This window comes from Mus caroli, unplaced genomic scaffold (assembly GCF_978045245.1).
Source record: "Mus caroli unplaced genomic scaffold, Mus_caroli_1 scaffold_6, whole genome shotgun sequence".
Classification (NCBI taxonomy): Eukaryota; Metazoa; Chordata; class Mammalia; order Rodentia; family Muridae; genus Mus; species Mus caroli.
In genome coordinates this window covers 37,149,351-37,433,871 of record NW_028227261.1, presented here as the reverse complement: position 1 = coordinate 37,433,871, position 284,521 = coordinate 37,149,351, and the positions used below count along the sequence as shown (strand labels likewise).

Sequence of the window (284,521 nt, the reverse complement as noted above, 5' to 3'; positions counted from 1 at the left end):
GTGTGTGGTCTACACCCTAGTCTCACCTGGAGTGGTGACAGTTTGGAGTACTGGGCTCTCAGAGAGCAGCAGCTGCCCCCTTAAGGTGGCTTGGAGGTCAAAGCCTGGGCCTACCCTAGGCTTTGCCTCTGTTGGTCCTTGTCATTCAACATGCAAGGCTTAGCACACACGTTCAACAAGCCTTAGCACCTTTTTCAGGCAAAATCTTACGTGGAACCTTTCCAGATATTTTGGCCCAGCTGTTTTGCTGGGGATTGCGTCTCATCTCATTGGCTCTCACCATCCTCTTCACTAAGAGAATGAAAGAGGACACACTTCACTTAGAATGAAGGCGATCCCCAACAAACACTGGGAAAGCAAGAAAGGATAAACAGCAAAGAAATTGCCTGGGTAAGAAAGAGTGAGATCTTACCTTATAAAACTCACAATAATCTTTATAATGTGCTATGATGTGTAAAAACAAAGCCTTCAGCAAACTAGCATAAATTAAAAGAAGAGTAAATGGAATTAAAACAGAGAGGCAAAGAAGATAGGAACTGAACACCAGGGCAGGGACAGGACAAAGATGGGGAAGAGAACCAGCCCAGAGGATGGATCTAGGGTGCAAGACAGCAGGACTATTTCCTGCTATTCACATAGGCATGTGCACAATTGGGAGTAACTGAAAAAGGCCTGCTGATGTCAGAGGATGGGTGGTACCCGGAGCTGGACACTCCCCATGGTAGGGATGAGAGTGGGCCTGAGGTCTAGACTCACCCAGTTTGTGTGGGATGTTGAGGTGTTTGGTCATCGTTCCTATTGCAATGTCTAACAGGAAGCTGATCAGAAGCATCCAGGAAGCACAGTAGGATTTCCTAGAGGGCAGGCCAGCAGGGCAGCTTCCTGTAGTGCCCGTTGGACAAGTCCCCCACTCAGTTCCCGCTCTCCACAACCCCTACCACACACACACATACCCACACACACATACACACACACATACCCACACACACATACACACACACATACACACACACATGTGTGCACACACACACATACCCGCACACACACACACACACACACGTGTGCGCACACACACACACACACACACATGTGCACACACACACACATGCACGCACATTGCACACGCTCACAGCCCTTCTGGATACTGTACTTTAAATGTTTCACACACACCCTCATACATGGCTCCTTCCCCCCCCTAAACTCCCAGCACATGGTGGCTTCATGACCCCCTCCCCACAGTAATCACCAAAATCCCCCAACCCTTAAGCCCCACGTGTATTTGACGGCATGGGCTCCTTCCTATTTCTTCCTGCAGCCTCTACCACCTCCCCACTGACTTTTCAGCTAAATCACTATGTGTCTCTCTAGGTTTTTTTCTTCTCCATTTATGAAATGAAGGATTTATGTTAAGCGGCTTCCTCTCCTTTCTTGCATCTGTAATAGTTTAGGTGAGAACGCCCCCTACCCTCTCCCACCCACTGGTGGAACTGTTTGGGAGGGATTAGGAGGCATGGCTCTGTTGGAGGAGATGTGACGCAGGGACAGACTGAGAAGCTTCAGAAGACTCCCGCCACTCCCAGTGCCCCTCTCTCTGCCTCCGGCTTTCTAAGCAAGATGTGAGCTCTTGGGCTGGTGAGATGGCTCAGTGGGTAAGAGCACCCGACTGCTCTTCCGAAGGTCAGGAGTTCAAATCCCAGCAACCACATGGTGGCTCACAACCATCCGTAACGAGATCTGACTCCCTCTTCTGGAGTGTCTGAAGACAGCTACAGTGTACTTACATATAATAAATAAATCTTTAAAAAAAAAAAAAAAGATGTGAGCTCTTAGCTGTTTCTCCCCCATCCTTTGCTCTGCCATCAAGCACTCTAGTCCTATGTAAGCCCAACTAAATGCTTTGTTTTATAAGGCGTTTTGTCACAGCAACAGGAAATGTAACTAAGACACCTGTTCCCCGGGAGCCACCCACCATATTTTTTGAGACAGGGTCTCTCACTGGGACCTGGGGCTCACTGGTTTGGTAAGGCTGGAAGGCCAGTGGGCCCCATAGATTCTCCTGTCTCCACCTCTCCAGCACTGGAGTCTGAGTGCACGCCACCATGCCTGGTTTTCTTACCTGCTGCTAAGAACTGAACTCAAGCCCTCATGCTTGGGCCACAAGCACTTAGTTCATCAACTGAGCTATCTCCCCAACCCCTGGTCTTGAACCCTGGATCCTCCTGCCTCCACCTCCTTAGTGCTGAGGTTACAAGCTTCTGTCACCACACCTGGCTAAATTCTAACTTTCCTAATTAGCCATCTGGTGCTTATTTTTTCCAGTACTGGAGACTGAAGCTCAGGCCTCATACACTGTAGGCGAGTGCGCTCCCATGAGTGATCTCAGCTCAGGGTTTGTACAGCCTTTCCACGTCTGAGCTTCAGTTCAATTCCATTTGCCCCGACATCACCTTCTGTATGACTTCTACTCTTTTCTATGTCCAGAATGCAGTTTGTCTTAGTGAAGTCTCCAGGATGGCCTGAGACTAGAGTACAGTCTGCTGTTCTTGGACGGAGCGTCTGCAGGTGTCAATTACATCAGACACTGGGTGTGCTGCCCAGCTTGATGTGTTCACTGATTTTCTAGGATGACTGATAGGGGATGGCTTCTCAACTTTGATTTAGACCCCTCGGTGTCTCCCAAAGTTCTCTTGAGTTTGATGTGTGGTAAGGATCTGTCAGTATCATCTCCTACTCTAGAATCAGATGCTGGCTCTACTCTAAGTGACTTCCCAGTCTTCTCTAGCCCCCACATTCTCCACTGCATCTTGTCCATCATGTGGTCCCAAGTCCCTCTGTTAATAGCCATGCAATCCAAAGCAAGCCTGCCCACAGAGGTCCACTGCCAAGTCTGCACTGGATTACAATGCTTAGATGACCCAGCAGAACCAAGGGAGCCTGACCTCAGCCACCCCCAAATGGCTTCAGCATTTGTTTAGCCCACAGCTGCGTATCAAAAGGGGCCTGAGGCTAAGTGAAGATACAGAACCTACAATTGTAACACAAAACTACCCTTGAAGGGGATTTGATTAAACTGAGTTTTCCCTACCACAGACGTGCATTCTCCCACTGTATTAGACTCTAAAACTCCACATTTATGGATGAAAAACAGATACAGAAAGAATCAAGTCCATATCAGGAGTACATCACAAAGGGGTTTCTTTAAAGAGCTGATTTATCAAAGCTCTCAAAATAGAATCCAACTTATAGGAACATAAATTGTTCCTGCTTTCTTGGTGGCACAAGTGTGACAGAAGTTCCAGAACAGTGCTCATATCAGACAGATGAATCATATATTCTGATTTGAGAACCAGAAAATATGAACACAGTCAAGTGGGGCGGCTCACACCTACAGTCCCAGCACTCAGGAGGCTGAAGCAGAAGGATCAGAAGTCCAAGGACAGTCTAAGGTACATAGTGAGTTTAATACCATCCTGGGCTACTTTGGAGAAGGGAGAGGGTGGGAGGGGGAAGGGAGGAAGAGAAGAGAGGGAGAGAAAGAGAGAATGGCCATGAGTACTACTATGCATCTTTTCCCCCTCCTATAAGCCTTGTTTGTTTGTTTGTTTGTTTTTCGTAACAGGGTTTTTCTGATTAGTCCTGGCTGTCCTGGAACTCACTCTGTAGACCAGGCTGGCCTTGAACTCAGAAATCCGCCTGCCTCTACCTCCTAAGTGCTGGGATTAAAGGCATGCGCCACCACTGCCTGGCCTACAAGCCATTCTTAACTTCTCTAGCTGAAGGAACAAGAACAATTATAATATAAACTCCTCATGCCATGTGGAGATCGAGGCTCAGATGTAAACTAGCTCAAGTCACATACCAGATTGTAGTAACGGAAGGCTGGGATCCTGGTTCCTGAATTTGAAGTCGTGTGTGAGTGCGTGCATGCATGCATGTGTGCGTACCTACCTGCTGAAGCTGCAGAAGATGGAGAAGAGCCCCAGGATCATGTTGGCCAGGGCCAAGGCATTAATAATGTCTTTCCAGGAAAATTCAGTCATCTGAGAACCCATCTGCTCTTGTTTCATGATGTGATGACCTGTGGCCCAGGAGAAAGGTGCACAGGGCTCTCAAGGTCAAAGGGTCTCCAGAGAGGCTCCCAGAGACCCCCAAATGAGAACTGCACCCTTGTGACACTCTGTCTCACCAACTGGACCAAGAGGACAAATTAGCAAGAAGACACTAGAGTTAAAGACAAGGTTTAGAAAACCATTCATCTTAGCTGTGGCCAGATGAACTTGTGTGGACATCCATCCCCCTTGCCCTGGCCCCACAGGAGCCTTTCTGATACCTCAAAGGTCTCTCTATCTGAGATGGAACCTTGTCATAGACTAATGGCTGACTTGAGAGAAGCTATACCCACTCCATCAGAGACCTCAGGGATTCCACAACACTGGCTCCATCTCCAATAGAGAAGGAAATCAACTTCTCAGAATGGATGTGGACGCCACTCAGTGGCTCCCCAGCACTTTCCTGTGTGTCCTCACCTCTGGTCTGGGCCAGCAGAGAGCGTGCACCCTTTCTTCCCCCATTTAATGAGTGAGGAAGCTCAAGTTCAGCAACTTGGAGAAATCTGTTCAAAGTCGTACACTAAGTGAGTAGAACCAAATCCCAGCAGCTTGGTCCCCAACTTGCTGCCGTTCCTGCTGGGAGCCAAGGCTCCAGCAGGAGGAGATCTGGGGGCTAGGACTGAGGAGTTCACCGGGACAGCTTTACCAGACAGCCTCTGCATGTTGGGGGAGGCCATGTCCAGGCCTTTGACCACCCGTCATGACATCTCTCACAGCAGCAGGGAACCAACTGGCCTATCCATCTTCACAACCAGTCTTGGGTGTTTTTATACTATGTCCAAACAAATGTTCCCCTTACACATAAACTGCTTGTATCCTCTCTGAGCCAGGCAATCTCCACTACTATGGGTAAACACATCATGTCAGTCACACACGGTGACCCCACCCCTGAGTGATATGAGTTAATTCTCGTTCTCATGTCCACTCTCTCTTTAATCCTTCACTCGTTTTGAGGCTCAGGCCTCCAGATAGCCCCTCTGGACAGTTCCAGATCTTATGGCCTGAGCAAGAACTGAGACAATGCCAGACGTGCACACCTTTAATCCCAGCTCCTGGGAGGCAGAGGCAGGCAGATCTGAGATCAAGACCAGCCTGGTCTATAGAGTGAGTTCCAGGACAGATAGACAGAGCTACACATTAAACCCTGTCTCAAAAACAAACAAAACAAAAATTTTAAAGCACTGAGACAAACTTTGTTTTGTTTCAAGAAACTCTGCCACAAAGCTGTCCAAAGCTGTGAGGGGCTGGACTTGGGTCAGGGACTGGAGGCATCACTGAAGGGCTGGCTATTTCCATAGGCAGCCTTAGTCACCAAAAGGTGGCCACAACCCTCAGGACTAACACCTAAGACAGGAAATAATGTAGGCCTCAGAAAGCTTTGAGGGAAGGGGAGATGGGCTGACCGTACCATCCCACTCCATGAAGCTACACAGCCATCTCTCCTGCCTCAAGACCAACCCCAACAGGACAGGATACATCAGTTCCTGAACCAGGTACCACCCACTTACCATCTCCTAGAAGAACAGCATCCTTGGGTCTCTGCCTTTCAGGGCAGATCAGCAAATGCCTAGTCTCCCAACAACCAGACATTGCCCCATCTCACCGCCTCACGGATATTTTAGTCTTAATTAATGATTAATCATCTACTGTCTATCCTGTTCACAACCCACTTGGACACCTGGGATTCCTACTGGCCCTGTGAGCTCAGTCTGGCAAGGGTTATCACCCCTGCTTATACATCCCAAGGAAGGCAAACCCGACGGCAAGGGGAGAGCCTCAGAAGAGGTCACTCTGAAGTTCCAGGCGGAGACTCAGCTCTGCCTTGAGTGTTCATCGCTCTGCACTTTGCCATCTACCAACAGACAGGGCAGGAAGGTGCCCGTACTCTCTGACTAGTCAGAGTCAAGAGAACCTTTATTGCCGTCAACTAAGGTATAGCCAGTCTCTCTGTCTACAGCAGCAGTTCTCAGCCTGTGGGTTCTGACCCCTTTGGGGTTGAATGACTCTTTCACAGGGGTCACATATCAGATATCCTAAACACCAGATATTTACATTACAATTCATAACAGCAACAAAATTATAGTTATGAAGTAGCAAGGAAAATAATTTTATGGTTGGGGTCACCACAAGATGAGGAACCGTATGTATTAAAGGGCAGCAGCACTAGGAAGGCTGAGAATCCCTGGTCTACAGAAATGAGGTACAAGCCTGTGTTCATAAGCATTCACAGTGGGAGAGCAAGGCTTCCAAGTGGAAAGGACTTGTCTCAGCAAACACTGGAGCCACCATTTGTGCTGAGTCTCCTCTTTCTCAGTTAAATACTATTTGGGGGAAAAAAAATAGCATACATGGGTCCCAGGAGTAAAAGGAAGGGGCTAGGGATAAGAAGGGCTGCTCAAGTCCACAGAAATGGAGAGCAGTCTCCTCACTCCTGCAGGTCTGACGGATGGTCCCGTGGACACACAGATGACTGTGAATTGATCTCTCAACGAATAGTCAGGCAGAGGATGCAAGCCAGCATGGGAGAAGAGACGTGCATCGCCACGTGAGCACAGGCAGGGGTCGCCCTGCCTGGGGGAGGCTCAGAGGAGGGAAACAGCTGAAGCTGGTTGGTGCCCTGCCCTGAGGGAATAGATTTGGTCATATGCCACCTTCTTGAATTCCTCAGTCTAAAGTCCTGGCCCACACCAGCCCTGCCAAGCTTTCCAGCTCCCACTCTCCAGCCCCACTGAAACCCCTCTCTTGGGTACTTCCTTGGGTCTTTGATTGGTCCTCTCTGAGGAGCCTTGTGATGCCTGCAGACCTTGTAAGTGCTCTCATCTTGGAAGACATCTCGTGCTCACTGTGTAGCACCTGGTGTTCTTTACTGACTTTGCCTACCTTGTCTTCCTTTTTTCCTAGAGGGGATGCAACTTGAGTGCAGACTGGGGTCTCCTGTGCCAAGCATGAGGCCTGACAATAAAAGTGCTCTATGTTAGTTCATATAATACACCACTTAGGCCCTCTTGCTGCACTGGCTCTAAAGCCACTGTAGATGAAGCCCCTTCAGCACACCAGGCAACTGCTCAGCCCTTATCATTTATTCATCTCATCTTCCAGTCCCTCCCTGTGCCATGCTTTGCGTATTTGGGTAAGTAGAACAAGACCCGTGTGCCAACTTCGGATGATACAGTCTTGATGGAATGTCAGGCTCTTGAGAAGGCATGTGTTATGTGCGACTAGGCATGTTCCAGCTGCCCTGGGTATACCAGGAAGCAAAGACCGAGTCTGGGGCAACCAAGGAGAAGGGAGAATTTCACCCATGTGGTGACATTTACCAGGGTGGAAGGATGGGTGTGATTGCCAAAGAGAATTAGAAATACAGCAAGTCTTGGTTCCCAAGACACGGGAGACTGGAGGTGAAGTTGGGGAAGTCTGAGCTGGGGCCCTCCCAGAGGTGACTGTGGGCCCACCCCATGTGGGAATAAAATGGATTGGGGAGGAACGGAAGCTGTGGGTGAGAACCTGCCCCAGCGGGACCCGGGAGCTCTCATGACTGTGGATTTCTAGACCGTGAACTGAGGGATGATGAGCGTTCCTCAGGCAGCATGAGAGGCTGCTGAGAATGAAGCTGTACTTTCCAGCAGTGGTGTCTCTTGTCCTTCCTCATCGCACACATTGTCACCCCTTCCCCGGAGGCCAGAGGCCAGCTCCTGCACAGACCTGGCCTCTTGAGAACAGGGCACATTAGTCTCTCACAAGCCTCCCGCAGGTTGTCCGCGTAACCCGGTTAAACGCAATTTTGTCAGATGACGAGGCACTGGCTGGCCTGATGTCCCTGTCTCTCTTTCTCACCCCACCTGCTCTATGTCAGTGGGGAATGCTTACCTGGGGATCAAACATTCCTAGGTGATGCTGAGGCTTTCCCACTGCCTTTTGAGGCAGAGGGTTCAGCCCAGGTGAGGGTGCATCGATGCGGGTCCAGCCTCTTAACCTGGCTCTTAGCTCACAATCCAGAGGACAGGGGAGGGGCTGCAGTCTTTGGACAGAGGCACCAGGCCTTCAATTTACAGCTCTTGCGGTGGGCGGCAAGAGGCGGAGCAAGGAGGATTCCTAGGGGAGGGGCCTGCTTTCTCCACCCACTTGGACCTGGATAGAGCCACCCTGGGCTCACCCTGGGCTTCTGCTAGGTGCAGACTCCCGCTGCTGAGTGCCAGGGTTAGAGATCAGCGAGGAGTGAGGTGAAAACTGTAAAAAGCAGGCTGGGCTCAAAATCGTGAGGAGCCCTTGAGTGTCAGCTCCAAGCAGGTAGGGCCTTTTATAGGCCCGGGGTTTTATACCTAAAAGGTGGTATAAATATATTGTAACATTTCTCAGGGGGATGAAGATCTGAGGAAGTAAGGCCCCAAAATGAAGACAATGTTTTTTAAGTCATGTTCTTTCAGAAAGTCACTGTAAAGGACAGAAGTAAGATGGAGGCTATATCAGGGAATGGAGAGGCAGCCAGTGTGAGAGGAATTGCAAGAGGGAGGGAGGCCCTGAGCAAGGATGAAAGCCTTCCAGAAGGTTCCAGATGGAGCAGTTGAATGGATAGTATGCTATAGAAGACCCACCTCCCCCGACCCCCCAGCCCCCTGACAGGGTTTCTCTCTTGTAGCCCTGGCTGTCTTGAAACTTGCTCTGTAGACCAGACTGGCCTCAAACTCTAGAGATCTACCTGTCTCTGTCCCCCAAGTGTTGGGATTAAAGGCGTGGACCACCACATGGGTCAGTAAACCTTTTTTGTTTCATTTTTGTTTTAAGACACTGCTCCACTGTAGACCAGGCTGACAAACTATGTAGCTAAGGCTAGCCTTGAACTCATGTGATCCTCCTGCCTCAGTCTCCCAAGTACTGAAGGGTGTGAAGCACCCATAACCTTGGAAAACAGTACTGGATAATATTCTAGGTAGGGTCCACCCTCAGCTGTCCCACATCCACACCACACTGAGGCTAAACTGAAGCAGCAAGAGTATCCAGGGCCCAGAGAATATGCAACAGAAAGGGTGGAGCTACGAGGCCATGTGACACCACAATCAGCAAGGGAGAGGGCATCTAGCATGAGGCCAGAGGCCATCCGACGACACCCTGGGCTGAGGCTGTGCACAGGGTCTCCCTGGGCCTTAGATTGACCTTGCCACATATCCAGCCTTGTTCTACTCAAGGAAATGGTGGATTTAATAGTTCATCGACTGTCAACGCCACCATTCGTCATCAGCGGACCTGGGATGAGTATATGGCTTTATTATAAGTACTTGTTCGGTGTGTTCAAAGGCCCCTGACTTAACCACCAGCACCTAGCATTAAAATAAGAACTTGCAGAGCTCTGAGAAGAATCTAACACTGAAGTCTGTAGAGATAGTCTCTTGTGCACTGTACGGAAGCCTCACCTGTCAATAAAAAAGCCTATGGACAGTAAGCTGAGGCAGGGTTAGAAGGTGGAGCATCCAGTGAGGATTCTGGAAGATAGTCGGGCACAGGAGATTTGCCCCAAACACAAAAGAAGATGGCCATATGCAACTGCAGACCAGGTAACCAGCCACATGAGATGACAAAGACTAGAATAAACATGTCATTAAGTTGTGAGCTAGTCGGGGAACAAGCAAAACTTTTGGCCAAGGTATTTATTCATGAAATATTAAGTCTCAGAGTCATTATTTCTGTGAACAAAGTGAGTGGACAGGTGGAAAAACATCAAGTTACAGATGGATTTAACAACAGAAGTCAGACATGGGTGTCTGAAAACTAAAGAACAGGCTGGGGCCAAGAGTGTGCTACAAATGCAGCCAACACCAAACCACTGCCCTCTGCTGTCTCCATGGAGGCTCACACTGAGCCTTGGGATGTGTTAAAGGATGTTGCTAATGGTCTCCATGGTGACATTCAAGTGTCGGGAAGGAATCGAGGAGGCCTACAGGAATCTACTGCCTTAGGTTGAGACATAGGTGAACTGAACCAAGAAAAAAGGGTGGAAGTGATGAGGGGTTAGACCTGGCTGTGTGCTGTGTTCTGAGGGCAGGGCCGACTGGGGTTAGACCTGGTTGTGTGATGTTCTGAGGGCAGGGCCGACTGGCATGGGGGAAAATGGAATGAAGGATGCTTAGTGTTTCTGAGCTAAGTAACAGTGTGAGACAGATGACGACGAGGATGTGAAATGTTTCAGGGGTAAATTCAGAGTTATTTTAGACATATTAAGTTTGTAACGAATGAGTCAAGTAGTATCTGTATGTCAAATACTGACGCCGGTCAAACGTGCATGAACTTGAGTACAGGTCAGAGCTAGAAATATGTATGAGTTAGCAGCTCAGGGAGGCTAAAACCCTGGGAATGGGCTGGAGCATGCAGGAGAGATTGCCAAGACACTGACCCTGGAAGAGCTTTGGATTCAGAAAGGGTGAAGTGGGAGAGATGAGGCTAGAACATCCTAATCAAGATGTGGACAAACGCATTCAAGTAGTGAGTGACCCATTCAATCAAATCTGCTCATGACGGTACAAGTCCCATTTCTCCAGGCACTTAGTGGCTCCTTCCTCCCAACTCCAGAAACAAACTTTACCTTCTGCAGACACATTTCACATGGGCTTTAATGCCAGACACATGGGCTCAGTTGCATAGGAATAGTGTACTTCTCTGGCCTTGGCTAACCTCCGCTCTGTGCCAATCACGGAACACTAAGTGAGCCACTCCCACAGTAGCTCATTCTCACCCTGCTTTATTTATTTGATTTTGGAGGCTGGGTGTGTACACATTCTCAGAAAGGCTGTGCACCTTGTGGTTTTGAAACAGGGTCTCTCTTTGGAGCCTGAGACTCACCAACTACACTAGGCTGGCCAGTGAACTCTGCCCTACCAACACTGAGGTTACAAGCGTGGACGACCAGGTTTAAATGTGGGTGCTGAGGGTCAAACTCAGGTCTTGTTTATGCAGCAAGTATTTTACTGCCTATCTCCCCAGCAACCGCCATCATGCCACAGACATACCCCCCTTTTTTTTGAGACACAGTCTCTCTTGCTGGCCTGGAACTGGCATCCAGACTTCTGCCTCAGCTTTCTAGGTGCAGTACAGGTGTGCACTGGAGACCGGCACCCCACACTAGCCATGCTCACTTTGTATGTCACTCTGTAGAGCTCTAGAACGATCCGCTAAGACTTGACCAAGGTAGTATGACCGAGGTAACACATGGATGGAGGTAGAGATGACATGTTATGGCTTGCCCCAAAGCAAACACAGCTTTCTTTAAACCCAACCTTACCACTGCTATCTGAATAGCCATGAGCCACTTTCTGAACTGAAAATGCTCCCACTCAGACCTCCTGGGTGATGGGCCACATGGAGATTAAAATCAGACTAAGGGGACATTAGATTGAATAAAAAGTTCCCTAGAGGGCTGGTGAGATGGCTCAGTGGGTAAGAGCACCCGACTGCTCTTCCGAAGGTCCAGAGTTCAAATCCCAGCAACCACATGGTGGCTCACAACCATCCGTAACGAGATCTGGCGCCCTCTTCTGGAGTGTCTGAAGACAGCTACAGTATACTTACATATAATAAATAAATAAATCTTTTAAAAAAAAAGAAAAAAAGAAAAAGAAAAAAAAAAGTTCCCTAGACACACTATCTCTTTACCTATAGACCTAATAACTTGGAAAGGTAAATACAAAGTTAGGCCTCCTCCTAGATCCTAGGGGTGGAAAGGGAGCTCCGTCAGTGGTTACATCCAGTGAGCCTGGGCAGAGCCAGCAAGGTTGATTCTTGAAGTAAAGATAGGTCACTAATTATTTAAAAGATATCAGAATGTCTATAAAAGGGCCCCAGACCTTAGCACAACTGACTCCATGGTGGACGTGCCATTCAGGCTGTAAAACTCAGCACGTGGACAGCAGCACCCGCCAACACTAAAATAAAGACCTAATCCATCAAAAGCCACAGTTCTGGGGAAAAATCTCTAAATGTACTAACCTTGCTTTCTTGCTTCTGCTTCTGGCTAAATGTTCTTGCTAACTGAAGTATGTCAAAGCAGGACATTGCTTTTGTGCTTAGAAGCTCCCCCTGAGGAAGGCTCAGTGCTACACTGGGATCCTGAAGACCCAGTGGCGTCATCAACCAGGTAATAAATACCTGATAAGGAGCCTTTCTGTTGGTCTAGCCCGTGTCTGAGCAGCCTTCTCTGGTGCACAGCCACAACAGTGTCTTTCTCTTCCACATTCTGTTGAGTGGGTAAACACACTCGAGCCAGACATTCAAGAACCAGTTTAGAGTCTTCCTCTGGCTTATCTCCTCACATTCTACTAGCTAACAGGGTGGCCGTCCATCAGCCTTCAGAATGCTACATGGGCATCATCAAGTCAGACGGTGCTCCCTCCAAGCCACACCATTACACAGCTCTAAGGTAAAAAGCCCAAACAAAGCAAATGGGCTAGAAAGATGACTTAGCGGCTAAGAGTGCTTAGTGCTCTTGCAGGGAAGAATCCCACTTCTCTGGCCTCTATGGGCACCCACACATAACCTCCCAAAAAAACAAAACAACAGGTCACTGACTTTTAGGACTGAAATTGCAAAGATAACACAGATAACACTGCACAGCTGACACAATCTGTCATCTCGCACTCCAGTACTGCTAGCTCAGTCCAGATCCTCACTGCCTCCTGTTGGATGAGACATGGCTTCTTGAAGGCCAGTAGTACAGACCTTGGTCCGGCTGCCATCACCCCGGCCAGGGCTCACTTCAGCCGCTGTACCTCCTCACGTATCGGGTGGCTATCAACGCCCTTCTTGTTATTTTTGTCAGCTGCGTCTTTTCCTCCTCCATCCACCTCTTCAGCTGTTAGAATTTTCTACCCAGAAGAGTCTTATCACAACTCCTTGTAAAGACCGAGATTCCTTTGTTTGATGAGGTTAAAAGGCATATCCAATACATTTCAACCAAAAAGAACCCTCCCTGGCCCCCAAAGACAGGCTTCCTATAGACAGAATAGAACCTTCCAAGTCTTCCCATATTCTCAGTGCCTACACATACCTCCATGAAGTCCTTATACCATGCTATGGCTAGCTTCTTCCCCTAGCAGACTTTGCTTCTTTGAAATAAGGCCCTGCAGCCAGGCTACGGTGACTTACACCGTCAATCCCAGCACTCAGGAGACAGAGGCAGGTGGATCTCTGTGAACTCATGGCCAGCCTGGTCTACAGAGTGAGTTCCAAGGCAGCCAGGGGTACAAAGAGAAACCCTGCCTCGAAAAAAAACCAGACCAAACCAGAAACTCTATCCCAAACAAACAAACAAGGCCCTGTCCTACCCTGAGATTATCCTCTAGAACCTGGAAATGAGGAGGCACTTAGTGCTCAGCCAGGACAGAGGGATGAACAGCTGATGTGTTATATATACTAAGTCCTAATTCCCCCAATCCGAATCCTGTATCCAGAACCACCAGGCATTATCAATCACACTATCCAGGAAGGAGCACTGGCACTGCCTGGTGGCCAGTGCAGGAAGTACATCTTCCTGAATAGGAAGTTTCTGTCCAGGTGCAGCTGCTCACTGTTGGAAATGTCAAAAGTGGGGGTAATCTGCATTTCCAGTGGCTCAGCCTGACGACTGCGAGTCACAGGGAGTGAGAAAGACAGAGGACTGGAAAGTAGCAGGAGGTTATTTTGCCAATGCTGAATGTCAAGTCCAAGTCTGTGGTATCAACACTATCCAAACAATCATCTTTTGATTCTTCTTGTGACAGGGTTTCCTGTGTAGCCCTGGCTGTCCTGGACCTCACTCTGTAGACCAGGCTGGCCTCCAACTCAGCAATCCTCCTGCCTCTGCCTCCCGAGTGCTGGGATTAAAGGCGTGTGCCACCACGCCCGGCTTGATACTTCTTTTACCCAAAATTGGTTACTTTCTCTGCTTCATCATGAGCACTGCAGCAGACTGTAAGGCCTGGGATCTCTGCCTTGTGCTCTCTCTGCTCAAACACCTCCTCAAGTTCTTATAACTCCTCAAGTTCAATTCCTTCCCTTCCATGTGCTGGCTTAGAGATCAGCTTCTAACCCGAATCCAGCAAAGGTGATGTCATTTCTGTGGTGGGGCTACATAGGTTAGAACTCCCATTCTAGTGAGCTCCAGTCCTTTCTCTCATAGTGAATGTTCCTATGCTGCTGGGTTCCTGTGGTAAGGACCTGAGGGGACCTCTACCATAGCATCAGCAGGTAGCTTAGCAATCTCCAAGGAACCAATATTCTGGAAAAATCAAGTGAACTTGGTAGCAGACAGTAAGGTCCTAGCCAAAAACCTGACTGCACCCCTGCAGTATCACTGAAACCTAGAGGCTGACTCAGTCAAACTGTGGCCACAAAACCATGAATAGATGAGGGTGGCTTTAAGCCACTAACCCTGTGACAATTTGTTTACCTCCTAACAAAGTATCCAGCATTACCACACAGGTCAGAACCTCCTGAAGATGGGGCAATGTTCTGGGATCAGAATCAACTAACATCCCAGCAAAGCCCATCTTCCAGCCCTGCAGCTGCCAGGGAGGACGTTTCTGCGCGTCCCTTGTTAGATCTCAGTTCTTGTGCTAGGCATGGATGTTTCTAGCTCGTAAGGTGCACTGTTCATGAGTGAAGCCATGAACACCAGGACAGTCTGTACCCAAACCTGGGCTTGTGGGCTCAAACACCTCCTCAAGTTCTTTTTTTTTTTTTTAAAGATTTATTTATTACATGTAAGTACACTGTAGCTGTCTTCAGACACTCCAGAAGAGGGCGCCAGATCTCGTCACGGATGGTTGTGAGCCACCATGTGGTTGCTGGGATTAGAACTCTGGACCTTCGGAAGAGCAGTCGGGTGCTCTTACCCACTGAGCCATCTCACCAGCCCCCTCAAGTTCTTATAACTCCTCAAGTTCAATAAACTACATGGCGCTGAGACTGTGACTTTGAACTAACTTAGCTAAATAGGAAATGAGGTCAAGTTCAAAAAGCCCAGTCAGTCACAGTGGTTTGAGCTAAGAAAGTTCTATTCAATACCTCTGCTTGTCTGCGGCACTGGAAATGGACAGAGGGTCATGAATACTGTGTGAACACGCCATCATTGAGCTACACCCATCTATTCGGTTCATGATTTATTCAGTAAACCATAGGAATGAGCTAACCTGCTAGGTGTGATGGCTCATGCCTGTAAATCACCACTAGGGAGGCTGAGGCAGGATTATCACATTAAAGCCAGCCACTGCTAGTCAGTTTCAGGCTAACCTGAGCTATAGAGACCCCATAAATAAATAATCCCAGACAACTCAGAACCTGAGGACAGACCAATCGTTCTTCTTGTGTTGTGTCCTCACTGCCCTACTCTTCCACACTCTCTCTCTCTCTGAGGTGGTTTGTTTTTAAATGGATGTCTATGTATAGCTGGGGTGGGGTGTGCCGTGTGTGTATATGGCTAATGGAGTCAGAAGAGTGTGTGAGGTCTCCTGGAGCTGGAGGTACAGGTGGTTATGAGCAGCCTGATATGGGAGTTAGGAATGGAACTCGGGTCCCCCAACAGAGCAGCAAGCACCTGGGACTACTGACCCTCTCTCCAGCTCATCCACACTGATGGGTCTGTCCTGTGGTGGTGCTGAGTTCAGGCTGTCCCTAAGAAGGCTTTAGCTCAAAAAACCAAAAAAAACAAACAAACAAAAAAAAAAAAAACAAAAAAACAGGTGGCTTTAGGATGGACACATAAAACAGCAGGGGTGACTTTGTAAACCTCTTCCAAGTCTAATCTTCTGCAGGGTTTAGGATGACTTCCCAAACCTGGCCTGCCAGGCTGCTGCTTCAGTCTCCAGTCAGTGTCACCAGGATGGAAGAGCAGAAGGGCAAAGCAGGCCGCAGTCAGGACTGAAACTCTAGAGTTGATGCTCTCACCTAGCCAGGCCAAGGTCTCGTTTGCTGTTTTTTCAATCCCTCTTAGGCAACACTGCGGTTCCTAGGTCAGCCTGAAATCAGCGTGGCAGTACCCATGAAGACACAAAGAAAGACAAATGGCTCCTCTTGGAGAACGACTTGCTAGGAAGAAGGCCCCTCCTCCTCCAGTGTTTTGACTCAAAGGTGAAGGAAAGCACTGGCCGATCCTTGGAAACCAACTGACTGGGCATCAGTGGACCCCAGAAGATCCCACAGTTCTGTGGTTCCTTACCATCGAACTGAGAGCAAAATCAGCAGCTACATCATCAAGATCATCGTCCAAGTAGTTCATAATTCACCCAAAAACCCATAGCCCCCCCTCACCCCCACTCCCAGGGAAAGAATGTGGACAGGAGGTGGGTAGCGCTCAGGCCTTGGTCGTGAGGGCTGCTAGTCAGAGCCATACTCAGTGAGGCAGTCCCTGGAAGGTGGGTTCAGTGCATGGGGGCAAGGCCATGGGCTGGCTCAGCAGCTTGTCCATCATGCCGATTTTAGCATCTTGCTTCTCCACGTCTTCATATGGAGTCCACGACATGTCATGTTGCAGCTTGTAGGCACCAAGGAAGTCATGGGGACAGCCTGTTCCCCATTCCTAGAGGGCAAAGGAGCAAGTCCTCGTCAGGGTGAGAAGTGAAAAGGTTCCCTTCCTACTCGGGCCACAGACTTCTTGTGCTTCTCACCTCAGACCACTCAAACCATTGTTGGAAGTTACAATGCATGTCAGAAATAATGTCATTCAAGCTCACACCACTTTTTATCACCCCTGGGCTCACATCACCTCGTTTTTCTAGGACATGCTTACATACAAACTTGCCCAGAATTCCTCAAAAGCTGGAGTTGGTTTGGAGTTAGGAATGGATGTTCTTACCTCTGGAGAAATAATGGAGAAGTACTGCTGGCCGCTGGCCCGCTGGTAAAGATAGTAAATGTTGCCAGGTTTTTTCACCATATTACAAGCCGCATGGTGCAAGTCAGCATCTCGGCGAGCGTCCTCCAGCACCTGCCAGTCACACGGGTGTGACAACTGATGAGTCAGAGGTTATCGGGCCTCACCCACATCTCTCTAACCAAAGCATGCCAAAAACTTTAAGGCTCCTTCCCCAGCAGCAACAACTCACTATTGGGATCCAAATAGCTCTGAGGATGTGACAATTACAAAGGCTGCTACACTGGGAAAAGCCATTAAAGGGACAAGGTTTCTAAATGAGCGTGGCTGGCTTGGGATTTCCTATTTCAAGGACACTGCTTTTATAAAAGAGACCCTGCCTCCCTGTGATGGTTTGTATATCCTTGGACCAGGGAGTGGCACCATCTAAAGGTGTGGCCTTGTTGGAATAGGTGTGACCTGGTTGGAATGGGTGTGTCACTGTGGGTGTGGGTATAAGATCCTCACCCTAGTTGCCTGGAAGTCAGTCTTCCACTAGCAGCCTTTGGATGAAGACATAGAACTCTCAGCTCCTCCTGCACCATGCCTGCCTGGATACTGCCATGCTCCCACCTTGATGATAATGGACTGAACCTCTGAACCTGTAAGCCAGCCCCAATTAAATGTTTTTTTATAAGACTTGCCTTGGTCATAGTGTCTGTTCACAGCAGTAAAACCCTAACTAATACACTCCCTTAAAAAAAAAAAAAAAAAACTTTATTCTGCCCTTTCTCCTAGCCAAGAAACAAAGCTCACTTCTCTTAACCTCTGTTTTGGGTCAGATGTTGCCCTTGAACCTCTAAACCTGTGGGCTAAATAAACATTATGGGGGGCTGGAGAGATGGCTCAGCAGGTAAGAGCACTTCCAGAGGCCCTGAGTCCAATCCCTAGCAACCACATGGTGGCTCACAACCATCTGTAATGGGATCCGATGCCCTCTTCTGACATGAAGATGTACTTGCAGATACACCAGTCATACATTAAATAAATCTTTTTTTAAAAAAACACACATCATAGGGTTAACCTGCCCCAGGTATTTCAGCATAGCAATGCAAAATAATTAACAAAAGCCTTTGGGCATATACCTTGCGTTTTATCCAAAATCTCTCCGTGCTCAGAACATATTAAAAGTAAACGTGGTGCCAAGCTTATAAGCAAGGTCAGCCAATCCTCCCAAGCACTGGGAAAGGAGAGCTGGCCGAACCAGCACTGGCCCTCCTCATACTTCATTCTTACCTTCCTGGCTTGTTCCTGCAAATGCTGGATTTGCTCAGCAATGACTGTCAGTTTGTTAGTAGCATTTGCTCGGATGAATTCATCAGCCTACAGAGGTAAGAGAACCAAACTGTGAGATGAAACAGCAAGAGGCCCCAGGGTCTCACGGGGATGCAATTCAAGGAGTAACGCCAACAGCTCTGCCTCTACGTAAAGCGGCCTTTCCATTCCACTGCCACGTAAATCCCCACCCACCCTCAAGCCCAGTGCAGGAGAAGCCCACACTTTAATGACCCCACACCCAGAATTAAAGGCTCCTTCATCTCTACTGCGCTTCACTCTCAACTCTAATCACATTGGGCTTTGGCGCTTCCACACCCTCATCTGCCATCAACTGTGTCCCCTCCTGCATCTGGCGTGTCCTTCCCTCAGTTCTCTGAGTGACCAAATCCTCTCACTTCCCATGCCTCTCATTTCATTTGGTTTTCCTCAGTGTGGAGCTCTGGCTGGCAGTTATGGAACCCAGGCTAGCCTCAAGCTTACAGTCTTCCTCCTCCTCTTCCCAGGTATGAAGATATTAGTGTGCACCACCACATCCAACCCATTTTCTATGTTTGAACATCGTTAAAATAATGAATTTTGCAAATGAAAATCAAGCCAGATGTGGTAGCGCATACCTTTAATCCCAGCACTCAAGAGGTAGAGGGAGGTGGATCTCTGTCAGTTAGAAGCCAGCCTTGTCTACAGCCAGGGCTACCTATATAGTGAAACAGTCTCAAACAAGAAAAAACAAAGTCAAAGCTGGGTGTGGTGGCGCATGCCTTTAATCCCAGCACTCAAGAGGCAGAGGCAGGCAGATTTCTGAGTTCGAGGCCAGGCTGGTCTAAAAAGTGAGTTCCAGGACAGCCAGGGGCTAAACAGAGAAACCCTGTCAAAAAAAGTCAAAAGATACTTGTGGGGCTGGGGAGATGGCTCAGTGGGTAAGAGCACTGACTACTCTTCTAAAAGTCCTGAGTTCAAATCCCAGCAACCACATGGTAGCTCACAACCACTCGTAATGAGATCTGACGCCCTCTTCTGGTGTGTCTGAAGACAGCTACAGTGTATCTATAATAGTAAGTAAATCTTTGAAAAAATAAAAGATACTTGTGATGGGCTATTAGACTATCAGCACCTGACAGTGTAGAAGTCTGATCATCACCTCAGTTGGATTGCCTACATCATACCTAAAGCTTCAACACACACATAATGAATTTTAAAAGGGGAGGGCAGCAACAGGTCATGGGTGGTCCTGTAGGCCATAATTTAAAAAAAAAAAAAAAAAGCATTTTGTTTTTAGGACAAGAAAATCCATATGGCTAATAAAGAGAGAAGGCAGTCTCCATATTTAAGGCAGGTTCATGATGGGAGTAACCTTATAATCTCCTCCCTTCCCCTTTCTTTTTCTAATAGCCATTTTTACTATATGTATACGAGTGTTTACATACATGTATTTATGTGTGCTGTGGGCTTTCTGCGTGCCTGAGGGGGCCAGAAGTTATCAGATCCCAGACTCAGAGTTACAGAGGATGGACACCATACTGTAGGGCTGGGTACTGAACCCAGGTCCTCACCAAGATGACCAAATATGGTGGTTTGAATAAGCTTGGCCCAGGGCATTATTAAGAGGGGTGGCCTTGTGGAGTCGGTGTGGCCTTGTTGGAGGAAGTGTGTCATTGTGGACCTGGGTTTTAAGACCCTTGTCCCAGCTGCCTGGAAGCCAGACTTCTCCCGTTTGCCTTTGGAACAAGATGGAGAACTCTCAGCTCCTCCTGCACCATGCCTGCCTGAACGCTGCTATGCTCCTGCCTTGATGATAATGAACCAAACCTCTGAACCTGTAAGCCAGCCCCAATTAAATGTTGTCCTTCTAAGAGTTGCCTTGGTCATAGTGCCTGTTCACAGTGGTAAAACCCTAACTAAGGCACCAGGCCATCTCTAATCCCTTTTCCCTTTAAGGAAAGGGAAACCATGCAAACCAGAGCCTAACTAAAAAGAAATGAAGGAAAGAGTACAGTTCTGAGAAGTTGTATTTATTGTATATGTATTCGTATGTGTACCCCACGTGTGCCTGGATCTGAGAAAGTCAGAAGAGAGGGGTCACTGAGTCACCTGGAGCTGCAGTTAGAAATGACTGTGAGCCACCAGGTAGGGTCTAGAAACCAAACCTGCATCCTCTGCAAGAGCAAGTTCTCTTAACCCCTGAGCCATCCGCCAGTCCCAAAGGGTACTCATAATTAGCAGGCACTGATCCTGGGCCCAAGCACTCCGAGAGCGTCTACATTAATAATGGCTTCTAACTCTCCAGAAACGATAACCTTCGTTAGGTGTTAAGACTCAAGCAGGCATGGTGACCTAAGGTTTTATAATAAATGGCAATTGAAGGGTCTGGACATAGTTAAACTTAATTCCAAAATCCACGTCTCAGTATGAAGCCTCCGAAAGCTTTCTGACTGCACATTAAGGGAGTCAGGAGACGGTCCTCTCTGCAAGTGTATTTCAGTATGTAGACGGTGAATGTGTTGATTTCATTAGTTTTCAAAGTTTTTAATTGTGTGTATATAGGTGTTTGCCTGCATGTGTGTATGTGCATCGTGTCCAAGCAATGCCCAAAGGGGCATCTGATCCCCTGGGGCTGGAGTTACAAATGGCTGTGAGTCTCAGTGTGAGTTCTGGTACCTAAACCTGGGTCACCAACAAGAGCAGTGAGTGCTCTTAACCACTGAACCATTTGCCCAGCTCTCAATTTGCTTTTAAAGTATTTTCTTCTTCGGCTTCTCAAAGATGGACTATTCTGGAGAACTGGAGGCAACAGAATAATATAACCTTTATATGTCACCAGTATAAAAGACTAAATAAAGTTGGGCTGGAGAGATGGCTCAGCAGTTCAGAGCACTGACTGCTCTTCCAGAGGTCCTGAGTTCAATTCCCAGCAACCACATGGTGGCTCACAACCATCTATAACAGGATCCAATGACTTCTCCTGGTGTCTCTGGAGAGAACGGCAGTGTGCTCACATATTTAAAATAAATAAATCTTAAAAAAACAAAAGAACAACAACAAAAAAAAAAACAACTGTGTTCTTCTCTCTCTGGCTGAGTCCACTACAGTCACTCCGAAACTCAGTGTTGATTGCCCAAGATTTTGTCCCTAGCTACCTCCCTCCAATAGCAGTCTGATTAAACAAACACGTGATAGTCTTCTAAGCCTATTTTTGCACCCACCTCTCTTTAAAAAAAAAAGTAAAGTTTTAATTAAAAGGGTTTTCCTAAACATTTGAATTTTTCTTAAATACTACAACAGACACATTTTTTATGTGAGGGATTTTTGGCATGTCAATCATTAATTTTCTTGATCAAAACAAACTCTTGAACACGATAACTGCCAAATAAGCTAGTTTATACAAGAGAAAGGGAACACTAGAAGCTTTTAAAGCAGCCAGGCTCTGACACTGTAAAAGATTCTACAGGGGAAGTCTTGCTAAGAGAAGGAAACTGGAGTCTCACTTGGCCCTATGAGCCTCTCCACCTCAAAGATCCCATTTTACAGATCCAGAGCTCCAGAGAGAAACAGTCAAAACTAATCTGTCAAAACTTCTACGGACTTTTCCATTATTTTGCATATCTCCTTTATTTTACCTATTATGGAAACCGATGTCTAAGCTCTGGACATAGGAATACTGACTGTATCCACTGAAATTCACCATGTGTGACAGCGACCCTTGTAATACCCAGCCTTTGGGAGGCTGAATTCAAAGCCAACCTGGGCTATACAGCAAATGAAACTACCTCCAATTTTATTGTGTGTGGTCTTTTTTTTTTCAATAGGAATTTTACCCTGTGCCTTTTTGCATGTTGTTTTTGGTAGTGCTAAGAATCAAATTCAGAAGCCGGGCGTGGTGGCGCATGCCTTTAATCCCAGCACTCGGGAGGCAGAGGCAGGTGGATTTCTGAGTTCGAGGCCAGCCTGGTCTACAAAGTGAGTTCCAGGACAGCCAGGGCTACACAGAGAAACCCTGTCTCGAAAAACCAAAAAAAAAAAAAAAAAGAATCAAATTCAGGGCTAGGCAACACTAAACTACAACCCCAGCAGGGTTTTTTTGTTTGTTTGTTTAAAGGAAAGAAAGAGCATATATTTAAGTTCCACAAGCTCTTGGGTAACAGATAAAGACCTTACGGGAAGCAGAATAAAATGTGACTATTTAAGAATTTGGTATAGAAGCCATACATTTAATCCCAGCGTAGGGTTTGGGGGGAGTGGGGGGAGGAAGGTGGATCTGTCAGTTCGAGGCCAGCCTAGTCTATAATATAGGGAGTTCCATGACAGCCAGAGCTATGTAGAAAGGCCCTGTCTCAAAACAAACAACAGAGGAATTGGGACAGAGTGATCCTCTTCGTGTAAAATGGAATGGTAATTTCAGTACTGCCGAGTTCACAGGCTGTCCCGAGCCCAAAGAGGCAGGGTAAAGTACGGAGATGGCTATTCCTCACCTTCTGCACCTGCTCGGCGAGCGCCACGAGGTCTAAGGGGTCCCCGACCCGGTGGGTGTGGTAGGGGCTCACCAGAGCCAGGCCGCCGGGGGTCGGGGTGAGCTCCACCAGGGCTCCTGCGACACACACCCGGAACACAGGCGTAAGTTGAAACCCTCAGCCTTCCGTGAGCCAGCAGGAAAGGGCCACCCGGCTGCGACCTCTTACCCCGGCAACTCAGTCCCACCTACCTCCAGGACCCGCCGCCTCCTTCGCCCCCAGATTTCCCGTACCACTTTCGTACCGGCCGGGAACCCCGGGGTCCGCCATAACAGCACCTCAGTCCCACCACCCGCAGGGAGCTCAGTCTAAAGCGCAGGCGCACAACAGCTTGTGGGCGGGGTTTTCTCGTTCTCCGTCCATTGAGCTGTGCGCATGAGATTAGAGGCGGGGCCTCACGAAGAGTAAGTGTTTGGATTGGTTGAAAGCAAGAGGCGGTACAAGTTTCCTTGCCACGAGCTTCTGGGCTTGGGGCGTGGCTCGTCTCTGGGCGTGGCTTCTGTGGGGGGCGGGACTCTGGAATGTGCCCCAGGCAAGCAGTCCCGTTAAGTGGAGGAGCAAGGCCATGGCGGTGAGCGAAAGGAGGCTGCTGGCCGCGATGCTAGCGGTCGCCGCAGCCGCCGCCTTGCGGGCTGCGGCGGAGTCTGAGCCGGGATGGGACGTGGCAGCCCCTGACCTGCTTTACGCAGAGGGGACCGCGGCCTACGCGCGCGGGGACTGGCCCGGGGTGGTCCTGAACATGGAGCGGGCGCTGCGCTCGCGGGCGGCCCTGCGTGCCCTCCGCCTGCGCTGCCGCACACGCTGTGCCACCGAACTGCCGTGGGCACCGGACCTGGATCTCGATCCCGACCCCAGCCTGAGCCAGGACCCGGGCGCCGCCGCCCTGCACGACCTGCGCTTCTTCGGAGCCGTGCTGCGCCGTGCCGCCTGCCTACGTCGCTGCCTCGGGCCGCCTTCTGCCCACATGCTGAGTGAAGAACTGGATCTGGAGTTCAACAAGCGGAGCCCGTACAACTACCTGCAGGTCGCTTATTTCAAGGTGCGACTGGTCCGGAGCCCGGCGGCCGGGAGCGACCTGGGGAACTTGGGGAGCAGAGCAGGGATGAGACGGCAGGGAGGCAAGGGACCTCTTGGCTGGGGAGCTCTTGGCGGACTTTGGGAGCTTCACCGGGTTCTTATGGGCAGATGCTAACCCTAAAGGTCCAGTCAGTAGTGACAGCTCAAGCCAAGAAAAACCTGACCTTTTTCTTTTGGGAAGGCCTCCTAGAGGGAACCGAGGCGGCTGCTTGGGTCTCCCAGCAGTACTTTATTGCAAGTGCCCAAGTGCTTCTGCAACTCTTCCTTCCGGTTCGTTCTCCAATCATGCTTTCCCTGCTCCCTAATCCAACAGCAGCGCTCTTTCAGAACGTGGGATTGCCACGTCGCCAGCAGGGGCTGCCTGGCTCCGCCCTGTGGAGGACCCTCTGGCTAGTATTTTTGGGTTTTTTGTCTTTAAGAAAATGACTGTCTTTTGGGATGCCACAGCGATTTAAGGCCAAGTCAATAAGCGGGCTTGGAACGCCAGCCTTGTCTGCCCGTGATGACTGGCAACATATATTTCCAGGACTCAGTTAAAGCACTTTACGTTTGTTTATTGCCTCATTTGCCCTGATACAGTATCCTTATTAAATGTTATTAGTCCCATGTTAGGGGGATGGGCTGCTCATGCAGACTACATAGCTACAACAGTTTTACAGACCTTTCAGTTCTACCTAAAGAGAGACTTAGAGGCTCGTGGGGACCTCAGATTTCTGCTTTGTCCCCTCGGTTCCTTCTGGTTACTGGTAAGCGTGCTGGGCTGACTGGGTTCTTACTGATTAGGTCATGCCACTTAATAGCACTACTTAAAATTCGTTGCCATTTATTGAGCACATACTACATTCCAGTTCTTGGACAGGTGGTTAAAATGATTGCTCCTTTGTTTTTCCTTGTGTCACTGCTAGGAGTCACCGTACTAAGGGCTAACAAAAAAGGTTATGTAGCTAAGTTAGGACTGGGGGAGACAAAGGAGGGAACCTCCAGCTTTGCCTCAGTTAAATTAGGCCTGAGGGAGAGGAGCCACTGAAGAATGGTTATTCCCCAGAGAGGGCAAAGTGGAGCTAGAGTGTGACATATCTGGGGCCATGGGGTAGTCCCGTCCATGACTCCTGTGTGGGGCGACTGGGAGTGACTAAGGAGTTTAGTGAGGCTTCTGCACACCTCAGGCAGCCATCACCAGACCTCGTTTTCAGAATGTTAATTCTAGAAGGAGAAATTGGTGGTGGTGAAAACGGGAGAATTAGGAGCCCAGTCCACCAGAGGAAGCTAGGTGCCAGTGCTCAGAGGGAAGAAAGGAAGGGCTGGGGGTGCGTAGCAGAGGAAGCAGGAGTAGTCCTGAGGTGCTCAGGAGTGCAAGCTGGGCATTTTGGCACAGTGCTCTACAGCAGCCCTGGGATGCTGCTATTCTGTATTCTCACCACCACGGTGCCGTTAGCTGCCCTTTCTGCAGCATTCCTGGGTAGTTGCAGCTTTAGTCACTATGTTTAGTCAGCTCAGTCACTACCTTTCAATCGGTCTTTGTTGGATTGCTTGTTTGTTTTATTTTGTTTTGAGACAAAGTCTCACCTATAATCCCAGCATTGGATCTGAGACAGGAGGATTGAGAGTTTGAGACTGACTTACATAGCAATACCCCATATCAGTGTACACACAAACACACCCGAACACACACATACACACAAAGAAACCAACCAAGCAAGCAAACAGAAAAGAGTGTGTATGTGAATGTATTCTTTTACTTCATCTATAGATAAACAAGCTGGAGAAAGCCGTGGCCGCGGCACACACCTTCTTTGTGGGCAATCCTGAGCACATGGAGATGCGGCAGAATCTCGACTATTACCAAACCATGTCTGGGGTGAAGGAGGCGGACTTCAGGGATCTCGAGGCCAAGCCCCATATGGTGAAAAGACATCCCCTACTGTGTGTGTGAGAGAGAGAGAGAGAGAGAGCTGCTGTGTAATTCTGTACTGTGTAGTCCAGGCTGGCCCCAAGTCTTCCATATTTCTTTTTTCTTTTTTAAAGATTTTATTTATGTTATGTATGTGAGTACACTGTCGCTGTCTTCAGACTCACCAGAAGAGGGCATTGGATCCCATTACAGATGGTTGTGAGCCACCATGTGGTTGCTGGGAATTGAACTCAGGACTTCTGGAAGAGCAGTCAGTGCTCTTAACCTCTCAGCCATCTCTCCAGCCCCCATACTTCATTTTTTAGCCTAATTTAATATCATATTCTATGTGTATTTTCAGGACCTTTTTGACCTAACATTTGAACAGCATTTTTAATAAAGAACTTGTGTTCTTGATCATTTTAATAGTTTATGAATCAGAACATTGGAGAGCCTAGGAATATACTCATTGGTAGGACATGTGCTTAGCATGCACACGGCTCTGGGTTCGTATTCAGCAACAGCAACAACAAAAATAGTGTATGTGTCCATACATAACATTCATGTATACATACAAATATGAGGACACTATCAGAACAGCAGCACTCATACACATTACACACGCTAAGCACGCTACTAGTACCAGAGGACTTTTAAAATAAACTTGCGTTGGCTGTGCATGGTGGCATAAACCTGTAATCCTAGTTTCAGGGAGTCAGAGCAAAGCACAGCAGGAGTTCAAGGTCATCCCCAGATAGTTAGGAGTTTGATACCTTCCTGAACCGTTGGAGATGTGAGACATTGCTTCAAGGGAGATAGGGGTGGGTTGTGATTTATTTTTAGTTTATGTATATTTGTGGTGTGGGGGGGGCGCAGGTGGGGAATTTATGTGAGTGCCCAGGGAGGCCAGAAGAGGAAATCAGAACCCCTGGAGCTGTAGTCACAGGCCTTTGTGAGCCACTTGGTGTGAAAGCTGGAAACTAAACTCAAGTCTTCTGGAAGTACAAGTTGCTAATTATTTGAGCCATCTTTCTGTAGCCCAGGTCATCTAAAGATAAAGCCTACAGAAAGATAAGCCCTACAGAAACCTATAAACATTATAGCGAGTGAGCTCTTCTTCCTACATTAAGAGTTAAGCCTTGTGAATTCCAAGGGTACTTGGTAGCCCGTTTACTATCGGCCTTTATTATGTAGGAGCATCCAGGACCCCCTGTCCATCTGTAACTTAGGAGTTATCACTTAGGAATCATCACTCCATGATAGTGGCTTAGGGCAAGGTGAGGGGCTCCTCTGGAGCCTGTTTTGAGTACGCCTTCCCTCCAGTAGCATGAGTTTCGGCTGGGGGTGCGACTCTACTCAGAGGAGAAGCCACAGGAAGCTGTGCCCCACCTGGAGGCGGCACTGCAAGAGTACTTTGTGGCCGATGAGGAGTGCCGTGCCCTCTGTGAAGGGCCCTATGACTACGACGGCTACAACTACCTAGACTACAGCGCTGACCTCTTCCAGGCCATCACAGGTGGGTGCCATTCAGGGTGTGGCCTGACCAAGCCTCAGAGGACTTTGAGGTCAAAGTCCTGACAATGCACACAAATACCATGCAACTTCATCCCCCAATTTTTCTTAAACATTTGTTTATTTTATGTATATGAATACACTGAAGCCATCTTCAGACACACCAGAAGAGGGCATTGGATCCCATTATAGATGGTTGTGAGCCACCATGTGGTTGCTGGGAATTGAACTCAGGACTTCAGGAAGAACAGTCAGTGCTCTTAACCACCGAGCCATCTCTCCAGCTCTTCAAATTTTTTTTAAGTCTAGAACTCTAACTAAAAATTACCTTTTCAGGGCTGGGGAGATGGTTCAGTGGGTAAGGTGCTTGCTGCACAAGCAAAAGGACCTGGGTTCAAATCCTAACACCCAGGGCCCTGGCCTTAAGCACCCACATAAAAGCTGAGCATGGTGGCACTCACCTGTAATCCCCTTGCTAGAGCTTGTCTCATCATATGGGTGAGCTTGAGGGTACAGAGCCTATCTCAGAAACATAATGAAGAATGATGGAAAAAGATGCTGACATCACCTGGCTCCTATACTCCTATACACACGTGTTCACACATGCCACACACTTGCACACACATGCACAAATGCATGCACATATCCTCCACACAGAGATCACTTTCCACTTCAACTTTCCTATGTTAGCCAGAATTTGAATCCCAAATATGACTGTATTAGCCAGGCAGTGGTGGCACACACCTTTAATCCCAGCACTCAGGAGGCAGAGGCAGTCGGATCTATGAGTTTGAGGCCAGCCTGGTCTACAGAGTGAGTTCCAGGACAGCCAGGCTACACAGAGAAACCCTGTCTCAGAAAACAAAACCAACCAAACAAAAGACCTCACTGTTCCTCATCTCTGATTCCTTTCAGATCATTACGTCCAGGTCCTCAGCTGTAAGCAGAACTGTGTCACCGAGCTGGCATCCCACCCAAGTAGGGAAAAGCCTTTTGAAGACTTCCTCCCTTCACACTATAATTACCTACAGTTTGCCTACTACAACAGTAAGACCTGCTTTCTCTCTTCTCTCCGATGCCTCAACTAAAGCGTAGCCAGCCAGGCAGGGTTGTGACCACTCCACTTCTTCAGCATGTCTAGCAGCTATGTCTGTGGGAGACAACATGCCCAGTGATTCCTAGGTGTTTTGTCACAAGCCTGTGGCCCAGGTAGCCAATTTCTACTGCCCAGAAGGGAGGAACAGGGGAGTCTAGGGCCTCTTTCTTTTGTCCCTTTTTGTTCATTTATAATCTAAATTTGCATTTGAATTAAAATGAATCGCACAGCAAGGCTGTACTACTGTTGACACTAGCTCACAGGGCAGGCCCAGTCTTCCTCCAGGGGTAAAGGGACTAAAAATATCCAGAAAAACAAACCCTCAGCAAATCAGCAGTTGTTTACTGGGTACCTACTGGGTACCAGCCAGGATAGCACATCCAAGAGTACATGGTGTGTGTACGTGTCGAGTTAATGAGCTCCTTCTGTCTAGGAGGCTCTCAGCTATTATAATCTTCCTCTTCTAGAAAGTCCTGTTGTGTCCAAAGCAAATACTACTTTGTCCTGTCATTGTGGCCTCGAGGCTTCTCTGAAACCAGATGCTAGTGGCTGCTGGTGTCTGGGATTATACCCTTCCCTCACAGCCCTTTGCTTTTCTTCCTTTGCAGTTGGGAACTATACACAAGCTATTGAATGTGCCAAGACCTACCTCCTCTTCTTTCCCAATGATGAGGTGATGCGCCAGAACCTGGCTTATTACACAGCCATGCTTGGAGAAGAAGAGGCCAGCTCCATCAGCCCCAGGGAGGTGAGAGACTGGCTTCTGGCTTAACCCAATCAGAAGGAAGATGAGTGCTCCTGGGGTGGGGTGGGGCGGGTCTTGGACTCAGCTTGTCACTCAAGGTGGGAAGGAGTACCAGGAGTTTGTAGAATATGGCAGAGCCAAATCCTCTAGAGTTCAATGTATATTCTTTGGATTGGCACACAGATTTCTCTGCCCTGATTGGCACCCAAGCTAGATGCTGGATGCCATTTGCCCAAAGGCAGTGCTCTTTCCTTCATAATGGGTCTGTTTTGCCCACACCTGCTTTCTGTTTCTGTTTTAGTCCCAGAGTGCATTTCTCCTTGTCATTGTCTGCTTTCTTCAATTACTCAGCATTATCTACATCTCTAGAATGAGGAGAAAACCTACGTACAGACTTCAACTCTGAGGGTCAAGCCACAGTTCCTCCCACATAGCTCTGGAATTGAGTCTCTAAAGAAAATAATCCCACTGTCAGCCCCTCCCAGCTGAGACTGGCGTTCTTGTAGTTATCCTTCTTGGCCACTAGATGGCGGCCATCTAGCTTTAAGAAGGCCCTTCCAGTCTTTGTCTTGCTGGGTTGATACTTTTTCCCTTCCCTAGGATCCTATTTAGGAGCCTCTCAGAAGGGAAGGAATGTACTCGGGTGAGCACATTTACCTAGAAATCTCCCCCAGGAAGAACTCTCCTCCAGGCGAGAGTAGCTAATACTGGTTTGCGCCCCAGGCCAGGCCACTCACCCCTCTGGATAGCATGTGTGGCTTGGTTTCTGGCATTTGGAGCAGGAAGCCAATCAGTTAAACTCCTTCCTCATGGGTGACTGAGGTAGCCGATGGGGTGGACTCCTTTAACGTGTTCCTCCTTGAACTGCTTCCACTTTAGCACTGTCTCTTTCTCTCTTCCTTCTGCTGCTTGGATCCTAGTAGGGGACCCAGGGAAAAGATGTGACCTTGGAAGGGACTCAGTTTCCCAGCTCTGGGTAAGCCCCACCCCTGAGCACACATGCAATGCCAGAGTGCTTAAGCTTAGCTATTCTTTAGCTGCCCGCCTTCAGGGACGGATCGAGTCCAGCCATTCTGAAGGGTGGCAGGTGGCCAAGTAGAAAGAACATGGGCTCAAGGGCCCCAAAACCCAGGTAGGATCGCTCTCAATCCTACTGCTCCTAAGGGTCTTTAAGATGAAGTTCACAGTCTCCGCCCATGAGCTTCCACTCAGGGAACAGAGGCAGAAGAATCACAAGTTCAAGGTTATGTAGTGAGACCTGGTCTCAAAATTAGAATGGCAGCTGGCTCAGTGGGTAAAGGCATTTGCTGCCGAGCCTGGTGACCTGAGTTTGATCTCTGGCCCCTCACAGTACAAGGAAGAAACTGACAAATTGTCCTCTGACCTCCTCACTTATGTCACAGTGCCCCCTCACACACACACACACACACACACACACACACACACACGCACACACGCATACACACACACACACACACACAAAGAACAAATAGAATAAAAAAATCTAATTTTAAAAAAGGTATTTGCCACATAAGCTTGTGACCTGAGTTCAACCTACAGAACCCACAAAAGGATGGATGTAAACAACAGACTCCACAAAGTCGTCCCCTGCCCTCCACACATGCGTAGTGGAGGTCACACGCTCCACAACACACCAAGTAAATAAATAAAATATAACAAGAAGAAGAGAGGGCTCAAGACACAATTCACAGCCTGGTCTACAGAGTGAGTTCCAGGATAGCCAGGGCTGCACAGAGAAACCCTGTCTCAAAAAAAAAAAAAAAAAGACACAATTCAGTTGGTAGATTAGTAGAGAGCCTTGCCTGGTATGCCTAAAGCCCTGGGTTCAATGTCAAGGACTTCAAAAGCAAAAATGAACTCTTCCCATTTTCAGGATCATCAGTTCTTCCATTTCAGAGATCCACTGGGGTCTACTTTCCTTCAGTGAGGCTGACTTATGCTGCCCTCAGGAGTCTTCTTAAGCATAGAGGGGAGACCTTTGGCCAAACTGGGCAACACAGCACCTGTGACTGGGAGAAGGCACCTCAGTCCCGTAGGGCAATGCAGAATGCCAGGGAGGGCCACCCTAGGGCTGAAGGGTAAGGGCTAAGTTCTAGGAGACTCTTTGTTTCCTCAGAATGCCCAGGAATACCGACGTCGAAGCCTGTTGGAGAAGGAACTGCTTTTCTTCGCTTATGACATTTTCGGAATTCCCTTTGTGGATCCGGTGAGCCAGAGCAGGAGCTGCAGGGAGGGCGAGAGGGGGACACTGGGAGCTGAGGGCGTACACGCTGCAGAACTCTGGGGGAGACGCTGTCCAAGGCCGAGCCAAGCATGGGTGCGTGGGCCCTGAGGACGGGAGACAAAGTGGACAGTGAAAGGCGGTCCTGAGCCATTAAAAGTAATGGTCCCAAGAGCCCACCCCATCTCAGGCAGTGAGGCAGGTCACACACAGATACCTGAAAGATCAACTCTCTTGCTTGTTTCCTGACCTACCTTAGGACTCATGGACTCCAGAAGAGGTGATTCCCAAGAGACTTCAGGAGAAACAGAAGTGAGAAATCCCATGGTTGGGTCGGGCTAGCGAAGCACTTCAGGCTTCCTGCACCCAGGCAGATGGGAGCCTAGCCAGGGGTGGGGGGGTCCAGTGTGGGACACTGGGATAGGAGCCAGGGCTGACCCCAGCAGTCTTCAGTGCTGTCATGCTCACAGGTCGGAACGCGAAACTGCAGTCCGCATCTCCCAGGAGATTGGCAACCTTATGAAGGAGATCGAGACCCTCGTGGAGGAAAAGACCAAGGAGTCCTTGGATGTGAGCCGACTGACACGGGAAGGTGAGGCAGCAGCGGGTGGCATGCCTGCCCACGTTCACCAGGTGGCAGCACCCACAAGGCATTGCTCAGCCCATTCTCTACCAGCTTCTGCTTGGGTAGCAGATGCTGGGACTTCCTCCACATGCAACACACTAAGGAGCTGTCATTCAGACAGCCCTGAGAATGGGCCATTGGCTAAGAAGTACTATCCCCATGTCACAGTTAGACTAGCATAGTCACAGTAAGTATGGATAGCGTAAGTCCCCTGCCTCCCCCTCCAAATGCTCTTCTGACAGCTCACGCTGTTATCAGGAGCCGGAACCTTCCTGTCTTCTCTGCTCCGTTTGCTGCACTCCTGGCCCACAGTGATGGCTGCTCTCTTCTCTCCTCCTCTCCTGCCTTTCCCTTTCCCATTGCCTTTGGTTCTCATAGGCTCAAACCCCTCCTGTCTGTCCTCATTCTTTCCCATCCAGATAGCAGCCTGTCTTCCAAACACGGGGACCATACATGCATTCTCAATAGTTAACCGTCCTCTATGCACTTGCTCTGTGTGTCCATGCATGCATTCTCAATAGTTAACCGTCCTCTATGCACCTGCTTTGTGTGTGTAGCCCCCATGTCTCTGCATCAGGTGGGATGGGCTGTTTCTGGTCCCCTGAGCCTGCCGTTGGCCCACAGGTCATTGTCCATGCTTGTCCCACTCCTGATGTACTTTGTATCATCTCTGTCCTTAACCACAGCCCCGAGAGACCTTACAGAGCCTCCTATAGCCTCCCTCCTCCTCTGAGTTTCTGAGGGTGCTTCAATGTGTCTCACCCTGGCTATTGTCTGACTGTGGGGAAAGGCTCTCTGGGGCTCTCTGACTATGGGGAATGGTGTTAGGCCCTCTCTGCTGCATCACTCAAAGGTCTCAGCATGTAAATGGGGTTGAGCCGGGTCTCTAATGTGGCCCAGCAGACACCTTACAACTACAGGCAGAACGAACGTTGCCCTTTGCCCTTCTAGACTGAACTGAACAGGGACAGTGTGTAGCAAGTTTGTCCAGCACTGCTCTGTTTTCAGAAGTCGATTTCTATTTTTCTTGCTTCTCTTCACATCTGAGAGGTAGGTTAGGCAGATTACAAGATTACAAGATTGTTCTTGTACATAGTATGACAATGACAATGCCATGGGCGGCATTTTTGAGCATTCACTCACTATGAGCCAAACACTATACTGAGGGTTTAGCCTTATTTGTTGTTCTCATTAATCTGTTGTCAAATTTATAAGGTTAACAGTAATTGATTAAAAATCAAGGCTGGTCCAGGCAGTGGTGGCGCACGCCTTTAATCCCAGCACTCTGGAGGCAGAGTCAGGCGGATTTCTGAGTTCGAGGCCAGCCTGGTCTACAAAGTGAGTTCCAGGACAGCCAGGGCTACACAAAGAAACTCTGTCTCGAAAAACAAACAAACAAACAAATAAGCAAACAAATCAAGGCTGGGTGTGGTGGTTCTTGCTCTTAATCCCCGCAGAGGCTAGCAGACCTCTTGAGTTTGAGGCCAGCCTGGTCTACCAGTGAGATTTTATCTCAGAGAAAAGAGGGGGCAAAAGGAAGGTCTGAAGAGATGGCTCAACAGTAAGAGCGTTGTCTGCTCTCCCAGAAGCCGTGGGTTTGAATCCCAGCACCCACTTGGTGGCTTCCAACTGTAACTTTAGTCTGAGGCTATCTAGTCTCTTCTTCTGACCTGCTTGGGCACCAGGCACCTACATGGTACACAATATACATGCAGGCAAAACACCCACACAAATAAAATTTTTAAATTTTATTATTTATTTATTTATTTATTTTGGTTTTTCGAGGTAGAGTTTCTCTGTGTAGCCCTGGCTGTCCAGGAACTAACTCTGTAGACCAGGCTGGCCTTGAACTCAAGAGATCCGCCTGCCTCTGCCTCCTGAGTGATAGGATTAAAGGTGTGCACCACCACTGCCCATCTAAAATAAAATAGTTTTTAAAAAATTAGTATAACTCAGAGTGGTTAGGTCACACAGTAAGTGGAGGACTTGGGGGATCAAGCCCAGTCCTTTGATTCTGGGGTTCATGTTTGAGAATGTGTGTAGCTCTTTACTCCAGGATCCAGCAGCTGTCCGATGGCAGAGTGAGGCCTTGGATGTGGACTTGCATCCCTTTGGAAGCCTCTGAGTAGGAATGCCTCTGGAATGCCTGATCTGCCCTAGGACCTGGCCCATCTTGCCCTTGATTTTCAGGTGGTCCCCTGCTGTATGAAGGCATCAGTCTCACCATGAATTCCAAAGTCTTGAATGGCTCCCAGCGGGTGGTGATGGATGGTGTGATCTCTGAGGATGAGTGCCAGGAGCTGCAGAGACTGACCAATGTGAGGAACCCTGTCACTGTACCTTTTCCCCACTCTGCATACCAAGCGCCTCCTTGGTACAGCGGTCCCTGCTGCCCTTGGTTGAGCCCATTCACACACCCATGGGCACACACCCATGCGCGCACACACACGCACACACACACACACACACACACACGCACACACACGCGCGCGCACACACACACACACACACACACACACACGCACGCACGCACGCACGCAACTGCGGCTTTGTCTTTTCTTTTGGGTCCATTAGGCGGCAGCAACTTCGGGAGATGGCTACCGAGGTCAGACCTCCCCACACACCCCAAATGAAAAGTTCTATGGTGTCACTGTCCTCAAAGCTCTCAAGGTAAAACCCAAAATCCGTCTTGGTTCTCTGCAGCACGGAGCAGGGAGAATCTGCCAGCCAGGGAGGAAGAGGACTCTCCAGCTCTGGGGAGGAGCTGGGAGTGGGGGATAGAGAGGGAGAAGTGTCTCACTGCTGACAGACATTCCAGCTGCCAACGAGTGAGGATAAGCTACGCAGGGAGGTTTCCTGGTAAATCTTGGCTGTTAAAGCAGGCGCAATAAAAATGAGGCAACCGAGATGGGAGGGATCCCCAGGTGTGGGGGCTGGCTGTGAGTCGGGGCTGATCCCAGAGGGCTGTGTTCCTAAGCAGGGTACAGGAAAACTGTAAAGGAGAAAGGAGAGGAGACTGTGTGGTGTGGGGGACGGGGACCGCTCCTTCATCAGTGGGATGGGAGGTGCTTTCAGTGTGCGGCCTTGTACCTCAGTGTCCTGGGCAGCCATAGAGGAGTCAGGGCAGCTAACCACCAGTCTTCTTTGCAGCTTGGGCAGGAAGGAAAAGTTCCTCTGCAGAGTGCCCGCATGTACTACAACGTGACAGAGAAGGTGCGGCGTGTCATGGAGTCCTACTTCCGCCTGGACACGCCCCTCTACTTCTCTTATTCCCACCTCGTGTGCCGCACTGCAATAGAAGGTGGGCCTTATCACCCCGCAGTTTCTCGGGAGCAGGCTGTGCCCTGGCGCTATACTGGACAATGAGGACATGGGCTGGGACATCAGTGCAAGTGTGTTGGCTGCATCCCAGCATGTTGAATGTGGCATGGGGGGCGGGGGGGGGGGGAATGCAGGCAACCACCCAGGGGTCAGGAGGCCTCCCGCGGAGCAGTGAGAGCGTTACAGGATAAATGTGTTTGTGGAGCTGAGAGCAGCAAGAAACCTTGCAAGCTGGAGAGACCAGTTCTAAAGGAACAGAAGCCCCCGGGGGAGCTGAGAACACTGCCAGTGTACAGAGAGCCACTTTCTGGAGCTTGTACTGTGTCCTTTAACTCGGTCCCTGGCTCTTGCTCTGTGCTGCAAGCCCTCTCAGTAACTGTTAGATACCAGCTATGTGTGGGAGGGAGTGCATTTGAAGTCAGACAAACAGAGGTACAAGGCCTTGTTCCTTCTCCCTGATATCCCCTTGGCGCTCACAGCCCTGAGCAGGGGTGAGCAGAGGCACGGTCAGGCTGCCAGCCGCTCATTTTTGTGGCCCAAAGCCAACTCTGTCCTGCCGTAGTGTTCAAAAGACTCTGGCTCTGACACTTCCTTGGAAGGTGGCAGGCGCTGGAAAGCTTCTCTCTCCCTCAGGGTGTTTAAAAGTGCTAAGAAAATCTGGACACACCAAAGGAATGTGTCAGGCACTTGACTGTGTGCCACAGAGCCTCCAAGTGAAGTGTGCTGGCATGAGGAGGAGGCATGAGCAGACAGTGAAGGACTTGGCAGGCCCTTCCTTTTAAAAGATGAACTTGGCAGCTGCGTGCTGAGAGATTGGGAACAGGTGGATCAGGCTAGAGGCATGGAAGCAATGGTCAGCAATGACCAAGGTGGGTGAGGATGAAGGCTCGAGATCTAGAAGGGCCAAGGAAGCAGAGGTGCTGCAGGAGAGGTGGAGAGGAAGATGGGTGGGAGCTGGTGACTGGCTGGACCCGACGAAGTGAGGCGGCATCTGCCATTCCCACACAGCGTGCCAAGGTTTACACTGGAGGAAGGTGTGATCTGCTGGCATTTACAGTAATCCTGTCCCTTCTCTTTCTGTGTCCCCTCCCTGTGTGGTTCCCCACCTATCCCCACTCACAGAGCCCCACTTCACTGGCTGTGGTTCGATGCTTCTGTTACCCGCCCCACCCCTCCTGCAGGCCTGCTGGAGAATGGAATCAATGGATGCCCCCTACCCCCAGCCTCACTGCTGACCTCTGTGATCCTTCCTATTTCAGAAAGTCTCTAGCTCCACAGGGTGATGGCGCTCAGCCCAGGATCTGCCTTGTTGACACCTGTGAGCTGCATCCTGTTCACCCCCAAAACTTGCCTTAATCTCTAATTTGTGGCTTAACCAAAGAGTCCTCCCAGCCAGAACATGACAGTTCCATAGTTTCACATACATTTAGGGACACACTGTGTTTCCTGTATATTCTACTCTAACGTGAATTATCTTGGCCACAGAGTCACAGGCTGAGAGGAAGGACAGTAGCCACCCCGTCCACGTGGATAACTGCATCCTGAATGCCGAAGCCCTCGTGTGTATCAAGGAGCCCCCAGCCTACACGTTCCGGGACTACAGGTGAATGCAGCAGTGTGGTGCCTGGGCACTGCGCAGCTCTGGGTTTGCCTTGGAAGCTTCTCAGTGCCCTGCACTCTGCCTCCTTGCCCTCACACATGTGCACACACAGGCAGAGAGGCAAGCAGTCCTCAGAAGCCCGTTCCTCACCCTAGACCCCACATAAGAAGATAGACGGTAGGGAGACCCTTAGGAAGGGAGTGGGTAGGAGGCATGGCTGGGTTTGACACAAAGGTATACTAGCTAGGGTGTGGTGGAGTCTCCAAAGAGGGGTGGGAGACCCTGCAAGCTGTTCATGGCTTCAGAGACGCTTCAGGTCTCCAGCTGCTAGTTGAAAGTACACCGAGGAAGTAAGCCATGTCTGGATGCCTGCCTTTCTAGCGCCATCCTTTACCTCAATGGGGACTTCGATGGAGGAAACTTTTACTTCACAGAACTAGATGCCAAGACTGTGACGGTGAGTGCTCCCCTGTCCTCATCCCTGGGGACAGAAACCTTGCTCTCTGGAGCTGATGGCCCCAGAGGACAGTAGACAGAATGACTTACTGGGCTTCCTCCCCACCCCAGCCCACCCCTACCAACCCCCAGCCTGTCTCCTGTCCCTGGGCCAGGGGCTTTGGGATATGATAGCTCTCCTCTGACTGCCCTTTGGGTCTTTGTCCTAATGATCCATTGCTCTTCTAAGGCTTTCCCCCATTTCCCCTCCCCGCCCACAGGCAGAGGTGCAGCCCCAGTGTGGAAGGGCTGTGGGATTCTCTTCTGGCACCGAGAACCCACATGGAGTGAAGGCTGTCACCAGGGGGCAGCGCTGTGCCATTGCCCTGTGGTTCACGCTGGATCCTCGGCACAGTGAGAGAGTAAGGGCTGTTGGGAGGGCCACTTGTGTTTCCGTGAGACTCCCCACCCAGGCACTCCCTGCAGTCATTGCCCGCCCACCCTCCCTGGGCCTTTCTTTTCACGTGGAAGTGGGAGAGGGTGGGGCTTGATGTGGAGTTCTTGGTTCACGCCTGCTGGGAAGGAGGCAGTCCCAGAGCCCCTGTGGTAACACTACCATTGTTCTCTTGGAAGCAGCAGCTAAGGGGGTGAGGGGGCCTTGCCAGAGGCCCTCTGAGAAGAATTTGCCTTTGCAGGACAGGGTGCAGGCAGATGACCTGGTGAAGATGCTGTTCAGCCCAGAAGAGGTGGACCTCCCCCAGGAACAGCCCCTGCCTGGCCAGCAGGGCTCGCCAGAACCTGGAGAAGAGTCTCTGTCAGACAGAGGGTCGCTGCACAAGGATGAGCTATGACAACAGCTAGGTCACAGTTAGGTGTCCTTGGACTCATGAGGGTGACTCAGTCCTTTAGCCTGGACTTCCCGGCCCCTCAAGGCTGCAGAGTAAGAGGCGCTTCTGTTGGCCCCCCAGCCAGAGGATCCTGCCCACAGCCTTCTGCATGGTGCTACTGTTCTTGGAGTGGGCATAGCAGGACACACTCTTCTCTGGGCTTGGCTGAAGGCTCAGGATGCAGGCCCAGAACCACCCTGGGGCCTATGTAGGCAGCTGCCGTCAGCAGCGTGATATATTTAAGTGTCTGTAGAGACAACCAAAGAATAAATGATGTGTGGTTTTTTTCACTTAGTGGTTTGTTCCAAGAGAGAAAATGTTTCCATTCTTCCCCGGACGCTGAGCTTGGAAGCAGCTCCTCTAGGTAGTGTGACGTGGCGCATGCCACATGGGAATTCCTCTGTAGCCTCAGGCCAAATAACTCAGGTACCTTGGCATCTTGGTCCTCACTGCCTACCTTCTGTGGGAACTGGGTGTCCCAGATACAGCACCCAGGATGGCAGCACGTCATCAGCTTTAAAGCTTTCAACATCTAGATTGTCACTAATCCTCTTCTGGCAGAGAGCAACAGTCAGCACTGCTCTGGCAGGGCAGCCGCAGGCTTCCTGCTCGGCTGGCTGGCCGCAGAGCCCGCACCTGACTGGAGATTCAGCTCCTCCAGCCACATAGCTGGCACGAAGTCCACCCCCTTCAGCACTCCTGAGATGCTGTTGTACGGAGTTATAGGAACCTGCGGCTAAGTAGTCATTGGTCAGTCAAACTATTTATTTAGTGAGCACCAGCTTGTTGCTGGGAATATGAGAGGGAGCAAAGCAAACCTGGGCCTCTCAGAGCTTGTATTATATAGGGGATACATAATAAATGTGTAAATATGTATGTCTGTGGTTTGTGTATCTCTAAGCCTTTGATGTACAAAAATCAAGTCAGGGCCCCGAGGCAGAAGAAACAGCAAGGGACAGGGAGAGGGACTTCAGCACTCAAGAGCCCTTGTAGGATGCCCTTGGCATCCTGGTCCCCATATCAGATGACTTATAACCTACCTGTAACTCCAGCTCCAGGGGATCCGATGCCCTCCTTTGGGACCAGCACATGGCATACACATATACAAATAAAAACATCTTTTTTATTTAAAAAAGGGGGGGGGAGAACAGCTTCTGCCTGGGTGGAGTGCACCAGGAAGACAAGATCTGAAGGGCCCAGCAGGGTTTTGATCTTGGAGCATCAACATGTGACTAACATTAAAAGCCTCCTTGGACAGGGCAGTGGTAACCCATGCCTTTAATCCCAACACTCTGGGAGGCAGAGACAGGCCAGCCTGGTCTACAAAGTGAGTTCCAGGACAGCCAGAGTTACACAGAGAAACCCTGTCTTGAAAAACACAAGACAAAATAAAACTCTCCTTGGGCAATACATGGAGAATAATCTGTTGGGCCAGGAACAGAGACAGACAACCAAAGAGGTGCTGTTGAATGATCAGAGGCAAAGGAAGAGGGCCTAGGGCCTGGGCCAGGGTCAAAGCAGTGCCAACAGGAGGTTGTCATAAGGTATGAGCAGAAGTGGTTGGAAGTTAAGCCTCTAGACGGGGACCCCCAGGCAGAAGACAACAGATGGCAAGCTGCTGGAGGGAAGTGACCCATGGCCAGAGGAACCCAGGCTGGTGTCCTAAGGGTGAGTTTGGGGAGCATATAGCTGGTGTTTGAAACCAGAGAGGCACGCAGAGAAGTCAGAAGATAGCCCATCTAGAAGTGGTTTGGAGAACAGCAAGAAAGGTGTGTCCAGGCCCTCCGAGGGCATTTCAAGAGGGAAGTGAGCAGTGTGTTGGGAGCCAGTGAACTTCTGAGTGAAGGTGCACTGTTGCCATGAGCACAGCCATGTCAAAGATCTCAGTCTCCCATGGGAGTGACAAATGGCTGACCTCTAGCTAAAAGTGGTACCTGCAAGAAGCAACAACTGCAGGTTCCTCATCCTGGATATTGACTGTACAGTGTCACCCCCCAGAATCTTCCTCTGAGGTGACTGCAGCAGGAGACTGCTCCCCTGCAGAAATCCTCTAGCGAGATGAATTACCCTCTTCCTCCTTGGTGCTGTATATGATACAGCAGCTGAGTTTCCAAGCCGGCCATCGGAGAGCACGCAGCTTACCCGATCCCAGGTTTTATATACATGTCTGTCATTTCTTCATTCCCCATGGCCCCAGCCGGGTCAATCCCAAAACCTTGCAGATCAAGGCAGTAGTGACAAATGATGTCCGGAGGCTGAACAAGCTGAGAGTCAAAAGCCTGGAGTGATGGTGGCCTGGGCACCGAGCTGAGTGGGGCTTGCAGCTGGCCTGGGCACCGAGCTGAGTGGGGCTTGCAGCTGGCCTGGGCACCGAGCTGAGTGGGGCTTGCAGCTGGCCTGGTCACCGAGCTGAGTGGGGCTTGCAGCTGGCCTGGGCACCGAGCTGAGTGGGGCTTGCAGCTGGCCTGGGCACCGAGCTGAGTGGGGCTTGCAGCTGGCCTGGGCACCGAGCTGAGTGGGGCTTGCAGCTGGCCTGGGCACCGAGCTGAGTGGGGCTTGCAGCTGGCCTGGGCACCGAGCTGAGTGGGGCTTGCAGCTGGCCTGGGCACCGAGCTGAGTGGGGCTTGCAGCTGGCCTGGGCACCGAGCTGAGTAATACTCTTGAACTTGAAAGGATGTGACCGAGTTGTTTTCTCATCAAGACAGAGAGGTAATTCATGTGCTGAGGCTAAGATGCCCAAAAATACTTGCAAAAGAATTCTTGCACAGCACCCGACACAGTAGAAACAGTTCCACATTTCTGCATTGGCCTTACCTGGTGTTTCAGAAGTTTCTATATTAGTGAAGATGGCTTTTGTGATTTCTTTTTGTCTGGTTGGTTGGTTGGTTGGTTGTTCTTTTGAGACATGGTTTCTCTACATGCTCCCACTGTCCTGGAACTCTCTCTGTAGACCAGGCCGGCCTCAGACTCAGAGATCTGCTTGCCTCTGCCTTCCAAGTGCTGGGATGAAAGGTGCACCATTTGTGCCCGACCGACTGGCTTTTACAAATTCAATACATACTAACTACAGAGGGACAGCAGACCACCCCTATTGAGCTTCCAAAGGGTAAGGTGTTTTCAGTGACAACAGGACCAAGGTAAATGTATGCAATTAGGCTAGGAGGCTCATTCAGAAGCAGTAGGTGGTGGCAAGGTCCCAGCTGAGCTACAACTGCATGTGCTTGGTCCATGCTTAGGGAAACATGTGGTTGTGCAGGTCAGCAGTATGAGGAAACTTGCTTAGGATGGAGACAGCCTGTAGGAGTGTCACAGGGCATACGGCACAACTCAGCAAACCCAGGGCAGATATGAGCATTGCACTCTGGTGCCCAGGGAAGGTGAAGATCTGGGGTGGGAGTGGGGGTCAACCAGAGATCAGTGTACAGTGCTGTTGTCCCCAAGGAGTGAAGACACCTTTGGACTGCCCCATGCACTGTGAAGTGTCCTTGCCCTGGTTAGACTGTGGAGCCATCTGAGACTCCTAATGCAACCTCACATTCCTTATGGGCCTTGGGAAGAAAGAAAGCAATTTGCCAACTGCAGTGGATAGGAATGTGGAGAGAGGATCATGGGATTCCAGTTTGGCTGTTCCACTATGCCTGGACAGGCAGGACAGTTTGGGGGTGGCCCATGGTTGGGCATCCTGCTTTCTTACTGTGTGGCCCAAGGTAAGTCATTTCTGTCCTGAGCCTGTGGTTGTGCAGAAACTTAACCCAGTTAGGGGTGGTAAAGTTGGCACCATTTCTCAGCCTCCAACTTCCCATGGCAGCTGCAGGAAAAGTGATAGATTGCCATGGACTGAGTCAGACCCTCTTAATCAGTCATGAGCAAGGATGGTGGGCCAGTCCCTGCTATTTCATTACGAGAGAGGTAAAACCAATGACTCTTCATACCAACCTATCAATGATCAACACATTCCTACCGCGGCCACCCTCAGCCCAGCACAACGGTGAAAGAGGTGGCAGCCAGTTCCCACCCTGAAGCAGTCTGCCATGCCAGGATGAAGTGGCACCAGGGAAGGTTCCACCCTAGAGCCAGTACCTTGGGAACAGCTTGGATCAGCCACAGTTGTGACCATTTATGATCCGAAGAACCTCGTGAACCAGATAGGAAAGTGGAATCACCACCATTCTTCTCAGTGGAGGAATCAGACTAAGACAAGCTGTGACCTGCTAATGTCACACACTTCTCAGTAGCCAAGGAAAAGCCAGCACCCTCCGGAAGGAAGTGAAGGCACTTGATTTTATTTACTTTTAAACCGTGACTTGTGTCTACCCCAGGCAGTTCCCGTCAGCTCTGATGGGAGGCTGGGCTAGGAACCCTGAGCCATCAGCTCTCTATGCATGCCTGAGAGTTACTGGGCTGCAGAACCACAGAGAATGGAGGGTTCCCTAGGGTGGAGAAGCTGTGCTGCTTGGGCTAAGAAACGTGTAGCCTCAGGAGTAGGTCTTGAATTCCAGATGGCTTTGGAACACTGGTACAGTATGGCTGTTGGTGAAGCCGAGAATGTTCAGGTAGAACAGACCCAAATCTCAAATGACAAAGGAAAAAAAAAAAAAAACTGCAGGAGTTTCAGGGGACGATATAAGAATCGTGGAACCTTACGCTGGCTGGTGGTGGATTAGCCTGGTACTCTGGAGGCAGAGGCAGGTGGATCTTTCTGAGTTCCAGGCCAGCCTGGTCTACAGAGCTAGTACCAGGACAGCCAGGGTTACACATGAGAAGAAAGAGTAATTATTGGAGGCTCTGGGTTTTTAGTCTGGGGATGACCTGAAGGAAGGAAGGTGTAGACAGACAGGCTTCCTGCTGCCCCTCAGGCTTCACATCTGGGACACATTAGCTCTGGGGACAGTGAGCACCATCCCCTCTACCTCAGCTCTCACATGTCTGGAGACAGGGGTCACAGCTAGTGTTCAGTGCGGCCCTGATGCTCCAGAACTCAGGGATCCGACCAGTGTGTCCAAGGTCAGAACGAGGCCTGGTTCTTCCTCACAGAGAACTCTTTGCCAGAGGCCAAGGCTCAGCTTGGGGAGAGATGGTCTTGTCTGGCCTTTCCAATAGCCTCTGTAGAGTTGCTACCAGTGCAGACCCTTTGACTCCCCTAAGCTTCATGCCAGCTCAGCAAAACAGTATCTCTTTTTGGGGGGTGGTGGTGGTGGATGGGGCAGGATTTCTCAGTGCAGTCCTGGAACTCACTCTGTAGACCAGGCTGGCCTCGAACTCAGAGATCCGCCTGAGTTTGCCTCCCGAGTGCTGGGATTAAAAGCATGTGCCACCACTGCCCGGCTTGAAATAGTATCTCTTTAATGATGAAGATGCTGAACCTCCTCAGCTGTCTCATTAGTAGGGAGCAGCTTATGAGGCACTCCCATCCCTATCCCCACTCCCTCCAAAAGGCAGAAAGGCAAAGACATGGGGAGAGGCCAGAGGAACCAGCACCTACACAGCCCAGTCACCTGCCTAGTGGGAAGGTCTGCCTTGAGGTTACCTGAGTCTTACTGCCCCCAGGAGTCTTTTGCTTGTGTCTCCTGCCTCACTCTGGGCTCTGGCAATCTCCCTGTTTCCTTTGGTTCTGTTGTCTTATCGTTTATGGCAGGAGAATTTGAAGTCTGAACCATCTTTTCTGTCACCCTTCTGGCCCCCACTGCTATTTTGGGTATTGGCCAGCTACTCTAAGAAGCAGGTCCAGTGTGCACAAGAAGTCAGAGGGACCCAGTGTGTGGCACTGTCTACCAAACGGCACTCGCCCCTTACCCAGCTTCCCCCAGGTCCCTGGAGCTGAGCTGGAGCTGCAGGCCATACCAGGGGCCCACGCCCTGAGCAGGCACATAGGCTTGCCATTGTCTGAGAGTGCCAGGCACCCACGTGAGGAATGCAAGGCAGCAGGCTGGGGGTTTGTCCCTGCTGTGGGGGTTGAAGGTGTGGGGGAGGAAGCTGGCCATGTTGCAGCTCAGGAAAGGCAGTGGGATGGATGCAGGGGATGTAAGAGAGGTGGCTGGGAGGCTGGAGCGGGAGCAGGGGTGTGACATTCCTCCTGCACCCATGCCAAGCCTGTGGGGCTGAAATGAACGTGAGAGGATTGCTAATGAGACCCAGGGGAGTTAAACATTCCCTGCTCCCGAGGGCTGAGTGAGAAGGGGCGGGCAGGGGTCTAGGAGCGGGGAGCCTGAACCCCAGGAATGCGCAGAGGCCCCTGCCCCTGCCAGGCTGTTCTGGAGCTAGGGGCCAGGGCCTGCTGTCTCAGGTCCCAGCAGGAGCTGCTGAACCAGCCAGCAAAGGGATTAACTGGCTGAGCAGTGCTTCTTCCTCCAAGTTCAGGACAGATGCTGGCGCAGGTCTCCCCAGCTCCCCACCACGTCCGGAGGCTGGCAGGCAGCTACCACTGGCCCAGTTACTGTGGGTCCCTCTTCTGACTCCTCAGATCGCAGACAGACCCCACAGCACATCTTCCCTGCTTTGGCCTCTCCTATTTTGATAGACATGGCTTCCAGGTACCCAGGACTCTTCTCCCTAGCAGCTCATATTTAACCAAGTCTCTGCGCATCTGGCCTTAGAACCCTGACCCAAAACTAACTCCAGGGGATCTAGGTCAGTGGTAGAGTGCTTGCCTAGCATGTACAACAAAGCCTAGTTTCCATACCCAGCACACACACACACACACACACACACACACACACACACACACACACACACAGAGAGAGAGAGAGAGAGAGAACTCTATAGTTTTTTCCTGCTGTAACTAAAATTTCTTTCTTTTTCTGTCCTCAAGTCAGTGGGCAAGAAACCGCTGCTTCAGATCAGGCACTGAAGCACAGCAAAGCCATCCACTGAGCTTGGTGGTGCTTGGGGAAGGGATTAGGAGAATCCCAGAGCACTGGAATCACTTCTAAAGGGGTTTCCCTGGTTAAAAGGGGGAAGAGTCACTCCTCCTACCCCTCCCTTCCTTACTATTGCGACAGGGAGGGTAGGGGTACCCCAGCTTGGACCCTAGGTTCTACCCTCCACTCCCAAGAAACTGGGCAAAAAGAGCTCTGCTGGGGACTGTCTGTGGGCGGGTTTTGGCCTTTTCCAGCCCCAAGGCCGCCCCCTGCATTCTGGAATCCAGCAGCCACTGCCTCTGCTGGCCAGCCAGCCATCCCCTCTCCTCCTCTCCTCCTGTGCCACTTAGCTCCCCTTTTCCAGCTGTTCCTCTTACCATGACCACAACGCTCCTCCAGACCCCGGCCCATCTCTGAGTCCTGGAACTCTCAGACTCCTACCTGGGCCATGGCCAACTCGGGCCTCCAGCTCCTGGGCTACTTCCTAGCCTTGGGCGGCTGGGTGGGCATCATCGCCAGCACTGCCCTGCCACAGTGGAAGCAGTCCTCCTATGCAGGCGATGCCATCATCACAGCCGTGGGCCTCTACGAAGGGCTGTGGATGTCTTGCGCCTCTCAGAGCACCGGGCAGGTGCAATGCAAACTCTACGATTCACTCCTGGCCCTGGACGGTAGGCCTCCGGTGGGAGCCAGGGAGGGGGCACTGACTGGGCTGGGGAGGTTGTCGGCAAGCTTTCTCACAGCCTGTCCTTAGTACTGAGTGGCACACTCCAGCCCCTGTGGGAGTCCCTAACTTCTGTCCTGTGTACACCGGAGAGTCCAGGCCAGTCAGGTCTCTAGGCTCTGAGGAGGCAGGAACACAAGAGGCTGGCAGCCTGGGCTCCCGGTCCTAACACCCACCCATCCAACCCTTGAGCTCTAATGTTCTCCTGTGTAACCAGGCCACTAATACACAGGGCATGGGAGGGTGGACTGAGATGAGGGTCTGGTTTCATAAGCCTGTTATCATTCTCCACTCCTCTTCTCTCCATATTCCATATTGACAGATATGTTTACACACACAGACACACACACACACACAGAATCAGACACCATTACAGCTCTGACCTTGGGGACCATCGCAATTGCACTCCGACAGGGCTCAAAGTAGAACTGCCCACCCAGCCAGTCCCACTCACACTGGTCCAGACAAACCACTGGCCTGCCTCCCTCAGGGATCCAAGTCTCCTGAGCTGCCTGGGGCCTAGAACTGACCAAAACACTCCCAAAGAAAAAAGCATAGGGCTCCATGATTGTCAGGGATGATTGACAGGGTTGCTGCTGGGAACCAAGCTGGGTTTAGCTGGTCCTCGGGCACTTTCAGCTCTACCTCTGGTGATCCTGAGTGATACTCTGCCCCGTCTCCTGCTGCTTGATTGAGGGTGTACCAGACCCAGGAGAAAGGAGCCAGTAAGGGCCGGTGGGAAGCAGGGTCAGCGGTGACAATGACCTCACTCTGCCCCCTCTCCTCAAATACTCATTGTCTCTTCTCACAAGCAGGCAAGTGCTCAAGCCTCTTCAGGCTTCTACCCAAGCCCTTCCACACCAGCTTCCTCTCATTTCAGGTCTAACACCTCCATTTTGCACCCCGCTACAACTCCACCACCCCACCACCCCTCTCGGAGTTTCCCACTCGTGCTCAGACCTTTCTTAACCTGCCTCAGGTCATATCCAATCAGCACGAGCCCTGATGGTCGTGGCTGTGCTCCTGGGCTTTGTGGCCATGGTGCTCAGTGTCGTGGGCATGAAGTGCACTCGGGTTGGAGACAGCAACCCCACTGCCAAGAGCCGTGTGGCCATCTCCGGAGGTGCTCTCTTCCTCTTGGCGGGTGAGTGCCCAGCTTCCTCTCCCTTCTTGCCTATGCAGCTAGCCCACCTTTCACCTTTCGTGGCTGGCCGGCCCAGGCAGAGCTGAGCTTCCCCACTTGGTTCCTTAGGTCTCTGTACTTTAACTGCTGTCTCCTGGTACGCTACCCTGGTAACACAGGAATTCTTCAACCCCAGCACTCCTGTCAATGCCAGGTGAGTGCTGGAGCTGGGCCTCCTTCCTATCTGTCCTACCCTGGCCCAGGGCTGTCACTTGGAAGAGGAAATAGGTCACAGACCCCAGCTAGTTTCTAAGAAAGGAGAGCCACGTGCAGTCTGAAGTCTAACTCCACGTTCTTGCCGGGGTGACCTGGATCCCTTGTGACTTAACCTTTTCCTGTCAGAACCAGGTCTCCTGTGGTTGTGAGGACCTAAGAGGTGATGAGGAGAGGGACTTCTCCCAGGGCTCAGCACACCTGGGCTTGTTTTACTTCTGTTAGTGTCAGCAGGCCAAGATGGCTTCCTGGAGGAGGAAGTAGAATGGGTGGGGGGGGGGGGGTTGCTGGGAACATGAGACTGGAGAAAATAGCTAAGGTAAGGCCCAGCAGCTATGAGAATTTGTTCCTCATCCTGGGTAAGGCTGTAGCTGCCCTCTGCTGTGTGCAGGGAGGAGGCCAGTGTAGACATCTGGCTGCTGCCTTGCTTTCAGCAGGGGGCTCTGACTGAGGGAGGCAGGCCAGGAAGCAGGCCATTTGTAAGGCTGAAGCCACTGGTGGGTGAGGGACTAGGTAAGAGATTTCAGAAGGGCCTGAGTCTACCTGGGTTTTCCCTTCCTTTCAGCCCAGACAGGAGCGAAGAATGCTAGTTTCCAGGCCAGATGTCCTGCTCATTCTGGGGTTGGTAGGGGTGGTGGTGGGAAACGATGCTTGGGCTGTCTCCACAGCAAGGGCTGCCTGGGCTGGATCCTGAGAGCACAGTTAAGCCTGTCTGCACTCCAGTGCAGATTAAAGGCTCCTCCTGCTGTGCGTGTGCATGTGTGTGCATGTGTGTGTGTGTGTGTGCACGTGTGCATGTGCACGTGTGCATGTGTGCGTGTGCATGTGTGCCTGTGCGTGAGTGTGTGTGCATGCTGAGAGGTGAGGGGAGCATGTAGGGGGCTGAAGGGGGACTGCAAGGCAAGCCCCTCAGTCAGGAGGTTCCAAATGAACTGGCCCTGAAGGTAGAGAAAAAGCTGGAAAGGTGTCCTAGGAGATGAAGACCTGTACCAAGCCACAGAAGTGGAGAAACCCCAGGAGAGTCAGGCTGGCTGGCAGGGATATGTGTGGAGAGAGCAGGCCATGTAGAGGGGCAACCATCTCCAGAGGGCAGTAAGGAACAGCCCTGACTAGATGCAGTTCTGTAGACCAAACCACCACCAAGAGAAAAAAGACAGCAGGTTGTTCTACTGTGTCCACCTGGATCTCTGTATCCACCAGATGAGAAAATGAGCCGAACTGCCCATCTGAGGTGTGAGCTATGTGGTGTGGACTTGTTGATGGGGAGGGACACAGGGTGAGCTTGTGTGCTACCCTCTGTGTACCAGGTGCTGGGGTGGGGTAAAAGGACCCCCAAAAGGGTTGGGGCCAGGCAGGGCTGGGATTTGCAGCCCGATACAGTCCTTTCTACTTCTTACAGGTATGAATTTGGCCCAGCTCTGTTCGTCGGCTGGGCCTCGGCCGGCCTGGCCATGCTGGGCGGTTCCTTTCTCTGCTGCACATGCCCAGAGCCGGAGAGGGCGAACAGCATCCCACAGCCCTATCGCTCTGGACCCTCAACTGCTGCCAGAGAGTACGTCTGAGTCTGCCTACCCTGCCCAGCCCCCTTTCCCCAGCAACCCTCTTGCCCAGAACTCGAGCCAGACTAAACAGTACCCTGGGCAGGGTAGATGGGGTATGGATCCCTTGAACTCAGTCTGGAGCTCCAAACACCTGGTCCTCAACATAGCCTCTGAGTCAGAGACTCAGACACTCAAAGAGAGATCAGAGGCAAGACCCAGCCCATACGTGATCCAGTAAGGACCAGGCCTGTTCTGTCTACACCAGAATGAGTACCAGGATTTATACACTAGCTTAGCCACCAGCTCTTTCATTTGCCGAAGGACCCATCTGCCTGATACAGGCTGGGCCCTGAGGGCCTCCCAGCCACAGAAGGATCTCAGCGCACAGCACAGCACGCGAGGCCAGACAGCCTTCCATATTCCCTCCAATTCTCACAGCAAGCACATAGAAGTACTCTGGGCTAAGGACTGTCTCCACATCAGACCTAAGGACACTGACCTTTAGAGAGACCTGGAGGCATGGCTCTCCAATCTGTGAGAGTAGGCCTCAGCCTCTGACAGTCAGTTACCCAACACTGTTTGGATGCCCATACAGGTCACGAGGTCAGAGGTCAGACTGTCACTCCCACCCCTAGATAAGGGATCTGGGCAGGGCCGCTATCAGAATCCTGCTCCTGGCCCTGAATTCAGCAGTCTGACTCCCTCAACCTTCACTCATCCCACTAACCAGCGATTTCTCTCTTTTGACTTGCAGACCTGTTGTTAAGTTGCCCGCCTCGGTCAAGGGCCCCCTGGGTGTGTAAAGGCCAGGGTTCCAGCCAGGCCCTTCCCCCTACCACCTCTAGACTGTGTGTTTGATATTTTTGGAAAGAAAAGAGAACATTCGGCCCCAAGTGTGACATCATCCTATCTGTTCCCATGCGCCTAGGGTGGGGCCTGGACTAGGGAGGCCAGAGCCAGCTCTTGGAGCTGTAGAGGTGGGTTCCAGGGTCCAGGCAGTGCAGGAAGCACTTAGGGTTCCTGCTTTGTATCTCTGCCTGCCCCCCACCCCCACCCCTTGGGAGTCTGGTACCAGAACTTCCATGAGGGAAGATCACAGCTACCCCTGGTGGCCACCTAATGCCTGGTCTAGTAAGAGAGCAAGATCCCAGGGTGAGGAGCCCCTGGCCTGGAGACCATTCCATAGGTAAAATGTTCTAAGCCCTCCCTGGGAGCCCTCTGAGGGAAAAGACAGTCTCTGTGAGGCCCAGCTGGGGGCTGGGTCACAGCCGAGTGAGGGGACCCTGTAGTAGCTCCCTTGGTGAGGAAGGGAATGGAGAGGGACGTGGATGGCATCAGGACGGCCCTGAGCCAACTCCAAAGCCCCTCAGCTCAGCTCCTACCCTACTCCTGCAATGACTGTCAACGCTCCCTCACCCTGAAGTGTAACCAGATGACAGGGCTTCAGGTCTTGAAGTCCAGGTAACAACCTATTAGAAAAGGTTAAGTCCTTTGAGGGACTGAGGGAAACTAGCCCAGGTGAGCAGAGGGCCAGCAGTGTCCTGCATCCTCAGGACCTCTATTCTGAGAGTGCTGGCCCCTGCTTTAACTCACAGGCTTCTGCCACCCAACCCTCTCCCTGGACTCCAGGGCTGCCCCTCTCCTGGGAGGAGGTGTCCACCACTCTCTTCTCTTGCTTCTCACATGCCTTCCTAGCTGGTCAGTGACCTAGTGACCATTTTCACTTCTAGTCTCTAACCATATCTCCCACCAAATTACTGAATCTCCAGGAGCCAGCTCAGCTTCTTGCTTCTGTGCCGTCTTGAGGTTCAAAGACCAAAACATCACAGATGCCAGTGGGGGTGAGGGTGGGGGGTGGGGGTGGGGGAAGCTGGTGCCCGAGAGCTGCTATGCTCAGGAAATCACATATCTGCTGAACTGCTAACCAATTAATCTTCTGATTGATGGCAGCCGTCGGCCCCCATGGACACCTCTGGTCCTAAACAAGTGAGAACCACAGAAGAGCCCCCTCCTGATGCCTGAAGCCATCAGGTGGTCCTTGACTTTGGGTGCACACTGGAGTCATTTGGAAGTGGATGCCCAGCCTCCACTCAGACACAATGACTTAGTTGGTCTAGTGGACCCAGGCTTCAGGGTTCACACAGTTCCTTCGAAGTGTGTGGTTCAGATTAGGGGTGACTCCTTGAAGTCTACACTCCTGACCATTCTGAGGGATCTGCAGAGGGTGGAAGGAACCTACCAGAAGAGGGTGGGGGAGAGGCAAGACTAGAAAGGAAGTCCCATCGACCTCCTGCCTTTCCGGAGTCCTGGCCACTGGAGGAGACGCCTATATCCTTCCCATCAATGTCCCTTTGTGCTTAATGACTTTGAATCCTGTCACCCGTAGCCTGACTAACCCAGAGTTTGAAACCTGTGAACCAAATGTGACACAGATAGCCTCTCCCTGGGTCTGTTCCTTAGCAGCCCTTGGTCTTTGGTTGTGAGGCTGGCTGGAAGCCTCATGATCCCTCTTCACAGTCTGAAGGCTGGGAATCTCAAGGTTTGGTGGGGGGAGGGGGATGCAGGCAGACTGTGCTGGCTACATCTTGTGGTTGTCAGGAGCAGGCGTGAAAGTTCAGAGCCCCTTGCAAGAACAGGACCTGGCAGTGGGGTGGCATTGTCTGTTCCTCTATGAAAAGAAGCTCATTCCACTCTCACTGGAGACTGGAAGGACAGACAGTCACACACCTTTGATGATTTTCACAACCAGTTTACACCCTGGTTAAAGAACGGGAGGTACTGGGGGTGAGTGGGAAGGAAGAGTGTGGGAGAAACTGAAGGAGTTTAAAGCTAAGAGTTTGGGGAGTGGCATCTCCTAGGCATCTCCTGAAGCAACCCCATTCAAATGTCCAGTCTGCTGTTTACTGTTCTAATCTCAAGGCTGAAGGCTCCAGGAAAGACCGGGGAAGATGAGGCTCAAGACTCAAAAGGGTCCTAAAGCTACCGCCACCATTGGCAAGTTAGGGGATGGTCCTAAAGCCACCGCCACTGCCGCCGCCGCTGTCGCTCTTTTAGTCCCAGAAGTGAAATTGGCAAGTTCCACATTTTGATCCCAGAAGGACCATAGCTATGTGTTCAGTTCCTGAAGTCCCAGGCCCTGGCGGAAGAGACCAGGAAGTCGTAGCCTGGGAAGAAGCTTGAAAATGGAGTGTGACGTAATCAAGTATGACGTATGGCTGAGACAATTTCAAGAAGTTATTACTATTACTTTTGTGTTACTTCGTGTGATAATGACACTCAGTGTAGGCTTTTTTTTTTTTTTTTTTTTTTTTTATCCTTATCTGGCAGAGGTACACACCTAAAAGGATGGCTGGATTTGCTTTAACCTCTTAGAACAGGTTCCAGGGCAAGGAGAGCTATGATGTTGGGAAGACAGCAGCTGACCGGGTCCACCCTACCCGTTTGTATGTTTGTTAATGAAAGAAAAGTAAGAAATAAAAAGTTTGAAAAGACCCCCAGGGTTTGCTGGCTGTCTTTACACTGACGAAGGCATAAAGACTTTCATGTCTCACAGCACCTCAGACTCCATCATTGTGCCACCTGTTGTCCACTCACCGTTGTGATCCCACCCAGGTCTAGCAAGTGTGACATTTTAACAAGACCTCCATGTAGTGACAGCATGTTAAAGTCTGTGAAACATTGATGCGTGCTGCAGCTGGCTGCATTGTGAGGATTTCCTTTGTTTGTTAGGTATAATGAAGGTGGTTTCCTGTTTGATTTTTTGTTTGTTTGTTTGTTGTTTTTTGAGACAAGGTCTCACTATGTGGCTATGGCTAACCTGGAACTTATGCTGTAGACGGAGTTGGCCTCAAACTTACAGATTTGCAGCCTCTGTCTCCTGAGCGCCCAGCAAATGAAAACATTTTTTGTTTTTAATTTTTATTTATGTGCATGTGTCTTCATGGCTGTATGGCATGTGAGTGCAGGTACCAACAGAGGCTGGAAGAAGGTTGGCCAGTAGAACTGGAGTGTATAGATGTCTGTGAAGCAAGTGAAGTGGATGCTGGGAACTGACCTTGGGTCCCCTGGAAGAAGCAGCCAGTGCTCTTAACCACTGACCCATATTTTTAGCTCAGCAAAATTTTGAGACAGGGTCCAAAAACTTGTGGTTATCCTATCTCTGCCTCCTGAGTGGTGGGATTTTAGGCATGCGCTACTATGCCTGTTTCATGCACTGCTGGAGACTAGGGACCAGATTTAGGGCTTTGGGCATTCTGGACAAGCACTAGGCCTACTGAACTGCATTCCCAGCTTCTCCACAAGAAATGTCAATACTGTTTTTCTTATTTCTGTGAAGAATGGCTTTGGGATTTTGATGGGGATTGTAATGAGTCTGTTGGCTGCTTTGGACAGGATAGCCATTTTCATCCTTTCATACATGCCCCATGCTATCAGTCCACACCTGCAGAGAAAGCTCCCTTATTCTATTGCCTTCAGTGTCTCTCCTGCGTTTTAAAGTTTTTATTGTACTCATCTTCCAGTTCTTTGGTTAGGTGTCTTCTTCCGCTGTCTTCTCTAAGCTATGGCGAGTGGAGCTGTTTCCCAGATTTCTTTCTTGGCATGCTTTTATGTATTTATTTGTATACAGGAAAGCTACTGCTTATTGTTAGTTGACTTTTGTATCCTGCTACTTAGTTGAACTGTTTATCCGCTCTAGGAGTTTTCTGGGTGGAGTCATCAGTGTCTCTTTGTTTCAAAGCAAATGCTACTTCTGGGAAAGTAACCTTCCTACCCCAGGATGAGATGTTAGCTGAGACTGTTGCCTTCTGCAAACCCTCAGTGAGCTAATTTTATCTTCAGTGGTCCTTAGCCAGAAACTTGCCTGGTGATTTTTCTCTAGATATTCTATTCTTCTGATTACAGATATCCAGCTGGTTCATTTCTCTACAAGCACTGTCGGCTTCTGAGTTATTCTTGAGGGTTAAAGACTCAGTGTGGAGTCAGGAGGGCATGCACAGTGCAGCTTACACACTTGCCACAGTCTTCTAGTTCTCTCTCCTTACTGGGTGTGTGTTACATATCTTCTGATACTGGTATCTGGAAATCCCATGCCTCCTTTTCTAATGGTTTGTTTGTTTGTTTGTTTGTTTTTCCCTTACTGGGCCTAGTTCATGTCTTTTCTCACAGGTAATGCCATGTCCTATATATGTGTCTTTAAACTGGTGCTATATTTGAAAGAAAACAAAATTTCACCGGGCGGTGGTGGCACACGCCTTTAATCCCAGTACTGAGGAAGCAGAGGCAGGCGGATTTCTGAGTTCAAGGCCAGCCTGGTCTACAAAGTGAGTTCCAGGACAGCCAGGGCTATACAGAGAAACCGTCTCGAAAAACAAAACAGAACAAAACAAAACAAAAAACAAAAATTCGTTGAGACAACATAAATCTAGCACAACGGAATTTTCATTCAGTAACTTGCTTTCAACAGGTGCCTGAAGGCAGGAGCAACTCAGGAACATCCTTATTAAAAATTAAAGCTCCTTAGATCCCCAGGCCCGCGGATGACACTCCGATGAGTGTCAGTTTAAATGACTAGTTTGGAATGTTCACACAAGGTCCCTAACACAAAGCGCAGGCTGAATTACGAGGTTTGTCACATTTGGTGAGCCTGGATCTGACTGTCTCCCTCCTCCAGGTCAATATTAGAGATGGACAGTGTGTCCAGGGCGAGAGCATCCCTGAGCATCGGTGTCCCCATGATCTTTTGGAAACTGTTCAGAAAGAACACACATGTGTAATCAATCTCTCTCTCTCTCTCTCTCTCTCTCTCTCTCTCACACACACACACACACACACACACACACACACACACACACACACCTTACAAGATATCTTAGTGGAAGGTTAGAACTGACTCTTGCAAGTTGTCCTCTGAACTCCACACGTCCCTGGGTATCTGTATCTCCCAACACTCAGTCACTTACTCAGCCAATCACTGTAGTAAAAATGGTGTTTATAGTGGAGTTCTGTGAATCGGGGGCCAGCTTGGTCTGCAGAGTGAGTTTCAGAACAGACATGGCTACGCAGAGAAACCTTGTCTCAGAAAACAAACAAACAAAATTGTATTTATAAAATATGTTGTCTGGGGCTGGTGAGATGGCTCAGTGGGCTTCCGAAGGTCAGGAGTTCAAGTCCCAGCAACCACATGGTGGCTCACAACCATCCGTAACGAGATCTGACTCCCTCTTCTGGAGTGTCTGAGGACAGCTACAGTGTACTTACATATAATAAATAAATAAATAAATAAATAAATAAATAAATAAATAAATAAAAATATGTTGTCTGATTTTCTTACTTCTGTCTCAGCACTGCCGGGGCTTGAAGTCAGGCATTGGTCTTTCATCCGGACATGGGAATCCTGGCCCTTAGGAAGCTAAGATTTGGGTCCTACATTGCAAGTCCCAGGACACCTGGGCTACATTCAGAGTGAGTCCCTGCCACAAACAAACAAATGAACAAAGTCTGCTGTGGGATACATGCCTATAATTCCAGCATGTGGGAGGTAAAGGCAGAAAAATCAGAAGTTCAAGACCAACCTGAGCCTCTTCTGCTACACAGTGGATTTAAGGCCACCCAGGCTCCATGAAACCTTGTCTCAAAATAACAACTACCACAAAAGGAGGACAATGAGAAAAATGGCTGGTGAGATGGCTCAGCAGTTAGAGCACTTGTTGCTCCTGCTTCTGCTAAGGATACAGGCTGAGTCTCACCATCCACATGGTGGCTTACAGCCATCTGGAACTACAGTTGCAAGGGATCTGACACCTTCTTTTGACCTCTGACAGGAACCATGCACACATATGATGCACATATGTAGGCAAAGCCCAGGTGCACAGAAAATAAAAATAATAAGCCACACACAAAATAACAATTATTAAAATGTTTTTTAAAAAATAGTACCAGACAACTTCAGAATACATTTTAAAAGTATTATTCAATTAGAACAATTTTATTTTCCTCTTTTTTTTTTTTTTTTTTTTTTGGTTTTTCGAGACAGGGTTTCTCTGTGTAGCCCTGGCTGTCCTGGCACTCACTTTGTAGACCAGGCTGGCCTCGAACTCAGAAATTCGCCTGCCTCTGCCTCCCGAGTGCTGGGATTAAAGGCGTGCACCACCACGCCCGGCTTTTATTTTCCTCTTTTATATAACAATTTTGCATTACAATCCAAACTTACAGAAGAACTATTAGATATTAAAATACCACATAACCACCTTAAAATATCACCTCTTTACATTTTAAAGAATCATTTATTTATTTTATATAAGTACCCTAGAGCTGTCTTCACAGACACACCAGAAGAAGGCATCAGATCCCATTACAACCATGTGGTTGCTGGGAATTGAACTCAGGACCTCTAGAAGAACAGTCAGTGCTCTTAACCGCTGAGCCATCTCTCCAGCCCCGCCTCTTTACTTCTGCTTTTCTTGAGACAAGGTCTCCCTCTATAGCTTTGGCTTCTTGGAACTCACTACGTGGACCAGGCTGGCCTTGAACTCACAGATCCACTTGTCTTTATCTTGACGGAATCTTGGAAGTAGGTTGCAATTCCCTGATTCCTAAGGATGTCCAAGTATTTATTAGCTGCTGTATTTCTTTTGAGAACGGTTTATTTAGTAGATGGCTAATACTGTCAACCCCACAGAACCTGGGATCACTTAAGACTCAAGTCTCTATTCATGCTTGTAAGGGATCGTCTACATTAGGTAAATCAAGGTAGGGAGACGCACCTCAGCTGTGAGCGGCAACGTTTTCCTGGCTGTGGTCCTGGACTGAGTTAAAAGGAGAAAACGAGAACAGCACAAGCATCTTGTTTTGGCCTCTTGAAGTGCACAAGCATCTTGTTTTGGCCTCTTGAACGTGCACACAGCGGCAGCGGCAGCCAGTGGGCAGCCTGCCTTCGTGTTCGCTTCAGTTACTGCCTCCAGCTTCCTGCCCTGACTTCCCTCCGTGGAGTGTAAACTGTAAGTAAGGTAAACCCTTCAATCCTAAATTGGTTTTGGTCAGTGTTTTATCTCGGTATCGGAAAGCAAACTACAGCCTGTCAGCCTGGATAAGCCCTGTAAGTCGGGAGCTTTGCTGCAGCAATGAGGAAAATAACCTATACACTTTGTTGGCCTTTAACTTTTGCAGATCTTTATGCAGGTTACAGATGTTATTTCTGTCCTGGGATTAGCTGGCAACAGTGTTTCCCCATCCCGGAGCCTTTCTCTGCACCCTAGTGGTTCTTTTGTTTGTTTATATCCTCCTAGTTTAACATTTTTTCTATTATTTATTTATTTTTGGTTTCCTAGACAGGGTGTTTGTGTAGCCCTAGCTAACACAGAGCTCATTTTGTAGATCAGGCTGGCCTCAAACTCAGCGCGATCCCCCTGTCTCTGCCTCCTGCGTGCTGGGTGGTGTGCCACCACCCCCCGGCTCCATTTTCTAGATTTTTTAAATGATTTAGAAGTATTCCTTCAGGCCTGGTGAGATGGCTCAGTGGGTAAGAGCACCCGACTGCTCTTCCGAAGGTCCGAAGTTCAAATCCCAGCAACCACATGGTGGCTCACAACCATCCGTAATGAGATGTGACTCCCTCTTCTGGAGTGTCTGAAGACAGCTACAATGTACTTACATATAATAAAAAATAAATAAATCTTAAGAAAAAAATTAAAAAAAAAAGAAGTATTCCTTCATAAATACATGGACTTCATTGGAATCTCTAGAAACACGTTTCAGTTATAATTTTATTAATTTGGGTCTTTTCTTTCTTTTGTTAATCTTATGTTTTTAATGAACTAAGTCTTTTTTTTTTTTTTTTTTTTTTTTTTTTTTGGTTTTTCGAGACAGGGTTTCTTTGTATAGCCCTGGCTGTCCTGGAACTCACTCTGTAGACCAGGCTGGCCTCAAACTCAGAAATCCACCTGCCTCTGCCTCCCGAGTGCTGGGATTAAAGGCGTGGGCCACCACACCCAGCTGAACTGAGTCTTTATCTATCCTATTCATTGTTCTTTTAGCTTGTTTCCATAATTCCTGCCTTATTACCTTCTGCCACCTTCTGCTTCTGAGATTGTTCAGGTTTTTAGAACCATGGGCTTATGGCTGGGCAGAAAGCAGGGCCGAGGAGAAGACTGGGTAAAGTTTACCATGCAAGCATAGGGCTGGAGTTCAGACAGCCAGCACCTGCAAGAGAAGAAGCCAGGTGCAAAGGTGCACATATGGGGTAATGAAGGCGCTGCCATGCCATCATTAGGTTACTTGAGATCTGACTTTTAAAATATTTATGTTAGCCGGGCGTGGTGGCGCACGCCTTTAATCCCAGCACTCGGGAGGCAGAGGCAGGCGAATTTCTGAGTTCGAGGCCAGCCTGGTCTACAAAGTGAGTGCCAGGACAGCCAGGGCTACACAGAAAAATCCTGTCTCGAAAAACCAAAAAAAAAAAAAAAAAAAAGAAGAAAAGAAAAATAAATAAAATATTTATGTTGTGGTATACATACACATTTTTGTTATGTGCATGTGCAAATGTGTATGTGTTAGGATCAGAGACTAACACTGAATATCTGTGCTGCTTCACCCTAGTTTTTGAGACAGGGTCTCTTTCAAACTGGAGCTCACTAACCTGACTAGATTGGCCACTAAACACACGATCGACCTTCCTCCCTGCTCCCCAGATGTGAATCACCACACCTGGCTTTTCTCTCTTTCGGGTGCTGGCAGTCTGAACTTAGGCCTCACACTCACAACTGTACGACCCTCTTCTAGCTGCCTGGCCATGTACCCATGGCTCCAGCAGACTGTACCATCACCCCATGGTGGTAATGTTCAGTGTCTATGTATCTGTCAGTGTCAGCTATGCTTCCTGCTGTTGACTTCTATTTCACTGTACTAAGATCCAGCAAATGAAAGAAACGGACTTGAGTTTTTATTTAGTAAACCTTAATTTACTAAACAAATGTATTTGGTAAATCTTAATTTGTGGCCTAGAGTGTGTTTTAGAGAATACTGGCTGAGAAACCAATGTGCACTGACTGTCTTTGGATGGACTACGATGTAATTTAGCCGTTTCTTTTTTTTTTTTTTTTTTTTAAAGATTTATTTATTTATTATATGTAAGTACACTGTAGCTGTCTTCAGACACTCCAGAAGAGGGCGCCAGATCTCATTACGGATGGTTGTGAGCCACCATGTGGTTGCTGGGATTTGAACTCTGGGCCTTCGGAAGAGCAGTCGGGTGCTCTTACCCACTGAGCCATCTCACCAGCCCAATTTAGCCGTTTCTTTGCTAAGATGTCGCATCTAAAGATCAGAATGATAGAATTACTGTTAGGATTTATCTGGCCCTTCATGGCAATTAGTGTCTGATAAAAGCAGGAGCCAACATTTGGTGCATACTTACAACCATGACAACTCCAATGAACTACTCCCCTTATTATCATGGAGTGACCTATCTTGTAGCTGTAGTCTGGTCTGTTTTATCAGCCCAGTAAATCAACTTTTAATGTGTTTGTTATTGAAGTCTATAATCTGACTTCCCACTGTAGGCTTATTTATTTTCCAAGACAGGGTTTCACCACGTAGTTCTGGATGGCCTGGAACTATGTAGACCAAGCTAGCTTCCAACCCACTGGCATGTGTCACACTGGCTCCTCCTCTCGTTTCTGAGTTAGATAATTTAGGTCTTTCTCTTGGTTCGTGGATCTAACACGTATGAATGTTACGTTATTTTGATCCACTGGTGGTGTTGGGAAGACTTGTCCCTGTCGTGTGTTGGCTGTTCTTCTGAGTCAGTAGTTAGGTTCATTGATGAGACTGGGAAGCAGCTCGGTGGTAAAGCAAGAGCTCTGGGGTCTATCTTTAGTACTGAGTACTGTGCCCACCCCACATTTGTGTTAATTTCCACAAACCTGTGATTTTTACAACTTTACAGTGTAATGGTCAGAAAAGACACACTAAGAGCTATCTCAGGAGACTGAAGAGATCTCCCAACCACCTACAATTCCAGCTGCCAGGGTATCTGATACCTCTGGCCTCCAAGGCACCTGCACACACCCACACATAACTTAAAGCATGACAACTGGAGGATGGGAAGCACTGGCTGCTCTCCCAGAGGACCTGGGTTTGATTCCTAGCACCTACACAGCAACATTCAGAGCTCCAGACACCCTCTTCTGGCCTGTGCACAGATACACAGTGGTATAAGTAGAACAGCCACCCACATAAAATGAACATGTGCAACCACTTCTGGCTCTAATATGGGCTCTGAGCATCAAGCTTGCATGTCTTTTACCCACTGAGCCATCTCCCCAGTTCCACCATAAACTTGATTTAAAGTCTCTTTTTGCTTGATTTTTTGTTGTTGTTGTTGTTGTTGTTTGTTTTTTGAGACAGGGTTTCTCTGAGCAGCCCTGGCTGTCCTGGAACTCACTCTGTAGACCAGGCTGGCCTGGAACTCAGAAATCTGCCTGCCTCTGCCTCCCAAGTGCTGGAACTAAAGGTGTGCACCACCACCACCCAGCCTCTTTTTTTGCTTGATTAATAAAGCAAGTCCAGCTGGGGACGAGGCTCAGGGACCAAAAGTGCCCATTGCAGAAGCCAGAGGGCCTGGGTCTTCATCACCACAGAAAAACCCAAGGGGGCAGTGTGCCTGTGATTGTGACACTGGGGAGGTGGGGCCAGGAGGGTCCTTAGAGATTGCTGGCCAGCCATCACTGCTGAAGCAGCAGCTCCGTGTTCAGTGAACTACCTTGTCTCAGAGAGAAAACAAACACACCACAAACACAAGGTCTGAGACAGCAGGTATCAACTTCGTGCCACCCACCCCATCCCACGCTGACTCTCGTTCAGTGAAGTGTCTGTGTGGAATGTTTTCACCCTTCGCCTCACTTTTGTCTCAAAATCTCAGTCTGCTGTAGATAGCGTGTAACCGGATCACTGATTTTATTGATTATTAAATTGTGTCACGTGACTAGAAAGTTCAGTTTCTGGCAGTTCCCTTGGGGGTTACATGCAACGTCATAAAGTCCCAGCACTCCAGACGCATGGCGTCTTCATTTCTGTAACAGGAGCCGATTCTCAGTGCTATGTCGTTCTGAATGTTCAGATTCTGTCTGCACCTACTGATTGTCCCAGGAGCCTCTCTCATCTTCCTTTTCAGACAAAGTCTCATAAATCCCGAGCTGGCGATGACCTACTGTAGCCGGGGACAGTCTCAGTCCTCTGCTTCTACCTCCCCAGTGCCAGAACTGCAGGCATGCAGCACCACACCTGACCTATGCCCAGCCCCTCGTTTCCTCACTCTGTCTCCCTTGGTGTCTGGGTACTCCAAGCAATAAGCCCTCAAGGACTAGATGTGAGAATTTTACTAAGGAAATGTTTGTCAAAGAAAATGGAGGAGAGTGACAATGCCGGGGCCTAGCAAACACAGAAGTGGATGCTCACAGTCAGCTATTGGATGGATCACAGGGCCCCCAATGGAGGAGCTAGAGAAAGTACCCAAGGAGCTAAAGGGAACTGCAACCCCATAGGTGGATCATTATTATGAACTAACCAGTACCCCAGAGCTCTTGACTCTAGCTGCATTTGTATCAAAAGATGGCCTAGTCGGCCATCACTGGAAAGAGAGGCCCATTGGACTTGCCAACTTTATATGCCCCAGTACAGGGGAATGCCAGGGCCAAGGGGTGGGTGTGGGTGGGTGGGGGGCTGGGGGGGGGAGTGTATTGGGGACTTTTTGGATAGCATTGGAAATGTAATTGAGGAAAATACCTAATTAAAAAAAATGAAAAAAAAAAAAGAAACAGACATTAATGATAAGAGGAAATTTGTGAGAATAGGAGATGGGAAGTTATAAGGAAATTTATAGTTTCTATACAATAATATCATTGCCACGGTTTCAAGATGATGTGAAATCTCTCTCTTTTTCTCTATCTATCTATCTATCTATCTATCTATCTATCTATGTATATAACATATTCTCAAAGGTCTTGTTACCTAAATGTGGGCATTGCCCACTGCCTTGGTGCTCTCCAGGATAAACTACTTTTAAAAAGTAGCAGGTAGATGACTTCTCTTGCCAGCACTCACTAAGGAGCTGTGGGTAGTTGGGTAGTTGCTCGGGAGGGATGGCTGCCCTTTTCTGAGGATGTGACCACTGTGGATTCCTGTGCCTCACACTCATGCTCATATGAGCAGCACTAACTGGACTTAATGGGTTACAAAAATAAAGATATGAAGCTTGGAAGGAGAGATGTAGAAAATATGGAGGGAACTGGAGGAGGGGAAACAATGAGGAGTGAGTATCATTGTATACATGTATGAAATTCTCAAAAATAAAGAAAAAATAAAAACCTACTTCTTTGCCAGTTTAATATGTAAGGTCTTAAGTAGAAGCAATACTCTACAGATGGAAAATAACTCACTGTTGTTTGGGAATAATTTTTTTTCTGAAATAAAACTTAAAAAAAAAAAAAGAAAAAAAGAAAATGGAGGAGCAAGGACAGAGCCCAATAGTTTGTTGAGTAAAAATGTAAGTGAATTATCTGTGACATTAATACTGTCAACCTGAGGCTGGAGAGATGGCTTAGAGGTTAAGAGCACTGACTGCTCTTCCCAGGGTCCTGAGTTCAATTCTCAGCAACCACATAGTGGCTCACAACCATCTGTAATGGAATCAGTGTGTGTGTTTGAGCGAGTATGTGCACATGGCAGATCCCCTGTGTCTTAGTTAGGGTTTTACTGCTGTGAACAGACATCATGACCAAGGCAAGTCTTAATAAAACAACATTTAATTGGGGCTGGCTTACAGGTTCAGAAGTTCAGTCCATTATCATCAAGGTGGGAGCATGGCAGCATCCAGGTAGAGCTGAGAGTTCTATGTCTTCATCCAAAGGCTTCTAGTGGAAGACTGACTTCCAGGCAACTATCTTATACCCACACCCACAGTGACACACCCATTCCAACCAGGTCACACCTATTCCAACAAGGCCACACCTCCACAGGGTGCCACTCCCTGGTCCAAGGATATACAAACCATCACACCCTGCAACAGGAGTCACAGACACTTGTGAGCAGCCATGTAGGTGCTGGGAATTAAACCTGGGTCCTCAGGAAGATAAACCAGTGTTCCTAATCACTGAGTCATCTCCCCCCACCCCACCCACCTGAAGGAGTTTCTAGCCTGGACTCATTGAGTGAAAACCCACTGTAGGCTGAGGAGACACCCAATGGTCAAGAGCATCAGTTCTGTAAGCATCAGTTTAAATCCCAATATGTGTTAAAAGCCAGCATCACTACATACCTAAGAATCCATCACTGGGAGGTAGAAATGGGCAGATCCTGGGAGCTTCTTGGCTAGAGAGCCTGTTCTGAGTCTTCTAGTCTGGTGAGGCTCTGCCCCAAGGTAGTCAAGGCACACCACAATAAGACACTCAATATTCTACTCTGGTCTACACACGTGGGCCCCACAAATTTACATGCATATACATGTATGCTACACACACACACACCCTAATTGGGGGAAAGCCATTCTACGGGCTGGGGTCCCAGTCTGTACTAATTACTCTCTTTATGCTGTTGATAAAACCCCACAGCCATGGGAATTTACAAATGAGACCATATCCTAATTCTCCCCAAACAGTACCATTAACTGGGTCTAAAGTGTGTAAGTATCTGAGATCACAGGAAACATTGTTCATTCACACTGCCATGCTAAAGAAAATCCAATCGGAAAAAAAGCAAGCAGCGTGTGTGTCTGCCTTAGGCTCCTCACACAGGATGTGACAGGAACAGCTGCCTCAAGTTCCTGCTAACACATTATAGGCCTGTGCCCTCACGCTACCAGCAAAAACGGGGCAGCTTAGCTGCTCCCCTTTCCAGGCATTTTTCCACAGCAGAGAGAATACAACAAGTCCTAGAATACCACCAGGAGGTCTAAGGAAAGCCTGGCAAGGCCACCATGAGTTCTTGGGGCGCTTACTGTCGGGAACAAGTCTAAGAAGTTTACCTTAAAACTATCACCAAGCAGCTATCAGCACGGGCTCACTTAGGTAGCCTGGGTCCCAGACAATGTGGCAAAGAACTGGACTTCTTCCTCACTTATGTTCCCTGTAGTCAGAAGCCCACATTCTCTTGTAAACTATCTCTATAGTTCATAAGGGAGAGCGGAATCTCTTTACATAGCCCTAGCTGATATAGAATTCCATCTGTAGATCAGGAATCCGCCTGCCTCTGCCTCCCAGTGCTGGGATTGATTGGAGTGGGCATCCCCCGGCTCTGTATTCGTCATTTTCTTAGGTATCATTAACTCTAGCAAGTCTTTCACGACTTTAAGTAACTAAAAAAAAGAAAAGGCTGGGTAGTGGTCATGCACACCTTTAATCCTGGCACTCAGGACAGAGCCAGGCAGATCTTTGTCAGTTCTAGGACAGGCAAGGCATTTTACAGAGAAATCCTGTCTCAAAACAAACAAACAAAACCCCTAGAAATATGCTGGGCAGTGGTGGCGCACGCCTTTGATCCCAGCACTTGGGAGGCAGAGGCAGGCGGATTTCTGAGTTTGAGGCCAGCCTGGTCTACAGAGTGAGTTCCAGGACAGCCAGGGCTGTACAGAAACCCTGTTTCCAAAAAAAAACCCCAAAAACCCCAAAACAAAAATACCCTAGAAATAGGTGTTTCAGAGCTAGACAGTGGCACAGACATAATGGTAGTCTGTAAGACAGAGGATTAATTGAAGGCTGAGGCCAGTTCCTGGGTCACTCAGTCTCAAAAAGCCAAGTGCTACGGATGTAGCTTGGTGATGGTGCACTTGTTAGCACTTCCATGGCCCTCAGTTTGGTACCTAGCACCACACATACAACACATATGTGGGGATAGTGACATAGAGCTTTAATTCCAGCACTCAGAAGGTAGTAGCAGGCAGGTTTGAAACTAGCCTGGTCTGTATGAGTTTCATAAAAAAAACCAAAAAGTTGAGCTACAGAGATGACTCGGTGGTTAAGAGCACTGACTGCTCTTCCAGAGGTTCCGAGTTCAATTCCTAGCAACCATCTAATGGTTCACAACCACCTGTAACAGGATCCAATGCCCTCTTCTGGTATGTCTGAAGACAGCTGCACTGTACTCATATATATAAAATAAATTTAAGCAAAACCAAAAAGTTGTCAGGCAGTGATAACACATGCCTTTAATCCCAGCCTGGTCTACAGAGCCAAGTTCCAGGACAGCCAGGGCCCCCCCTCTGAGGGAGGGAGCAGAGGCTTTTATGTGGCCATTATTTATCTTATTGCCATTATTTTCCATTCCAATGTCTTACTAAGTTTTCTAGGTCATAGGACTAACTCTAGCTACAAAAGAGTTGAATAAAGCAAATTTCACATGTCTAGTGGGTCACTAACCAAGAGGTTTGCCACGGGCATCTCAGTTCAGCAGTTACCTCGTTTCAGAATTAATATTAATTAAGGCACTGACAGAACAAGCTCAGGTTCTTCATCTTACTGTCACAAAATGGGCGACGAGCCAGAAGGATCCGAGTTCGAGGCCAGCATATAACATAAATCTCACTCCAGTGTAACTAGTCCACTTTCACTTTCAGGAGGCTCTTACTTGGTTAATGTGCCAACTATACCATGCAGTAGGTAACCTGTGTCAGGGTGACCCCTCAGCCCATTCATGTTGAAGCCCCAGCCGCCACCGCGAGAGCCTGTGGTGATGCTGGGGAGGCACATGAACTTTCAGTAATCAAATCCTGAACTCGACTGGTAGAGTGCTTCACTTAGCTGCATGCAAGCACAAGACTGAGATTCAATTTAATGCTGAGCACTGTCTCCAGGCCAGTCCTCAGACAACCCACTTAAGAAAGTTTAGTGTTTCAGGGTTTTGTTCATGACCATTTATTTTGCCCCTATTCCTCTTACTTCTGGGCCTGCGGTGAGGCAGTCTTGACATATTAGAGGAATATGGCAGAGCAAAGTCATTTTGCCTCATGGTCCAAGACAGAAAAGAGGCATACACCCCTCTCTGAAGGAGTGTTCCTTGGTAAAGAGACCTACCATCAGCTAGGCATCCCTCCCTCCCAATAGTGCTACTGCCAACAGAGCTGTCAATGAGACTCTTGGGTATATTCCAGATCCAAGCCATGGCAGGAAGCCATTCAATTTGGATGAGGTCATAAGGGTGGAGCCCTCAAAGTGGGAGTGGTTCCTCTGTCCTGTGGACACAGCAGGAAGGTAACCATTCTTATGACTGTAAGCCCTATCACAAGACTTATATTCATCTTGGACTTGCTAACCTTCAAAAGTGCTGCTTAAGGCACCTACCCAGTTTATGGCCTGATGTAACCGCAGTCTAAACTGCAATAACATTGCTCTTCTTCCTGTCTAGCTAAGCTATGGCTGTCACTTCACTTCCAAACCTATTCAAGGTTATTATTCAAAGTAAGTAAAAGGTTCAATTATTTTGTCCTGAACTCAAGCAAACAAACCATAAAACCCCCTGCCCCTAAGGAGCTTCCGGTTTCTCAGGGACAGACAGCAAAATCACGTAGTAGATGGTGATAGGCTGTGTTAGGAACAAGCTGAATTAGAGCAGGAATCCAGAAGAGCATGAGAACTTGTTGTACAGAGAGAGGATGCTGCATCTAAACACATTAGAAATGTCTTCCTAAACCACAGGCTTTTAAGAACCGGGGGAGAAAGACATTTGGTTATCTGCAGGAACAGTTACAGCCAAGAGGAAACGCCTTGTGGTGGGGATGGTGCCTCACATGTTCCAGGAAAAGGAAACTGGAACAAACAGTAGACTCAGGAATAGAATAGAGCACAGTGAGTCTGTAGAACACTGACTGAGATCTTATGTTTCTACACTAGCTAGCTTTGGTTCTTTTTGAGGCAGGGTCTAGGTAGTCCTGGCTGGTCTAGAGCTATGTAGATCAGTCTGGCCTCATAAAGAGACCCTACTGTCTGTGTCCTGGGCATACCACCAGAACTTGGTAGGTCTCTTGCACTAATGTGGAAAACTTGCAGCAGACAGCTTACACAGACGGCTCCTCCTTCATCTCAGTGGAGGCCTGGGCACAGTCTGGGGTGGCTAATGTGTGCTGTTTCAGTCCACGGAACTTACACTAAGTGGATATGGAGAATGTGATAAAAGACTAGGACTTCTGAAAGATAGTGATTTTAATGAAAGTGGTCCTCATGGAGCACTTGTTTAATACCTGGGTCACCAGTTGGCCCTCTGGGGATTAGGAGATCACTGGGAATGGTTTGTGTTTTTTGGGGGGAGGGGTTCGAGACAGGGTTTTTCTTAAGTGACTTTTTTTTTTTTAGATTTATTTATTATATGTAAGTACATTGTAGCTGTCTTCAGACACTCCAGAAGAGGGCGCTAGATCTCGTTACGGATGGTTGTTAGCCACCATGTGGTTGCTGGGATTTGAACTCTGGACCTTCGGAAGAGCAGTCGGGTGCTCTTACCCACTGAGCCATCTCACCAGCCCGAGACAGGGTTTTTCTGTGTAGCTCTGTCTGTCCTGGAACTCACTGTTTCAGGCTAGCCTTGAACTGAGAAATTGGCCTGCCTCTGCCTCCCAAGTGCTGGGATTAAAGGCGTGTGCCACCATGCCCGGCGGGAATGGGTTTTGATAAAGACTTGCAGCCATTTTAAGTTTGTGACCTGCCTTGTGGATTGTTGTAAGCTTTCACAAGATGTAGTAGCAAATGCTTTTAGTCCTAGTTTAAAGGCAGAGGCAGGTGAACCTCAGTCAATTCAAGTCAGGCCTATATAGGTGAGGCTATAGAAGTCTATTCTAACCCATTGATAGTATACAAACCCAATTAAATGTTTTTTTCCTCTTAAAAGTCAATAGCAGCCTCCCTCCCATTTTTCCAACACAGGCTTTCTGTGTAGTCCTTGCTGTTCTTGAACTCACTTGAGGATGGCCTCAAAACTCTTAAGAGGTCTGCCCAATTCTACCCCCCCCCCAAATGCTGGGATTAAAGATCGGTGGCAGCCGGGTGTGGTGGCGCACGCCTTTAATCCCAGCACTCGGGAGGCAGAGGCAGGTGGATTTCTGAGTTCGAGGCCAGCCTGGTCTACAAAGTGAGTTCCAAGACAGCCAGGGCTACACAGAGAAACCCTTGTCTCAAAAAACCAAAAAAAAAAAAAAAAAAAAGATCGGTGGCACCATGTCCAGCCCACAGCAACGTTCTCAATCTTTGGCTTTGATGGTTTAACTTCAGAGTCTGAGTTCCCTTTTGGATTACATATTTCTCTGGTTACCATTTATGACCTTGACTATCAACTTCAGCAGCCACATGTCTGTGACACAAATTTTCAACAACATACCAGCCTGGATGTATGTTTCTATCACACATCCAGGCTTGGTATGTGGGCTGGTGAGATGGCTCAGCGGGTAAGAGCACTGACTGCTTTTCAAGAGATCCTGAGTTCAATTCCCAGTAACCACATGGTGGCTCACAACCACCTGTAATTGAGATCCAACGCCCTCTTCTGGTGTGTCTGAAGACTGCTACAGTGTACTTATGTGTAATAATAAATCTGGGAGGGGGGGGGATGGTGGAGAAAGACCCTGGGTCATTCTCCTTTCTAGTTAGGATAGGATTACATTTACTCTTTTCATGTTTTATTGTTATCATAGGAAGTCCCATCCCAAACTGTGGCAGTAACCAGATAAAGAAGGTGCCTTCTTGCTGCTGCTCTGCTGCTCGACTCTTCCCAACACCACAAGACATACTTGCAAGCTTCTACTCTGAACTGAAGACAGAGCTCTCCAGGAAACTTCCAGGTTCTTGGCAGGAGGTACGCTGAGGCACCTAGCTTTAAGGACTAAGAAACTACCAGATTCGATGTTTCTCAGGTGACTCAGCTGTTGTTACTATTTTAATGTAAAATGACCTGAAAGGGGGTCTATGCACGTATAGTCATTTCATGGTTGTACCTAGAAAATTCATTAAACACAATCAACATACTGTCTGTTATCAATAAACTCACACCTGTGAATCTTACCCAGGAATTCTTTCACTATGCTCTTGACAGAGTATTTACAGCAGTCACCATGGCTGGTATGAGCTAACACTAGTCTCTGTGTGTTTATGTTAATAGTCCCATCAATTCCTATTAGTTTCTACTACAAAGAATTGGCCTAACGGCGGACTAGCAGCCATTAGTGTCCACTCAGCAGCAGTTCTCTAGTGCGATGCCAGAGTGCTTACTTACTTACTTACAGAGAGCTTCTCTAGAGGGGACATACCCCAGACCAGCCCGGCCCCACAAAGCTTCTCTACCCCACTCACATGGCTACAGCTGATGCCTTACAGCCCTCCTGACAGACTGCTTACTACTGCTGTTACCTGTTATCCCAAAGTGGGAGAGTACTGAATTATGACAAAACTAGACATTATTATTTAAGACCTTTATTAACAGGTGCTTGCAGTTTGTTGACTTTTTTGAAAAAATCAAGTTGTAAACTTTATTACAAATTAAAAATGAAGTTCTTAAAAATCTCAACTTGACCAGATATGAAACAATTTAAAAACCGTTAAAGGTGTATTGAGAAAAACCAGGCCTTTTTTTTTTTTTCTTAAAAAACACGTTTGTCATTACCAAAAAGAGACATCTTTAGGTAAAAATAATAAAAACCCCATGCTGCATAGATAATGCAGATAGTTCTAATGTTATCTGGTCAGCGGGCAAAAAGCAAGCACTTAAGGTCTTCAGCTCCAATCTTCGTTCATTTCTTATTGCTGGAATTTCATATTCATTTCTTCTTGTTGGATGACCAAACTGCAAAGAAAAGACTCTTAATTACCATCCCGAAGTCTTTAGCTGGTGGACCACACTCTAGAATTGGCACTCTAGCAGTCACATTTTACCCACTTTGTTTGGCTTTGGCTTAATGGCAACCCCAGAACCAGAGCAGGTAAACAAAGTCTTACTCGCTAGTAAAGTCAAATTAAGCTAAAGTAGGCTGACAGACCTCAGATTTCCTGGTTGGCTTCAAATTCAGAAATCTGCCTGCCTTCTGTGTGGGTGCTGGGATTAAAGGTGGGCACTACCAAACCTGGCAAGGTTACTTTTCAAACCTTAAAATTCTCAACACTGTCTTCAAAGCATAGGAAGTAAGACCTTGCTTAGCTTTCTGCCAAAATTTATCATTGATTCAGAATGTAGGCAGCTCATAATCAAAAAAGTACATTTGTCTAACTTGTGCTAGAGTGCACAACACTATAATAAAATGGCCTATCTTAATCTATTATTGCCAGTTTCTTTGCACTGTAGCTCAGTGCAGTGGAAGCCAAGGGTGCCTACTTACCCGGATGATGGTAGAGATGGTAAGCCGGCATTTACTCAGCCCCGCCCTGCTCAGCCTCGGGAGCGGACGAATTCTCAGCTGGTGGATCGGCTGCTTTTGTCTCTTTGCCATCTTGTGGTTTAGGGTTCTCTGGGCGTCTGCGTCGGTAATTGAAGTTGCGGCGATACCGACGTTGAGGTGGCTGCTGACCTTGGGTATCATCTCCTTGGTTTTCTTTGTCCTCTTCATTGCCATCCTCTCTAGGCTGTCTTTGGCGAGGAGGGCCCCTGAAATGAATGCTACATAATCTCAGAAAACAGTAACAGCTTTTTTCCTTCCCTCAGCCTTACCACAAGTAATATTTGGTACCTGGGTGCACCAACCATTTATTCAAGTGGTCTTTCAGACAAGCTTACTTAGCAAAAAATCTAAGTTACTCTCAAAAGCCAAGTTTATAAGTAGATTCTCATTCATTCATTCATTCATTCATTCATTCATTCATATTAACCAAGATCAATAAAGCTGAATCAGCTGCTCAAATGCTTGGAAACAGAACCATGCTGGTTCCCTCTGACTGGACTTTTCTTGACAGTAACTATTCTTCTACTGTGTACTTTTAAACCTCTCATTTCCATTTAACACACACTGAAATCCTTGACCTAATTTTTTACCGATATCAGTACCCTTTCCATCAAAATGAGCTATATTTCCCACGGGTCTTAATATTTCCTATTTGTTCATGAACAAAAAATTAGTATTTTCTCACCATGTACTTATACATGAGTGGCACCATGTTTCATTTACCACTGTTAAACACTTAAACTGACAAGCAATCAATTGAGAAGTGACCAATTTGTGGCATGGTTAGAAAACCCTTTACTTTGTGCAAACTTTAAAGCTTGCACAATGTTTTACCTACCATAAAACTAATTCAAGGGCTGGAGAAATGGCTCCATAGTTAAGAGCACTTGTTTTCAGAGTTTGATTCCTAGCACCCACATGGTGGCTCGCAATCAACCCTAACTCCAGTTTCTGGGGAACCCACAACCTCTTCTGACTTCCATGGGCACCAGTTACATGCAGGCAAACGTTCATACATATATAGAACAAACAAAAATCATAAAACAAAAAGGATCAATATCTATCTTTATAAAAGGCAGACATACAACTAAAAACACCAAAAACTATTTGCCCGAGATATCAGCATACACAACTACCTGCTCATTCTTAACATCAGTACCAAGGGATTTGATGCCTGACTAAGGCACACATACACGCAAACAAAACATACAAATAAAATAAATCTAAGAAATATATAACCAACTATAGTGAACCATCAAAAGGTGCCTGATAATCTTAAAAACAAGGGACATTAGACAGAGGCAGGCGATCTGGATCTGAGTTTGAGGCCAATCTGGCCCACAGAGAGTTTTAGAACAGTCAGGGCTACATAAAAACTTGATCTCAAAACAAATGAATAACACACGGGGCAGCATGAGGGCACACACCTTTTAATGCCAGCCCCGAAGAGGCAAAGGCAAGCAATTTCTATGAGTTCTGGGCCAGCCAGAATTACCAGGCGAGACACTGCCTCAAAAATAAAATCAAACCAACATAGAGTACTGGTCACACTGGGTGCCATGGTAAAGGCCTTTGATTCTAGCTACTCAAGAGACCAGGCAGGAAGGCTGGTAGTTTGAAGCTGGCAGCTCAGGCAACTTAAATATTCTCATTCCCCCTTCTTTCTCAAAAAACAAAACCCCACACAAACAAAAAAAAACCACACACACATAATTGGGGGTGGGAGGGTCAGAGTCAGGAGGGTACTCACCAGACAAGTGGACATAGGATTCAATCCCAAATCCTGGGTGGGGTGGAAACACTAGCCACTTACTAGTCTCCATGTGTAGAGGCACACATAGCTATAACCTCTGAAGCCCAGTGCACACGAAGCTTTCCTTCCATTAGCCCAGTGGTTCCTTACCTAAAATACCAGCTACACAGTACTCTCTACACTTGAGGAGGGTTCAGATCGACTCACATATGCTGTGACAGGTAGCAGACACCTCCCAGTGAGATCAACTTTACCTTCTTCTCTCCTAAGCATGCTTTAGATACTGTTGTTTGAACTACTACTACCTTTTCAAGAATAGAAAATTTGCAATTCTACACTCTTATTTAAAAAATAAAGAACAAAGCAGCGCTAAAATGCAAATAATACACCTCAGAGATTGCTCACTTCAATAAAGACAATGAGCCAGAGCACTTCCCTACTAGCAAGGCCCTGGGCTTGGTCCTCAGCTCCGGAAAAAAAGAGAGAGAATGTGAAGAATTAACTCACGAAAGACTGAGAGGCACGATGCTGGAGAGAGGGGTAACATCTGGCTGAAGAACCTAACACAAACAGGTTATGATGGACCATACCTTCGGAATCGTGGTCTGTAACCCCGATACATATTCTGTCTCACTGGTCTACCTTGCTCTCCTGCACCCTGGTTGTCAGCACCCTGGAAAACATCAGAAATTAAAGTCTATTGGATCAACAACAAAATCCCAAATGGGCAAATTGAAACTTTTATTTTGAGATAGGGTCTTTCTACATAACCCCTCCCCTAGCTGTCCTGGCACTTCACATATGCAGACCAGGCTAGCCCCAAGTCAGGAGTTCCACCTACCTCTGCCTATAGAGTGTTGGGGGTTAAGGGCACATACCACCGCTGCCCAGCTAAACTCCAACTTTTCTTTTTTAAGAATTAATTTTTTTATTAGGTATTTTCCTCATTTACATTTCCAATGCTATCCAAAAAGTCCCCAATATACTCCCCCCCCCACTCCCACTTTTTGGCTCTGGCGTTCCCCTGTACTGGAGCATATAAAGTTTGCAAGTCCAATGGGCCTCTCTTTCCAGTGATGGCCGACTAGGCCATCTTTTGATATATATGCAGCTAGAGTCAAGAGCTCTGGGGTACTGGTTAGTTCATAATGTTGTTCCACCTATAGGGTTGCAGATCCCTTTAGCTCCTTGGGTACTTTCTCTAGCTCCTCCATTGGGGGCCCTGTGTTCCATCCAATAGCTGACTGTGAGCATCCACTTCTGTATTTGCTAGGCCCCGTAAACTCCAACTCTTGAGCACAAGACATCTAATAATTATGGTTGCACCATAATTATTAGACGCCTGGAGGTCCAAAAGCACACTCTGTGGCTAACAGGGCAATTTTAGAGAGAATTCCAGGAGACAGTCAAGACACTGTCTTTCTCAAAAGCTCTAACAAGGAGCCTGGAGCCCTTACCTAGCATCCTCAGAGCCTAGGTTCAATTCCCAGGAGAAGCACACAAAACCCTTGTTACACTCAGTGTCAATCCTCTTCACTTTTTGGCACTTACCTCCATCACTTCTCCTTGCACAGGGGGGTTGGAATACTGTGGTCGACGCGCATAGGGTCTCCGCATGTAGTAAGGTGGGAACCTTCGCCTGCGATAGGGCCGGCGTTGTTGGGCCTGGCCTTCAGGAGCGCTTTCCGATCCCTCGTTCTTTTCCCCACTCTCACTATTCTGGTAATTTTGCTGGTAATTGCGCGGAGGACCCCTACGACGTGGATAGCGTCTATAATGGTTACGGTCTGCTGCGTATTTACTGCCTTGAACTGGAACTCCACCAGGGCCTGTAACATTTGCTGCCTCCGCACCCTACAAAAGTCATTATTTATTGACAATAACAAAGGAAATACAAATATTCAATAAATTTCACAAAATACAGGGAGGGGAAAAACCAAACCCAAGAGAAAACAAAGTGGAGGCTGTGTACATGGGCAAAGGGTGCATGGGAATGCTACATCATCAGCTCCTCACTGTTCTGCAGAGACTGCTCTCTGACTGCAGCCAGCACATTAGGCTCGATGCACCTGTGTTCATGTGGTCACCAGAACACACCATCCATCCAATTAGAGCCACCATCCTAACGGATGACATCTCCACATGGTTTCCATACCGAAGTCAAACCTTTACACATAAAGCATCCTCACCTTTTCTCCTTCAACAACATCAAACTCCACAGTCTCTCCATCGCCTACACTGCGAAGGTACTTCCTGGGGTTATTCTTCTTTATGGCAGTCTAGTAACATCAGTCCAAAAATAGATTAACAGGGGAGAAGAATGTGCTTTTTCATTTTAAATGTACCAGCGTCAACATCATTTTTACCTTGGATATATACTTAATATTTGCTTTACATAAGACCAAACTGTCAATAGTTTAGGAGAGCAGGGACCAGTGATACCCCCAACCTCAACCAAAAGACTCCAATCTTACAAGGCCCCAGCATTTTACCACGATTTACAAAACTAAAAGTAATTTAATACTCAAGACAAACACAACAATGTGTAAAATAAGGTGCTATTAGGAAAAGCATCACATATGAAGCCTGGAACAAAATGAGGCCTCCATCTATCCCCCAAAGACTGCACTTAATAGCAGAAGCTAGCCCAACACACGGCCAGTTTAGATGACAGGGGAGTTTAGTTTGACATGCTTCAACTCTGACCATTAACAACTCTTGTCCCTTGACTATATATCAAACTCAATTACAAATGTCAACCAAAATCCCTTCCAGCCTGTCTATAATGAGTACTTCCATGGAAATGCGTTTCACATGTATCTATACCACTCTTTGTAGTTCTCTCTGTTGGTTATTACCTCCCCAGAAAACAGTTAAGTCTTACATTATAGGGCTTTAAAAAATTATGAAGTGCCCAAGGTCACACAGCTATTAAGTGGCAGGGGAACTTTTCTAAATCCAGGTCTTGGGACTCCAAATCCCATGTTCATTCCACATCACAGCAGTATCCATTACAGGATCACTCATGCATTTCCATTCCAGAGGAGGCAGGACAACCAACAAAGCTGAGGCCAATTAAGCTCCGGTGCCCAGAACTGCAGTCTACTTGATACACCACCACGACCTGAGCATCCAAGTCCCAAAAACAACTCCATGTTGAAACCACTTGCAAAATAAGTAGGAAAGCATATTGGTGACACTGTGGTATAATGCGCCTAGGTGAGTTGAGTCAAATAACTGATCTCATCTGTCATCTGAACTGCCGTAGTTTCACACCTTTTCTATGTAGCCAACTCTCAATTATTTGCAGTCATAGGGGATAGCAGAAGCATGCATTAAAATCCCCAAACATTTAGTATTCATCGTTAGCCCCTTCTAATCTTTCATGGTTGCCAGTGGCAGTAAGACTAATAATAAGCCTTGTTGCCTGTCTGTTCAAGTCTGCTTATTATTTTCAGCTTATAAGCGGAAAGGTAAAAGTTACCTTATCAACAAGGACATTCATCTTTTAAAGATGAGCAGTTAATTTACATTTAGAATGTAAATGATTGCATACTTATATTCCAGAGGGTTTTAAATATACTAGAATCTATACAGGGACTCCCCTCTGGATCTCATTTCTAGAGCTACAAAATGCTAACTATCCTATTAACTTCTAAGGAGGATGCTGCCACCCAAGCTCTTAGCTATCTGAATGCTGGTGAGTACAGATTCTGAATCTAGGCCTTTTAATCTCTATCATTAAAAAAAAAAAAAAGTGGTTAAAATTTACAATAACTTCTAATGTAAGTGGACACTCCCAGTCCCAGTGATGTCTTTTCTAACCCACTTCATGTGAAGACAAGCTTGCTGGGCACAGTGGGGCACTCATGTAGCAGCAGTGTCATCTTACTTTAACATAAGTCTCAATTTCTCAATATGTCCAGTCACTCTTCTACTCAAAATGCAGTTTCTGTTTGGCTAAGTTTTAAGTTTTCCCCTTCAAAAGCACTGGCAGTTAATTAAAGTTATTTACTGACCAATCACAACCTGGCTGCAATGTTTTTCACTTAATATTAAATCACTAGTGAGGATTTAAATTTCTAGTCAATTTTAAAGGTGAAACCAGAAAGCATTTAAAGTGCTTTTAGGACAAATGACACCTGCCTTCATGGTGCTGGCCTCCTGCTGTTTTAGAACACGGAACTGTTTTATATATAGCTCTACCCCACAAAGATTCCCCCTCAGTAAGGCAGACTGACTCTACAGCACCTGCAAGTGTTCAAACACTAGTCAGGGTTAAACTCACGGTGGGTATTTGTCTAAACAGGTATGAAAGCTGAGCTCCATCAGTTGAACAGATTCAACATTTTATTTAAAATTAAGTGGGCTCTCTCCAACACAGTGCTCCACTCTACACTTTAACCATGGTACTACTCTCTTAGATTCAGAACAAGACCTCACCCTTGGACTTAAGCTTTAGCAAAGCTGAGAACAGGCACCCATTTCTTCTCATAAGCTTTGAGTCAGAAGTGTAGAGAATCTATATAAGCACTCACCTGGTGTACAAATACGTCTTCCTTGGTGTCATTCCTATAAGACAGAAGAGAATAGCAAGTGAAGAAAGGGAGTGCCAAGTGTCACTTCACAAGACTGATTAAAAACAAGAAGGCCAGTGGACACCCTCAATCTCCTCCCAGTTCCTAGCTGTCTATGATTAAGTGGAAAGTAATTTTTGACTTGAGTGTGGAACGGGTGACATTAGGAACACTGTAAACAAGATTTCACATCTTCAGTAAGTAAGCCAGGAAAAGAAGGAAGGAAGGAAGGAAGGAAGGAAGGAAGGAAGGAAGGAAGGAAGGAAGGAAGGGAGGGAGGAAGAAAAAAGGGACACAGTGAAAAAACAAGCTATATGAATTCTGCTTCAAGTAAACTGTTACAGTGATAAGTCCACTCACTACCTGTAGATAAGGAAACACGTCTAAGGCAATGTAAAAAATGAGCCATAATTCAAGTATGGAAGTCCATAAGCAATGCCTCTCCCAGTCCTTGCCCTATTAAACATTAACAATAACTTAGTACACCTTAATCTACAGCCAGCATTACTAACAGAATAGTCATTTCCACTTCCTCCTTACCATTTCTAACCTCCAGAAAATGCAACCGAGAACAATGTAAGCTATGTACCGCTCACTTGTGGGCCTAACACCATTTCTAACAGTACACACACTCCCTTTAACTTCCCAGACACTTCACTATCCTTAGGCAAGTAAAAATTGTCAAGTATCAGCAAAACTTTGTATTTTTTGATAGTTTCAAGTCCACATTGATCTTGAGCTTTTGAGCTCTGCCTCAGCTTCCACATTATTGGCTGGGATTACTTACAGGGGTTTACCAGGAAAACAGACCAAGTCTTACATTGTGGTCTGATAAAATTTATCGAATAGTGGTTGACTGTAAGGACCATCTGAATAAGCTTTGACTTGAATAATCAGGTCAAAGTTCAAAGTTCAGACAGGAACTGACCAAGTCTTAGACCGAAGGGCCACCCAATGAAGACATTTAGGCTGTCTTTCTAGGGACAAAAATGGAAGAAACTAATTGGAAACTGGAAGCGAGGACTCATTAGGAACCAGAAGCACTGACTTCCTTTCCTTTAGTGATCCACTCCACCCTCGTCACTATTGGTAAGCCAGAGAAATGTCTCAGTATTAGTTCTAATATTTTAATTTAATGACCAAAGACACTAGTAGCATACTGCTAATAAGCAAAGCATGCAAAGAATTCATACAAAATGACTTCAATTTTGACCACAAAGTAATAGATACATTATCACAAAATAATTTGCTGGAACCAAATGAACAATTGCAAATCTTTATTTAAAAACAAAACAAAACAAAACCCCACACAAAGCAACAGTTGATCATGACGTCTACACATCTGCAATTCCACAAGGCACCTCAAGGATAGGATCAAGAACAGCACTAATTTCATTTGCTCCAGCAAATGACTACTTCAAACTCAAAGTCTCTAAATCACAGCAAATACTGACAGAGGTAAAGGGTAGACAAGTCTAAAAAGAATTAACAGGGGTAGAAGTGGTACCAGACTTGCTGGATGATACCTAAAGACTCAGTATCCTGGCTGGGCGCAGTGGCAGGGAGAGAGGCAGAGCCAGGTGGATAGATACCTGGGAGTTCCAGAACAGACAGGGCTTATACACAAACAAACATCATCTCAAACACCCCCTCCCAGGAATCACTAGCCTACTAGGTTTTTATATTAAGGAAACTAGGTATGTGAATAACAATTTTTTTTTACCTAATTAAAACAGCTAGTTATTGCTTGTGTATGTTTGAACAGATAATCTCAATATGCAGACCTAGGTCAAACCTAGAGATCTCTCTCAAGTGCTGGGATTCAAGGCTTGTACCATCTCATCCATATTTGCTGACTTGATAATGTTATTTAAAATGATGGGGCCAGTAAGATGGTTCAGCAAGTGAAGTTGTTTTCTTGACAAGCCTGACCATGTGAATTGGATTCCTGGAACCCACACAGGGATAACTCCTGCAAGTTGTCTTCTGACTTCCAAATGTTCCAATCGCCCAATAAGTATGTAATAAAATAAGGAATGAGCCAGAGATAGGCGGATCTCTGAATTTGCAGTCAGCCAAGACCAGAGTGAGTTCCAGGACAGTCAGTAAGGGATATATATATATATATACATACATACATACATATACATATATACACACATACACAGAGGAACCCTGTCTCAAAACAAACAAACACCCACTGAGTATGCTTTAAATCCACTGTTCCATGGAGGGTATTTTTTATTCACAATAAACTACTGCTGCTGGGTCATGTATCTAGCTTTAAAAATAGGATAATGCAGCCGGGCGTGGTGGTGCACGCCTTTAGTCCCAGCACTCGGGAGGCAGAGGTAGGCGGATTTCTGAGTTCGAGGCCAGCCTGGTCTACAAAGTGAGCTCCAGGACAGCCAGAGCTATAAAGAGAAACCCTGTCTCGAAAAACCAAAAAAAAAAAAGGATAATGCTGGCAGTAAGGCAGTATTAGTTCCTAAGAAATACTTTATTTTGTAGATAAGACAGAGAACAATGAAAACACATACCACAAACAAACTATTAGGAGTGACTAGACCAGCCTACTTACAAAGCATATACATGTAGATATCAGGAAGAAAACTTGACAGTTCCTAAGGTAAGATTTCACCCAAGCAAAAATAGCATTGGTTGGAACACATTAAATCAACTTACTAAAAGGACAGAGGGAACACTATTGGAATTGCAGAGATGGCTCAGTAGTTAAAAGCACTTGCTCTGGCCGGAGCCTGGCTTGGATCTCAGCACCTACACTCAACTGACACTCCAACTCCAGGAGATTCAATACCCTTTTACAGGCTCTGTGGGCACCAGGCAAACATGTGATGCACACAGAGATCAAGTTGTAAACATTATACTAGGTGTTCTCTACACACCATTTAATCTCACAATTTGGTCATAAGGTACATCATTAATCCCTACCTACCATCTTCACCACGCACTGAGCTGAAATATAACCTGTGGCAATTTGTTCTCAGCACTGAATGCAGCTTCCCCCTTTTATTACTGCCTGTGCCACATACTAGGCAAATATGCTGAGTGTTCTATTAAACCTCTAAACCTTTTCTTGGATACCTATCATTCAAACTCTAGCTCCCTACAATTACCAACGAGGTTCTTAAAGTTAAAAGCAAACCATCCATGGTGGTGCCAGGAATTGACAAACACCAAGTAACCTAGGAAGTGCTTTTTTACACACATTACTGCCCTAAATAATAGAAGATTATTCTCAACAAATTGCTCCACATCTTATTAGAACTACAATTCCAAGCCTTGAAGCTTACCCTAAAATCACAAATCCCACTTAATTCCTTACTTGTTTTCTAGGCAGACTTATTTCTCAGACAGGACCGTAGATGACTAAGGGGTCAGACAAGCCTGAAGGACATCTAACTCCAGCTAGTCTCAGTGTAAGGAACACAGGAGGCTGCCGATGTACTCGCTGCTCTTTCTATAACATTTTAAGAGCAAATGATTCTACCTGGCAAAAAGAGGGAAAGAACCACAACTCAAGGATTTAGTTCCAAGTTAGTGACTGAGTAAGTTGACTTCAGTCATCTTAAAATGGAAGGTCAGTTAATGCAGGTAGCTTGTCTTGTGTGCAAGCCAAGAGCCCCAGCATTCCGTCAACTTCTGCAAGTCCCTTCCTTACACAGTCAAGGAGTCCTCAGGTCTTCTTGTGAAACACCAATTTTAGTAGATACATGTTAAGAACTTCTGAGATAGAAATAAAATGACTTTAAAAGCCCAAGAAATTTTGGTCAAAACCTTTCCAATCTACAAAAATGTTCATTTTTACCAAGGTCACTGTAACAAAGTAAGCTTTGCCAGTATTATAATATACTCCGCTAATTTTTTTTGGAATATAAAAATGTATTGCTACAATAACTATTTATGCTTCTGATCTTGCTTTCCCACAGGGGCAAGAGATGCACGGACTGGACTCTAGGAATGCCACCACTGCATCATCCTTTGGGCCAAACCAACAATCACTGGGCAAAAGCTGTCATTTTCTTGCTCCTCTTGATGAGCTGGACGCAGAATTGCGTTGGCACTTAAAGCACCTTCTAAGGGGTTGGTCTTCATGGCCGTGGCCAAGTGGGCTTTCTTGTATTGTTTAATGTGCCACCTTTGGTCCTGTTGGTGACTAAAGAGTATGAAAATCAAGACACTTGCCCATCCCACCAAAGTGGAACTTCAGCTAAGCAGTAAAACACACAGAGAAACCCTGTCTCAAAAACCAAAACCCAAACAACCAATGGGCTGGAGATGACTCAGTGGTTAAGAGCACTGACTGCTCTTCCAGATGTTCTGAGTTCAATTCCCAGCAACCACATGGTGGCTCACAACCATCTGTAATGGGATCTAAAGCCCTCTTCTGAAGAAGACAGCCACAGTGTAAAAGTAATTAAGTCTTCAAAAAAAAAAAAAATCCAACCAAGGTGACACCACTAGGTCTGGTGGTACACATCTGTAATCTCACCAACTCCCTGAAAAGACACATTTCCTTATTACTTCAAAACTCAAAGTCGGAAGAGGTCCAATATTTTCTCCTTTAATTCCTCAACTGCATTTCACTCTTAGCATGGGACAATAAACAAGTTTTTACTTTGCAAAGCTGACTGACTTGCACACTAAACCAGAATTCATGGCAACTCCTGGCCCTTTGGAATATAATAAAAGGTAGGCAACCTGTCACACCTGAGGACTAGTGTCAGGAAACAAAGACTCCAGTGTAGGTCACGTACAAAGTCTTTAAATAGCTAAGAATAGTCAGTCACCCTAAGAAATTACCTAACCAAGTGGACAAGCTCCAAACTGAAAATGGCTAGGATCTATTTTCAGAGTACAACACAACAGTTGTTGAACAAATACTCGAGAAGAATAAGTTCAAATCCTGCTCCTACTACTTCCTGTTTTAGGACAAATCACTCAAACTTGTGTTTCCATGGAACAGTACTTAGGTCTCCAAGGTTTTAAAATCTTAATCACTTAACAAACCCTGAATACTGTTCATACCATTGTTAATTTGCAGTAACTACTTAACATACAGTGAAACCCCAAAAGGGAGGGCCCCCAAAGGAAGACTAACACTGATAGCATTAAGTTTTAAAGACATAAATCTTTTATTTTAGACCATGGGTTTAAAGGTCTATGTTATGCACATAGGCCAGGGAAGATGGCTTCACCTGGAGAAAATGCTTCCAGGGCAAGCCTGACAACAGAGTCCAAGCCCCCAGAAAGCATGTAAAATTCAGACACAGTCTGTCTTCTGACCTGCACACAAGTGCTTATAGCACAGATATACCCTCACACACAAACATGCATGCAACCGTTTAAGTAACAGACTGGTTCAAAGAGAAAGATGAGAAAGGAAGATTTCTATGTAAAGGCTGAGATGACAAGCCGAACCTCTGTGGTGTTCTGAATGCCTAATCCCATCACTGAGCCACAATCCCAACCCCGACTTTTCCCACCATAAAAAATACATACATACCATTGAATTTTTTTTTTTTTTTTTTGGTTTTTGGAGACAGGGTTTCTCTGTATAGCCCTGGCTGTCCTGGAAATCACTCTGTAGACCAGGCTGGCCTTGAACTAAGAAATCCGCCTGCCTCTGCCTCCCGAGTGCTGGGATTAAAGGCGTGCACCACCACGCCCAGCTGAAAAATGTTCTTGATTCATGCTTTTCGCCTATCAAGTGTTCCAGGATTAAGAACCATTCTCTACATCTAATAAGCTGAAAGGTATTTGCAGAAGGGATGCACGTAGGTTAAGTTACATGCTTTTTTTTTCTCAACACAGTATACAAAAGTGATAAATGATTTTTTTCAATTCCTAGATTATAATGCCTCTATGGTTCTTCTTGTTGTTTTTTGAAACAGGGTCTCTCTGCAGAGCCTCGGCTGTCCCTGAGTGCAGGGATTAAAGGCATGTGCCACCACCTCAGGCATTTAACATTTTGTCGGCAGTGAGGGCAGTGTCTTACTATGTAACCCAGGCGGTCCTTCAACTCACTTAAGTAGCACAACTCCCGGGATTACATGCATCACCATGCTTTCTTAATGCAGTGCTCTGGCTCAAACCCAGGGCTTTAGAACACTAGACACTCTATACCAAAGTCAAAGGAGTTAAATCCACAGTCCCTTTATTTGAAAAATTTACAATAAAACCAGCATTTGAAAATAAAAGCCTGCCGCGCAGTGGTGGCCCACGCCTTTAATCCCAGCACTTGGGAGGCAGGCGGATTTCTGAATTCGAGGCCAGCCTGGTCTACAAAAAGTGAGTTCCGGGACAGCCAGGGCTACAGAGAGAAATCCCATCTCACCCCCACCCCCCCACTCTCGCCCAAAGAAAACAAAGAAAAGAAAAGCCTTAGGACAAAGATTTATGACCAAGTTGTAAGAATTCACCAGTCAACAAACCTCTCTCTAAAGGCAGAAATGAAATCTTCCATGTAGTTTTATAAAATAGCTAAAGAACCCAGAATATATAATCCAGAATTCAGTGCATTGCAATAACTGAATCTCCCATTTTACACAGGTTGACCACCTCTGGAGTCAAGTTATTTCCACTGTTTCATACCCTATACTTTTCTTAACTAGGACAAACCTTTAGTTCACAGGAACCAGAATTTACAGTGTATCTCATTTAAAAACCACAGCATTAACATAATGGCCTGCCTAAAAACAAGCACAGTTTAAGCAGTTAAATAGTAATTGAGGTTAAGGCAGTCTAACAAAGAGTCATCAAAAGCCAATTTACATTAACTTGCCCAGAAGGATGATCAACTAAGTTGATATTAAGGACATGGTCAGTGATTGTAACCTACATAATGTACAATATAAAACAACTGAGGTATACTCATCTTAGACACTGACTCAAAAAAGTGTGACAAGCCCAGACATATATTAAAATGTATTAAACACATACAAAACCCACAATTTACCTAACTGGAAGGGCTGCTAAGGAGGGCTAGCTAGCTAATGGGCTGAGGGTAAGAGCAGACTATCTCAGCATCACCTGGGACCATCAGGGTGAACAGTTTAACCAAGCCAGGAATAACGACCACTTTAAAAGCCACCAGGAAATCAACCCCACAAGCACCAAAGCCTTACATTTTTTTCTTTGCTCACTAGTAGCCCACTTGGGGGGTGGGGGGAGACGACGGACACGACACAGGGTCAGAAAGGCAAACTGCCTGTGACAGGAGAAATCCTAGAGTCTGGAAAAACAAAATGTTTCCCTCTAATTGCAACTGTAGAGAACAGCCCATTAAGTGATTGTAATCGCTTTTGCTTGAGTGTTTCTACGACTGTGTGTGGTTCATCAGCGAATGCTTTTCATCGCTCCGTTATTTTAAAAGCCTATAGCTGCCCATTCACAAGCACAGTGCCACTCTGCAGCGCTCTCTTCACCATCTACTTATTTAACGCCTTCTAAGCGAGCATGTAAGAGAAAATGCTGAAATGGCGCCAAGTATCACAGCTGTACGGCCAGGATTGCTGCTGGCACTCGCGGGGCTCTACACCCATGCAACTGCACTAGCCTTGGCAGCCATCTTGAAAAAGATGCCGGGCTCACAAGGGAGCCCAGAGTGCAGGCAGCGCCTGCACTTCCCACCGCCGTCTACAAACCCTTCTCTGGATCTATGAAGGTATAGTTTACAACTCTAAGCCAAATACAACGAAGGCTAAGTTCCCAAGGACTTATGGCCACTCCAGCAAGCTATAACAAAAATTGATTTGATCAGCGTGATTCCCTGACAAGGAAGTAAGAGAAATAAAAAATGAGGAAGAACCATTTCCTTTCAGATACGTTACTCGTCGTTTGGACAAATAAGAAGAGCCCTCTTTGGCTACAGAAGGTCTATAGGAAATGTGCTCGAGGTACTAAGTGGACTGAATATTCGAGTAGTCTAAACAAAGGCAACATAACCTTACAGTACAGATAACATCTTAGGCAACTGACATGTCAAATCCCGTTCCCCGAGAGGTTAACAAGGTGAAAGATCACCTGTATGTTAATTAGCGGGTCACATTCTTACATAGCAATTTCAAAGCAGAAAAGGGTGTCAAGGTTAAAAGCGTGCTTAGCCTGGAGTTGCCTCAGTTTGATGCAAGGTAACTGTTAAGGCATGGCTCATGCGACGCGCCTGCCTTGACCTGCTTTGTGCCAAAGCTTTTTGAGGCTAGCTCAAGATCGGTACTTAACAGCAACACAAAGCGAGTCTACAGACCCGCTAATCCCGTCACCCAAGGAAGAAACACAGGGTCCCAATCCCCCACCCTGTCATGCCCGCCGTGGCTCTGGCCCATGCAGGAGGCGGACGCGAGCTTTCCACCCCAGCATCTCACCTGTTGATGAAACCGTATCCGTTCCTTACATTGAACCATTTGACTGTTCCCAAAACCTTCGTTGCTGGAAAACAAAGCACAACAACGTCCAATCACCGGCTGGCCCTGGAAGTCGGTCCAGGATCCAGCCGCAGGCCCGGGCCGCCGCCCTCGCCGCACACGTGGGTGCGCTGGGTAGCGCGGGTCCGAGGTGGGTGTGCGCCCGGGAGGCGAGCACGTGAGGGCCGGGGAAGCAGCCCGCGCTCCTCCGGCTGCGTAGGCGGCGGGGCGGGGACCCCGAGCACGAGGTCCCTGGGCGGGTGGGCGCGGGGGAGGGGCGGCGGCGGCCGGAGCAGCGGCGAGATCCCGGTGTGCGCGCGCCGCGGGCCTCGGGGGGGAGGGGCGGCCGCGTAGTCGGTGGCTCGGGCCGCGTCGCCTAACGGTCCGGCCCGCGGCCCTATCCCCGGTCCCTTCTGGCGCTCACCGATGACCTTCTTGTCCCCGCCGGCGGGCGCCGCCGATGTGAGGCCGCCCGGGCCGCCACTACCCGCGCCGCTGCCCGTGGAGCCGGGCTTGGTGTCGGCGGCGCTGAGGGCGGCGGCGGGGGCGGCGGGCGGCTGCTGGGTCTCGGCCTCGCTGCTCATGGTTGCGGTGATGGTGACTGGGGCCGGCGGCGACGGCTGCGGCTCCTCCCGGGTGTGATGGTGACTAGGCCGGCGGCGGCGGTGGGGCTCTCAGGGCTCTCTGGGGTCCGCTCTCCGCTCCCGCTACCGATCGAACTAGCGAGAATGGCGGGACGGGCGGGATAAGCCCCGCGATAGACCCGCCCTCGTTCTCCCTCATTGGCTGGCATCGTTGTCCATCTCACCACCTGACCAGGTCTCTAGCGCCTATTGGCTCACGCTCCGCGGCTCCTGCGCCCTCATTGGTATCTTTAGCGACTAATTCGCCCGACCCACAGCTTCTCCGGCCTCCGCCGCCATAGAGACCGGAACTAGAATGAGAGCCTCGGCCGTGAGCACCATAGAGTACCGGGAGGACGCGCAGAGGGAACGTCCCTAGACGGGGCTGCGCTCGTCGCGCACGTGGGCCGCGATTGCCGGGCCTACTCCGGCCTTCTAGAAGGGGCTCCTTCCCACGGCTGGGTGAACGCCGGGGCCTCCTTAATGGGTCAGGCTTTTGGTGATCCAGTCACCTTGGAGGGACCACGCAGGCGCTGGAGCTGCCACGACTCAGCGTGTTCAGGGCGGGGGTGATCATTTCCCCCGGGCGTCCGAGGAAATGTATTTCATACTGGCCACAAATCAGATTTAATTTCGCCTCACATTTATTGGATGTTAGGGTTTTTTTGTCTTTATAAACTAAGCACTGTAGACAAGGATTGCTATCCTTATTTTTATACACTGTAAAACACACGCTGCCTTCTCTCTGAAGCCCTCCTCCTACCTTCATTCATTATTACGCATGTACTATTGACTGGGGATTGAAGTAGTTTGCCAGTTTCTGCTTTCTGATGGTGGAATTTTAAACGCCCAACACTTCTTGGTTGGGTGAGCACAGCGTTTGGGGAGTGGGAGCAGGAAGAGTTGGGTGTTGACATTTCAGGCAAAGGTAGGTTTGTGCAAAGGCCTAGAAAAGATAGGGTCTCACGGAGGCTGCAAATAAAGCAATCCAATCGAAGTAGGAATCAGAGGTGGGCAGAGGTGTTTTTAACCTGAGATTCATCCCCTGATCACCGGTGAGCAGTGTAGCTTTCGCGGTGTAAGTAAGGAGTAGCATCGTTAAAGAAAGAAAAGGCTGCTGCTTGGAGAAGGGGCTGCAGAGAGAGAAGGGATGGTAGTCGGGGAAACAAGGAGACCTGAGATGGCTCCATGTGTAAAGGCACTTGGCCAAACCTGAGTTCTTTCCTTCAGCTCCACGCAATGGAAAGAGAAAGATAGCCTCTTCCTGTAAGTTGTAGCTTGACCTCCCCACGAGCACTGTGACATACTCCTAGCTCCCAGTAAATAAAAGCATGAACTAGAAATACAAAAAGAAAGCTAAATCTGCCGGGCCGTGGTGGCGCTCGCCTTTAATTCCAGCATTTGGGAGGCAGAGGCAGGCAGATTTCTCAGTTCGAGGCCAGGCTAGTCTGCAAAGTGAGTTCAGGGACAGCCAGGAGAAACCCTGTCTCACCACCCCTTCCCCCTTCCCCCTCCCCCCCAAAAAAAGACCAGGGCTGGAGAAATGGCTCCAGTTCTGATGTTAAAACTGGAGTTTAGATACCCAGAATAAATGCTGAGTGGGCATGGCAGCCCTCTCTTGGGATTTTAGCCTGGATCCCCAGAACAAGCTCGCCTGCAATACTACTATCATCCAGCCTTGGGTTTGATTGAGAGACTGCCTCCATGAATAAGGTGGAATAGCAAAGGGAAATGGTTCTGGACATCAGCCGTGGGCGTACACACACACACACACACACACACACACACACACATGCATGAATGTGTGTGTGCACACCATATACAAGAAATGTGGAAAGAAAAAAAATTTTTTTTTCTGAGACAGGGTTTCTCTGTGCAGCCCTGGCAGTCCTGGAACTCACTCTGTAGACCAGGCTGGCCTTAAACTTAGAAATCCGCCTGCCTCTGCCTCCCAAGTGCTGGGATGAAAGGCGTGCCCCACCACTGCCCAGCTGAAAGGAATAAATGCTAACTGCTGTGGCGAGATAGTACCGATTCTGTCCTGTCTTTGCTGCTTAGGAGTGTTCTTATAGCCGGGCGTGGTTGCGCACGCCTTTAATCCCAGCACTCGGGAGGCAGAGGCAGGCGGATTTCTGAGTTCGAGGCCAGCCTGGTCTACAAAGTGAGTTCCAGGACAGCCAGGGCTACACAGAGAAACCCTGTCTCGAAAAACCAAAAAAAAAAAAAAGGAGTGTTCTTATGTCCTCATCCTGGTACTCATCTGTCTGCCCTCATGCTTTGGTATAATTTGAGTGTGAGGCATTAGGATGCATTGATGCAAGCACCTTTAATCCCAGCATACAGAAGGCAGAGGCAGGTGGATCACTTAGTTCCAGGACAACCTGGTCTACAGAGTGCCAGGACAACCAGGGCTACACAGAGAAATCATCTCAGAAAAAAAGAAACAACAAAAAATCACCCCAGGATCGACAGGCCCTCCCCCAACACCACCTGGGGAGTTTGCACCATCCGAATCTCCTCACAATTCTGGTTTTTGCTTTTAAGGAATGCAAGGGAACAAATCCCAGGAATGTCCTTTGCAAAAAAGCTTCCCCTTTGTCTCCCTCTCCTCAGGCTCAGCTTTGGAAACACACCCCCTGGCATCCTCCCTAACCGGGATCAATACCTGAGCATTTTCATCACAGTCCAAGGCGTTGGTTTTTTGAGACAAGAGTCTCACTGTGTAGCTCTGGGTGGCCTGGAACTATGCAGACCAGCTGTCTTCAAACTCAGAGACACACTTGCCTCTGCTTCCCAAGTGCCTGGTGCCTTCAAAATTTTAGTATTTTTGTGTATATGGTGTGCATGTGTATATGGTGTGCCTGTGTTTCTGTGTGTGGGTCCCAGATGTCAGTCCTCACTTTCCTGACGCTGAGACAGCTTCTCTCATGCTGCATATTTCAGGTTAGCTGGCTGGCACGCTTCCCTGAATTCTGTTTCAGCTTCCCATCTTGCTGCTCATGCGCTGGGATTATAAACACATCTGGCTCTTAGATGGGCTCTAGGGAGCTTAACTGACATCATCACACTTGTCCAGGAAGCTGTTATTGGAGGATCGAGCCATCACCCCTGCCCCTGAAAAGCCCCACCCTGTTCCAAGTTCTCCACTCTACCTGAACATCTGGTTCATGTAACACATATCTACTAGATATTAGATCCCACTAAAACTAAAGGCAGCAGACCACACTTCCTGCCTTGACCACCTGCCTGTCTCCTGTCACAGGCACGGGCCACATTTTACTCTTCTTACTGCTTCAGCAGAGACTGGCAGGGCAGCTGTACCAGGTGTCAGTGAGCTCAGCTGCACAGCCCATCACAAGAATACCAGATTGGCACAGCTGTCCCATCTTTCCCATCTCATGACAATTCTACTCTGTCCAGTCACTCACAGCCCTCTGCTTAGCATGAGGATTTCTTATGCTCTCTGAAGTCTGTTTACATAGCTACCGGAAGTTACTTAGGGCCTTTTTGTATTTCTTTTGTTTTGTTTTGTGTGTGTGTGGTTTTTGTTTTGTTTTTGTTTTTGTTTTTTTTTTTTTTTTTGAGACAGGGTTTCTTTGTGTAGCCCTGGCTGTCCTGGAACTCATTCTGTAGACCAGGCTGGCTTCGAACTCAGAAATCCGCCTGCCTCTGCCTCCCGAGTGCTGGGATTAAAGGCGTACGCCACCACGCCCGGCTCACCTGTTTGTATTTCACCACCCTGGTACAAACAAAGGACCCTTTAAGACAGATTCTGGGGCTGGAGAGATGGCTCAGCAGTTAAGACCACTGAGTGCTCTTCCGGAGGTCCTGAGTTCCTTTGTTCAATTCCCAGCAATCACAGGGTGGCTCACAACCACCTGTAATGGGATCTGATGCCCTCTTCTGATGTGTCTGAAGATAGCTAGCTACATATTCATATAAATAAAATAAATACATATTTTTTTTAAAAGACAGGTTCTGTTCTAGAATTTGACCTGGTTCATCTGCCTATATAGTTGAGTAATCTCTGACCATGAGATGGAAGAAAAAAAAAAAAAACTGGAGAGGCATGGTGGCACATGGCTGTAATCCTGGCAAGAAGGAAGAGGCAGGAAGCTCCAGCCTGGTCTATGTAGTGAGTTCCAAGCTACTCATGGCTACATAGCAGACCCAGACCCCATCCTTCCAAAATATAGACATGAATACAATAAATACCTCATCAAAGTTTCATCATACAGCTTTCTTTTTGTATGTGTGCTTTTTAGACAGTGTCTTGCTACATAGCCCTGGGTTTCTAGGAATTGAGGTTGCTCGTGGCAAGTCACAGAGATCTGCCTCAAAGGCATGCACCACCACGCCAGGTTTAGAGTAGCTCTCTCATCCTGACATTACTTCATAAGGGGAATCTTTCCATGTGGGATTATTCCTTCCAAATAATTTCCAAGGCATGTTATTTATATCTGTCCTCTGTGTGTGCATGTATTTTGAGACAAGGTCACATACAGCCAAGGTGGGTCTTGTGTTCCTGATTCTCCTGCCTTCACCTCCCAAGGGCTGAGATTACAGGTGTCACCACACCCATCCATTCTGTTCTCCCCTGGATCTCAGGATACAGCTCAGACTGTCCATGAACTTGCTGCACTGCCCCTTGCTTCAGGCTCCAAAGTGCCGAGATAATGCAGCTACTGCGATGCCTTCTTACCGAGTCTTTCAGCAGCCCCGAGGAAACTAGAGGACACTCTTGTTTTACTGAGGAGAAAACTGGGATCTTAGAGAATACAAACTTCCCTTGAGACCTTCATGGCTCAAGGTTGGAGAGATTGTCCAGTGGTTAAGAGCACTGGCTGCTCTTTGGGAGGTCCTGGGTTCAATTCCCAGCAACCACATGGCAGGGAATCGGATATTCTCACAAATGCAGGCAAAACACCAATGCATATAAAAACCTTCATGAGGACAGATTCTCCTACCCCATGATTCCTACTTGATCAAGACATATTCCACCAGATGGTCTCCTTCCCTTGAGCAGTGGCGGGCCACAGCTAGTGAATCTTAACCTGCTGGGATATCCTGGGTAGTCCTGTGTCCTTGAGTGTGAACTCAAGACGACCCTGAGAGCTGGAGGCACTTGGCCTTCATGCTGGCTCCCATGAGAGAGAGCCAGTCCTAGTTGAAGCAGAAGCAAGGTGACAGTGCAGTCATTATGCCGCGTAGCACACAGCAACTCTCCTGCGGGAGGTCTGGCTAGGTCTGTCCACTCAGACACGCACAGCTTTCTCTGTCTCCTTTGGAATGCAGGCCATGACCTGAGTCTGCTGTTGCCTTTCCTGGTACTTTGGGTTTCCTTACTTTTTCTCTAAAGCTCTCCACTTCTACCTTCCCATTCTCCTTGTGAAATGATCCGGTAGAGGTTTACTGCTTTCTCGCTGTTCTTTGAGACAAGGACTCACTATGCAGCCTCAGTTTCATAGGCCTGCCTCTTCCTCCTAGTGTTGGGATTAAAGGTCTGTGTCACCAGCCAGCTCTGGATGCTTTTCATTTAAACTTAAAGTGTCTTATTTGGCCGGGCGTGGTGGCGCACGCCTTTAATCCCAGCACTCGGGAGGCAGAGGCAGGCGGATTTCTGAGTTCGAGGCCAGCCTGGTCTACAAAGTGAGTTCCAGGACAGCCAGGGCTACACAGAGAAACCCTGTCTCGAAAAACCAAAAAAAAAAAAAAAAAAAAAAGTGTCTTATTTGAATAAACTTTGGCTTTTCTTGACCTTAAAAATAAGCAACACAGGGCTGGAGAGATGGCTCAGCACTGACTGCTCTTCCAGAGGTCCTGAGTTCAATTCTCAGCAACCACCTGGTGGCACACAACCATCTGTAATGGGATCTGATGTGTGTCTGAAGACAGCTATAGTGTATTTTTAATTTTTTATTTTTAATTATTTATTTTTAATATTTAATAATTATTTATTTTTAATAAAATAAATCTTATTAAAAATAAACAATACAAATAGTAACTACAGAACCCATGCATTAAAAAAAATTCCTTTATTTACAGTCCAAAATTTGAACAGGATTACTGGTTCTCATCTGTGGTACTTCCAGGTCCTGGATGGCATACTGTGGAGACAGGGAAGCAAACACAGAGGCCAGTCCAGCTTGTCAGACTTGAGGGAGAATGTCACACCAAAACAGCAGAGGACCTAAGTGGTAGAGACAGGACTGTGAGGAGAGAGGGATGAAGAAACAAGAAAGGGATATTATACAGGACAAGCACTCCGAACTCTTAAATCTTTTCCTTAAAGACAAGACTTTGGGGGATGGAGAGATCGATCAGTGGTTAAGAGCACTGACTGCTCTTTAATTCCCAGCAACCACATGGTGGCTCATAACCATCTGTAATAGGATCTGATGCCCTCTTCTGGTGTGTCTGAAGACAGCTACAATGTACTCATATACATTAAATAAATAATTCTTTAACAAAAAGAAAGACTAGACATTTGGATCCCCAGGACCATGTGAAGATGAATATTCACCTCTCCCTACTGTGTAGTAATATTAACTTTTAAATGACACTTACTTATATGTGAGGGCATGCATGTCATGGGTTGTATGAGTCAGCTGTCTTAACCATGTGGGTCCCAGGGAGCCAACTCAGGGGTCAGGTTTGGCAGTAAGCTGCACTACCTGCTGCATAAGCTTGCTCACTGGCTCTCATGTACTATCTCCATGCACGGGGACCAACAAGAGTTCCAGGAGGCTTAATGACTAAGTACACAGAGTTAACAGTGTTGGGGCTTTCTGTGAACTTCAAGGACTGTGTCCTCATCAGGTTGATGGCTTGCTGCACATGGCCTTCTAGAACAGCTGTACTCAAAGAGAAAGGCATGTCTACTCATGTACTACCACTGTCTTTCTCTTGCCAGCCCTCTTATGTGGCATACACCTGGCTAGGAAACAGTGACTTCTGGTATCACAATGTAGATTCAGAAAGTTTATCCTGGACCCTCAAATTGTGTGTAAGAATGTATAAGTGCACTGTAAACAGCACTGTAATCAGCAGGGACAAAGGTCTGTGATACCAGGCACCGTGTTCTCAATATGGTCCTTGCTTCAGGTGTTTTCAGTCAAGACAAAACCAGAAAACCAGACATGATTTGTGATCGATACACTGTGTTAAGTGCTGTAAGGGGACCTGGTGGAAAACACTGACCAGGCTGAACTCAGATGAGCTAGAAGGACATAGGCAGGGCTTCTAAACTGAAATTAACCATAGGTATGCTTCGGGAGGGAATGGAAAGACTGGGATATATACATATAGACATACAATGCGTGTTTCTATCAGAAGATATAAGCTCAATGTAGGAAATTTAAGCAGTAATAGGACAATGTTAACTAAAAAAAAAGTCTTTGCTGTCTCATTCAGCAGAAGTATCTACTATTAGCAGTGCTATTTGGCTCCACACAAAGTTCTGAGCCCTTCAACAGACTGCCATGTTTGACAGCATACTGAATCTCAACAGTCACTTCGTTTAGAAATCTCACCAATACCAATACACACAGGTGCCCTCTTTTCTTTTAAGGTTCAACAGTACTTCTTGCAAGAGCCATGAATGTAAAGACAATGTAGGAGCCTGCCTCTGGACTGAAGCCAGACCTTCCATCTCTCATGTGGCAGTTTCCTCCTCTTTGCAGGGAATCGTGTCACATGCCCAACAGGCAGGTAAACACATGTGGTCGCACCTCGCAGGTATCTAGGGTGCTTGTCTCTTTTTTTGTAGTTTTTATTATTCTTGCTATATTTATAGTGTCGGGTGATATCATACAGGTTCAGCTGCATGATAAAGTAAGCCTGTGAACACTGTGAGTCTTGCTGGAGCACCAGGGTGGCATTTCCTCCTAGGCTGGGTTTCTCCATAAAAGGACACACCCTGTAATCCTCCTTGCTGAGCTTTGCCACTCACTATTACTGGTAAGAGATCAGCTCTCTAACAAATTCTTCTGAGGATTCCAAGTACATTGTAGTATGAGAAAGAACTGGGCAGTGGTGGCACATGCCTTTAATGCCAGCACTTGGGAGGCAGAGGCAGAGGCAGGCGGATTTCTGAGTTCGAGGCCAGCTTGGTCTACAAAGTGAGTTCCAGGACAGCCACGGCTACACAGAGAAACCCTGTCTTGAGTGGGGGGAAAAAAAAAGGTTGAGAAAGAATACTCCACATGGTAATTCATGCCTGTAATTTGGATGTTCAAAAGGCTGAGACTGTCAGAGCCCCACCCCCAATTCAACTAGACAACAATTGCCTAATGTTGTCTCTATGGCTTTCAACAGTTATTGCACCCAAAACAAACCTGAGGTATAATAAAAAACACTTCTGGGATGCTGGAAAAATGGCTCGGTGGTTAAGAACACTCACTGGCTGTTTCTTCAGAGAACCTGGGTTCAATTTCCAGTTCCCATGGCTCTGATGTCATCTTACAACCTCCTTGGGTAACAAGCATGCATGTGGTACACAGATACATACTCAGGCAAAACACACACATAAAATATTAAAACAACAAATACCTGTGGGAGACTACAGAAGCTTGTAAGTTTTCACCTGAAAAATAACAGGCAGCCGGGCGTGGTGGCGCACGCCTTTAATCCCAGCACTCGGGAGGCAGAGGCAGGTGGATTTCTGAGTTCGAGGCCAGCCTGGTCTACAAAGTGAGTTCCAGGACAGCCGGGGCTACACAGAGAAACCCTGTCTCGAAAAACCAAAAAAAAAAAATTAAATAAATAAAAAAATAAAAAATAACAGGCTGCTTGCTTATTTCCTTAATATGTCCCAAGTCTCACTGAAAAAATCCAAAGTGGCCAGTCATCTGCTAAGCTTCTTTATAGAAGACTGTTCTCTTGACTCCCTATTGCCTTACAACCCATGATAGTGCTTTAAGAAAAGTATGTGTAGCCGGGCGTGGTGGCGCACGCCTTTAATCCCAGCACTCGGGAGGCAGAGGCAGGCGGATTTCTGAGTTCGAGGCCAGCCTGGTCTACAGAGTGAGTTCCAGGACAGTCAAGGCTACACAGAGAAACCCTGTCTCGAAAAACCAAAAAAAAAAAAAAAAAAGAAAAGTATGTGTATGAATGATTCGCTTGCATGTACGTATATGCACCATATATGCGCCTAGTTCAGGGAGGCCAGGAGGCAGCAGATCTCCTAGACCTGGAGTGATGGCTGGTTGTAAGCTTCATACAGTTGCTGAGTACTGAACCCAGATCCTCTACAAGAGCAACAAATGTTCTTAACTACTAACCTATCTCTCCAGGTCCTACACCCAGCTTTTCTGTGGGTGCTAGCGATCTGAACTCAGGCTTGAGCAAGCACTTCTCCTTCAAAACAAAACGAGGTCACGCTATGTGGCTATGCTTTACCCAGGTTAAACTTGAATTCCTGGGTCAAGTGTTAAGAAACTTCTGGTTTCTTTGGAAAGTCAGTTATGTCAAATGATGTTTTGCTGGGGCACACAGGTGAAAGGGTATTTTACTACAGTAGAGACATGGAAGAATGTTTTGCTGAAGCAGACACAAAAAGAAACGCACCAAAAAACTGCTAGTGGTGTTCTGGAGACTTCTTGCTGCCTCCTCAGACTTAGGTTGATTGGCAGAATGATGTCAGCTGGTACTGATTCACGTGGTGTTTTGCTGAGGCAAGACTCCTGGTAGGACACGTGATGTTTGGAGAAAGTATAAACAAGACTCAATGGACAGTGGTGGTGGGCTTGCGTAGCTACTTTTGCAACCTTTGTCTCCACTCTCTTCACTTTGTTGAGAGAGGCAGGGCAGAGCGCTTGGCTTGGCATCGCAGCCGGTCCTGGTTGTTCCTACTACTGCATCATGCATGCCATTGCTGCTGCTTAGTGTCTGCTACCCTGACACTACTGAACTGCACTGCTGGCATCCTGATGCAATATCCAAATGAATTCAAGACCACCCAGGACCTCCCCTTTCCCCTTGTACTAGAAGACCAAGTGCAGAGCCAGATAAGGAAGCTGGCTATCTAAACAAATGTAAAAACATAGATTTTTGTGGGCAAAATGATTAAGCCTGCAACTGCCAAAATATTAGCTGTTCTCAGAGAAATAGCCATAACAAAAATAACAGTTCTTAGAATCCTCCTACCCCTGCCCCACACTGAATTCAGAAAAAGACCACAAACTGCCCTGACCTTGTTGATAGCTATGACATTAATAGCTGACCCATAAGTTCAAAATGTACTATTGCTTTGCTGACCTAATCATAATAACCCACCATGGGGGCAAGCAAAGTGAGTCAATAGGCCAGAGGTAGTCACTACTGGCCTATGTGCTAAGAGGGGTTCCCCAACATGTTGGATCAATAAAAATCCTTATGCAGTTTGCAGTGATGGCAGTCTTTGTGGTCTTTGTGAGTGAGGGTCTTTTGACGAACTCCAACACTGACAAGATTGAAATTGCCTCAAGGAACTACTTCTAAACCACATACAGCAGAGCTGAACTGAACTGATATCCTGACAATACAGATTGGATTTGCTCCAAAGTCCACATCCCCCATAGCCTAATAACCTTTCTTGTCCACTACCTCTAGAGGTTAAGCCGGGCAGTGGTGGCGCACGCCTTTAATCCCAGCACTTGGGAGGCAGAGACAGGTGGATTTCTGAGGTCCAGGCTAGCCTGGTCTACAAAGTGAGTTACAGGACAGCCAGGGCTATACAGAAAAACCCTGTCTCAAAACAAACAAACAGACAAACAAACAAACCCAAAACCCAAAACCACCACCACCAACAAAGGACCCTTATTAAAAGTAGGTTTTGAAAAATCAAAGCTGAGGCTGGAGAGATGGCTCCGTGGTTAAGAGCACTGACAGCTCTTCCGAACTTCCTGAGTTCAAATCCCAGCAACCACATGGTGGCTTACAACCATCCTTAATGACATCTGACGCCCTCTCCTGGTGTGTCTGAAGACAGCTACAGTGTCCTTACATATAAAAAAAAATTAATAAATCTTAAGAAAAACAAAAGAAAAATCAAAGCCTATACAAGTGATCCCCAGCCTTTGCAGTGGCTGGAACTATCCAGAATAACTGATGTCACTGCTGGGTCCCTAAGTATTAGCCCCAGCCTAAGCAAGTTAGGGCTGAAGGACTGAACTGGAGGCCAAGTCTAGAGCTCACTGTATAATATGGCAGCCACTACAACTACATGGGACTCTTGAGATTTAATTAAATAAATAAAGTTGAAGATTTAGGAAGGGCTGCATATATAGCTCAGTTGGTAAAACACTTGCCTGTTATACAAGAAACCCTGAGTTCAGTCCCCAGTACCACATGTGATGACATATACCTGCAATCCCAGTACTCAACGGGTAGGGGCAGGAGAATCAGAATTCATCTTTAGCCGCATAGCAAACCTGAGGCCAGACTGGATTACATGAAACCTTATCTCAAAAATAAAATGTAGCTGAGCGCTGGGCATGGTGGCGCACACCTTTAATCCCAGTACTCGGGAGGCAGAGGCAGGTGGATCTCTGAGTTCAAGGCCAGCCTGGTCTACAAAGTGACAGGACAGCCAGGGCTTCAGAGAAACCCTGACTCGAAAAACCAAAAAAAAAAAAAAAAAAAAGTAGCTGAGCACAGTGATGCATGTTTGTAATTCTTACTCTTAGGAGGCAGAGACAGGATTGTTAAGAGTTTGAGCACAGCCAGGCGTGGTGGCGCACGCCTTTAATCCTAGCACTCGGGAGGCAGAGGCAGGCGGATTTCTGAGTTCGAGGCCAGCCTGGTCTACAAAGTGAGTTCCAGGACAGCCAGGGCTATACAGAGAAACCCTGTCTCGAAAAACCAAAAAAAAAAAAAAAAAGAGTTTGAGCACAGACTGGGTTACACAATGAGTTCTCGGTCTGCCAGGGCTAAAAAAAAATAACATTTCAAACTCCTCCCTTCTCTATAAGGGAAAAAAATACTCTCCCCCTCAGCCTCGCCACAGCAGCGAAGTTTCACATGCTTAAACATCCCTGGCTAACAACTAGCTCTAGTTTTTAAGGTACAGTCCCAGCATTTCCATCACTGCAGACAGGGTTGTCCACTGGACTGTCCCAGTCTAGTGGGCCTCTGGAATGTGAATGGCCACTGAGGAATTTGTTCCCCTTGGGCTACAAAAGGGACTTTGACAGAGACTTTTGCTAACAGTGGGAGGCAGGCTAATAATTCATAGAGCCCCAACAAGGTTTTCCAGTGTGTAGAGAACTGTACCAAAGGAGACTCTCATGGAAAGAAGGGGTTTGGCTTGTGGTGCTGGGCATTCAATTTAGGATCTTGTGTCAGACAAACACTCTATCACCAAGTTACAACCCCTGACGTCCCTGGGCAAATACACCCCCCACCTGGTCCCTAACCCTCAGCTTCTGAGACAGGGTTTTTCTATCTAGCCTTGGTTGTCCTGAAACTCAAGTATGTAGCCCAGGCTGGCCTTAAGCTTAAAGAGATCTGCCTGCCTCTGCCTACTGAGTGCTGGGATTAAAGGTGTGAGCCACTACTGTCGGCCCCGATCAATATTTTTTATTAGATATTTTCTTCATTTACATTTCAAATGCTATCTCCAAAGTCCCCTATACTCTTCCCCCACCCTGCTCCCCAACCCACCCACTCCCACTTCCTGGCCCTGGCATTGTCCTATACTGGGGCATATGATCTTCTCAAGACAGAGGGTCTCTCCTCTTAATGATGGCCGACTAGGCCATTCTCTGCTACATATCCTGAACAAGTTTTTAAGACAGAATTTATTACAAAGCAAAGTGGCAACGAACCCTCATGGGATTGAGAGTGACAATGGCCAGCCGGGCATGATGACGCTCGCTTTTAATCCCAGGAGGCAGAGGCAGGTGGATTTCTGAGTTCGAGGCCAGCCTAGTCTACAAAGTGAGTTCCAGGACAGCCAGGGCTATACAGAGAAACCCTGTCTCAAACAAACAAACAAACAAACAAAAAGGAGTGACAATGGCCAAAGGGACCAATACAAAACATAATCCCCACAGGTGTGACCAGAGACCTGAAGTTTTGGGTAGATTATATGATATTTCTTAAATGTCTTTTTGAGTCTGTTTGTAATCTTCTATCATCTAGTGATGATCAGGGGTCAGCTTATGAACTCTTCATTAGTGACATGGAAGAAATGAGTGAGAACAGGAAAGAATCGCCAAGAGCTCTTGAAGGAGCAGGTTGAGCCCAGGGGAGTCCCCATTGTGGCTCATGGTATCTGTTCAGCCTGAGAAGGAAGCATTTGTCTAGACAAGAAAGATCCATATGTAGCTCCCAGCATGCAATTGTGCTTTCCTGTCTCAGCACTGCTCACCATGAACCCCTTCCTAAAATGCCTGGTATTCTCTCCCCAGCACTTCAGGCAGTAAGTTTTACCGAATGCCTATAAACTCCAGATGCTCTGAGCACATGCCTGTCACAAATGATGATGACACAGTCACTGAGGTTGTTTGGTATTTGACTAGATCTCTATGTGAAAAAGAGACTGGCAGCCATGTTGGTGCATGCCTTCCATCTCAGCAGGCACGAGGCAGACAGGGCATCTCCATGAGTTGGAGACAGGCTAGACAAGGTAATATAGTGAGAACCAGGCCATGGTGTAGGCTTTTAATAAGTGACTTTTAGTAAGGTTTCTTAAATGCTTTAACCTTTCTTCTATTCAGTTCACCACTCACCAGAGATAATGGGAAAGGTTATTAGGTTATGGGGGAGGTGGACTTGTTTAGAAATAGTTCTTTGGAGCAAATCCAGTCTGTGTTGTCAGGACATCATCAGTTCACAAGAATCAGCAACAGCAGGCAGGTCTATCCAGAGGAAACTGAGAGGCTCTGCTGTATGTGGTTTGGAAGAAGTTCCTTGGGGAGATTTCAATCTCCAATTGCCAGGATACCAGCAGTCCAGTTTAGTAGTCAGGATAGCAAACATGAATTAGCAGCAATGGCACCACTACCCAGCAGAAACAGCCAGACCTCCGCTGAATCAGCAGGATTGACCAGGACCAGCTGGGATGCCAAGCAAAGTTCTCTGTCGTGCCTCTCTCAACAAAGTAAAGATCAGTGAAGACAAAGACGTGTTGCAAAGGTAGCTATGCAAGCCCACCATCACCGTCCATTGAGTCTTGTTTATGCTTCCTCCAAACATCACGTGTCCTCAGCAAAACACCACGTGAATCAGTACCAGCTGACATCATTCTGCCAATTGGCTCAAGTCTGAGGAAGCAGCAAGAAGTCTCCAGAACACCACTAGCAGTTTTTTGGTGCGTTTCTTTTTGTGTCTGCTTCAGCGAAACATTCTTCCATGTGTGTGCTTTAGAAAACATCCTTTCACCTGTGTGCCCCAGCAAAACGTCATTGACATAACCGACTTCCCAAAGAAACCAGAAGCTCCACTTTACCCCGTAGGTCCTTTGCAGTCCTGAGCAGCACCCCAGCTTGCCTTGAACTTGTGGCAATCTTACCTTAGCCTCCAAATGCTGAGATTTTAAGTACAACCCTCCACACCCAGCCCCAATAAAAAAATTACCTTTGTTTGCTTTGCACACGTGCACATGGCTGTGTGAAGGCAGAACATACGTGAGAGAACAAATTGCAGGAGTCACTTTTCCCCGTGGGGTCTTGGAGATCAAACTCAGGCCTACAAGCTTGGTCACCAGAACCTTTATCTGCCCCTGAGCAGGCTTCATCTGTTCTCTTACATAGGGTCTCACTAAGTTGCCAGGCTAGCCTTGAATTCATTCTAAAGTCCAGATGGTCCTTAATCTCATCAGACTCTTGTCCATCTTTCCCTGGCTGGGATTACAGACTTTCAGATGTGTAGTACCATACTCAGCTAAATTTTTTTTAAAAAAATAAATAAATAAATTTTTTTTTTCTTGTGTAGTTCTGGCTGTCCGGGAACTCACTCTGTAGACCAGGCTGGCCTCGAACTCAGAGATCTGCCACCTTTTGCCTCCCGAGTGCTGGGATTGGAGGCATGCTCCACAATGTCTAGCTAGATGTGGTAATATTTTATCTTAGCAATAAGGAGGCTAAGGCAAAGAACTAGGTATGGGTGGAGAGATGGCTCAGTGGTTAGTGGCACTTCCATTCTTCCAGAGGAACCAGTACTCACACTCAGCATCTGACTACTCCTAGGATAAGCACTAAGGAGGTACGTGAACTCACACACACACACACACACACACACACACACACCCCAACCCAGACACATATAAAATAAAAAAGAGGGAAAAAAGCAAGAGGAATACTATAGCATGATGTCATTTAAGAACAATCTTAGTCGGGCAGTGGTGGTGCACGCCTTTAATCACAGCACTTGGGAGGCAGAGGCAGGAGGATTTCTGAGTTTGAGGCCAGCCTGGTCTACAGAGTGAGTTCCAGGACAGCCAGGGCTGCACAGAGAAACCCTGTCTCGAAAACCAAAAAAAGAAAAAGAAAGAACCACCTTTCCCAAAACAGATCGACAAAGGTGAACACACTCACTGACAAATAAGTGACTTCTGGGAAGAAGAGCAGCATCTACATCACTACTTTGGTGTTAAAAGTTTTCACATGGGGTCGGAGAGGTGGCTCAGTGGTTAAGAACACTGACTGCTCTTCCAGAGGTCATGAGTTCAATTCCCAGCAACCACATGGTGGCTCACAACCATCTGTAATGGGATCCGATGCCCTCTTCTGATGTGTTTGAAGACAGCTACAGTGTACTCATATAAATAAAATAAATCTAAAAAAAAAAAAAAAACCAAAAGAAAAAAATTACACAGCTTCACACACATATACAGGAAAAACTAATAAATATGTCTTTAAGAATGAGAGTTTTCAAAACAAAACAAAATAAAAGTTTTCACAGGGAAATTGTATTGTGCTACCTGTGTAATTAAAAATAAACAAGGCAGGGGCTGGAGAGATGCCTCAGTGATTAAGAGCATTTGCTATTCTTACAGAGGACCCAGGTTCAAGTCCCACACAATAGCACACAAACACTTATAACTGCAGGAGATCTGACATCCTTTTCTGGCTTCTGTGCACACTAGGCATACAAGTGTTACACAGTCATACACATTAAAACAGACAAATGAAAGAAATCAAACAAGAAAATACAAGGAACTTGGTGAAGGGTTTGCTCAGGCTGTTCTCTAAACCTTCTCAGGTGAACCCCCTGCCTCAGCCTTTCAAGTATCTGGGAATAGAGGAGTACACCAACATGTCTGGCCAGGGTCAGTGTGTGTATGTGTACACGTGTGTGTCCATCTATAAAAGTGGGACTGAGGGTGCAGCTCAGTGGTAGTGTACTTTGCTCGAATGCATAAAGTGGATTCAGTCCCCAGCACTACAAATAAGATTTGTATGATTTAAAAGTTAGTCTGGTGTATATATACCATGTATTACAAATATTTTATTTAGGATATTCTCACTGTTTAGCAGCTCATCGTGAAGTGCTTAGGGGTGAAGTATCAAGAGGTCTGTAGTTGTGGAAAGAGAAAGAAAAGCACTGAGGGCAGGAAGTTAAAAAGACAGTGGAGGAGAGGATGTGGCATGGGAACAGAGGGAGGAGACAGCACATCCACAAATGTCAATCACCGGTCACCCTAGCTGCATACTTGTAGGTGACTAATCAACATTTTCCCAACATTTTTTTTTTTTTTTTTTTTTTTTTTTTGTTTTTTTTGTTTTTTTTCGAGACAGGGTTTCTCTGTATAGTCCTGGCTGTCCTGGAACTCACTTTGTAGACCAGGCTGGCCTCGAACTCAGAAATCCGCCTGCCTCTGCCTCCCGAGTGCTGGGATTAAAGGCGTGCGCCACCACGCCCGGCTTCCCAACATTTTTGTAGGTTTGAAAAAAATTTAAGCCGGGCGTGGTGGCGCACGCCTTTAATCCCAGCACTCGGGAGGCAGAGGCAGGCGGATTTCTGAGTTCGAGGCCAGCCTGGTCTACAAAGTGAGTTCCAGGACAGCCAGGGCTATACAGAGAAACCCTGTCTCGAAAAAACCAAAAAAAAAAGAAAAAAATTTAAAGGCAAACACAATGCCAGGACTCCTTCCAGAGGTGGACTGACCCATGCTCCCAAAGCACACAAGTCACTTGCATTACTAGCTTTCACCTCTAGGAACGTGTTGTCTCTCCTGGGAGTGCCTCTCAATTCTTTTCCAGAAAGCCCCAGTGCAAAGCAGCCAGTGGCAAGTGCTAGGAGGAATGGCTATGAAAGTAAAAAAGTGGCATATGAGGCTCACACCTCCAAGGCTGGACAACAGTGTCAGTTCTGAGGATGGCATAGCACATATCTCCTGGCTCCCCAGGTTGGTCCCAATGCAAGGGGTTCCTTTTCAGGGGGACACTGTATGAACCAGTAAAAAGGGGAGTATTCCCAATCTCCACCCTTTTTTGCTTGTCACAATGACCCCAAGGTTGACACCCTCTCCTGACAGTTGAGGAAACTTGCTCTGCAGGAGTGCTTGTGCCCAGCACACATGCAGAGGAAATGGACTCAGTCCACATCTTTGGGTAGAAAGTCTCCCTCAAGCCATGACTCTTTTTCCGAGCCAGGAAGAAGAGGACACGTACCTGGTTCCGTCTTGTCTAGATTACATTTCCCCACACTGTGAGATCACCACTGGCAGTTTGGGCTTATTGTTGGGGCCTGTGGGAACATTCTAGAAAACAAAGCACAAGATCATGAAATGCACTCAGGCACTTACCCAGTGCCTCATGGCACCTTTCATCTCCTATGGAAAGGTCCAAGGTTAGGCTGATGTAAGGAGTGTGTCCTGACAGACAGTAAAATATAACAGATCAAGGAGAAAAGGAACAATGAGAGGCCACAGCCCACAATGGAATCATGCAAGTTAGAAGAACACTGAAGGGATCCAGCTTACGGAGGGGAGACACAGAAGAAGGGACATTGGAACTGGGCCAGGGACCAGAGGTAAGATCCCAAGGAGGAATTCTTTAGGTAAAGAGAAGTGTTGGAGCCAAGGCTTAGGAGGCACGCACTTGTAGGACCTCCTTAGAAAAGAGTCAGGAGCTTGATGACACCGGACCAGAGGAGACAGTGGCAGAAGGGGTCACGGAGGGGCCACGGAGGGGCAGGCAGGGTACCAGGTCACAAAGGATTCGAATGCAATGCCAAGAAGTGGAATTTTATTCAGTGGGCATCAGGATCAGAGCCAAAGTCCCAGTAAGTGCTGGGCAGGTTAGTGAATGGGTCCAAGCTTGAACTCTCTTTCCCAAAGGAGCCTGGAACTATGAACAGGGACAGACGGTCTAGAAAACCGGCTCCTCGGTAATAGGCATGAGACCCCTGACCACAAAGACTCAGGACACCCATCAGGACCTACCTCGATCTTCCTCATCACTAGAAGTCCGTCAATGATTTTTCCTGCAGAAGAACATTAAGTAAGGCTCCCTTCTTGGTGTGATCACTGTGTTTTCCAGCTCCCAGGGACCATGTTCCCTTAGCATCTCATCAGATCCCCTTACAACGCAAGGAAGCTAAGGTGAGGTGAGGTGAGCTTACTCACCCAAAGTCATGGGAAATCTACACAGAGAACAGGCTTGAATATAAGTGACCCCCAAGCCCCACTCCTCCATGCTACCTCTAGGGCATTTATTATTTATTTCACGAGTACTTATTGAGATACTCGGGCTGGAGAGATGGCTCAGTGGTTAAGAGCACTGACTGCTCTTCCGAAGGTCCTGAGTTCAATTCCTAGCAACCACATAGTGGCTCACAACCATCTGTAATGAGATCTGATGCCCTCTTCTGGTGCATCTGAAGACAGCTACAGTGTACTTAGATATAATAATAAATCTTAAAAAAAAGAGAGATACTCTTGTCTTTCCGGAGTTCTAGCCAATCCCCATGTCCATCTGTCCTGCCATCCCCACCATGTCCATCTGTCCTACCATCCCCACCACGTCCACATGCCCTAGCCTAGAGTAGCTACAGCAGCTGAGCACATCCAGTGGGTGTTGAGACTGGATTCTGTGGCAGGCCCAAGTGATTGAGACAATGGAACGGGAGTAAGACTTACCAAACACTACATGCTTTCCATCCAGCCAATCACACTTAGAACACGTGATAAAGAACTGGCAGCCATTTGTACTGGGACCACTGTTTGCCTGATAGACACAAAATACACCTACATTAAGTTTCTCTGGCCACTGTAGGTGATTTCCCACAAAGTCTGAAGCTCTAACTACAACCTAACTGAGCACCTATTATGAGCCCAGGCCTAGACAAGGACATAGGATGAGTAGGATGCAGAGTCCCCACCCCCGAGACTCTAAATTCTTTCATCAATGCACAGTCATCTTAGTGTAAAGTTTTATAGGAGCCAGTCTCTCCTTCCATCACATGGGTCCTGGGACTGAACTCAGGCCATCAGATGGGTGATAAGCTCCTTTACCCACCAAGCCCCAGTGTGAGGTTTGTAATAGGAATGACTGCTCATCTAAAACAAGCAAACACATGATTTACTTAAGTTTTCAGGTTGGCATACAAAGTAAAAGCTTTAATTATAGCAAATATATAATATGTATAATACATACATAAACATATATTTTATATAACGATACACATATTATATATAACATTTTGTTCTTATTCTCTTCCCCTAGACCCTCTCATCTTTCTAGCTGGTGCCTTCACTTCTCCTCAAATGGTTCCCTCCCTTTTTCTTTTCTCTCTTTCTCAAACTCTTTCCCTCTCTCTCTCTCTCTGGCTTTTCGAGACAAGGCTTCTTCGTATAGCTCTAGCTATCCTGGAACTAGCTCTGTAGTTTCTATCTGGCAAACCGTGCTGGCCTTGACCTCAGAGATCCACCTGCCTCTGCTTCCCAAGTATTGGAGTTAAAGGTGTGTGCTACCACTACCTAGCTCTTTTAAATTTTTGTTTGTTTGTTTGTTTGTTTTCGAGACAGGGTTTCTCTGGAACTCACTCTGTAGACCAGGCTGGCCTCGAACTCAGAAATCTGCCTGCCTCTGCCTCCCAAGTGCTGGGATTAAAGACGTGTGCCACCACTGTCCGGCTTCTTTTAAATTTTTAAAACGTGTGTGTTGAGTGTGTAAGTGCTCGCTCGCACACTTGTGTCCATGGACCTGGTGTATGAGGTCAGAGAATGGCGTGTGGAGTTAGTTCTCCACTTCTGACTTGACATGGACCTGCAGCAGTGCCTTTATCCCTTGTCATTCCTTGCTGAGCTAGCTTGTCACACCTCTTTCCCTCCTTACAGGACTTATGTAGTTAGCTGCAAATCAGTTACAACTGGATCATACTTACAAATTAGTTACCAGCTAAGAGACACATTATCTACGAAACCAGCTGTTTGAAGTGGTTTTGCAATGTATTAAAACTTATTTACTTGTATATGTGTGTGCCTGTGGTAACCTTATGTGCACCACATTCATGCAGGATCCTCGGTAGCAGCTCTTAGCAGCCTGACGTGCTGCTGGGACGCAAACTTGGGTCCTCTGCAAGAACAGAAATTATCTTACTGCCGAGCAATCTTTCCAGCCCCTCACTGTCCCAAATCTTTCACTGCTGAATTTTACTTTTTCGTTTTATTGAGGGGAGAGGGGGTTGAGACAAAGTCTCATGTAACTGAAACAGTCCTGGAACTCATTATGTGCACAGTCCTGATCCTCCTGCCTCAGGTGCTGGCTTATGCATCATGCTGATTTTATGCAGTTCTGGAAACAACCCAGGGCTTCCTGCAAGCCGCTTGGGCACTCATGCAACTGAGCCCCACCCCAGGCCTGCTGAGAGTCTGAAACTTTGTAGCCACATCTCTTCCTCTTTCTTTCCTAGAAACTCTGTTCAGAGGCAGGCTCATTTTGTTTTGTCCCCCACCCCTCCCAACAAATAGGGTCTCATTTCTGTAGCCCAGGCTGGCACCAAACCATCAAACTTGTAGAGACCAGCCTCCTGAGTTTTAGAAAATAAGCTACCACAACAGCGTTGTCTCCCTGTTTTGTGGCACTTAAGGCCTTATACACACTGGGCAACACTTTAGCACTGACCGTACGCCCGGTCCTGAGACAGAACTGTCCTCAACTCAAGATCCTTTTGCCTCAGTCTTGCAAGTACAGAGATCAGGCATATGCACCATGGCCAGTTTCAAAATAAACTTTACCTAATGTACTCAATAACATAGTATAAAACTGCCTGTTGCTAAATCCACTTTCATGTCTCAAACCGACATTGAGCTCCAGCAGTGCTGCCTTACAACAGTGTCCATGTAACTACACCAAGATTTTGGGGGGGGGGGGGGCGGAAAGGGAGACAAGAAATAGAAAAATGAAAGTGCTATCACTCAAAGACACACAAAGCTGGGCATAGGCACCCATGACTATAACCCCAAAATTGTGAGACAGAGGGAAGAGAACCACAAGTTCAAGGCCATCCTGGTTTCATAGACCACTACTGTGGAGACGTCAATGGCAGCCTGGGGGGTGGGGTACTGATGGGACAGATTTTACACAGCACCACTACTAACGACTCTGAAATGAGTAATGACTCAGTTCTGTGTTTACGCATGAAGCAGTGGATGTCACCTGGGGCTGGAAATCACTCTCATCTTTCTGGTCTTTAACCATGCTGGGAACTGAGCTTGGGTCCTCACACATACTAACAATCTAACCATCCAGGAGACAGAAGCGGGAGGATGGAAGCAGAGGGAAGCCAGTTTGATCTATGGAGCTTCCAGGTCAATCAGGGCTACACAGTGAGATCATGTGATGTTTGCACATATATTCCTGAGCCTCTCACGTATGAAAGGAAGAACTCCCTCCTGCCCATCACAAGCCAGCTAGAGTAGTCTACTGCTCGGGAATGGGCACAATTTGCAGGACACACATTCCATCTACCTCTACTCTGCTGCAAACAAACACGGTAACAGTCATACAAAACTTCTGTGTGGCTCAGGGACCCTCCCTCTGTGTCCTCCCGTGGACACATCGTTATTCTTCCTTTCTGGTGGTGCAGCTCATGTTCAGGGAATAGCCCTACAGTAGATGACACAGACTGAACCCAGAACCCCACCAGTGGCTATGGGATACAACCTGCCTGGGCCTCAGTTTGCTCATTGTCTCATTAAAATGAATTAAGACAGGGAAGGTGCTGTAAGCACCCAATCGCTCTTAGCTGTCGTTCTCGTAACTGTTCTGTCACTCCTTTGCATCTTTCTGTGGCAAGTGAGAGGGCCTTGAGATCAAGAGATCTGCCCCTGCCTTTGAAGAACTCACAAGGTGAAGGAAGCCAAGACAACCATGCCACAGATGATGCTGGTGCAGGCCTGTAAACCCAACTCCTTTGGTGGCTGAGGCTGAGGACTGTTGAGCTCAGGATCTCCCTGGGATACAGAATGACTTCAAGGCCACCTTAAGCAGCGGAGTGGGATCCTGACTCAAATGAAAAAAGCAGAAAGAGGGCTGAGAGGCTGGCCAGAGGGTCAGAGAGTAAAAGAGTTGACAACCTGAGCTTAACCCCTAGAATCCAGGTAAAAGAGAGAGGAGAGAACTGACTTCCAAAACTTGTCCTCTGACTTCCAAAACTTGTCCTCTGACCTCCACATACCCACACACTGGAAATAAACACCCTCAACATAACGCATACGCATAAATTCACAATAATAACAAATAAGCTGAGTGTGGTGGCCCTTGGGAAATAGAGGCAAGTAGATCTATTTGAGTTTGAAGCCAGCGTTGTCTATATACCAAGTTTCATGCCAGTCAGAGTTACACGGTCAGATCCTGTCTCAAAACAAAAAGAATAAAGAGTTGCAAAGGGCTGGGCAGGACACAGCCTATTATGCATGAGACCTTGGGCTCAATCTCCAGCACTACACAAACAGAACAGAGTCAAGCAAACCCCACCTGTCCCATCCCTGACTATATCACTGTGTTTCTGTGTGGGCTGGGATTTTTGCAGTCTATCCAATAGACCCGAAACACTCTCCTCTCAGGGAGTCAGCTACAGAATTCCTTAAAGACTCATATCTTTCTCCTCTTGGAAGGCTTTCTCTAGGCCATTAGGGTCCTTTCATGTGCCCTGAGGTGCCCTCACTTACTACACTGCTGGTGTGAACTATTTTATACGGGGCTGGTGACCTGCATGTTCGTTTGTAGTTAGACACTACATGTCACAATGGTGGGGAGCATGTTTATGGCCTTATGCTTTGCCCTGAGGCCTGGCATGGAGCAGCTGTGATGGAATCTTTCAGTTCATAAATGCCTGAGAAGATGAGTGCAGAGTAGGTGAGCAGGAGAGAGAATATCCACGTAAATACTGGGACCCAGGAGATAAGGATTGGGACATTGATAGCAGGATGGGTAAAGCAGGGGTGGGAAGTGGAGGCAAGAGGGGTGAGTAAGGGAAAAAGAGGGAAGAGAATGAGCAAGGTGAAGTGGGCAAGCAATGAGCAGAGCTGAGCTGGATGAAGGTACGAGGGAGTCTGAGCAGGGCCAGGAGTGGGGGAGAGATATCAAGATGTGGAGATAGAAAGGATGAGCTTGGAGAGGGAGAAAGCATGTGTGTGGTCACGATGGTGGTGAGTGAATCACGGCAACCAGGGCCACACGCAGGTGAGCACCTGCCTTGGAAGCCTGCACAACACCGAGGCTAAAGCCAGGCTTGGTGCAAACAAAGGCCCAAGTCAGAGCTCAGTGTTTTCCACAGCTGTTAGCACCTGCCCAACAGAATCAAACCACACTAGGGAAGGAGGAGGGCTAGGTGCAGGTGAGGCCTGATTCCAAGAGACAGACCTAAGCCTCAACAAAGCACCAGAAACCAGCCATTGATCTAACCCCAAATCTTTTTTTTTTTTTTTTTTTTTTTTGGTTTTTCGAGACAGGGTTTCTCTGTGTAGCCCTGGCTGTCCTGGAACTCACTTTGTAGACCAGGCTGGCCTCGAACTCAGAAATCCGCCTGCCTCTGCCTCCCGAGTGCTGGGATTAAAGGCGTGCGCCACCACGCCCGGCCTAACCCCAAATCTTAACCGAACCTCACTTACCATGGAAAGCAGACCTGGAGCAGAGTGTCTAAGTTTAAAATTTTCATCCGCAAATGGACCCCGGTAAATACTGGCGACTCCAGTGCCATCGCCCTGAGTAGAAAAGAGACATATCAGAGGCCTGGAGTGCTGCACACCCTGGAAACCAGATGATAAGGCCAGGGAGAATGGTGCAGTGCTAAGGGGAGCTAGCCAGCCAGCTGCCCTAGCTGAACCAAGCAGCTTCTCATCTAGTGAAACCTTGTCTCCAGGTAGTAAGGTAGTGACTGACAGAGAACACCAGATGTCTGCCTCTGGCCCCCACATCCATGGGCTTATACACCTGCATGCTCTTGAGCACGTGTGTGCACTCCCACACCACACACACACACACACACACTGGATGTGTGGAGAAACACTGTTGCACTTTAAGCCCAGCTCTTTTTTTCCTTTTAAAAATTCATTTATTATTATTTAAAAATTTATTTTAGGTTTTTGGGGATTATAATCACATCACTGCCCCTTCGCTTTCTGCCCACAACCCTCCTGTGTTTGTTTTTCAGATTCATGGAGCTGGAGTTACAGATGGCTATGTAGATGCTGGGAATCAAACCTGGGTCTTCTGAAGAGTCAACAGTGTAACTGCTGAGCCATCTCTCCAGTCCCCCAGATTTCCCAGTAGTATTACATAGTTAAAATGCAGCCTAAGTAGAAGCAGGATTCAGCCTGAAGCCTGCCACTGCAACCCTGTGTAGGAGGAAGATCTCTAAAGACTCACAAAAATCTAACTAAATTTACAACTGATGGGAGTAAGAACATCTCTCAGACAAAAGGACTTAGTAACATACCCACATAAACAATGCTAACAGCAAGGAGACAGCATGCACAAAGGTGGGTAGGTAAGGAAAGAGCTGGTTGAAGAAAGAAATATTCTAGCTTATTGACCACAGTCCAGGGCTAGGATGGAGACACCAACAGTCATGGTTGTTTTGTGAAGAATGGATCGGCTGGGCTACCTCAGCAAGCAGAGCAAACACCCTTTAAACTTCTTGTCTCTCCTGATCTGATCCCTTGCTTGCTAACCAGCTTGTGATTAATACCTTAGCTTTCAAAAGGAAAAGAGAAAGAAAGACCGGCCCCTACCCCCCCAAAGCAATCCAACAAAAAACTAGACTTTTTAGACAGTGACAGAAGATGTGCAGATGTGGAAGGAAAAATGGGAGACAGAAGCAGTCAGCTCCCTTCCTTTTGAGGGAAAAACTGCAGTCAATTTCAAAGTTTTCTGTGGACAATGAATGTGGACCGTCTCAGATCACCTACAGGTATGCCAGCAAAGTCCAGTTTCTAATTACAAACAGCTAGGGTTTGGAAAGTGCAAGTTTATGGTTCAGTAGAGTATTGTTATGTGTTCTAAGGACACAGTCAGTGGTAGTCAGCAACTCTACAGTTCATCCCATGCCCTCTCCACTTAACTTAGCTATTGTTCTTAAGTCTCAAGACGAGGGCCCTGCCAGAAAAAAATAACAAAGAAAAGAAGTAGTACTTACATTAACAAAATCTCCACCCTGAATCATGAAATCCTTTATGACCCTGAAACAGAGTTAAAAAAAAAAAACATCCTGAGGAAAGATCCAGTGGATCAATCACTGAGGCTTAGAAAAGGGTGAGCAAGCACAGTTTTAACTCAGAGGCATCTCTGAGTTGACCTTAGGTGCCTGAGTTTGCACCTGAACATCAGAAAGGGGCTGAAACCTGGCAGGCTAGAATCACCAACAGTCACCAAAGGAAAAAATCATGTCCAGGGCTTACTGCAATTTGGGGGAAAAGAACAACAGCAAATCTAGGTGAATGGACTACTGCACACACAGAGACTCGATGGTGTTAGCTAGTACACCAGGTATGGCCCTTCGCTTTGCTTAGCCTTCCTTGAAGAACTCGGAAAACACATACTACTTCACAAGAATGCTAGGGAGGGCTACAGACCGTAGCTTTAAAGCCCTTGATGTGGGAGACATGGACATTTTCAGGATTAGAATGGAGCAACTTCTGTCAAACTCTAACAAAAAATAAGTAAATATATCATGAAAGCCAGGTTCCTACAGATGACTGCCTAGCAACGGTAACTAGCAAAGCCTCTGCTGAAGTCCTGACCTGGCGCCAGGGAGATGGGTCAGCGGGTGAAGTGCTTGCTGTGGCAGCCTAAGGATCTGAGCTTAGACCTCCGGGAGCACGTGGCCACGCACCTGTACTGAGCAGGTACTGAAAGGGTACAGCATGCTTTCCTTGGCATCGTTTCTGCAATACAGTATTCCATCAAGTCAGGGATGACTTAAGGCGCTGTGCACAGGCTTCATGGTGTTCAGTACCAAATCCAGGGCCTTATGAATGCTGGGCCAATTCTCTACCACCGAGCTACAGCCGCAGCCCCGAACATGCCATTTAAAACAACAGCCGTAAGCCTCAGAGTTTGAACTCAGGTGTGCAGGGCTACCTGTACAGATACCAAGCAATGACTACATTTCCAGTTTCCCAAAAACCTTCCTTACCTGTGGAAGGTGCTTCCTTTGTATCCTATCGGAACGCCATCTTTTCTGTAAACAAAGAAGGAAGAGGCTTGGAATGAGGAAAAACAATGGTGGGTCTTTCCCATTTAGGATACACCAGAGGCTAAAAGGGCTCTCACTAAGATCTGGAGGGGGAGAAGAGAGAGAAAGAACCCATTCAAGGCGTCACTCTCTCTCTCTGCATATCATCTTCCATTACTCAAGCCCTGTTCATGGTTCTCCAATACCCTCACCAAACATCCAGGGCACCCCTTCAGGAGTAGGAGGAGGAGTCAAACACATGTGAGACTGACCTGAACTCTCCGGTGCAGAATTGCCTAAAAGGAAAGAGAGAGCAAACGATTCAGCCATCACAGCTTGAAGCACCTCTAATCTCTGGAGAGGCGAGTTCAAACACTGGGGCCAGTATGTCTGCCAACTAACTGATCGGGCGGATGTCAGGGCAGGTATACTAGTGATATAAGTTGATATGGGATCCGTCAAAGTCGGTAGCTGTTTGGCCAGTGCAATACCCAAAGCACAGAGCTGCAAGGCGATGAATAGATGGACAGAGGCAGACACGGCAAAGACCGACCGGAGGCCGGCTTCGGGCTAAGCTCTGGTTCACTTGGAGCATACTCTTACCTAAAGTTCTCTGCCGTCTTAGGCACCACGTCTGCAAAGAGCTCGATCTTCATGCGACCAACTTCCTGCAGAAGAAACGGGAGACGCAATACTCAGCTCACGACCGCTGTCCACGCAGCTCGGAAGCTGCCACCTCCCTCCGCCGCCTGGCCCAGCCGGTCTCGGGAGGGCTAGAAGGGGCCGCCTCCCTTACCCGAGGCCATCCAACCCGCACGGGCCCGCTAGGCCGCCCGCACCTCACCTGGCCGCCAATGCTGACATCGAAGAAGACCACTGGATTGACTGGACTTGAATTTGCCACCGCCATGGCTTTGACCCGGAAGTAGAAGCCCAGCTTCCGGTGGCAGGTCCGGCGAACTTCATCCGAAGTGCAGACGCAGAGGAAACGGACCGAGGTTGCGCCCCGCCCCGGAAGTGTGGCGCGCGCTGAGGTTGTTGGGAATGGTACTGTTTGGCGGAGCTGAGGGAAGGAAGCGCAGGCATCTTTGTCAAAGTCTGTGGGCTCCCCACTCGCATGACTGTTATTAGTGCAATAGGAATGAATCTTCTGCAGACAGCATGTCCTGAGCAGTCACACTTGGTGTCCCCTGTCACAGCTCATGAGAGGAGGACCCCTGAGTCACCTTCCATATTTTAAAATGGTTTGTTATTGTAGCCTGGCTCAGTCGGGTGCTGGAAATGTAATTTTATTTATTTTTTTTATGACTGTAAATTTTTTTTTTTTTTTTTTGGTTTTTCGAGACAGGGTTTCTCTGTGTAGCCTTGGCTGTCTTGGAACTCACTCTGTAGACCAGGCTGGCCTCGAACTCAGAAATCCGCCTGCCTCTGCCTCCCGAGTGCTGGGATTAAAGGCGTGCGCCACCACGCCCGACTAAATTTTTTATTTTTTAATTCCCATTTACATCCCCAGTGCTGCCGCCTCTCCTGGCTTCCCCACCCACTCCTTCTCTTCTCTGAGAGGGTAGAGACCCCCTCTGGTTTTCCCTCCACCCTAGCACATCAAGTCTCTGCAGGGCTGGCCTCATCCTCTCCCACTGAGTCCAGACAAGCAGAAGAAACGAATTCCACAGCAGGGCAACAGCTTTTGGGATAGCCCCTACTCCAGTTGTTCGGGACCCACATGAAAGACCAAGTTGTGTGTGTGTGCGTGTGCGCGCGCGCCTGCGTGTGTTGGAGAAGGTGGGGTTGGGGGCTAGGTCCAGCCTGTCTATGCTCTTTGGTTGGTGGTTCAGTCTCTGAGAGCCCCAAGAGTCAAAGTTAGTTGACTCTTGGTTTTCCTGTGGAGTTCCAATCCCCTCCAAGGCCCTCACGGCTCCATCCTCCATCGGATGTTTGGCTGTGGTCTCTGCATCCCTGAGTCAGCTCCTGGGTGGAGTCTCTCAGGACAGCCATGCTAGGTTCCTGTCTGCAAGCACAATAGTCTCAGGGATTGTTGTTTGCCCATGGGATGGGTCTCTAGGCTAGTAAATCGTGTGGGGCTTTGCCTATTTAAGACAAGCCTACCTGTGTATTTATAATGCTGTTTGCCACTGATAGTAGCAAAGACCAGGAAGTAAAGGCTGGCCACTACCTGGGCTCATCTCTTATACCACTTTTACCAAGTACCCTTCTGCCTCTGTTTTGGAGGGCATTCAGTTGCCCCCCCCCTTTTTTTTCTTTCTCTCCTGCTTGCTCCGGCCCAAAGATATTTATTATATGTAAGTACACTATACCTGTCTTCAGACACCCCAGAAGAGGGCATCAGATCTCATTACTGATGGTTGTGAACCACCATGTGGTTGCTGGGATTTGATCTCAGGACCTTCAGAAGAGCAGTCAGTGCTCTTAACCACTGAGCCATCTCTCCAGCCCTGGTTGTTACACCCTTTAAAGTTTTTTGTTTGTTTTTTTTTTGTTGTTGTTTTGTTTTTGCTTTTGGTTTTTTGAGACAGGGTTTCTCTGTATTGCCCTGGCTGTCCTGGAACTCACTCTGTAGACCAGGCTGTCCTCAAACTCAGAAATCTGCCTACCTCTGCCTCTCAAGTGCTGGGATTAAAGGCATGCACCACCACTGCCCAGTTTAAGGTCTTTTTTGAAACATTTTTCTCACTTTTTTTTTTTTTTTTTAATTTTAAGACAGTCTTGCTGTGTATCATGGGTTGGCTTTGAACTCTTCCAACTTCCTATCTCAGCCTCCCAAATGCTGAAATTACATACATGGATTGCCATATTCTTTTGGAACTGGGGCTGGAGAGATGGCTCAGGAGGACTAGAGTGTTCCAACACCCACGTGTCAAACTGGGTACCCTCCACATGCCTGCATGCCCAGCTTCAAGGAGGGTGGAGATGTTCACTGGGGCTTACTGGCTTCCAACCTCTTGGAGAAAATTGGAAGCCCAGGTTGAGGGAGAGACTCTGCTTCAACATAATAGGTGGTAGATGACAGAGGAAGTCATTCAGTGTCCTTTTCTGGCCTTAGTGCATGTACAGATGCACATATCCACACACATGCATTTACAGAAATAAATATTAATACTAGAACTACATTGAGAAAGGTATTCAATGCCAAACCTCACTTCTACATGAACATTTGCCCTCAAAAATATATTTAAATGAATGTTTTATTGCCAGTCAGTAGTGGGACATGTCTATAATACCAGAACTCTGGGGGCAGAGGCAGGCAGATCTCTGAGTTGATCCACAAGAGCAAGTTCCAGGACAGCCAGGGCTATACAGAGAAATCCGACCTTGAAAAATAAAAGTATAATACGATACAAATACTTCAAGGAGCTATTGGTACTTGATAGCTGTTGGAAGAAGGGGAATCAGATTGCTTTAGTGTAGCACCCGCTTCATTGGAAGCCCACACAGCCAAGCATATTTGGACATCACAAATTGGTTTTGGTGAGCTTTATTTTGTTTTTTTTTTTTTTTTTTTTTTTTTTTTTTTTTTGGTTTTTCGAGACAGGGTTTCTCTGTATAGCCCGGGCTGTCCTGGAACTCACTTTGTAGACCAGGCTGGCCTCGAACTCAGAAATCCGCCTGCCTCTGCCTCCCGAGTGCTGGGATTAAAGGCGTGCGCCACCATGCCCGGCTTTTGGTGAGCTTTAGAAAGGAGAGAGACAGAACACCAAACTGGGTAGGTAGGGCAGTGGGGGTGGATCTGGAGGAAGTTCTCAAAGATGTAAAGGAAAATTCAAATCAAAATACATACATTAGCAGGGTGTGGTAGAAGATGCTTGTAATCACAGTATTTGGGAGGTGGAGGTAGGAAAGTCAGGAGTTCAAGGTCATCTAGCACATCAAGTTTGAGATAACATGAGATGTTATCTCAAAAGTTCCCAAATGAGGGGCTGGTGAGATTGCTTGGCAGTAAAGAGTGCAGACTGTTCCCCCCAGAGGACCCAGGTTCAATTCCCTGCATCCATCTGTCTCAACCATCTGCCACACATAACAGCACTGTACATAAAGAAGCTTTTGTTGAGTCCTCCAATGAACACATACTTGAATGAGGACACTAAGTGCAAAGTGCAGTGATTGCACTGACAACGCGGGAGAAGGTTGCAAGTGTCCTTTCCTTATTGCACCCACTACCCATTGCGTGGCACTAAGTAAACCTTTCTATTTATTCACCACTGGCCAATTCCTTCCACACCACGACCAATGCTTTTTTTATTCTGTGCTTACTGAACATAAATCTTTGGTGGAGTATTAAAAAAAAAAAAAAAAAAAACTCTTCGGGCCTGGAGAGATGGCTCAGCAGTTAAGAGCACTGGCTGTTCTTTCAAAGGACCCAGGTTTGATGCTCAGCACCCACATGGCGGCTCACAACTGCCTGTAACTCCAGTTCCAGAGGATCTGATACCCTCACACAGACACATGCGGGTAAAACACCAATGTACATAAAATAAAAATCTTCTTAGGGCTGGGGAGATGGCTCAGCAGAGGACTGGGGTTCCATTTCTAGCACCCACAAGACACAGCTGTCTGCTACTGTAGTCTCAGGAGAGCCAATGCCCTCTTTCTGTCATATGCACAGAGTATATGGACACACACACACAGACAAACCACTAATAGACATAAAAGAAAAGAAAAAAAATGAAAACCTCATTATCAATAGGTATATCAAACAATTCCATCTTTGAAAAATTTTAATGGCTGTTTAATAAGCGATTTTGAGGAATCCTTGTTGATGTCCAGGGTGTTCTGTGAGACTGCTCCAGCTCGGTTTGCACCTTTATATCCAGGCTCTGAGTTAGTAGGCATGATTAGTCTTGTAGATACCAGTGAGGTCATAGTTCTGGCTTTTGGTCCCCTTGTGTGTTGTGTGTCTCTTTTAGAGAAGTCACATTTATATATCCACTTTCTGAATCCTGTGAACGTGAAAGAGGCTCGGGGGACTTGGGGATTGCTGTTGCACCTTCCGATGTGTGCAGCTCAGTCTCCTGGAGATTTTCAGCTGACAATACGAAGCCTGTCCCTGAGAAACTGAGAAAGGCCACGTGTGAGGGCATCAACTTACATACAACTTCCTGGTAGAAGCTTAGGGCTACGAGTCTATGGCATTGGTAGGACTTTAGCACTTTACAGCTGTCAAATCAAAGAAAAAGACAAAATAAAAGCTATTGGAGGCCTGTGCTCGTGGATTATCCCCTACCTGAGATTGGTATTCTGTAGGACTGGAAAGCTGGTGAGGAAAGCACAGACTGGGTGCAGATTCAAAAGCCAAATGTAGGCAGAAAAAAATCCCCCCAAAACAAAGCCAGTCACTCTGAACCAGTAAGGAGCCATCTTAGGTGTGCAGCTAATGACAGTCTTGATGTATATAACTCACCTGGAGTTTTGTAAAGGTAGTATCTTTCTGAGTATTTCAAATGCAGCGTTGTCAGTAATTACTGTTTCCTAAAAGAAAATTATATATCTTTAAAAAGATATAATTATTTTGGCTTTGTGTGTGTGTGTGTGTGTGTGTGTGTGTGTATATGTCTGCTGTATGTCATATATATGTGTGTTAGATCCCCTGGAACTAGAGTTACAGGGGTGACTGTTGAGAGGCCAAACATACTCCATCTTGGGACAGGCTTCTGTCTTAAAGAAAATATGCCTGAGAACTTGACCTGCAGCAGAACCTAAGCTGCACCCACATACCAGGAAGGACCCCACAGCTTATCCTTGTCCAGAGCTACTTCTAGCAATCATAGCTGAGTCGGATTGTTTCAGATGTACTTTCAGACAGTTTATGATTACATATGGTCTTGCTTCAGAGCACCCACTGTTGGCTTACAGTAGACATTCAGTTAGATACTTGCCAGGATAGACTCCTTCATACACACTTACTTCCATTTCCTATAAAAGCCTGTTGAGGCTGCTTCACCTTCCCTTCCCATCCTGATGTGTCAGGGCTGGGTTGGAGGAGAACCCAAGCCTGAGTATGTAATAAAGAGACCCTAAATGCTACTACATCAGAAACAGCTCCTTGGCGGTCTTTGGGGGTTCACAAATGCTTCCTGGGACAATACTGTGAGTCACCTGATGTGGGTGTTGGGAAGTAAGCCCAGGTGCCCTGCAAAGACAACAATTACTCTCATCCCCTGAGCATCCATGGTGGTGCTTCAGCCAGCCCTATTCAGTCTTTATAATGATAAGCCACTGGCAATAAGATCCTACAATTTATGCTATATAGATAAAGATACATAAAACTGATTTACTGCTGCCAACAGCACAACATACTACAAGCAATGTAAAGTATAAAACGGTACAGAATGAATAGTTGCTCACCCTCCTTCCCCCTGCCCCTTCTGTAGATTCTTGGACTTCCCATTCACAGCTGCCCACTTTTGGGTTACAGATTGTTAAGTCATTACAATATATTCTTATAATATATAGAGACATTCCATAAGTTCTATGACTCTAGAGAGCCCTGGATAATACATACATACACACACACACACACACACACACACACACACACACATATATATATATATATATATATATATATATATATATATACTGCCGGGGATCAATCTAAGAGCCATGTATGTGCATACCAGGCAAAGCACTAGACACCAACTGAACTACATTCCCAGCCCAACACTTTTTTTTTGATGGGGTGGGAGGGGTGAGGAGTGGTGAGATTGAACCAGGGCTTTGAGTATTCCAGACAAGCATCCTACCACTAATCTATTTCCTGGACTTTCTTGATTTCATCCTTTTCCCATAACACTTATTTGTTTGTTTGTTTATCTGTTTCTGTATGTAGAGGTCAGAAGATATCTTGTGGGATCTGGTTCTCTCCTTCTACCATGCGTGTCCCAGGATGGAACTCAGTTATCAGGCTTGGTAACAAGCATCTTTACCCACAGAGCCATCTTGCTGGCTTACTGCTTGATTTCTTTTTCATATAAGTTTATGTTAGTGTACTGAAAGATTTGACTTCTATGTGGCATTCCTTTCTTGCTCTAATAGAGCTTTTCCAGAGGGATTATGGGGTGGTTATGGTTTTCTGTATGCAAGATCATATCATCAGCTCACAGTGACAATTTCACCTCTTCCATTTCTATTTGGAAGCCTCTGTGTCTTTGCCAAATTATCCCGGTCAAGGACTTCCAGCACTTCCCTGAACAGAAGTTGGTTAGAGCAGAAATGTCATCTTGTTCCTGACCCTAGAATGAAGCCTTTCAGCTTTTAGCCCTGAGTTCCATGACAGCTGTGTGTTTGTCAAACATGGCCTTTGTCATATTGGGGTGCATTCCTCCTATGTCTTGTGTGTGTGTGTGTGTGTGTGTGTGTGTGTGTGAGCTTTATGACTTTACAAATAAAATGGTTCCTCCCAGAAAAACAGATTAAAGCTGGCCATGGTGGCTCATGACTATAATCTTAGCACTCAAGAGGCTGAGGCAGGAGGATCAGTGTGTGCTTGAGGTTAATCTAGCCTATACAGTGTGTTCCAGTTTTACCCAGGGGTATAGAATAAGGGACTTTGTCACAACCCTTCCCCAAACCAGTAGAACCAATAATAATAATAATAATGACAAAATAAAAACAGAGATGAACACAGACCAAATTTTACATGGGTTTACTGGCTTCCCTGAACTGGACTACAACTTAAACTTTGATGTAGACCAAATAATTCATGCAAGAAATTTCCAGCAGGGGGCTGGAGAGATGGCTGAGCAGTTAAGAGCACTGATTTCTCTTCTAGAGGTCCTGAGTTCAATTCCTAGCAACCACATGGTGGCTCACAACCATCTGTGATCTGATACCCTCTTCTGGATTGTCTAAAAACAGCTACAGTGTACTCATATACATAAAATAAATAATTCTAAGAAAAAAAAGGAAATTCCCAGCAATTCTGAGGGGAATGATAAGTTTACATATTGTTTTTTTGGTTGTGTTTCTTTGTTATATTTTTATTTTAATTTTATGTGCATTGGTATTTTGTAAGTGGAGTGACAGACAGGTGTGAGCTGCCATGTGGGTGCTGGAATTGAACCCAAGTCCTCTGGAAGAACTGCTGAGCCATCTCTCCAGTTCCTCATATACTGTTTTTGTACAAGAGATAAAACATTACATTTTAGAGGGATGCTCCTTAAAATTTAAGATGTTCTAGGGGCTGGAGAGATGGCTCAGCTGTTAAGAGCATTGACTGCTCTCCCAAAGGTCCTGAGTTCAAATCCCAGCAACCAAATGGTGACTCACAACCATCTGTAATGAGATCTGATGCTCTCTTCTGGTGTGTCTGAAGACAGCTACAGTGTACTCATACACAATAAATAAATAAATAAATCTTTAAAAAAATTTAAATGCCGGGCGTGGTGGTGTACGCCTTTAATCCCAGCACTCGGGAGGCAGAGGCAGGCGGATTTCTGAGTTCGAGGCCAGCCTGGTCTACAAAGTGAGTGCCAGGACAGCCAGGGCTACACAGAGAAACCCTGTCTCGAAAAACAAACAAACAAAAAAAATAAAATAAAAAAAATTTAAGATGTTCTAAATGGAAGAGAAACATGCCATCCTGCAGAAAAGTGCTTTAAATTTAGGATTTAAACAACCCATAAGCTTCAGGAAGTCCCTGAAACTGACCAGATTAGCTAGTCTTCTTCTTCTTCTTCTTTAAAGATTTATTTATTTATTATATGTAAGTACACTGTAGCTGTCCTCAGACACACCAGAAGAGGGTGTCAGATCTCATTTCGGGTGGTTGTGAGCCACCATGTGGTTGCTGGGATTTGAACTCTGGACCTTCGGAAGAGCAGTTGGGTGCTCTTACCCACTGAGCCATCTCACCAGCCCTAGCTAGTCTTCTTAGTCTCCAAGATGATACACTTTCTAGAAAGGACTGGTAAGAGACACAATCAGAGCAGCTGAGTTGCCTGGAAGGGACTCTCTAACCTGTTGAGCTGTCTGCAGGTTGTATGGTGTGCTCCAAGTTTCCAGTTTTCGTGAGCTGTCACCCATGGTGGGATGGCTTTTGGTGAGGCAGATGTCTTTGAGTCATTTCTTCTCCTGGAAGTAACCCTCAATCATGCGCCTATAAATAATCCTAACAAACTCATTGGTTCACAAAATGGGCTTTGATGATATCTGCTATTTGGTCTGTATTGATTCACTTCTGGGGTTGTAACAGAGCCCCATACCTCAGCACAACTGACTCCATGACAAAAGCACCATTCAGGCCATAAAACTCAGCATGGAGACAGCACCACCTGCCTAAACAGAAACAAAGGCCTAATCCATCAATGTTCATAGTTCTGGGGAAGTCTCTGAATGTACTAACCTTGCCTTTTAGCTTCTGTTGTTCTGAGTCTGGCTAGCTGTTCCTGTTAACTGAAGTGTGTCAATCAAGGACATTGTTTTTGTGCTTAAAAGCTCCCCCTGAGAAAGGCTCAGTGCTACACTGTGATCCCAAATACCCTGTATAGTCGCTAGCTGGCTAATAATAATAAAGCCTTTTAAAAATTGTTGTTGGAGTGGGGGTGGGGAGTTCGAGGCAGAGCTTCTCTGTCCAGGGACTCACTCTGTAGACCAGGCTGGCCTGGAACTCAGAGATCTACCTGCCCCTGCCTCCTGAGTGCTGGGATTAAAGGTGTGCGCCACCATCACACGGCTTTTTTTTTTCTTCTTCAAGTCAGAGGACTTGGTTCTTTTCCTCCCCCATGTAGGTTCCAGGAACTGAACTCAAGTCATTCTTTAGGCAAAGGCTACCCTACCAGTGGATGTTGTTGAATTGTTGTTGTTTGGTTGAGACAGTACTTCAGGCTGGCCTTGAAATCCTTAAGTAGCAGACATTAGTCTTGAACTCCTAACCTTCCCGCCTTAACCTCCTTTGTTCTGGGATTACAGGTATGAGATCCTATGCAGGGTCTCCATATAGTCTTATGACTTGTAATCCTGTCATCTTCATTCCCAGGTGTGTCTGCCTTTCCGTACTGGAATGAAGATATATGAAGACACAGACTCTCTTGGTGTTCCAGGACCCAGTGGAGTTCCTTGAGCTAACGGTTGATGAGTGAGTGGATTGAGGGAGAAAGAACTCACTCAAGCAAACAGAGAAACTTTTTTTGGCAATCGGGTCACACAAGCGGGCAGTTCTGTTTCTGATGACAACTGGGAAACACCTCACGTAGCTTAGAAGTAATTACTTTTGTGAGAATAAACAAGAAGAAGGTCTTATAGCTGTAGAGCCAATAACCAGATCTGTGGAGAAGCGTCTTCCAAAAGGACGCCTTGCAGGTGATCACACCAGGGCAAGGAGGAAGTAGCCTCTACCCCGGATCTATCATCTGATTCTGCTTACTGAAGTCTCATTCTTCACCAGTCAGACTCTGGACCTTGACAGAGCCCACACTATCCCCCACAATTCTCCTTGGCTATTTATCTGTTGGAATTTGGAAATACTTGTGTTTCTCTGACTCAGCTGCTCTCCTCAGTCTTGACTCTTTAGTAGACTAAACTGGCTTCACTCAACCTTTCCGAGCCTCAGATCTGCTATTCTTTCTCTCCAAACAGGGCCAGAACAATATGCTGCAAACAGGGTTGTTCAGAAGGAAGCACATCTGAGAAAACATTTAGCATCCATTCATTCTCAAAGCATGAGTGTCTGAAGATATGGTCAAATATGAACTATACCTGTCCACAGATGCAGTCATGTATGAGCTATGCCAGTTCCCCGATGTGGTCACCGATGAGCTACAGTTCTTGCCCTCTGAGACTGCACTGCTAAGTGACTGATTTAGAGAAGAAAAAGGGCAACAGCAATGTAGCACATTTAGAAAGATGCTTAGAGGCCTATGTAGATGGCTTTGGGATTACGCTGGATAAAAGTGTTAGGAAAGTTAAGTGAGTGACAAGCAGGACTCACCAAGATCAGTCACAGGTCTGCTGTCCCAAGTGCCCCAGAGGAGTGAGCCGCTCTGCCACAGCTCACCATGTAGCCAAGAGCAGGCTGTGGCAGGGGGAACCATCAAGTCAAACTTTAGAGTCAGGACCCAATACAAAGCTCACATCTCACCTCTTCTCTGCGAATCTGGATGCTCCTTATAATTTGTTCCAAGAGGCCAATTTGCTGCATGAGCCGGAGGCAGTTCTCCTGCAACTGCTGGTTTTCTTTATCCAGTAAAGACGCCCTAAACATGGCACAAATTGGAGGTGTAGCTAGAAAATGTTTCCCTCCCTTCCTCCCTCCCTTCCTGTCTGCAGGGATCAAACACAGAGCCTCATGCATGCTAACCATGTGTGTCATCACTGTTATACAACTCCACTAACTGCACACTCTGCTTCCCTCCATGGCACTCCCAGTCTCCAGCCATACCATGCCCTGAGTGGAGAGACCCTTCCCCTTCGGAGCTCAGTGCACATACTTGCTCTGGAAGGCAGATATCGTGCACTTGCTGCTGCAAATCAGTTCTTCTTGATCTGTGACTTGTTCTAGAAGCTTCCTCTTTTCCAGGAGGAGGATGTCATTCTGGGCCATGATCTGCCCCTGGAACACTTTCTCCTAGGAAGAGGAAGAAGGACACATACATTTGAGAGCTTTGGCCCATGCCCAGGTCTTAACAGTAACTCCAGGTGCCGGGCGTGGTGGCGCACGCCTTTAATCCCAGCACTCTGGAGGCAGAGGCAGGCGGATTTCTGAGTTCGAGGCCAGCCTGGTCTATAAAGTGAGTTCCAGGACAGCCAGAGCTATATAGAGAAACCCTGTCTCGAAAAACAAAAAAACAAAAAAAACAAAAAAAACAAAACAAAAAAACCCAGTAACTCCAGTAACTCCTGCTTTCTCTCTCTCTGGCCCCCAAATCTGTTGACACCAGTTTGGCATCATCCTTAGTTATGCTAGATGCCTCCTGTTTGCGTTGTTTACTCTAGAGAATGCACACATTCACAACGAAAGCTACCTTGGCACTCAATCTCCAGGAAGAAACAGTTGTCTTCCCTGTGTTTTAATTCCAGCAGGTATTAAAGCTCCAGAGCAAGTGCAACAGAATTCTGTGCTTGGCACTGACATCTTCTCCCTGGATTCTACACTTCCAGCTGCTTTGTGGATATTCAGTTGTTTTTGTTTTGAACAGAGACTTGTTATATATCCTAGGGTGGTACTCTTGCCTCAGACTCTTTTTTTTTTTAAAAAAGGATTTATTTATTTTATTTATATGAGTACACTGTAGCTGTCTTCAGACACACCAGAAGAGGGCATTGTGTCCCATTATAGATGGTCATGAGCCACCATGTGGTTGCTGGGAATTGAACTCAGGATCTCTGGAAGAGAAGTCAGTGCTCTTAACTCCTGAGCCATTTCTCCAGCCCATTGCCTTTTAAGATTTATTTATTTATTGTATGTAAGTACACTGTAGCTGACTACAGATGCACCAGAAGAGTACATCAGATCTCATTATGGACGGTTGTGAGCCACCCTACGGTCGCTGGGATTTGAACTCAGGACCTTCGGAAGAACAGTCAGTGCTCTTAACCACTGAGCCATCTCTCCAGCCCACTGCCTCAGACTCTTAAGGGCTGGCATTACAGGCACATGCCATGGTGCTCTACTCGCTGTATTCCCTTTTCATTCATTCATTCATTCATTCATTCATTCATCCATCCATCCATCCATTCATCCATTGATTTTAAACAATTATATGGGTGTGTACCATAGCATGTATGTGGAGATCAGAGTATAAGCTGCAGGAATAAGTTCTTTTTGAGGATCTCTGGGTCCTCGGGGATTGAATTTAGGGCTAATAGGCTTGGCAGCAAGTGCCTTAGTACCTTTACCCACTGAGCCATCTGGCTGGTCTGTGGTTATATTCATTGTTAGGCAGAGGGGGAAAGGTAAGAACTTAGCTTCCTTACCATACCTCAGACAATTCAAATTACCACATACCTGGTGGCTTTGCATGCCGGGAGTTTATGTTATCACAGTCCTAGGAGGCTAGAAATCTGGAATCAAGATGCTGCCAGGGTTAGTTCTGGGGACAGGGAAGGTCTCCCTGTCAGTACTGGAGGCTGAACCCAGGGCCTTGTGCATGTGAGGCAGGTGCTCTAGTGCTGGGCTACACCCTGAGCCCTAACAGGAACACCATTCCAAGTCTCCTCCTGTTGTATGGTTGCCAGGCATCCTCCATGTTCTCTGGATTACAGACACATCCTCCCCTTTCTGCCTCTGTCCTCATGGGGTAATCCAAGTGAAATCAATATGTCCAATATATAATAATAAATAATTAATAATAATAAATTACCAATATAGAAATAGTATAATAAGTCCAATATACCTGCATCTTTGCAAGGGGAAGGGCAGAAGCAGAGAGCAGGACACATCCCGGGATACCCTGGGAAGGGACACCTCAGAGCCCACCTAAAAATCCTGGGCATGGCTGTGAGGGTTAACCCAGCACTGTGTAGTAAAGAGGCGGGGATCCTTGGGTGCTTGCTGTCCAGCCAGTTAAGTCTCATTGGTAAGCACTAGCCCAGTGAGAGAAAGGAAGCAGGCATGTATACATACACATCCACATACATCCACACCCCAGTGTGCACACATACATACATTAAAAATAAAAAGAGCTCCTCACACGGAAAGGTGGAAGGTGGTAGGAAAACATGAAAGCTGGGAGAGAGAAGCCATGAATAATGAATGTGAAGATGAGCGGTCCTTCTCAGACTGCTGACTGCCTGAGAGGGGGTCACAGTGTTCTCTCTCCTCCCCCCCCTCTTTCTCTCACCATTTCAATTTTCTGCTGCAGTTTCCCAGTTTCATCTTCAAGTTCTTTAATCCTCTTATTCCGTATCTCTAACTCATGAGTTAGACGGTCCTTGACCTTTTGAAGCTTGGCTTTGTGACAGTGGTGTTTGTCTTTGTAGTTTCTATAAAAGCAAAATTCAGGATAAGCACTCTGGAATACAGGTAGGAGCTATTGGTCTCCTTTGGATATGACCTATGAACCTTTAGTGTGGATGCTGGCTTACCTTGCATCTTCCTCACCTATTGAGGAATGAGTCTAGAACAATCCTCTCTTCTTCTTTTTTTTTTCCCACTGTTCAAGGTTTATTTGGTGTTTTCATTGGCATGACACTTGGGTGGTTGGTTCCATCATCCATATGCAGATCTTACATCTCACATAATATTGCAATGCACACTACAGACACATATAATAAAATATCCTGTACAACATTTATGCACAAGATATGCATCATGGACGTACACACTGGAGTCAGGTTATGACTAACTGGGAACTCGTTGGCCTAGGCATGTTTGGTGAGGGTGTGCAGGGCAGCAATGCAGCAGGCTCACAGGGTAATCAAAGCCTGCACAGTTGGCAGTGTGTCTTGGAGACAGTGGGACTGTCACACTAACCAGGTTACCACTACACAAGTAGTACCACTTGGCAGCAGGGCAGAGCTGTGGGGAGTGAGATGTTTCCCCATATCACCTCAAAACCACTGTACTAACCACAGCTCAGATGAGAAGGGTGTGGCCTCCATAGAAACCCTGCTGCAGCCTGGACAGTGAAGTGCTAGGACACTGGGAAGACTTTAGAACTGCAGCTCCTTCTGGATTCCCCAGAGGGTGTCTGCACTCTTCTTCAGGCAGGCCTCGTCCTCAGGAGTCAGTGTCACCTTCACAACATCTGAGATTACATTTATTCCCAGGATACACGGGACACTGAGGAAGACATCATCATTGATTCCATAGAGATTCCATGATTAAGGAATCATGGTGGAAATGGTTCTTCATTATGCTCTCGGCCAAGTCTGCCACAGAGAGGCCAATGGCCCAGGATGTGTAACCTTTCAGCTTGATCACCTCATAGGCACTGTCCACCTCCTGCTTATGAACCTCCTTCCACTGCTCCTTGTTTGCATCAGTGCCCAGTTTTGGGTTCAGAGACTTCAGGGAGATACCGGCAATGTTCACTCCACACCAGCACACTGGAGTCGCCATGCTCTCCCAGGACCCAGCCGTGACAGCTCAGCGGGTGAACCCCCAGCCTTTCTCCCATCAGGTAACGGAACCGAGCTGAATCCAGACTGCAACCACTTCCAATAACTTGGCTTTTGGGAAAGCCACTGATTTTCCAAGCCATGTCGGTCAAGATATCCACTGGATTTGAGACAAGCAGCAGCTTGCAGTGTGGACTGTGCTTCACAATGTTGGCAATGATGAACTTGAAGATGACGTTTCGCTGGACCAGGTTGAGTTGGCTCTCTCCCTCTTGTTGACGGGCCCCCCTGTGATGATGACCAGCTTGGAGTTCGCAGTTACACAATAGTCTTTGCTGAAGACAATTTTTGGTGTTTTAAGGAAGAGGCTGCCATGCTGGAGATCCATCATCTCGCCCTTGAGTTTGTCTTCCATGATGTCAACAAGGGCAAGCTCATCCGCCAAGTCCTTCGTTAAGATACTGATGGCACAAGCCATGCCAACAGCACCAACCCCAACAACTGTAATCTTGTTCTGGGGGATCTGTTCTTCCTTAAGAAGATTCACAATCAGCTGGTCCTTGAGGGTTGCCATCTTGGACTTTGAATCTTTTGAGACCGCTAGTGCACAATGGGGGGTGACGGGCGAGCAGAAGCAGCGTGGCCTGTGCTCTGCGACAGTGACTCCAGACACAATTCTCTCTTCAGCCAGTCCTATGAACTCCAGCCTCTGGCTTACCTTGGTTTGAACTTATGACTCTTTAGTGTCTGAGTTTAATTTAGGAAACTCCTGAGCCTTGGGTCCTTGATGTAGGAATTCTGAATCCTGCCCCACTGATGAAAATTATTATTTCTAGTTCCTGGCTCCACTGTTTTGTTTTGTTTTATTTTGTTTTGAGACAGGGTCTCACCATAGAGCCCTGGCTGACCTGAAGCTTTCGATGTAGAACAGCCTGGCCTTGAACTCACAGGGATCCACCTGCCTCTGCCTCCCTCCCAAGTGCTGAGCTTAAAGGCATGTGCCACCATACTTGGCCTATACTCTTTGTATTTAAAAATATATATATTATTGCTGGGCGTGGTGGCGTATGCTTTAATCCCAGCACTTGGGAGGCAGAGGCAGGTGGATTTCTGAGTTCAAGGCCAGCCTGGTCTACAGAGTAAGTTCCAGGTCCACATAGAGAAACCCTGACTAAAAACAAACAAAAAACAGCCAAAACCAAGCCAAACCAAACCAAAACCTGGAACTAAAAAAACCAACCAATCAAAACAACAAAACAAAACAAAAGACTACAAGATGCTGGAGCAAGGGCAAGGCAGCGGAAGCCTCAGCTCCTGACACAGGGGACCTCCATGTTGGGCATGGACTGCTTATGCCTACGTTGTCAGATAAGAGAGAAACACACACATACTGCAAGCTTCTTTTTGGTTCTTTGAGGCAGAGTCCCACTATGGAGCTTAGACTGGCGGGGGACTCACTATGTGGCCCAGACTGGCTTTGAATTTATGATCCCAAGGCTGAGACTATAATGGGCATGTGTCACCATGCCCAGTTTTATATCTCCTGCTTTGTGTGTGTGCACGAGTGTGTGTGTGCATGTGTGTGTTCACAAGTATGTGCATTATGTACAGGTGTGCATAAATGTGGGGATAAGTATGGAGGCCAAAGGCCAATGTCTGAGTGCTGGTTCTCACCTTGTATTTTGACACTGAACTGGGAGCTCACGCATCTGACTAGGCTGACGGGCCAGTGAGCTCCAGGATCTGCCTGTCTTCCCCTCTCCTTCAGCATCCGGGTTACAGGCTCATTACATGAATTCTGGGGATTTGAACTCAGGTCCTCATGCAACTACCAACTGAGCTGCCTCCTGGCCTCTGAAGCCATTTATATTCAGGTTTTCATATAGTACCCTAACTACTGCCACTCCCTATAGACAGCTGTATTCATAAACTTGCCACAGACCCATTTCAATCCATGGCCCTTGCACAGTGCCTACTACATAGTGTGAAATACACACTTCTGTAAGTTGTTTTCAGTTCCTAAGAAGATAATTCCCTCCCATAACACTCTCCTTTTCTTTCGAATTGGGGATTCGTGGTGGAAGCTATTCCTGGGTACCAGCATCCTGAGGAGCATCAGAGATGGGGCATCTCACACTACACACAACCTTCCTAGCTTCCTCTAGGCCTCCCAGGTGTTCACAGTGATGCTGATAGACTTTTGATTTTGAGACAATTTTCTAACAACGTGGCACAGGCTGGCTTTGAACTCCTGGTCCTTCTGCTTCCACTTCCTGAGTGCTGAGATTATAAGTGTGTGCCACTACAGCCATTAGCATCATGATTTTTTTTTTTTCTAAAATCGTGTGTCTCATGTAGCTCAGGGTAGCCTTGAACTTGAAGCTGACCTAGAGCTTCTGCCCTCCTGCCTCTACCACACCCAGTGATGTTCTGACATCACCTGACACACAGCACACGCTTTCAGAAATTATTCTACTTATCTTGGCTATTGGTACCCAATCTTGGGCTGGAGAGTTGGCTGAGCAGTTAAGGTCACTTGATGCCCTTGCAGAGAACACAGGTTCAATTCCCAGCGCCCACAGGACAGCTCACAACCATCTGTAACACCAGTCCCAGGGGATCCCATGCCCTCTTCAGACCTCCAAGGACGCCAGGCATGCATGTGGTGTACTTACATATATGCAAACAAAACACTCACAGAACACATAAAAATAAAATAAAAAATTAAAGCCCCAAATCTTTAGCTTCCCAACCAAAGAGCTGCTACTTTGCCCCTTAGATTAACTAAAAAAAAATTTTATTTTGAAAGAAAAGGGATAAATTATAAACTGGGAAAATAGCTGATTCCCAATATGTTTAGTATTGTCATGTTTTCTGTCTAGTTTGTAAAACTCTGCGTATGTGTGTATCTATATGTGGGTTCCTGCACACATGATGCCTGACAGCCAGGGAGAACCCAGAGGCTTCCCTGGCTACTGCAGTCTGGCTGTCTGGCTTAGATAATGGTTTGGTCTGAGGTTCTAAGTCCACTTGCCCAAAGAATGTGTGGCTTTTCTGTCCTTCTGACTGTGTTAAACACCAGCCTCGTGAGGTAGCACAACACTTAGGGGGAAAATTTTAGCTTGTGTCTAAGTAAAACCAGAGTGCTTATTACTTGGGCTTCAAGAAGGTGAGGAATTTGTTCCTCTGGAAAAGCAGCTGGGAAAACATGTAGATACAAGACTTATCTGTAAAGTTCAGGACTGGGATCAGGGAGTCGGAAATGAAAATGAACCTTGTGCTTTGACCTTTCCTTCCATTGCCCTTCACGGATCTGTGACCTTCAACTCTGGACAATGTTAGAACTGTATGGTGATGCTCTGGGAAAACACTAGTTCTTCATAGAGTTCAATTAAATTCATGTATGTAAGGACCCACGCACATGCAGCTGGGGTTGGACTCATTTTTCTAAAGGTCATGCATAAATAACATGGAGAATTATTCAGCCTTGCAGCCGTAACACACACACACACACACACACACACACACACACACACACTCAAAGTCCAGTGGAAAGAAAGACCTAGCTGTAAGGACACGTGTAAATAATGGAATATGTTGAGTTCTTGCTCAAGTCAGGCATGAAAAGAACAACATGCAGAGCGAGCCTGCTTAGAGATTCTGGGAACGCACACAGCACAGCAGTGGTTCCCTGAGGAAGACACAGGGGATACAGCTGCAGACTGACAGCACACAGGCAGGAGAGACTCCAGCAGTGGGGACGTGTTCTGCATCTTGACTGAGGTGGGAGTTATATGTATATACACGTCTGTCAAAATGCATTGAATTGTCTATTAGTCTTTTGGATATGTATTCTATATACCTCAAAAGCAAGGATGTTGGAGGACAATTTCATCAAGATCCCTTCCCCCTTCAAAAGGGACCTGGGGAAACAGCAGCTCCTCCATCATGGTAGCAGCAGTAGCGGGATGCTTTTGGACTTTTGCCAGGGCATTAACGATGCACAGTGCTGTTCAATCATGGACCCTGGAGCCATTCCAAAGGGAATCAGGCCTGTGGTGGGATGACTGGGTAGCCTAAGCTTTTCGGATGGTACTTTTGGTCTTTGTGCTCTCTGGCGCCAAATGCTGGTCAAGGTATGAAATTACACTGAGTAAAATTGCATGGTTTCACAACCATCCTGTCCAGGGAGTTCTGCAGCAGACTGGTATCAGCATGTTGGCACTGTTTGTCAATAGCAGTGAGAATGGGACTTGGGCCTGGCCTCAGGGAGGTCCCAGGAAGGCTCTGCTATCGAGGCAGGTAACACTGCAGTGATCAGTTAGGACTTTGGCATACCCTGGCTCTCTCGTGTCTGGTGTATATACTGTCCAGGCAGAGGAAAGGAAATATAAGACAGCCCAAAGAGAGCTCAATGCTTAGGCACCCACATGGTGGCTTACAACCACCTGTATGCAACTCCAGTTCCAGGGGATCTGATGCCCTCTTATGGCCTCCAAGGTCTCCTGCATGCACATGTAGACACTTGTAGGCTCACACTCATATACATAAATTAAAAGTAAATAGTACCTATTAAAGAACCCTTGAAGACAGTGAGGGCGTATACTTGGGGAAAGCAAGATACAAACAGAGCTCCGTAAATAGTTAAATCCCTCTTCTTGGGGAGGAATTGGGCCCACATCTTCCTTGGAACTATGTAGGTGGGACTGGGAAATCACACTGATGGCCCCCGTGGTGTGATTGCTCTGGGGGCTGCTAGCAGTTGAGCCCCCTGTATCCTATTTGTCCACAGGAAACCTGCTATTTATTTATTTTACCTCACATGATCACCAAGTTGCTCCAAAAACTGCCCGTGTTCTTGCCATAGAGCTTCCTTTTCTTGCTGCAAGCTAGATAGTTTCTCTGACAATTCCTGGTTGCTCTTGACATACTGAAAAACATGATGGAGAAAAAGGACAAGTCTGTGTGTGTGCAGTCAAACCCTCACATAAATTCCAAAGGGCAAGATTTGATGAGCCTTAGATACTGCTTTGGTCTGAGCTTCTATGTCATGTGGCTTGAGGGGAGACCTGTATTCTTTCACCTGCTGGGAGCAGGCTCCCTACTACCACAGGGAGACAGGAGCTCAAGTCCCTTCCTGACCTCGTCCTGTGTGCCCTTTTGTCTGACTGCTTATTGCTATCCTTTAGAATGACCTTTGTAACAAACCAGGAAACAGTAGTGTAATGTTGTTCCCCTGTGTTGTGTGAGCAAACTCTAGCAAAGCGACTAAATCTTAGGAGGGAACATGGAAACACCAGTCCATTTCTAGTTGGTCAGGAATTCTATAGGCTAGGCTAGCAGTGTGGCTCAGCTGCCAGAGTGCTTGCCTAGTACACACTTAGTCTTGAGTTGGATCCCCAGCCTTGCATAAAACTACATATGGTGGCACTTAAAACCTTAGCAACTGGTCGAGAGCATTTTCAGCTACGTAAAGAGTTTGAGGCCACTTGGCACTATGTGATACCCTGTCTCAAAGAAAGGAGGGAGAAAAAAAAAATAATTCCAGAGGCCCTTGTCTTGCCACTGGGTCTGAAGTCTCTAGGGACTGAATCCTACCTAATCCATGAGGTCTGATGAAATAGTCTCCAGGTCAATTGTGTCAGAATTGAATCACATCAGAAGATACCGAGCTTCTGGTCACTCAGAGACATAGGCAGAAAGCCGCACATCTTGGTGGTCACAGGAGACTCCAGTGTTTACTGGTGTGATGTGAGCATAGAGGAAAAGGGAAGGCAGCTTGCTTTTTTTTTTTTCCCTCTAAGATTTACTTATTTTAGTTATATAAATACACTGTAACTGTCTTTAGACACACTAGAAGAGGGCATCAGATCCCATTACAGATGGGTGTGAGCCACCATGTGGTTGCTGGGAATTGAACTCATGACCTCTGGAAGAGCAGTCAGTGCCCTTAACCTCTGAGCCATCTCTCCAGCCCTGGCAGTTTGCATTTTTTATAGCATGAGTGCCAAAACCAAAATCTCTCAACCTTTGACCCATAAGGTATTTGGATCTAGAAGTGGCTTCAGTGACTAGAAACTCAAAGTGTGGATCCAAGCTGGTTAGATTGGAAGGTTCAGGCCAAATATCTCTTAGCCAGGATGTTTGAGATAAGAAGCAATCAGGATTTGGGGATATTTGCAATTACATGACAAGCTACCTTGGGAATGAGGACCAAGGCCAGAGATGAAATCCATTTATATCTTACACACACCTTATTCATATCACCTGAAAGTATTGTAATATTTTTGTGCACCTGTATTTGGATGACCTAGCACATGAGGTCAGGGATGGAGCTGTCCACATGTGGTATCATGTCAGCATTCAAAACATGTCCAGCATATGTGTGTCTGTGTATTATTTTAGATAGTGTCTTAGTTAGGGTTTTACTGCTGTGAAGAGACACCATGACCAAATTTTATTTATTTTATGTATGAGTGCTCTGCTGCACATATATCTGCCTGTCTGAAGAGGGCATCAGATCCCCCTGTAGATGGTTGTGAGCCACCATGTGGTTGCTGGGATTTGAACTCTGAACCTTCGGAAGAGCAGCCAGTGAGTGCTCTTAGCCACTGAGCCATCTCATCAGCCCCAAGGCAACTCTTGGCTTTTTTTAAGATTTATTTTATGCATATGAGTACACTGTAGCTGTACTGATGGTTGTGAGCCTTATTATAGTTGCTGAGAATGAAGGTTGCTCTCTCTGGTCGGCCCCGCTTGCTCCAGCCTAAAGACTTATTTATTATTATATCTAAGTACACTATAGCTGTCTTCAGGCACACCAGAAGAGGGCGTCAGATCTCATTACGGATGGTTGTGAGCCACCACGTGGATGCTGGGATTTGAACTCAGGAAGTTCGGAAGAGCAGTCAGTGCTCCTAACCGCTAAGCCAGCCCCTAAGGCAACTCTTATAAGAACAACATTCAGTTGGGACTGGCTTACAGGTTCAGAGGTTCAGTCCTTTATCATCATGGCGGCACCCAGGTAGACATGGTGTAGAAGGAGTTGAGAGTTCAACATCTTGCTCCAAAGACAAACAGAAGACTGACTTCCAGGGATCTAGGACAAGGATCTTAAAGCCTACGCCCACAGTGACACACTTCTTCCAACAAGGTCACACCTCCTAATAGTGCTGCTCCCTGGGCCAAGCATATTCAAACCATCACAGATAGGTTCTTGCAGTTTTACTCGTTGAGGTCTAGAGCTCTGGAGCTAAAAGCAATCCTCCTGCTTCAGGATTTACCGAGTAGCTGAAGCTACAGGTATGTGCCACAATGTCCAGCTCCAAAAATTTCAGATTTGGGGGCGTTTGGATTTCAGAGTTTTAGATGAAGGATTCTTTTCTTTTTTTCCCATTAAATTTTTTTCTTTTAAAGCAGCAATTTCTGAACAATAGTATGAGTAAAGGCTTAATCTGTAGTCTGAGCTCACTGCTTTTTTTTTTTTTTTTTTTGGTTTTTAGAGACAGGGTTTCTCTGTATAGCCCTGGCTGTCCTGGAACTCACTTTGTAGAGCAGGCTGGCCACGCCTGGCTGAACTCACTGCTTTTAAGCACCTACAGGAAAAGGCTTGGCTATGTTATCAGCTAACAGCTGCCCATAGGGAAGTACTTTGGGAGACCATAAGAAGCGCCGTCCCCAGAACCAACAGAGCAATTCTCAACCTTTATAACGCTGTGACCCTTTAATATAGTTCCTCATGTTATGGTGACCCCAACCATAAAATTATTTTCATTACTACTTCATAACTGTAATTTTGGTATTGTTAAGAATCATAATGTAAATATCTAATATTTAGGATATCTGATATGTAACCCCTATGAAAAGTTGTTCCACCCAAGGGGGTCACGACCCACAGGTTGAGAAACACTTCCCTGGCAGTTCATGTCAGAGGCTTTGTGGCCTACTGATGGGCTTTGGGAAAACTAACTGGATCCTAAGACTTCTGAACTAAATAATAGATTAGCCCCTTGCTGGATTCACCGAGGTAGGGTCTAGCTAGAGAAAGGACTCACCCAGGCATTGCCTGGAAAGGTGTTCGGCCCCTTTCCCCTTCCTTTCTCTGCTTCTTGGCAGCCATCAGGCAAACAGTTGCTCCTACCATGATGCTTTGCCTCAGGCCATGGACAGAGACCTCTGACACCAAGTGGAGAAATAAGCTTTTCCCTCCCTAAGGTGCCTCCTCAAGTCTTCTCATTCAGCTAACCGTGCTGTTTGATGGAACCGAGAATTCTGGGGTCTGCAGGGTGACCCAGACATCTCTGATGGAGTCAAGCAACGTATCCAAGGAGAACACTCCCTACTTAGGAGTCTAATTATTGGACCAAGGTAGAGTCGGAGGACCACAGAGGTTAGAAGAGCAGAGGTTAATCTCTCTTGTAGCTAGAAAGTCAATGCAACAACAACAACAACAACAACAACAACAACAACAACAACAAAGCTTCTCAAACAGATGGCAGGTGACAGCACAAACTGAAGTCATGGCCTTCTTGCGTCCTGTGAAACACAGGGCTCAGAGATACACAGAAAACATCTGGGAACATCAACACCTGACCGGACCTCGAATTCAAGCTCCTGTGGCAATCAGTGTAAGCAGCTCCCACCGTGTTGTCTGCAGAGGTTAGAATCCTTGCTTTGGGGGTCTGCATGAATTGCATCTTAGGCAGGCACCTTGGAAGAAGAAGCCTGTTGCTAGAGATGTGTTTCTGTTGGCAGAGGGCTTGCCTAGCACGTATGGAGCCCTGGGTTTGCTCCCCAGCGTGGCACAGACCAGGCTTAGGGACAGTGACACCAGTCAGTCATCCCAGCGCTTGACAGGTGGGGGTAGGAAGATTAGGAGTTCAAGATCACCTCGGATGCACAGCGAATTCAAGGTCAGCTTGTTAGGCCAGGGCTACACAGAAAAACCTTGTCTCAAAAACAAACAAACAAAAACAAACAAACAAACAAATAAAATGTGTTGTTGTTCTTAAAAGCCATCTGAATATGACCACTACCACATCTTCCTTCTTGTCTCTCCAGTCATAACATAGAGTTAGACGCTAACACACTTTGGGAGAGAAGAGGTTGAATATAGGCCTTGACTTATAAAGAAATAAGGAATATAGGCAGGATTTGGCATCTTACAATGCCAGGAGCTTGAGGCATATGTGGAGGAATGGACTTCTAGGAGGTTAAGTTGGGGACAAAGGACTGTAAGACTGAACGGGCCAACCGTACTGAGACGAATGTGCTTATAGGAGCTGGAATTTAAACGTATCTAATGATTTAAGTGTGTGTGTGTGTGTGTGTGTGTGTGTGTGTGTGTGTGTGCATGCAAGAGCACACACCTGCATGTGTGTTTGGGCACCATGTGGGTGTTCATGCTTGAGAAGCCAGAAGAGGGCAATGGATCCCCTGGGACCTGTGCTTCCTATGGTTGTGAGCTGCCCTGTGGTTGCTGGGAATTGAACTTGGGTCCTCTGCAAGAGCAACCAGTGCTCTTAAATGCTGAGCCATCTCAGTGGTTAGTAAATACGTATTTATTGTGTGTGCATGTGTCACGGGGATGCTTGTGGAGGTCAGAGGACAACTTTCAGTAGTCTGAAGCTTGGCAGCAAGCCTTACCCACTGGGCCGTCTGGCTGGCAGGCTTCTATGCCTTATGTAGATTCTTGGCTTTTTTGTAGGGGTTTTGTTATTGTTTTGCTTTGCTTATGTGTTTTTCTCTTGTCTAAAGAACACCTATTAGCATTGCTGGCAAACCACTCAATTTGTGTCTGAGGAAGTATTTTATCCCTGTGCCTTTTTCCAGGATGTTGCCCTTTCTTCGACCTTCCGTTTGGCCATCATAAGCCAACCTGAGGTTCTTGAATTACCTTGCTTGGCGGTCTCTGAGCTTTCTGGATCTGTGGCTCAGCAGCTGACCTTTGGGCATCCTCGATCTTTAGTCTAGCAAGCGTTTCTCCTTCTTTTACCTTGGTTTTCTGCATTTGTACCATGCATTACGCTTTCTGTATCGAACAGTCTGCTCTTTCCTCTCAACGTCCACTTCGTTTGCTGTTTTTGAGCTTTCTGTTGCGATTTCCAGGGTCCAGGATTCACCCCTCAGCTGTGTGCAGTCTGCAAAGAGCCCTGTCCCAGGCTGCCGCCACTTCTGCTACTGTGGTTTCTATGTCGTGCGTTTCTGTTCTTCTTTAAACTTTCCATTTCTCTGTTTCTCTGTTTACGTGCCACCTGCTTTATTAGGGCCCGAAGCGTGTTAATTGCAGGAGTCTTCAACGTTACTCAGATCCTTCACATTGTATCTTAATATGTATGGTTTGTGAATTTTCCTTTATAGTCAGACATAAAGGGAGTTGCTAAGATGGAAATTTAGTGTTCGCTGCTGTGGCAAAGGGGGTGGGTGGGCTGGATTCTCTGCTCAGATGAGAGGATTGTCGTCTTTCAGTTAGCTTCACCTTTGACCATGGCCCTTGCACATGCCTCTTTCCCTGTCGCCATTTCTTCTCCTTAAAATAGGCATGGAGTGGGCTCATATTGCAAGTTTCTCTTGCCCTGGTTCAGTTAGGTTCTGACAAAGCCCCATCATGAACTTTGAATGCCTCCTTGCCCTCCCCTACAGCCCTCGACCTGGAGCCCAGGGAGAGATTCCACACTGAGCCTCCAAATGGTTCATCTGTTTCAGTGCAGGATTTCCTAGCAGGTTCTCACCAGAGTTTCTCTCTAATGTTGTGTTGGTCTCACCGACCTCCAGGCAGTTGTGACCCTGTGACCTCACTTTTTTGATAGATCAAGCAGTATTGCTTAAAAATTTCAGTTTGCTCAGCTTTTTATTTGTGGTTTCAGTGGAGTAGAGATCACTTCCAAATTCCTCTTGTATAAAACCCTGAGCCAGAAACTTCCACAAAATTCCATGAGGTTAGGAATTAGAGAGCTGTGGGTTAGTGAACATATGGAGGATCAGGCTGGTCACATGGACTCTCAGTCACATCCCATATTCCCGGGCATCTCTTCCTTCTGGCTATTTCTGAGTTGCAACCCTTTCTAATAAGCTGGTAAAACTAAGTAAACATTTCTCGAGACCTCCTCCTTTTATGTATGTGTACATCTGTGTGTGCATACCAGCAGAGGCCAGAAGATGGCGTTGCACCCCCTGAAGCCAGAGTTATAGGCAGTTGTGAGCTGCCGCATATGGGTGCTGGGAATCCAACTCTGGTCTTCTGGAAGAACAGCAAATGCGCTTAACCTGCCTCTCCTGAGCCATTCTAAGCCACCAGGACCAAACCTGATCCATAAGAGTCTCACAGCAGCTTCAGACTTACAGCTGATCTCCAGTAACAAAGCTAGGGAAGGTCCTGAAGAACAAGCCCGTGTTTTGTGGGATCTGATGCTGAATCCAGGCAGATGGTGTCCACTGAGTGAAAGCTGTGTACACCCTGCTGGTGCCCACACAGGACTGCTTTGTGTGGAGGAAAAACAAACACACAAGAACAACAATAAGAACCTGCTCGTCTGCCTTCAGAGGTGAAGTGCTGAAGTAGTGTGGGCTCAGGCTTGCCTTTCCCTCTTAGTGTTTCCTTGAACAAGCAGTCAGAGACATGGCAGACATCAGGAAAGACATCTTTGGCTCTGGAGGAGTTAGCTTCCCTGTGGTCTCCGATCCTCCGGGTTTCTTGGACACCCACAGCAGCTCCTTCTGATGATCTCCCTTCCAGAAGCATTCCAAGCACCTTTTCCTTGTGTAGTAAATACCTTCTTGTTTGTTTGGGGGCTCAGGGCACACAATCCCCAAACCTGATCAGGATGTACAATGTGCTGGCTATTTTTATATCAACTTGACGAAAGTGGCAGTCATCTGAAAGGAGGGAACCCCAATTGAGAAAAATGCCACCATAAGATCTAGCTGTAGCTGTAGGCCTCTCTCTCTCTCTCTCTCTCTCTCTCTCTCTCTCTCTCACTCTCACTCTCGCTCTCTGGTTTCTCTGTGTAGCCCTGGTTGTCCTGGCACTCATTCTGTAGACCAAGGCTGACCTCAAACTCAAGAGATCTGCCTGCCTCTGCCTCCCATGGGGCTGGGATTAAAGGTATGAACCACATCCCTGACTATAAGGCTTTTTCTTTTTTTTTTTTTTGGTTTTTCGAGACAGGGTTTCTCTGTGTAGCCCAGGCTGTCCTGGAACTCACTTTGTAGAGCAGGCTGGCCTCGAACTCAGAAATCCGCCTGCCTCTGCCTCCCAAGTGCTGGGATTAAAGTCGTGCGCCACCACCGCCCGGCAATTAATTTCTTAATTAGTGACTGATAAGGGAGGGTCCAGACCATTGTGGGTGGTGCTATCCTTGGGCTTGTGGTCCTGGGTTCTAGAAAGAAAGTAGGCTGAGCAAGCCAGTGAGCCGCACCTCCTCCACGGCCTCTCCATCAGCTCCTGTCTTCAGGTTCCAGGTCTGTTCAAGTTCTTGCCCCAACTTGTCCCCTTCCAGCCGCTCCAAAATAGGTTTTCTTTGTGTAGCCTTAGCTGTCTTAGAACTAGCTCTGTAGAACCAGGCTGGTCTCAAACTCACACACAAAGGTGTGTGGCACCACTGCCTGGCTCCAACTTGCTTTTGGTCATGGTATTCCATCACAACAGTAGTAACACTAGAACACCTCCTGTGTGCTTCCTTGGTGTGTTTTCAAACTTGGTATTCTGAGAAACCAGTCATGAAGGGCAGCTGGGAAGAGCTATCTTTTGTAAAAGAAATTTACATCTATGCAAGAAATGTAGGTCAGCAAGTTTCTATGTCAGGAAGTGGGCTTTATTCCTCTGTGTGTGTGCGTGTGCGCGAGCGCATACATTCACATGTGTGGGCGTGTATGTGCCACAGCCATCATAGAAACGTAGGAGGATGACGTCACCATCCTTGTCTTCTCACCTTTAGATGGGGTCCTCTTTGCTTTGCTACACTGTGTTCCCCAGGGTCCCTGGACCTTGAACTTCCAGGGATTCTCCACTCTGCCTCCTATTTCCCCATAGGGGCACTGGGATACCAGACACTCACACTGTGTGCTGGGCTTTTACGAGTGCTGGGGATCCTTTTTTTTTTTTTTAAGATTTATTTATTTATTTTATGTATCTGAGTAACCTGTAGCTGTGCAGATGGTTGTGAGTGAGCCTTCATGTGGTTGTTGGGAATTGAATTTAGGACCTCTGCTTGCTCCGGTCAGCCCTGGTCACTCAGACCCTGCTTGTTCCGGCCCAAATATTTATTATTATAAATAAGTACATTGTAGCTGTCTTTAGACGTACCAGAAGAGGGCATCCTATCTTATTATGGGTGGTTGTGAGCCATCATGTGGTTTCTGGGAATTGCACTCAGAACTTTCGTAAAAGCAGTCAATGCTCTTAACCGCTGAGCCATCTTGCCAGCCCAGTGCTGGGGATTCAAACTCAGGTCTTCACACCTTCCCAGCAAATGCTTGACCCACTGAGTGATGTCCTCAGTCCACATCGGAGAGACGTTTATCTGTATCTGAGATGACCCCTTCCTCATCTTACAATTCCTCCCCACACCTTCCACAACTTGCTTCTACTGTGCTCCTGAGGTCCCGGGGCCCTTTCTAGATAGCTCAGGATGCTGAGCAAACTATGACCCTTTTTAAGTCTCATGTTTTGTGGGAAACCCATTCATATATATGTAATTAAAATGGTCTTATTCCTATTAATTTGCCCTATGTTGATTATTTTTTTTTTAAAAATACATATTTTTCATTTTCTGTATAAGAATGTTCTGCCTTCATGTATGGCTGTGTGCCACACATTTGGTGCCTGAAGTGTTTTGACAGACAGTTGTAAGCTACATTGTGTGTGCCTGGAATTGAATTGAATCCATGTCCCCTGGACAAGCAGCCAGTACTCTTCATCATTAAGGCCTCCCTCCATCTCCTATTAACTTAATTTATAACCTTTCCCAGCCCAGATGATACAGGGAGGTCATATTTCCTTCCCTTCCACTTGGAGATATATCTGTATCTATGTCTGTAATCTCCATTATTTGTATATATTTGTTTTCCCAGCTAAATTCAGTAGGTAGAGTGTGCTCAGTGATTATTAGCTGAATAGCAGTAGTAGCAATGGAAACGCATCCCAGTCTGTGAGAACAGGAAACCAGGGACACCGGCTGCTACTTTCTTACCTCTTCACACTTCCTCCTCTCCCTCTCCAGTTGTTTTCGTAGGGCCTCTTGTTGCTGGGAATTGACTGTTTCCTGTTGTTTCTCCTTATCCTGCCAGGCTCTCACTTGTGTCTGGAGCTCATTTATGTCCTGGTCTAGGAGCATCCTGCAGGCAAGCAATGCACACACAGCAGGTCAGTCTGTGGACTGCCACACTCTGCAAGTGATCCCTAGGCCCAGAACTTCTGGGCCAGCACAAGGGAGTTTGTCATTTCAGCAGAGTGAGATACAGCTATATGTCTGCAAGATAAGGGGACCTGTGCAGGGAGCCTCCTACATAATAAGACACTTTTCCTTAATTCTCTCTCTCTCTTGCCACCAAAACAAATCCATGAGGAAGAAATAAATTTCCTCATGGCAGAGATGAGGAAGCTGTGGCACCAGGTACGCTAGGGCAAGGCTGAGGTGAGGCTCTGCTCCGGAGTCCACGCACCTTCTTCCCGGTGCTTTACAGCTTGGCCCACAATCTTCTAGCTCTAAACATTGCTGACACTGGTGTGCACACGGCAGCCCCGCTACAGATGACTCAGGGACTGACACTCTGTGTCCTGGGTCGATGGGGAAATCCACACTTCCCAGTGAGCACCGTCAGCACCTGCTTTTTCAGAGAGACTCATCAAACTACAGTTCCTGGAAAGACTTTGGGTTTCAAACCAAGATTCTCTTCATCCCAGAGATTCATCTTGAGGAATATGGCGATGGGAATGATGAAATAGCACCGATGGGCAAAATTCTCACCTGCATGCCAGGGCAGTAAGATTCTAAAGCTGCCTAGACAGCTTTGCCCTCTCTTATTTATGCATTCTAGGCAGATCTCTGTAATGAATTTGAGACTAACCCGGTGTCTTAGTTAGAGTTTTAATGCTGTGAACAGACACCATGACTAATGCAAGTCTTATAAAAACAACATTTAATTGGGACTGGCTTACAGGTTCAGAGATTCCGTCCATTATCATCAAGGTGAGAGCATGGCAGTATCCAGGCAGGCATGGCACAGGCAGAGCTGAGAGTTCTACATCTTCATCCAAAGGCTGCTAGTGAAAGACTGACTTCCAGGCAACTAGGGTGAGGATCTTAAGCCCACATCCACAGTGACACACCTATTCCAACCAGGTCACACCTATTCCAACAAGGCCACACCTCCAGATGGTGCCACTCCCTGGTCCAAGAATATACAAACCATCACAGCAACTGATAGGCTACTGGATGGTAGACTCTGAGACACTGGCTCAGGGCTCTGCCAGCTCCCAGGGTTCTGCCTGCTCTGGGGCTCTGCTGGGTCCTAGGGCTCTGAGCCTCTCGCTCTTAGGTTCTTTGGATGTAAGCGCAGGCACACTAAAGGTTGCTGGAGCTTAATTCTTCCAATCATACTTAACCCTACACCAACGTTCTCACTGTCGTTTTCTGCTTTATCTAAATCACTATATGCATATCTGAGAAAGTGTCTGTCTTCTTTATGGTTCTGTTAAGTAACCAGTTCGAAATTAGCAACCTTAGAAGACACTTGGGAGGACCTTTTCTTCATAATCAGAGCTGCCCAGACCAAGAAGCTGGCTGCCTCAGAACACGAGGAAGCTGTCGTCACAGCCCCAGTTCCAGGCCAATGGTCTGAAAGCACAACGGTCGGCTGCTGGTACAGTTCCACGAACCCAGAGTCTGACGCCCTTGAAGGCAGCTGCAGAAAGATGCATTGTTCAATAAGGGAGAATGAGTGTCTCCTCTCACCTTTCTGACACTCAATCTGGGCCCTAGCCTTTTGGAAGACACCGCTCATTCAGAGTGGGTCTCTCCCACTCAGTACACTGGCCCACAAGCCCACCTTGTCCAGAGACCCTCACAAATGCCCAGATGTGTCTTGCCAATGTTGTAGGCATCTCTAATGCTAGTCAGGTTGAGAACATTTTAAATTAAATGAAATTACAGACTTTGTGGGATGAAGCAGAAGCAGAGAAACGGGTGCCAGGAGATGCTTGTGTTATAAAGGAAGGAGAGCCTAAAATCAATACTCAGAGCTTCCACCAAAAGAAGCCAGAGAAAGATGAACATTATAAATCAAAGACAAACAGAAAAAAAGAATAATAAAAACAAGAAGCACAGTCAGGGGCTGGTGAGATGGCTCAGTGGGTAAGAGCACCCGACTGCTCTTCCAAAGGTCCGGAGTTCAAATCCCAGCAACCACATGGTGGCTCACAACCATCCGTAACGAGATCTGACTCCCTCTTCTGGAGTGTCTGAAGACAGCTACAGTATACTTACATATAATAAATAAATAAATCTTTAAAAAAAAAAAAAAAAAAAAGAAGCACAGTCAGGTATGAAGGAGCATGCCTGCAATTCTAGCACTCTGGAAACAGGCAGGAGAACTGCTGAGTTTGAGGCAAGCTTGGGCTATTTAGTGAGTTACAAGATAGCCTGAACTATGAAGTGAGACTCTGTGATCTCAAACTAGAACTTGGACAGTGGCAGCATAAAGATCAGAAGTTCAAGGCCAGCCTCCGCTATATAGAGGCCAGCTTGGGACACATGAGATCCTGTTGAAAAGATGGGTGGGGTAGGAAGAACAGATAGATAAATGGAACCAGGAAAAAACAATTAGAGAAAACCAAATAAACCTAAAAGGTAGTTCTTTGAAAAGACCAATATAATTGACAAGTTTCTGTTTAGGCCAGCAAACCAAGAGGTATTGGCTATAGAAATTACTAACACCAGAAATAAAACAGGGGTTTCTTTATTGGTCCCACAGATATTAAAAGGGCAGCAGAGGATATTATTATATCATTATAGCATCTTATCTTTTTGGTTGTGAGCCTAGCCTTTAACAGCTGAGCCATCTCTCCTGCCCTCATTATAGCATTTTAACCACCCATATGCCCACAGATATAATAGTTTTGATGATAAGTGGACTTCACTATTGAAAGATGGAGATGATGGAGACTCATATAAGGAAAAATAGGTAACATGCACACTGCTATATCCACTGTAGAAACGGAAGTATGCTGTGTGGTGTGCTTCCGTATAGTCCCACACTCTAGGAGCCGACTCAGGAACATCTCTTGACCCCACGAGTTTGAGACCAGGCTGGGCAGGTCAGCAAGACTCAGAAAGGAAGAGTGAGGAGCTGGAAAGATGGCCGTGTTGGTACAGTGCTGGGGAGCACATCCCAGTCCTCTGCAAGAGCATCAAGCATACTCAGCCACTGAGCTATCGCTCCACCTCATCCCAGCCTCTCCATATCGTTTTAAAAATGGGAGTTTTCTCAGGTTAATTATCTGGCCCTGTGGCAAGCTTGCTGGCACCTCCTGAATGTGCGGATGATACTTGTTATCTGTCCCTTGACCTGCAAGCGTCATCTGGCAGTGTTGTGTCAGCTCAGGGTATGCTTGTCTTGGGGCATCTTACTGCTTTCTTGTGAGCAGGCCTTGCATTGCAACTAGCTAGGCTCTAACTACTATCTATCTATCTATCTATCTATCTATCTATCTATCTATCTATCTATCTATCTATCTATCTGTATTCCCATGCCCTGGCGGTCAGTCCTTACCTCCTCTGCTGCTCCTCCTGGCACTGCTGCTGCAGCCTGGCTTCGATGCTCTTTGCTTCCTTAATCTCTTCCTCTAGTTGCTGCTTACGCAAAATGCAAACATCTGAGAGGCAGACTTGTCTCGCGTGGTCTAGCTTCTGCTGCAGGTCCAAAATCTTGATGGAAAAGGTAAAACATTATGAAGGGTGTAACCCTTTTCCAACCACAAACTCTACACTTAATTGAACTGTAGCAAGTTCCTGGCGGGGAGGACTTCGTAATTCTGTGTAAGGTATTCTCACGCTTCACACTGTAAAAAGGAATCTGTGTGTGCATGTTGTTGGCAGTAGCGTAGCCCAAACATGCTGTTAATGGCTTGTATGTTCTTTTTTTTTTTTTTAAAGATTTATTTATTTATTATATGTAAGTACACTGTAGCTGTCTTCAGACACTCCAGAAGAGGGCGCCAGATCTCGTTACGGATGGTTGTGAGCCACCATGTGGTTGCTGGGATTTGAACTCTGGACCTTTGGAAGAGCAATCGGGTGCCCTCACCCACTGAGCCATCTCACCAGCCCCGGCTTGTATGTTCTTAGTTAACCATCCCCACCGGCAGTCCTGGTGCACTGGAAGGGGACACTGTTGATACTAGCAGAGACCAGCCTGACTCAGTGGTTCAAGTACCTGAGCCAAAACACACAGAGAATGAGGGAGGAAGCAAGGATGATGAGGGGCACAGAGTCTCAGAATCGTGGCTGAGTGCTCAGGCAGAGGGGCCAGTCTGACGTTATAGCAAGTGCCTGCCTGCCTGCTTCCCCTTGTTCTGCCTCTCCTACTCCCTACATAACCTGCTGGCTAGAGGTGAGACAGAAGATGGGTTTTTCAGGTGTTAATCCACTGTCTTCTCCGACTGCCAGCTCTCTAAACAAAGAAAAGATTGTATTTTTTGTTTTGGTTTTGGGTCTCATTGTGTAACTGGCCTGGAACTAGCTCTGTAGACCAGGCTGCCCTCAGATTCACAGAGATCCACCTGCCTCTGCTTCCCCAAGTCCTGGGATGGAAGGTGTGTGCCACCATACCTGGCAGAAAGTGTATAATCTTAAGATTTGGTTTCTCTCTCTTGTTCACTGGCTTCTGCACGTGACAGCAATGAACTACTGCTGTCATTCACTGCCGAGGTTACCGGCCACCATGTGCACATACAGTGGCTTACTATATCCTCTGTCAGGGTACAGTACTTGTCTCTACTTCTATGCTGTGTAGAATGATGTCCCTCTGAAGAGGACTGCAACCTCATTTCCTGACATGCATATGTTATTTAGTAATTTCATGATAATAAGACAGACAACAGGGCTGGAGAGATGGCTCAGTGGTTAAGAGCACCAACTACTCTTCCAAAGGTCCTGAGTTCAATTCCCAGCAACCACATGGTGGCTCACAACCATCTGTAATGAGATCTGATGTCCTCTTCTGGTGCATCTGAAGATAGCTACAGTGTATTTAGATATAATAATAAATAAATCTTAAAAAAAGACAGACAACAATAGAGGGATACATGTATACACATACACACACACACACATACACACACACACACACACACACACACACATTCACTCACTCATACATAACTGTTATATACTATTGATACCTTGAGGTAAGCAGTCCAAAACGCAGAGCAATATTTGAAGATTTTTTTTGTTTGTTTGTTTTGGTTTGGTTTTTCGAGACAGGGTTTCTCTGTGTAGCCCTGGCTGTCCTGGCACTCACTTTGTAGATCAGGCTGGCCTCGAACTCAGAAATCCGCCTGCCTCTGCCTCCCGAGTGCTGGGATTAAAGGCGTGTGCCACCACGCCCGGCTGCAATATTTGAAAATAGCCAATTTCACAGCAAAAATCTTTCTTAAAAGTACAAAATAGGGCAAGGCATTGGTGGAGCACGCCTTTAATCTCAACACTCAGGAGGCAGAGGCAGGTGGATCTTTGAGTTTGAGGCCAGCCTGGTCTACAGAGTGAGTTCCGGGGCAGCCAGGGCTACACAGAGGAACTCTGCCTCATTCATTCCCTCTAAAAATTACAAAATAGGGTTGGAGAAATGGCTCGGTGGTTAAGAGCACTTGGCTACTCTTGCAAACAACCTGGGTTCGGTTCCCAATCCCCACATGGTGTATTATCCAAAACGAATTCAAGACCACCCTGTACCTCCCCCTTCAAAAAGGACTTTCCAAACTGTACTAGCAGGCCAAGTGCAGAGCCAGATAAGGACGCTGGCTGACTAAACAAATGTAAAAACAGAGTTTTAGCAGTCAAAATGATTAAGCCTGCAGCTACCAAAATAATATTAGCTGTTCTCAGAGAAATAACCATAACAAGATTAGCAATTCTCTTGCCCCCTGCCCCACACTGAATTCTGACAAAAACCACAAACCACCCTGACCTTGTTGCGAGAATTCCCCTGACGTTAATAGCTGTGACGTTAATAGCTGTGACGTTAATAGCTGATCCATAAGTTCAAAATGTACTATTACTTTACTGACCAAATCATAATACCCACTATGGGGGCAAGCCAAGTGAGTCACTAGGCCAAAGGGTTACTTAGTCACTATACAAACCAACCAATGCCTGAAAGGGTTACTTGCTACACCAGTGAGAACCCTGTTGCTCAAATCTGCCCCTTACAAAGGTATAAAAAGTGTGTTCTTTCTTTGTTCTGGGTCTCTCCTCTGGCCTGCGTGCTGAGAGGGGAGTCCCCAACATGTTGGATCAATAAAAATCCTTATGTGTTTTGCAGCGATGGTGGTCTCTGTGGTCCTTGTGAGTAGGGTCTTTTGACAAACTCCAACAATGGCAGCTCCCAACCATCTGTAACTCCAGTTCCAGAGGACCCAACGCTCTCTACTGACCCTCTCAGGCACCAGGCATACATGTGGTGCACATACATACATATATGCAGGCAAAACACTCATACACACACAATAAAGTAAATAAGACTAATTTTTTAAAGATTATAAAATAAGTCATATAAGCAGTCAATTCAAATGAAAGAAAAATAAGTTTGTTAAAATTAGAAAGTATAAATGTCCTATGGCTTCAATCAGTTCATATTACAGCTTCCATTAAATATACATCTGCATATACAGAGGTGTATATGTGTTATGTGCACATGTGTATACATGATAAGGGGTGTATTCTCTAACTCTCTCCACCTTACTTTTTGAGACAGGATCTCTTGCTGGTCTGGAGCGCACTATTTCGGCTAGGCTGGTTGACCGGCCAGTTCGAGACCCTTCTGTTTGTGTTTCTCCAAAGCTGGGATAGCAGGCCTGCGCTGAGGGTTCTGGGATCTGAACCCAGGCCGTCATGCTTGTGTGACACGTGCTTCACAGGTCCAGCCATTCCCTCAGTCCCAGGAGCTTACATTTCTAACTTCATGCAGTTTTTAAAAATGTACAAGGTTTATTAGAATGGTTGGGGCAGATGACTTAAAATTATTAAAGAGAGGAAGACATGGGGAGGGGGCAAAGAGAAAAGATTAGCTGGCCCCACGCTTACACACACTTGTCTCTTAAGGATACCCTCTTAAGGGGGTGGGGGGTGGGGGGTGGGGGGCAGGGTTCCAGCTGTGGGCTGCCACCCGAGCAGGAGGACAGTTCCAGCTGTGGGCTGCCGCCCGCCCGAGCAGGAGGACAGTTACCTTTTCCTGTGCTTCTGCTGCTTTGGATTTCTCCCGCGCCAGCTTTTCCTGTAGGCCCTGCTGGGATTTAAGGCTCTGCGTCTGCCTAAGCCCCTCCAGCTCCAGCTCCTTGACTTTCTGCTGACAGTGCTTCCACTCTGCTGTGAGCGAGGAATGCAGCCTGGCGTTGTCCAGCAACTTCTCCTGGGCCTGCTTGAGTTCAATTTTGATCTGGAGTTGGGGCATAAGTAAAAAAAATCATAAAAACAGGGCTGGGGATGCAGTTAATGGTAGAAAGCATTCCCGAGACCCATAGCACACGCGTGCCTAAACACACACACACACACACACACACACACACAGATAAAAATCAACATGGAGGCTGGCAAGATGGTTCAGCCAGCAAAGGTGCTTGCCACCAAGCTTGGTGACCTGAGTTCAACCCCCTTAAACCATTACAATGTCTCTGCTCTCCTCGCATCTGGTACTGAAGCAGGGGCTTTGGAGGGCTGATGATGCTTTGGAAACATTACTGACAAGAACAAATCTGTTCCTGGCTCATTTCTTCTCAAAAGGAACTCTGGCCTATCAGAAAGTCTGGAGTTCTCATTTCTTCACAACCTTGCTTCAAGAAAACTCAACAAGTCCAACGGGCGAGCAGGGCCCTGAATTCCAGGAAAAGAACAAAACAAAGAGTGAGGTATTTGGTGCACCAGATTGGTTCAGGGTCAGGAAAGCCAAGCCTCTCACTGCCAAAGAGGAGGGCACTCTCCCTCCCTAGCATACTGTCCATTACTCCCCAGGCCAGGGAATCTAAAGGCTGTGAGCCTCAGTGATGGAGCCCACAGGCACCGTTTAGAGATGCTGTTGAAGTCAGACTGCACTGGTCTAAAAGCTGTTAAGCCAACAACCTCTGTCTCCAGGGTGGCTTCTGCAGCCTAAAGAGGATCCAGTACAGTGTCTCGGTGTTCCGGGTGGCACAGAGCAGATGTGGGGAAGCAACTTGGATATCGGTAGAGAAAGAGTTTTCAGAGCCACCAGTGTGCTGGCTTGGTTTATACTGTTCTAGGTGGTGTCCCCGGACATCCACTTTGTAATGTGTTAAACTACCTATCATTATTTTATGCACATTCTTGGTAGTATAATCCACAACCAAATGGTTCAAAGGTAACAAAATAAGTATTCTGGGATGTTAATTACTCTAGCATGCCTAACAGTAGTGACCCAGAGTTTGATCATCCGAGTGGATTTTAGGAAATCAGTCCTATAGTGGGTAAGAGCATGGGCTATGCTGGTGGCACATTTGCAGCCCCCACATCAGTGGCTCACAACTGCCTGGAACTCCTACTCCAGGCTGTCCAAAGGCTCTGGCCCCTGTGAGCACCTGCACTCATGTACACACATGTACACGAGAGCACACATCCATACATAGCACACGCACGCACACACACACACTGACTCTGCATTTGCAAATCTAAGGTCTCAAAATGACTCCAGGCTGAGGAAAAGTACAATGTGGAAAGTCAAATCCACTCATGTTTCAATTCAAATTCTACAGTCTGCTAGCTTTGCAACCCTGGTGGCTCTGACAACTCTGAGGAGGTTTATGAGAGATACGGCCACTCTGTACATAAAAGGTAGTTACTGTACATGATACCACTACACGCCTGGCTCCAAGAGCCAGTAAACAGCATCTTCCCTCTTTATGAAGTGATCATTTTTCCATTCCTGAAAGACTGCCTATTGAATAGATATTTATAAGGGGCCAATTAGGATCTGTGTCATTCTGGTCATTGTAGAAAGACATACGATTGCTTGAGTATGTCCAGAGGTGAGTTGGACATGGTGATGTGTGCCTGGGATCTCGGCATTTGACATGTGGAGACAGAAGTAAGATGAGGAATCTTCATAGGGCTAACTAAGGTCAGCGTTGGCTTCACAGTGATTTCAGGACCAGCCTGGTCTACAGGATACTGTCTTAAAACAAGCTGATAGCCGGGCGTGGTGGCGCATGCCTTTAATCCCAGCACTTGGGAGGCAGAGGCAGGCGGATTTCTGAGTTCGAGGCCAGCCTGGTCTACAAAGTGAGTGCCAGGACAGCCAGGGCTACACAGAGAAACCCTGTCTCGAAAAACCAAAAAAATAAAAAAATAAAAAAAACAAGCTGATCTAAGAGGCCTTCTGTTTGACACTCCAGGTCTCTGCCACGCCCAGTTTGGTGGTACTGGGGATTAACCCAAGGTCTCCTATAGTCTAGACAAATACTCTACCAACTGAGCTACCTCTCCAGTCCCTGAAAATTGAAATTTAGAACCTTATATAGAGTTTCTAATATATATTAGAAACCAAGTCTGTAATGTATATTTATAGAACTGAATTGTATCTGGAAGAATACATTATTTATAATGGTGCCTTGTTCTGAACGTTTGTGTTTCAAAAAACAACTGTGAAACATCTGGGACACCTTCCCCCCTCCCCCCTTATGAATACATTTACTGGGAAGAAATACACCTGGCTATATGCAACTAATGCAGGGAGACCAGTCACTGAAATTAAATTAAATGTTAAAACATTTGCAATAAGGGGCTGGAGAGAGGGCTCAGTGGTTTACAGCACTGATCTCTCTAAAGTCCAGTTCTGACTCTAGGGGTCCTGAGTTCAATTCCCAGCAACTACATGGTGGCTCACAACCATCTGTAAAGGGATCCAATGCACTCTTCTGGTGTGTCTGAAGACAGCTGCAGTGGACTCATATAATAAAATAAATAAATAAATCTTTTTACAAAAATGTTAACTTATAAAAGGAAAAAAACAAAGAAAACAAACACTTGAGATACAGGTTTCAACAGACTCTGTCACTAAACACTTTTTTACGGACTGATAGCATCTGCACCGTTGGCAGCAGAGAGAGTGAGTGGAAGTGGGGAGTTAATGAATAGTTGGCCTGGCCCATTCCTCCGTGGATCGATTTTGAGGATTTTGAGTAGTAATGCCGGAGAATGGAGACTTGGCTCTCTCAAGCTGCGGCTGAGAGCGGGCAGGAAAGGCTGTGCCCGGGAGAGAGAGTGTTACCTTGATGTTCTCCTCCTGGAGCAAGCTGTTATGTTGTTTCAAGTCCAGGCTCCGGCCCCGCTCGTACCGCAGCTCCTTCTCAGCCGAGTTGCACAGGATCTGCAGGCGGTGCAGGTTCTGCCGCAGTTCCCGCAGTTCCCCTTGATGCTGGCAGCTTGTTTTCTCTCCAGATGTTAGATACTGAGGCAAACATTGTAAGAGAGAAAGGCGCTTGAGAGAGCACCGCTGGCGGTGTGAGGGGATCTGGGGGCTCACGGACGAGGGCTTCCGGAGTTAGTTCCATCACCTACAACAAAGGATGCTTCTACACCGTGCATGGTGGTGCTCCTGTAATCAAAAGCTTCTCTACACTGGTGTGCAAAGGCCAGCGAACCATGGGAACAAAAGCAGCTGTGCACCGTCAATTAACCTTTCAAATTCTAAAATCAATGAAAGGCAAACAAAATAGAGGATTTTTAGAGTAAAACACTCCCTTTTGAGTCTCAGAACTACAAAATACTTTAATAACGAAAACCAGGAACCCACATTATTTTCTAAAAACAGTACCCCTTGTGTGCTTGATGCCTGTGGAGGCCAAAAAAGGGTCAGGTCTGCTATAACTGGAGATACGGATAGTTGTGGTTGCTGCGAATTAAACCTGGGACCTCTGGAAGAGCAGACAGTGCTCTTTTTTTTAAAAAGATTTATTTATTTATTATATATAAGTACACTGTAGCTGTCTTCAGACACTCCAGAAGAGGGCTTCAGATTTTGTTACGGATGGTTGTGAGCCAACATGTGGTTGCTGGGATTTGAACTCAGGACCTTTGGAAGAGCAGTCGGCACTCTTAACTGCTGAGCCATCTCACCAGCGCCCGCAGACAGTGCTCTTAATTGCTGAGCCACCTCTCCAGCCCCACATTTAGTTTTTAAATTTTTATTACATTTGTGTGTGTGCATGTGTGTGTGCCTGCATGTGTGTATTACATTTATGTGTGTGCCTGTGTGTGTGTATGTATGTTACATCTGTGTGTGTGCCTGTGTGTGTGCCAGTGTATTACATTTGTGTGTGTGCCTGTGTGCATGCATGTGTGCTACATTTGCGGGTGTGCCTGTGTATCAGTGTGAGTATTACATTTGTGTGTGTGCTTGTGTGTGTATGTGTGTTACATTTGTGTGTGTGTTTGTGTGTGTTTGTGTGTGTTTGTGTGTGTGCCAGTGTGTATATTACATTTGTGTGTGTGCCTGTGTGTGTGTATGTGTTACATTTGTATGTGTGCCTGTGTGTGTGCCAGTGTGTATATTACATTTGTGTGTGTGCCTGTGTGTGTGCCAGTGTGTATATTACATTTGTGTGTGTGTGCCTGTGTGCACGTATGTGTTACATTTGTGTGTGTGCCTGTGTACCAGTGTGTGTATTACATTTGTGTGTGTGCTTGTGTGTGTATGTGTGTTACATTTGTGTGTGTGCCTGTGTGTGTGTATATGTGTTACATTTGTGCGTGTGCCTGTGTGTGTGCATGTGCCAGTGTGTGTATTACATTTGTGTGTGTGCCTGTGTGTGTGCCAGTGTGTGTATTACATTTGTGTGTGTGCCTGTGTGTGTGTATGCCTGTGTGTGTGTGTGCCAGTGTGTGTATTACATTTGTGTGTGTGCCTGTGTGTGTGTGTGTGCCAGTGTGTGTATTACATTTGTGTGTGCCTGTGTGTGTGTGCCTGTGTTCGTGTGTTACATTTGTATGTGTGCCTCTGTGTGTGCGCGTGTATGTATGTGCGTGCATGTGTGTTACATGTGTGTGTATGTATGTGCACGTGTGTGTATTACATGTGTGTATGTATGTGCATGCGTGTGCTACGTGTGTGTGTGTGTGTGTTTGCGTGCGTGTGCACATGTGTACATATGCGTGCCACAGTGCATGTGTGGCAATCAGAGGACAACTCTCAGGAGTTACTGAGCCATTTCACTAGCCCAGCTAAAGAGAATTAATAAAATAAGGATTAAATACCAACCAAGGAGGGCTCTGGGGAGCCAGTTTGCTATTCTTCCTTGGGACAGAGTGAGAGCTGCTTGCTTTCTGGGGGCTGTCTGGGAAGCATATCTTCCTCATGTGTGTGACCCCAGCTATAAAATCATTTTCATTGCTACTTCCTGTAATTATGCTACTGCTATGACTCGTAATGTAAACATCTGTGTTTTCTGATGGTCTTAGGTTAGGTTAACTCTGTGAAAAGGTTGCTCAACTTCCAAGTGGGCCGAGACCCACAGGTTGAGAACCACTGCTCTATAGGCTGCAGACCTGGGTTTAATCACTTCTGCAACGTGGGCAAATACCATCTACCTTGTGCCTAACTAAGGCCTCTGTTTGTCCACCTGTAAGATGGACAGATTATATTCCTACTCCATCATGTCACTTAATGAACACGGGTAACCGGTTTAGTGCAGTACCCACAGCACAACAATATACCCAAAACGTCAGAAAAACATTTTAAGTCTACCAAGCTAATTCTGCTTACAACTTGGTTCAAGAACAGTAAAGAAGGAAACCTCGCCTGGACTAGTGTTAACCAGACCATCAGCACCCACAGCTGACGTCACAAAATACTCCTGATACAACGCCCACTCTGCCCATGTGAGAGGCTACCACGACTCTTTCCCTATTTATAAGCATTCGGAAAGGTCTGGCATCTGGCTTGTCTGTTGCTAAAATTGTACATTTAGTAAGATTAAGCTAGGGGGGCTGGAGAGATGGCTCAGTGTTTAAGAGCCCTGACTGCTCTTCCAAAAGTCCAATTCCCAGCAACCACATGGTGGCTCACATCCATCTGTAATGGGATCTGATGCCCTCTTCTGGTGTGTCTGAAGACAGCTATAGTGTATTCATATACATAAAATAAATCTTAAAAATAAAAGAAGACTAAGCTAATATAGCACCTTACTAGCCTTACTAGATACTACCATCTGGCATCAGGGGTGAAGAACAGCACACACACACACACACACACACACACACACACACAGAGAGAGAGAGAGAGAGAGAGAGAGAGAGAGAGAGAGAGAGAGAGAGAGAGAGAATGAACTTGTCATCAGTGCCCAGAACAGGACAGAAATTGTCCAAACTCTACTCGCTTACCTGCATCTTTGCCATGCAATCATGGGGCTAGAGAGATGGCTCAATGGTTAAGAGGACCCAGGTTCAATTCCCAGCCTCAACATGGTGTTCACAACTGTCTGTAACTCCAATCCTAGGAGGTCCAACACCCTCTTGTGGCCTCTTCAGGCACTGAGTGTGACTGGTGCACAGTCATGCATGCAGGCAAATACACACACACACACACACACACACACACACACACACACACACACACACACACACTGAAGAAAGACTGTGTGCAACAGCTGACGTGGGAAACAAAGTTCAAATAGAAATAATCAACCTTTCATGAGCTCCACAGGTCCTTTTTTTCTCTTTTATGACTAAGAAAGAGGGGTTTTCCTTTCAATACATCTTAGTGGCACAACTGGATATTTTGCATACAAGACGAAGGTGGACCCTTTCTTGTAACACACAGTATTTGAAACTGGATCTAAGATTTAATTATAAAGGTAAAAAAATAAAAATAGTCTCAGAAGAAACATGAGAACAAAGCCTTCTCATGCTCATTTAGATAAGATCATGAGACAAACACTAAAAAAGTGTAAATGGATCTGGGAGTGGTGGTGCACGTCTTTAGCCCCAGCCCTCAGGAGGCAGAGTCGGGTGGATCTCTGTGAGTTTAAGGCTGGCCTGGTCTACAAAGCAAGTCCAGGATAGCCAGTACTACACAGAGAAACCCTGTTTCAAAAGACCAAAACAAAACAAAAAAACAAAAACAAACAAACAAACAAAAAACCCAACCCAACAACAACAACAAAAAACCAAATGGTGCTGGATGTGGTATTGAACCCTTAATCCCAACACTCAGGAGGCAGAAGCAGGCAGATCTCTGAGTTCAAGGCTAGCCTGGTCTACAGAGTGAGTCCCAGGACAGGCAGGGTTACACAGAGCAACAAACAAGCAAGCAAACAATTGTAAATGGGGGGCAGTGTCTGGGAGATGTCTCAGAGGTAGAAGCACTTGCTATGTAAGCAAGATAACCAGAGGTCAGGGCCTGCAAACTCACGTAAAATGCTGGCTGGGTGGATGGAAGTGGCAGTCTGCTTGTAATCCTTTCCTTGGAAGGCAGAGGCAGACGATCCTTTGAACAAGCTGATTAGTTAGAAGAACCCTATCAGCCACCTCTGGGTTTGATTGAGAGACCCTGCCTCAAAGATAAGGTGGAAGACTGATGAAGGATGACACCCAACATCAACCTTGGGCCTCCACGCTTACATGCGTACATGTGTACATGTGTATATACGTACATGTGTACATAGGTGTCTGTACTCCCAAGGAAGCAAACAAGGATACATACACCACACACACACACACACACACACACACACACACGCACACGCACACGAAAAGAAAAACTCATAAATGGGTGTTTACATAATAAAAACATATGTGTATCAATGGGCAGTGACAGGAAAATGAAGAGACAGTCCATTGAGGGGCTATAATATTTGAGTATCAAATATCTAATAAGGTATATACAGAATAAATAATAAACTTTTACAACTCAACAAGACAAAACAAATGTAGTCCAATTAAAACTAGGGAAAGGAGTCAACTAGACATTTCTCTAATGACAATGTGTAAGAGACTGTAAAAACATTTTAAAATACATCATGTCATTATACTCATTAGGAAAATAAAAATCAAAGCCACAAATATGACAGGGATTAAAATGACTATATTTTTAAAAACAAGACAATAATAGTTTTGGCAAATATGAAAAAGAAAAACTGAGACCATGTACAGTATTTGTATGCCTCAGTGATTTTATTTTGATGGTAATGATGGTATTAGAAACACACCAGGATTTGGAATGGCTGCATGTGCGTGGAGTCCTGGTGCTGGGGAGACTGAGGCAGGAGGCTCTGCTGGTGGGGGCCAGCCAACTGAGGCTCTAAAGAGACGCTGACTCACAAATAACGACAAACAATAAGCAGCCTCCAAACCCCAAACAAAGCATGAGATGGATAGGCACACATTTTCACACCAGCGCTATTCATAATAATCCAGCAGTCAACAACTAATGTTAAATGTGGCCTAGCCATAGAAACGTCATCAGCCTAAAACGAACAGTGAATACTGACACCACCTTGAACAGACTTTGAAAACAGTGACACGAAACACATCAGTCACAAAAGGTCTCCTGGCATGTGATTCTAAATATATCGGGAAGACCCAGAACAGACAAACCCACGGTGAGCAGGGGCAATAAAGGAAATCGGGTGTCATGTAAGTGGGAGTGGCCTAGCTTTAACTGACAGCTTGGTCCAGCTTAGAGGCATTCAAAGCACTCTACCTGAGGAATGGGTTGCATGGTGTTGTGTTTTCTCACATCTCCTGCTTTCAGAGATGTTAGATGCTTTTTGTCTGATCTTGTAGCCAAGTAAATAGTGTGCCTGGAGATACTTTAATAAGACTATGGGCTTAGCCTGCTGTCCTACTGTGTACTCAGTCTAAGTTTACTCTGCCAGGGTTTCTCTGTGTAGCCCTGGCTGTCCTGGAACTCACTTTGTAGACCAGGCTGGCTTTGAACTCAGAAATCGGCCTTCCTCTGCCTCCTGAGTGCTGGGATTAAAGGCCTGCACCACCACGCCTGGCTTGTTTACTCTGCTTTTAAGAGAACAATGTAACCAACCATACTAAGCCTTGGGTTTCCCATGCAATGAATTTTTACAACCTAAGCTAAGTGCACAACTTTAAGTTATAAACTCTTCCATACAAATACTGTACCTAGAGTAATGTTATGGTGTATGTATGTGTGTGTGGTCTATGTATAAGTTTATGTGTACATGTGTGTGTGTGCATGCATGTGCATGTCTATGTGTATGCCACATATTTCTCTGGGAGAGACATGAGAGAAACAGCCTTGGAGAACAAGGAGGGAGATCTGGGGCCAAAAGTGAGTTTGCAGCCTTGCCCGGCTGCCAACAGAGACATCAGTACTTCCCCCCACTATCCATCGCCACCAACTTCGTGGACAGAGGGGTGGCGTGGGAGCTAGTGTCAGTTTTAAAGCTGCAGTAAGGTGGGCTTAGGTCCTGATCTTGCTTATAGAGGTGCTACAGCTCTCTAGATCCTATTCAGACACCGAGCTTCTCTAACGAATGCAAGCATGCCACACAACTCTGGGATAACAAATACGAGCGGGCAGATGATGATAGCTTGGGGTGGTCCCTATGCTTTGCTTGGGCAATCTAAGTGGGCTCTGCGCTCACACATCCTGATACAGAACTTTACAACTTGGGGTAATCTTCAGCACTCTGTATTGTCACCTCCACACTGATAGACTTTTGAGTTTTGAGAAAAGCATCAACAGGTGGAAAGAGGAGATCTGCTGGACCATGAGCCATCTAGTTGGACCAAACACATGCACGAGCCCCATCTACCTTATTCATTGCATCCAGGTAATTCATTTTGGTTGAATAAATAAGAACAACTTTTTTTTCAATAACTCATGGTCATTAGGGGAAGAAAAATATACTGAGCCACACTAGAATTTCCTGAGGCCCCAAGAGGCTGTGTGGCTGTAGAACTATTTGCCCTTCCACAAAGTGACTACACGAGAAACTTCCTTAGGATTTTTGCATGTTATTCAGCCAAACTTGCTTTTTGTCATAACTGTGGGGGTGTTCTTGGTTTTGTTGTTTGAGAATTTCATGCATTCGCATAATGTGCTTTGATCTACCCACCTGCATTCCCTGCCCTTCAACCTGTCCGCCATCCTCCCTCCACCTCTTCCCAGTTTTGGGCATTGACTAACAAGAGCTTCAAACAAATGGGGAAGAGAAATTAGACTAGCAAATTAGCCAGGAATTACTTTTTAGATGTTACATGTAGGCAAAATTTTATACTCTTAGCTGAGCATGGTAGCACATACCTGCAATCCCATCAGTCAGGAGTGAGGCCAGCCTGGGCTACATTCTGAACTTCCAGTCCAGTCTGGCTGCAAAGCAATACCCTGACCCCCCAAACCAAACAATTCACCACCAACAAAACCCCAAACAACAACGATGACTTTGTAATTGTTAGGTTTCTCTTTTCACATCTTCCCAAGCAGGCTGCTCTGGCCCAGTGTCCAAGAGGGGAGAGGATGGGGTCTCAATGGGAGTTCTTGTTGGGCATTTGAAGTCATGCTCTTCTTTGGGCTTTTGAGCCAAACAAGGTCTGACTTCTCCTTACTCTCCTTGTGCCTTGTGTGTGTGCTCGTGTATAATCTCTCTCTCTCTCTCTCTCTCTCTCTCATCTCTATCTCATTCTGCAGCACAAGCTGTCTTTGAACTACTGTGTGGTCCCTCCCTCCTCAGTCTCCTGTGGGTCAGACAGGAGACTACGTTTCTGATGCATTTTCTGATCGTTTCGACCCACAGCTTGAGAAGTGCCGGGGTATAGTCACGAGGCATCAAGCCTGGTTATATTTTAATTACTATGGCTTCTTCAACTTTTAAATTCTACTTCCAAATCTGTTTACTTCCTCCTTCTCCCTTCCCATGCTGGATTCCATCCAGGGCATGCTTACATCTCCAGCCCTTGACTTACATTTTAAAAAAAGAAGAAGACATTTTTGGCTGCTTATGGTATCCCATGCCTTTAATCCTAGCACTCTGGAGAGACATGCAGATCTCTGTGATTCAGCCCGGCCTGGATACAGTTCCAAGACCAGCCAGGATTACACAGTGAAACATTGTCTCAAAGTAAATAAATTGATAGATAGTAAAATTAATAAATAAATTGATAGATAGTAAAATTAAAGGTTTCTCTCTCTCTCTCTCTCTCTCTCTCTCTCTCTCTCTCTCTCTCTGTGTCTGTCTGTCTGTCTGTCTGCGCATGTGACTTTGGGTACTCTCAGAGAGGCCAGAGATGTTAAAAACCCCTTCGAGTTACAAGCAGTTGTGGGTTCTGGGCATCGAGCTCAGGTTCTCTGTAAGAGCAGAGCTCACTCTTAACTGCTGAGTCAGCTCTCCAGCCTGCCTTTCCCGGAAGTACATTCTTGACCTAGTTCTCAGCCTTTTTTTTTTTTTTTGAGACAGAGTCACTTACAGTCCTGGCTGGCCTCACTCAACTTCATTATGTAACAAAGGGTGACTCTTGATCCTCCTGCCTCTACCTCTCAAATTCTGGAATAGCAGGAGAACACCTGGCATCTTATCAGCCCTTTAAACTTGGAAGGTGGTTTACTCGCAAATACAATAGTTTTAACAATCTCAAAATAATTTCTGGAAAGGTGTCTACAGAAAAATTTTACTCTGAACAAGAGTCCTGTAAGACTAAGAACCAAAGTGGGGCTGGTGGCCACTCCCTTTAACTCTCTACAAGCAGAGCTGCAATAAATAGCAAATAGACAGGGCCCTATTTAAAACAAGCTCTCTGAAGCCAGTTAAAAAACAAAACAAAACAAAAGAAACCCTAAAATGAACACTTGATTCACTGAGCTCCCTAGGATAGGAAGAGCGGCACGTACCCTGCCATCTCTTCACCCTCATCCATCTGAGACAGAGGTGTGCTTTCTGAGCCTGCCTTGAGCTTACGGCTCAGTGGGGGTCATCCCTGCTCAAAACCCACAGGAAGGCAGGAGGAAAGAAGCAACTCAGGAGAGCTGTGCTGCCCCGCCCCCATAATTAAACAAACAAACAAACAACCCTTCAATAATAAAGTGAATCAGCAGGTTCAGACTTTGGTTGTAATTTTATTACCGCTCAAGTTGTAACGTTGTATAAGAAACCTTAAGAAAGAAGGTTTTTAAAAAAAAAAAAAAAACACAACCAAACAAAAAACGATGCTTAAATCCAGGGCTAGTCAGAAGGACGGGCCCCAGAGCGTGTGTCTGCAGCACATACCTTGGTGCTACTGTCATCTGAACTATCACCACAGCTCTGAGACTGGAGGCTCGCCTCTTCTTCAAGCCTCCCAACTTCCTTGGGCTCCACGGCCAATGGCTGTTCATGACCTCGCATCTGCTGTGACTCCTGCCTCTCTCTGGGGAAAGTGGCCGCCTTCACTGACCCGTCTGGCATTTCCTCCTGTTTACTTTCTCCTAATTCAGAACTTGGTACAAATATAACAACAAAAAACTATCAAACAAATATTCTTGTGGCAGAATAGTGAAGAAGAAAATCCTACACCGTAGGTGATGCCCCCTGCCCCCGCCTCCCCCAAACTTGAATTGTACGGCAGTGGAATTGTTCTTGTGCATTGCATAGCAATGGCTCTTCCCCCCCCCCCCCCCACCGCCCTCACTCAGTCACGGAGATGACCCATCTTATATTTTCATATACACGTACAGCCCAATAACCAGTTTAAATGATTTTTCTCCTCTCTGGACTTCTACTATGGCAGTGGGCAGATTTGGGTCATAAAGATTTCCAAATGCCACTCAAAAGCAATAGATACCTCAACGGGAGCTACAGTGGGCTGCAAGGGTTTATGATTGAGAAATAAGGATATCTGAACACTAATCAGGCTGAGTGGTAGTATATAGCTTGGTGAATCATTGACTTGAGCTAAAAAGGGGCAACACTAAAAGTGTACACCCACAGTAAAGATGAGATCATGGAACACAAAATATCCCACAATGGTTTAACAAATAAGTTCTGCGGGGGCCCGCAAGATGGCTCAGTGGATGAAGGTGCTTGCTGCCAAGCCTTGATGACCTGAGTTCAATCCTTGGGACTCAGGTGATGAAAGAGAAGAGTCAAGCTCTTTACTTTGTCCTCCTCTGACCTCTACACAGGTGCTGTGGCATGCTTATATCTTCCACTCTCCAGTAAGTAAATTTTTGTTTTTTAAATAAAAAGTATGCCAGGAAAAGCAGATGAGAGGCAGTTGTCTCCATCCACGTAGTAAGTATCAGGGTCGGGGATCAGGATAGGGTCTGGAGAGACTTCAAGGTGTTTCAGACATTCCTCATCTGTCAGATGTGGCAGGTGGGGAAGAACGAAGTGACATCTGGATTTCTGACTGGGGCAAGTGCGTGGATTAATACAGGGTGAACTAAGGTGACAGGGTATGGATAAGGATGGAGACAGGCTTGAGGTGAGGATGCCGACACAGGAGAGCACGTTAGAAACCCAGACACGAGGAAGAAGGGCTCGGGGATGGAGGGAAGGGCTCAGCCAAGACAGAAAAGAGCAAACAGATTGACTGGAAAGCCAGAGAAAGAGGGAACTCCATGAGCACTTAAGCCACAGAAACAGAAGGAAGGGCGCACCTTCAGCCACCAGAGAATGTACAGAAGTGTGCGCGTGCGCGCGCGCACACACACACACACACACACACACACACACACACTGGGGGTGGGCGTCGCTGCGTTTTGCTTCTGGTGTCTTTCTTTTTTGGCAGGCTGGAACTGAACCCAGGGCCTTCGGCATGCCAGGCAAGCTTTTTGCCTCTAATCTGCCACTGCACAATGGTCCCACTTGTATTTCTAGTCCCCCAATCTGAAGGTTGTTTGGGGTTCCTTGGAACCCAGCCTTGCATGCTCTACAATCATAGCTGCTGTTCACGTTCAAGGAGGAGCTGGCATCACAAAGGAAGAGCCATAAAGAGGTTTAGATTCTGAGGCTGGAGAGATGGCTCGGTGGTTAAGAGCACTGGCTGCTCTTCCAAAGGATCTGAGTTCAGAACCTAGCTGGCAGCTCAGAGCCATCCTTAACTCCAGTTCCAGGGGATGACTCCCCCTTCTGGTCTCCATAGGTACTTCATGCATGTGATGCACAGACATGGACGAGGGCAAAATACCCATACACACAAAAACAATTACTTAGAAACTTAAAAACATCTAAAAATGTTTAGATTCTAAAAAATTGTAAACCATGAGCATAGACTGCCCTGTGGAACTGCAGGTGCTGATCTATTGAGCTGTAATGTAACCTGTCTCCACTGTAATAAAATAATTCTTAAGCCGGGCGTGGTTGCGCACGCCTTTAATCCTAGCACTCGGGAGGCAGAGGCAGGAGAATTTCTGAGTTCGAGGCCAGCCTGGTCTACAAAGTGAGTGCCAGGACAGCCAGGGCTACACAGAGAAACCCTGTCTCGAAAAACCAAAATAAATAAATAAATAAAATAAAATAAAATAAAATAATTCTTAAAGAAAAAGCTCAATGTGTGAGCGGTGGTGCTCGTGGTAATTTTATTTAAGACAGCAGCTGACAGAGACAGACGGTTCTGGCTGGAACATGGTTTTGTCATTTCCCCCAAGGGTACCCCCCTGTGCGAACCAGTGAGGCATGTTTGAGATATCCTTCAACCAGCAAGTGTGAAGAGTAGCCGAGGATGACTTCTGATGTCAGCCTTGGGCCTTGGCATTCGGGCACGCAGGCACACAAACACCCACATGCCGGCACATGCAAAATGCTCTGCTCCCTGGCTGCCAGACTTGCCACAGGATATAATCCCTTCCTGCGTGTGCTCCTTCTGCCGGCAGGCCGTTGGCAGAGATTTGGGGCCATGCTTCTGAACCCCCAGAACCATGAGCGAAAGAATACTATTGAAGACTTCAGCCTCAAGTGTTTGTCAAAGCAAGAGACATGGTCCCCACGTCAGCAAATGAAACAATCAAGCTGGAAGTCAAGTTGCTTTATTTATTTATAATTTGTATTACACTTAAATTTGTGTGTGCGTATGTGTGCACTGTGCATGTGTGACAGAGGACAGCCCGTGGGAGTCAGTTTTATCCTTCTGTCATAGGTCTTAGAGATCAAACTCGGGCTTGGTGGCAAGCACCCTTACCTCCTGAGCCATCTCACCGATGCTACCTTTATCGTTTTGAGATGGGCATCTTTCACTGAGCCTAGACCTTACCAATTTAGCTAGCTGGGTTAGCCCGTGAGTTCTGGGGACACTTCCATCTCCATATGCCAAACCAGTAGGGGAACAGGTGGACAGACACTGGAAATCTGAACTTAGGTCCTCACGCTTGCTTGGCAAGACCTTCGCTGCCTGAGCCATCTCCCCAGCCACCTCTTACATTATCCTTAAGCTTCTTCTCATACTCCAGCTACTGACTACTCTAACTTCTTTATCCTGATTATAATCACTAATCCCCAAATCCTGCTTAATTTTTAATATGCTTTGCACATACAAGGCAGAGTGATTTTCATAAAGCATGAACCAGTTGTTTTGCCCAGGTTGCTAAACTCTATAGGAGGTTTTTTTTTTTAATTTTTATTTTGTTTATTTATTTATTTATTTTGGTTTTTCGAGACAGGGTTTCTCTGTGTAGCCCTGGCTGTCCTGGCACTCACTTTGTAGACCAGGCTGGCCTCGAACTCAGAAATCCGCCTGCCTCTGCCTCCCGAGTGCTGGGACTAAAGGCGTGCGCCACCACGCCCGGCTTTAAATTTTTATTGTGTAAGCTCCTAATGAGGGTTGTGGACACAGCACAGCTTGTAAAGCCCCATGATTAATCCCAATATGGCAAACAAACACCTCCCTGATATAGGCATTGCATGGACCTGCATGTTCAGGATCCTGCCTATATCTTATCCTCATTGCTCCCCTTCCCTATCTCACACAAACATATGCCCCTTGAACAACACATTCTGCCTCTCCCTCCCCCATCTCTCTTTGCCTCTGTCTGTCTACCCACTGCCCCGCACTCCCTCCACCCCCATTTGCCCCTTGATAGACTATTGAGCCAGCAGTGCCTTGTTAAGCTGTCTTCTTCCATCAGACCACAGAGACTATAAAGTCAAACCACCCTCTGTCCAGAACACCTGCCCAGTGGACAAATGGCTAATGTTGAATGTGGTTGTGTTCCACATCTGACTGAAGTGGGGCTGTTAGAGATGGGGGAGATGGAAACACGTGGCAGACACATGGAGGGAAGATACACTGCAATCCTTCCTGTGAAGAGTTTTCTGACTGTCGCATCGCTACAGCCTCTTGCTTCATCATCTGTGGCTCACGGAGGATTAACTGACCTGCCTGTCACCTTCCATCTCCACCTAAGGAGATGCTACAACAACTTCCTTTGGAACCTGTCACACTATCCCTGGTGTATTCTAGGGTTAGGTTTTCCTGATCCCTCCAGAAAACCTAAACATGGTGATCCAGAGTCTCAGTTCCTGGCTTTTGGGCTCACTGGCAGAGACACCCGCCATCTCTCCAATATGTCCTTCCCACCCCACTTATCACCCCACCATCCCTCCAAGATGCCCCTCCCACCATGCATCTCCATTTCCTGGTTGTGAATCTTGGACTCAGAGCTTACTCTAAAGTTAAATTTTGTTTTGTTTTGGTTTTGGTTTTTTGTTTTTGTTTTTTTTTTTTTTTTTTTTTTTCGGTTTTTCGAGACAGGGTTTCTCTGTATAGCCCTGGCTGTCCTGGAACTCACTCTGTAGACCAGGCTGGCCTCGAACTCAGAAATCCACCTGCCTCTGCCTCCCAAGTGCTGGGATTAAAGGCGTGTGCCAGCACACCAGGCTGAAGTTAAATTTTTAAGAGAACACAAAAATCAGGGGCCCCAGTATCTATCTTAGAACACTGATGCAGAAATAAATTTGGTGACACCAAGGCTCAGTCTCCACAGTTCATGGATAAGGGCGTCTGTGAGATCCCAACGTAGAGCGTTTCTCCCTGGGAGGTAAAGCCCCTAAAACATTCCCCCAAGCTTGTTTTCCCTGACCTCTAAAAATACAGCCGCCGGAAAGAAGCTCTTTGTTCTCTATAGCCAGCAAAAAGTCTTTTTGTTTCTGTGCCTTACAGCCAGAGATGCAATGATTGTGGGGAGACCTAGCCAGGAGCTTGCTTGGCTCCCTGTGCCAAGGACACGGAGATAGATTCCACAGAGAAGAGCTACAACTCACTCTCCACTCCTCATGCCTTGTAATTTTACCAAGGACACCCGCCAGAGAAGAGCTGTAGCCAAACTCCTCCCAACTCCTCCCAACTCTCCTCCCAATTCCTCACTTTTCCTTTAAAGGGCCCCTACTGTAACCGCTCAGGGTCTAACTCCCCTGCCCTGCCTGGCAAAATGAGTTCATCCTCAGCTAGTTGACAATAAAGCTTCTTGCAGTTTGCATCAGGTGTGGTTTTCTCTTGAGTCATTGGGGTGCCGGCCGGCTCATCCTGGGACTGGAGCTGAGGTCTCCCCAGTTTCGGGGGTCTTACGTGTCCTTTATCTACGGAGCATGGGCGTCTACTGTTTCCTTCTCAGTGACCTTTGGCTTTTGCCCACAGAAAGTAATTTGCTGCTGTTAATGTTTTGTGCCAGATTAGAACAGATCATTTGCCCAAAGTCCCCAAGACTCCCGTAATGGATAATTGTGGTAAAAAATGTGTAAACAGAGTTAGGGAACAAGATTAAACAAGTGAGAAGAGAAAATGGTCTGAAAACTCAATGCTCAGATAAAATGTTAAATAAGGTCAGCCGAGCAGAAACTCCTTACAGCACCGCCTTGATTATGTAAAACTGCAGATGTGCGCACCCAGAAGAGAGATGGCTGAGTGTCTCTCCCCGAGGACAATGATGGGTTATTATAATCCAGCTTTACTTTTACGTGCTTCCTACACTTCGACTCAAAGCACATGGTAGCTTTCAAAGGCAAGAGGGGAAGTTTCACATGTAGCTTCAATGCCGTGTCAGGAGAAGGTGCACCCTGTCATCCCCCTGCCCTAAGTGCAGGCGGTACCACAGTCACTGCCCCATCGTTGTCTGTCCTCTTCCCATGTAATCAACATACAACTGTTTAAAAAAAAAAAGGACAAACTCTAGGAAATGCTTAAAACTATTTTTCCCCCCCAATTACATCTCTTGAAAATGAATGTCAGACTCTTGGGATAATCAGCCAATAAAACCCTCTAGTTACTGTGCTCAGTCAGATCTTCTCAAATTACCAGAGAGCCTGTCTGTCCTCACTGGGGCTCACAGCCTCCACTTCCAAAAGTGGCCCTTTAGACACCAGGTCTTCACAGACGTTTTCACTCGTCATCAAATTAGCAGTTCTGTCCCCTACAGAGCAATGTTTTAACAGTTCCAGCTCTTGTGCAAGCTTTGAGACCTGTGAAGTGAAGTGAAAAAGCAAATGCTCTATTTCGCAGACTTTTATGTACAACTGTGAAAAAGATACATTGACTCCACACGTGCTTAATTACTGCCTGGAGCTATCTAAACTGCCGCCCTATAGGAAGTCTTATTGAGATTTAGTTAAATACTTTCCAGGTGTCATATAACTTAACCCATGTTTACAGTAGACATAAGGGTGTGTAACTTCATGGTTCAACCAACCAATCAACCAACCAACCAACTAGCCAGCCAGCCAGCTAACCAACCAAACGGGTAGTCTGGTCTTTTGATGTTGGCATCTCAGATTGCTATTTATAATTCAGTTGTACCTTTAAACAGGAACAAAGAGACAAAACCCCAGTGATCTCTATGATTCCCACACACATCTGTCCCAAGTTTTGACTGAGCTTCATTGATTCATAATATTTTATTGCCTTGAGAAAATACTAGAATACTACAAGCACATTACAGAAGGGAAGTTTCTTCCAGTCTGACCCTGTTTATTTGAAAACAGTTGAACTTGTAAAGGTACCTTGGTGTGGTGGTTTGAATAAAAACAGTCCCCATAGGCCCATAGGGAGTGGCACTATTAGGAGGCGTGGCCTTGTTGGAGGAAGTGTGTCACTGGGGGGTGGGTTTTGAGGTCTCAGATGCTCAAGCCAGGCCTAGTAGCTCACTGACTTCCTGCTCTCTATGGATCAAGATGTAAAACTCTCAGCTCCTTCTTCAGCACCATGCCTGCCTGCCTGCCTGCCTGCCTGCCTGCCTGCCTGCCTGCCACATGCTTCCCTCCATGATGATAATGGGCTAAACCTCTGAAACTCTAGGCCAGCCTCAATGAGATGTTTTCCTTTATAAGTGTTGATACGGTCATGGTGTCTCTTCATAGCAATAAAACCCTTACGAAAACACTTGTCAACTATAACAGCCCCAAATGTCAGGCTCAGTGTCTGAGTAGAAGTGAGACTCCGTATAAGCATGCCAGGAGAATCTGTTGCATGCAGGTGTCTGGAGGCATACTGCATTATGGGATCTGGCAATATAGTCACTTTTGTTTGTTTGCTTTCAGAAGATTTTGTAGATTTGCCATCCTTAAAGGTTACTTGTTTTTATGTATTATGGAACTAAAGCATATCTCCTTTGAGGAGTAGAGAGGTTGGTTGGGAAACAGTTCTACAAATAGAAGATAATTCCCATCACAGGACTGAATTAAAACAAACTGTCTGAATGGAGAGTTCCTACAGTAACTGTGCTTGATCCCAGGGCCCATGGGATTCATCCAAAACTTGGTTTCAATCGACTTTAGGAGATTCCTTTGGTCTCCAAAGACTTTTCCTCTCAAGAGAAACTACGGCGAGCATTATAAACTACACTCCACATTATCTCTGTCATTTTCCATTGAAGACGGGTCTTGAACTGGCCTTGGAAGACGGGAGGCTGTGAGTGGCATATCTGAATGGTAGGGACCGTGTGGTAAAAGACAACTGACTTGAGTTGCTCTGTAGAGGGAGGAGGCAACGAAATGAGGAGCTGAAGAAACAGGGGTGCAGGTAGTGGTGGAAAATCTTCAAAGGCATTTTAAAAGTAGATTTGCATTATTTTTGAAAGCAGGAAAAAGATTCCAAGCTGCTGCTTAGTTTCTGATTTTTACAGTTATTCTGCAAATGCAAGCATCACACCATGATAATAAATGCCAGTTTTTAAAGAAGAGCAGACAGTAGAGACTGGACTGAATGCTCTAGCAAATTCAAAGTAACAAACACCAAGCATTTTTTCAGGTCTTCTGAATCCACTACAACCAACAGAGTTGGAATGTCTCTTAAGCAGGTGGAAGCTTTCCTCTTTTAAAAAAAAAAAATCGGGGCTGGTGAGATGGCTCAGCAGGTAAGAGCACCCGACTGCTCTTCCAAAGGTCCTTAGTTCAAATCCCAGCAACCACATGGTGGCTCACAACCATCCGTAACAAGATCTGACTCCCTCTTCTGGTGTGTCTGAAGACAGCTACAGTGTACTTACATGTAATAAATAAATAAATCTTTAAAAAAAAAATCGATCAATCAGTCAATCAATCAATCAATCAACAGGGTTTCTCTGTGTATCAATCCTAGCTGTTTTGGAACTCAGTTTGTAGACCTCATCTCATAGAGATCCAATTATCTCTGCCTTCTAAGTGCTGGGATTAAAGGAGTATACCACCATGCCTAGCTAAATTTTATCTTTTTAAAACTCTCTGTGTGTGTGTGTGTGTATGTGCGTGCGTGTGTGTGCACTGTGTCCAGAAAAGGAAGTTATATCCCCTGGAGCTGGAATACAGGCAGTTGTGAGCTGCTCAACGTAAGCCTGGGATCTGAACTGGGGTCCGGCTCCGACACCGAAGATCTGCACTTTATCATGAATGCCCATTGGCCCTTCCAGGACCTTCCAGGCGTGGGAAAGGGCCAGCTTGCGTTTGGTCTTCGTGATAATAGTTCAGTCTAATCACGGACAGAAAGACCACAGGCTGAGAAGCTCCACATAATTTGGCAGCAGTTCAATCAATCACCCAGGGCCCCTGAGCTCCTGGTATAAATTGATGGCCTGCACGATCACACCTGTTTCTGCTACAAATTTCTGTGACAGGTACGTCACAGAACAAGAACAAAACAAAATGTCTTCAAAATCAGCAGCTGGGGCTGGCGAGATGGCTCAGTGGGTAAGAGCACCCGACTGCTCTTCCGAAGGTCCAGAGTTCAAATCCCAGCAACCACATGGTGGCTCACAACCATCTGCAACGAGATCTGGCGCCCTCTTCTGGAGTGTCTGAAGACAGCTACAGTGTACTTACATATAATAAATAAATCTTAAAAAAAAAAATCAGCAGCTTTGGCAAATCCATATAGAGAGCTCCCCTTCTGCTGAGCAGGTGGTGCCTCTGAGTCTCGAGCACCCTGTGTTCTGAAGAGAAGCCTGAGGGTGGGTCAAGATGTAAAGGCTCAAAACAAAACCTTTTCATGAACAATACTGATGGACAAGAACGGAGCATCCCAGAGAAGCCATCCAGGAGATGGTTATCCTTGTGAAGGGAAACTCGATTAACTTTACAGAGGAGAGCTATGACAGAGAGCAGCTCCACCAAGCCAAGATTAACACAGCAGCTGTGACACCATAGCTGAAGACTTCCAATACAATGTGTCAGCAAGGAAAGATGTCATTTCAGTAAGGCTCCTGTTAAAGCTGCCAAACTAAGAAACACTTCTTCAAAAACCTCACAGACAGATCACTGAAGCAGACAGATTTAGGGACTTAAAACACATTATGTGACCTTATAGTCACATAATGTGACTATCTTATCTTATTATATGACTATATTATCTTATCTTATTATATTATCTTATGACTATATTCCTTATCTTGGTTTAGAAATGGTTTTGAGTTGTTATTCTCCTCTTCTCATCATCCCCTCCACCATTAGCCCCTCCCTTCCCCCTTGGTCCTCCTTCTCCTCCTCCCTCTCCTCCCCCCCCCCCCCACTCCTCGCTTTAGCTAAGGAGGAGGACTGCCTGTTCAGCTGCTGATGACCTACCTTACTAACAAGGTCACACAGACCACAGCTACTTGTAGACCGTGCCCCACGCATCTCCCTGTCTTTTGGACCTTTCCCTCCCTGCATTTCATGCTGTAACCCATCCTCTGGAAGTTCAGTTGGTAGGACGCTGACTTAAGGTTAGACTCTAACAGGAGGACCCCGAAGGCCAAGTGCTGGTTGAAGGGGGAATGCCTGCCCTGACTAGTAACCGCGTTATACGTCACTTCATTGTATGCTAGTAAAAAACCTCTGGTTTCTAAATCTGCTACTTAAAAGTTTCCCTTTACTCTATCTACATACAAGGCATGTTAAATATTGAACACTCAAATAATCAATAATTCAATCTCACCTTGGCTTCTAATTCAGAATTCTCTCTCAGTAGCAGGTTATAAGCTACTAAAAATTGCTCTCTGCCCTCAGCCTTTGGAAGACTCTGAATTTCCTTATAAAGGCACAGGAGTTCTGACTTTGATTTTTGGAATTCCTGTTTAAGAGATAAGAAATTTTTGTGATCAAATTTTTTTAATTAAAAAATTGTTTTAAATAAAAAAATGTAAAAAAAATAAATTTTAAAAGATTTATTTATTTTTTTTATATGTAAGTACACTATAGCTGCCTTCAGACACTTCAGAAGAGGGTGTCAGATCTCATTATGGATGGTTGTAAGTCACCATGTGGTTGCTGGGATTTGAACTCAGGACCTTCGGAAGAGCAGTTGGTGCTCTTAACCGCTGAGCCATCTCTCCAGCCCTCAATTTTTTTTTAAAGGAAGAAACGAAGCTATTTTGTAGGATAAATCAAGTCTATTTTCCTGTAAAGGAATAAAATGTTTAAAAAGGGTTCTTGAAATAGTCCTAACAAATTGTTCAATTTTAGACGTTAACCAAATGCTTCCTTCTTAGAGTTTCCCTTTTCGGCTGGAAAGACTGGGTGTCTACAGTCATTCCTACTTCAAGCAAAGCTTGTATAAACATAAGATCTTCATCAGCTCCTGCATTAAATATTTATTTGCCTGGAAAATATAAGGCTGGCAAGATGGCTCAGCGGGTGTTCAAGCTTGCCATGCAAACCTGTTGACCTAAATCTGATCCCTGGCATCGGGATAAAGGTGAAAGGACAGAACTAGCTTCAGGGACTGTTGTCTGGCCTCAACACCTGCCCATAGATCCTGGTGGTGTCCGACAATGTATGTGTGTTCAGTGACTCATGGACCAGCATTTCCTCTAATCCTGAGTATCTGTGTCTACCCAGTTCATATTTAGCTATATATTTCCCTCACGCTTTCACACAGATCACATAGATAAGCAGTGTTTGATGGACAGACGATGAGGGAATGACAGGTGGCAGTACCCAAGAGCCAAGAGGTCACAGGACATTTACTCTACGAGAGGGGCTATTTGATGTCCTCTGAAAGCCTTGGAGTTAAATGGAAGGTGGGGGTGGCACAGTAAAAAGGCAGCAAGGGGTAGGGGGGTACCTAATTCCAACCTAATTAAGGACAGAAGGGTGGGACCCTAGCCTTTCCAGCCTCCAGGACTGTAAGGACGTCAATTTCCATTGTTTAAGCCACCCTGCCAATGGTATTGAATTAGAGTGCCTCAAGCTAAGTTATATTTTTATTGTGTGATGTGGCCCATGCATGAGAGTGTAGTATGGATGTGTGGAGCAGGGATGTGTGGAGCAGGACACTGGATGTTTTCCTCTGTGGCTCTGTCTGTTCTTTTGAGATGGGGTCTCTCGCTGATGAATGGGAAGCTGTGGTTTCTGCTGGGCTGCCTGGCCAGTGAGCTCTTTTGATCTTGTCTCAGTCCCTCGGTGCTGAAGTTAATAGCCCGCTGAGACACACCTAACTTTTTATGTGATGCCGGACATCCAATCTCAGGTCCTTACACTTGCATAGCAAGCGGTCTTACCCACTGAGCTGTCTCCCCAAGGCCACAATGTGTCTCAAAATAGAAACAAATGATCATGTCAAACCCCTGAACTGGAAAACCAGAAAGAACCAGCACCCAGGAGTGTGATACCTCACTATTCACTTGCAAGGACTTCTGAATAGCAGTGAAAGCTGACATCAGGTGCTGTCTCTTCTCCCTCTCTTCTGACAAGTCACTCTCCAACACTTTAATATTTTCTTGGCCCATTTTCAATATCTGTAAAAGTCATTTCCCATGATTCACTTTGTTAACTATTGTATAATAGGCACTATTACCTGTAAAATTTAATAGTAACTTCCAGCTTAACTTAATGATAGAGTCATGTGGGATATGGAAGCTTAGGAAAACCAGTTCCCAGGGCACATTTTTCCCTCCAGGTTGGTAGATGTAACTGCCAACGTGTAGTGAGCCTGCGGCATAGCCACCGTGGTAGGCATAATATGTGGTTGTGAAGACATGTTAATAGCGTACTAAATATATTTAAATTGTATTATTTGTTTAGTGGGAGGGAGAACACACACATCACTCTGTGTGTGTGTGTGTGTGTGTGTGTGTGTGTGTGGTGTACAGTCAGAGGACAGTTTGTAAGAGTTAGTTTTTGCCTCCACCATGTGGGTTCCGGGAGTCAAACTCGGGTTGTCAGGCTTGTCAACTTACCCTCTAATACAGTGATCCTCAACCTGTGAGTCGACCCCTTCGGGTCTTGAATGACTCTTTCACAGGGGTCGCCTAAGACCATCCTGCCTATCAGAGGTTTACATGACCATTCATAACAGTAGCAAAATTACAGATATGAAGTAGCAACAAAAATAATTTTATGTTTATGATCACTACAACCCGAGGAACTGTATTAAAGGGTTGTGGCGTTAGGAAGGTTGAAAACCGTTGCTCTAGCCATTTCCCCAGGCCCCAGATGCAAGGTATTGATGGAATCTTCCCAAATGAAATGCTGATGGTAGTTAGGGTATTGGCCGCCATTTACCGAGGGACATTTACATGGTGTCCTGCACCAGACACTATGGTGAAGACTTTACATGAATGAGCTCATGCTGTTTCTGAAGGACCACTATGGGGTAGGAGTGTAACTGTTATCACAGTTTCCCCTCAGCAGGAGATGAGTGACTCTCAGATGTTATTTCCCAAGGAGACAGTTATTGCTGACTTTTACTCCCACATCTCCCTAACAAGTGTTGTGGGTGGCTTGAATATGCGTGGCCCAGGGGGTGGCACTACTAGGAGGCATGGACCTGTTGGAATATGTGTGTCACTGTGGGAGTGGGCTTTAAGACCTTCATCCTAGCTGCCTGGAAGTCAGTATTCTGCTAGTAACCCCCAGATGAAGATGGAGAACTCTCAGCTCCTCCTGCACCATGCCTGCCTTGCTTCTGCCTTGATAATGGACTGAACCTTTGAACCTGTAAGCCAGCCCCAATTAAATGTTGTCCTTATCAGAGTCACCTTGGTCATGGTGTCTGTGCACAGCAGTGAAACCCTAACGAAGACAAGTGCTTACCTTAAATATCCATTCTGTACAGCCACATCCATGTACATCTTTTAGTTGTGTAATAAAACCTGCTAGAGAGTCCACCTAAAACTATTATGTGCCTTAGTGAACATAGAGTAATCGTCATGCAATGCTCTGTGGAGAGAAATGGCTACCAAGAGTGAGCACACCTGGTCGGGCAGAGCCACACTGCCTGTTTTATCATCAGTGGTGTAAGAGCTGGTCATGTCATTATTCTTAGCCTCAGTTTCCCCAGATGAAAATCAGGGACAGTGGTCCCTGGACATAAATAGAATGCTCAGAGACAATACGTTATATTGTTCTAAACCTGTCTAAATGAAGCCATAAGCTTAGTCATCCTCATGGTTTCCACAAGCCTTGCCCACTTCTCCAGGGTGGCTTTCTGTAAACTCATTACAGCGAGCTGGAGAAGGGCCATTCCCAGAGGTGCACTTTCTCCCTCTGCCTGTCTTCAGTATTCTGAGCATTCTTATGTGGTTTGCCTCACACGTATCAGGGAATGTGGCTGAAGAATTATCTGTTCGAGCTGGATGTGGGAGGCAGGAGCAGGAGGGTAGCTTGCCTGGCTGAAACCTGTCTCAGAGCAAAGTCTCATCTTTTATTTTCATTTCTTACCTCATTAAAATCTTGTACTTTAATTGTCTCTTGGTCTTTCATTCTGCTGTCTCTTCAGTCCTCCTGGTTTAATGGTTAACTCAGGCTCTAAGATGGAAATCTCAATCCACATAAGTCACCAGTTAAAAAACCATATAAGTGCTACTAAAATATCTGTAAAATAAGCTATGCTTGTTTAACTTAATTTAAAAAATGATCTCTCTCTCTCTCTCTCTCTCTCTCTCTCTCTGTGTGTGTGTGTGTGTGTGTGTGTATGCACAGTATATGTGGCCACACTTGTAATGGCTCCCATGTGGAGGACAGAGGACAACTTTTGTGGAGTCTTTTTTCTCCCTCTCCTTTTATGTGGTTCCAGAGATTGAACTCAGGTCTCCAAGCTTGTATGGCAAGCAAGCACCTTTATGCACTGATCCATCTTGCCACACCCCCAAATAGACTACATTTCTTTTCTTTTAAAAGATATATGTATTCTCTCTTTATGTGTATGAGTGTTTGCCTTTATATATGTACATGCACCACATGGTTGCAGTGCCCTGGTGGCCAGAAGAGGGCAGAAGATCGCCTGGAACCTGAATTACAGATGGTTGTGAACTGCTATGTGAGTACCGGGAATCCAGCCTGGGTCTTCTACAGGAGGAGTGAGCACTGCTGAGCCGTCTCTCCAGGCCCCAAGCTACATTTCTTAGTTATCTTTTTCTGAGGCAAACCCCAAGAAATATCTTCCAACAAGTTTTACCTTCTTTCTCAGGTTAGACCAACTGTTCTCTCTTATAGCTCATTATAATTATGGGCTGACTTCTTATGGGTTTGGGTGTTTGCTATCTGGCAGTGAGCCAAAGGGGACAAGCATTAGAAAAGAGCTCCAGAGCCGGGCGTGGTGGCGCACGCCTTTAATCCCAGCACTCGGGAGGCAGAGGCAGGCGGATTTCTGAGTTCGAGGCCAGCCTGGTCTACAAAGTGAGTGCCAGGACAGCCAGGGCTACACAGAGAAACCCTGTCTCGAAAAACCAAAAAAAAAAAAAAGAAAAGAGCTCCAGCATCCTGTTGCTTTAACCGAGTTACTATTTATAGTCCTCATGTTCAAGGTCCAGAACACAGGAATAGCAATCTCAAACTGATGAGGTAGAAAGGAGGCGGGATGCTGCTTAGAAAGCAGACACAAAGACTCAAAGGTGAGTTAGAATTCCTCCTGGCAGCAGCTGGACAGAGCCCTGAGAGTTGTGTCAACTTATAGCATGGTCCAGGGATAGGATATATATCCAGCAAGGATATAGTTTTCCCTTAAAGCATCATCTCCTTGCCACTATCAACATCTGTCCTAGTGAACACTTTTGCACATCCAGACAGACACTCTGACGCATCCAACACTCAATGAAGCAGTTCCTCAGCCAGGCGTGCACGCACCTGATGCTTTACTATAAAGCAGGAGAGACAGACACCTCAACTCTTAAAGCTAAGGACACCCTACATTTTTCTTCATTTTCTTACTATGAGAGCACCATTCCGCACAAGACACTGCCAATGGACATGCTAATGTGGATGGGGGGAAGGGGCCTCAACCCTAGAGAAAGACCCAAAGGCAACCAGGAATGCTGGGAGCAAGAGACAGTCTTCCCAGGGGAGAGCCACCACTGGTTATCAAATACCAAGTGGGCAGCCCTGAAGATACACAAATGCCAGTAACATTATCCAGGCTGAGCAGGATGCAGTTATCTATCTATCTATCTATCTATCTACCCATCTATATATCCATGTGTGTATATATTTATGAAACAACAATTTAAAAAGAGGCCATGAATATGAAAGAAAGCCTAGCGGTGGAAGGGTTGTACATGGGAGGCAGAAGAAGAAAATTATATAATTAAAAAATATATATATATATGGCTGGGCATGGTGGCACACCTCCACAACTCAGGAGGCAGAGGCAGGTGGATCTCTGAGTTGGAGGCCAGCCTGGACTACAAAGTGAGTTTAGTCAGGGCTATACAGAAAATTCCTGTCTTAAAAACAAGCAAACAAACAAACAAAATGAAACAAAAATTTAAACAACTACAAACAAAAAAAAAGTCATATACTTTAACTTTCATTTGAGAGTCTCACCATGTATCTTTGGCTGTCTGATCTCACCACGCAGACCAAGCTGGCTTTTAACTCACAGAGATCTGCTTGCCTCTGATTCCCAAATGCCAGGATTAAAGATGTGTGCCATCACAAATGGCTATTTTAAAGATAGGTTTAAAAAAATGTTTAAGATAGCTTCTTCAACTAGTATATTTGAAAACTGCAAAAAAATTTTGAAATGTATACTTTACCGCAACCTGATTCAACACAGCTTATTTTATATTTGAAAGATAATATATCTGAAGGCATTTGAATAAATTCTATAAGCATGTGTTAAAATTTACCATAACTTACGGCACAGTGGGTGCAGTTATGCATCTGGGCAATTTACACACTTCAAGTTTAAAGCTAGAAATGGATGTGCATGATGTGGGGCAGTCGGGGCTATAGAGCTCCCTGGTGGCTAACAGGAGCTCACCTCACCTGTCAGTCAGCAGCGATGGATTGAAGAGGAAAGCCAGTGGGGCTTGTTGCAGGTTGCCTCCTTCACAAGGGCCAGCTGCCAAGGACTTTGAGAAACAGTTAAACAGCTCAGAACGTGACACTGTCAGAGTTCTGTCTGGAAGGCAGAGCTCCCGAAACCCTCTGAACTTAACTGTGCTTCCTGGGCACAGATTGACAGTCAGTCTCTCTGATGTCACCTCTCCCAGTCACAGATGGCTGAGGGCATCATAGAGGATGAAACAGCCCACTCACCAATGGGGAGCCGTTTCTGTACACATCACTGGGCATGCTATGACCTCGACAGGTCTCTCTATAAATTCCCTATATTTATAGGGAATTATCTGTAAGTCTCCACCAGAGTTGGCTGTGGTGGAAAGTGAACTCTAGGGCCAGATAAGTCTGTATCAGACTCCTGGCTAACTCCTGCTTTGCTCAAATCCCCTAAAGCTCTCTATGCGGTGGGAATACTGGTGTCTGCTTTGAGGAAGTCTGCCCCAAGGATCATGAGAGCTGCTCTTGCCATGGCTACTGTTATCCCTGACAAATAGCTCACATTTCTCCTTTTCCAAAAGAAAATGTTCCATGTTTCTATTCTGTGTCTGGGGGTATAGTTTGTGCATGCCACTACCTGTGGAGATCAGAGAAACTTGTGGAAATCGGTTCTCTCCTTCCACCCAGTGGGTCCTGAGGATCAAACCAGGTCTTTAGCTTGGTAGCAAGTGTTTTTACCTACTGAGCCATCTCGCTCTTCCGCCCCCTGCCTCCCCCCCCACCCCGCAATCTTATTTTAAAGCATTTTCTCCGAGAACACACAGAGAGAGAGAGAGAGAGAGAGAGAGAGAGAGAGAGTAGCCAATTTATTGATTTGCCAGATGTCACTAAGACGTTACCACGTCTAGATGTCTGATAAAAGACGTTTTCTATATAATTTTTCCTTTTAGAACCAAAGAATGGGGCTAGAGAGATGGCTCAGTGGTTAAGAGCACTGACTGTTCTTCCAGAGGTCCTGAGTTCAAATCCCAGCAACCACATGGTGGCTCACAACCATCTGTAATGGAATCTGATGCCCTCTTCTGGTGTGTGTGAAGACAGCTACAGTGTACTCACATACATTAAATAAATAAATCTTTAAAAAAAAAAAAGAACCAAAGAATGTTTTTATTTTCAAGGGAATTCTTCAGGGAGAGGCTGCTACAGGGCACCCAGAAGTGAAGGTTGCTGGGATTGGTGTAGAGGGGAAGCAGGAGCTTTGCCTCTGTGTAGCACTAAGGACCACAGCAACAGGGTTTTCAAGATTTGGGGCTCTGTTGTTAGGAGGCTGGGCCATGACACCATCCATGACTTTTACCGTTATGAATTTGTAGCCTGATTTCCTGAGCCGGGTGAACAATTCCTGCCTTTTTAGGATTTCTGTTAGGAGTAATGGTAGTGCATAGCTATAATTCCAGCTTTCTGGATATCCAGGCAGAAGGCTAGAAAATCCGGGGCCAGTTTAGGCTACACAGAGAGACTCTGTCACAAACAAACAAGCAAACAAACAGCTACATAATCGGACAAGACAAGAAAACTCCATGATTCATGCAAATCGCCAATAGAGGCCATATTGGATTCCATCACAAAGTTCTTGTACTCTTCATAAAGCCCTGGTAAGAGAACAATGAGTCAGAGAGTTGACTGCACTGTACTGAGGACCAGAGTTCGGATCCCAGTGCCCTTATAATGAGCGAGAAGTTCCACACATCCCTGTAATCTCAGCTCTGAGGGGTCAGAGACAGAGGCATCACAGAGGCTCGGGCCTCCTAGCCCAGCCAAGAAAACAGTGGCTCTAAGCTCAGGGAGAGACCCTGCCTCAAAGGAATCAGAGAGACAGAGAAGACATGTGGCCTCCTTCCGGTCTCTACGTTTGCGTAGTCACATACATCTGGCAGGCAAATGTGTGCATACACTCACACAAACATACACGCATTAAATAAGTACATTAAATAAATAAATATCTTATAAGAAAATGGGGACTAGCTTAGTGGCTGAGAGTACTTGTCCAAGGCTACACAGAGAAGCCTTGTCGTGAAGAACCAAAATCAAAAGCCAAAAACCAAAACCAAAACCAAACCAAACAAAAAAACATCCAAAAAGTAACTTAGGGAGGAACAGGTTATTTTGCCTATACTTCCAGTACCACGGAGGGAAGTCACAGTAAGAACTCAAGGCAGGAACCTGGAGGCAGGAGCTGATGCAGAAGCCATGGAGGACTGCTGCTTACTGGCCCTCTGCCTGCTTGCTCATAGCACCCAGGATCACCAGCCCAGGATTGGCATTGCCCACAGTGCTAGGTTCCAGAACCGGGTCAAGTAATTGAGGTACGTATTTAACACACCAAAAGGAGACCTGGCCTCCAGGTTCTCCCAGCACCCCTCAGTTCCTACCTATTACCAGATATGGCTGTCATTTTCTGCCCTCTACCCAGAACTTTCCAGCCTAGGGGCTGGACTTCTCCTCTCCCAGAAGGTCCTCTCGATATAATCCAGACATTTTGGTTCTCCTCCCCCTCCCACGTCTCTCCCTCCCCATGGCGACTTCCCTGGTTCATTCCCTAGGACCAGTAAACTTGCCTGGAGCTTGCTTCCCAAAGAACCTGCCTTTCTATGCTTTAATCTGGCTTGAATTGACTCGAATTGACTCATTTCCCCAGCAGAGAATAACTTATCACCAGTAAACTGGCCATTCTACTTCAATCATCAATCAGGCGAATGTAGCACAGGCTTGCCCACAGGTGAGGGCACTTGCCCCATTGAGGATCCATCTTCTATTGCAAGATATTTGATCACATTGTGAACCCTGAGATTGTGCTAATTACTGGAAAAACCTGTTTTTAGTTGTGGTGTGGTTCAGCCATAGGTCAAGAGGCAGAGCAAGCAACCAGTTGACAGGAAATGAACATAGGAATATTAAGAAAAAAAAAAAAACACAGAGCATAAGAGGGAGTCAGGACTGATAGACACACAGGAAGTAGAAGGGAGGGGCATTAAATTTGAAGGAGGTTTTTTGAAGGAGGGGCATTCAAGGTGGGATGTCACCTGAAAAGGAAGGTCAGCTGGGTGCTTTCTTGCCTCTCTGAGCTAGCAGGCTTTCACCCCTGCATCTGGCTCCTGAGTGTTCACTAGTAAAATCTAAGGACTGAGGTTTTGTTAAAAAAACAACAACAATCTTCCAAAATGACTCTAGGTCGACATGCAACAAGACAGCACGGGTGGCAAAGCACAGCTCTAGTCTCATCAATGTGACATTCCTTTTCTGTGGTCTTAATAAGAATTATTAGCCGGGCGTGGTGGCGCACGCCTTTAATCCCAGCACTCGGGAGGCAGAGGCAGGCGGATTTCTGAGTTCGAGGCCAGCCTGGTCTACAAAGTGAGTTCCAGGACAGCCAGGGCTACACAGAGAAACCCTGTCTCGAAAAAAAACCAAAAAAAAAAAAAAAAAAAAAAAAAAAAAAAGAATTATCCCAATGCGTGCTTGTTAATTATTAAAACCAAGTTTCTTGAGCACTTAACACTGTATCCGACACTAGAAAACTGGCTTTGAAACCAATAGAATCTGAAGCTGAAGAAACACGACATCCGAAAGTAAGTATGTATGTATTAAAAGTGGATAAACCGCCAAGAAGAAATGGTTTTAAAAGAATATAACTGTGCTGGGCGTGGCGGCACACGCCTTTAATCCCAGCACTCGGGAGGCAGAGGCAGGCGGATTTCTGAGTTCGAGGCCAGTCTGGTCTACAAAGTGAGTTCCAGGACAGCCAGGGCTATACAGAGAAACCCTGTCTTAGAAAAACCAAATATATATATATATATATATATATATATATATATATATATATCTGTGAATGTAATGTAACTAAGTAATCACAAAATTTTACAAAATAACTCTATGCTGTTACCAAAATCCTCCATTTAGGGACTGGAGAGATAGCTCAACAGCTAAGAACACTTGCCGCTCTGCCAGAGGCTCTGCATTCAGTTGCCAGCACCCACGTGGCAGTTATAATGACATTTTTTTCTGACCTCCTTAGGCCTACATGCACCTGGTGCATACATATACATGCAGGCAGGCAAAACATCCTTACACATAAAAAATGGCAGCAAAAATAAACAAATCCCACAAGTATACAACAGCAACAACGTTGCTGTTCAGGGCAAGTCCCGAAAGTTAACACTGGCAGGTGTGTCCAGGTTAAAGCTCATCACCTCTGTATCCTGACATGCAACAATTGTCAGAATCAGTTCTCAAGGACCAACTTAGACAACGGGTAGCCATGGGGCTCACACTGCTGGCTGCTATTGGATACACAGCAAGTAAGTTCCAGGACTAAAGCACACTGACCATTTCTCCCAGCACCTTTTTCTCCGAGTCAAGCGATCGAACCCGGTTTCTTAATGCCAGAATTTCCTCGTCCAGCCTCTGGTTATGTTCCTTTGCTCTCTGTAGGTCAGTTGTACCTAAATAGAGAAGAAGGCAAGATATTCCTCTGGGCCAATCTTACTTTGGGAGGCACTGGCTCCAAGCGCTCATGAGTACCATTCTCTTCTGTTATGTGGCTTGCTGCACAGGACAGCCACCAAGAGAGTGCTCTACTCACCTGTAACAGAATAGAGGCTTTGTATTTCTCACACAAGCCTAATAAGCTTTTTGAGTATAAAGTTTCCAACAATACAGGTTCTTCTAGAAACATGAAATTTTCTTTATTTTGTGTGTACTTGTGTGTGTGTGTACTGGCTAGTTTTGTGTGTCAACTTGACCCAAACTGGAGTTATCACAGAGAAAAGAGCCTCCCTTGAGGAAATGCTCCCATGAGATCCAGCTGTAAGACATTTTCTCAATTAGTGATCAAGGGTGGGAGGGCCCCTTGTGGATGGTGCCATCCCTGGGCAAGCCAGTAAGTAACATCCTTCCATGGCCTCTGTATCAGCTCCTGCTTCCTGACCTGCTTGAGTTCCAGTCCTGACTTCCTTTGGTAATGAACAACAATGTGGAAGTGTAAGCTGAATAAACCCTTTCCTTCCCAGCTTGCTTCTTGGTCGTGATGTTTTGAGCAGGAATACCCTGACTAGGACAAGGTGTGTATGTGTGTGTGAGAGTGTGATCTCTGTGTGTGTGTGTATGTGTGTGTGGTGTGCAAGAGTGTGGTGTGTAAGTGTGTGTGTGTGTGTGTGTGTATGTGTGTGTGCATGCATGTCAGAGGACAACTTGCTGGTGTAAGTTTTCCCCTTCAACAGTATATGTCCAGGGAACTGAACTCAGGTCATCAGGCTTGGTGGCATTTAACCCACTGAGCCATCTCGATGTCCTAGGAGCTGAAATTTGAAAACAGCTGTGCCTAACTTTAATGACAGAAAGTTTTCTGTAGCCCTGTCTTTTAGGTACTTCAGATGCATCGAGACTCTCCACGGAGGAGTCTTACTAACAGCCTTGAGGAGTTCACTAAGCAATCACTACCCAGTCCGTCGTTGGTGAGTGGATTCAATCTGACCACCCACGAAGCTGTTTTGTATTGCTATATTCATTGGGGATACCTGAGAATACCTGACTCTGGTATACAGTAATGCTTGTCACTTACATTTTCTTAACTTTTTGGAAGTGTTTATATAAAACCTGTTGGTTAGAATTCACTTGTGAAACTGCCTGACTCTGGAACTTTCTTCATAGATTCCTAGTGACAGATTCAGCATCAGTTCTCCTGCCTCTGCCTCCTGAGTGTTTGTTTGCTTGTTTAGTGTGTGTGTGTGTGTACACACTTGCTCGCACATATGTGCACAAGCATGTGTGTGTACATGTCAGTGCAGGAGTGCACATACCACGGCACAAGTGCAAGGCAGGAGACAGCTCTTTAGGAGTCACTTGTCCCCTCCTACCTTATTCTGAGACTGGGTCTCTGCTACTATACTGTGCATGCATTGTTCCACAAGCCTCCTGACAACTTCCCTGCCTCTGCCTTTGCCTCTGCCTCTCTGCCTCTCTGCCTCTGCCTTTGCCTCTCTCTGCCTCTGCCTTGTCTCGAAACAGGATTGTTGAGATTACAGATGAGCACCACAGCACCTTGCTTTTGAACTTTTACTTGGATTTTTTGTGGCAAGCACTTTATCTGCTGAGCCATCTCCCTGGTCCCCCCCCCCCCTTCTTTTCCAAGACAGGGTTATTATGTAGCTCTGGCTGGGCTAGGCTGGCCTTGAACTCACAAAGACCTACTTGACTCTGTCTCTTGAGTGCTGGGATCAAAGGTGTACGCCACCACTCTAACTGGGTCTTTTTTTCCCCCCAGAGCTGAGGACCGAACCCAGGGCCTTGTGCAAGCTCTCCACCACTGAGCTCAATCCCTAACCCCCCTTAACTGGGTCTTAACTCTTATTTTAATAGTTCCATACTTCTGGTTCACATTTCATTCGCTTTTCTTATTCTGAATTTTTAGGTTGCTTTATACTTTGATTTCTAGGGTAAACATGAAGTAACACCAGAGTCCCTCAAGCCATTGATTTAGCCCTCAAGCCACAGACTAGCCCTTGAGCCACAAATGTGGATGTTAATTAAGGTCGAAGTCCACTATGACCAGATGGCCTCTGGGCTCCACACAATATGGGACACTCCCTTCTTTAGCAGCTTTTCTCTTTTTCCTCCAACCTAGTCTGAAGAATTCTAAGCCCTCATACTCACTTCTAACTGGGGAATGTCACGTAGCCTAAATTAGTTTATAAGGATCAATTAATTTCCTTTCTCCTGACAAAACCTGTCAACCAGCACCCGCGATTCCTGAAATGCTTCCCCATGCCAATGAGAAATTCCAGGTACCCTAAGCCCTCCGCCAAGGAGTGGCCTTTGCCCATCCTGGATGTCCCTACCTTCAGTCCCCCAAAACTTAGAAGTAAAGTTGATCTGTCAACTGACTGCGGGTCCTGGTGTGGTTTATTCACCATGGGTACCCATATGGATTCTAAACACCCTGTTCAATGTCTCCGCTCCCACTGCCCTTGCGGACTGGATCGGCCTATGATCCATAAGAGAGGGGAGACCCACACACAAATATTACTAATGTCATGTTTCCATCTTTGTCAATTCACAATATTTCCTGTTATCTCTTGTGACATTTTTCTGATGCCAGAGACTTATATGGGAGCATCTTCTCGACTTTCTAAATGTGTGGGGACATTTTAAAGTATATGCTTGTCTCTGACTTCTAGTTTAATCCTGTGTGTTGGAGATGGGACTTGTCTGAGTCTAGTTAACAGCTTGGTTTGACTCCCTTGGAGACTCTGCCTTGGCAAGTGCTTCATGAGTGTGTGTGTTCTAGTGTTTCCCCAAGTGCCAGCCAGGTCTTCTGTAGTCTTACTGACCATTCTAGTTACCTCATCTGTGGGTCACCATAAGCAGTTTTGAGTTTATAATCATATTCCTATATTTCAAAAGGAATAAAAAATAACTAATTTTAGAATTACTTAAAAAATCATGCTGTGAATTATTTTGTTGTGACCATTTTTTGTTGTTGTTGTTGTTTTTTTTTTTTTTTGCGGCTTCAGGGCTTTTTTTTTTTTTTTGATTTTTATTTATTATATGTAAGTACACTTTAGCTGTCTTCAGACATTCCAGAAGAGGGAGTCAGATCTCGTTACGGATGGTTGTGAGCCACCATGTGGTTGCTGGGATTTGAACTCCGGACCTTCGGAAGAGCAGTCGGGTGCTCTTACCCACTGAGCCATCTCACCAGCCCGTTGTTGTTTTTTGAGATGGGTTTCTCTGTGTAGCCCTGGCTGTCCTGGAACTCACTTTCTAGACCCGGCTGGCCTCGAACTCAGAAATCCACCTGCCTCTGCCTCCTGAGTGCTGGGATTAAAGGTGTGTACCACCATGCTCGGCTAAAATACTTAAATCTTGCAACTGCTGGTAGTATCATCAAATAAACATGACAGTGTCAGATCAATTCATTCAACGCCATTCCAAGGCTATCGGCTTCCCAGTGAGCACACACGAGGTGTTGCTGAATGGATTGCAAGGGTCTTCACTTCAGTGCCTCAGCACGGTCTTGGTCCTCGTGACAGGTTTTGGAATTGGACATTTAAGGATTCACATATCAGCTGTGATGTTTTTTGTAGTTAATGGTAACTTAGTTACTCTTCCAGTGACTCAGAGTCCTTATCTATGAAATAGGGGGGAAACTATCCCCTACCTGATTTGTTGGGCAGATTAAAGGTAACCATGAAAAGTTCCTGGCAGAGCAGTGGCTGCTCTGTAAGCAGCGAGTGACGTCTGTGGCAAGGGCAAGTGTGGCAGTGGCTGTAAGGGTGGTACTTGTGATTTTCATTATTGGCGATGTTTTTTTTTTTAAGAATTATTTATTATTATACATAAGTACACTGTTGCTGTCTTCAGATGCACCAGAAAAGGGTGTCAGATCTCATTATGGATGGTTGTGAGCCACCATGTGGTTGCTGGGATTTGAACTCAGGACCTCCGGGAGAGCAGTCAGTGCTCTTACTTGCTGAGCCATCTCGCCAGCCTCTATTGGCGATGTTTTATTTTGTTTATGTGTGGGTGTCTGTGTCCATGCATGCAAAGCACCCACAGAGGCCGGAAGAGGGTGTTGGATCCCCAGGAGCACGAGTTGCCCAATGTGGGGGCTGCAACCAAGCTCAGGTCCTCTGCACAGACCTTAAGTGTTAACCATGGAACCCGTCTCCAGCTCCCAACTCATATTTTACACTATACGTGTTCTTGTACGGTTTATTATTAATTATTACTATATATGCTATTGACTTACCACTTTCTTTCAATTTCATCAGATTATCTTTCAGTTTTTCTATTTCCAGTCGGGCATTCTCAAGTGCATCACCTAAAAGAAAAAAGAAAGAGAACATATGCACAAAACGTAAATGAAGGGCTGGAGAAATGGCTCAGTGGTTAGGAGCACAGGAGAAGACTCAGTGTTCCTCCAGAGGGCTCAGGGTCAGTTCCCGCAGCCCACATGGCAGTGAACTGTCTGTAAGTCCAGTCCGAGGAGATCTGACACTCCTTCTGGCCTCCTCGAGCTTTGTGCACTTGGGGCACACAGACATACACTGTAGCAGGATTTTCCCTGTTCAATTAATTTAAATATTAATATAACAAGAAGCCTGTGATTGGACAGGAAAAAGGGAGGTGGAGCTAAGAGTTGCAGAGGCAGGGAGTGACACAGAGGAGTAGGAAAAAGATAGAGGACAAACAGGAAACAGGACCATTCAGATTCCGCGTGGCTTTACATAGCCACAGGTAGATGTAATATCATATAGGGATAGAAGAATTGTGGTAACTTATCTAATCTAGGTGGGCAGCTTGTATAATTATCAATTGGCTCTGAAATGATTGTGTGGCATCTTGTGAATTGAGAATTTATCGATATATAAATCTGACTGTTTAATTATAAGCTTTTAGAGTTTTGATTTTACAGGGTAACTGGAAATTATGACAGCTAACCTTGAGGTGGGCAGTCATTGCATGAGGCTGGCATGGCAACGACCCACCAAAGGAACTTAGCAAGTCAGGTGGAGACATCTCGGGAGCTCCGGGCCAGACAGTCTGCCAAGATGAGAACACCCCACTGGGGCCATATGGCCCACTGGTGTCTGGCATATTGTGGGAACTTTACGTTCTTTTTAAATATTTCCTGCAACAATACATCATGCAAATATTTATACATAAAAATAAATACCCCCCCAAAAGCAAATGAGCTGGGCATTATGGTACAGCCCCTTAACCCCAGCATCAGGCAGATCTCTAGTTCGAGGCCAGCCTACACAGGACCTTGTCTCAAAACAACAACAACAACAACAAAAACAACAAAGAAAGAAAGAAAGAAAGAAAGAAAGAAAGAAAGAAAGAAAGAAAGAAAGAAAGGAAGAAAGGAAAAGAAAAGAAAAGAAGCAAATGGCCCATATAATGATCAAATTTCATACTTTTTTCTTCTCTTTGAAGGGTCTCTACAGAAACACAGCCTATCTGGAAGCTTTCCTGAATTCCTTTCTAGTGTTCCTACCATATCCCACATTTACTCCTAGACCTCTGATTTCAAACTTGCCATTTCCCAAGCATTCTCTATAAGACTACATGGCAGCTCAAAACTCTGTTTTTTGTAAGCACATTCTCTAAGATTCGTGCAAGAAAACTGTTCAATGACCCATTTCCCAGAATGAATCCCCACAGTTAGTGGCACATGACTGCATTTTGGAAGACCAAAGGATGTAAATACCCACGTGGTCAGAGTGAGAATTTTAATAGCAGCCCCAAGTGGAAACAGCACAAATGCACGTCAGCACAAACGGCTCACTGCGGCATCGGTGGGATACGGTCGAGGCAGTAGACTGCTACACAAAATGGTGTGAGTGAGACTAAGCAGGAGAACAAACTGAATGAATGGAGATGGCAGGCGAGACGGCCCAGAGGACAGACTAGCCTGTCTACAGCTGGAGTCTGGTGGTGGTGGTGACCCACAGGTGGAAGCAAACTTTCCAATTCCGTCACGTTGTCCTTTGTGTGTGCCTCGGTGTGTCGCCCACAATCGAAAGCGTACATAAAATAAAATTTTAATGTGATTTTCTTTTAATTTTTTATTGTTTGTGTTCAATGGTACTTATCTGCATGTCTAGCTGTGTGCAGGTGTCAGAAGCTCTGGAACTAGAGCTACAGACAGGTGTGAGCTGCCATGTGTGTGCTGGGAATTGAACTCAGGACCTCTGAAAGAACAGCCAGTGCTCTTAACCACCAGACCACTTCTCCAGCCCTTAATGTGATCTTAAAGTTTTGTTTTTTTTTTTTCATTTTTTTGAGACAGGGTCTCTCTGTATAGTCCTGTCTGGCCTGGAACTCACCATGTAGACCAGGCTGGCCTCGAACTCAGAGATTTACCTCTTCCTGCTTCTAGTCTCATAGAAATGTTACCTGCCTCTGTTCTGGGACTCACGGTCTGCACCACCATGCCCAGCCATTTAAAATTTTTTAAAATTTTGTTTTAACAATGAGGAGTTGGAAAGATGGCTCAGGATCAGTGGGTTAAGAGCTCTGGCTGCTCGTCCAGAAGACCCAAGTTCAATTTCTAGCACCCACACAGCAGCTCACTACTGTCTGTATGTAACTCTGGTTTCAAGAGATCAGATATTCTCCTCTGGCACCAGGCACACACATCATACACAGACATATAGGCAAGCAAACCACCCATGCACATAAATTAAAAATAAAATAAAGCAAACTTTTAAATAAGTGGTAATTCATGAGGTCAAAACTCAGAAATGCTATTCCAGGTCGAGTGGTGGTTAGTTCTGGTGAGGAAGACAGGTGTTAAAGGAACAAATGGGTGGCCTGGGTGCCAGGACTCCTAGTGGGAGTGGCACACAGTCCTGGGTTGTACACTTGGGACTGGCCAGGCAATCCTGTGTTTCTTGAAGACTTGGGGACACAGCAGCAACAAGTCTTTTACATGTTCACCTTTAAGTCATTTCCCCTTGGCATATCCTCTCAGATCACCCCACAGTCGGAATGGTCGTCTCAAGTCACGGCTCACCTAATGTTCTCTGTTCTCTCTCCTCCTCCCGTGGCTCCTGGGCTCCCCTGTGGATCTCCTCCAGCGAGGCCTCCAGCTTCTGTGCTATGCACTCCACATCCTTCAGGAGGCAGTCCTGAGGCACTGCAGCTTTACTCTGGTCTTCATCCTGATGCTGACAGGAAACTACAGTTAGCAATACACCAACATCAAGTACACTCCAGACACGAGGCTCCTGTCCACATCTCAAAAAACAGCAGAGAAAGGCAGCAAACAGCATTTCCACCCATGTGCGTGTCTCTGATGAAGTTGAACCAAACAGAATTGTGGGCACTTCAGGAGGGTTTTTACTTGTACAAACAATTTCACATGGTGCCACCCAACACTACCATTAGGTTTATGTGATCACAAAAAACAAATGTAAACACACTTGAGTGCCATCTGACAAAAGAGGGACAGTGCCTCTAGTGTGTATTGTCACCCCCAATATGTATTGTGCATCAAATAGTTTGCAGGATGCTTTCCTTGGATCATTACCCCGAAGTCTGTGTACTCTTTTAAAGAAGAGCTACTTGTAATATTGTAATCATGGATTAGAGTGTGCACAGCATGGATAGGTAGTGTGCACAGCCATGCAAGTGCTTAGAAGAGGCCAGAGATGTCCATTGGAGTTGGAGTTAGAGGGGGTTGTGAGCCACCCATTGTGGGTGCTGGGAACTGAACTCGGGACCTCTGCAAGAATAGAACACACTCTTAACCACAGAGCTATCTCTCTACATGCTCCCCAAGTCCCCCAAAGTATATGTACTCGTTTTGTTTGGTTTGGTTTGGTTTAGTTTGGTTCTGTGGTAGGTCTGGAACTCATGGAAATCCCACAGCCTCTTTGTCTTGGATTAAAGTCCATAATGTCTGTCCCCGCAGGATTCTTTTCACTATGGGGGGGGGGATGAAACCCAGCACATTTTGCATATTCAGGGCAAGCACTTGTCCACTGAGCTACATGCCCAGGCTTCAGTGATTTTATTTTTTTTTAGAAGATGTAATACACATTGTTGAAAATTTTGATCCATTTGATAAAGACAACCTTTATGTGACCTTTTCTCTTTCCCAACTTATTATAATGTTTGTAATATTTTAATGTATAATTTGATCCATCTTATATTATGAATCTACATATCTTTTTTTTTTTTTAGTTTTATTTTGTGTGTATAGGTGTTTTGCCTGCATATATGTATGGTCATCACATGCATGCAGAGCCCCCAGAGGCCAGAAGAGGGGAGTGAAACTCCTGGAACTGGAGTTACAGGTGGTTGTGAGTCACCATGGGAGTGCTGGGAACTGGACACAGGTCCTTTGGAAGAACAGCCAGTACTCTTAACTACTGAGCCATCTCTCCAGACCTGGAACAAAGATATCTGAATATATTCAGACAGAAATTGAATAAAAGCTGACTTATAGTTAGCTACAATAATTAGGCAAAGGGATCTAATTTTTACTTGACTAAGGTATTTTTTTTTTTTAGGCTGCTGCCCAGGCTCCTGGTAATTCTGATGTTCTCTTTGCAAAGGCTGCCAGATTTTCTCATATTTCACCTTAACAAAATCAAGAAACAGAAGCAGGATCCTGCCTTCTGTGCAAGCATAATCAGATCCTCAGCACCTACATTAAAACCCGGCCTGGCAGTGGGCATAGGCCACCCCTGCAGCACACTGACCAGTTGCCTAACCAAGTCAATGAGCTCCAGGTTTAGTGAGAGACCCTGCCTCAAAAGGTGGAGAGGAAGGAAGACACCAACACTGATCTCTGGCCTCTACATGCACACAAACGTGTCCATATGCACGCAACACACACACATTGCCTAATTTTAAAAATAATTATGCAATAGTGGGATACAATAATTTCAGCTTATTCTACTCACCAACACACACTTGCATACCATATGGTTTAAGTGTAAAATGCTCCCCTACCCACCCCAACCCCCCATGCTCAGGTATCTGAACACCTGCTCCCCAGCTTAGGTGCTGTCATGAGAGGCTTTAGAACCTTTAGGGCATGGGCAATAGTAGACAGTCTGAGAAGACATAGCTGCTCAGGTCTAGTTCTTTGCTTCCTGGTCCACCAAGATGTGCCGCCCCACCCCCACCCCTGTTCCTCTGCTGCAGATGGTACTGCTCTGAGCCTTCCTTCTGGGATGGATAATACCCACTGAAGTCAGGAGCATGAGTCTGGGAATCAAGGGCATATCTATGTCTCAGTAAATCAATTGTAGAATGCTGAGACCTTCAGGACAGCCCTTAAGGCTGTGGGAATGAACCCTGAAAACATGAGTTCAAAAATATATAATTTCTCAACTGTGCAAAATATAAGGATGTAATATGAATTGTATGCGGAGCTTCACAAATAATAAGGAACAGAGGCAGCTGTACTTTGAGCCAGCTTGTCAGAAGGATTTAGGTCCAGGTAAAGTCAGAATGGTAATTTCAGAGTGAATGGGGTCCCACTCAGCTATCTTATTGTCTCTGCTGTGCTTGCAGTCTTTTTCTAAGAATCAAGGGGCTGGGGTCAAGGGATGTTGATTCATGGGATAATTAAAAGGGAACTGGGGGTAATGACTGAATTGATATGTAAAATAAAAGACTGGGCTTTTTTGGTTTGCAAGCTATCTGGAGAGTTTTTAGAACAGCAGGAGAAAGCAGGCTGGAAAGCTCTCTGGAGCAGAACGTAGGTCACCGGCTTGTAACCCACAATCTGACTTCAAGTCTTTTGTCTCACCACTCTCAAACAGCCCTTCTCTCAGAAGCCCTCTCCTAGCCAAGGCTGGTCCCTGACATGTTCAAATGCTTACAGCTGGCAGAGGAGGGCCATCCAAATACAAAGCCTTATTCTGAAGCATGTAAATCCGCTTCCTGATACTTATGTGAATGGCTGACTAGATGAATGATGAGGTCTCAGGAGGCCTGCTTTTTCACTAAGTCATCTAGTTAATTCTAGAATACCTGGGGAAGTTCTTTCTGTAGGCTGCTGCTTGGATCTCTTCGAGACTCCAGTGTGGAGCCCACAAGTCCCAGGGCCTCTGCCAGCATCCTCCTCTCTCCCAGTGAGCATGCAGTCTGTTTCCTGGGGCTGCTCAGAGCTAGTCTGAAAAAGCCTTCTTGACACATTTGGTTGGCTTCCCTTGTTTGGGCTTCTGTTGGGAAGAAATAACAGAAAAGTATAAAAAGAATTGTAGGCAAATAACTATTGTTATATAAAACACCAAGAAAATTTCTACTTGGAGCTTAATAATTAATAAAAATAACCCTGACATTCTCCTCCTCTCCCCATCCCTCCAGGGTATTTGGAAACTTTCAGGAACAATAACATAAGAGTAGTGGACATGGTAGCACACGCCCAACCCCAACATTTGAGGAGTAGAGGCAGCAGAATCATGAGTTTGAGACTAGGCAGGGTTACATAGTGAGAACTTGTTTTAAAACAGGAGGAGGGCTGGAGAGATGGCTCAGTGGTTAAGAGCACTGACTGCTCTTCCAAAGGTCTTGAGTTCAATTCCCAGCACCCACATAGTGGCTCACAGCCATCTGTAATGGGGATCTGATGCCCCCTTCTCGTGTGTCAGAAGATAGCAACAGTGTATTAAAACAAACAAAACAAAACAAAACAAAAAACAAAACAAAAAAAAACCCAGAAGGAAACTGGGCTGGTGAGATAGCTCAATGCTGCTCATCCAGAGGCCCCGAGTTCTGTTTTCCAGCAATGATGGTGATGTCACTCCTAAGCGACCAAGAAAGAACCATTGTGTCTGTTGCCATGGCAACCGCCATACATTCACCTGCCCACCCTCACCTGTGCTGGTTTCTGTTAAACACCATGTCACAACTCTGTCAGACTTAGTATTCTGGGATACCACCATGTTATCACCCAATAATGCCTTTAATGGGCTACACCTTACCTGTCAGACTAGGAATAACTGGGCATAGTGGCACACCTGTGTAGTGCTAGCATGTCAGAGAGTGAGAGAGAATAGGAGTGCAAGGTCCACTTTAGCTACAAAATAAGCTTGAGGCCATCTATGGCTACATAAAACTCTTCCTTAAGAAACAAAAACAAGCCCAGCTGGTGTGCAGCAGTACATGCAGTTACATTACAGCTCAAATAAAAAGCAGAGCCCCCTGACCTTCTCTCACTCATTCTTCATTGCCCCTTTTTGTACTCGTGCCCCCCCCCCCCCCAAACTAGAACTGCTCTGGACTGGTGTGATCTGTATGAAGGAGCGGCAATTCTAACACAACAAACATTGTAACTCCTTTTCAATAGTTTAGATAGAGCTTAGATGCTCTATTCTGGCCTTGATTGGGGCTCAAAGACATGTGACTGGCACACGTGCACACACAAACACACAAACAAAAGTAAAAATAAAACTTTTGAAAAGAAAGAAAGGAAAGAAGGGGTAGAAAGGGAAGGAGAAATGGGAAAGGTGAAGGGAAAGTGATGGAAAGAGGGAGGGAGGAAGAGGAAGGAAGGATGGAAGGAAGAGGAAGGAAGAAATGAAGGAAGAGAAGGAGGAAAGAAGAGAGGGTGGGAGAAAGGAAGGGAGGAAGGAAGAGAGGGAAGAAGGGAGGGAGGGAAGAAGAGAGGGGGCAAAGAAAGGAGGAGGGAAGAAGAGATTGAAGGAGGAAGGAAGAGAGGGAGGGAAGGAAGATAGCAGGAAGGAAAAGGAAGGAAGAGAGGGAGGGAGGGAGGAAGAGGAAGGAAATATAGTGGGAGAATCTTTGGTCATCACTGTTCACCGTCACACAGGAACAGCAGTAACAGCGGGGAGCAGCTCCCACTCTATAAGTACTTCATTGCCACCGCGGCTTGAAGTGGTAATTTCTCATTTCTCTGGAAATTCAGCTATGTCATATGATGTTTTGCTGGGGCAGACAAATGAAAGGATGTTTTGCTGAAGCAGACACACAAGAGGATACATGATGTTTTTAAAACAGAATATAAAAGCCGGGAGGTGGTGGCGCTCGCCTTTAATCTCGGCACTTCGGAGGCAGAGACAGGCAGACTTCTGAGTTTGAGGCCAGCCTGGTCTACAAAGTGAGTTCCAGGACAGCCAGGGCTATACAGAGAAACCCTGTCTCGAAAAACCACTGGAACACTGGAACTCACTTTGTAGAGCAGGCTGGCCTCAAACTCAGAAATCCACCTACCTCTGCCTCCCAAGTGCGGAGATTAAAGGCGTGCGCCACCACCGCCCGGCCTCTCTGCTCTTCTCTGCTTCTGCTTTAGCTGCTGAGCAAAGCCCTGGTTCATTTCCTCATGACTCTCCATCTCCTGCGCCTCCCTCCAAAGCCAACCAGGGCTGGCCAGCAAGGCTTGGTGTCTAGTGTCTGCGCATGTCCAGTGAAGCCTCCCTGCAGCCCAGCTGTCGCCCATGCTTCCATTCTCTGTAGAATTAGACCGCAGTCTCACACTCTCTCCTAATTGTGCGCCATTAGCCTATCGTTTGTACCCCTACTGCACCTCAAGTCTGTCTATGCTGATTTTCTAGCACAAAGCACAAGAATTGTTCTATAGAGGCAAGAGGCGAATGGACATCTGCACTAACACACATCACATACACAACGATAACCAATTAAATCCTAAAAATTAAAAATTTATGAGCCGGGCGTGGTGGTGCACGCCTTTAATCCCAGCACTCGGGAGGCAGAGGCAGGCGGATTTCTGAGTTCGAGGCCAGCCTGGTCTACAAAGTGAGTTCCAGGACAGCCAGGGCTACACAGAGAAACCCTGTCTCGAAAAACCAAAAAAAAAAAAAAGAAAGAAAGAAAAATTTATGATTTGCTGTCTGTCCAGTGCTGGTTTACAATTTAGTATGTTTAAATCTCCAAACAAGCCCTGACAATGTTATAAAGCTCAAAGAAGTCTTGGTTCTTCCTATAAAGCTCAAAGAAATCTTGGTTCTTCTTACAAAACATTTTAAACAAAAGGAATCTGCTGGAAGCTACAGTCTCCTAATTCTGTATTATTGAGGAATTATTTTATTCAGAGGATGTTCCTTATAGTTTACTTTAGGATCATTCAGCTTGCTTTAAGAGTTTACTCTCGCCGGGCGTGGTGGCGCACGCCTTTAATCCCAGCACTCGGGAGGCAGAGGCAGGCGGATTTCTGAGTTCGAGGCCAGCCTGGTCTACAAAGTGAGTGCCAGGACAGCCAGAGCTACACAGAGAAACCCTGTCTCAAAAAACCAAAAAAAAAAAATTAAAAAAAAAAAAAAGAGTTTACTCTCTGGGGGAGACTGAACCCAGGGCCTTGCTCTATTGTTGAGCCCCAGATTCAGCTCCCAAGACCATTTGACCTAAGCCTTCTATTACAATGAATTTTTCTTACTTTGAGAGTAATAACCTTTGTGGTGGTTTGGAAAGGGTTGGCCCCCATAGACTCATGTGTTTGATTGGCCCATAGGGAGTGGCACTATTAGGAGGTGTGGCCTTGTTGGAGGAAGTGTGTCACTGAGGGGGAGAGCTTTGATGTCTCCTATGCTCAAGCTATGCTATGACACACAGTGTCCTGCTGCTGCCTGAGGATCAAGATGGAGAACTCTCAGCTCCTTCTCCAGCACCATGTCTGCCTACACGCTGCTATGCTTCCTACCATGATAATGGACTGACACTCTGAAACCATAAGCGAGCCTCAATGAAATGTTTTCCTTTATAAAAGTTGCTATAGTCATGGGGTCTCTTCACAGCAATAGAAACACTAAGACATCCCTCAAACAAATTTTTGTTGTTGTTTTTTGTTTTTTTGTTTTGTTTTTCGAGACAGGGTTTCTCTGTATAGCCCTGGCTGTCCTGGAACTCACTCTGTAGACCAGGCTGGCCTCAAACTCGAAATCCGCCTGCCCCTGCCTCCCGAGTGCTGGGATTAAAGGCATGTGCCACCACGCTCGGCTTCAAAATTTAAAAAAAAAAAAACAATCATACTATATATCAGCTTGAACCATGACAGTGGGTCAAATATCTGCTGCTTTGGGGCCTGGAGAGATGGCTCAGAGACTAGGAGCACTGGCAGCTCTAGGATTAGTTCCCAGCAAGACTTGGCAGCTCAAGATAAGGTGATTTGAATAAGAAAGAGTGGCTGCCATAGGCTCATAGATTTGAATGCTTAGTCCTTAGGAAGAAGCACACCCTACTTGAGAAGGATTAGGAGGTGTGGCCTGGTTGGAGTAGGTGTGGCTTTGTTGGAGGAAGTGTGCCACTGGGGGTGGACTTTGAGGTTTTAAAAGCCCAAGTCAGGCCCAGTGGCTTCTCTCTTCCTGCTGCCTGCAGGTGCAGATATAGAACTCTCTGCTACTTCTTCAGCAACATGTCTGCCTGTGTGCTGTTGTGCCCTCTTCCATGATAATGGATTAAACTTCCGAAACTGTACGTAAGCCCTTAATTAAATGCTTTCTTTCATAAGAGTTGCTGTTGTCATGGTGTCTCCTTACAGCAATAGAACAGTGACCAAGACACCCAAGTATCTGTAATTCTAGTTCCAAGGCACCCAGCACCCGCTTGTGGCCTCCATGGGTGTTAGTATGCCAAGCAGTGCACATACACATATATGAGAAAACATACACATGATAATTTTTCAAACATCTGCTGATTTGTGAACTGATATGTGTGAAGAATCTCTAAATCGGATGAGGAGTCACAACTGTAAGGAATCCATTACAATTTGTAAGTAAGTCTGACCCAACTTAAAAGTGATATACATTGCATGAGTGCTACTGTATTATATACAGTCTATATAATATTGTTTTACTTTCAAAGAATCATAGTTTTATTATTTTTGCCCTTTATTTTCCATGTTTTCATATCGACAGCTCTGAGAGCTGTAGTCAGAACTGCAATTGCCATCTGATATTTCTGAAGGAGACAGGTCGGAGTCTGGAACCTTAGCCCACCACGCCTCCTCCTCACAACCTCTAATGAAGGCCTCCCCAGGCCTTTTCATCTCTCGTCACATTCTCCTTCCCACAAGGTCTCTGAGCATCATACAGTTACTTGTAGTTTTAGTTTTGGGTATCAGAGAACCCAAGATACCGAACATATACCAGTATCCTATGCAGGGCATGGAATAATGCTTATGTTATAATGATGAGACAAAATCCAGAATGCAGGGGCTGATGAGATGGCTCAGTGGGTAAAAGCATTTGCAGTACAAGTGTGATGATCTGTGTTCAATCCCAGAATCCAGGGTGACAGAAGAGAATCTACTTCTAAAACTTGCGCGCGCGCGTGCACACACACACACACACCAATAACATGAATGAAAAAAAGGTAAAGTAAAACAGAATGCAAAGGCACCATTACAACTGTGTGAAAACCAGGCAGCCAAGACTGGAAGCAAATACAGCAGTTTTAAAGCATTAGTTACAAAGTGCTGAGCTTGTGAGTGGCCGGCATGAGTTTAGCATGGTCTCCACATTGTTGTAATGGAGTGAGAGAACCCAAGGCTGAGGGCGGGAAGGGGTGAAGGATGCTGAAAATATCATTGGATGCTTGGCTTCTGGGAAACGGGGAGTGAGTCCACAGAGGTGGAGGAGGAAGAGGAGGAGGAGGAGGAAGAGGAGAGTGTGAGCTCCCGGGCTCTCTGATTACCATCTTCTATCTTCCTTGCCTCATCTTATAAAATTGTGTTGAACTATGTGTAAACCTAAACTTACATTTTAGCCATTTTCATGAACGTGAAATTATGGGTATTAAATGTATTCACAAAGTCAGGCGTGGTGGCACACGCCTTTAATCCTAGCACTTGGGAGGCAGAGGCAGGTGGATTTCTGAATTCGAGGCCAGCCTGGACGACAAAGTAAGTTCCAGGACAGCTAGGGCTACACAGAGAGAAACCCTGTCTTGAAAAAAACAAACAAACAAACAAACAAACAAACAAACAAACAAAAATGTATTCACAACATATGTCATCCATCACCACCATCCGTGTACAGAATGTTCTATTTCATCTTCAAAACATTACAAGTATCCCCAACAGAAAATCTGCACTACAGTACAATAATACTTGCCATTCCCCAGCCCGTGGCAAGGGCCTCTCTTTGTCCTCTAGTTTCTGAGGAGTCAAAGTGCCCACTGTGAGAATCACAGACAACTTTCTCATTGCACTCAGCTTCTAGCCATCCCCACCTCAGCTCCCCCTCCCCCCACCAATACTCCACGTCCTGCACATAGTAAGCCTATGCAGTCATCTGCTGATGGATATTGAGTAGCTCCTATCTTTGCGCTATTGTGAAAGATGCTGCTATGGACATTGGTGTGTGAGCATCGTTATAAGTCCCTGCTTACTGCTCTTCAGGCTTTATTACCTAGGAACAGAATGGCTACATATATAATTCTATAGCAATCATCTACTATAATGGCATCATCTTATTTTCCCATCAGCAATGAAGAAAGGCCCCAATTTCTTATATTTATTAAACCTCACCAATATTCCCAATTATCTTCCTGAAAATACCAGTCCTGAGAAAGTTTCACTAATCTTTATCTACTTTAGGTTGCTGAGTGCTGGAAGAGAGACGTCAAACAAGCACAAGGAGTAAAGCTGCTACAAATTAATTCATGGTCTCCATCTTCTAGGTCACTCTATGCGTTGCTGGCGTCTACTGGAAATCTTGACTCTTACTTCTGACAGATAAACTCCTTCTCCATACTAGGAAAACTAAGCCCATCTTCTTTTCTTCCCACCCCCCAGACATGATCCTTCATCTTTAGATATCCGTATCTCTCCTTCCTCAGTGGAAAAGATGATCACTGTCCTGGTTTCTTTTCTGTTGTGACAAAACACTTGGACCAAAAGCAACTTCAAGGAGGAAAGGGTTAACTTGGCTACATTTCCAGGTCACAGTCCGACATTGAGAGAAGTCAGCCCTAGAATTTTTTTTTTTTTTCTGAGACAGGGTTTCTCTGTATAGCCCTGGCTGTCCTGGAACTCACTTTGTAGACCAGGCTGACCTCGAACTCAGAAATCCACCTGCCTCTGCCTCCTGAGTGCTGATCAGGACATTCATCCTCTTGGCCAAGGTCAGTCCCTTTACCTGTCATCTACGTCCTATTCTCTAGTTCTTCGTTTTCTTTTCCATATGCACATAATCTTCCTCTCTACTGATATTTGGCCAAGTTCAAGACAGCCATGATAGCAAAAATAAGGATATAGGCTCGGAAGTATAACCCAGTGATAAAACAAGAAAATAACCCCCTTCTAGCGGTTTAGCCTAGTCCTTCCCAGCTGTTGTCCTCTTGGACAGCATGTCTCTCACACACACCATTCTGTTTTGGTCAATGTACTCAGACTAGCAATTAATGAGAATATGAAAATGTCACATCCAACTGGATGGTTTCCTGTTCTTACAGGTGACTTCTATTCTCACCTATTTTTCCATGAAAGCTTTCTTTAGCTGCACTGTGAAGTCACTCTGTCCTGCCTACACTCTTGTCTAGCCTGTCTTATTCAGCGTTCTTTCCGGGATCCTCCTCCTTTTTTTTTTTAATGGATTTTTAAATGTTATCATTCCCATGAACCCACTTTGACTCTCTGCCCTCCTCTCCTGTGGTAACAACTCGGCACAGCTGCTACACCTTGGTTCCATAGATGGCTGCATCACTGTCTGGCTGTTGGAGCAACACCAAAGTGGGAACAAACACAGATGTGTAGTGGAGACTCAGGTTCCTTTAATTATAACCTGGACTTGTCCTTCTTCCTCAGAAATAAGGTATTACCTAAGATATTACCTGTAACAATCAAAAAGCTGCCTTCATTGGTGCTAGGCATATTCCCTTGACCATGTTCTCACAAACAGGGGACAAGTGGCTTTCTGCACTACTTTCAGGAATTCCTCTTCCTTGCCTCTTCATATTTCTACTGGCTGGAATTAGCTGAAACCCGAGTAGCCAATCTGATGCTATCAAATGGAAACCACTGACAAAAATAAGCCAAAAGAAGAAAGCTGGACCTCTTCCAGTTCCAAAATGCAACTGTGTTTTTAATTTTTAAATGCATGTGTGCTTGTGCACAGGCACATGGACTTCACACACATGTGAGGTATTCAGAGGACACCTTCATCAGTTCTCCCCTTCCACCCTGTCTCTCTTTCTCACAGCTCGGCATTCCCTAGACTAGTGAGTCTGTGCGCTTCTGGGCCACTCTCCTGCCTCTACCTCCCATCTCACCGTACTACTGCCAGCCACAGCACCCCGTTTTTTGTGGGTTCTGCAGATCACACGTGCTGAGCCATCTACTGCAGGTCTTCTCTTTTAGACCAAGTGTTTTCCCCTGAGCCTTTATACATGTGAATTCTATTATGGAGCTATACTCCCCACCCACTGAAGCCTTTGTTATTTAAGCTTCCTGTCACTCCCAGCCAGTTAATCCCTTACTGCCTCAAGAATGTCATTGAAAGGTTAAGATGTGAGGTCAGCAGGTGTCGAGGTGCACACCTGTAACTCTAGCCCTTAGAAGGGAGAAGAAGCCAGGGCGTGGTGGCGTATGCCTTTAATCCCAGCATTTGGGAGGCAAAGGCAGGCAGATTTCTGAGTTCGAGGCCAGTCTGGTCTACAGAGTGAGTTCCAGGTCAGCCAGGGCTACACAGAGAAACCCTGTCTTGGGAGAGAGAGAGAGAGAGAGAGAGAGAGAGAGAGAACGAACTAGCATGGAGCTCCCTCTGCAGACCAGGGTGGTCTTAAATTCACAGAGCTCTGCAGGCCTCTTCCTCCTGTTCTAACATGGCAGGTGTTCGCCACCACATCTGGCTTCCTGATGCACTTCTGTCTGGGTTTCTCTGTGAATATGTCCCTCCTCTTGGCAGCACAATCTTTCATCAGCGAGGCTCACAAGTCTCCAAGCTCTAAGCCTACACAGCATTTTGGAATAGGCCAATGCTTTGTCTCTCTTGATTCAATCTTTTGAGACCTTTGGTTCATTAGTCAGGTCTCAACAACTTGGGCCCACCCTCCTCCACGTGGACAGTCAACGAAACAACTTGGCTGGATTCATGCACCATTTCCCTCACAAAGTACCTTCTGGATTCCACAGTTATAGTCACCAACAAATAATATAGTGACACAGCCTGGCGGGGGGGGGGGTCTTCCCTGACTCCTCCCCAGTCATCTTACCACCACACAGTCTGTCCCCAGACCTGCAGCTGCTCTTTCCTCACTTCCTGATCTTCTCCCCCTTGCTTGCTGGCTTCTTGTTATACTCTTGATATACTCTGTTATACTCTTGATACTTCTTGTTATACTCTTGATATACTCTGAAGAGCGAAGAGCGCAGCAGCACTGGCCACTGGAGCAGCAGCTGCTGCCAGCTGGCACCTACCCAGCCTGTGCTCTGTAAAGCCCCCAGAAGGCTCATTCCAAATGCAGATCACTTGCTGCTTAATGTTTGCATCGATTCCAGACAGAGTTCAAATCCCTTTGCTTGGCACCCGAAATTCTCCACAGCCTGGTTCCTGCCTGCCTCTCTCAGTTCATCTGATCATCATTAGTCTTAGGCTTTTGTACTGGCTGGTTTTGTGTGTCAACTTGACACAGGCTGGAGTTATCACAGGGAAAGGAGCTTAGGTTGGGGAAATGCCTCCATGAGATCCAGCTGTAAGATTTTTTCTCAATTAGTGATCAAGGGGGGAGGTCCCCTTGTGGGTGGTGCCATCCCTGGGCTGGTAATCTTGGGTTCTATAAGAGAGCAGGCTGAGCTGGGCATGGTGGTGCACGCCTTTAATCCCAGCAGTTGGGAGGCAGAGGCAGGTGGATTTCTGAGTTCGAGGCCAGCCTGGTCTACAGAGTGAGTTCCAGCACAGCCAAGCGATAGAGAGAAACCCTGTCTCGAAAAACAAAACAAAAAAACAAAACAGAAAGAAAGAAAGAAAGAAAGAAAGAAAGAAAGAAAGAAAGAAAGAAAGAAAGAAAGAGAAAGAAACATCCCTCCCTGGCCTCTGCATTAGCTCCTGCTTCCTGACCTGCTTGAGTTCCAGTTCTGACTTCCTTCAGTAATGAACAGCAATGTGAAAGTGCAAGCTGAATAAACCCTTTCCTCCCCAACTTGCTTCTTGGTCATGATGTTTTGTCCAGGAATAGAAACCCTGACTAAGACAGCTCTTAAATCATTCAACCAATGCTTTCATTATGCTGTCGGCAATTAATTTCTTGACTCTGCACACCCAGGTTCCTCTGCCTGGGATGGTGTTAGAGCATTTCAGAACAAAATTTCTCCCCGGTGAACTCAGTCTTGGTGTTTGGGAAATTCTAAAAATCTAATACAACAAAATAAAACACACTGTTTGAGTTATAAATTCTCTGATATTTAAAGTGTACCTAAGACTGCCCCATATAACAGAGCCTTCTCTCTGAAATAGATACTGAAGAAATGGTCATTTAACATCTTAGCAGGTGTGAACATGGTTTTAAGCCGCCCAAGCTCCTCACATCTAACGGGTGAGGTGGTAAGCTGAAGTGCCAATGTAATAATGAACTGTAGGTGGAAAGGGGACAAATAGCATTTCTGCCCTCTAACTTCAACAGCGGGGGGTAGGGGTCATTTTCTGGCTCTGAGGAAGGGACTTGCTTTGGGTCATGTGGTCTATAAGTGATGCTAAGGAACAAACAAATATGAGGCCACAAAACTGGAACAGCCCCCATGTGACTTTTCACCCTAAGTATCCTTCCTGCTATAGAAATAGAATCCAAACACGTATAACCTTAAACCCAAGAATACGATTCACAGGTTGTTCCAATTCCTAAATAGAATATACTTTTTTTTTAAAGGCCACTGAGCTTGCTCCTTTGCCAAAAATATGATAAGTTGCTCTTGATTGATTCCCTTCACCAAAAGTGTTTCCTAATTTAGAAACTGAAAGGGGGGGGGGGGGAGACACAGGAACAGTTTCAAGTATCTCCAGTCTGGCAAATCGCACAATCCCCGGGTGTTCGATGTACTTTGGCCTAAAAGTCAAAATTCTGCTCTGCGGTCATTTTTGAACGACATTTGTACAAGTACGAACATATTGCTTAAATTTGTGTCTAACATAGTACCTAACAAGGAACAGAACTTAAACTTTCACATATGGCATATGTGTATACGGCTGTCAAGAAGTCCAAAACTGATTCTTTTCTTTTAATTCTTTTCTATTTTCGAAATACAATAGGTTTGCAACCGTCTCGTGCATGCATTTGCATCATTTACTTCACCCATCTCAAGTTCACCCAAGACACAGAATTTGCAAGAGTGCAGAGAAATGGAAACTCTTTACAGGGACTGCTTGCTGGGCTGGAGGATGAGAAATGTGCAGCCATGCAAAGCCTTGCTGTAGGGAAGCGGAAGGAGGTGGTCTACAGGTGACAGAATGAAGACATTCAACAATGCACAGCGTGGACGGGGAAGGGTGAGATGGTTGTGGGGTAAACAGGATAAAGGAACCGGTGCTCAGATGGTGAGAGAAGTAGATGGAGTTGAAGGCTGAAAGGCAGAAGGCAACTGACTTGATGATCTCGGATGCTGGTATCCCCAAAGGCCTGCAGAGCTTCATCCGGATGCAAGGTTGCGCGTGACGAAGCTAGTCCCACAGTCCTTTCGCTCGGCCCGCGCGCAGGGCACGACGGTGTCTCTGGGGCCTTTGTAGCTGGGACCTTCGGGGACGGTCAAGAGCACACTTCTCCTGAGCCAACCGTTACCGGGCCGGGCACGCTGAAGCCGGCCAGCACCACGCGAAGGAGCTCACCGGCGAGCAGAAGAGATCTGGAATGTGCACCACGGGAAGAGCAGGTCCGTCCCGGGGCTGAGGTGGGATTTTCCTGCGAGCGCGCAGAAGGAGCAGGGGACTCTCAGCTGAGGCCGCCCAGCCGCTGTCATGGCAACCGCACTCAGCGGGGGACGCGCAGGCGCGACCGGGCGGGAACCATGGAGATCGCGCACGCTTTGGGTGCCCCGGGGCCGTTCTTCCTGTGAAGACTGTTGTTACAGCGCACACCATTGGCCTCGAGGAACTACAGACTACCCCATTGGCTCCAGAGACCGCAGTAACCATAACAACAGTGTACAGCGTCTATATAATTCACAGGCTGAGAGTAAACATAGGGTTCTAATTCTCCAATTGTTTCCCTCCAAGTCCAACCTATCTCCTTATATTTGTTTTTCTGTAGGTGACTTCAAAACTTGGATGTGAGAGTCCACGCATATGAGAGTGAGGTAGAATTGAGTTTGGAACCAGCTAGTGTTAGACAGTAGATTCCAGTCGGTGCCGCCTAGACTATAGAATGGAACCTTGCCTTTAAAAAAAGAAAGAGAAAAAGAAAAAGAAAAAGAAAAAGAAAAAAGAGAGAGAGAGAGAAGAAGAAGAAGCAGGAGGAGGAGGAGGAGGAGGAGGAGGAGGAGAATAGAAAATAGAAAAGAGGCAAGATACTGTGCATGTCAGTTCACAATTTAGGGCCAGAATTTGTCATCACACCTGGAGTACCTAAGGTAAATTTCCACACTTCTGGACTCCGGTAATTATTGTGACATGAATTACCACATCTCTTGGAGCACACAGTTGACATGAACTTTAGATCTAGTTGGCAAAACTTCCAGAAAACAACAGGCTTCGCCACTGGGACAGTGCTGTAAAAGATGACTTTCTACAGCCACAGCCTTGGGTGCTGACTCATCTGCTCGAACTAGGTGATCTTCATGATAATATTCATGAGAGCCCACTTCAGATTGTTCAAATCAAGCTTGACCAGAATTACCATGAAGGCTGGAACCCTTTAGAAAGCCTAACGAAGCATTGACAATTCTGATTGGCTTCTTATAGAATGCAAGATAAATATTTGTTTTTTTTTTTTTTTTTAAAGATTTATGTGCTGGGGGGCGGTATGGGGGACTTTTGGGATAGCATTGGAAATGTAATTGAGGAAAATATGTAATAAAAAAAAAGATTTATGTGCATGTAGGTTTACGTTGATAAGTTAATGGACATCACAGCTAGAGCCCAAGGAGGCCAAAAGAGGACACCAGATCTCCTGGAACTAGAGTTACAGCATTGGGAGCCTCGTGGGTGCTGGGAATGAGTCTTGGTTCAGTAGCCGTGTCTTCTTCCAGCCCCAAAGCACTTTTAGTGATACAGTTTAGCATAGGCTCAACTTAAATCTTCACATGTTCTTTTTTCGAGACTCCAGGTGCGTGTCAAAGCTGGATTTCTGGAGGCTTCTGCTTTTCTGGTATCTAAAACGCCACCTACATTTCTTGATCTTATTCTAGCTGCCAGCCCTTCCTTCTGGATCATGTGGGGACCATCACCTGAGCAGTGTCCCCTATTTTCTGTTTTCTTCCTTGGCCTTGAAAGTGTTTCCCCCTCTCTGATCTAAAATGCTCACCTCCATTTCGACCCACTCCCACTGATCAGTTTCAGTATCACCTCCTTAGGTAAGGTTCCTTGGTCCTCCGATCTGGATCAAATGCCTTGTTTCCCTTTGCAAGTATTCCCTCCTGCTAACACACACACACACACACACACACCTGGAACTTCTACCTGGGTAAATACTGTTTTTAAGCTCTCAGAACAGACAATAAACCGAAGGAAGAAGTGTCTGGTGAGTCCATAAAACAAGTGAGAGATTGTTTGGGGCTTTAATAAAATGATCTGAAGTGGGCTCACATGAATATTATCATGAAGATCACCTAGTTCGAGCAGATGAGTCAGCACCCAAGGCTGTGGCTGTAGAAAGTCATCTTTTACAGCACTGTCCCAGTGGCGAAGCCTGTTGTTTTCTGGAAGTTTTGCCAACTAGATCTAAAGTTCATGTCAACTGTGTGCTCCAAGAGATGGTTTCACTCCTGGCTGCAGCAATAAATCGTCTTGTGCTGGAGGCCACAATTCCAAACTTCATTGTTTCTATTTCTCTTGCCACTTCTGTCTATGTCATAACTGAAACTCTCTGTACTATCAGGGTGCCCTTCCAACTCCATGGCCAGTTGTACTGTAAGCCAGGTTTTGACATTGCTCTAGGTCATACCCAAGGCCTGCACATGCTAGCCAAGTGCTCAACCACTGAATTTCACCATTAGTCCCTAACTGAAATTTATGTAGAGCACTGACTTCTACATAATAACAGCATCCCCCAGACACACATACATACACACACACACACACACACACACACACGCACGCACGCACGCACACACACACACAACTGTATTTAGGACTACCCTATGTCTCACTTACTGGAGATTTTTCTGCACTAGGTATCCACTTGTACTCTAAAACCGGATAGTGAGTTTCTCAGGGACTCAGTGATCAAATGTTTTGGCCTGGTTCTGAGAAAAATGGTAATTGCACCAGCGTACTGAGTGTAAAGTGCCAGACATGAGACCAATGCTCTATTTTTATCCCTACACTGTAGATACATAAACTAAGATTAAGTCAAGGGCCTCATTCATGAAACTAGTAGAATGCCCAGCTGGCTATCTAAACCCCACACTTTATCACAGGGTAACAGTTCCCTCAGGGCAGAAGCAATCATTTAACTCCTGCCAGGGTCCAAGAGGAAGGCTAGTTATCTATCCGAAGAACAGCCTTAAAATATTTGAAAAGTATTACCTAAATATGGAATAAATCTAGGCCAAGAGGCAAAAAGCAGATGTAGGGAGGTCTGTGCTCTACCTTATCTGCATTATTCCTGCTTTAGTAAAAACGTCTTTCTTCTTAAAAGACCAAGGTTTGATTCCCAGAACCTACGTGGAGGCTCACAAGTTCCAGAGCCTCCAGAACAAATTCAGTTCACTGATTCCTTCTTCTAGCCTCCAAAGGTACTGTATACCCATGGTGTATAAACATACATGCAAGCAGAAGCACTCAAACACATAAAATAACTAAATTGTAAAAGAAAAAAAAAAAAACAATAACAAAAAACCCGAAACCCACCCTTTCCAAGTGTCCCTTTGTGGGCACATACTTTATTGCACATAAATTTTTGTACATCCAGTTCCCAAATGGGACGTGCTCATTCATCTTTCAGACCCTCACAGCTCACAAAGGCCCTGGCACATGGTAGGCACTTGATAAATACTTCTTCAGAGCATGACCATTCATGCACCCATGACCTTACAGTAGGCCAACATACAGCAGCTCCAGTCCTGTCTGCTCTGCAGACCACGCAATCCCACAGTCGTCTCTGTGAACTCTAGTTCATGTTCCAGATCAAGGAGAGTGTCCAGTGTTTCACTCACAGAACTGAAATCCCAGCAGGCGCTTGCCTGCACACCGTGTTTACTATTTCTTCACTGTGTTAATCCTTCACAAAGGATTCATCTTAGTTCCTAGCAGTGGTAAGAGCTCTGGTGTTTGATCCTAGAGGAGCATTTCCTTCAGTTTTTGTCACATATAAAAGCTGTGTGTCGAGACCGAAGGTCGTCTACTATCTTCTCTTCTATCACCAAGCCTTTTGCCACCTCCTCCTCGGACAGCAGTAACTCTGTCTCCGAGTCTTTGGTTACAATAATCACAAAGGACTTGATTGACTCCAGGATGTTGGCCACCACCACTTGATGCTGGTAAACTTCCAAAGCATTCCGAGCCCGACTGATTATGATGTCCGGGTCTGTCTCCAGCTTGAAGGAAACTATAAATGCTTTAGGAGCCCAGTCTTTGACCAGCGGAGAAAGCATCTTTGGCACCATCTTCATTGTTATCTGTATCCGAAAAAGCAAACCGGGTTCAGTAAGTCAACACTGGTCAGCCCCTACCAGGGATCCAAGCAACCAAGAACCGACCTTTGCCTAAGGTTAGGTGGGCTTTCTTACAGTTTAGAAACTTCTTGCAGCATACCAAATGCTAAAGACTGGGTTCTGTAGATTCATTTAGGTTCACATTGAACACTGAATTCAGAGCCCAACATCTACTTTGCTGCAAAGTATGTTTTCTGAACCAGTCCCGGCCTGCCATTTTCATTACAATTTCTCAAACGTTCCCCTTTATTTTACGATTTTCAAAGACAGTGTTTCACTATGCAGCCCCGGCTAACCTAGAGCTTGGTATATGGGCCAGGTTGGCTTCAAATGCTGATCTTCCCGCCAGTCTCCAGAGGGCTGGGGTTAGAGGTGTGAGCTGCCACCAAGCCTGGAACTTCCTTTTAACTCATTTAAATATTTTTAAGTCACTGAGAATTTTATAGATTGTATTTTAATCATACTCATCTCTTTTACTTTTTTAAAGCAAATCTGAAGATAACTATAATCTGTTCATAAAAATGTTATTTTGAGCCGGGCGTGATGGCGCACACCTTTAATCCCAGCACTTGGGAGGCAGAGGCAGGCGGATTTCTGAGTTCGAGGCCAGCCTGGTTCCAGGACAGCCATGGCTACACAGAGAAACCCTGTCTCGAAAAACCAAAAAAAAACAAAACAGTTACTTTGGCAGGATTCTAATATATTGGGTCTTAAACCTCTCAAGTCTAAAATGTCGTGCTGGTGGGCGTGGCTACTGATTTGATTTGTACTTGGAGTTTTTTTTTTTTTTCATTTGTTAACTAAATGTATTAATACAATAATCACAACAGAGTACTGAAGACATGACTGACTTGGTCTTCACTTGATTAAAGTCCCTGCCCTGTTTCCTAAACCTTATACAACCAAAGGGGAATACTAAGTCATTCTGGATTTTTTTTTTTTTTTTTTTTGAGACAGGGTTTCTCTTGTTTAGCCCTGGCTGTCCTGGAACTCACTCTGTAGACCAAACTCAGAAATCCTCCTGCCTCTGCCTCCCAAGTGCTGGGATTAAAGGCTTGCGCCACCACTGCCTGGTTCATTCTGGATATTTTTAAGAAAAAAAATATATATATATAAACTGGAGATCCCAGGATTTTTAAAGAGTATGAGTTCTGCCTGCAAGTGTGCCAGGAATCCCACACAAGCTCCCACTTGATCTCTCTTCTTGGCATGTACCACCTGTGGGCATCAGGGATTCCCCTGCAGACTGAAAGCAATGCCATCAACTGCCAGTGTACTTCTCTTCCACAATAACACTGGGCACACAGTAGGTACTCTGAAATAATACTGGGCACACAGTAGGTACTCTGAAATGTGTAACTCAACTATCCCCAAGGCGCCCCTCGGACAGTTTCACCAATAAACACTACTTATATCAGCCAACAAATGTCTACGATTCCCTCATGTTCCAAGACACCAAATCACCTTCAATTTTCAGCGGTGACACTATCCTCCCCTTCCTCTTCCTGAAAGGACAATAACCCCCACTTATCCCTCTACTTCCTAGTTCCAAAATACTAGGATATTCTGTACAAACAAAACTTTTTACTTTTATTTATTTACTTTGAGATGTATTTACTCTCTCACTGTGCAGCTCTGGCTGGCCTGTAATTCTCGAGGTAGACCAGGGTAGCCTTGAAATGACAGAGCCCATCTGTCGCTGGAGGGCTGCAATTAAAGGGAAGATGCTGCTGTATCCAAACAACGTCTTGTCTTTCCTTCCACCTTTGTGTCTCCAGGCTCCACAGGATAAAGTTCAGGGGTCTTAAGGAATACAAAGGTTTTGTATACCAAGAGGCAAGATGCCTCTTCAGCCTTACCAATGCACTTTGGTTCATAGAACATTACCCAGTTGCAAACTCCAACTTGTAACTCCACTTAGAATAACCTTCCCCACTTGATCAGGCCCTCTGTCCATCTTTTGATGAGTCATTTCCATCACCCTGACACCCCCGGGGATCTGACTGCACTTTGTACATACCTCCACTACAGCATTTATCATTCTGATCTGTGATTATGGCTGGTGTCCAGGCCCTCGCTAGACTGTGAGATCCTTGAGGGCAGTGTCTTATTCATCTCTGTATTCCCAGTGCCTAGCTCATACAGAAGGCAGAAAGGCCATCCAGATCAAGAGGAAAGTAACCCAAGATTGGTTAGAGGGGGTCAGATCTCTGGAAGAGAAGAGCCCATCACCTGCAGTGGGCCACCAGATGAGTGGATCTTGTGTTCAGGCATTTCGGAGACAGGAATATAGAAATCTGACACTGCCGCGGCCAGGTAAAACATCGCAGAAGAGCCTGTGAATATAAACGGAGTATAAGAAATCGGGGAAGGGCATGGGATCTTTTCTTTTCAACTCGGGTTCCTTGGCTCTGGGGTAGGCAGCAAGCATGAGGGAAAAGAGGCTAGGGAGAATGGCTCTACAGCCAGGAAAACCTTTGGATTCCTTGGAACATTCACCTAATGGACTGAGAGCCAGGGCAGCAGCCTGCAGCAGATGCAGGTAATCCGCCAAAGTGGTAAACTCTACAGCCAGGAAGGTGCCGGCAGCGGCTGCCTCTTGGTAGCTCTGCAATGCTGCAGCAAAGCCCGGGAGCGCATTCTCTTCGGCCTCCAGACTCAGCTTGCCCGACTGGGCTGGGCCAGAAGGCCGAAGGGCTGACAGCCAGGTCTGGGGCGGGAAGCGGTGGGCATAGGGGAAGGCCGAGCGCGCTCTGTACAAGAACAGGACTCCATAGCCGGCAGCCAGGAAGACCTCCGCCGACGCGGCTCCGCGTCGCCCGCTACTGAAGTTGTCCAGAAAGCGCACGGCTCGCGCTTCCAGGGGGACCTTGGTGCCTCCAGATGTGATTAGCACCACCCGCCGGCCCTGCTCGCCCAGCCTGGCCGCAAAGCGAGCCATAACCTCGGCCCAGCGCGCAGCACCCGCGGGACGCGGCAACTCAGCCACCAGGTCCATTTCCGCCATCTGCACCGTAGTCACCCCACGCTAGAACCACGGCGCCCGGGCACGCCGGGCCGCTGGCGCCACGCCCCCTTCCGGATACCTGGGCTGCGCGCAGCCGCAAATAGTGACTGTGGTCATTCCCTTTCCTATGTCCGCCAGTAGGTCCTGATCTCACCAAGGCTCGAAATGCTTGCCTGTTCTGGGAAAGCCCGTCGGGAAGCGTCTAGAGGAAGAACGTATCTCGAAAATCCAGAAAAATTCAACTTCCTGTGGATTTCCTAGTTTGGAAAACGAAATGGTTGTTTTTGACCTATACCGGCCACCGTATAGCTCTTCCCAGGCTCGGGCTACATCGCAGTCAAGTTCTGGCTATTTAACCTTTGAGATTTAGAGTTTGTGCTCTCCCCTCCCCAATTGTCCCATTCAGTCCCGCCCCTCCCCCTTGCCCTTGAAATCCCGATGTCCCGGCTGGCCCGTGGTTGTCACGTGACACCTCAGCCTTGCGGATGCTAGCCAGGCAACCGTCCTGGAGACCGACGCCGCCGGCCGCACCATGAACGTGATCTACCCGCTGGCGGTGCCCAAGGGGCGCCGGCTCTGCTGTGAGGTGTGCGAAGCCCCGGCCGAGCGGATGTGCACGGCCTGTACAGTCACTTATTACTGGTAGGCCCTGGAACATGGTGCCTGGTGCCTCTGCTCCCTCCCTGTCTCCCAACACCGGTCTGGCCTCGTGCGTCTGTCCTTTGTGGCCTTTCCTGCCAGGGACCCCACAAGTCCAGAGCAGGCTTGAAGACGCGTGTCTAAGACTTCTGTGGCTTCTTCTGCGTCTTCTCCGGCTCTGCTGGGTTTTTTTGCCTGATGTTTTGCGGGGCTCCTACTGTTACCGTGTTGCAAACTCTTCCTGGTGCTGAACATAATGGGGCCATTTCTGTAGATCTCTCCTCTCAAAGCTCAAGGAGGGCCGGGAGTGGTGGCGCACGCCTTTAATCCCAGCACTCGGGAGGCAGAGGCAGGAGGATTTCTGAGTTCGAGGGCAGCCTGGGCTACAGAGTGAGTTCCAGGACAGCCACGACTACACAGAGAAACCCTGTCTCGAAAAGCCAAAAAAAAAAAAAAAAAAAAAAAAAGCTCAAGGAGAATTCTGAAGACAGAGAAGTACACAAATGATAGTTTCAGGGAGAAATGGCAAGTCAAAGGAAATGGGAGGAGAAATTGGGCAGACAGCTTCTCTCAGAGTAGACGATTGGTCTGAAGTTAAGGAGCTAAAGAGCCGGTGTTCTTGCCCTACAAAGGCACAGATAGGGTTCTTAAGTAGGGAAGACTTGTGTTCTTAAGGACTAGAAGAAAAACTAATTGGCCAGTGCACAGCTAAGGGAGTTTGAATGTAGGAGAGGTAGTAATTCAAGATGCGAGGGGTTTAAATGTATTCGCAGTAACACCATCCCCATCCTTTTTTATAAGACAGGGTTTTATGTAGTTGGTCTCAAACTCACTATGTAAGCTAAGAATTGAACTTTTGAACATCGTACCCACACCCCTCAAGGGCTGGGGTTACAAGTATGTGTTGCCATGCCTGGTTTGTGTAGTACTAGAGAGAGAGCTCAAGGCACGGTGCATACTAGACAAACTACTAACTAAATCACATCCCCTGCCCTAGACTCTGTTTTGGGCCTGGGGCAGTATCTAAAAAAGGTTTCTTTGAAATAAGATTTGAGTATTGAGAGGCCAGTACGGGCCTCTATGTGAAGACACAGAAGAAGGGTGGGCCTTTCCAGCCATACAGCAGTGGTTTGGTTAAAGAGTGAAAGACCTTGGCTGAAACCTAAATGGGAAAGAAAGCCGCGTGAGTCCCAGCCAGTGATTTCCACACATGGATTCCATGAATAACTCACAACCTGCATTTATACTGCATAAACTATATATATTTGTAAGATGCATTTCTTCCTGCAGGCAGCAGCAGTGTGGGACAGGGGAGGGTCACGATGGCAGGCAGCAGCAGTGTGGGACAGGGGAAGGCAGACCCTGCCTCCTTGTCAGATCACAGGATCCTCCCCTTCTCAGACTGTTCCAGGTGCCCTTCCTCCATGTCCTACGCGATACAGCCGTCCTCAGTCTTGGCAAGTGAGCATGGGCTGGAGTTCAGCATCCCAGGGCTCAGTAAAACAGCCTGACATTTTTGTGGAATTTCTTTTATTTTCTTCTGTATATTTATGGTATAAACTATGAATTGTGAATATGTTCCAAGGTGATAGATCATTTAAAAACAGGACATTTATTTATTTAATTGTGTTGGTGTGTGTGTGTGTGTTTGTGTGTGTGTGTGAGAGAGAGAGAGAGAGCGAGCACAGATCAAAGGACAGCTTTCAGGAGTGAGTTCTCTGTAGCCCAGGCTTTACCACCTTTTTGTTCCCAGAAATAGCGACTCAGACTGAATTATCTTTGGCTTTGTTCCCCAACCATCATGTATCCCAATAATCCCATTCATTCATCCTATGAGTGCCACATGGCAAGTTACCTCTTCTTCAGTTTGATGCTTCTGTCTCCATCAGCATTCCTGGGTGAATCTCCATCTCGCTCCTGACTATCCCAAAAATCCTTTATCTGTATCAGAACTTTTACCTCCCTATTTCCTGCCTCAGCTCATAGGCCAAAAGCCTTTTATTGAAGATTTCACACATTGCACAAAAGATTCCCTCTACAGTTCTCTGCTTCAGCATGCAGGTTTGAGCCCAGATCATAAGGCTTGCTGGGAAGAAATCTTGCTGGCCTGGAATAAAACATGTTAAGAAGGATAATTTTATGAAAGTACATATAGAAACATTAGTAGTATATCAGAGAGCTCTTGGTTCATAGTACAGTAGATCATAGCATATAGATAACAGTAATTTGCAATATTTTCCCTTTAATTGAATGTTTGTGATACAAACTTAAAGGCCTTCGCTGGCCAGCAGGGAGAAAATGTCAAGTGGTATTTGATGATAAGCAGTAGGAAACTGGGTGTGGTGGCTCATGCCTGTAATTCTAGCACGTGGGAGGCAAAGGCAGGAAGATCACTGTAAATTTAGGGATGGCCTGGGCTAATAGTTCAAGGCAAGCCTGGGCTACAGTGTGAATTGTTTCAGAAAGAAAGGGAAGGAGGGAGAAAGGGAGGGGAGGAAATGAAAGGAAGAAGGAAGGGAGAAGAAAGGGAAGCTTCAGTGGGTGGTAGAATGGATGCCTTGCATAAGGGCATCCAGATGGAGGTTAACAAACTTGGATGATGCTTGAATAAAACATGTCAGCCTCATAAACAGTGTGCTTAACTCTGCTCCCAGTTCCTCCTTTATTTCCTGGCCTGAGGTGAATGTTTGGGTGAGAAGCTCAATATCGATGGCTCCCAGAAATGCATGAAGAAAGCTGTTTATTTAAAAAGGCAAGCTCTGTCAGCTACTGTCAGTGGAACAAAGGTCAGGAAGTTGGATATATTCCCTTCTCCACCGTTCCCAGTGGCTCAGCCTGTCTGTCCCTCTGCTGTGGAATGTGACTGCTTCTGAATCCCAGTGAAGTGTTTTTGTTAATCTGTTTTCAGTAATTCTCTAAGATACCCCCACCATTAAACAAAACAACAAAATCCTTAAAATGCTTTCTATCACTTCTATGGTAGCAGTATAGTTTTTAAATTAAATACTTGGCTGTGTTCCTGTTATCTGGAGGAGGAAGAAGAGAGAGTGGTGGCTGCAGCCATGTAGTTCCCATGGCTGCTTTTGTGCTGCATCCAGAGGCTTGAGTTATTGCACCTGAGACCTTGGAGCTCCCGAAACAGACAGTAGTTGTTGTCCGGAAGAAAAACAGAAACACACTGGCCACCTTTCCCCTAGATTATAGTTACCTGTTTTGAAATATGTATAATGTATACTAGAGTTCATAAATGTCTCATGTGTACATGAAAATGTCTCCATAGCAGTAGAAATGCAAAAGCCAATGGTTGTATACTCTTAACCAGAGCCTCAGAGTACACAGAGCTGAACTGACAGGGTGGAAGGGGGGAATGGTCAGGGCAGTAACAGCAGTGGGGAGCTTTAATAGCCCACTTCCAGTAGTGAATAGAACAACTAGGCAGAGAGTCCTTAAGGAAATGTAAGACTTGGGCAACTCTGTAAGTTAACTAGGTCCAACCAAGTCTGTAGAACACCCTAATAACAGAATGTGCATCTTCTCCAGTGCAATGTTAGGTCATAAATATGGAAGGAATAAAATCACAGAAGGTAGGTTCCGTTATGGTGCAATGAAAGCATAACAGGTAACAGAAGGAAATTTGGTAAGTTTACAATCAGGTCAAAAATAACACTCTTTAAAATCCAACGGGCCAAAGGGAGACTGAAAAATGCTTTGAGATAAATGAAAAGGAAACAACAACATATACCCATACTTATAGGGTATCATTGATTTCGTAGTTCCTATGAATTTACAGCTGTTAATGTACACCGTAGAAAAGACCTCAGATCAGTAACTTAGTATTCCATCTAAAGAACAAACAAACAAAAAAAAATATGTATTCATTAACCCATTCATGCCTGGCTCTGCGTTAGAGCAGACGTGCGAGGAGAAGGAGCAGAGGGAATGAAATGGAGAGTAGGAAGAACTATAGAAAGGATAAGTGAACATCACTTCCTTGAAAAAAATCACAAAGCTGATGGCCTTTACCTAGAGGGGCCAGAAAAAGAAGATGCAAATTACTGAAATCAGAACTGAAGTTGATACCATTATTGCCGGCCTTGCAGAAATAAGGGAAGTTATAAGAGAACACTCTGAACACCTGTATATCAAGAAATCAGATAACCCAGATGAAAAACAGACACATCCCCAAGAAGCAACCAAACAGACATAAGAAGCAGTGTCTGACTGGATCCATAACACGTGATGGAAAACCAAAGCCAGATAACACAGGCTGGTGTATTCTTTCACCTTTAAAGGAAAATGAACACAGATTCTTTAATTTGTTAAAAAGAGGAACAACCAAAAAAAAAAAAGTGCCGGGCGTGGTGGCACACGCCTTTAATCCCAGCACTCCGGAGGCAGAGGCAGGTGGATTTCTGAGTTCGAGGCCAGCCTGGTCTACAAAGTGAGTGCCAGGACAGCCAGGGCTATACAGAGAAACCCTGTCTCGAAAAACCAAAAATAAAAAAATAAAAAAATAAAAAGAGGAACAAATAACTCATAACTTATTCTATAAGACCCATATTGTGCCAGGAATAAAACCAAATAAAATATCACAAAATTACAGAATAGTATCCCCAATGAATACAGATGCAAAAGTTCTCAAAATTTTAGCAAACCAAACCTGTCAGCAAATATGAAGGATTAGACATCATAGGCAATTGGGATTTATTTTAGGAATTCAAGATAGGTTGAATATACATATATCGGTCAATATAAAACACCATACTAGCAGAATAAAACACACACACACAGTCTCACTTGATGCAGAAAAAACATTGGGTAAAATCTAGCATCATAATAAACAACACTAAACTTGGCTGGGGGTGGGTGAGAGGAATTCCTGTTACTTACTAAATAAAAATGACACACACACACAAATCTAGAGCCTGTGAAGGCACAGTTGAGTCAGCCCTGCGGGTGTGGGAGCAGGAGAGCTGACCCAGCCCCTCACAGGCTGCAGCACTTGGGAGACTGGGGCCTGCACTCTGACTAGGCAGCCCAAGCAGCTGGCTCTGGAGGTGTGGGTGCTGTTGAACCCACCCTGAGGGCATGAGAGCAGAAGAGCTGATTCTGCCGCCTTCCTATGGCAGCGTTGGGTGGCATAGCTGGAGCAGTGCCAGAGAGCTTGCCCTGGTGGTTTGGATAAGGGAGAGCCAGCTCAGCTATTAGCCAGGCTCAGATCCTGGGCTCTGAATTGGCTCACCTCAAAATCTATATCATCTGCAAATGGTTGGGACTCATGAAAGGGCCAGTCCTGCTGTCCCAAAGCTGCAGGATATCCATGACACCGGACAATAAAAGGATAACCAGGAGGAGTCTGGATGAGAATCCAGTATTGATGGTGTCATAGAAGCCTTCGATCTCAGAACCCAGACCAATGACTCATTGCAATGAACATTTGTAAGTGAAGATGTGTGGACAGAGGAATATAGTGTGGGATTCGCTGTGACATACTACAGCTTCCACGAGATGTTTTCTATGCTTTGTTTTTGTTGTTTGTGTATATGCTGTATTTTGTGGGAATGCTGCAAGAGCAGAGAGTGGATATGAGGGGACAGGGAGATGAGTGGCTCTGGGGTGCAGGATGGGAAACTCACAAAGAATCAATAAAAAGTTTTTTTTTAAAAGTCCAGAGCAACAGAGAATTAACATCATACTTACTGTGGAGGACTGCGAGCTTCTCCATGGATGAGACCCGTGAGCCCACACTGCTGCTTCCACCACTCTTCAGTATTGGGGCAGGGGTTCTAGTCAGAACGCAGTTAGAGAAGACGATGAAGTGAAAGGCAACGCAACCTCATTTACAGATGTTATGACCTCATCGTGAGGGCTGACTGTATGCCAGCCCGACTGAAGTAAGGGATGTCGGATAGTTGGTACAACCTTGTTTTGGGGTGTGTTTGTGGGAGAGAAGAGCATTTGGCCTGGGAGACTGAGTCAAGGTCATTCTCACCACCGAGAGTGGGTACCCTGCATTCCACTGATGGTCTAAACCTAGCATGGCACAGGGGTAATTTGCTCTCTTAAGTGCTGGGATATCTGTCTTCTGCTCTTGGCGATAAGCTTGCTAGTTCAGAGGCCTTTGGGCTCTCGACTTAAAACAAGTAGATCCTCTCCTTCCTTCCTAACCTCTAGTCTCAGTCTTCTGTCTCAGTTGAATTACTGCTCTGGCTTTTCTGGTTCTCCAACACAGGAAACATTACAAGTCTTTAAGATTTATTTTTTCGATTGTGTGTGTGTGTTTGTGTGTATGTGTGTGTATAGAGCTACGTGCACATGAGAACAGGTGTCCACAGAGTACAAAGGAATCAGATCCCTCTGCACATGGGGTTACAGGGGGCTGTGAGCCACCCACACTGTATCTTCTGGAAGAGCGATAACTGTTCTTAACTGTTGAGCCACCTCTCTAGCACCCATCGTGTGACTCTGTGTGCTCAGTATCACATGAACCAAGTCCTATAATAAACATGGGTTTCCCCTGGAGGATCCTAACAGGCTTATAATATAGAAAGCATAAGGAACTTAGAAAATTATATTAAAACTAAGCAGTGAACACAGCAATACTGCAGAGTAAGGAGGAGTAGTTAAACTCCTATAAACTAGCAATGAGCAATCCAAAAGTGAAATTAAGAAGGTCACCCCTATTCAAAACAGGATAAAATATTAGAGAAAAACTTAGTCAAGGGCGTGCATGACTTACACACTGAAATACCATAAAAGATGATGAAGCAGTGGCCAGTCCAAAAAGAAAACCGGTGTAATTCCCTTAAATAAGTCCTACTATACTGAGAGGGTCCGGAGGTGGAATAGAAAGCACTAGACAGAAATGATATGATATGTAGACATGTAAGTATGATGCGGCCTTAAGACAGCCTTCTTCTTTGGACCAAATCCTTAAACAGTCCAGAGGTATCTCTGACCAGTAACCCAGACAGAAGAAAGGCCTGACCTTTATAACCTTCTAGGGGTGGTGGGACGTTCACACAGAGGAGCCATAAGTTAAGAGCTGCAGCACAGACTGCCTAGCAAAACATTGTTGAAAGAAATTAAAGACATTGAAATACTTATTATTATTTAAGATTTATTTATTATTATTAATAAGTACATTGTTGCTATCTTCAGACACACTAGAAGAGGGAGTCAGATCTCATAACGGGTGGTTGTGAGCCACCATGTGGTTTCTAGGATTTGAACTCAGGACCTTTGGAAGAGCAGTCCCACTGAATCCATCTGAAATTCCAGCTTAGACAGGCTGACTCTAAAATTCATAAGGAAATTTCAAAACTTACTACTGTGCTAAACTAATTTATTAAAGATTTATTTTCCTTTATGCATATGGGTATTTTTCTTTCATGCATAGATGTGTGTGTGCCACATTCATGTCTGGTGTCACGAATCCTCTGGAACTGGAGTTAGTTGTGAGCTGCCGTGTGGGTGCTGGGAATTGAACCCAGTGCTCCTGATAGCCACGTCTCCAGCCCCTACAGTGCTACCTACTGCGTTAAGGGCGGTACAGGAGTGAGAAGCTATGATAGCCCGTATGCGTTTACTGAGAACAGATAGCCCTTTAACAAATGGTGCTGAGTCAAGCAGACATCCACGTGGAATAAGATGGACTTGGATCCTTACCTTCCACCTCATTCAAAAAAAAAAAAAATCATATACGAAAGACATAGATGTTAGCCATGAAACTGTGGACAGTTAGAAGGGAACTTAATCGCAAATTCGTGTAGTTTCAGATTTGACATCAAAGGAACCAAAGTGAAACTAAGTGAGTTAGACATCGTCAAAATTTAATTTCTTGTTTGTTTTCCAAGACAAGCCCTTGCTGTCCTGGAACTCTGTGTGTAGACCAGCCTGTCTTCAAACTCAGGTATCCTCCTACCTCTGGGATTAAAGGTACAACAAACACCACATCCAGCAAATCTTTAGGAAAAAAAAAAAGTGCTGCAGAGAACGTGAGCACGGTGCTCGGTGCTCAGGACATGAGCTCGTCTGACTGTGAGTGCAGTGTGGGAGGAACAGTGAGGGAGTAGTCAGGCCTGACCACATGAGGGCAGTGTTGGGAACTCTCTGGTGGCCTCCAGGGCTGGCGCAGGTGAGATGGAGTCACCGTGGCTAAGCTCACATAACAGAGAAATACATCACCAAGCCACAGAAACTGCACTTGTTCCAGCCAGAAAAACAAACCGAGTGTTTGGAAACCCAGTCAGCAGGGATTCCCACAGCACGATAAAGAATGGAAGAAACAATGCACCGACCACACTCTCATGGCCCTCATCTGGGAGCTGTGGAAAAGAAGTGAGCCGAGGAGTACCGGACTGCTTCTGTGGAAAACGCCACTGTTAGACACAACCCTACCCCATTTTCCACCAGCACTGGAAACTGTGAGCCTGTGAATGGGTTGGTACTCTTCAGGACTGAACATTCCTTCCAGGTCACTGTGTCCCTGACTGATGGAGGCAACTTCTTTTTCACCATGAAGTGTATGATCACTGAGAGATTAAAACACAGCAGATACTGGTACCAAAGAGACTGGCCCATGAGCTAGAAACTTTTTGTACCAAGGACCAAGAGGAAGCACAACACACACACACACATACATACATACACACACATACACACACATACACACACATATACACACATACACACACACACATACACACACACACACATACACACACATACACACACACATACACACACATATACACACACACACATACACACACACACATACACACACATACACACATACACACACACACATACACACACATACACACACATACACACACATATACACACATACACACACACACACACATACACACACACACACACTATCCTGACCCACTACTACTGGTGGTAGCAGGAGAGCAGAAGGTCTGGGAGGAGCTCTTGGGTTACATCTTTTGATATTATAAAGGGAAGCAGTTTTAATATCAGGAATGATTTATTAGAAAGTGTTCCCTCTGACTAGGGTTCTGTAATGTAGAGCTTCCATTCATCAAAATTGTTGCCTTTAATCCCAACACTTAGTAGGCAGAGGCAAGCAGTTCTCTATGAGTTCAAGTTCAGCCTGGTCTACATAGTGATTTCCAGGCCAGCTCCTGTCTCAAAAATAATAAATAAATAAATATTGCCTAGAAGAAAGGAAAAGAAGAAGAGGAAGGGAAGGAGAAACCATAGGATGGGAGAAAATCATAATCTGAAAAATGTCTTATATTCAGAATATATTTTGAACTCCTAAAAACAGTAAAAAGATCCAGTCATTTAAAAAAAAGGAACACAGGATTTAAATAAACCTTCATCCCAAGGAAGATATAAAAATGACTAATTAGCACAGGAAAAAATGCTCGTTAGTCATTGGGGAAATACAAATTGAAACCACCAAGAGAAACTCTGTCAAATCCATTAGGATGACTGCAAACACAGATGTAAACAAGCGTTAGCAGGGCAGGATGCAGACATTAGACCCTCATACCATGGAAGCTGAGGCAGGAGGATTGCCATGAGTTGAAGGCCAACCTGAACTACATTGTGAGTTCATCTGGGCTACAGAGTGGCACCTTGTCAAACAACCAACAAAAACACATGTATTTTTAAAAGTCTACACCAAATTGTCACTATCCTTTCTAGAACACTAAAGACACTGGCTTTGGGGCTTAAAACACCTTCTCACTTTTTCCTACCTTCTTAACTTCAACATGATCGAACAGATTTTGTTTTATTTTCAGAGTCAAGTAGTTATACTCAAGAGCATCTCCGACGTCACAGCGACTAGAAAGCATGCCCAGTGCAGTCTGTGAATGCTTGCCCCATCCCCCAGCAAGTCTGAAGACATTGCTAGTGGTATTCTTCGTGAGACTGACTATAGAAAAACACGTCTAAAGCCAGGCATGGTGGTACACGCCTTTAATCCCAGCAGCAGGCGGATTTCTGAGTTCGAGGCCAGCCTGGTCTACAGAGTGAGTTCCAGGACAGCCAGGGCTATATAGAGAAACCCTGTCTCAAAAAAAAAAGAAAAACATGTCTATGAAGTATTTTTTTAGACCCTTATGATAGGACAATTCCTTTCCCTTCCCCAAGAAAAAGATTCTCAAATCCAACAACTTCAGTCCTCAGACAACCTTAGAACAAAGTAAGGTTGTCTTTGTTGTTCTTAACAGATGAGGCACAGCGTACATACCTGAGCAGGTGACTATAGAAAAGATTCCTTCACATGCCCCGCCCCCAAACCCAACAGGTTTTGTTTGGTTTTAAATAAATTTTTTTGGTTAGCATGCAAAAAGAAGGGTTTTCTTGTGACATTACACACACATACACACATGCACACACACACATGCACACATTTTACTTTGTCCTTTTCCATATCACCCACTGCCCTCTTCCACCCTCCTTTCCCTCCCTTCCTGCTGGTCCCCTTCCCTACCTCAAATAGTTTCTTCTGCTTCATGATATACACGTCCATCACCCTCTGTCGTTCCTCCTTCCCTTTAGAAATCCTCCTCTTCTTTCATACTGTCCCACTTTTATGATGTGTGTGTGTGTGTATTTAAGTATGCATTACAGATATGAGAAAAAGCACTATTTGTCTTCCTAAGTTTGGCTCGTTCCATTTAACATAATGATCTCCAGTCCCATCCATTTTCCTTAGAAAGTCATAATTTCATTTTTCTTTACAGCTAAATCAAGTTCTGCTATGCAGACATACTACATCTCCTTTATTCATTTGTCTGTTAATGAGCATCTAGGCTGGATTCATTTCCTGGCTATTGTAAATCATGCAGCAACAAACATAGATGTACAAAAATCTTTGTGGGTGTGTGGACTTACAGTCCTTCAGGTGTGCGCCAGAGGTGGTATAGCTGGGCCACACTGCAGCACTGATTTTTAAACTTTTAAAATACTTAGTTATTTCATTTGATGGTAAGAATGTTTTACCTCCAGGTATGTTTGTGTTCCACATGTGTGCCTGGTGTCATCGGAGCTCAGGAGAGGGCACGGGATCCCCTAAAACTGTACTTATGAATGAATGGTTCTAAGTCATCATGTGGGTGCTGAGAATCAACCCCAGGTTCTTTGTAAGAGCTAGTGCTTGTGACCATGGAGCCGTGCACCAGACTGCATCCCCACCAGCAGCATATAAAGGTTTATGTTTCCCTACATATCTCCAGCATTTGTTGTCTTTTTTTTTTTCTCTAGATGGTTTTTTTCTGTATAGCCCTGTCTATCCTAGAACTCGCTCTATAGATCAGGTTGGCCTCGAACTCCGAGAGATCCATCTGCCTCTGCCTCCCCAGGTATGGAATTAAAGGTGTGCACTACCACTTCCTGGCCACAGTGCAGTTTTTATCCAGGTACAGACGTGAGAGAAAATAGACTTCCATCTCAGAAAGGCTTTAGGCTCCTGCCAGGTTTGGGTTGGGCTGGCTTTTCTGGGATTTAGAGCTAGGAGGAGACAAAGACAAGCTAACCCGGTGTGATTTGTTGTCAGTGGTCCTGTGCATCAGAAGGCTGACTGGAACAGCATCCATGCGAAGATATGCCAGCTGCTAATTCCTCTGCGCACCACCATGCCCTTCTACAACTCAGAGGAAGAGAGGCAGCATGGTCTGCAGCAGCTGCAGAGGCGACAGGCGAGTCCTATAGCCCATAATGGTGAAGGCAGGGCCTTGGTCTTGATGCTCCCAGTCCCAGTGCCAGTCACTGGGTCATTCCCACAGTTTCACTGAACACCCACTGGACTAGTTTGCTTGGGTGGCCATAAGATGGAGTGGTACAAACAACAGATGTTCATTTTCTCAACACTGCTGGAGACTGAAAGTCTAAGTTCGCACCTTCCCCCTCCCCTCTCATTCTATCCTTCCTTGTGCTCCCCCACCTTCTCTTCCCTGTCCTTCTCCACCCTCCCTCCCTTGTCCTCCCCCCAGCCCTATGCCTCTTCGGGTGCACACGTATGCTTGGGTTGCAGGTGGATGCCAGAGGACAACCTCAGGTGTCCTTTTTCAGGAGCTATTCACCTTGGTTTTGACTGTGCTTTTTTTAAAAAAACAGGATCTTTGACAGGGCTGGGTTTCACCAAAGCAGGTTAGCCTAGCTGGACACTGAGCCTATGGCTGCCCCCTCAGTGCTGGGAGAGCAAGTGTGCCCACCATGCCTAGCTTTTTTACATGGTTTCTGGGTATTGAACTTGTGTGTAGTTTAAAACAAAACAAAACAAAAAAAAAAACCCAATCCCACTACTGCCTTTGTCCCGGAGCTGCTGTGCTACCAGCCCTGCCCTCTGCTTCCTTTTGTTCCACCTGGCTTAGCTCTGGGATCGATCACAACCAGCCTTAACCAAGCTTCCTTTTGAATCTGGGGATAAAAGACACACTTTGTTATCTTAACTTGCCTTCTAGGCACAATTGCTGGGCGCAAATATCTCCTGGATAAAAATGTGTGCCCTTACCAATTTATTATCTTCATCTCTCCTTCTGCCCTAAATGCAATGGCTTGTTCCAATTAGCCCCTGCCAAACATCTTTGCCTCCACCTGCATAGTGGAGGCTGTAGGCCCTAGCTTTCCCCAGGCCTTCATGGTTGCTACATCCTCATTCCTCCAAAGTATGGCAGAAAAGCCCCTTCTCTCCTTCCCGGTGTCTCTTTTTTCTCTTGGGATCCAGAAGTCCCACTTGTACCTTCCCGGACTTCTTTATTGACAAATCAAGTACCAGTTAGTGAACTAGACCTTAGTATCAGAACCTCCCCTTACAGAGCTCAGGTCCCCATGCACATGAGACTTTACTGACTAAGCCATCTCTGGAGCCCCAGACTTGGTGACTTCTCAGACCTCTCTTCCTGGATGATGGATGGCTACCTTCTTGCTGAGTCTTCATTGGGTCCTCCATTGTTGTACACATCACTGGTGTCTCTGTGTCTGTCCAGTATCTTCTTATAAAGATAGCAGTTAGGGCAGCTCAGTGGGAAAGAGTTTGCTGCTGAGCCTGACAACCTGAATTTGATTCCCAGAACCCACATGATCAAAGGAGAGAACTGACTTCCAGTTGTCCTCTGACCTCTACACATGCATTGTGGCACTCATGGACACACAAAAATATAATTAAGACGCCAAACAGGTTAAATTAGAGTCTATGTGAGTGGATCCATTTTAACTTAACCACCTCTTTGGATGGCATTTTATCCAAATTACCATCATCCTGTGCAATTAGGGTTTAAAGCCTCAGCACATGACTTCTTATGAGACCCAGATCAGTCCATAGAATCCATGTGTCAAATTCTGTGATAAGACAGTAGAGGAATTTATATCCAGTAAGATGGCTGCTCTGACAAGGGATCACATCCAGAGATATGATCTGGCTGGAATGCAGACACGCTACACACCTTTAACTCCTCTGGATGGAATATAGACATACCTTTGGTTCATACTTTTGATCCATCTGGCTGGAATACAGACTTGCCTTTAGTACACATCTTTAATCGCAAACAATGTTGTCTAATTGAAGGGCCGACAAAGTGGTGAATTAGAGAAAGATTTGACAGAATGAGTCAGAGATCAGATCTGCCCAACTCTCAGAGAACAGATAGAAGAGGCTACTTCAAAGCAGGGAGGGAGAGACAGTTCAGTTCAGTCAGTTCAGTTAGTTTGGAGCAATTCAGAAGCAGTCTTTTCCAAGGAGAGCAATTCAGCCAGAAGCCAAGAGAAGCCAATTTGAATCAGTCAGCTTGGAGAGGCATTTGAGCCAGAACAGTTGAGTTGAACCAGCCAGCCAGAGTTCAGAAAGTTTATTCAGTAGTAAGTCTAAGTAGGCTAAAGAATTCTAGGCCTAGGTTAGCAGACAGAGGCTGGAAACTGAAGATTAGAATGTACAGAGGCTAGAAGCTTCCAGGCTTAAGCCTAGGGATAGACCTGGGCTCAACCTAAGCCATGTATTTATAAAGCTTAGATATGGCTCTCAGCTCATTACTTTCTCTGAGGAAATAAAAGCTACCCCTTTGGCATACCTCTGTCTCCAAAAGTATTTACATCATGATTCATAACAGTAGCAAAATTACAGTTATAAAGTAGCAATGAAAGTAACTTTATGGCTGGGGAGGGGGTCACCATAACATGAACTATATTAAAGTGTTACAGAATTAGGAAGGTTGAGAACCACTGGCATATTAAGATATTTAAAATATAAGTGAATAAAAAAAGAATATATTAGGTTATAAAGGCGTCATCTTGTGTCATCTGTAGCTTTCTTTTTTTTTTTTTTTAAAGATTTATTTATTATTATATCTAAGTACACTGTAGCTGTCTTCAGATGCACCAGAAGAGGGCATCAGATCTCATTACGGATGGTTGTGAGCCACCATGTGGTTGCTGGGATTTGAACTCCGGACCTTTGGAAGAGCAGTCGGTGCTCTTAACCATTGAGCCATCTCTCCAGCCCCCATCTATAGCTTTCTAAATTAAAGTTTTATTAAAATTAGGCTGGGGGTGTACATCAGTTGGTATGGGCTTGGCTAGCAAGCAACAAGCCCTAGGTTTGAGCTTTGGTATCATATAAAACTGGGTACTGGCACATGTTCACCCACATAGTGAGTTTGAGGCTATCCTGGACTCCATATCCTGTCTTTAAAGAGTATAGAAATACAACATTGAAAAGAGCTACAGGATTGCTGTGTGTGCTGTCATCTGAGAGCCCATGTCCAACACTCCTGTCTGCCAAGTTTTGAACTATAACGAAAGATGTCTGTTCCTGGACCTTGGCCTCACTGTCCCAAGTTTGCATTTTTATCCACTACACCCCTGAAGCTCATATCCTTGTACAGGCAGGGTCACCAACTCCCTCCAGCCAGACATTGGCTTTACCTGCGCTTCCACCTTGCCTTTTGCGTAATCTCAGAGTGCCTATTCTGCCTTCCACAGAAGCACTTGATTGAATTCTGCTACACTGTTGCCCAGAAATATCTTTTTGAAGGAAGACACGAAGATGCGGTCCCTGCAGCTTTGCACTCCCTTCGCTTCCGCATGAACGTGCACGGCCTGAGCTCAGTGGAGCTCGTGCCTGCTTACCTGCTCCTGGCTGAGGCCAGCCTTGGTGAGTGGAACTGACCTTAGACCCCCGGAGCCCATTGAAGTGCTGTGGATCTTTGACAGGGGCAAGACACCCTTTGTGGAAGAGGGGGATGGGATGAAGTCTGGCATAGGGGCATGAAGGCTATAGGCATAGCTGACAGAAATCCACTCAAGCTGGGCCTGGAGTCATTCGCCTTTAATCCCAGCACTGAGAGGCAGAGGAAGGAGGCCACCCTTGTCTACATAGAGAGTTCTAGGACAGCTAGGACCACATAGGGAGACTCTGTCACAAACAAAACAAAGCAACAAAAAGAAATCCCCACCAGCTGTCCTGGACAAAGGGAAGAAATCCTTTAGGTTGTTAGGGTGTCCCTAGGGGGTTATAGGAAAGTTACAGGGCTCTCATTCTTTCTCCAGTGTCCCTTCTTTTCCCTCTCCTTTTTAAAGCACCCCTTACAAAATTCAGTCAGACCTCAAGCACACTAGGTAGCTTAAGGGGTGACTTTGAACTTCTGATCCTCCTGCCCCCACCACTCTTCCTTCCAGTGCTGAGATTTCAGGCCAAAACTACATTCCCAAGATATGTGTTGTTGGGGATTGAACCCAGGTCTTAATTCATGGTAGGCCAACCCTCTACCAACTCATCTACACCCCAGCCCTCTTTCTTGTCTCTGCTCCTCTGTATGTATCTACGTCATTGTGCCTATCTGTAGACTAAATTTTTAACATCCTCTCCTCACTGCAGGAGACAGTTATCCTCAGATATCAGATCTAGCTACATCTGCATGTCCTCTGGATTCAAGTTGAGAAGCAGAAATGGCTTAGCATCTGACTTCCATTACAAATTCCCAGAGGACAGAATTTTGCTAACTTAGTTGGAATGTGGCATCTACCCTTGTTCCCTAGGGTCAAAGTCATAGTTCAGAAATGGGAACCCGCCACCCTGAGAGTGAGAGCACATGCTTAGCAGGCACCTGCCTGACGGCTGCTACAGATGAGCATTCTGAGAAGGGTTCATACTCTTGAGCATCTACAGGGTCTTAGGCATCATATATATCTTAATAGCCACCATTTTGAATATCATTCTTCAGGCTAGGACTATGGCTCAGCAGTAAAACACATTACCTAGCATATGTAGAGTCCTGGATGCCAGTCCCAGCTTTGAAAATAAAGTGAGGTCAAGCTGTTGTTGGTATAAGTGCCCCATCCAAGCCTTGCTGTTGAAGGCAGAGGGGTCCCTGTGTCTGGAACTCTCTAGTGTACATTTCCCACCAAACTCCCCCTTTATAAGCACAGGGAAGCCTTTCATTCAGACTTCCCTGAAAATGTGTTTATAACCCCCAAAGTACCAGAATCGGAAAGAGTCACAACTCAGGGACACATTTCCTCCCGTGCCGCTATTTGTTAAATCTCTCTGAAATAGTCTCTCAGCTTTCCCTTGTTTCTCTTGACTTCAGAGATCATTAGCCAATTTAAAAATATATACATTATTTTACGTATCTGGGTATTTCACCTGCAGGTATGTTTGTCTACCTACTGTTCCTAGTACCTGAGAAAGCCAGAAGAGGGCACAAGATCCCCTGGAATCAGAGTTAGAGACAGCCACGTGGGTGCTGGGACTTGAACCCTTTGTACTCTTAATTTGCCAAGCCAATTCTTCAGCCTTGCTAATCATTATATAAAGCATCCTAGTTGGGTTTGTCTGCTGTGTCCTTGTTGGGGACAGGAATGTCACAGAGGTGACAGTGTGTTCTCAATCCGTGTATAAACAGACACAATTTTCCCATTACTGATGTTAACCCACAGGCAACACCAATCACAATGTATTAGATGGAAAGTCCAGACGTAAGGTCTAGAGTGGAGGCAGGAAGGTAGGAGTTTGAGAGCAACTTCAGCTACAGTGTCTAGATGCCATGCAGCTGAGCTCTGTTTAGAGATCGTAGTTGGCTTTATTTGCACTTCTAGAACCAGGCAGCATCTCCTTCCACCAAGTAGAAGATGTGCTCTCAAGTGCTCACTGTCACACCGTTACTACAGTGGTGCTGTCTGCTTCTCTGTCACGAATCATGCTAATTCTAGTTTTGTTTTATGAGGTGGTACTTTGGAGTCATGTAAACACCCCATTTTTACCAAACTCGCAATGTATTCATTCATTTATAGACATTTATTGTGACTCCTGGTTCCCTGTTTTAGCCACTGGGTTTTTAACTCACTACAGTTAGTACTATTCATGTGTTCAGACTGTCCCTGATTTGACCACTCAAGCTGGCTTTTTATCTCCGTGCTCTTTGAAATATCTCCACTTTTTTTTTTTTTGAGCACCCTGCTTTCTGAAACAGTATCTCCTAGAACACCCCATCCCTTCTATTTTTATTTTTCCACAGAAAATGAATCTGGACACGAAAAGCTGTTCATCAAACGGACTCATTGCTATGGGATCCTACCTGTGCTGGAGCTAATGAGTGTACAGAATTAAGGGATGGGTGTGTAAACACAGTACATGTCACATTCACGTTAGACACAGATAATCTCAGCATCACACAAAAGAACCCACAAACAAGGTGAACGTAGCTCAGCGAGCCCAGGACCCAAACCTGGTGTGCAAGCAGGAAGGTCACTGGGTTTTAGTCTAGCTTGGGTGCTGACCGTGTTTTTTTTCCCCAAGGGCTGCGGTCTGACTTCATAGTCTGCTGCAACTGGCTAGTTTGAAGGAGAGTGTGAAGGAGCCATTTAAATCAATTAAATTTCAAGAATACAGCAGGGTGTGGTGGCGCACGCCTTTAATCCCAGCACTTGGGAGGCAGAGGCAGGCGGATTTCTGAGTTCGAGGCCAGCCTGGTCTACAGAGTGAGTTCCAGGATAGCCAGGGCTACACAGAGAAACCCTGTCTTGAAAAACCAAAAAAAAAAAAAAGAATACAGCAGGGCTTTTGTGGGAACAAATGTTTAACTGTGTTAGGAGAGCAAAACATTTCCATAAAGGTTTTCACAGGGCGGGGGAGATAAAAAGATTTGAGTTCCTTGTCATAAACAAAACTTTTATAGTGCTTTACAGAAAAGCAATCTCATGCATATGACATGGGTGCGTGTATAGAACCACATCTTCAGTCCAATCTCTCATTTCTTTTTTTTTTTTTTTTTTTTTGGTTTTTCGAGACAGGGTTTCTCTGTGTAGCCCTGGCTGTCCTGGCACTCACTTTGTAGACCAGGCTGGCCTCGAACTCAGAAATCCACCTGCCTCTGCCTCCCGAGTGCTGGGATTAAAGGCGTGCGCCACCACGCCCGGCCCCAATCTCTCATTTCATATCTTCGGGCCGCTTCTCTCACAATGGCTTCCATGGCCATTGATGTGTTTGTATGTATAATGGGCTTCCAGAAGCTGAACCAGTCCTTTTCCTCCAGTCTATGCGTCCACTCCCAAAGATGACCTCCCCTCTGTGTGAGCACTGTCCCCTCCCTCGAGGCTGACTCCTGCATGGATCTTGTCCTTAGACATTTGGTTCTGGCTCCCTGTACCAGGTCTTGTACTTACAGGCCTTCCTCACCCTGCTGAGGTCTGATACCCTATTCTAGACTGTGGGCAGAACGCCAGGCCAGAAAGTGCAGCCCAGACTCTGTGCACCCTGACACTGACTACAGATCATTGAAAAAGTCATTTAAGCCAAAGTCCCAGCATCGACCACCTGCTCGCTAATTGCTCTCTCTCTCCATGTCCTCCGAGGCTGTCTTCAATCTCACCTTCACTGAGCAATGTGATCCCATTGCATGCCCAAAAGGACACTTTCCTACCCAGTCCGAGGCCCCCAATGGCATCTCTCTCCTGCTGTGTTCTTTCTTCCACTTAAGATACCTTCTCTCAAGTCCTGGAGGAGACTCTTTCTTCCTTTACACCTAATTAATTCCTTGTTGTCTTTCAGGTCTCAGATCAAGGTTTCTCGTCTTTGGTCTGGAAGCCTTTCCCTATCTCCAAAGTCTAGGTTGTGTTGTTTGGTTTTTAACCTTAATTAATTTTATTTATGTGTATGTATTCACAGGCATATGTGCCATGGCCCTCATGTGGAGGTCAGAGGGAGTCAGTTCTCTTCTCTCACAGTGTAGGTCCCAGTGATAGAACTCAGGCTGTCTGGCTTTGGGCATGTCGTGGTTTTTTACCTGCTGTCTCTCTAACTCTGAATCTCTTTTTAAGTCACTCACTCAGAAACTTCTCCCTCTTGTCCTGGTTTTCCTGATGCCCTGCTCACTCCGTTGCTAGTTATAGATTTAGTCTGGCTCTCTGAACCCGAAGCCTGTGGTGCCCTTTCCCTAGAATGCCTTTTCCTTCAGGACCGATGTTTGTTTAGATGCAGTTGCAGCTCGGCCTTGAGACCTTCTTCTTTAGTATTGCCTCTGTGAGAAGAACCAGGCAGAGAAAAATGAAGTATGTATATGTTGCTTGTGCACAGGGCGTCAGTTTCCAGCAACCTTGTTAGATGTCTCATAACTGCCTGTAGTTACAGAGAATTTGACATCATATTTCTGTCCTTTCCAAGAACAGTATGCACGTGCACTTACCCGACCCCCACATACACATAATCAATATAAAATAAATCTTTGTAAAGGTTTGTACAAACCTAGCCTGATGGTGCACACCCTTATTTCCCAGCACGGAGGAGGCAGAGGCAAGAGGATCCCTGTGAGTTCAAGATCATTCTGGTAGACATAGAGGTCAAGACCAGAGCTACAGAGACCCTGTCTAAAGCAAAGCAAAACAAAAAGCTACCCAAATAAATACATCAATAAAAGTTAACATCCCAGTGTATCTCTCTCTTCCCCGCTCTCTCTGCGTTGTATATATCTGTAGAAAGAGAGAATTCACAATCTATAAGTTCATCCTTTTAAGGTACAATGTAATTATATATTCAGAAGGTTATATATTCAGAAGGTTGTATAACTCACTACTATTCAATTCTAGAACACTCCCCTAGCTTTAAAAATCCATATAGTTGTTCGTCATTGCCCTTTGTTAAACATCCTCACCTCTTCCTCTCTCTGATGCACCCCCACCACTACTAAGTCCCTTCTCTCTGTGTGTGCCTGTTCTGGACATTTCACATAAATGGAGTCTGACAATATGTGGCTTTTGGGGTCTGGCTTCACATAGCATGCTGTTTTCAAGCTGTTCTCTGTAGCATATATACAGGCAATATTCTTTTTATGACTAATCACAGTTCACTCATGAGCATCAGTTATGGATGGATTGCTATGAACGTTCACGAGCAACTTTGGGCACTAATAAATATTTGTATCGATGAATAAACCAATGTATGATAACCCATATGTCATTATATACTCTTTAGTTAAAATATGAATTATTATTTATTTATTTATTTATGGGTTTTTGAGATAGGGTATCTCTACAGATACCTGAGCTGTACTGGAACTCCAGGAAATCCTCCTGCCTCTGCTTCCTGAGTGCTGGAATTAGCATGCACCACCATGCCTGGCTTATACGTCTTTTACAAATGACTTTTGGCAGGTCTGGGCCGGATAGTGCAGGCTGAAGAATATCTATCCCAAGCCCAATGGACCGTCCTCAAGTCAACTGACTGTAGTAACGCCACCTACTCTTTACTGCATCGGAACCTGGGCCTTCTCTACATAGCCAAGAAAAACCTCGATGAAGCCCGGTACCATCTGGCTAATGATGTGAGCAAGCTCACTGAAAACACCTGGGTATTTCCAAGAATGGCTCTGTTTAGTGTTTCTCTTGGCTGAGCGTTTCTCTAACACTGCTTATGCTGGCCATTTTGGGAGCAGCAGCAAGAACTCAGCTCTAATGACCCCAGTTCAAGACTGTCTACTTCCTAGCTATGCAAATGTGGCCAGCCCCCCCCCCCGCCTCCCCCGCCCCCACAGATGTCTGAGGCTAATCTGGAGAGACAGAACTGCACAGTGCTAAGGGGAGAGGGGTTGTGCTTCTGCTTCCAGCAATGCTAGTTCTGTGACAAATTATTTAACCGTTTTCATCACATGTAAGACACAAATCATAAACCGGTCCCAACCACATCAGTGCATTGCAGAGATTAATAATAGATGTTTGTACACACTGGACTTTGTGGCTATTTGTTAAAAATAATATTAACGTTTCTTCTTCAGAGTTATTAAATTTAAATGAGCCAGATCTATAAGAAAGCACTTACAATCCATAAACCCGTACAAACGTGAGACACGGGTGTCGGATGAGCTGTTCTTCTCCAGTTCCGGAGTTCCTAGTCAAATTTTGGGGCTGGAAAATAGTACCAGACAGAGTTCCTGCCCCTGACCCGGATTAGGCTGGGTCATATTGCACTCCCATGGGCCCTTTCTATAGTCTCTAAGCTCACCTCTCCTCCAGGCAGCCTTCCTCTGGCCTCCTCTGGCTGCCTGCCTCTGTGCTCACCTTAGACTCTTCCCTGTTCCTCAAGGCCATCTGTGTGCAGCTCTCTGCCCTGGGAGGCTGTCCTGGACGCCATCGCACCATCACTGTCTGGCTTTGCTAGGGACTGAAGAGTGGGAGGCACAGCAGGAGGGTAGGGGAGGGGGTTACAGTGGGGGAGGGGGTGGGTGGCCCCCGCCCCAGTTCTGGTGGAACAGTCAGCTTTCCTTTCTGGATACAGCTCCTGTCTAGTGGCCATAGCTCCAGCTCTGGCTGGTCTCTGTTACCTATGCCATCTCCTCTGGTTTTCTGAGGTACAGGGGTGCCATTGCTGTTCTTGGTGCTCTGTTGGCCCTCTTGCTTTTGTGACTTCCATATCTCCAGTTACTCTTCCATTGAGTGACTTCAGGCAGCCCTATGTCATCTGTTTTTGTCCAAGCCCTTAACCAAGACTTTTTTTTTTAAAGAGAGAATGGGTCTTATTACATAGTTCCGGCTGTCCTGGAATTTGATATGTTGACCAAGTTGGCCTTGAACTCAGAGATCTGCCTGCCTCTGCCTCCTGAATGCTGGGCTTAAAGGCGTGCGGCCACCACTGCCTGGCAAGTTTTCTTCATTTATGTTTGTCTCTACCCCCCCCCCCCCCAATCCTTCAGTTAATTAAGCAGAGGCACATTCTGTCTTGTGCTGACCACACAATTAGGAATTAGATCAAAACCTCAAAACCATGTTTCCTGAGTACACACACACACACACACGTGTTGTTGTTTGCTTTCTTTTTGAACAGGGTCTCACTATGTATCCTAGCTGACCTCAGACTCATGGACATCTGCCTGCTTCTGCCTTCCACGTGCTGAGATTAAAGGTGCACGCCACACTGTTGCGAGATACCCTTTTGAGACAAGGTCTTATTATATTCCAGGTTGATCTTGAACTCAGCACCATCCTGCTTCGGCCTCCTGAGTGCTGGGATTACAGATATTCGCTTTCACACCTATATGTCTTCCCCCTTCTTTAACACACACTTACTTCACTGATACAAACTACAAAATCACTCATTTTCATGTAAGTTTTAGTACAGAGCTACACAACCAGGAGCACATTTTCATCACTCAGAGAAGCCCCTCATTTCCATTTGCAGTCATTTCCACTCAAATCCCAACCCCAGGCAGCTGGTCTCTGTCTACATAGATCGATCTCCCTCCCTCCCTTAATTCTCTTTCTTTCTTTTCTCCTTTTTCTTCCTCCTCCCCCTCCTCCCTTTGAGATAGAATTTTTGGTGTAACCCTGGCTGTCCTGAAACTCACTCTGTAGACCAGACTGGCCTTGAACTCCCATAGCTCTGCCTGCCTCTGCTTCCTGAGGGCTGGGATTAAAGTTGTGTGCCATCAGCACAGGCATGCTCTCTTCACAGAGGGAGAATTGCAGGCAGAGTTTAGAGTCTGTCTGACTGCGCTCACCCTGCATAGTGCTTGTAGTCCATCTATCCTGAGCCACAGCTCATGTCTTCTGTTGTCAAGTAGCAGTCTACCCTGGTTAGGGCACAGGTCGTTTGTCCACTCTTGAGACAATGGATGTGTGTGCTGTTTCTGCCCTGGGACTGGTAAGAATGACTGTGACAGATATTCATGAACCAGTCTGTTCACATGTGGTCATGTGTGCCCAGTTTTCTTGGGAAGGTACGCATTCCTGGGCCACACAGCAATTCCATGTTTATCCTGTTGAGGATCTGGCCAGCTGCTGCCCAGAGGCTCCAGCATGGTTCATCCATCCCAGCCCATGGCCGGGCTTTTATTTTCCCAGTGCTCTTGCCATTTTCTTTGTGAACAAAGCTGTCCTACCCACTATGAAGAGGGATGAGACTGTTGTGATTTTGTTTTGTTTTCCTTGAATGATGGTTAGTGTCTAGCACTTGTCACTTGTCACATGCTTATTAACCATCCATGTGTCTTTTAGAGAAATGTCTGCTCGGGACCCTAGTCCATTTCCACATCAGGCTGTAATGAAGGTTTTTTCCATGTGTTATGGACACATGCCTTTTTTTTTTTTTTTCATGAATTAAATGGTTTCAAGGGATTCAGGCTCCTTCTCCTATTCCTGTGATAGATTTATTTTGCCAGTTGTGCATATGGGACAGAAGACGTCAGGACCTCAGGAGGCTACTTCCACCTGGCCAACATTTTCTATGGCCTTAAGAAAATGGAGCTGGCTGACACACTGTATACAAAGGTAAGCTGGGGGGATGTGGAATCTCAGCACTGGCATTCATGCCCGGCCATTGTGGGAAACCCACAGCAGAGATGCTCAGAGGCTGACTGACACGTCATCTTACACAGCCAGTGCCCTCTCTTTGTCTAATGCTAACATGGGCTAATCCTTAGCATCTGTAGAGAGGCTCACAGAGAGCTCACGGCAGGCTCTGTCAGACCCATGCAGTCAATGAAGAAGGAGTATGGAGGTATACTATACAGAAGGAAAAACTTTATTTCATTTTTATTTTTAAATTTCATTTTGTAGGCGGGCGTGGTGGTGCACGCCTTTAATCCCAGCACTCGGGAGGCAGAGGCAGGCGGATTTCTGAGTTCGAGGCCAGCCTGGTCTACAAAGTGAGTTCCAGGACAGCCAAGGCTACACAGAGAAATCTTGTCTCGAAAAACCAAAAAAAACCCAAAAAAAAACAACAAAAAAATTCATTTTGTTTTGCCATGACAAGATTTCTCTGTGTAGCCCTGGCTGTCCTAGAACTAACTTACTTTAGAGACCAGGCTGGCTTTGAACTCACACAGAGCTACCTGACTCTGATTCCCAGTACTGGGATTAAGGCTTGAGCCACCACTGCCTGGCCAAAGGAGACCTTTTTAAAGGGACATTGAGAGGACAATAGCCTCTCAAAGGGTCAAAGAACAAGAAAATGTTTTAAAATTCATTGTGTGGAATGACTCAGCAGATAAAGTATGGTGGCGCCAAGCCTGATCCTGAGTTTGATTAGGGCCCGCATGGTGAAAGGAGAGAATGGATTCCTGAACGGTGACCTCTGACCTCCCCATGCGTGTTGCAGCACCTGCACCCCCAGCTCCCCACCCCCTCATAAGTAAGTGTAGATTTAAGTTTTTAACATTATGCTTACATATATTTATTAGTATATTAACTTTTTTTTTTTTTTTTAAAAACACAAACAGCTCCCCTGGATCTTATTAAAATAGGATCCGGTCCTTTCCTTTTAGTGTCTGTGCACATGCACCGTGTCACACTGACATTTCTTCATCCACCAAATGGGGCTGGAGACGGAAGTCTCATTATCATACTTGGTGGCAGTCACCTTTACTGTTGAGGCCCCTTTCTAGCCCCCTGATGTTCTATCTGTCTATCTGTCTGTCTATCTACCTATCTATTTTACATTCCAACTGCAGTTTCCCCTCCCTCCTCTCCTCCCTGCCCCTCCCCCCACCTCCTCTCTTCCCGTCCACTCCTTCTCCCTTTCTCTTCAGAAGAAGGGCAGGCCTCCCCTGCGTGTAAAGCAGCCATGGCAAATCAAGGTGCGGTAAGACTAGGCAGATCCTCTCCAATTAAGTCTAGGCGAGGCAGCCCAGTAGGGAGAAAGGTCAGCCCAGCAGGTCTCAAAGGCAGACAACAGAGTCAGAGACAGCCCTGCCCCTACTCTTAGCTAAGAGTCCCATAAGAAGACCAAATTATACAACTGTAACATATGTGCAGAGAGCCTAGGTCAGTCCCATGCAGCCTCCCTGGTTGGCTCAGTTTCTGTGAGCTACTGTGGGCCCAGGTTAGTTGACTCTGTTGGTTTTTTTGTATTATTATTATTATAGACAAGGTCTCTCTAGCTAGTCCTGGCTGACCTAGAACCCACTATGTAGACCAGGCTGTCCTTAAATTCACAGAGATCCTTCTGACTCTACCTGATGAGTGATGGAATTAAAGCTGTGTACCACCATGCCCAGCTTAAAATTCTTTGTGTGTGTGTGTGTGTGTGTGTGCATGTTTGTGTTTGTATATATAGACATGTGTGTAGCTGTGTGTGCTTGCATGTGGAGGTCATAGTTGAGCCTTGGGTGTTATTTCTCGGACGCCATCCACAGGGTCTCTCTATGCTATAGAATGGCTGGCCAGTAAGCCCCAGGGGTCCTCCTGTCTCTGCTCCCCAACACCAGCATTTACAAGCTTGTGTCACTGCACTTATTTTCAGTGCGTGCTGGGATTTGAACTCGGGTCCTCATGCTTGCTCACCTAGCACTTTCTCAGCTGAGCTTTCTCTCCTGCCTCTCAAACTCTTTCTATGTAAAAACTTTCCAGTATCTGCAAATGCCAGTTATTCATTCAATAATCCTCACTTAGGCAGCAACCGTTTCTGTGTGGGATAGAGGCCATCACGCTGTGACTGTGGACTTCTCTGTCTTAGAAAAAGGTGCTTTGGTGTAGCTGAACACCAGGGAACTTTGGAGTCAGACAGAACTGGGTATGCAGCCAGCCTGGGCCATTTGTCAGCTCTTTCCAAAAGTTAAGTGTCGGTGACTTCGCCAAGCCTGAGTTTATTCACACGTAGATAGGAGTAATACTCACATGTTTCACAATGGGAGCTGTCTTTGGGTTCCATCGCTCGGAAGAGACGCCAGGGCCAAACATTCACTTGGGACTGGTTTACAGTTTCAGAAGGGTTCAGTCCATTATCATCATGGAGGGAAGCATGGCAGTGTGCAGGTATACATGGTGCTGAAGGAGCTGAAAGTTCTAGCATCTTGATCCAAGGGCAGCCAGGAGACTAGAATTCCATACTGGGTGAAGCTGAATAATAAGAGACCTCAAAGCCAATCCCCACAGTGACACGCCTACTGGAACCAGGCCACACCTCCTATAGTGCCATTCACTGTGGGCCAAGCATTCAAACACATGAGTCTATGGGGACCAAACCTATTGAAACTACCACAGTAGCCATTGACCCTAGACCCAGGCAGGGCTGCCTCTGATGAGCCTGTCCAGCCCTTGTCTGGACTCCGGGGCTCCCTCTGCTTCCAAGTGCAGTAAGAGTGAGAACTCCAGACTCAGGAAACATGCTGGCCTTGGACAGCATGTTCCCAACTGGCTGGTGAGTGGCTGACCCTGACCTGCTGGTCTGGTCCCCCTGCTTTTCCAACAGGTCTCGGAGATTTGGTATACATATCTCAACAGTCACTACCAAGCCCTCTTAGAGGCCCGTTCCCAGCAAACAGATCTACTGGGCAAACAGTTTGTGAACGACACCGGCTTGGGTAAGTGGCAGGTCTAGCAAACAGAACAGCGGCTTTTCCTCCCTAACACTCAGGCCTTGTTCTCTGTTCTCACGGAGCCCATCGGCACCACTTTCTCCTTTGTGGAGATGGAGAGAAGATGGAGACATAGGGCTAAAGAGCTTGTACCACTGTCACACATAATCCTCAGCAGGCTAGTAAGGGCAGACTTAGAGAAAAAAAGGACCCCCTACTAAACCCCGGTGGTTTCTACCTACTACCTATCTATTTCTTCTTTTTCCCTCCAGGATACATAAGCCCAGTGAAGCTCTGTGCAGAAGTTGCTTTGTTTTTGTTTTTTAAGATTTATTTATTTTATGTATATGAGTACACTGTAGCTGTGCAGATGGTTGTGAGCCTTCATGTGGTTGTTGAGTATTGAATTTAAGACTTCTGCTCACTCTGGTCAGCCCTGCTCACTCAGGCCCAAAGATTTATTTATTATTATATGTAAGTACACTGTAGCTGTCTTCAGGCACTCCAGAAGAGGGCGTTAGATCTCATTAAAGGTGGTTGTGAGCCACCATGTGGTTGCTGGGATTTGAATTCAGGACCTTCGGAAGAACGGTCAGTGCTCTTACCCACAGAGCCATCTTGCCAGCCCCCCAGAAGCTGCTTTGTTGATTCCTCCTGACAAGGTCTCCCTCCTTTTCAGGGTGTGAGGTCCTCAGTGGCAGGGCCAGACTTGAGCCATCTCCACCCCAAGGTCCAGCAAAGGGCTGCATATTGGTAACAATGTGTGTGGCCATTGCCCTCTGAGATGGTAAAGAGATGGGGAATCTAGTTCCACTCGAAAGTCACCCCCCTCCTGGTATGATGATGATGCAGAACCCATTGGCACCACAAAGGAACATGCCACAAGTATAAATTCTAACAGGACTCCCAGAATGAAAGCGTGAAGATCGGTGGGTGGCCCTGAAAGGGTGACTTTGAGGGCAAGACTTTAAGTTGAGGTTGTGTGTATGTGAAAGTTAGTAACCTCATTCAGTTTCCTCACCAGGAAAGTGGTTCCCATTGTAGTAGAAACATAGCCCTGCACCGGTAGCCACACTCAGATAGCCATGCTTAGCATCATGGGTTCTCGGTTTTTGCCTTTTTCTTTAAGCTTATTGCTTACACATGTGCTCTTCAGTGCCAGCCCAGAATGACTGCACAGTAAATGGTGACTTCTCCTTCTAGACAGGAGCTGTTCTGGGGGAGCTTACCTTTGAATACTCCAACATCAGATAGTAAAGTACGATTAATTTACTATCACAGAAACAAAAAGCCTCTGGGAAGAAGCCATTTATAGTCTCAGCACTTAAGAGGGAGAGGCAGGGGTTCAGAAGTCTAAGTCCAGCCTGGGCTACAAAGCAAGTCTGATACCAGTATGGGTTACATGAGACCATGTTTCAATAAAATATAAACAACCAAAGAAAAAAATCTCTGGGGGAAACAAAGAAACTCAGGTGGGGAACAGACAGGCTGCTGGTCAGCTGCCTTTGATCTTTGGAGGAGGAATGAGGGGGCTGCAACTGGAGCTGGGGCTAAAAGGGGCCCAGGGAATCTGACCTGACCAGTTCCCTGTATTAGGAGCTCAGGAGATCTCAGCCTCTGAAAGAGAAACCTTAGCAGCTTTGGGCACTTGTGCTCACTCCAATACTGAGCTGCTAGACAGAGCTAGAGAGCTGTAGGAAGCCACCCTACTTCCCACTGCTGGGGATCTTACTGTGCAGTGTGTGCACTGTCTCCTCTAGGACCAGGGTGAGGAGGCTGCAGCAGGCTTAGTGTGTAGAGCAAGGACAGACATGTGTGTGAGTGAGTGTGTGTATGTGAGTGTGTATGTATGCAGCCTGTCCCACACAGCCAGTTCCAGCAAGCCTCCTGTTTCTGTTCCTGCCCAGCACTGGGGTTACAGGCCAAACAGCCATACCTGGTTTTCTGAACTCAGGTCTTTGTGGTCACATAGCAAATTTTCTTACCCGGGAAGCCCCCAAGCCACCCCCAACTCCCTCCCCCCCACAAAGCCTGCAAGGCTTGTGTTTCTTTTCTCCTCTTCCAATGTAGATGAAGCCCAGGAAGCAGAAGCCATTCGGATCCTAACTTCAATCCTGATCATTCAAGAATCTACTTCCACCAAAGCGCCCCAAAAAAGCATCCTTATTCTGAAGACCCTGAGCATACTTTACTATCTGATGTTGGAGTATTCAAAGGTAAGCTCCCTCAGAACAGCGCCTGTCTAGATGGAGAGACAGCAGAGCATCTAGACGTTCAGTTCTGCTGCTTTGCCCACTGCTCCAGGCCAGGCTTTCCCTCTGTAGCATTTCCAGTCTGGTCGTGTAATGGACTCTGGATTTCCTCTCTGGGGCTGGGGAGGTATCTTCCAGAGCTGCATGGAGGAACTAAATTGGGAGTCAGTTCAGGGAGGAGGAACCTGCATGCAGGAAAGGTCTGAGGATCCTGTGTAGGCTGATGTGGCAGCCGTGTCCCAGCTCCCTTTAGCTGTGAGGATTTAGGCAGACAGGAACTGCCATGTAACGGTTAAAAGGGATGCCAGCCACTGGCCAAAGCTCTTTCCATGGCTGGCATGTTTCATTATAATCCCTTCTTTATAGAGAAGGAAACTGTAGCACACAAGGTTTGGTTATGTCCCCAATGTCTTATAGACAGTAACTGGGCTATCTCAGGCTATTATTGATTGATTCATCCATTGAAGAATTTACCAAGCATTTACCACTTAAAAGACTTTCTGCCCAGAATGGAGCAGACGGTAGCAAACAGCCAGAGAAGTTACTTCTCTGTAGAACTTAGGACTTCTGGAGGAAATTGGCTACTATAATTAGATATGTATATGTGTACTATCATCTCAGACAGTAAAACATGCTATAGAGAAAAATAGAGCAGAAGTGGGGTGGGGCCATGTGAGGGGTGGGGCGAGTGTGATCGGTGTGTGTGGGGGGTGGGGTGGGGGGGGGACGTGTGTGTGAGGGGTGGGGAGTGTGTGAGGGGTGGGGTGTGTGTAAGGGGTGTGTGAGGTGTGTGTGTGTGTGTGTGAGGGGTGGAGTGTGTGTGAGGCCTTTCCGTGTGGGCAGCATAGGGAATCCCACCTCACAGCTTCATCCCCTCCCTCCTTTTCATCAACACACCTTGTTAAGCACTGGGAACCTGGTAAAGGCTGCTGTAAAGGGTCTGAAGGAGTTCAGTATGGTCACAAGAGGTGTGACAGCGAAGCTCGGGGCACTGTGGGAGCACAGAACAGGGGTGCTAATTCTGGATTTCTGGAAGACTTAGTGAGTAGGAAAAGTGTCAACAAATTTTCAAATTAACATTGGCTAACACCCTTTTCTACAGGTCAGGGTCCACGTGGGGGGAGTCATCATGCCAAAGCATGCTAAGGGTGTCAGGGTTATTAAGGGTGCTTAGACAGAAGAGCCCATCTGAATACTGAGATTCAACACCTCATTTCCTCCATGTCTAAAACTGCAGAGTCCCCACCCTCTTCATTTGATTCCTGTTGCTTTATCAAACACCATGACCAAAAGCAACTTGGCAGAGAAGAGGGTTTATTTCAGCTTCCACCTCCATCATAGTCCACCCTTGAGGGCAGTTAGGGTAAGAACTGAAGCAGAAACCATGAAGGAACGATGCTTATACAATCCAGGCCCACCCCTTCAGGGATGGCGCTGCCACAGCGGCCTGAGCCCCACGTCAATCACCAATCAGGACAGTCTCTCACAGGCAGGGCCACAGGTCAGTCTGATCAGGGCCATTCTTCATCTGAGCTTCACCCTTTTCAAGGGACCCTGGGACACCCACTACCACCTCTGCGCTCAGTGCCTCTTTCCTGCTTTTTCTGGTTCTCCGGCATACATTAATGCTTAAGATTCTGTCACAAGCATCTGAGTGTAGTGGTGCACACATGCAATCTCAGCTCTCAGGTGCAGGCCCTGCTTTGCCTCTGTCCTTGGAATATCCAGGCACCAAATCGGGTCTGGCCAGAATGAAAGGAATGAGGCTTGTCTGGGTGGGTGACCTTCTCTCCCAGCTAGGGAAAGCTCACCTGACTTGACCAGATAAGGACAGACAAGTACACCTCCTTAGCAGGGTGAGAGCTAGCAGGGATGGTCTTGAGCCATGGACCAGAGTCAGGAGCCAGAGGGCTCACTGGTGCTAGAAGTAAAATATCCCGGAGACCCCTGGGGCCCAGAGTTTTGACTTGGACAGGGACTTCTTGGGATATCTATCTCAGGGCAGTCTCTGGTTTCTATCCTCTCGGCCCTTTCTATTTGTCAGCTGGCTGCTATCTGCCAGGGACCGACATACACAAAAACCTGTGTCCTTGTGAAACTTACACAGAGCAGGAAAGACGATGTGCACAGTAAATAAGAGGAACACGATGGTACTGGGGGGGTTGTTTGAGACAGGCTCTCCTATAGCCTAGGCTGGCCTCAAACTTACTATATAGTTGAGGATGACCTTGAATTTAATGATCCTACTGAGTTTGGGTCAAAGGAGCATGGTTGTGGGAGAGTGGGAGGGGGAGGTTAGGAGGGTGGGGGCAGGTAGCAGAGTGGGCACAACATGGGCCTGAAGCAAGAGTGAGGTCCAGATATGTCCAATGTCATCTAGAGACCAGCAAGAGTAAGGGTCACTCCCTAGCTGTTCTAGGCCTGCATGCCCCTGGGGGTCTGTAGCCCTACTGACCTCCCACTTCTACCACCTCCATCAGCCTTGATGGCCAAATTACCTGGACTGGCTCTTCATGCAAATAAAGCATGCCCAGCACCGCAGCCCCAGCCAACAGTGTATACAACCTCCCTGGAAACCCTACCTACTCCCAAGGGTTATATAGCCCTTGTTATCCACAAGTCAAGAGGCGCTGTTTCACAGAGTGCTATCTAGAAGAGCTGTTTCACTCCTCTCTTCACCTAGAGAAGAGCTGTAACACTGAGACTCCTCAGGGAGAAGGCCTCCTCTCCCAGGCCCTCACTCAGTTGTACCAAGGTCTCATGAAGTCACCCACCCCGACAAGCCTTGTTCCTTTCATTCTGGCCAGACCCGCTTTGGTGCCTGGATACTCCAAGGACAGAGGCAAAGCAGGGCCGGCACCTGAGAGCTGAGATTACATGTGTGCACCCCCACACTCAGCTGCTTGTGACAGAATCTTAAGCATTAATGTATGCCGGAGAACCAGAGAAAGCAGGAAAGAGGCATTGAAGGGCAGAGGTGGTAGTGGGTGTCCCAGGGCCCCCTGAAAAGGGGGACGCTCAGGTGAAACTCCCCAGTTTCTGATCTAAACACAAAATCAGTTTCTCATTGTTATTCTTTCCTGAGGCCGCTTCCACTTAGCCCTTCAATTCTGTTTCAGGCCAAGGAATATGCCATGAAAGCCCTCAGCCTAGCTGAGACATATGTCAGTGAGGAGGAACAAAGGTTTATTCAAGAGTTGCTGAGCATCATCTCAGCCGAGGAGAAGCAGCCCTAGAGAGCACCTGCCTCGCTGGTGCTGCCAGGGGTGGGGGTGGGGGTGGGGGGAGTGTGTGTGGGGAGGTGGCTGTGGCCTGATGATGCTCACAGGGCCTCTGGCCTGCCCCCGCCCCTCCCCGGGGACCTCCTGAGGGACTGTGATCCTATTAGCTTGTGATGTATAGAGCTTTGGGCACAGTGTTCAATAAAACTGTTGTTTATCATGACCTTGCCCTTGGCTTTCCAAGCTTCTGTATGGCTCGTTACATTGCTATATCGGTGTTTGTAATTAAACTACAAACAGTTCATCGTGTTCTCCCAAGCCCCACCCCCACCCCCCAGCAGTGTTCTTCCTAGTCTTTCTCCAAGTGAGAGGATGAGAGCTAGATTATATTGGAGCAGTTCCTCTGTCTCGGAATTAAGTTAGCATTAATTGAGGCAGATGATGGGGGAAAAAATCCATTATAACCCCTAGAGCAGTTATTGAGAAAGTAATTTAAAATAGTTAAGAATTAACAAATGGATTAAAACAATATACTAGGAAAATGTCTACTTAGTGAAAGTGGAACAGAGAAATAAAAAAGACATGAAAGAGAAAAGGAAGGACAAAGCCTAGGTGTAAGGGAGTCCCAGGAAACACCGGCCAAGCCACCATCTGACGCGACACAATCTAGAGGGGAACTGCCCTCCCACTGCCCTACCCCACCCCCACCTCTGCCCAGAAAGCCCTGGTAATGCAGAGCATAGACTGGGTCTCCACACCCACACATGCCTAACTTTAAAGCGCAGGTCTCTAGTAATAGCTTCCTGATGCTCATGCACGCATGCACACATGCACACATGCACACATGCACGCATGCACACATGCACAATACACCTCTTGAGGACTTTGGATGAATGGCCCATCCTGGATCACCTCCATCGTTAGAGTCTACAGTTGCCTGGCATAGTGGTACTCTCCTTTAATCCCAACACCTTGGAGGTAGAGGCAGGTGGATCTCAGTGAGTTCAAGGCCAGCCTGATCTGAAGGGAGTTCTAGAACAGCCTGGGCTATATAGAGAGACCCTGCCTCAAAACAAACAAAAGTCTACTAGGTTTAAATGTATGATTTTACTTTATGGTTCTTCTTGTCTGATAAATCCTATTTTTCTCTTGCTTTTGGATTGACGATGTTTTTCCTCATTGCATTAAGGAGGTGTCATTATGCTTTGCTCCGTTCTGTCAGTTTGTTGTTTCTGTGGTTTAGTGACTACCCTCAGAAGCCTGGGTACTCACCTGAGTCCTGTCAAAGCCTCGCCTCGGGCTGGGGTGGAGCACATGGCAGACTGCTCTCCTGGCCCTCGAAAACCCTGGGATCGATCCTCAGCACCACATACACTGGGCATGACAGTACACACCTGCCATCCAGCACTCAGGAGGATCAGAAGTTCAAGGCCATCCTTAGCCACATAGAAAGTTTGAGGCCAACCTGGACTATATGACCTTCTGTCTCAAAAAAAAAAAATTAAAAAATAAAATCTGGTCTGTTGAGATGGGACGGTGGTCCATCTTGCTGCTCTTCCGAGGAGCTGGGTTCAGTTCTCAGCACTTACATAGGGCTTCTCACAACTGCCTGGAACTCCAGCCACGGGGCATTCAACACCCTCTTCTGGATTCGGCAGTCAGGGTGTCTTAGTTAGGGGTTCCATTGCTGTGAAGAGACACCATGACCACAGCAGTTTTTATAAAGGAAAACATTTCATTGGGGCTGGCTTACAGTTTACGGAGGTTTAGCCCATTATCATCACGGAGGGAAGCATGGCAGCATTCAGGCAGACATGGTGCTGGGGAAGGAGCTGAGAGTTCTACATCTTGATCCACAGGCAGAAGAAGGAAACTGTGTACCACACTGGGCATAGCTTGAACATTTAAGACCTCAAAGCCTGCCTCCTGCCCCCAGTGACACACTTCTTCCATAAGGCCATTCCCCCTAATAGTGCCACTTCCCATAGGCCAAGCATTCTAACAGATAGTCTATAGGGTCATTCCTATTTAAACCACCTTGCAGGGCATGCATGTGGCGTACACTCACATAAACATGCATGCAGAATAAATAAAATACAATGAATTGTTTTTCTATTTTTATGAGATAAGGTCTCACTATGTAGCCCTGACTGTCATGGAACTCTCTATGAAGACTAGGCTGGCCTCAGATTCACAAAGATCTCTTTTGTGAGTACTGGGGTTAAAGGCATGTGCCAGCACACTGGGCCCCAAAATAAATCTTTAAAAAAAAAAACCAACAACAACAAAACAAGGGCTGGAGAGATGGTTCAGTGGTTAAGAGCACTAGCTGCTTTTCCAGAGGTCCTGAGTTCAATTCCCAGCAACCACATGGTGACTCACAACCATCTGTGATGAGGATCCGATGCCCTCTTCTGGTGTGTCTGAAGACAATGATAGTGTACTCACATACATGAAATAAATAAATCTTTAAAAAAAACAAAACAAAACAAACCCTTAAACATAATCATTTCTCCTGCAACATACAAAGTCTTTACAATCTCTGTGCCACACTTACTACCTCACAACTTGTATACTGATATTTAATTTAATTAATCTTAAACCTACAGCCTTATTATTATTTTATAAAATCCTCATATTCTTAATTTTCCTGCTTTCTGCCTAGGCTCACATTGCTGATGAATCATTTAGTATTTCCTATAATGAGGTCTCTGAGGGAAAATTCATAGGTTTCCTTTATTAATCTGAAAGTGTTTGTTTGTTTGTTTTTTTTTTCTTTGCTTTTTCGAGACAGGGTTTCTCTGTATAGCCCTGGCTGTCCTGGAACTCACTTTGTAGATCAGGCTGGCCTCGAACTCAGAAATCCGCCTGCCTCTGCCTCCCAAGTGCTGGGATTAAAGGTGTGCGCCATCACCGCCTGGATCTCTGAGAGTGTTTTTGTTTGCCGTTCTCTTTGGGGTCCTCAGTGCAGATGCGCTTTATCTTCATATGTGATATGCTGATACCTAAAACAATCCCAATTCCCAAGAGCTTTGCCAAAGGAGGTTTACTTGACCCCAAAGACTACCAGGTTAAAAAGATGATACAGGGACTTCATTGCGTGGCTAAGCTTCCCAACAGGCCAACATGTCATTCCGTTGCATTAAAATCTTCACAGTGAAAATTCATGTTTTCAAGGGCAGGGCTGAGGTATTACCCTTGAAAGCCCAAAGGCAGCCTGGGGTGGGGCGGGGCATTCTTTCTCTGTTGTAAGCACACACTTAAGGTTACAAATTACATCATGTCTGGGAACCTATGTTTAGCAAAGGCCATTCTGAGGAGGTGACCTGCATTCTTACAATAGTAACACTTTAATTGTACATCCTGGACCGTGCTGTTCCAAAGGGCCTCGGATGACCACAAGTCTCCCCAAATGGCTCCACCACCTCCTAAGTCTCACCATGCCCCGCCGCAGCTCCAGGTGCAGATGAGGCGACTCCATGTTCACAAGGACTGTGAGGAACGACATCTTGCAGGCCCAGGAGCTCACGTGAAACAAACATTTGGCCAAGAAGTGTTTCAAAAGTGATGCAGCAGCATGATTTGAGTGACAGAATTTGCCTCCGTTTCACTTGATACAGTGTCTATGCCAATCTATCAGATCAATGGCAATGGGGTGGAGATTGTACTTCATGTTTGTTCATATTCAAACAGTTTCAGAGGCTGATGAGGTGGGAGTGGTGACTGGTGGATGGCGGTAAAGGCACTTGCCTCCAAACCTGGCCACCCGAGTCCTGTCCCCAGGAGCCACACTGTCAAAGGATGGAACTGATTCCTTTACACCCACAGCTCCTTGGTGTATGCACCACGGCGTGTGCACACGCATGCACACGTACACACAATGGATGGGTAAATAAATGTAATTTTAAAAGTTTCAAAATAGCTAATATATAAATAAGCAGCCAGTCATAACTTTTAAAATCATAAAAACAAGGTTATTAACTGAGCCACGATTAAACAGTACCAACATTGTTACTTGCTGGCAAATTTTTGTCAAGGTTTTAGATTTCCCCAAAGATCTTAATAAATAGGGTTGGGAAAAGGGAGAGGTAACAAAAGAGCTCATAGTTTGAAAACTAAATCTCACTACAAGAAACACAGTTGTATGTAAGGGGGCAGCAGGGGCAGATAAGCCAACAATGACCCCTGGGATTTTTTTTTTTTTTCTGGTTTGAGCAAGTTGCTGGCATTGTGCACCCAGGAGAAAAGCCCCAGAGAGCAGGGGGAAACCTGATACTGTTGGGATACTGTGACTTGGAGATGCTTATGAGACAGAGAGGAGCTGAGAGGTGAATAACTGGATATTCAGAAAAGGAACCAGAGTTCGAGAGAGAAATTTGAGATTGTCATGTGCATGGTCATGCACACCTTGAAAACAGAGATCATGGAGGGATGATGTGTAGAGAAGGAAGAGAAGAAACCCTGAGTGAGGAAACTGAATGCATGATGGAGCAGAGGCAAAGGAGCCCCGGAGGCCGACATGTGGCCTCAGAACTCCCATGATGCCTTGCTTCCATCCAGCTCCAACCTCCCCACTCCCTGTGTTCATTCTACAGCATGGGCTTTATCGTTTTCTCTATACATCTCTATTGTTTTCTGAACCTTGAAAGTTGCAGGTATGGTGCCATTTTAGCTCCCAATATATATTTTATATAAGGAAAAACAAACAAGTGCATTGCCTTGGTCTCATCAGGCAATTGACATAAGTCTGATACTATACAATGAGGACTATAGTCACATATTATCCTAGCCAAGTCTTTGATAACAAGAAACACCTGGCTGTTGTATTTCTTTGGTCATAGACTTTGGGATCGAGAGGGTATTGCTTCTCAAATGTCCTCTTGCTTTGAGGATTTCAGCCAAGCTAGTCAAAGAAAGAAATATACAAGTTAGACTAAAGATCTGTGTCACTGAGCTAAACTATCCTATGCTTGGTTGAAGAGCACAAGGTGTGGGAAAAGCCTATTCTCCGAGTTAGGAAGAGTCTGCAGTGACAGCAGCAACCAATGGAGAAGCAGTGGGTATCCGTGAGTCAGATAGGTGGGAATAGGAGCAGGAAGCTTGGAGGACCCAGAACACCACAGGGCACCAGGAATCAAAGGAGAGGCAGTCTCAACATCTTTCAGCTTAGGGCGACTATACCCAGCCCAAAGGTCTTTCCATCGGGCACCACTCTACCCATTTCTGCCAGAGCCACAGACAAGGTGGCCAGGCCAGGCAGCAATTACTACTCTCTCCTAATGCCTCTTGCCATGACAATCCCACTGGTCTATGCCGGAACTCTGTGGAGTTCTGGATGCCTGGGCTAATCAGAATACGGACTGAGAATTAATGGTGTCAAGGCATATTGGTAATGTTGCCACATGAGACAACAGCATATGGAAACAGTTTTTGAGAACTTTATTTCTAATTTATGTGCATGAGTATTTGCCTGAGTGTATGTCTAGGTACCATGTACAGTGCCTGTGGAGGCCAGAAGTGGATCCCCTGGCGCTGGAGATACTCATGGCTGTGAACCACCAAGTGACTGCTGAGAACCAAACCCAAGCTCCTTGCAAGAGTGGTGGGTGTTCTTACTGATGGAGTCATCTCTCCAGCACTCCCATCCTTGAAGGAGAGATTCTCTCTTAGTAACTGGAGCTTGGAAACAGTGAGAAGAACATAGGAATAGAAAGAGGGATAGTGTAGCATGTCAGAGTGGATGAACATAGCTCATTCCAGACCCTACAGGGGCAGACATGTGAGAACCACTCCTTAAGTGTACGGCAGACCTCTCCTGCAGCCCCTCTTCTGAGACCCTAGGCCCATCTTGTAAACTGTAATTTGAGAAAGTCACATTCTTTGGTCTTTGTCACTTAAGAGTCCACTTGTCCTAGCTACTTTATTCTATAGTCTGTGCTAGTGACCCCCAGACAACAAGAGCCTCAAAGGAAGACCCTTGTTCAAACAGAGAACTTCCAGAGAAGATGTCAGACTAGAAACCTAACTGGTAAGACTTGGTGAAAGGAACTCTGGGCAGTAGACACAACCTCTGTCCCTGTAAGAATCAACTGTAGTGTAAAGGAACTTAGCAAGCCAGGTGACATCTCTGTAGGGAAGCAAGAGAAGTTGTGGGGAATCCCATTGGGTTCAGTCTTAACAAACACCTCCAGGGAGGTCAGCGAGTCCCCACAGATTTGTGCTGCAGGGCAGCGTGACTGCTGAGGGACTGCACACACGATTTGTGGTGACATCCCAGAGCTGGAGACTCTGAAGCAGATCATGGTAGGTATGCCTGAAGTCAGTAGAAACCTCTAGACTACGGGTGCCACCATCTCGTCCCCTTCACAACACTGACACTGGCAAACTCCCAAGGGAAGAGATCCAGCAAAGCCTGGGGCTGGTTGGTCCAATGGCCTCTACACTTCCATGGGCAGAGAGTAAGGGGGCTGACATTGGGATTGGGGCAGGCTTAGTGGAGAACCACAGCAAGGGCTACCTCCACCTCCTCCCCAGGGGTGTAGCCAAAACAGAGCTACACTGTTCAACTCAGTACAGTCGTACCAAAAACCACATTCCAAAGCTGTCATCACAACTACTTGTAACTCCAGGGGATCTGACGCCCTCTTGTGGCTTCTGTGAACACTACACTCACATGACAGTCATTCACCCACATGGCATTCATTCGCTCACATTATATACATATACATAAAGGAAAATATAATTTTTCTTAAAAAAATAAGTATGAAAAGGAAAGAAAGGTCGCTGACAGCGCTTGGGGTGAAGGTGTCTTTGGCTTCAGCGGCTGACGCTCACCTTGACTCTCACCTTGGCTTGAATTCCTGATCTGCCTGCTGCTGCTGGGAATAGCCTTAGTCCAGGGACTTGAGGCCTGTCACCCTGGACAGTCCTATCACAGCTCTTTATCCAAGAAGCCTCTTGAAAGGTTAGGCAAGAGCAGCCGTGATGGTCCCACTGGCCAGTCAGAGCTCTTCGGGTGGATGCAGAGCCTCTCAATCCCTGAAGACTCCTGTCTGCACCAGGCTGCCATTTAAAACAGCTTTTAAGTCTCCCACGTGGTTTGAATTGTAATTGGCGAGTCAGTGCAGGAGAGCGTGGCAAGTGGCCCAGACAAGCTCTCACCATCTGCAACAGTGTTTTCCCCCATCAACTTGACAACAGGGAGCTGTTACAATTCAGACAACACTCTGGGTTTGAAAGGAAAATTATGGTTTTTTCAGAATGCAGCTGGTGTGCCAGTGAATAGGATGGCGTCTCTCTGAAGCATCCCCCTCATTTTATGATATGAAAATAATAAAATGGAGATTCAGCATGTGACTCTTACTTAAACGGATGTCCAAAAGCCACAGCGCACAAAGGCGAGTGAAGCATTCCGGTCCGCAGTAATAATCTTAATAAGAAAGCAAAGAAGAGCAAGTCATTTTAAACTGATTTCTTCCCTTTGGGGGGAGTTAACTTTGTTGTCGCTATAAAACCGGCTTGCAAATGAGCTCTTTGGCTTTCCAGTTAACGTCTGTTATTTCTTTACAGCACACTCTGTTTACCAGTTGTGTGGGGGAAGCCCACAGTGGACTCTCCCCAAGGGAGCTTAGCCTAGGTGTTTCCCATAGGGGAGACTGAGTCTCATAATCACTCCCAAACTTCCCAGGCAAAGGAAACAGATTTTTTTTTCTCCATGTAAAAAAAATGAAGCTAGGCAGAATTAGCAGAAAGCAGTGTTGGCAAGTAGTCTGCCTGACTTCACACGAATCACGCAAGCTTCTCCAGGTCACTGGCTTCCAGGAAAGCCTTCACACACCCTACCTCCCCAGAGCTGAGGCTTTCCAGAGCTTGTACGTGTTTTCCTTCTCCGGTCACCCATTGGCACTGCTGTGCTGACCCATGAAGGATACAAACTTCATCTGTGCTGTTTGCCCATCATTGTGGTACAGAAACTTCTACCGCAGTGGATTCCAAGCTACCCAGTGTGACATCACTGCACCGTGAGGCAGGGAAGGGATACGGACTGGCATCCTATTAGGTCATAGTTCCATCTCACAAATACAAATAACCCAAGAAGGCAAAAGAACAGGGAAGGAACTGTGAGATTTTGAGGTTCTTCCTCCTCTTCCTCCTCCTCCTCTTCTTCTGCTCTCCTCCTCCTCTTCTTTCTCATTGGTTTTTTTTTTTTTTTTTTTTTTTGAGATAGGGTGTCCCTGTGCATTCCTGCCTGGTCTGGAACTTGCTATATAGACCAGGCTAGCCTTGAACTCACTGAGATCTGCTTGCCTTTGCCTCTGGGTCCTGGGATTAAGTTTAAGTTTTGAGTGTTTTGCCGGGCGTGGTGGTGCATGCCTTTAATCCCAGCACTCAGGAGGCAGAGGCAGGTGGATTTCTGAGTCTACAGAGTGAGTTCCAGAACAGCCAGGGCTACACAGAGAAACCCTGTCTCGAAAAAAACCAAAAACAAAAAAAAAAAAAATTTTTTTTTTTGAGTGTTTACTTATTAAACTCAAGCCAGGGTTTTCATGTAGCCTGCCATTGAATGTAGCCCAGGGTGACCTGGGATGCTTAGTCCAGTTATCTCTACTTTCTGGGTGCTGGGATTACAGGTGCGGGTTGTCTGGTTTTCCCCACTGCTGGGGATTGAACTCAGGACTTCATGTATGCTATGTGGGCATTTTAATTACCAACAGAACCACAACAAACTCAGCCTCTATATGAAACATATTTTAGTCACAGACTTACCCAATTTGATCATATCTGGTGACTGTGCTTAATAACCACCTCGCAAGACTCTTGAGTAAGAAGTACCCGTTCTTGTGGGCCAGGACTGGCCAGCTCTCCCATATTTCTGCCCTCTGGGAACTTCCGGGTAAGGCTAAACACAGGAGGCACCTGGCTAGTCTTGCCTTCACAAAAACCTTACCAGTTCTCCGGTCATTCAGGGTCCCTCATCCTCCCTTTACAATAAACCAGATCTTCTTCTACATAGGAGATTCTGGGAGTCAGCAGTGGTTTAGTCTGCTCTGTTGGTTCCATTTGACCTCAGGCTGTCTTCCCCCGCCAAGTCCAGATGGCATTACTGTACTATCAGCGTTCTCTGCTTGGCCCCTCCTCCTCCCACACTCCTCTCTCCCTCTGTTTGACAGGTTTAATGCAACTCCCTGGCACCTCCTCCTGTCCATGTGATGCAAAGCCAGCAAGTCATAGGACAGAAGAGCCAAGAAAACCAGGTGCTAAATCATGCAAGGTCAGGCTTCCCGGCAGCTCCCAGCCTCCCAGTGTCCCAGGCAGCTTTTCTTCCATGATTTTCCTAAGCCATATACATCCCCCATGGCTTGCACTGATGTCCTGCAGAATCTCAAGGATGGATGGAACCTTCCAGAGACATTAAGCCGAACAACAGTCTGCTCTTGCAGCCGTTCCCCCTTTGCCCCCCTTTCTCCCCCAGCTGTAGAGCTGCTGTGTGCCAGCTTTTATCCCTTGGCACTCAGCCATGATCCTGGGAAGGCACTGCTTATAAAAGCCAGGCCTGTGGTAAAGTGTTTCCCTTTAAGATGGTGTTTATTGCTCCTACTTCTAGCTGACAAAAGATTCGATAAGGTGTGGTAGTTGTGCCTTGAGTCACACAAGTTATCTGGATTGAACCAGATCTGACTCACATTGGTACCATTCACTTTAGTCTGTGTCACCATCCGTAAGTGCACCCAAGAGCTAGAAGTACAAATGGTTGCTATGCTACCAACCAAGTCAGTACAGTGAGAATAAAGTGTGCCACCTTCAGAGGTGGCGTTCAGGTGCCCTGTGGGGAGGGAGATGATTATGTTGAAGAAAATCCCTTTGAAAGCCACCACAATTTAAGGTGAAATGGTGACAGGAGTCAAGGTCAGAGAAAGGATGGCTATGTATGGGAGCGTGAAAAGATCTGACTTGTTCCAGGGAATGAGGACAAGTGGTACATGAAAGAAGGGGGGATGGAGAGTCCTGGTGGTCTGGGAGAACATTCTGCGTGTTGCCAAACCTGCACTGCTGCAGCCTCTGATGGCCCCTCCCACATCACTTACACACACACACACACACACACACACTCGCACATATACCCCTTTAAATGTTGCCAAGCTAAGAAATGTAGGAAGGAACAGAGCTTTAATGGACACAGTGCGGGGACAAAACAACACCGTCTTAAAGAGAGGTAGCAGGTGCTGCCAAAACACAAGGCCTTTAGAAACCACAGAAATTCCGGGGCTCAGAATAGAAGCCCAGTTTCCAAACCCATCTGGTTCTCCTGGGGCAGCTGCCCACTGACATTGGGCTAGATCAGGAAGGTGGCTGTGTAGGGGGGGCTTTGGAGGGATCGCCTTGCCGGAGGAAGTGTGGCACTTGGGGTGGGCCTTGAGGTTTCATTTTGAGTATGTTCTGCTTCCTGTCTGCAGTTCCAGATGTGACTTTTCATCTGCTCGCTGCCAGGCTTCCCTGCTGTGACGGTCCCTCAGGAACCAGAAGCCCCAAATAAACTCCTCCTCCTCTAAGTTGCGTTGGTCATGATGTTTTATCACAATATAAAAGTAACTAAGGCATCAGTGATCTATATGAACCTGGAATTCCTAAGCCAATGGCAATGCCAGGAGTTTTGCTTTTTCCTTTTTTCAATAACTGTTTTGTGCATTTTATTTCTATGTGTATGGATGTTTTGTCTGCATGTATATATGTGCACCACATGCATGCCTGGTGCCTGCTGAAGAGGGTGTCGGATCTCCTGGAACTAGAGTTATAGATAGTTGTAAAATACCATGTGGGTGCTGAGAAATGGATCCTGTGTCTTTTGGAAGAACAGCCACTGCTCTTAACTACCTACCTCTCCAGCCACACCACCAGGTTTTCTGTCAGGATCTAAACATGAACTTTGAGGGTGGTGACAAATAGCTGCTGCTTGTGTCCTTAAAACATCTGCCCAGGCTACCACCAAGCAGAGGCCATGCCTGTGAGCACAGGGGGCAATGTCCAGCTGTGTTTGATGAGAGTCACTCCCCACTTTAATGTAGACGGTATTCGGTGACTTGGTTGGTCCTAAACCCTCCTTTATCCCCCAAATTAGCTTCTTCCATTTTTCCTATATTTGCAGGGTGTCCTTGCCATGACTTAAGCCATCTTGTCTCCTTTCCTCTAGAGTTTCAAGTGATCCTGATTTCATCTCTGCCACAAAACGATTCCAGGCCTTTTCCCCTATCTCTCTCCTCCCCTCCCTGGCCTGTTTGACACAGGACTGGTCAGGAGGGATGCTGAACCCACAAGAGCGATGCTCACGATCCACTTATGCTATGTCTCTCTCCAATCTACCCCCCATCCGCCCCGCACACAACTAATCAGAGAAGACGCAGGAAGACGGTTTCCCCAAGTGCAGAATCATGTATATTCTGAGTGACTCAGCTATTGACATTCAAGTTTTGACCAGTTTCAAGATGTTGCTACCAGACAGCGGAAAGACCACACACACACACTGTGAATCTATATTACAGAGGAAGACTTGGTGTTGGCATACATGAGTCAAGGATTTCAGGTTATGCAGGGAACCTCTAGAAGGTTCTTTGGATGTCTTACTCCTTTCATGTTGTGAAGTACCTCTGTCTAGAAGGAAGGCCTCTAAGTGCGCTCTGTATCTTGGGGCCCCTACTACCGTTGAGCTTGCTAAGGCCAAGAATACATAGCCTCTTCCTTTCTTAACTCTCTCAGGAGCAATGAGAAACACACCACACTGGGAGGCGTCTGTTACCTCTTCCCAGACAGACAGCTGTGCTTTGTAACTCACTTCAGCCTCAGAGTGCACCATGAGGTAAATGAAATAGGCCATTTTCCCTGTCTACAGAATGGGAAGATGGAGACACAGAGCTCAGGTGCCCAGCTGTGTTGGGAGAGCCAGGGCCAGACTCCTGCTCTGCATCCCTTTGTTCTTTCCAACAAGTGTAGGCAGCCGTGGCAAGTATGGCGGGGCCACAGAGCTGAGACTCAAGGAAGCGACCATGGCCAGCTGTGGTATGGAAATCCCAGAGTGGGGCTAGGATCCAGGTGAGAGTCAGCTTTCTCTGCCTCTAGGCAGGTAGCTCTGGGCAATAACACCGTTGGCAGACATCTCTGCCAGCTGGGAAATGGGCCTCCTTTGGCAAAGGAATCTGGAAACACTCCGAGCTGCTCTGCTCAGGTAGGGCCTAGATGGACTTCGATCAATGAGAAGAGGCTTGGGCTAAACACTGGGCATCTCTCAGTGTTCTGATATCTATCAGCTTCTCAGGGGCCAATGCCTGGCTCCCATCTGACCTCTTCCAGCAGGAACAGAATATAACTAGCCTTCTTTTAAAGTCACCCCTGAGTGCTAAGGAGAAGATACCAGTCTTAGTCTATAAGGGTGAACTGTCATTTTTCAATGGTATAGACACACACTCAGATTACAGTTTAGTGGCATGCACCCAGGGGTGAGACTGCATAGGAACTATAGCAGTGAGGTATGACTGCTGTCACATGGGACCAACATTTTCAGGTGTATGACTGTCAGTTGGTGAAATCTTGTTTTAACTAATTTTAAAGGCCAATTTCTATCTAAATGTGTGTTGTGAAAAAAATTATCATTTTGCTTTATATACATTTTATACTTAACAGTAGAGTGCAGGAATTATGTGCCTATTGGGTAGTGGTGCCTTCAAAGTAGATACCTTAAGGAAAGCGTATGTTTACTCCAGTGTAGCTAACCCAACTCACATTTCTAGAATCTTCCTTGGAAATTTTGAACTTAGATGCTTCTTCAGGATGGGCAAATCTTTGTCCTTTATGATAGGTCTATAATTATTAATAGCCAAAGAGCATTGCGTCTGGTAAATACAATGGGTGGTGGAACTTGGTACTGCCTTGGTAGGTAGCAGTAGTTTTGTGTGTGTGTGTGTGTGTAGGGGGTGGTGGTAAGAAACTAAACAAGGCCCGCTGATAAAGTTATGAGGCCTCTCGGAATTGATGGCTATTGAAGTAATCCCAAAGAGGAAGCCTCAGTGTTCTTGGCACCTGCCATAAAATAGCTGAAGAGGAAGGTCTTCCTAGTGAATATAATGAGGTAACTCGGGGTGGATTTGGCCATTGCTTGTTTTGAGTTAGACCTTCTATATGCAGAAACAAAACTCCGCCTCTACCATTTCTTCCAGGGGAAAGATCTCATCTACTGCTTAAAGAGGTATAAAGGAAAGCACGTGCTATCATGTCTACAATAGCCCACTCACCCCTCCACAAATACCCGAGTCTCTCCGATTTGGAAAAATGGGTAAGGCCAGGTTCCTGGAGTCTGGATAACAGGAGCATGTCCAGAAGAAGCAGAGGGAAGAACAGTCATCGCCCAGTATCTTTCTGTGGTAAAATCCCACTGGCTTCCAGATGACAAGTGGGCAGAGTCCATTGAGAAGGAAAGTCTATGGTGTTGCGTTCTAGTGCACAAGAAACAAAGAGTGTGGCCATAGCTCATCAGATGCATTTCCAGCTGAGGCCAAAGGCAGCAAAGGTGCGTGAAGCTGCTAGAGCTGACATTAGGTAAAGCAAGGGTGTGAATTCCGAGAGACAAAGCCATCTGTAGAAACCCCCTGTTACGAAGCAGGACACATGCCAACTGGCGAGGTCAAAGGATGTTCCACCTCACCTTCTACAGAGTGCTTCAGTGAGAAGCTGAATGTCGGAGGAATGTGGTAAGACGGTGACCGGGGGAAGCAGAGAGGAGCATCTCGCCTGCCTGCACATGCCTCTGCCTCCATCTCCTGCATGAGAGAACGGTGTTTCCAGGAGCCAAGTTCATGTTCGCTGCTGCTAAGGACCAGGCACAGCAACATGGACTCAGTGCCTTAAAGCCCCACCCTTCCATCCACATGCTCGCAATAGATGTTGGTCTCAAATCGATCATTCGGGAAGTTATTCTCCATGAGTGCTTTTTATGAGTCTTACAAAACCCACAAAGCTAGGCGGTTTGTTCAAACTGTTATTAGAAAGGATGCTGAGTGCCCGGATGGGGTTTTCTAGTTTCTGTGCAAATGAAATCACGTTAGTCCAGATCTAATTCACTGAACACTACTCAGGGAAGCAGTAGCATTTGGTTTAAATGCTGCCAAGAAAGCAGGAATTCACTGGAATCGTGACACAATCCCGTTAATGCTGTAACCAGGCTCGGGCAACATGCGCAGGCGGGGCCCCCATTGTTTTTACTGAGGAATCCCGGGCCTCTCCCAGTTCAGGCTCACTCTCACTAGAGGTAGACCCATTGGTGATGGCATAGACACTCTCTGCAACTCCCTGAGCTGAAACGCAACCATTTGCCTCGTTCTTCTCCCTGGGACTTGCCAGTCCCGGGAGGATGGCCATCTTCCCAGTCTGCCTGTTTGGCAGCAGGGACATAGCATAGTCTGCAATGATTGCCCCCACATCTAAGTTGCATGCCTGGTCGAAGGCCAGGAAGCCGACATTGGCGTTGGCCTCACACACCGTGAAGGAGCCGTCATCCATGATAAGAAGGTCGATGCCACAGAAATCCATGCCCAGGATGTTGGACACCTGGATAGCCAGCTGCTTGCCTTGCTCAGTCAGTGGACACTTGACACCCACACCACCTGGAAAGAAAGTACAGCAACCTGAAGGTAAAAATTGCCACTCACTGATGAGGCTAATGACCTTCAAGAAAGATGGGACAGGTGACAAAGGAGGAGCGAGACAAGTACCGTTATTTACAGTGCTACTGAAGGTTTTTAGAAAGTTGGGGCAGGAGAGATGGCTCAGTGGTTAAGAGCCCCGATTGAGCTGCCAGGGGACCCTACTTTAGTTCCCAGCAGGTACTCACAACTGTCTGTAACTACAATGGATCCAATGTCCTCTTTTGGTCACGATAGGCACCCACACACCTATGGCATACATTCATACTTAAACTATTTAAAAATAAAAATAGATATTGGGAAATCACAGTACCTGATACACAGTATGTATTCAATAAATGGCTGTTAGAAAAATGAAAACTGATAATCTACTTACTATATAGTAGGTAGGAACTACATACTTGAGACTTAATGATCAGGGTCACGGCAACTATCCAGCATGTACAAGGCTCTGGGTGCAGGCCCGAGTAGCAGAAAATGGAAGATACTAATAATATACCGTCAACCTCGGGTCTCCAGGCACCATGCACACCCACAGATTCGAGGTTCCATACTGTGGCTCTGCTCATGGCTACTGTGTAGATGAAGACAATCACTGAGTACTCAGAACAATGTCAGACAACCCAGAATTTGTTTGCATGGCCAGAGTATCTCACAACTGTCATCTGCACAGGCATGGGCCGTGTGCTAGCCCAGGGCAAGAACTGCCTCACAATCCAGTGGTTCACAATGGGTTGGTCACAACCTCTTTGTGAGTGGAAAAACCCTTTCACAGGGTTCCCATATCAGACATCCTGCTTATCAGATATTTACATTTCCACTCAATGACAGTAGCAAAACTACAGTTATGAAGTAGCAACATAATAACTTTATGGTTGGAGGTCACCACACCGTGAGGAACTGTATTTAAAGGGCAGCAGCATTAGGAAGGTTGAGAGCCACTGCTCATAATCTCTGTCCTCCTGGCTCCACTGCAGATGGTGTGGTGTTACCTGGGGACTCTTAGTGAAACAGGACCCAATCAGAAAATGAGCCTCTTTATAGTCAATGAACTTGGAGCATGCAGCTGCTGAGTCAGGAAATAACTGTAGGGCTTTTCTTTTTCTTTTTCCAAATTACCAACATAAATTCATTCACCAAGTCTGACTAGCATCTTCTGTGATAGGGACAAGGATCTATATCCCTATAGGATGTCTCCATTCCCCATGACAGAAATAAAGCTTTCCGAGTGAGCTAAAGGGATGGACGGGATTCTCTACATTCAGCCAAAAATACAAACTGCAGCTTTCTGGCAGTTTCGTGCATGAAAGAAAAAGGAAATCTTCAGTTAAAATGTGAGAGCAAATACGACACTGCAACATAACACTGCCAATCTACAAAGTGCACGTTTGAGAACTATGCAGTTGAGTCTCACAACACCCCCTAAAAATTGCAAGATAAAATTTTTTGATGTTGTAAGTAAGTTTGTGCTCTTGCGCTGGCTGTATTCACAGGTCTCTGGGGGCATTTGGGCTACAGGTTAGGCCCACTTGTAAGGTTTTGGTAAACGAACTGTGGGGATGATACAGGTTCAAGTCTAACTCCTCACCTGCTTCCTTATGCCATCCATGTTTTATTCAGATGGACCTTTGCCCAAACGCTGGTCACTCTCTTGTCAACCCCTGACTGGTGAGTCCTAACATCTACACAACAAGGTTTTATACTTCAATGTCTTGACACCTGGACCGTATCTTTTGGCCCAGCCCCTGACTTCCCGTCCCTCTCTGGACTGCTAATGGCCATGGGAAAGGTTCTCTTCTCATTTTCTGTGAGGTCCTCTGCCCCACCCCCACACCCCCAAGCCTTCCCCGTCTTACCTAGAAAGCAGTTGCTTTGCATGCGGCCATCTGTGGAGCAGCGCAGCATGGAGCCAATCACCTGGCCGCCCACCACCACCACCCGGATGTCCTTCCCGTGTGACTCCTTCACATACTTCTGAAACAGGTAGGGCACATCATGGCGGACTAGGTGGCAGATGTCAGAGAGGTGATGCTTGTCTCTGGCCAGAAAAACAGCTTTCCCTTCAAGAAGAAAGACGGAGAGCAAGAGAGGCCGCTGGACAGGCTGTACACTTGTCTAACCATCCTACCTCCCCAGCCTGTCTCCCTGCCCCAAACAGGTACCAGCTTTCTGGAACTTTCCATGTATTGGCCCCTCCTATTTTTTGATGAGATTCCTTTGTCTTAGCAAAGAGCACTGAACTTAATGTCATCAGATTTTAACCCCTGTCTCTCTCCACATCTGATTTTTGTTTGATTGCTTTTTTTTTTTAATAGGGTCTCATTCGGTAACCCACACTGCCCTAAAATGAAAACCCTGATCCTCCTTCCCAGAGTGCTGAGGTCAGCGTGTGTCCTCTGCCTGCTTTTTATTTCCTTTTTCAAAATGAAACTATAATGTATCCCAGAAACTCAGATGAGAAGCCAAAGCCAGATTCTGAGACTCTAAACTGGTCAGTAAGTGTTTCCTTCCAACCACTACAAGGTGCTACAGTTCTGTCTGTCTGTCTGTCTGTCTCTCCCTCTCTCTGTGTCTAAATGCTCTGAACTCCACAATGGGCTTAGTATATATGGCAGACACTCATCTTTGTTTACAGAACACAATTAAATGGACATAGTTTAGAGGAATTTCAAGTGTGAGTGCAGAGAGTTACAGAGGACAGCCACAACACAGTAAGAGGCCCACAGGGTCCCTTCTGCTGTCACAAGACAGGCCTCTGGGCTCATAGGAAGGGACCTGACACACTCCCTCCGAACTTCCATTTTTGTGTGTGGTATGTACATATATTTACATATATGTGAAAGTAGGGGACATGGAGGACAGAGATCAATGTCAGGTGTGTGTAGGTATGTACACACACACTCTCACACACATACAATATGTATGCATAGTGCATGCATGTAAACATGTGTGCACCCATGCATACAGGTGTGGAGGCCAGAGCAAGATGCCAGGTGACTTCTTCTATTTATCTCTTTGTCACTGCCTGGACACAGGGTCTTTGAAGCTAGCTGTTCTTGCTAGCTGGCCAGTCAGCCTGCTCCCAGCATCCACCTGTCTCTACCCACTCCAACCCCAATGCTGGGTTTATTAGGTGCATGTAAGCCATGCTCCATGTTTGACAAGGCTGCTGAGGTCTCCAACTTAGGTACTCCTGTCTGAACCAGAAGTGATGTATCCACTGAGCCACCTCCACCCTCTCCTCAGCTCCTCCACATTATTTTGTTGACACAGCTTTTCTCACTGGGACCGGGAGATCACCAATTAGGCAAAATCAATTATTCCCCCTTGCCTCTCTTCTTCAGAATGAAGGTTCCAGGCATGCACCACCACACTTAGCTTCCTATGTGGGTGCTGGGGAGTCAAGCCAAGATCTGTACGCTTACTCAGTAGGCATGTTGCCAACAGAGCCATCTTCCCAGTTCCCTGTTTCTTCCTTCTAAGTGAATGAAATTTGCTATTTGGCCATCCTCACTTGATTCCACAGAGAATGGCTCCTGTCCTGTGGCCCTCTGGGAGAGCATTCCTCTGTGACTCTCAAGTTTGCTCCTGGAGTCACCCGTGCTCCTGCTGTCCTCCAGCCCCTGCTCTCTAGCTGCATCTCAGTGAACAAGTCGGAGCGGCATCCCAACAGGCTTGCCCTGCAAACCCGACATGGGCATGCACAACTGAGCCCTCTCTTAGGCAAAAATGGAAAGGAAGTATTTTCCCTAGGTTTCCTATCCACCACAAGGGGAGTAGAACAGCTCTAGAATCTTAAAAAAATAAAATAAAATAAAAATTGGGGTTGGGGGGCAGAAAGATGGCTCAGTGAATAAGAGCACTTGTGTAGTCCTGAGAGCCTGAGTTTGAATGCCAGCACCCACATAACAGGCAGAGATCCTGTGCACCTTGCTGGTCTGCTGGCTGCCAGGCAAGTTGAAAAACTTGAGCTTTCTGATTAGCCTACAAGCTGTTAGGTGGAGTGTGACAGAGGAGAATGCTAATGCCTTTCCACGGGCTCGATGTGTGTGTGTGTGTGTGTGTGTGTGTGTGTGTGTGTGTGTGCGCAACTCTCCAAAGCATAGCCAGTATTCAGAGCTGGAATGCAGTACAATGTTTACCAAGCACACTAAAAGCCCTGGCTTCAGTCTTCAGTACCATAAAAATAAAACAAGATGTAATGTTCAACTATTCCTGAAATGACGGAATCCCAGACACCCAGTGAAATTTGGGGACAGGAAGCAAGTTATTTGAAGATGTCCAAGTGGCAGGTGACAGGAGGCGTGCAGTTAATGTTCACTACGGAGTATCTAAACGTGTGTGTGTGTGTGTGTGTGTGTGTGTGTGAGAGAGAGAGAGAGAGAGAGAGAGAGAGAGAGAGAGAGAGAGAGAGAGGCAGGCAGGCAGACAGACAGACAGACAAAAAGACAGAGGGGAGTGGGAAAGATAGAATTTTATGAGTGTGGTGTGTTAATGGAATAGAATAGCCCATATTTAAAAACAGAAATGAGGAGATGGAGAGGTTAGAGCAGCAGATGGTCTTGCCGAGGATCACATTTCATTCCCAAACCCACATGGCTGAGTGAGCTCCTCTGTTCTTCAATCTCAGAGGAGCTTGTGGATGTTATCTGTTCACAAACCCTGCAATGTGACCGTCTGCACTATCTAACATATGAGCTTGAGAGCACTGACTGTTCTCTGAATGTCTACATCAGACCCTACAGCACAGCGAGGCTCAGCATGTATCTGTTTAGGATGCTGCATTTTGCTCCAGAAGCCTTGATCCCAAGTGTGCTATTCCACCTGCGTTACATACCACTATTACAGGAGAGGGAGACTATTCTCTCCTGCCGAGACCTCTGTCGCACCCTTCCTCAGCCTTGAGCACTGTAGCAGGCCTTATAGCAGAGGTTATCAACCTGTGGGTCAAAACCCCTTTGGAGGTCAAATGACCCTTTCACAGGGGTCGTCTATGATCAGTGGAAAATATATACTTACATTATGATTCATAATAATAGCAAAATTACAGTTATGAAGTAGCAACAAAAATAACTTTAAGGTTGGGGGTCACTACAACATGAAGAACGGTATCAAAGGGTCGTAGGATAGGAAGGTTGAGAACCGCTGCCTTATATCAGATGCTCAGGACCTAGTTCCCATCCTGGGCATCATTTAAAGCTAGAACTGTCGAGCAATGTAGCCCTGTACTAGAAGAGCAAAATGCTACAGACACAAAAGGGAAGAATGACTGATTTTGTCTGAAGGAAAAAAAAAGGGGGGGGAGGAAGCCCAGGGGTGTGCTGATAGAAGAAATGAGGTCAGGAGCTGGCCTGAGCAGATGAGCAAAGACAGAGCTAGTGAAGTCAAGAGAGCAGATGGTTGTGGGACAGAATGTACATGGTCTCTCTGGTGACTAAGGACAGCCTGGAATGAAGAAGGCTGCCTGCACAGATCATGGCTCCATGAGCAACATGGGCTTAGTCTATCAGGTACCACTAGCAGGGGACTTGGGAGGGTGTTCAGCAAGAGAGAGCAGCTCTGTTTCCGAGAATCTACTTAAAAGAAAGAGCAGATGCTCTGGCTATGGACTTGAGAATCTACGCCAGCTGCAGTCGTTGAGGAGAGGTAGGCGTCTGACAGAAGGACAGAGGGGATTGACAGAGCAGCCGGAACACTGAGTGTGTAGAGCACCCCTGTGCCTCAGAACTGCAGTTACACGCACTGACCCCCCATGTCCACTCCCAGCGAACCCAGCAGTGCCACTGACCCCGGTGCCCCCGTGTGCTCTTCACCACCACTGGGTAGCCCAGGGGCTCAGCTTCATCGATCATTTTAGAGAAGTCTTCGTGCCCACCTGCCAAGAAAAGGCAAGAATCAATAAAGTGTTGGCAACGGGGCAGAGGCTGGCCCAGCACTTGCCCGTGTAGAATGTGCTGATGAAATCCATCCAAACCCAGCAGACACGAACCACATCTGTAATGTGCAAGGTGGGACCAGAGGAAGGCGACTACCAGCATCAAGCCTCTATCCACACCTGCTGTGGTAATCCTCATGGCACCCTACAGTTGGGTCCTTCACAATGGCCATGGTAGCAGAACTCCAGGATGGTCTGCCAGACTTCTACCTACCCCTCCTGGTGAACTCCTTTATGGGATCTCTTCTCTTGAGTGGGAGAGAGGCCATTGAATTTACGGGAGCATAGATTATCACTCTTGGGATTACATTAATAGTCTGTTAACCTTGAGCCTATCAGAGGTGAGGAGAGCACTAATTCTTGATGGGCCTGCTCTAAACAGGAGAACCCTTTAAGAGGAAACAAGACTTGAGAGCATTTTCTGTTGGCCTTGAAGGAGCAAGGTGCTGTGCTGTGGAGTGGGCCAGGTAGCAAGGAAGAGTATGCAGACTCTAGGGCCTGTGATTGGCAGCCTGTTGATGGCCAACAAGGAAGTGGGAACCTGCTTGTCACTTCCTCAGAGGTCTCATACTATCAAAGCATTCTTTTTCTGATCTCCTTTCTACTTCCTCTGTTCTAGTTTCCTCAGAGGCTCAACTGCTCCCATCCTAAGCAAGTGGAGTCCTGCTGCTGGGTCCTCACCTCCCTTGACTTCAATTCTATAACCCCCTCATCAAGCTGCTCAGAAGTTACAGATTTCAGTCACTCCTTCGGCCTTCACTTCTGTAAGCCTCCTCTGATGGCTCCTCTCCTCATCACTGAGCGGAAGGAGTCTTCTTGTTCTGAGGAGACACGTGGGCTTCTGATGACGCCATCTTTCCCACTGGCTTCTGTGACACCTCTATCCCACCTTGCACATTACAGGTATGGTTCGTGTCTGCCTTCTCCTGGGCATCTGTCCAGGTCCTTTTATAGGCTCTTCTTCTTCCATTCCGTAAAAGATTCCCTCCCCCCACTTTAGTTTATGTTTTATTCTTCTGGTTTTTTTTTAATGAGATGATCTCACTTTGTAGCCCAGGCTGACCTCAAACTTATAATCCTCCTGCCTCCACCTCCCAGGTGCCAGGATTACAAGCATGCACCACCACACACAGCTCATTTTGAGCTTTGCCAAGATAGGGCAAGCAGTCCTTCATTCTGGGTCAGAAGGCTGAAGATGGATGCTCCAACTTTACAGAGAACTTTTTTTAGGGGGCTGTCCAGGCAGCCAGCTGTCTCTGTCATTTCTATAGTTTTGGAAGCTGACTGCCTACACTTCCTGCATACCCAAGTAATATTTACTTCTTCTCAAGCCTCCGATAAGGTTGGAGTCTGGATAGTTATAGTCTTATAATTAATCTTAACTTGTTTAGTACTTTAGCAGAAGCAGTCTAAACCCTTTAACTGGACCCTTTAGAGCTCTGTTCTTTCATCCTGCATGTCCACACTGAGTAACCTGCTGTGTCTCTCACGTCACTTGGCACAAGAGGGGCTTCTGAATCCTCGTCCCCAGCCTTTTGCAAGCTTTGGGTTCACTGCTCACTGCTCCCCAAGCATTTTCCCTCACACAGACTGTAAACGTCGCAAACACACCAAGTCTCCACTGAAATCGTCCCCTGCCAGCCACTCACCCTCATACCCAGTTTACTTCTTCCTCTTGGCATCTACTGACCCAGGACAGAACCTAGTCACCTCCATTCCTTCCCACACTTTCTATACACAGTCAGTTACTCCGCTCTATTTTATCTGTTGCATTCACAATTCCTGAATCTGCTCACCATTCCTCCCTCATTGAAGATGCCTACCACTACCTACCCTGCCTCTATTTTGTCTCATGTCATTCACTCTCCCTGTGGTGGCCAACATGATCTGCAGAGTGACTCTGAGTAGGCATCAGAAGCCTCCTCTTAGCCTCCTGTTAGCTATCTTGTTGGCATGCAGCATGCTGCCTGCATCTTCTTATCTTTCCAGTCTTCAACTCTCTGTGCACCCTTAGCCTTCTGTAACTGCCGGCGATACCACCAGCTAGTTAGGTTCTCTTCACCTCTGGTTCTTTTTCCGCTCTCTATTCCAAGGCCCTTCTTTTCACAGGCTATCTTTAGCTTAGATGATGCTACCTCTTCAAGGAAGTGGTCCTCAATGGCTAATCATTGCACTCGAAGCTCTCCTATGGACTCCTGTACCACCTAAGGCTCTGAACATTGACCACACTGCATAGAAACTGCCTGTATTTTTGCGGCCCTTCGTTTTTGCTGTCCTGGGAATGCCTTAGGGGCAGGACTGTTCTAGGACAATTTTGTGGTGGTTTGAATGTCTCCCCAAAGGTTCATATATTTGATGTTTAGCCCCCCAGAGAGTGGAAGAAATTCTTTGACAGGATTTGAAGGATTAGGAAGTGGTCTTGTTGGAGGAAGTGTCACTATGGTAGCCTTTGATGTTTTTTTTTTCTTCTAAATGTTTATTTATTATTATAAATAAGTACACTGTAGCTGTGTTCAGATACACCAGAAGAGGGCATCAGATCTTATTACAGATGGTTGTGAGTCATCATGTGGTTGCTGGGATTTGAACTCATGATCTTTGGAAGAGCAGTTAGTGCTCTTAATCACTGAACCATCTCTCCAGCCCCAGCTTTGAGGCTTTAAAAGCCCATTCTAGGCCCAGTCTCTTTCCTTGCCTGTGGATCAAGATACAGCTCTCAACTACTTCTCCAGGACTATGCCTGTTGCCATGGTCCCCACCAAGATGATTATGGACTAAATCTCTGAAACAGTAAGCAAGCCCCTACTTAAATGCTTTCTATTATAAGAGCTTCCTTGGTCATGGTGTCTCCTCACAGCAATAGAACACTGAGTAACACATCCTCTTACAGTGGCTGGTCCATATTTATCAAATGACTACAAACAGAGAGTGGTCAAGGCAGTCCACACAGAAGGACTGGCCAGCATTTAATATGCCAATCCCCTAAAGGTAAACAGACTCGGGGGAAAAGCAACCAGAGTCACAGCAAGTTTCTTAGAGAGAGAAGAGAGACATCAGTATTTTGGGAAGGAGTTATAAGTTTATTTTCAGGAGACTCACCATAGGAGAAGGTGTCTGGCATGGGGACCCCATGTCCAGCCAGCTCTTGGAATGTCCAAAACTTGTTGATGCAGTTTAAGATGCTTTGAGGACGGTTGACCAAGCGGCAGCCCAGCTTCTCCAGGTGCCTCAGGATGGTGATCTCACTATCCGATTGGACAGAGGGTGTGGATACTCGAACAACCACCACGTCGGGGAAGGTGGTCAGGGGTTTCTGGCTCAGCTGCAGGCCTGCAAGCAAGGGCTAGAGTAAGCTCAGTGCTCGGCAGTGGTTTATCAACTGGAAGAAGTGCTTCCAGAGTTTATCTGGCCAGAAAAGAGCCTCAAAACTGCCGCATGGGCATGGTGGTGTGTGCTGGTATATGGTGCAAGAAAGCGGTAGACAGCACAGTCCTCCGGCAAATGGGCAGAGCGTGATTATGATACAAGTAACGAACAGAGGGGAAGAGACTGCAACGCACCAAGATTGGCACAAGTTAGAAGAGTCCATGGCACAGCTGCAGTCAGGCCCTGCTTCCCCTGAGGCGGGGACTGCTCTAGGGCCAGTGGCTCGGGAGGGCATCAGTGCTGCCTGCTTTTGGAATCCCTACACTCTTCAATGACTGAGCCTCATGAAAATCTACTGGCTAGATCATTATGTGTGACCACTTCCTATTATCATTTGTTTCATTTTGTTTAAAATAGGATCTTATGATGTTGCCCAGACTAGATCAAACTCTTGATCCTCTGCCTCTGGGGCTGAGACTCCAGGCTTATGCTATACCACACTCAGCTAAACAATCTTTATGAACATACAGTTACATTTTGCATATGCAAATGTCAGTGTTAGATGGAGAACTAGGACTCTAGATCTGCTATGTAAAGTGTTTGCCTAACATGTGCAATGTCTGGGTTCAACTCCCAGCTTGGCTTAACCAACTCACTATGAACTCAACTATGTAAACAGATGCAGGTTGGGGAAAAGGAAAAGAAATACACATTTTGAGAATAGGGTTACAAATTCTCTCTCTCTCTCTCTCTCTCTCTCTCTCTCTCTCGTCTTGCTACGTAGCCCAAGCTGACCTCACTATGTAGCCCATGTGGCTTTGCCTCGCAGCAACACTACACTACACTACACTACACTACACTACACTACACTACACTACACTATACTCTTGCCTTAGCACCCCTATAACAGGGTTATTGTCATGGGCACCTATGACCAGCCTTTTTTTTTCCCTCTCTTTATCTAAATTTTCCAGAATGCTTTTTTTTTCACATGTGTGTGTGTGTGTATGTATGTGTGTGTATATATATATATATACACACATATACATATATATTTTTTTATTTATTTTATTTTATTTTATTTTATTTTATTTTGGTTTTTCGAAACAGGGTTTCTCTGTGTAGCCCTGGCTATCCTGGAACTCACTTTGTAGACCAGGCTGGCCTCGAACTCAGAAATCCGCCTGCCTCTGCCTCCCAAGTGCTGGAATTAAAGGTGTGCACCACCATGCCCAGCCTCATGTGTATATTATTACAAACCAAAGTTTAAAATGTCTACAAAAAATCAATTCAATACTTAACAAATATTGAAGTCAATATTCATTAAATAACACTTAGAAGATACTGTAACGTACACAAGTGGAAAGATCTGAGGCTGTCTGCTTGACTCTGGGCTAACCAGGGCCTCAACGTGATGTGAAGATTCAGAGGACTCTGAGCAGCCAACACGTTACTGAAGAACTTCTGCGGAGAATTCTTTGGCTTGCCTTGCATGACACCAAGAGGCAGAGCTAGCCTTGAAATGCTTTTTGTCTGTTTTGTGCTGACTCCAGTCCCTGGAGCAGTGCCCGGTGCCTAGTTGGCACTTGGTATTTGTTGAATTGGACAGGAGCAGCAGGAAGATGGATCTGGGCTTCACCAAGTTCCTTTACTCCTCCATACCTTTAGAATGGAGCGGGCACTGGAACATGGCATAGAGAGAATGCCGGGGTAGAGGTGGCTATGCACACTGCCTGGTGACTCTCAGCCCTGACACCCCAGGGTTTGTCTGACTCCAGACACTGAGCATCTACAGGGTACAGGGCACCTGGGATGGAGGGAGGGAGGCAGGGCACAGACTATGTGAAGCAATGAAAATTGGATTTCAAGACTTCCTCAAAGCATCTTCCAATTGCCCTAAAGAAAACCTTAAAGTACGGACTACAGACCCAGCTTATGGGCTTAAATATAATATATAACCAAAAACCAAGTGCAAGCGAGGTCACTTTCTCCAGTGAGGACTCAGGTGTGGGTGTTGCTCAGTGCTCGGGTGTTTACTGACCTCGTATGAGGGCCTGAGTTCAAGGGCCTCCTAAGCTTGCAAAAGTGCTGCACAGCATCTCCTAAACTAGGCATGGGAGCATACGCCTACACTCTCAGCCCTCGGGATGTTGAGGCAGTAGGAAAAAGAGTTCGAAGGTTGCTTGGGCTACGTGGCAATGATATTATTACTATATAAAGATCGAAGTTCTAAGCTGAGAAAGACAAAGAAAAATCTCAAAAACAAAAACCCAACCAAGGGCTGGAGAGATGGCTCAGTGGTTAGGAGCGCCGACTGCTCTTCCAAAGGTCCAGAGTTCAAATCCCAGCAACCACATGGTGGCTCACAACCATCCATAACGAAATCTGATGCCCTATTCTGGAGTGTCTGAAGACAGCTACAGTGTACTTACATATAATAAATAAATAAATTAAAAAAAAACCCAACCAAACAAAAAGCAAGCCGTCCACAAAAAGGACCGTGGGGCTCTAACTTGAAAGTCAGCCATTCCAAATAATTTACTGGTTATTTTTTTAAAGGTGTGGATGTAGAGGGACAGTTAGTAAGTCACATTTTTTTCCCTCCGCACGCACTTCTGCTGATGCTGTGAGCCTAGCAGGTAGAACTGTCTCAAGGATTCATCTGTAAAAAAGCAGCCGGGTTAGGTTCATTTGGCCACCAGCAACAGGATTGCTTAAAGCTGCTTTTCCTGCAGTTTGAAAAAAATCCTTTTCCCCTTTAGCCCCTGGAACAAGTATTGGAGAAGTGGGGATGAGGTAAAGTTGGAAGAAAAGGAAAGGTAACCGCACTGATCAAAACAGAGAAAAAGATAGGGAAGCCCAGCACATAATCACGCAGTGAGACAGAGACCAAAGATGCTTGACAAATCAACCAAATGTCACACACACAAGGCACTGACACTGTCATGGCACAGATATTCCAAAAAGCAAGGTAGGACATTGTTTTTAACCACACAATGAGAAAATAGCTTGGCAACAGAAAAGCCATTTAGAGAAGCAAGAAGCGAGAGAAGCATCGAGCTTTCAAACCCCAGCACAAGCCACGGACACACAGACTTCTACACAGGAAGTACAGAACTCCGTCCATCTCTGGGAATACCAACCACAGTGCACAGAGAGAGCACAGCCGCTACGAGCAGCGCACAGACACCTGGGAAGTCTTACCAGGACTTCATCTCTCTCCTCCAACTGTAAATCTTTGGGCCTGGCTCATCCCCACTGAAGCCTTTAATAAATGAAGAATGCAATGGGTTAAAGTGGAACCCCAAAGGCTCTGCCAGGCCTGAGCACAGGTCAGGTGCTTGCCTAGGTTGCTGTCTAGCCCTGTACAAGGGGGACATGTTGGGTTTGGGGTTATACCAGCTCCATGTAACCACAGGTTTCACATCAATGGATCCAACTGCAAATGGAAAGTACTAAAAAAAAAATCTTAATTCATGTCCATATTGAAAATGTTTTGGCTTTTTTCTTGACATTATTCATTAGACAATACCACTACAATATAGCAACTATCTCCAGGGCTGGGGGTATAGTTGAGTGGTAGATCACTCGCCAATTATATAAAAGGCCCTGAGTTCAAACCCAACCCACCTTAAAAAACTTACAAAGACTCCATAATCATTTACACAATGTTCACACTACATTGGGTATTGTAAGTGACCTGGAGGTGTGCTGACGTACAGAAGCACACTCGCAGGTGACATGTTAGGGCCTGGAGCATCCTTGGCTTTTGATATGGGACAGAAGGCTCTAGAACAATCACCTGCAAATACTAAGGGATGGTCAAACATCTTTGTCCTCTGACATTTCTGACGCTCCTGCTCTGGACCATTCCTCACATGCTTGCTCAGTCTCTTCACACTGTGAGACCTTTAGCCACATAGGTAATTTTCACCATTGGCATCAACTCCCTGCTAAGCCTAATGCAGGGATACAGCTTACTGAACTCGTCACCTTTCCCAGGCTCCTTCACATCCTCATCGTGGCCTGCTGGCCTCAAGCCAAGGGAATGGAGAACCGGTGTGAACTGGAGGATGGATTCTGATTGGCTATGGTGATAAGAAAGAGAGCTGCCCTCGCCCTCAGATAACCAGGGATTTGACATGACTATCCTCTTAACCCAGGGAGGCAGGGGAGGAAGGGTGTGTGTGTGTGTGAGCAGCTTCTGGGCCCCTCCATCTCTCAGACCATGTTAAAAAAACTAACCAAGAAGTAATCACTCGGAGAAGTCAGTAAGATAGTAGGGGGCAAGCATTAGACGTCAAACTGGTTCACGCAACAACCTGGCGAGGGTAAATCAACATTGTGGAACAGAAACACCATTTTCTCCGTCTTCTACATTCATGGGTAACTGGATTCCACCTTCCTCTTGAATTCTGCTTCAGTTGGAGATATTTTAATGTGCTTGGTGCACACCTGTTGTATTAGCTTGCTTTTTTTTGTTGCTGTGATAAACCAAACAGCCACAACCAAAAGCAACGTGGAGAGGAAAGGGTTTATTTCATCTTGTACTTCCGGATAACAGCCTATCACTGAGGGAATTCAGGGCCAGAACTCAAGGCAGGGACCTGGAAGCAAGAACTGATGCAGAGGCCATGGAGGGAAGTTGCTCACTGCCTTACTCCCCATGGCTTGCTCAGCCTGCTTTCTTATACCTCCCAGGGCCACTGGGACTACCTGCTCAGGGGTGGCAACACACACACACACACACACCAGGCCACGCCTCCACATCAATCATTAATCAAGACAATACCGCACAGACTCGCCTACAGACAACGTGATAGAGACCTGTTCTCAGCTGTGGTTCCCTGTTCCTGGAAGGATACTCGAGCTTGTGTCAGGTTGATAAAAAACTACCTAGCACACTTGGAATCCCAGCATTGCAGAGGCTGAAGCAAGAGGATCATAGCTGTGGGGCCAGCCTGGGCTACATAGTGAGCCCTACCCAACAATAACCCAGGGCAGAAAAGTAGGATAACTTATTTGCTCTGTGTTGGGTAGTCTCCTAAGAATGCCCTAGCATTTACACAAAGTGGATGAACAGTTCTCCTCTCCTGTACTCGAATACACACACACACACACACACCCACACACACACACACACCCCACATACACACATACACACCCCACACATACACACATACACATACACCACACACACATTCCACATACCCCCCCCACATACATATACTCACAGTCCACATATACACATACCCCCCCCACACACACACACACCTGGCTTCACAAAAGGAAACTTCAGCACTAACCTGGCTCCCAGTACACTGGGAAACCAAAGCCTTTCATGTACAAAGCACAGCAGACACAGAGGGCACTGAGGACGGGAGCACAGCAGAGCTCACTGGGGCACCTTTCAAGGCCACAGTAGTTTAGCAGGATCCCGTGACTATGGCTGGCACTGCAGCTCCAGAGCCGGTCATTCTGGCTCTCTGGAGGGTAGTTATTCCTGTCACCCTCTGCATGTGTGCTGTGTCAGGAGGACGCTGTGCCATCAAAGCACAACAGGTGTGTATCCTTGCTGCTTTTCTCAACTTCTCCATGCTCTGCCCTGCCTGTGCCAGCTCTCCTGAGGGAGTTACATGGATTCTGGGGTAGATCCCATCACCATCACCGCTGTTCTTTGAGGTTCTGTGAGGGAAGACGGTCAAAGACATCTCTCTATCTTCCTGAAACCCACAGTGACTCATGTGGCCTCTTCCTTTCCCTCGAACTACTTTTCCAAGGTCTCTTAATTCCGTACAGCCTTTATTGAACCATTGGCTTGAGGCAGAAACACCTTTTAAGCAGGGCACAAAGGTGAGCCAGGCAGCCTTGGCTCTGCCAGAACTCACAGGAAGCTGAAGTCTGACTCAGTGCATGCATTACTTTGTCCTCATTTGGAGGTATTTTATTAGGCAGTTTCTTTGGGTCAATCTCAGTTTGAGTTTACCCAGGACACCCTGAGACCACAATGCAAGCTCATGCAGCCAAACAGGCGGTGATTTCAAGAACCGCTGAGAGAGGAGTCTGGGAAGTTAAGACTGTCATCAGTGAGTTGGCATCCTCTGGAGGGGAACCCCCCAGCACTGAGTACAAATACACCCAGCTGAGGGGAGGAAGCTGGAGATTTAGGGCATGGTTTTCATTCTCCATGCCTTATGGTGTGTGTGTGTGTGTGTATGTGTGTGTGTGTGTGTGTGTGTGTGTGTGTGTGTGTGTGTGTGGTGTTAGCATAATGGGCTCCTGGCAGCAGCAGTGGAATCCAGCAGTCAAATGGTTATAGAGGGTAAGGGACCCAGGAGTTGGGCTCCAGATAGCTGAAGAATAGCCACTATTCTAATGACAGAGGGTAGTGAGACAGCATCCCTGGGATATGAAGAAGAAAGCCAACACGATTGTTGTTAATAGTCTGGGTTCCCTGTGCAAGGCTCGTGGGACGGCGGAAGACAGGGGAGCTTTGGGATGGTTCTTTCTGCATGGGGGAGAATGGAGGACTGCTTCGACAGGACACGGGGGCTCCCAGGGTGTCTGGGCTCAGAAGGAAGGTGTGAAGCTAATGTGTGTGTTCTGTCCACTCTAATCAGAACTAGCACCAAGGAAGGGCTTAGAAAAACTTCCCAAGAAATTGTCATGAAGGCAGAATGGGCCTGGCCTTCCCCCCAGAGTGTTGGCCTAACTGTTTGTTGTGTCTCTGGACCTATCTCCCCTTCTGTGAAATGCAAGAGTCCCAGAACTTGGCAAACCTTCCCATCACCTATCAACATCAGCACTTCACCAACATGGCCTTTTTAAAAACCAGGAAACAAGTCTTATCAAGTCCTTCATTCAGCCACTCGAGGCCCATATCATTTCCCTGGACTCTAGACTCCATGGCTGCCCACCCCTACCACCTCAGCTATGTGAACCCCACGTGCTGGACAAGCACTCAACCACTAACTGCTTTCCCAGCCTTTACAGTTTCTTCTTCTGTCCAACTGTCGGTTCCTTCTCATCTTTGCTATATCCTCTCCGACCACACCAATGGGCTCTAAACTCCCTTGTCAGCCTCTCCTGGTGAGCCTTCCTTTCTGTGCCAAGTAATAATTTATCAGCCCAACACAAGCTAGAGTCATCTGGAAAGGGAACCTCGATTGGAAAAAAAAAAAAAAAAAACTCCATCAGATTGGCCTGTAGGCAAGTCTGTGAGGCATCCTCTTAATTGGTGATTGATGTGGGAGGGCCCAGTCCACTGGGGGTGGGGCTACCCTAGGCAAGTGGTCTGCAGCTATAGAAAAAGCGGGTGATGGAGCTGGAGAGATGACTCAGCAATTAAAAGTGCATAACTGTTCTTCCAGAGGACCTGAGTTCCAGCTCCAGCAACCACATCGGGCGGCTGGCAACTGCCTTTAACTCTCCCTCCAGAGTAATGCAATTCCTCTGACCTCTGCAGGCACACACTCACATGTATGTGTGGCACATACTCACATGTATGTATGGCACACACTCACATGCATGTATGGCACACACTCACATGTATGTATGGCACACACTCACATGTATGTGTGGCACACACTCACATGTATGTATGGCACACACTCACATGTATGTATGGCACACACTCACATGTATGTGTGGCACACACTCACATGCATGTATGGCACACACTCACATGTATGTATGGCACACACTCACATGTATGTATGGCACACACATGCATGTATGGCACACACTCACATGTATGTATGGCACACACTCACATGCATGTATGGCACACACTCACATGTCACAAGTGCCTGCTCACACAAACACACAATTACAAACAATGAAACAAATCTCTACACATATTAAGATAATGGCAACAACAAAACACTGAGCGACCCAGAAAGCACCTCCAGGTTCCTGCCCTGAGTTCTTGCCCTGGCTTCTCTCTGTGATGGACTGTGACCTGAGAAGTGAGCCAAATAAAGCCGTTCCTTCTCAAGTTGCTTTGGTCTTGGTCTTTATCACAACAAAGGAAAGCAAACTGAGACATTTTCTTTCTTTCTTCTGAGTCCAGCTGTATGCCTTCCTCTTCCTGGTGACTCTGTTTCCCCATTTGCCCTCCTAAGATGAGCTGTTTTCTCACCTCTGCTCTCAGGACACTGGCCCTAGACATAGGATTGATGTGTTTGCTGCTCCTCATTTTAGCTTCTAGGGCGCATCTTCTGTCCTCCTGGAGGATGGAGAGATGCAGCGTCTCCCTTTCCACTGAATCTCAGGGACCAGCACATAAGTGAGCCACAGCCACCTTCCCCACCCTGAGCCACAGTCCCCTCCCCTGTAGTGAAGTCCCCACCCTGAGCCACAGTCCCCTCTCCTGTAGTGAAGTCCCCACCCTGAGCCACAGTCCCCTCTCCTGTAGTGAAGTCCCCACCCTGAGCCACAGTCCCCTCCCCTGTAGTGAAGCCCCCCACCCTGAGCCACAGTCCCCTCCCCTGTAGTGAAGTCCCCACCCTGAGCCACAGTCCCCTCCCCTGTAGTGAAGTCCCCACCCTGAGCCACAGTCCCCTCCCCTGTAGTGAAGTCCCCACCCTGAGCCACAGTCCCCTCTCCTGTAGTGAAGCCCCCCACCCTGAGCCACAGTCCCCTCCCCTGTAGTGAAGCCCCCCACCCTGAGCCACAGTCCCCTCTCCTGTAGTGAAGCCCCCCACCCTGAGCCACAGTCCCCTCCCCTGTAGTGAAGCCCCCCACCCTGAGCCACAGTCCCCTCTCCTGTAGTGAAGTCCCCACCCTGAGCCACAGTCCCCTCTCCTGTAGTGAAGCCCCCCACCCTGAGCCACAGTCCCCTCTCCTGTAGTGAAGCCCCCCACCCTGAGCCACAGTCCCCTCCCCTGTAGTGAAGCCCCCCACCCTGAGCCACAGTCCCCTCCCCTGTAGTGAAGTCCCCACCCTGAGCCACAGTCCCCTCCCCTGTAGTGAAGTCCCCACCCTGAGCCACAGTCCCCTCTCCTGTAGTGAAGCCCCCCACCCTGAGCCACAGTCCCCTCCCCTGTAGTGAAGCCCCCCACCCTGAGCCACAGTCCCCTCCCCTGTAGTAAAGCCCCCATCCTTAGCCACAGCCCCCCCATAGTAAAGTCCCCATCCTTAGCCACAGTCCCCTCCCCTGTAGTGAAGCCTCCCCATCCTGAGCCACAGTCCCCTCCCCTGTAGTGAAGCTCCCCCCATCCTGAGCCACAGTCCCCTCCCCTGTAGTGAAGCCCCCCATCCTTAGCCACAGTCCCCTCCCCTGTAGTGTAGCCCCCCATCCTGAGCCACAGTCCTCCCCTGTAGTTGAAGCCCCCCCATCCTGAGCCACAGTCCCCCCGCCCCCGTAGTAAAGCCCCCATCCTGAGTCACTCCTCTGTAGTGAAGCCCCCACCCTGAGCCACAGTCCCCCCATGTAGTGAAGCCCCCACCCTGAGCCACAGTCCCCCCTGTAGTGAAGCCCCCCATCCTGAGCCACAGTCCCCCCCCTGTAGTGAAGCCCCCATCCTTAGTTTCCCCTTGACTCCTTCCTATGTTCCGCCAACCCCTTACAAAAACCATCTTGCAGACTGTATCCTCACTCTGCTCCCTGCTCTGCTCAGAAACACTACAGTGTCTCTCACTGGGAATGGCCATGCATTGTTCCTCCCCCCATCCTTTCTCTGTCACCCCCTCCATCATCCAGAGTGAAGCCAATGTCCACCACCAACCCTCAAGGCCCTGTGTAGCTGCTCATCTCAACCCCAACCTTCAGCCTCTTCTCATGTCTACCCCACACTCCCTCTGTTCTTCCACACTGGCCTTGTCCACACTCTTTCCTCCCTGGACAAGTCTACTCTCTACAGCTAAACAGTGAACTTCCTGGGGTGAAAGGAAGGGGAGGGGAGGATAACCCAGAACAGAGAGGTAAGTAACATTAAGGATTTTGGAAAAGCCATAGTAAAACATTGTTTTATGAGCTTACCTAAAAACACATATATAATCTATATGGTTCAAATGGAGTTAGGCCACATAGTACCCTATGTGCCAGGAGGGGGAAACCTCCCTTCAAATGTTTGACTAGGAGATTCCAAGAGACCCCTAAAACAACATAGGCTACTCCCATTGCCCTTGGTTGCCTCCCAGAACTTGAAGGTAAGACCTGATTGCTAAGGAGCCTGTGTACTTCAGACAGGATTTGGAAGACTGGAGCTGGACCTGACCTGCATACTTTTCCCTTGAGGACTGGCTCTTGTGATATCGGGAGGGCGTCCTGCGAGCTGCCAAGGGAGAACAGCAACCGATAGTCCTGCCCAGCTGTAAAGCCCAGCAAGATAGTCCCAAGGGTGGGCTAGCACCACTTTATCTGGGGGTAACTAACAGCTGTCTAACTGGAACTAAGGCCTGCTCAAATGGAGGGACTTCCTGGCTGATACTATAGTTGTAGCCAGTTACCCATGGTTAGAGAGGTCATAGACCCTCAGTGGAGAACCTACAACTGCCACTTTCCTAAACCAGCTAATTCCTAACTGCCCTCTAAATGCTTATCCTATCGCCCCTCATTGAAGCGCCTTCGCACTTCCTGACCTTTTTCTGCCTGTGGGTGAGACCACCCTAGTCATCCTCATACTGCCATTCTCCACCTCCACCTCCTGCTTTCTTCCTGTCTTAGAGACACCATGACCACAGCAACTCTTATAAAGGACAACATTTCACTGGGGATGGCTTTTGGTTTCAGAGGTTTGGTCCATTAACCGTCATGGTGGGAAGCATGGCACACAGATGGTGCTGGTGAAGGAGCTGAGAGTTCTACATCTTGATCCACAAGGCAGCTGGGAGAGAACTGTGAGCCACTCAGCCTGGTTTTTAGCTAATAAGATCCCCAAGCCCGCCCCCAGTGATACATCTCTTCCAACAGAGTCACACCTACTCCAACAAGCCACACCTCCTAATAGCCACACCTCCTAATAGCCACACCTCCTAATAGCCACACCTCCTAATAGCCACACCTCCTAATAGCCACACCTCCTAATAGCCACACCTCCTAATAATGCCACTCCCTATGGGCCAAACATTCAAACACTTGAGTCTATGGGGGGGGGGGGCATTCCTAACCAAACCACTTTAGCTTTTTCCAGAAATGCTCTGTATCCTTTACTTACCTTGTTTATATTATACCCCAATATAGAACGTAATCTCCTGGAGAGGCAGTGACTTCTGTACTTTTATTCAGGCACCTAGAACAACACCTTACATACAGTCAGCAGACACTTGGTGACAGAACACAAGACACATAAATTTGTGAGGGTGAAGACAACGTCTGCTCCTATTTGCTATTCGATATCTCCAGAACACTACGTTGTGGCGCCCTGCTTAGTGGATACCTGCCACACAAACTGGGTAAAATGGAGACATCGGAGTGCCGTGAAGAATAAACATGGATTAAAATGTAATGGTAAAGGTGTGAGAGTAAAAACCCTCCATCCCTCTTTGGTCCTCAACACAGAGTCTCCGAATTGTCACTTGCTGCTGGGGGAGTCTTGAGGAACTCAGCTTGTAGCCCTGGCTGGCCTGGAACTCACGATGGAGACCAGACTGGCCTGGAACTCACACTGACCCATCTACCTCTGCCTCCCCAGCCCTGGGATCAGCCCCAGCCCCAAGCCCACCCCTGTGCACTTTCCTTTTGAAACAGGGTCTCACATAGTCTAGGTTGGAAAGAGCTTGAATTCAAGGCCAGCCTAAACTGGAAACAAAGCAAGACTCTGACTTAAAATAAAAAATAAAAGACTAGTCGTGTAGCTCAGTGGCAAGGTGCTTGCCTAACACGTGACCAAAGCCCCAATTTCAATTTTTTTTCTTTTTAACCGCAGATAAAAGAGAACCTGACCTAGAAAGTACTTTATAGCACTGGTGCTACTGATGGAGATCGCTAGCAGCCTAGCCTGTACAGACCCTGGCTTCAATCCCCAGGGCTGCATAAACATAAATAAATAAACAGAGAAGGCCACCAGAGCTGAAGCTCTGAGAGCGGCAGGACTGCTGAATCATGCTCTCCCTGAGACAATGCTTACACGGCCCCCTCTGCCAGGTCACACACATCTTCTCTGTCTCCGATGATGACTTCATAACTCTCCCTTTTTCTTGAGTTGGTTAATAATTCTGACCGGAGGATGGTCAGAGATCTTAACTGTCATTAGTAAACCTGTCCTCACAGAAAAGCTCACCACAAACACGTCCACATCGCATCATGATCTCCCAAACACAGTCACTAACTCCACAAAAGCCTTGTGCGCTTTACAGTACAAGCCTCATGCTTCAATCTAGGTAACGAGCATTACCAAAGGCCTACGATGTACTGGGTATGGAAAAAAAAAAAAAAACTTTTTTGAAGAATCCTAGATAGGGGAGGGGTCGGATACAGGCCTTGTACACAGATAAATTATAGTAAAGTTTCAATGGGTGCTACTCTGATGTTGTTTGGTAGCAGGTGGAAGATATCTCCATGGGGATAGAGAAGGGAGCTTAGGAATGACTGCAGGAGATACCAGTGACTTGAGCTAGATTTGAGGGATGAATGGAATTCTACCATCTGGGGGGAACCAGATGGGGACCTCAGACTGATATTTCAGTGGAAGCCCAGGAGTCACAACAGTGAAGTCAATGTTGACTGGCGCGTGAAAAGACAGCAGGATCCACTGAGTACGGCTGTAACTCCCAGCTGGTGCTATGTGCATAATGACCTCACTCATGTATATGAGTATTGATAAGAACGGAGCACAAGCCACGCGCGTAGGCGTGAGGACCTATTACTATGACTCCGTGATTACAGCTGTTACTATTGGTTACGTGCGTTTTGGTCTTGGGATCACTTGTGTTTAGGGAAATAAACACTTACTGAACGATTAAACAATGTGCAGATTCTCAAAGGAACAAAACAAAGTAGATAAGACGTTAAGCCAGCAGAGTATAAAGGGGGGCTTTCTATAGGACTGCTTTAGTAACCTGAGGGTCATTGCTTCAGCCCCAGCCCCATCCAAATCCAGGTTGATTAGGGTAGATCTCCTAAGTTAAAATAACCGTCACAGAGCCAGGTGTGGTGGCACATGACTTAAAGCCTAGCACCTGGAGGCAGAGGCAGGTGGATTTGGGGGTTGAGACCAGCCTGGTCTACATAGGAAGTTCCAGGCCAGTCAAGGCTACCCAGTGAGACCTGTCTCCAATAAATAAACAAACAAACAAACAAACACACCAAAAAACCTGTCTTCAATTTCTCCATCCATCCATCAAGCATCTATATAGATTTTCTTGTAAATGACTAGTTTGTGAACAGACATTTTCACACATGAGTTCTACTTAATTGCTTACATGCTTCCTGAATCATTATGATTTAATTTTCACTTTTCTTACAATTGATTCTTTAACACGAAGTTTTATACATTCAGAGAGAACATCTTCAGAAGTGCTGATGTACACGTAAAGACTGACAAACGATAGGAAAATCTGACTACCATCTCTCAAAAGGATGTTTTTACCAGCTGTAAAGTAAACAAGGACACTCATTTGGGAGTGGAAACAGGTATATACTAATGACCGGTTTTAGATCACCAAAATATAACTGATCATTCCACTTAAATATGGAACCCAAAGCTTTTCAAGCTTGGAGAATCTCAACTTAAATATGACATACATGATTCAAAGAGATGGGGGCAGGAGAGAGGGCTCAGTGGTTAGGAACACTGGCTGCTTTTCCAGAGGGCCCAGGTTGGAGCCTACATGGTGGCTCACAACTATAGCTTCAGTTCCCAGAGGATATGATGCCCTCATCTGGCGTCTGCGGGTACTGCATGCACATGGTGTACAGACATACATGGAGACAAAACACATAAAATTAACCGTGAAAAGGCAAAACCAAACCAAACCCTAAAATCAAAGTCAAAGTGATCATCACAAAGCAAAGCCAAGACGTTTGGCAACAAAAAAGCTGTACGAAGAATCCAGTTCTTCAAATTCTCTGTTCAGAAATGGCGTTCACCGTTAACCAATCAGGAGGGTTTCAGCAACCCGAACTTAAGAAATGGTATTTTTACACTTAAGCACACCGCTTGAAATGTGGCGTGTCTAATGCTTGCATATACTACTCCAAAAGTATATGCAGTTTGAACCTAGAAAGGTTTAAATACACCTACGGATGAACAATGTACAACTGAGCTATTTCACTTTGGGACACATACTCAAAACCTCACTTGTAAATAGTCTGCTCAGGATGTGGAGTCCCTTGCAGAAGGAACTCTACTCAACCAGTTAAAGATGAAATATGGATAACATTCCAAGAAGCATCCAAGACGGCCCGACCCTCCTCAGCCCTGGACCCCCTGAAATAGCTGGCTACCTCGGAGGGCTTACGGAGAACACAGACTGTAAGCCAGCGAATACGAGTTTCCAAAGTCATGGATAGCTTAGCAATACATAGCAGGCATGTATTGAAGATAATAAGAATAAACAGAACGCTCTGAATAGGCAGGGATAATAACCATTCCCCCCAACCTCCCACCTCAATCCCCCTGGACCCGGCACCGAAGGGACCGGTGAGGCCTGGAAGTACTTGGCTATTTTGGAATCAGAATTAAACATTCTTTGGGAGGAGGGCAAATTAATGGAAATCATCAACCGTCTCCTCTCGCCCCCTCCCCTCCAGAGACAATCTCAATCTTTCTCAGCTGTCTCCCATAATTAGGCTCCCAGTTTGAGAATAGTGTTCTACCTAGGGCGCTCATCACTGGAGCATACATACCACTGGAAAAGTTTCCCAAACATCTGCCTAAGAGCAATTTTGTGAATTCTGGGTTGATTCTTTAAATTTTGGAATCCAATCTGGCAGGCCACCTGTGCTCGGAGAATCTACAATGTGAGGTTTGGTGCCTTTAGCTTCAGGTGAATGTGAATGCCCCATTAACTCCTCTGCTAAATGAATTAAGCATCTTCTCTACTCTTGGCCTCGGGTGCTGCAAAGAGGAGCTACCTCGGAGCCGGGCTCAAGGAGGAGAGCCGCTGGCTCACGGGACCCCGGCGCCCCTCCCTCCGTCCCTCCCTCCCCCGGCTGAGCTCACCTAGGTGGCCGCCGACGACGGTGACGGCGATCTGGTCCAGGAACACCGCCCGGAAACCCACGTCCTGCTCCGAGCAGCGCTGGCGGAGCGCGCGCAGGATCTGCACCTGCGGGTAGTCTTCGCGGATGAGCCGGTCGGTCAGCAGCCAGACCTGCGCGCACATGGCGACCGAAGCTGCGGCCGCCCGCCCGCGCGACCCCCTGGCGCGTCCCAGGCGAGCACCGCGGCTCCGCTTGCGCCGTGCGCCAGGCGCCTCTGCAGACCCGGCCGGCGAATGCTCCGGATCTCCTCGCGCCGCCGCCTCCGCTGCCTCCTCCGCCGCCTCCGCCCAGCCAATCAGCACGTCGCGACGCCCGGGGAGGACGCGGCCCGGAGCCTGCGGAGCTGCGCAGCCTGCGGCGGCCGGGCGGGGCTGGGGCGACCCCGGGAACCGGTGGGCCACTGGCTGGGTAGGCGCGGTGCTGCTCCCCCAGAGAAAAGTGCGAGTCTCGGATGCACCACCAGCCTCTTCCAAAGACAACTCCCAGCCTGGCAAGGTCACATGGCGAGGCTCTGCAGCTGGACTTGACCCTTAGAAGAGCGATCCGTCTGCCCCAATCCTGGCCTGCAGCCTGGCTGGGAGATGGAGGCATTTGGGTCTTAGCAACCAGATACTTCATTTAGATAATTCGAAGATCCTTTTCCTTTTCTTACACCCGGTTTGCACCAGCGCTTGGCCATCATAACCCCAGTGTCATAAAAACAGGCTAAGAACCCCCATATTGAGTTAGGGGGACCCCTGGGGTGCGTTTCTTCCTCCTAGTCCACACCCCACTTCCCCTCCGCCCTCCAACTCAGTACTCTGTATATACTGTCTGTGGTCCTAGCCGTTTGCAAATTCTGCCTGTAAACAATAGCGTGAAATCTGGTATTCGGTTCTTGAAAATAAATTAATTATACATTTATTTATTTGTTTGTTTGTTTGTTTGTTTATTATGCACAAAGTGAGCTGGTGGCCTGTTACCACAGCTTGATCGTGAAGATCAGAGGACAACTTTCAGGAGCTGGTTCTCCTGAAACCCACCATGTGGGTTCCAGGGATCAAAGTCAGGTCATCAGGCTAGGCAGCAAGTGCTTTTACCCTCTGAACCATCTCACAGCTCCTAGCTAGTCACTTCTAAATAACTATGGGGTTGACTTTAGCCATTTGTGTTTCCAGCTCTTTAAAACACTTTTTGAAATCATCATCATCATCTTCTTCATCTTGTTTTTTTTTTTTTTTTTTTCAATATAGGGTTTCTCTGGGTAACCTTGTTGCCCTATAGCCCTGCCTCCCTGTAGCCCTGTGTAGTTTCTGTCCTGGAACTCACTCTGTAAATGTGATGGTTTGTATATTCTCAGAGTGGCACCATCTGGAGGTGTGGCCTGGTTGGAATAGGTGTATCACTGTAGGTGTGGGCTTAAGACCCTCATTCTAGTTGCCTGGAAGTCAGTCTTCCACTAGCAGCCTTTGGATGAAGATGTAGAATTCTCAGCTGTGCCTGCACCATGCCTGCCTGGATACTGCCATGCTCCCACCTTGATGATAATGGACTGAACCTCTGAGCCTGTAAGCCAGCCCCAATTAAATGTTGTTTTTTTATAAGACTTGCCTTGGTCAGGTGTCTGTTCACAGCAGTAAAACCCTAACTAAGACACCGGGTTAGTCTCAGATTCATTACAGAGATCTGCCTTTGGCTCCCTGAGTGATGTGATTTAAGGTGTGCTTCACCACCACCTGGCTTAAATGATGTTTTGTGCATCTGCGATGTGTGTGTGAAGCGCAGGGTCACGTGAATGCCAGAAGGAGCTTGCAGGGTGTGCAGAACAACTTTTGGGAATGGGTTCTCTCCATGGTAGGCTTCTGAGATGAAATTCAGGCCACTAGGTTTGTCCAGCAACACCTCTACTCAATCAGCCCTCTTGCTTTCCCTAACGCATTTCTTCCTTCTTTCCTTTTCCTTTCTTTTTCTTTTTACTCTTTTACAAAATAAAATTTTACAGTTTCAATCTTGACTCAGCAATGACATCTCTATATGGGCAAGACATCTCTGCTAAGGTGAATGGTGAACTGCAAATGCCCTGTGCACTAAGATATGCCTCTGGGAAGTTCTGTATACAGGAAGTTTCAAAAAAAATATTTTGAGGCAGTGATGTTGCTAAAGCATCTCCCTATTCCCCCAATGCATTTTCTTAGTGATGAAACTGTAACCAGTGCCTTGTGTGATGAAACTGTAACCAGTGCCTTGTGTGATGAAACTGTAACCAGTGCCTTGTAATGGGTACCTTCAAACAAGGCG

At 46.7% G+C, this 284,521-nt stretch overlaps 10 protein-coding genes and 1 pseudogene across 31 annotated transcripts in view; 3 read left to right on the top strand and 8 right to left on the bottom strand.

The window, feature by feature from the left end:
• Positions 1-8,037, bottom strand: part of Tmem269 (transmembrane protein 269) — a 12,986-nt gene extending 4,949 nt beyond the window's left edge. For 2 of the 3 annotated variants that reach the window (XM_021161124.3, XM_021161125.2), the window contains exons 1-4: positions 7,977-8,037; positions 6,990-7,061; positions 3,949-4,078; positions 757-854 (exon numbers count right to left, since the gene is read on the bottom strand). In XM_021161124.3, the coding sequence (XP_021016783.1) occupies positions 757-854; positions 3,949-4,078; positions 6,990-7,056 (295 nt within the window). In that variant the 5' untranslated portion in view covers positions 7,057-7,061; positions 7,977-8,037. The remainder of the gene's footprint in view (positions 1-756; positions 855-3,948; positions 4,079-6,989; positions 7,062-7,976) is intronic. The other variant, XM_021161126.3, reaches the window with a different exon arrangement.
• An 8,290-nt stretch (positions 8,038-16,327) lies between these two features.
• On the bottom strand, positions 16,328-23,084 carry CUNH1orf50 (chromosome unknown C1orf50 homolog). 2 transcript variants are annotated; one of them, XM_021159497.3, is made up of 5 exons: positions 22,955-23,084; positions 22,725-22,840; positions 18,217-18,303; positions 16,924-17,055; positions 16,328-16,647 (listed from the first exon to the last, which is right to left on the bottom strand). In XM_021159497.3, exons 1-5 carry the CDS (start codon positions 23,031-23,033, stop codon positions 16,462-16,464), a joined length of 600 nt encoding a protein of 199 aa, XP_021015156.1. In that variant the 5' UTR covers positions 23,034-23,084; the 3' UTR covers positions 16,328-16,461. The 2 variants fall into 2 exon arrangements, with proteins under 2 accessions (XP_021015156.1, XP_021015157.1); XM_021159498.2 differs by having other exon boundaries at positions 22,997-23,068.
• Positions 23,085-23,259: 175 nt separating this feature from the next.
• Positions 23,260-38,488, top strand: P3h1 (prolyl 3-hydroxylase 1). Its single transcript, XM_021159496.3, has 15 exons — positions 23,260-23,802; positions 25,591-25,743; positions 27,058-27,247; positions 28,159-28,290; positions 28,948-29,087; positions 31,222-31,311; positions 31,586-31,638; positions 31,797-31,918; positions 34,142-34,269; positions 34,526-34,621; positions 35,102-35,252; positions 36,758-36,875; positions 37,254-37,329; positions 37,589-37,729; positions 38,003-38,488. The coding sequence occupies exons 1-15, from the start codon at positions 23,329-23,331 to the stop codon at positions 38,156-38,158; spliced, it is 2,220 nt and encodes a 739-aa protein (XP_021015155.1). The 5' UTR covers positions 23,260-23,328; the 3' UTR covers positions 38,159-38,488.
• Positions 38,489-45,368: 6,880 nt separating this feature from the next.
• Positions 45,369-50,535, top strand: Cldn19 (claudin 19). The gene is made up of 5 exons (XM_021161283.3): positions 45,369-45,722; positions 46,755-46,919; positions 47,028-47,112; positions 48,571-48,723; positions 49,467-50,535. The coding sequence occupies exons 1-5, from the start codon at positions 45,500-45,502 to the stop codon at positions 49,513-49,515; spliced, it is 675 nt and encodes a 224-aa protein (XP_021016942.1). The 5' UTR covers positions 45,369-45,499; the 3' UTR covers positions 49,516-50,535.
• An 18,877-nt stretch (positions 50,536-69,412) lies between these two features.
• Positions 69,413-85,627, bottom strand: Ybx1 (Y-box binding protein 1). 3 transcript variants are annotated; one of them, XM_021159847.3, is made up of 8 exons: positions 85,293-85,616; positions 84,830-84,893; positions 76,404-76,437; positions 74,055-74,144; positions 73,417-73,719; positions 72,456-72,538; positions 70,053-70,330; positions 69,413-69,523 (listed from the first exon to the last, which is right to left on the bottom strand). In XM_021159847.3, the coding sequence occupies exons 1-7, from the start codon at positions 85,450-85,452 to the stop codon at positions 70,084-70,086; spliced, it is 981 nt and encodes a 326-aa protein (XP_021015506.1). In that variant the 5' UTR covers positions 85,453-85,616; the 3' UTR covers positions 69,413-69,523; positions 70,053-70,083. The 3 variants fall into 3 exon arrangements, with proteins under 3 accessions (XP_021015506.1, XP_021015507.1, XP_021015508.1); XM_021159848.3 differs by having other exon boundaries at positions 70,053-70,318; positions 85,293-85,610; XM_021159849.3 differs by lacking the exon at positions 74,055-74,144 and having other exon boundaries at positions 85,293-85,627.
• Positions 85,628-91,507: 5,880 nt separating this feature from the next.
• Ppih (peptidylprolyl isomerase H) lies at positions 91,508-113,061 on the bottom strand. Of its 6 annotated transcripts, none has more exons than XR_015047320.1 (11): positions 112,943-113,061; positions 112,702-112,766; positions 112,371-112,394; positions 112,060-112,104; positions 111,061-111,103; positions 109,535-109,627; positions 105,887-105,995; positions 104,558-104,645; positions 103,862-103,902; positions 103,089-103,177; positions 91,508-91,681 (listed from the first exon to the last, which is right to left on the bottom strand). XR_015047320.1 is itself a non-coding variant. In XM_021159781.3 (10 exons), the coding sequence occupies exons 1-9, from the start codon at positions 113,006-113,008 to the stop codon at positions 103,109-103,111; spliced, it is 534 nt and encodes a 177-aa protein (XP_021015440.1). In that variant the 5' UTR covers positions 113,009-113,053; the 3' UTR covers positions 91,508-91,700; positions 103,089-103,108. The 6 variants fall into 6 exon arrangements, 4 of the variants coding, with proteins under 4 accessions (XP_021015440.1, XP_021015438.1, XP_021015439.1 ...); XR_015047321.1 differs by lacking the exon at positions 91,508-91,681 and adding an exon at positions 99,122-99,855; XM_021159781.3 differs by lacking the exon at positions 105,887-105,995 and having other exon boundaries at positions 91,508-91,700; positions 112,943-113,053.
• A 3,626-nt stretch (positions 113,062-116,687) lies between these two features.
• Positions 116,688-203,835, bottom strand: Ccdc30 (coiled-coil domain containing 30). 6 transcript variants are annotated; one of them, XM_085839020.1, is made up of 18 exons: positions 203,009-203,827; positions 191,489-191,679; positions 188,514-188,667; positions 185,742-185,813; positions 181,319-181,434; positions 170,652-170,786; positions 166,569-166,732; positions 160,571-160,778; positions 151,603-151,782; positions 148,552-148,761; positions 144,880-145,034; positions 141,300-141,444; positions 131,928-132,040; positions 125,892-126,033; positions 123,540-123,676; positions 123,191-123,305; positions 117,515-117,582; positions 116,694-117,168 (listed from the first exon to the last, which is right to left on the bottom strand). In XM_085839020.1, the coding sequence occupies exons 2-18, from the start codon at positions 191,651-191,653 to the stop codon at positions 116,973-116,975; spliced, it is 2,475 nt and encodes an 824-aa protein (XP_085695146.1). In that variant the 5' UTR covers positions 191,654-191,679; positions 203,009-203,827; the 3' UTR covers positions 116,694-116,972. The 6 variants fall into 6 exon arrangements, with proteins under 6 accessions (XP_021015513.1, XP_085695147.1, XP_085695146.1 ...); XM_085839021.1 differs by lacking the exon at positions 170,652-170,786 and having other exon boundaries at positions 116,689-117,168; positions 203,009-203,835; XM_085839022.1 differs by lacking the exons at positions 185,742-185,813; positions 188,514-188,667; positions 191,489-191,679; positions 203,009-203,827 and adding exons at positions 172,327-172,452; positions 174,377-174,476 and having other exon boundaries at positions 116,712-117,168; positions 181,319-181,387.
• On the bottom strand, positions 126,656-127,713 carry LOC110292523 (L-lactate dehydrogenase A chain pseudogene; annotated as a pseudogene).
• A 2,594-nt stretch (positions 203,836-206,429) lies between the features above and the next one.
• Positions 206,430-210,569, bottom strand: Ppcs (phosphopantothenoylcysteine synthetase). Of its 4 annotated transcripts, none has more exons than XM_029476694.1 (3): positions 210,411-210,569; positions 209,463-209,566; positions 206,430-207,194 (listed from the first exon to the last, which is right to left on the bottom strand). In XM_029476694.1, the coding sequence occupies exons 2-3, from the start codon at positions 209,553-209,555 to the stop codon at positions 206,871-206,873; spliced, it is 417 nt and encodes a 138-aa protein (XP_029332554.1). In that variant the 5' UTR covers positions 209,556-209,566; positions 210,411-210,569; the 3' UTR covers positions 206,430-206,870. The 4 variants fall into 4 exon arrangements, with proteins under 4 accessions (XP_029332554.1, XP_029332555.1, XP_021017015.1 ...); XM_029476695.2 differs by lacking the exon at positions 210,411-210,569 and adding an exon at positions 210,317-210,401; XM_021161356.3 differs by lacking the exon at positions 210,411-210,569 and adding an exon at positions 209,730-210,297.
• Positions 210,570-210,630: 61 nt separating this feature from the next.
• Zmynd12 (zinc finger MYND-type containing 12) lies at positions 210,631-243,159 on the top strand. Of its 2 annotated transcripts, none has more exons than XM_021161358.3 (8): positions 210,631-210,879; positions 222,419-222,560; positions 225,838-226,009; positions 231,502-231,671; positions 234,487-234,609; positions 237,530-237,641; positions 239,706-239,851; positions 243,007-243,159. In XM_021161358.3, exons 1-8 carry the CDS (start codon positions 210,770-210,772, stop codon positions 243,121-243,123), a joined length of 1,092 nt encoding a protein of 363 aa, XP_021017017.1. In that variant the 5' UTR covers positions 210,631-210,769; the 3' UTR covers positions 243,124-243,159. The 2 variants fall into 2 exon arrangements, with proteins under 2 accessions (XP_021017017.1, XP_085695144.1); XM_085839018.1 differs by lacking the exon at positions 231,502-231,671 and adding an exon at positions 228,372-228,451.
• Positions 243,160-253,258: 10,099 nt separating this feature from the next.
• Positions 253,259-282,777, bottom strand: Rimkla (ribosomal modification protein rimK like family member A). Of its 3 annotated transcripts, XM_085839016.1 has the most exons (7): positions 282,204-282,777; positions 266,830-267,060; positions 263,584-263,670; positions 259,652-259,855; positions 257,632-257,756; positions 256,799-256,913; positions 253,259-256,589 (listed from the first exon to the last, which is right to left on the bottom strand). In XM_085839016.1, the coding sequence occupies exons 1-7, from the start codon at positions 282,364-282,366 to the stop codon at positions 256,495-256,497; spliced, it is 1,020 nt and encodes a 339-aa protein (XP_085695142.1). In that variant the 5' UTR covers positions 282,367-282,777; the 3' UTR covers positions 253,259-256,494. The 3 variants fall into 3 exon arrangements, with proteins under 3 accessions (XP_085695142.1, XP_085695143.1, XP_021017140.1); XM_085839017.1 differs by having other exon boundaries at positions 253,259-256,913; positions 282,204-282,754; XM_021161481.2 differs by having other exon boundaries at positions 253,259-257,756; positions 282,204-282,753.
• Positions 282,778-284,521: the final 1,744 nt, after the last annotated feature.

Bases quoted from the DNA above. Each gene is read 5' to 3' on its own strand.
- Ppcs (XM_021161356.3), bottom strand. From the start codon at position 210,237: ATGGCGGAAATGGACCTGGTGGCTGAGTTGCCGCGTCCCGCGGGTGCT. The intron at 209,567-209,729 runs GTGAATGTTCCA...TTATATTCACAG, and splicing joins CCTGGCTCTCAGTCCATTAG to GCTCTTCTGCGATGTTTTAC. The intron at 207,195-209,462 runs GTGATGGGCTCT...TTTCGGATACAG, and splicing joins CATCTGGTGGCCCACTGCAG to ATAACAATGAAGATGGTGCC.
- Rimkla (XM_021161481.2), bottom strand. From the start codon at position 282,366: ATGTGCGCGCAGGTCTGGCTGCTGACCGACCGGCTCATCCGCGAAGAC. The intron at 263,671-266,829 runs GTGAGTCTCCTG...TTTTCTTGGCAG, and splicing joins GCCAGACACCTTCTCCTATG to GTGGGCACGAAGACTTCTCT. The intron at 257,757-259,651 runs GTAAGACGGGGA...CTTTCTTTCCAG, and splicing joins GCAAAGCAACTGCTTTCTAG to GTGGTGTGGGTGTCAAGTGT.
- Zmynd12 (XM_021161358.3), top strand. From the start codon at position 210,770: ATGAACGTGATCTACCCGCTGGCGGTGCCCAAGGGGCGCCGGCTCTGC. The intron at 226,010-231,501 runs GTGAGTGGAACT...GACTTTTGGCAG, and splicing joins CCTGGCTGAGGCCAGCCTTG to GTCTGGGCCGGATAGTGCAG. The intron at 239,852-243,006 runs GTAAGCTCCCTC...ATTCTGTTTCAG, and splicing joins TGATGTTGGAGTATTCAAAG to GCCAAGGAATATGCCATGAA.
- Cldn19 (XM_021161283.3), top strand. From the start codon at position 45,500: ATGGCCAACTCGGGCCTCCAGCTCCTGGGCTACTTCCTAGCCTTGGGC. The intron at 47,113-48,570 runs GTGAGTGCTGGA...TACTTCTTACAG, and splicing joins AGCACTCCTGTCAATGCCAG to GTATGAATTTGGCCCAGCTC. The intron at 48,724-49,466 runs GTACGTCTGAGT...TTTGACTTGCAG, and splicing joins CCCTCAACTGCTGCCAGAGA to ACCTGTTGTTAAGTTGCCCG.
- CUNH1orf50 (XM_021159497.3), bottom strand. From the start codon at position 23,033: ATGGCGGACCCCGGGGTTCCCGGCCGGTACGAAAGTGGTACGGGAAAT. The intron at 22,841-22,954 runs GTAGGTGGGACT...TGTGTGTCGCAG, and splicing joins GGAGGCGGCGGGTCCTGGAG to GAGCCCTGGTGGAGCTCACC. The intron at 16,648-16,923 runs GTAAGAACATCC...TTTGCCCTCTAG, and splicing joins TCTCCATTATTTCTCCAGAG to GAATGGGGAACAGGCTGTCC.
- Ppih (XM_021159778.3), bottom strand. From the start codon at position 113,008: ATGGCGGTGGCAAATTCAAGTCCAGTCAATCCAGTGGTCTTCTTCGAT. The intron at 112,105-112,370 runs GTCAGTCTCACA...CTTTGTTTACAG, and splicing joins TTCTGCACCGGAGAGTTCAG to AAAAGATGGCGTTCCGATAG. The intron at 109,628-111,060 runs GTAAGTACTACT...TTTTCTACTCAG, and splicing joins AGGGTGGAGATTTTGTTAAT to GGCGATGGCACTGGAGTCGC.
- P3h1 (XM_021159496.3), top strand. From the start codon at position 23,329: ATGGCGGTGAGCGAAAGGAGGCTGCTGGCCGCGATGCTAGCGGTCGCC. The intron at 37,330-37,588 runs GTGAGTGCTCCC...CCCCGCCCACAG, and splicing joins TAGATGCCAAGACTGTGACG to GCAGAGGTGCAGCCCCAGTG. The intron at 37,730-38,002 runs GTAAGGGCTGTT...TTGCCTTTGCAG, and splicing joins ATCCTCGGCACAGTGAGAGA to GACAGGGTGCAGGCAGATGA.
- Ccdc30 (XM_085839020.1), bottom strand. From the start codon at position 191,653: ATGTGTCAAGAAGGCTTTTTCAGACTAGCTCTGAGCAGCCCCAGGAAA. The intron at 126,034-131,927 runs GTAAAATAAATA...TTGCTTTTATAG, and splicing joins CAACTTGGTGATCATGTGAG to AAACTACAAAGACAAACACC. The intron at 123,677-125,891 runs GTGAGAGAAAGA...TCCTCTTCCTAG, and splicing joins TGCAGCAGAAAATTGAAATG to GAGAAAGTGTTCCAGGGGCA.
- Ybx1 (XM_021159847.3), bottom strand. From the start codon at position 85,452: ATGAGCAGCGAGGCCGAGACCCAGCAGCCGCCCGCCGCCCCCGCCGCC. The intron at 76,438-84,829 runs GTGAGATGCTGG...TCTGTCTTATAG, and splicing joins GGATACGGTTTCATCAACAG to GAATGACACCAAGGAAGACG. The intron at 70,331-72,455 runs GTATGGTCCATC...GAGATTATGTAG, and splicing joins TACAGACCACGATTCCGAAG to CATTCATTTCAGGGGCCCTC.